General features: G+C 39.8%; 22 protein-coding genes, 1 long non-coding RNA gene and 1 other non-coding gene across 43 annotated transcripts; 10 read left to right on the forward strand and 14 right to left on the reverse strand.

Annotated features, from left to right (window-relative positions):
* Positions 1-1,303: 1,303 nt before the first annotated feature.
* LOC110376303 (uncharacterized) lies at positions 1,304-5,584 on the reverse strand. The gene is made up of 2 exons (XM_021334725.3): positions 4,737-5,584; positions 1,304-3,833 (listed from the first exon to the last, which is right to left on the reverse strand). Exons 1-2 carry the CDS (start codon positions 5,022-5,024, stop codon positions 3,591-3,593), a joined length of 531 nt encoding a protein of 176 aa, XP_021190400.1. The 5' UTR covers positions 5,025-5,584; the 3' UTR covers positions 1,304-3,590.
* Positions 5,585-7,307: 1,723 nt separating this feature from the next.
* Positions 7,308-8,593, forward strand: LOC110376304 (uroporphyrinogen-III synthase). Of its 3 annotated transcripts, none has more exons than XM_021334726.3 (2): positions 7,308-7,467; positions 7,583-8,593. In XM_021334726.3, exon 2 carries the CDS (start codon positions 7,618-7,620, stop codon positions 8,404-8,406), a length of 789 nt encoding a protein of 262 aa, XP_021190401.2. In that variant the 5' UTR covers positions 7,308-7,467; positions 7,583-7,617; the 3' UTR covers positions 8,407-8,593. The 3 variants fall into 3 exon arrangements, with proteins under 3 accessions (XP_021190401.2, XP_021190402.2, XP_049701167.2); XM_021334727.3 differs by having other exon boundaries at positions 7,331-7,479; XM_049845210.2 differs by having other exon boundaries at positions 7,379-7,514.
* A 2,087-nt stretch (positions 8,594-10,680) lies between these two features.
* On the reverse strand, positions 10,681-17,514 carry LOC110376299 (uncharacterized). Of its 2 annotated transcripts, none has more exons than XM_049845212.2 (5): positions 17,363-17,514; positions 17,112-17,288; positions 16,126-16,515; positions 14,140-14,271; positions 10,681-11,771 (listed from the first exon to the last, which is right to left on the reverse strand). In XM_049845212.2, the coding sequence occupies exons 2-5, from the start codon at positions 17,232-17,234 to the stop codon at positions 11,655-11,657; spliced, it is 762 nt and encodes a 253-aa protein (XP_049701169.2). In that variant the 5' UTR covers positions 17,235-17,288; positions 17,363-17,514; the 3' UTR covers positions 10,681-11,654. The 2 variants fall into 2 exon arrangements, with proteins under 2 accessions (XP_049701169.2, XP_063894279.1); XM_064038209.1 differs by having other exon boundaries at positions 16,126-16,525; positions 17,110-17,288.
* An 8,544-nt stretch (positions 17,515-26,058) lies between these two features.
* On the reverse strand, positions 26,059-42,536 carry LOC110376298 (uncharacterized). Its single transcript, XM_064038240.1, has 9 exons — positions 42,348-42,536; positions 42,058-42,164; positions 40,955-41,274; positions 39,261-39,451; positions 38,494-38,727; positions 30,990-31,180; positions 30,078-30,441; positions 29,005-29,118; positions 26,059-28,577 (listed from the first exon to the last, which is right to left on the reverse strand). The coding sequence occupies exons 1-9, from the start codon at positions 42,534-42,536 to the stop codon at positions 27,711-27,713; spliced, it is 2,577 nt and encodes an 858-aa protein (XP_063894310.1). The 3' UTR covers positions 26,059-27,710.
* Positions 42,537-44,395: 1,859 nt separating this feature from the next.
* Nd-30 (NADH dehydrogenase (ubiquinone) 30 kDa subunit) lies at positions 44,396-45,629 on the forward strand. The gene has a single exon (XM_021334722.3). The coding sequence runs from the start codon at positions 44,492-44,494 to the stop codon at positions 45,287-45,289; it is 798 nt and encodes a 265-aa protein (XP_021190397.2). The 5' UTR covers positions 44,396-44,491; the 3' UTR covers positions 45,290-45,629.
* A 3,254-nt stretch (positions 45,630-48,883) lies between these two features.
* Positions 48,884-59,159, reverse strand: LOC110376307 (splicing factor Cactin). 4 transcript variants are annotated; one of them, XM_049845405.2, is made up of 10 exons: positions 58,953-59,159; positions 58,534-58,863; positions 58,055-58,292; positions 56,048-56,222; positions 55,598-55,731; positions 53,737-54,013; positions 53,525-53,672; positions 52,869-53,315; positions 51,740-51,884; positions 48,884-49,177 (listed from the first exon to the last, which is right to left on the reverse strand). In XM_049845405.2, coding segments are annotated over exons 1-10 (2,085 nt in total). In that variant the 5' UTR covers positions 58,955-59,159; the 3' UTR covers positions 48,884-48,988. The 4 variants fall into 4 exon arrangements, with proteins under 4 accessions (XP_049701362.2, XP_049701364.2, XP_049701363.2 ...); XM_049845407.2 differs by having other exon boundaries at positions 58,534-58,868; XM_049845406.2 differs by having other exon boundaries at positions 58,534-58,885.
* A 2,572-nt stretch (positions 59,160-61,731) lies between these two features.
* On the forward strand, positions 61,732-69,128 carry Ikkepsilon (I-kappaB kinase epsilon). The gene is given in 8 exon segments (XM_049845404.2): positions 61,732-62,753; positions 62,837-63,064; positions 64,484-64,619; positions 65,191-65,342; positions 65,407-65,627; positions 65,629-65,967; positions 66,987-67,105; positions 67,108-69,128. Coding segments are annotated over 8 exon segments (2,124 nt in total). The 5' UTR covers positions 61,732-62,006; the 3' UTR covers positions 67,290-69,128.
* LOC110376287 (protein VAC14 homolog) lies at positions 69,123-79,480 on the reverse strand. Of its 4 annotated transcripts, XM_064038347.1 has the most exons (15): positions 79,211-79,480; positions 78,776-78,926; positions 77,869-78,099; positions 76,817-77,034; positions 76,587-76,707; positions 76,101-76,224; positions 75,197-75,405; positions 74,387-74,565; positions 74,292-74,332; positions 74,100-74,205; positions 73,102-73,276; positions 72,909-73,027; positions 72,654-72,733; positions 71,310-71,457; positions 70,861-71,125 (listed from the first exon to the last, which is right to left on the reverse strand). In XM_064038347.1, exons 1-15 carry the CDS (start codon positions 79,309-79,311, stop codon positions 70,996-70,998), a joined length of 2,133 nt encoding a protein of 710 aa, XP_063894417.1. In that variant the 5' UTR covers positions 79,312-79,480; the 3' UTR covers positions 70,861-70,995. The 4 variants fall into 4 exon arrangements, with proteins under 4 accessions (XP_049701355.2, XP_063894417.1, XP_049701354.2 ...); XM_049845397.2 differs by having other exon boundaries at positions 74,292-74,565; XM_049845398.2 differs by lacking the exon at positions 71,310-71,457 and having other exon boundaries at positions 69,123-71,125; positions 74,292-74,565; positions 79,211-79,479.
* Positions 79,481-79,800: 320 nt separating this feature from the next.
* Positions 79,801-108,993, forward strand: LOC110376309 (E3 ubiquitin-protein ligase AMFR). Its single transcript, XM_049845421.2, has 8 exons — positions 79,801-80,386; positions 94,965-95,222; positions 98,451-98,603; positions 98,867-98,977; positions 99,321-99,499; positions 100,119-100,229; positions 100,294-100,421; positions 107,597-108,993. The coding sequence occupies exons 1-8, from the start codon at positions 80,105-80,107 to the stop codon at positions 107,956-107,958; spliced, it is 1,584 nt and encodes a 527-aa protein (XP_049701378.1). The 5' UTR covers positions 79,801-80,104; the 3' UTR covers positions 107,959-108,993.
* A 1,046-nt stretch (positions 108,994-110,039) lies between these two features.
* Positions 110,040-110,711, reverse strand: Dad1 (Defender against apoptotic cell death 1). Its single transcript, XM_021334719.3, has 2 exons — positions 110,417-110,711; positions 110,040-110,233 (listed from the first exon to the last, which is right to left on the reverse strand). Exons 1-2 carry the CDS (start codon positions 110,622-110,624, stop codon positions 110,103-110,105), a joined length of 339 nt encoding a protein of 112 aa, XP_021190394.1. The 5' UTR covers positions 110,625-110,711; the 3' UTR covers positions 110,040-110,102.
* A 3,176-nt stretch (positions 110,712-113,887) lies between these two features.
* LOC110376295 (proteasome subunit beta type-1) lies at positions 113,888-114,782 on the forward strand. Its single transcript, XM_021334718.3, has one exon. The coding sequence runs from the start codon at positions 114,059-114,061 to the stop codon at positions 114,755-114,757; it is 699 nt and encodes a 232-aa protein (XP_021190393.1). The 5' UTR covers positions 113,888-114,058; the 3' UTR covers positions 114,758-114,782.
* A 276-nt stretch (positions 114,783-115,058) lies between these two features.
* Gry (gryzun) lies at positions 115,059-118,720 on the reverse strand. Its single transcript, XM_021334704.3, has one exon. It carries the CDS (start codon positions 118,483-118,485, stop codon positions 115,174-115,176), a length of 3,312 nt encoding a protein of 1,103 aa, XP_021190379.2. The 5' UTR covers positions 118,486-118,720; the 3' UTR covers positions 115,059-115,173.
* Positions 118,721-119,366: 646 nt separating this feature from the next.
* LOC110376294 (SAP30-binding protein) lies at positions 119,367-120,654 on the forward strand. Its single transcript, XM_021334716.3, has one exon. It carries the CDS (start codon positions 119,521-119,523, stop codon positions 120,379-120,381), a length of 861 nt encoding a protein of 286 aa, XP_021190391.2. The 5' UTR covers positions 119,367-119,520; the 3' UTR covers positions 120,382-120,654.
* Positions 120,655-120,796: 142 nt separating this feature from the next.
* Positions 120,797-125,702, forward strand: LOC110376292 (uncharacterized protein). Of its 3 annotated transcripts, XM_021334712.3 has the most exons (6): positions 120,797-121,688; positions 122,791-123,029; positions 123,723-123,934; positions 124,081-124,241; positions 124,306-124,508; positions 124,741-124,911. In XM_021334712.3, the coding sequence occupies exons 1-6, from the start codon at positions 121,488-121,490 to the stop codon at positions 124,766-124,768; spliced, it is 1,044 nt and encodes a 347-aa protein (XP_021190387.1). In that variant the 5' UTR covers positions 120,797-121,487; the 3' UTR covers positions 124,769-124,911. The 3 variants fall into 3 exon arrangements, with proteins under 3 accessions (XP_021190387.1, XP_021190386.3, XP_021190388.3); XM_021334711.3 differs by having other exon boundaries at positions 124,081-124,508; positions 124,741-125,702; XM_021334713.3 differs by lacking the exon at positions 124,306-124,508 and having other exon boundaries at positions 124,741-125,702.
* LOC110376293 (WD repeat-containing protein 89) lies at positions 125,426-128,870 on the reverse strand. Of its 2 annotated transcripts, none has more exons than XM_021334714.3 (8): positions 128,572-128,870; positions 128,215-128,438; positions 127,889-128,064; positions 127,462-127,725; positions 127,100-127,191; positions 126,870-126,972; positions 126,288-126,465; positions 125,426-125,999 (listed from the first exon to the last, which is right to left on the reverse strand). In XM_021334714.3, exons 1-7 carry the CDS (start codon positions 128,718-128,720, stop codon positions 126,319-126,321), a joined length of 1,155 nt encoding a protein of 384 aa, XP_021190389.3. In that variant the 5' UTR covers positions 128,721-128,870; the 3' UTR covers positions 125,426-125,999; positions 126,288-126,318. The 2 variants fall into 2 exon arrangements, with proteins under 2 accessions (XP_021190389.3, XP_021190390.3); XM_021334715.3 differs by having other exon boundaries at positions 125,426-126,100.
* A 139-nt stretch (positions 128,871-129,009) lies between these two features.
* Positions 129,010-137,432, reverse strand: LOC110376290 (translin-associated factor X-interacting protein 1). The gene is made up of 11 exons (XM_021334706.3): positions 136,047-137,432; positions 134,934-135,071; positions 133,250-133,431; positions 132,345-132,520; positions 132,143-132,269; positions 131,908-132,016; positions 131,658-131,824; positions 130,874-131,069; positions 130,625-130,777; positions 129,422-129,599; positions 129,010-129,327 (listed from the first exon to the last, which is right to left on the reverse strand). Exons 1-11 carry the CDS (start codon positions 136,992-136,994, stop codon positions 129,158-129,160), a joined length of 2,544 nt encoding a protein of 847 aa, XP_021190381.3. The 5' UTR covers positions 136,995-137,432; the 3' UTR covers positions 129,010-129,157.
* Positions 137,433-138,270: 838 nt separating this feature from the next.
* Positions 138,271-175,293, forward strand: Ranbpm (Ran-binding protein M). Of its 5 annotated transcripts, none has more exons than XM_049845411.2 (13): positions 138,271-138,512; positions 157,604-157,669; positions 162,889-163,053; positions 163,229-163,419; positions 164,026-164,210; positions 164,401-164,513; positions 164,964-165,115; positions 165,531-165,624; positions 168,055-168,141; positions 170,611-170,691; positions 172,211-172,323; positions 172,726-172,837; positions 173,586-175,293. In XM_049845411.2, exons 1-13 carry the CDS (start codon positions 138,299-138,301, stop codon positions 173,726-173,728), a joined length of 1,716 nt encoding a protein of 571 aa, XP_049701368.1. In that variant the 5' UTR covers positions 138,271-138,298; the 3' UTR covers positions 173,729-175,293. The 5 variants fall into 5 exon arrangements, with proteins under 5 accessions (XP_049701368.1, XP_049701369.1, XP_049701371.1 ...); XM_049845412.2 differs by having other exon boundaries at positions 173,598-175,293; XM_049845414.2 differs by lacking the exon at positions 170,611-170,691 and having other exon boundaries at positions 138,272-138,512.
* Positions 175,294-178,835: 3,542 nt separating this feature from the next.
* LOC110376313 (carboxylic ester hydrolase) lies at positions 178,836-182,058 on the reverse strand. The gene is made up of 3 exons (XM_021334736.3): positions 181,664-182,058; positions 180,060-181,309; positions 178,836-179,077 (listed from the first exon to the last, which is right to left on the reverse strand). The coding sequence occupies exons 1-3, from the start codon at positions 181,841-181,843 to the stop codon at positions 178,843-178,845; spliced, it is 1,665 nt and encodes a 554-aa protein (XP_021190411.1). The 5' UTR covers positions 181,844-182,058; the 3' UTR covers positions 178,836-178,842.
* Positions 182,059-187,756: 5,698 nt separating this feature from the next.
* Positions 187,757-202,015, reverse strand: LOC110376301 (juvenile hormone esterase). 2 transcript variants are annotated; one of them, XM_049845409.2, is made up of 4 exons: positions 201,825-202,015; positions 193,822-193,996; positions 190,070-191,349; positions 187,757-189,220 (listed from the first exon to the last, which is right to left on the reverse strand). In XM_049845409.2, exons 1-4 carry the CDS (start codon positions 201,878-201,880, stop codon positions 188,992-188,994), a joined length of 1,740 nt encoding a protein of 579 aa, XP_049701366.2. In that variant the 5' UTR covers positions 201,881-202,015; the 3' UTR covers positions 187,757-188,991. The 2 variants fall into 2 exon arrangements, with proteins under 2 accessions (XP_049701366.2, XP_049701367.2); XM_049845410.2 differs by lacking the exon at positions 201,825-202,015 and adding an exon at positions 197,648-197,913.
* Positions 202,016-203,085: 1,070 nt separating this feature from the next.
* On the reverse strand, positions 203,086-207,721 carry LOC135116590 (esterase FE4-like). The gene is made up of 4 exons (XM_064037989.1): positions 207,506-207,721; positions 205,553-205,996; positions 203,755-205,031; positions 203,086-203,396 (listed from the first exon to the last, which is right to left on the reverse strand). The coding sequence occupies exons 2-4, from the start codon at positions 205,745-205,747 to the stop codon at positions 203,183-203,185; spliced, it is 1,686 nt and encodes a 561-aa protein (XP_063894059.1). The 5' UTR covers positions 205,748-205,996; positions 207,506-207,721; the 3' UTR covers positions 203,086-203,182.
* Positions 207,722-208,002: 281 nt separating this feature from the next.
* LOC110376310 (cholinesterase 2) lies at positions 208,003-212,442 on the reverse strand. Of its 3 annotated transcripts, none has more exons than XM_049845416.2 (4): positions 212,293-212,442; positions 210,588-210,974; positions 209,134-210,410; positions 208,003-208,601 (listed from the first exon to the last, which is right to left on the reverse strand). In XM_049845416.2, exons 2-4 carry the CDS (start codon positions 210,780-210,782, stop codon positions 208,367-208,369), a joined length of 1,707 nt encoding a protein of 568 aa, XP_049701373.2. In that variant the 5' UTR covers positions 210,783-210,974; positions 212,293-212,442; the 3' UTR covers positions 208,003-208,366. The 3 variants fall into 3 exon arrangements, with proteins under 3 accessions (XP_049701373.2, XP_063894357.1, XP_063894356.1); XM_064038287.1 differs by having other exon boundaries at positions 212,405-212,423; XM_064038286.1 differs by having other exon boundaries at positions 212,331-212,351.
* Positions 212,443-214,521: 2,079 nt separating this feature from the next.
* Positions 214,522-219,418, forward strand: LOC110376297 (cholinesterase 1). Its single transcript, XM_049845420.2, has 4 exons — positions 214,522-214,677; positions 216,079-216,368; positions 216,663-217,942; positions 218,443-219,418. Exons 2-4 carry the CDS (start codon positions 216,189-216,191, stop codon positions 218,609-218,611), a joined length of 1,629 nt encoding a protein of 542 aa, XP_049701377.2. The 5' UTR covers positions 214,522-214,677; positions 216,079-216,188; the 3' UTR covers positions 218,612-219,418.
* Positions 219,419-234,960: 15,542 nt separating this feature from the next.
* LOC135117880 (uncharacterized) lies at positions 234,961-237,834 on the reverse strand. The gene is made up of 2 exons (XR_010277221.1): positions 237,128-237,834; positions 234,961-236,159 (listed from the first exon to the last, which is right to left on the reverse strand). It is a non-coding gene; the product is annotated as an uncharacterized LOC135117880 (long non-coding RNA).
* Positions 237,835-243,474: 5,640 nt separating this feature from the next.
* On the forward strand, positions 243,475-243,547 carry Trnar-ucg (transfer RNA arginine (anticodon UCG)). The gene has a single exon. It is a non-coding gene; the product is annotated as a tRNA-Arg (tRNA).
* The last annotated feature ends 44,811 nt before the right edge of the window (positions 243,548-288,358 follow it).

The following is a 288,358-nucleotide window of genomic DNA, read 5'->3' on the forward strand; positions in this document are numbered from 1 at the left end:
CTTGTAGAAATTGTTTGACGTCCGTGTTTTTGAAAATCAACAGTGTCTAATAGATATTGCATCTATACTAATATTATAAAGAGGAAAACTTTGTTCGTTTGGTTGTAATGAATAGGCTCAAAAACTACTGGACAGTTTTTAAAAATTCTTTCACCATTCGAAAGCTACATTATCCACAAGTAACATAGGCTATATTTTATTCCGGTACGGGCAGTAGTTACCACGGGACGCGGGTGAAACCGCGGGAAAACGGCTAGTGTTTGATATAAATAATGGCGTCCAAGACAGATTTCGGAAACTGCGGCTGTTCTCATGTACGGAGATCAGGCAGGTGCACTGACTATTCCTTCACTCTCTGCGCCCGATGGGACGGCAATCCGACACGACCGAAGAGAGATCAGGGGCCCGATTCTCCTAAGTTAATAATGTCAAAATTGAATAGAAATTGAATCGCAATAGCAGTTTTAACCGTATCGGACATTCTGCTACTAATAAAAGACCAATCGTATTCCAATGACATTCGATTGGATTGCGATTGGTCTGCCATTTGGTCTATACGGTAGTTTGCTCTACAACCATATTGCAATTGTAAATAATTTGCAGTCAATATGATTCATTATTGAATCACATGAAAGGACCGAAAACTACGGACACGAACACTACACTGCTATTTGAAAGACGAGCGTCGACTAGTCTTCTCGAATCGGGGAGGACGGGCGAACGAACCGAGCACGCCAACGAGGGGAACGAATAGCTTCGCTGGAATCGTCGGATATTTAGTTAGGTTAGTCGGTAGCTAGCGGTGTGAACCGAAATATGTAAAGAGGTGAAACGATGTTCGCCCGCCTAGCCCGCCCGCCCGCCAGCTGGCGATGTGGCCTGCGCTTTACAATTCAGAACGAACCGTAGTTGTCAATGATTAGGATAGGAACTGGGACAAACCAGCTGACGCCGGTTGATCCTCTCTTCTGACGGCAGGGTGGTGGTAACTCGGTGCAAACCTTTTGTTTTGCGCCTCCAACTACTTGAATATAATGTTCTGCTCTTACACACATCAAAAAAAGTATATAATATAAGCATAAGCTCCTATATTTCTTTAAATTTAACTTTATAAAGAAAAAGTCTATGATGTATACTTTCTTTAAATAAGAATACCCTGTTTGAAATTGAAATGTAAAACTATTGAGCCATTAATCATAATGTAATTGTGATAGAAATTTCATAGAAAGAAAAAGACTGTTTAATTAAACTTAAACAACAATTTATTATTAAAAGGTGTATATTCAATATAAAATAACTCCTCTCCTGGCTCGAACACATGCGAATATCCTCCTGGGCATGCTGAGGACAAGTTATGCAGCATTTCGTGGGGTAACCTATACCATTCATCAATAGCAGCTTCCCTGAGCTCTGGAACTGTCTGGGGACGTGGCTCACGGTTCCATACTGCTCGTTTAAGAGCATCTCATGCGTGCTCTATTGGGCTTAAGTCGGGCGAGCCGGCAGGCCAGTCTAATCGTGTGATATCGTATTCTTGAAGAGCAGCATTGACTCGTTGAGTGCCCATGGTTTACTCGGAATGGTCTGACGATATCATCAATAGCAACTACTTTGTACATGTCTGCTGTCATGAAGCCCCGATACGGGATCAAAGGCGTTCTAGCTCCAATCACAATGCCACCCCAAAAGGATATCGATTTTCCGCCTTGCTGAACTGTTCCAGTGGCAGTTCTTTGTCTTTCACGGTCGCCTGGTCTTGTCCAGACACGGACACGTCGGTTAGCTGGATGAGTGCTGATTCGGGATTCGTCAACGAACAGACAGTTTTGCCAAATGTTTTCGTCCTCACCTTCTTCATTTTGCCGAAGTCTAGCCCACTGCAATCTTCGTTGTTGACGTTGCCGGGAATTGAGCGGAGCTCGCCAAGACCTCCGTGCTCGTTATCCAGCCTGGTGCAAGCAATAGCGAACGGTCTGCGTGCTAACTTCAAGCCCAGAGGCGATCCTGACTTCTGCTTTTATTTTAGTGGCATTGATTGTTAGATCATGGGCTGCCAGCTATCTAATATAGCGCTTTAGGGCAGCTGTCAAAACAGTGGGGCGACCGCTGCAGGGTCGGTCAGCTAAATTCCCCATTCCGTGATACCTCTTTCCTCAAAGTTACTATTCTGGGCCCCGATTCTCCTAAGTTAATAATGTCAAAATCGAATAGAAATCGAATCGCAATATGATCGTAATGGCAGTTTTAACCATATCGGGCATTCTGCTACTAATAAAAGACCAATCGTATTCGATTGACATTTGATTGGTGTGCGATTGGTCTGCTATTTTGAAGATTTTGGTCTATACGGTAGTTTGCTCTACAATCATATTGCAATCGTAAATCATTTACAGACAAAATGATTCATTATTGAATGACAGAAAAGGATAAAAACGTTTATTTCAAAGAAAAAATACCGGAATGCCACATACGCTTCAATCGTAATCGAGTCGGGATTGGATCTCAGTCGAATCGAGTCGAACGTCAATCGAAGGTCGCTTAAGTAAAATTAGGAGAATCGGGCCCCTGGCTCGTAAAACCTCTGATCTTCCTCTTGGCATTTTTTCAATCACAACTTTCCGCGAAAAATATCTTGAATCGTTTATAATTGACAAAATCAGAATTCTGAATGAGCGTAAGTTAGGACTGAAAGCCTTTTTATATGAAAAAACAATTGAACGGGGTCATTGTTTTATGTTCTAATTCTTTATTTTTAAATAAAGAATCTAAATAGAAGAAAAAATCATAATATAATCTACAGGAGATCTACAGTAACAAAAAAGATTTAGTTTTTCGAAGTGATCGCAAACTTTTTTTGATGTGTGTACGAAGAGGAACAATGACATCATATCGACATATATGTTCCGGATGGTGGACTCTTCATACGTAGCATGATCTTTGTCGGATAAGTAGACCACAATATTGAAAGCAACTTTATTAAACATATTGCAAAAAATAGAAACTGTATGTACGAGGAACAGTGACGTCATATCGACAATTCCAGCAGTCAAGCATTCAAAAACGCAGCAGCGCCAAACTTTGCGCATTAGAAAAGTTTGTCGGACTCATCGTAAGAAAGGCACTCACAAAGTCAAAAAAAAATTTGTTCGCCGGCTTGGGGACTATAAGTTAAATTTGCAAAATCAAGGCCCAAGAACCTACTGTGGCTCTTTGTGATCCTCTGTAAAGATTCTGTTTTGGCGTCTGTCTCATCTCGTATTGTACGTAGAGCAGCTATTTGACGAAATGATTTCGATTTTTTATAATGATAGCAACGACAGACGTTTTAGACTGCCTATCTCCCATCACTTCTTACAGGAGTTTGGTGTTTCGGTGGCTTTGTGTAAACGGAGATGCGGCCACAGCTGGCATGTGCTCGCAGCTCGGAGCTGCTGCCTGCAGACAGCTGCGCCTCGGACGACACTCTCCACGACTCTGTAAATTGTCACCCGTGGCGTGACACGGGTATACCTACTCAAACGTAATACTGAAAAACAGCGTAAACAACTCAACACTATAATTATTAAATAATAAACGCGAGGAGGCGTGCGTTACGCGTCGAGCGTGGGATTCCTTAAAAAAGGGAGGTCTTCTTCGAGACCTTTGTCGAAGAAGCAGTTGGAGGGCGGGCCGTTGTGCCCGGCCAGGCAGCGGTGCTGGCGCAGCAGCAGGTACAGCAGCAGGTTGTACTCCGACGTGGCGTTCTGCACCATCTTGAGCGTGACCTCGAGCTGCTCCTGCTGCGCGTCCCACGCGCGCAGCCGCTCCACGCTGGCGCCCAGGTACTGGTTCAGCTGCACACACAGACACGCCGCTCACTCGAGCACGCCGCACATTCCATCCACATCACCCGACTCTTTACTATATTACGCTTCAATGTATTGCGTACTGTTTCAAGAGGTTTAATCTGCCTCGTTACGAAATTTGCAAGTATAAGGTACACGAAAACAACGTATATTTACATTTGCTCTAATAAGTAAAAAAAAATACTGAAGATGACTTGTTATTTCCCGATAAACAACAAAAACCACTGAGTCCACAACACGTCCATTCGGTTTCTATCAAAAATATAGTCTATACTCATCATATTATAGAGAGGAAAACTTTGTTTATTTGTTTGGTTGTAATGGATAAACTCAAAAACTACTGGACCGATTTTAAATATTCTTTCACCATTAGAAAGCTATGGTATCTGCGAGTAACATAGGCTATATTTTATCCCGGTGCGGGCAGTAGCTCACACGGGACGCGGGTGAAACCGCGGGAAAAAGGCTAGTTATTAATAAGGCAGGTTTATTTATGTACCTTGTACCTTCCTACTTGTTATTTAGGGCCTATGCACACCACGTTTTTTAAACGTTTGTAGCGATACAGACGCGATACGCACGCAAGACAGACGCAGCCTGTAGACCTTTGCACACCTGTATACATACAGACGCGCGTGTGTAGCGATACAGACGCGATGCAAACGCACGTTTGTTTCGGTACAGACGCGCCGGTGACGCGCATTTGCATCGATACAAAGGACAACACTGCTCTGCAGGATAAAAACGCGCCGGCAAGAACGTGGTGTGCATAGTCCCTTAGACCCAGCAAAGTCGAGACGTACTTCGCTACTTTAAAACACGTGGTGATGAATACAGAATAGCGGCGTTTACTTGAGATGGAATGCGAATAAGTGAACGACACAAACGCACCTTTACAATTCTTCTTTCCATCAGCTTTCTCTGTATCCACTCGCAAAGATATGTTAACAATCCTAGTATGAGTAAGGTCACTGTGACGAACAGGTCAAGCGGTGGCAAGTGAACGAACGCCAGATCGAACCAGCCGAAGGCGCCGGTGGGAGTCTCGGGCTGCTCGGCGCCGGCCAGCGGGTCCTCCACGCCCGCGTACAGGTCGGGCACGTAGTACTGCGCGGGCAGCAGCAGGAGCGCCACCACCGCCGTCACCACCAGCCCGCTCGAACAACCATTTAGCGCCATTGGTAACCCACATCCGTCCACCTCGATAACAAAAGATCACTGCACACTACGATCAACATAAAATTGCCCGTTCATTTGTGTGTTGTGTATACTAATTTTAATATTTTATTTACAGTCCTGTTATTATGAGTTTATGACACCTCCAAATTTTTCTTCAGGATTTAACAGACATCCGTTTGTTAAACACCCGTAAAGAAGTTACGAAACGTGTTTCTTTTATAGAAAAGAAGAAATACCCCATAATGATACACACATTGACATTATGTCACGTATTTATTGAAAATAATCAGAATTTCACGAAAACATAATCGTTCAACGTAAGTCAAAGCAGTATTTCCAGCCGTCCAGATGTTTTGAAAATATTAACCGCTATAGTTGTTGACCGTTACAATAAGTTATATTATCTGTTTGTCCGAAGCAGTCACAAAACGCAACAATCAATGTTGTCAATTGATATAATTTGTCTTTCACATTTTACAACGAAACTAACGTTCCAGGGACGCATTTTTGCAGTACCTATAGCATGTACTACACTACACACTACCAACGGCTACGACCAACGGAGAAAGACATGTCTTCCGCGTAGGACCCCGCTGCCCCGCACCCTGTTCAAATATAGCCTACGTTCTCGGGGAATAGTGTAGCTTCCTAAAAGTGAAAGTAGTAGTTGTGAAAGTAGTACTAGCTTTTAGGGTACAAAAATAATAGTTGACTGACCTGAAGTTGACTGTACCATTAATTTGAGCTTTTTCTTGGATTCACTGCCCCCACTCCAAAATTCTTAAGCCTCATCCAGACTCACGCCGAGAACACCCGAGCAGCGTGAATGTGATCCATTGCTCGACCGTCTCGTTCTCGGTTCGGTGGCGGTATTTTGACCCGAATCAAAGGATGTTTCGGGCGATAAAAGAGAAGAGAATCATTTTCCCGTTCGGTCTCAGATCAACGCATGTCTGACTACCGGCAGGTGGTGTGTTCATGTGTATTATCTGTGGCTACGTACGTTACGATTTCCGTGCAGCTCCCGGTTTCGAATAGGGCTGACCCATATCATCCCGTGGGTGTCATAAGAGGTGACTAAGGGAAAAAACTATAACCCCGTGCATAATATTCAGCGCCATGGGTCCACCCTCAGGCGGAGGGAAAACCACCAACAAAAGCATTCCCAAGGGTTGACGTCAGGCAGGCGGCCGGTCATAAAAATATAGCCAAATCTCTATTAAATTAATTAATGTCCAGTATAATAGATGTGAGTGATAGGGCTAGGGCCTACCCCCCAGGCGACGCGCAGGGGCAGCACCCGGCCCCTGTGGGAAGTGGACAAGGGTTTTTGCACTAACCCGGGCGAACTGAGCAGGGCAATGAGCCCGGGAAGTAAGATTGAGGTGTGTAAGTTGGAATGTTGGAACGATGCGATGTCTGGAAGAGCCAGAGAGTTAGCGGATGTGTTTAAGAGAAGACGAATAAATGTAGCATGTTCGCAAGAAACGAAATGGAAAGTTACGAAAGCTAGAGAAATTGGTGAAGGATACAAGTTTTATTATTGTGGAAGTGATGGGAAAAGGAATGGTGTAGGAGTTGTTTTAGATAAGAGATTATTACTAACTCTATAACTGAATGTGTAAGCTACCTCGTGTTTGGGCTTGTGTTATTTGTATTGATGAGACCTTTGCACTAATGCGGATAGTGACAGCTATCTTTAACTCTGAAAAAACAAAAATTAAAAAACTTTTTACAAAAAAATAAAACCGACTTCCAAAAACAGCAAAAAAAGCAATTAGTAATTTTAGGTACATAGGCCTCAAAATTGGTGGCGAAATAAACTTGGGCACACCCATCCAAAAACAAGCATGTCATGCTTGTTTTTGTTTTTGAATGTTAACGAAATTTAGTATTTTTGAAGCTTTTAATACAACTTGGTCGATATGTTCGACAAACCCTAGTCTTTTGTCGAATTGTTCCACTATAATTAATGTAATGTACAAATTAATAAATACCTTGTATTGCTTTCCTAATATCTTATATCCTTAATAACGCTACATAACGCCCCATAACGTTACATTTACCCGGTCTTAACGTGTCTTCTGAATCACGGAGAAGCTCAAGATATTTTTTGTAACCTTAAGCTACCCATCATCCTATGCGTCAGTTAAAACTTCAATGTCCATCTGTGTTTAATAATATTAGCGGATTTGTCTCACATAGCTTAATCTTATAGTCACCCTATTAGAAAGGGACAGACAGGTGCTCGGTCCTGTTTGTACATTACGTCTATGGGAGGCGCTATCAAGAAAAAACATCCGCCGTCAAACAGGTAGTCGCTGACAGCCGTCAACGTCAAACAAATTGTGATCAACCGTAAACAAAACAAACAAGTATTTGTCATTCCTGTTCAGTTCAGCCTAGTTGTGTAATAAACGGAAAACTTTTTAGGAGCGAAACGGTATATACCTAGGTTACAAGTTTATTTTTGTTTTATGCTTCGTTGAAGTGAGTAGGTACCTGTAAATGAAGATGTCTTGGTCTTGGTTGCTTATGAGGTGTACACTTCATTCCAGGGACAACTGTCATGTGGAGGTGAACAACAAACTTAATGAAATCAAGTTTGCGTGTACCTAGCTATAACGATAGAAGAATGAAAAAAGTAGTGCTATTCAAAAGCCAGTCGGAAGATTACGAGCAAGCTTTTGTGAAGTATAAGTACAGCACGGTGTTCGTGGAGCCGCTGCAGTTCGAGCTGGTGCGCAGCGACGAGCTGGCGGCCAGCCTGCTGCGCGACTACGCGGGGCTCGTGCTGACCAGCCCGCGCGCCGTCGACGCCGTGGCCAAGTGCTGGGACCCCGCCAGGTTCGTCATATGGAACTCCAGGAGAGTCTACACTGTAGGTGACGCTAGCTGTCATAAAATCAAACTACTTCTTGGGTTAGATGCTCGAGGTATGTCATCAGGAAATGCTGAAAACTTAGCAAAAATTATTGTCAGGGAAAATCCAGCAAATTGCAAGTTTTTATTTCCATGTGGTAACTTAAGATCAGAGACTCTACCAACAATTTTGGAGTCTTCACATATCCCAGTAGATGCATTAATGGTGTATGAAACCAAAGAAAATGTAAATTTAAAAGAAGATCTTATGAAAGTGAATGACTTGCACAAACCCTGTTGCATGGTTTTCTTCAGTCCGTCGGGATGTGAGTATGTACTCAGGCAATTGCAGACAGTTAGCAACAGCCTCACAGAACTGCCACATTTTGCTATTGGCAACTCTACAGCATACAAGATTGAGAACCTTGGCATTGAAGTGGCTGGGGTGGCAGCTAAACCCAAGGCAGACAGCCTGGTGGAGTCCATACACAAGTACTTTACAAGTGTGCAGACAAGCTAACACCATGCACTGTGCTTTTACTAAATAATCATCAATCAGAAGACAGTAAAAAAACAATTGTGTCAATCAGTATAGGGTTAAAAAGGATTTAGACATAGCAGGTTCCTGCATTTTGTCTATTATATAATAAGATATGGTGGGTTGTGTACAAATATTTAATAATATGTTAATACAAAGTGCAAATTGAGGTTCATTTTATTTATTCCTTATCTATTACTATTACTTAATTATAAACTTTCAGAGGATCCTAAACAAGAGATAAATTGTATTATTTTACGACCATAAAATTTAAAATCGTTTATTCAATCTTGGCTGCAAAACAGCACTTTTCGAACGTCAGAAATTTACTAAAGACAGCCCCCAAAACGCCCACCCTTCACCACTTTCTATGTGTTTTTGCTGGGAAGTGGCGCAACAAATTGTTTTTGTGAATCATGACATGAGTCTGTTGTGTTGAGTTGCCCAGGTAACCGGGTTGAGGAGGTCAGATAGGCAGTTGCTCCTTGTAAAACGCCGGTACTCAGATGAATCGGTTAGACTGGAAGCCAACCCCAATATAATTTCCGTTCCTAAAAGGATTCTATGACTTGGAAAAACCACAACGCTGTATTCCGTAAACCAGGATAGCTTTTCACCGAGGCTGCAGAAACGAGCAGCTGATCGAGCGGTCGAGCGGAGGAGCCGCGGGGACGGAAGCGGGCGGGCATTCGGCGGTGACAGCGGCGATGGCGACATACTTAACTGCTGACGCGAAACTTGCACCCGATACATCGGGGCACGCTCCGCGCCGCATGTTCACGTTACACGATGAATCCACAGGTGACCTAGTTACCGTTACCGATTTACGCAGACGTTGACTTCGCTGCGCTAACTGGCGACGGTATTTTGGGATGCATACAGCTGCTTCTGCACATCCGCTAAGCTAGCCTTAAGAAAGACTATGTCTTTCAGCAGCCACGTAACGTCGACGTGGTCGAATGTGACGGGAGGGAACTAAGTGTGCCTTCACATTACGTCGCAAGCAGTGCAGCAGCAGCGCGGCAGCCGCGCGACAGTTGCGGATGCCTTCTCATTACAAACACAGTCGCGCGACTTAGGGTGGCCAAAGGCCCGATTCTCCTAATTTTACTTAAGCGACATACGATTCACATTCGACTGAGATCCAGTCTCGACTCAATTACGATTGAAGCGTATGTGACATTCTGCAATATTTTTCTTTGAAATAAACGTTTTTATCCTTTTATTTACAAATAACTTTTTACAATATCTTATCTTAATAATAAATATATATACAACATAAAACTAACTTATATACACTAAAAACAAAAAATAAATATAAATGGCCATTTATATTAAAAAAGAAAAAAAAATAAGTACATATAGCTTTTCTGGATAAATGGGCAATCCAAACTTTTATACTTTTCTATCATTCAATAATGAATCATTTACGATTGCAATACGATTGTAGAGCAAACTACCGTATAGACCAAAATAGCAGACCAATCGAATGTCGTTGGAATACGATTGGTCTTATATTAGTAGCAGAATGCCCGATATGGTTAAAACTGCTATTGCGATCATATTGCGATTCAATTTCTATTCGAGTTTGACATTATTAACTTAGGGGAATCGGGCCCCGCAAGGGACTCCAAAGGGGAAACATCACTGTTGCTGCGAGCTTTCATCTTAATATAATATAACATTACAGATTCGAACATTCGAAGACAATAGAGCGTCAAATTGAGCACTTTTAAGGCCTCTGCCTCGAATTTTGCGGGCAGCGGAGGCGGCGCGGGCGGTCACCGTTTGACTGGAGCTCACCGCTCGTTGCCCGCTCCCGCGCCGCTGTATTCGAGGCCCGGTCCATTTGATTATACGCTTAACATCCTGCCGCTCCCGCGCCGAAAATTCGAGGCAGAGGCCTAAGGCGGGTCTATGCTAGACGAACCGAGCACGAGCAAAGCACAAGCGGAGCCGTGCTCGGCTCTCCTAGCGTAGACGCAGCTTTATATATAGGTATTCGCTCATTGTGAAAACGTACTCGTGCAACACCAACACTGGCTCGAAGTCGACTGACAGCACGAGGCTGCCGCGCTGCCGTCTAGTATGGACAATCACGTCTCGCGGCTGTCACGCTGCTGCCGCACTACTTGCGACGTAATGTGAAGGCACGCGTACACAGGTCCTTCGCCACAAACGTCGGCACGTCGCCGTCGTCAGGGTCGGTCTTTAAATAGCGTGATGATGACTTAGGAAAAATGAAACAATTGTAAATATTTGTATAAAACCATATAATTATTATCATTAAAAATGTTAAAGTAAAAATGACTCGTACATTATTTGATCGACATCATACATTAGATACACAATGAACGTCTGCTATATGTGACATGTTCTTTGAAACAAGCACAGGAGTAGCCAGACGAGGTGACAGACAGATGAAGCGGTTACGTCGAGTTACGTGGTCGCTGCGGGCCGGACCGCCCGACACTTACATGTGATATGTATAAGACATACAAAGGAATATTAATCGAAAATTGTAACAGAGGTGCGAGTCGCCGAGGAACACTCTGTAAGCTCGTGGGGAGACCACACATCGGACAGTATAAAATTAGTTCCTATTAACAACTGGTATCATTTATTACATGTCGAATTATTTCTTAACACTAAATATAATGTACGCTCACTATTGTACGAACAATAAGTAGATAATTTATATATATTTCATACATCATGCAAACAATTTGATTCAATACAAGCTTACGAGGAAAGAAAGTTCGCATACACAACGTTCGCGTCGTCTATACAACAATTTTATTATGTGACTATTAACGTAATAAATACTTCACTTACATTAAAACATTATCCGTCGCATACATTTCGTGTACTATAGTTAAATTACAGAGACATTTGAATATTCTCATAGATGTCGTATATGGCGTATATGATAATTCCGTTAACAATACGCAGTGGACGAAGAGAAAACCGGGACTCGACACGAACGCGCTCGACCGACACGGCATCGGTACACAACACGACTAGATCCACTAGAAAGATTTGTGCAAGAACTAACCGAGGAACCGCCGTCGCTCGACAAATTCACAAACGATCCATCGCTAAACCTAAAACGGACTAGAATAAAAATCAGACTTGAAGAAATAATAAAGAGACGGTGCCGGCGCTGGACGCGGGCCGACGTACAAAACTATAAAACGGGCCGCCTAGAAGTGAGTGGCGGGCGGCCTTCACTATAAGGGGTCGTCGGAGACGGGCGCGGGCGCGGCCGGCACGGCGCGGTACTGGCCGCGCCGCGCGCCGCCCAGCACCATGCCCGCCGCCGCGCACGCGCCGCCCAGCCCCAGCGTCTGCAACGCGACACATGCCATACTCACAACTATGCTTGCCACTCATAAACATCTTAATAAAAAAAACTATACTTCTAAAAAAACTTATTACAAAAAAATAAAACAGACTCCCAAAAACACTGAAAAGCAAAACAAAACTATTCCTAGGTGCATCGGCCTTGAAGACAGTGTCTAATGCATGTACCTAAGTTTATTTCGCCACCGCTTACGATATTTGTTGTAAAAAAGTATAGTTGTCAGTTCTCATCAATACGATTAATATAAGCCCAAACACGAGGTACTTCACATATTCACATATTCGACCTTCTCTGGTCTCCATCATCAGGTCAGCTCCTAACCTTCACCATTGCATAGTGTTATCAGACCTTAGTGTCAAGTTTTTACCCTGTGCGTATGCCTACAATTTTCGAAAGTTGACTTCGATTTCTCAGGGTTTCCATCATCAGATCCTGACCTGATGGTTATGGAAGGTAAACCCTATGGAACAAAAAAAAATTGGAAATAGGTCCAGGCGTTTTCGAGTAATCGGTGAATATACCTACATTAAAGAAAAAGATCCTGACGAATTGAGAACCTCCTCCTTTTTGGGAAGTCGGACACTTAAAAATGTGGTGGCGAAATAAACATAGCTGCATCCATTGTTTATTAGATCTAAATAACCAGACAAAAATGGGCCAGGTAGGAAACTGTAGTTTCCCGATTATCGTTCACTGTATATTCATACACCATTCCAAAAAACAGCGACATCTGTCGTGAAATGTGGTCACTAATTTGTAAATACTAGATGGGTTATGGGTGTTTTGTTTTCGGTGGTCATTTTGGATTGCGCGAACCGATGTCAATGGTTCGTTCTTCATTTGAAAGAAGATACATTCAGAATTGTACAAAATGTAAAGTTGAAAAAAAAAAGCTTGCAAATACGGTTAAGGTACACAAAACTGCGATGCGATGCATTTTGTTCGGCAGCCTATTGTATTGGTCGTGTTTTTAGGAATTGTAAGATGGATCGCAGAAAGTTTATTACACTGCTGTTATTGTTAAATAGATATAAAAGAAAAGGAAGATTCTGGGTTCATCCATTTATTACGATTATCTGATGGGAACTATTTTACTCGAAAGTACTATGGGTTGAGAACGAAGACAGTTTATTACTAACTTTTGCCCGCGACTTCGTTCGCGTGGAATAGGGACTTCCAACAGATTTTTGGTTTGAGAAATATATGACACTATATTTCTGGAATAAATTTTATTTTTGTATTTTTTTTTGTAATAAAATCTATCCTATGTCCTTAATCAAGTACCAACCTATGTATGTACCAAATTTCACACAAATCGGTTCAGTAGTTTAGGCGTGAAGAAAAGAAAGACAGACAGAGTTGCTTTCACATTTATAATATTATTTAGGATAGTTAGGATTAGGATTTTAGAATGAGAAAATCTTCATGAAAAGATTCTTGTTAAAGCCAAATAAAATTAATTAAATCATTGAAAACTGTTATAAATATTTTTCCCCATTTTGTACAATGGTGTACAAAGAGCGGGCTGGGGCTCCATGCATTTGGAGCCAAATAAAATTAATTAAATCATTGAAAACTGTTATAAATATTTTTCCCCATTTTGTACAATGGTGTACAAAGAGCGGGCTGGGGCTCCATACATTTGGAAACATCTCCTTTGAGACTTTTATTTGAGAGATGAGACACAATGAACACTAGTACAAGTTGACGCATGGTTCTTTCAATGCAGTTTTCAGAAGAATAAGGCCCTCCGCACATGGAACTACTCAAATATGACGGAATTAATCAGTAATTAGAATTACAAACTAGTTATAAACTGTATTTCGCACACGACGCTACTCACATGTCAAGGTTTCAGTCACTCCTGTTATTTCTACTACCAAATAAACACGTGTGAAAAACCTAGCAAGGGGAAATATTGGAAGCAATAAAAATGACGAGTGGATCGAGCGAAGATGACGATGTCATTATACTATATTTTGGATTCACCCATATATCCAAAATAATGTGAACTGCAGATTGTCAGTTGCAGCACGAGAGCTGCGTGAAACAGATCGTTCATTTTTCACATCAAAACACAGTAAACTCGGGTAACCTAGTAGCTCGGCGACCGGCACGTCGCGTCGAGCGCGATCAGTCGCCAACGCGTTACTAACTGGTTAGTGACTAGTCGCGTCGTGTGCGACCCTGTATGGCAATGTATGGGCGGTGACGCTCAAAAAACTCGTTAGTAATGTGAGTTTGTGATTAGTTCCTTTTCAGTAGCTCCATGTGCGGAGGGCCTAAGTTTGAGAGGTTTAGTTTGACGTGCTGATATTGTTGCGGACAAAGTGATATCGTGCGGTACTCACGGCGGCGGAGCAGAGCAGATGCGCGAGGTGCGCGGGCGCCCAGCGGTACTCGGGCGCGGCCAGCACGGCGTGCAGCGTGAGCGCGCCGCCCGCCGCCAGCGACGCCGCGCTCCACGCGCTCGTCCACGCGCCCTGCACACCCAGCGAGTTCTATCATGGCGCATTTCTATATTATGACGCATCGACATTCGACAAAGCAAACAGAGGGCCCGATTCTAAAAAGTTAATAATGTCAAAATCTAATAGAAATTGGTTCGCAATATGATCGCAATAGCAGTTTTAACCATATCGGGCATTCTGCTACTAATATAAGACCAATCGTATTCCAACGACATTCGATTGGTTTGCGATTGGTCTGCTATTTTGGTGATTTTGGCCTATAAAGTAGTTTCCTCTACAATCATATTGCAATCGTAAATCATTTGCAGATAAAATGATTCATTATTGAATGACAGAAAAGGATAAAACGTTTATTTCAAAGAAAAAATAACGGAATGCCACATACGCTTCAATCGTAATTGAGTCGGAATTGGATCTCAGTGGAATGTGAATCGAATGTCGCTTCAGTAAAATTAGGAGAATCGGGCCCCTGTTGTCCAAGTCGTTGGATTTTAAACTCGATTTTCTTGGTAATATAAAAAAGAAACAACAAAACTAGCAGAGCTATTGTATGAACAGTCAACTCCGATCGAATTCGACAACACGCGAACCATAAATTACCATAGTCTTTGACCAGAACGGACCTTTGCAGCATAAGTAAAATGTACTCATCAAATATCTTGATCCAATATGCATACTGGGAACATTGGATTTGATCAATGCTCATGACGCTCGATTCAAAATATCTGCCAGACATACGTAGTTATAGAAGTAACTATTATAGTAATCTGTGGTTATCTATAGCCAAAGCCCGAAGTTGGGCTACACGTAATTCTAGGCCAAATGCGGCTAAGCTTAGTTTGTATGTTATGATCTTCGTTTAGAACTAGGTGTCGGTGCACACCCGTTACTAGAGTTAGGTCTCCTAATCTTATTTAGCACAGTGGAATCTACCGCAATGGGCACAGTGGGCGTGTCCACAACCTTGATGAACTCGTGACGTCACTCTATTTAGTTCGTTCTCTATTTATTAACTTCCCATACTCTATTTATACTCCCTTATACAAGTACCTACCTATAATCCCCCTGTGAACATGAGGAATCATGTACTCATGTGAACATGAGGAATCATGAAAATGTCATGTTAAGCATCATTGTTTATCTTTCAATTGCAGCTTTCAGATCAGAGAGAATTAGTTCGAAAACCCAAGAGAATCTCAAAACACATCCTTAATTGAACTGAAAACTGTGATGTATGTAAATACATATTTGAAATAAGTTGGTAGGGGTCAAATAAATGTGAGTTAGAAGATTGTCATATGCTGTGCTGTCGAAACGTCTGCTGTTGTATTTCGCTCCTAGTTGCCAAGATACCTGGGGCTCGACTCTGCTAATTTTACTTAAGCGACATACGATTGATATGTAACTGTCTGATATTGTTTAACTGTTAATAACTGATCCAATCACGACTCAATTACGGTTGCAGCATATGTGGCATTCTGCTACATTTTCTTTTAAATAAACGTTTCTGTGTCTGATTTCAAAAAATCATGCATAAAAAAACTTCAATAAGTTAAAAACAAACACAAGTAACTAAATTCTCTTTTTGTCTGCTATTATCGTTGATTGCTAGTGAAATATTGTATTTCAAACCCTATTTCTTTCGTAGGTATTTGTGCGGAATTAGTGGCTTGGCGATTAGGGCAGGTTCAAGTGGTTGCTCTGGAGTATAAAAGGTTAAATTCTGCCTAATAGCATCAACCCTTTAGCCTAACATATAACTTGTGCCTATTTTATATTAAAAAAGGGAATGTACACCCAACCATGACGGAGTTCTTAACTAGCAGGAGACGCATTGACATTGTCAATGGATGCAGTATTAGTCACCAGCTTGTTCCAGTCGAGCGGCAGCAGCGCGGCGAGGCGCGTGACGTGCAGCACGAGCAGCGCCGAGTGCAGCAGCAGCGAGGACAGCGCCGCCAGCAGCAGCAGGCGCACGCGCGGCGCCAGCGGCACGCGGCCCACGCGCAGCCCCACGCCCGCCCACACGCACGCGCACGCGCCCAGCGAGCACAGCACCAGCAGCAGCGACGCCGCGCCGCGCGCCGTCAGCAGGTGGCGCAGGCGGCAGTACAGCGGCGCGAGCGCGCGCGGGCGCGGCGGCGGCGCGCGCCGGTACTGCGCGTGCGAGTCCCAGCTGCGCTCTGTCAGCTCCGTGCCGGCCGGCGAGCGCCCGCCCGCGCCCGCACCGCACCCGCTGCCCGCTATCTCGAAGTCCTGATCCCACACCCGTATTACACGTTTAGTATCGGTCGACTCCACTACACCTCTGTAGCGGTGCTTCAGCACACCGACAGAGTAAATCCCCTTCTACAAGGAGAGACTGCCTGTCTGACCTCCTCAACCCAGTTACCCGGGATACTCAATACCCCATCATAGAGAAAGACTGGTTGTCAGACCTGACTACGCGTAATGACTGCCACGGATGTCTAAATGATAACCGGAAGCTTCACTTTAACGTGCTTAGTAATATAAATATTTTATCGTGATTAGTGTAGCTTTCCAAAAGTGACAGAATTTTTTAAATTGGTTCATTAGTTTCAGAGCCTTATTGGCCACTGGGCATTGAAACAGCATAACTGCTCACATTACAGCAAATATATATATAGTTTAAGATAAATAAAGATAGTAAAGATATCCTGTAAAGATAGTTTAAGATGTTTTTAAATAAATAAATACTCCCTCAGCCAGTACTATCCCAGTTTACCCATCCATATTAAATGTAAACAGTATGATGAACCCCACACGAGTAGTGTTGTGCGACGGCGACCGCGGATCGATGTACGAGCACTGAGACAGAGCTCAGCGAGTACCTGCACGTCTTCGCCGCGGCAGCTGGTCGGCTCCAGCTCTCTAATCTCGTCCAGCAGCAGCTCCACTTCGTCGGTCGAGTACAGTTCGCTCACTGACACGTAGCGCGCCGGCGCCGCTTGCATATCACCCGCCGACTCGCCTACCGCCGAGCGCCTTTGCCCCGGCACCTCCTGTCACTACAATCCAAGGTCACATTAACCCACCTAGCCCCTACACTCTCGATACACAACCAATGTCTTTCAACACAAACCTTTTCCACGAGATGTCATTGAGAGTCCGTGCCCTTGGTGACCACATACTCCGAAGCCGTTGTAATACTTGTAATTGTACAAAACGTTGACCTAATAAACAAAATTCAATGACGCTCTATGACCCGCCATGTTTGTTATCATCATATTTTTTCATTGTATGATTTTTTTTTTTAAGTTGGCTAGTCGCTATATGCGCATTGCCACCGACAAAAACGGGGAAACTTGGTAGGAATGAAATAAAATTTAGGTAACGGAATTTGGATAGGTATTGGATAGGATTATTCGAAAACTACAGGATATTAACCACTTTAAATACGTATGTTATTCAGAGAGATAAAAGCTACTAAATACATATATATATTGGGATCATTAGTTGCTAGCAAGACAGGGATAGAGGTAGGAAAAGGAATCTTATAGGATAAAAGACTTGATAGAAAAGGTTCGTGATCGAGAAGAGGACAGGAAAAAAACATGTGGTTTAAATCGCCAATCTCACCACATTCGCAAAGGGCACTATCAACGATCTGCAGTCGGGCGAGGTGAAGCTTGGAACAATTATGACCTATTCTCATACGAATTAGGCAACTGGTAGCAACTTTATTAAAATGTAGTTTAGCGAACCACGGTTTTTTTGGAATGCATGATTGGATACGAGCGTAATAGCTACCTTTATTGATACTGCTATTTGCCCATGACTTACTCCAGTCATCCCAAAGAAAATTCTTTGGTAGACTAGCCAAGTCATGAGCAAAATTTATATATGGAAATAAATCACCACAATCTACCGCTTCGCTAGCCAGATGATCAGCTTTCACATTTCCTGTGATGTTGCAATGACCTGGAATCCACACGAAGGAAACTTGAAAACCTAATTTAATACACTGATATAACAGGCTTCTAATGATTAAAATAATCGGAAATACTGGTTTAGATTTAAAAGGATATTTTTTAATTGCTTGCAATGCACTTAATGCGTCAGTAAATATTACTGTCCTACCCAATTTCATTAAGCGGACGTACTCTAAGGCCTTGAGGAGACCAAAGCATTCTCCAGTAAACACTGAAGACTCAGGAGGAAGCTTAACTTTTTGTACTATATTATATTGGGAGTGAAAAACGCCAACTCCGACATTACCAGAAGAAGAGTGTTTAGATGCGTCCGTGTAAATATGATGCCAATTGTCCCAGTGTATGCTCTTTGAAAAGTTGAATAACTCTTTTATACAATTATCATTTTTATTAATGCCTAAATTTAAAATAACATTCGGAGTAAACACTAATGATTCGTAAGAATTGCAAAAAAGAGGAAATGTTATTGATTTATAAGTTGGAGCTTGCAAAGCAAGGTACTTTTTATAGCTAACAACAAGACAGGGAGGTGATTTGTGAGACCAATAGTGAGAAGAGTTGGTTTCCTCTAAAAGAGACTCAAGTTTTGCGCGTAAAGGGTGATTGGAAAATTGTAAGGCACGGAACAAAAACTTGTCAGAAAGATACTGACGTCGAAGGGATAGAGGAGGATCAACCGTTTCGACCTGTAAGGCATTAATTGGGCTTGACTTCATAGCTCCGGTTACAATTCGTAAAGCCTTTGACTGAATAGCGTCCAATCTTTTAAAAGCAGCTAAATTACCAGGTTCTAGTAAGAATGTACCATAGTCTAATACACTTCTAACTATTGCATTATAAATTAATTTTAGTGAGAATGGATGGGCCCCCCACCACACTCCAGACAAACATCTTAATATATTTATTCTTTGTTCACACCTCGCTGCTATATATTCGCAGTGTGGAAGTCCAGAAAGTTTGCTATCTAATATCAGACCTAAAAACTTGACTGATGATTTAACAGGAATAGGAACATTATCATAATATATATACACAGGAGGAGGAAGACGCATCCTAGAAAAAAGTACAACAGTACTTTTTGCGGTAGACAGCTCAAGACCATTGTTATCCATCCATTTCTTTAAAAGAGTGAGACCCGATGACAATGAATCACAGGCCGTTGTAACAGAGTAATTTGGGCAATACAACAGAAGATCATCAGCATATTGGAGCACTTTCACTTCATTATTTAGAGAAGATTCAAGATCGTAAGTATAAATGTCATAAAGTAGAGGACTAAGAACTGAACCTTGAGGGAGACCTCTCCACACGACTCTAGATTCACAAGAATCCTCGTGAGTAAGTTTTATATACCTCTCAGATAATATATTTAAAATGAAATTTACAAGCATTATAGGCACATTTAACTGCAGAAGTTTATATTTTAACATAGAAATTACAACGTTATCGTAAGCCGAAGTGATATCCAGAAAAGCTGAAACTATAGAGTGATTGGAAGAAAATGCTAATCTAATGTCAGTGATAAAGATACTTAGACTATCTAGGGTACTTTTACCACGCCTAAAACCAAATTGACTTTCGCTTAATATTTTGTTACTTTCTATAAACCATTCTAATCTATTTTTAGCTAAGTGTTCCGAGATCTTTAACATTACAGATGACAAAGCTATTGGTCGATAAGATGAGCAGTCAGAAGGACTTTTGTTGGGTTTCAAAATTGGAAGGATATCTTGCGATTTCCAAGAAATGGGAACCTTACCAGAAATTACAATTTGATTAATTAATTTTAAGTAATATAAAAGAGATAAATCACTCATATTAGCCAGAAAAGAGTAAGGTATACCATCTGCACCTGGTGCAGAGTCTTTGATTTGGTACAAAACACCTTTTAGCTCTTCTAAAGTAAATGGATTATCGAGTACGCAGGGAGGATCTGATAATGTGTAAGGCATATGATACGCAGATATATTATCTGGGACGTATGGGGGAGCTAATTTATCTAAAAAACTATTTCTTAATTGAGGTGGAAGGCATGCAGTAACCGGTTCAGAGAAAGCTGATCTGAATCTTCTTATGTTGCGCCAAACAAGAGAAGGTTTAACATTTGGTGATATGGAAAGACAAAATGATCTCCAGCCCTCAAACTTCTTTTTTTTTAATAACTTTTTGGTGTCTGAAATTACTTCACATAAAATGTCAAAATTTTCTTCGGTAGAATTTTCAAAGTAGAACAGTTCACACTGCTTTCTTTTGTGTATAGCATCTGTGCAATCCCTATCCCACCATGGTGGCAATGGGATTTTGTTTTGTGATTTTTTATGAGGGAAAAGATTATCGGCAGTTTTTATCATGGCATCTGATAAAGCATCAGCACAAGCCTGTTCATTCCCACTTTGAATTTCAGGAAGGCTAGAAACGATTTTATCCAAGTGTTCCCTATACGTATGCCAGTTTATATCAGTTAGTTTATACTTCAACCGCGGAGGGCGACTGGAATAAGATTTTTGGCTGGATGGAAATTTTAAAACTATGGGAAAATGATCACTACCATAAGTAGAAGGCATAACTTCCCAACTCAAATGCGAGGCTAGTTTATTAGTGCATAGTGACAGGTCAGGTGCACTGGCACCTTCATTTGGAGATGTGCGTCGAGTAGGCGACCCAGTGTTTAAAATACAAAGATTAATATTATCTAACATATCTAATAAAGTACTACCATAACTATTTGTTGTAGCACTACCCCATACTTCATGTTGAGAATTAAAATCCCCTAAAACTATAAATGGTTTGGGAAGAAGAGATAAAATATTTACAAGTTCATTAAAGATTGAAGAAGAAGGATGAGGAATATATACAGAAACGAAACATATACTATCTACAACAGCTGCAATTATGGAGAATGAATTATTATGAGATGGGAGTGAGAAAAGTGAAAATGAATGATGATGCCTGATGAGTAAGGCTACACCGCCATACCCATCAGAACGGTCTTCCCTAAGACAGGCGTAGCCAGGGATCTTAAACAAAGACCCTGGTTTAAGCCATGTCTCTTGTAGGGCAAAAACTATAGGTTTAAAATTATTGACAAGATGTATTATATCAGATTTCTTATTAATTGCGCCGACAATTCCATTGTATTGCCTTGGCTTTGTGTTCCATTATGAATATTCTTTTCAGAAACTGCATTAATTACAGTGGCAGCGATGGTCGGTGAGAGGTGTTGAGTCTGGGTTAAAGATTTAATTAGTGCTATGATTAACTCATTTACTGAGGCTGATGATAGATCATCTCTGGGGATGAGAGCACAACCATCTTTGGTTGAGGCAGACCCTAGCGAGTTCTTGATGGAATTGCTGATCATAACCTTTTGAAAACTGAGGGGGGGAACGAGGCTTAATAAATACAGTTTTTTTATAAGATGTTTTATTTTTTGTTGGAGAGTAATCCTGAGGAACAGAAGCATTTATATTGCTTGAAACTGTGGGAGAGGAAAGCAAAGCATCAGCATAAGAAATTTTGGAAATTGTGGGATGAAGTTTTGAGGCTTCAGCATATGAAATGCAGGATTTGGCCATAGATTCTTTTATGTTTTTCTGCCTCTCATATTCTAAACATTTCCTGCTAGTGGCCTCATGGAAACCTTTGCAGAGACAGCAATGCAAATTATCCTCAGAGATGGTGCACCCATCCCCAGAGTGACCTTGACCACATTTGTAGCATCTAGGGGTAGATCTACACTGACTTTTTACGTGCCCATATCTACAACAATTATAGCACTGAATAGTAGGGTAAATGTAAAGGTCAACAGCTAAAGAAGTGTAGCACATATAGACCCGCTTTGGTAAAACTTGGCCATCAAAAGTTAATATAACAGTTTCAGTGTTTTTAAACTCTGATTTGCCATCTACAATAGTCTTTCGTTTAATCCTCCTCAATTTTAAAATTTTTCCACAACCAATTGGGACTGAAATATTTTCGAGGACATCATCATCGGACCACTCCATGGGAACGCCTCTAACGACGCCCATGCGGGTCACCGAGAAAGTTGGAATGAACGCTTTGAAATTTTCTTTTTCTAATAAGCTATTGGTAATAAAAGAGTTGGCGTCTAAGTATGTAGTAAAGGAAACAACCAGACGATTGCGACCAATTTTTTTTAAACTTCCGTTTACTATACCCTTAAAAGAATTCCTCCTTAAAAACCTGCCAAATGAAATTGGGTTTAAGTAGCTATTATCGTTGGGAGCAGTTTGCTCTCTCTGTATATGTACAAGAAATGGTGCCGCATCGGATGAATTGTATACCAATCTGGCTACCGAAACCGGTTTCTGTGGAGATTCATTTGGTTTATAAACATGAGAACTAACAACAGACGCGCTATTTAAAGGATCAGTTTCCATGTCCACCACGCCACAACTGCAGTCGGACTGAGTTTTCGCGCCATTTTTGCGCCTCTTTTTATTGCATTGTTTGCAAAGGCTGCGTGAGGATACCCTCTTCCTCTTTGTATTAGTAGTACTAACGGCGGAGCCATCAGTGTCTACTCCGGTGTCGTTGTTCGAAACTGTTACATAATGCCCAACTTCGGGCGGCAATGTTCCTCCGGGGTCATCCGGAGGTTCCATTTCATTAAAGAAAAAACTAAATAAAAAACTTACCAAACAGAATTAACACTAACACTATAACTAAACTACAAAATATTACGATAGAATATATACAAAAACTTAATCTAATCCAATATAAAAATTATTTTTCAACTTGAGCAAAAGAAAACACGTCCGCCAAAGTTCAGGTTTCCCGCGCTTTTCCCATTGTATGATTGTAGTTAGTTGTACGTCAGTCAGGCAAGGACAAGAAAGAGTAGAGTCGAGAAATGTTTGGTCTCTGTGGTTGAATGAACGAGACATAACTACAAAACGACCATAGACTAAAAAACGCAGTTAACAATCTGTGGTTAACTCAGGTAAAGCCATAGACGTAGTACACAAACAGGACTGATAACTAACAGCCAAAAACGAGCCGAGTGAAGTAGTACGGAGGCTGTCTATCGCTTTCTAATCGGGTGACTACAAGATTTAGCTTTGTGAGTTAAATTCGACTTTGCCAAGACTATTACTACTAATAAAGGAGATTGGGCAAGAATGTATGAAGTCTGGTCCAAATGTCCACCACGAACAAGAGCTATATAATTAAATAGTCCACTTAATTTAATTTAATTTGTATTGTTAATAAGAATACATGGGGAATAAATCAACTGGATAGTCGATATCACCCCGTCGGGTTGTACCCCACTGTGCCAAGTTTGAAACGAGATAACAGACATTATGTCACACTTAGAGCAACAACAATTACTGTTATAAAACTATATTAGGTACTTCTAAAACTGTAGCGACGAGATCAAATCAAATCATTTATTTCATGTAGGCCTTTACAAGCACTTATGAACATCAAAAGTATAAATAAGTTTGATTCTAGTTGCCCATTCCAAAATGGAGAAGAACGGGCAAGAAACTCCATGGTTACTCTTTTTAAAAACATAATAGCTGTTACAATTTGTATGTATTGATATATACGATAATAACATGAAAAAGAAATGCTTACAATATTTTTTGGGTCGACTTTGAGAAAGTTATACAATGCAACTACGAAGTTATAAGAGAAAATTATTATACAAACTATTTTAAGAAGTTAATAAATTAAACAAACCAAGTTATATAAAGTAAAAGAAAAAAGAAATAATAATAATAACAACATGATTTGCTTTATATGGATGAACTGAAACTATTTGCCACCACAGAACTGCAGCTGATGAAGCTACTAAAGATCACTGAAAATTTCAGTAGTTGCATCAGGATGGAGTTCGGTGTGGACAAATGTGCAGTCATGCAGTCATGCATGCAAAGCGAGGGGGAATTGTGGAATCTGAGGGAGTACAACTCTCAGATTCTATAAACCTGAGATCACTCTCCGCAAACGATACATATAAATACTTGGGTATGGCGGAAGGGTTAGGCATCAATGTGGCTGTCATGAAACAGTAATTACGGGAGCGTTTCTTTGGGCCCCTGAATACTGATGTACTCCTTCGGCATGCTCAAATGGACCCAAACAGAATTGGATGATCTGGATAGGAGAGTCCGCACACTGCTGACCGCAGAACGAATGCATCACCCACGATCGTCGGTGATGAGTCTGTACATCCCACGGAAATGTGGAGGACGAGGTTTTTTAAATGCAAAGACGCAGCCATGAGGCGTGCAGTCTCAGAGAATATCTTCTCAAAAGCGACGTGGGTATACATCGTGATATGGTAGCAGTGGACAAAGGACTCACCCCGCTATCGTTGGCAAATGAGAACTGGCGCAGACCTGTGGTACTAACTACCCATGATCGCAAGGGGGTATGGCAGAGCAAACAGCTACACGGACGCTTCTTCGGGGCTCTTCATGGTCCCGATGTAGACTTCAATGCGTCTGTAGCTTGGCTACGCTTCGGTGACCTATTTGGAGAAACCGAAGGGTTTGTATGTGCAATTATGGACGAAGTTATCTTGACGAATAACAACCGGAGGTATATTATGAAAGACGGGACGGTTGACATATGTCGGGCATGTCACCATCCAGGTGAGTCTATCAGACATATTATATCTGGTTGTTCTCGTTTGGCTAACGGTGAATATTTGCACAGGCATAACCAAGTGGCCAAGATCATCCACCAGCAGCTTGCTCTGCAATACAAACTTGTAGATCTTGAGGTACCGTACTACAGGTATGCGCCCGACCCAGTTCTCGAAAAGGACCATATCACGTTGTACTGGGATCGATCTATCATCACTGACAGGACTATTGTAGCCAATAAGCCTGATATAGTGGTGATAGATCGATTAGCGCGCCGCGCGATGATAGTCGATGTCACCGTCCCGCATGAAGAGAACCTAGTGAAAGCTGAGAAAGAGAAACAAATAAAATATCTTGACTTAGCGCACGAGGTTGTCGCCATGTGGGATGTCGACACGGCTGTTATTGTGCCGATTGTCATTACGGAGGCTCTCGTTGGGCGGCTGGATCAAGGGATTGATTCAGAAGGCAGTACTCCTTGATACGGCGCGTATTGTGAGGAGGTTTCTGTCTCTGGGACCCTAACCACCGGTACCTTGGACCCTGTGCCCGATATCGGTGGCCATCTATTTTTTATATTTTTAAAAGTTTTTTTTTTTTTAATCTAATATTTAAAAAATATAAATAATTTGTTGAAAGATAAATAAATGCACTACACAACATGATAAGAGCTAGAACATTAATAAGAACAGAGATATTCCTAGCCTGCCAGTCGCCAGGGAAGCCACTCGTGCAATGTAGGACTAACGCCATACAAACAAGGAGCGTCTGCCTATCTGACCTCCTCAACCCAGTTACCCGGGCAACCCGATACCCCTTGGTTAAACTGGTGTCAGACTTACTGGCTTCTGACTACCCGTAACGACTGCCAAGGATGTTCAATGACAGCCGGGACCTACAGTTTAACGTGCCATCCGAAACGCAGTCATTGGTGTCTAAGATTTAGAAAGTACATACAAACTTAGAAAAGTTGCATTGGTACTTGCCTGACCTGGGATCAAACCCGCGCCCTCATACTCGAGAGGTTGGTTCTTTGCCCACTAGGCCACCACGACTTTTCACACAGAGGAAATTATAACGAACAGCAATTACTTTTTTAGTAGCTATTTTCTCAAAAATATTACTCTTCATTTTTTGTGCAGAATACTTAAAAACATCTACATTTATCTAGCTACCCAAAAAGGCACAAAACCCCCAGTTTACTAGGAAACCCTAAAAAATAATACAAGTTATTTACAATGGTATTTTTTATTAATAGAAGAAATAGTTACCACTCTCGACTTGATTCTTTATCACAGAAACGATCAATATTTTAAGTAAAATTAGTATACTTAACTCTAAGCAGGTAAAGTCAAAAGGTTTATTGGGTGACAGTTCTATAATCAACATAAGTTACAGCTGAATTTGCTATCGATCATTAAAACATCTGTGATTATAGATTTGTACTCCACAAAATGATTCTTTGTCGTTAACTTCAATAATAAGAATAAAAAAAAACAATAGGAACCTATGCTCCGTTTGAGTTAAACAAACTCGATAAGACTTATACAAATACACTCTTTTGCAAAAAAAAAGCGGGCACCCATGCGAAATATAGGTTTTAAGGACTTTACGTGTATTTCAAAGGGTTTTAATAATTGTAGTTTGTTACTAGCATCAAAAGGGTAAGCCAAGCATGCGTGAGAGTGTATTAAATTTGAATTTTGTAGAATTGCTAAGAAACTGGTTAAACGTTGTGTTTGACTAATTCCTGGCAGAAAGATCGTGGGCGTTTTGAAAAGATTATGATGTGATTTTCAGAAAACTGATAATGCAGTTTTAGTTAATGATCAATGTACGTTTTTGTTACATCAAAATATGTTAAAAAAACTATGCATATTTGATAAAATTTTGACCCGCTCTAAATGTTCTCTGCTGATGATTTGATGGCAATCTTACGAGTTTCGGTATTTTTGTGTAAAATACCGAATCTATCTGCCTCGTTGGTATAGTGGTCGCAAGCGCGGCTGCTGTGCTCTAGGTCTCGGGTTTGTGGGTTTCTTAAACTTTCACAAAGCATCCCGCAGTCTGGAAGTTGGCGATTGATTCCCGTGCATCGGAGAGCACGTAAATGTCGGTACTGCGCCTGATCTCTTTCCGGTCGTGTCGGATTGTCGTCCCATCGGGCTATGAGAGTGAAGGAATAGGGAGTGCTCCTGTGTCTGCGCAAATGCTCGTGCACTATAATATGTCCCGCGCAGTTGGCTTCTTAAATGAGAACAGCCGCCGTGGTCGAAATCGGCCGTGGACGCCATTACAGTAATTAAAATAAACGTAAAATCCTTAAAACCAAGATAGGTGCCCGCTTTTTTTGCAAAAGAGTTTACATATTAAACAAATAAGCTACTGCTAGAAATAAATGGGTACTGTTTATGATTATTTAGGGCTGTTTTTAAAACTTTAACAATATATTCTAAACGCAAAAGAAATAAAAAAAAAACTGAACAAAGTCTGTGGTCAAACCAGAGGCATTCTTACACCAAAAATTATGTTATGTAACAATTATATAACAATTTGTTAATTAAATCTAACAATTTTATATAATAATAGGTACACTTAGCCTAATGTTGAGGTATATTTTGTTTTGCGTTACTACAAGGCACTAGGAACATGGCAAGGCCAGCCGGGGCTGCGAGATTGTTCGAAAGAGTTACCGCGGCCCTGGTACATAAAAGGCCTACGATGGAACACGACGACTTTTAGTCAGTAAGAGTCTGACACTCCCTCACCGCTGCTTACCCAGCGGAAGGGGTCATTTGATGATTTTTAACGTGGAAAGAAAGAAAAAGAAAAGACAGTACAAACATTATGTGAGCCTACGCAAGTTCGCACCGACGCCGGCCTAGATATTGAAACCGGGAGGCGCTCGCATAGATCCGAACGGGGGTGGGGATGGGAAGTGCGGCGGCCCGCCCAGCGCGGGGCCCATGGCGGGGCCCATGGCGCGGCCCAGCGCGCCCGCCATGTACCAGTGCGCGGCCTCCGGGTTCACGTGCACCAGCCTGCGGTACGTGTCGCACTCGGCCGGGCTCAGCGCCACCGCGCCGGGCGGCGCGTACGGGCCCGGCCAGGCCGGCGGCGCGTACGGGCCCGGCCAGGCTGGCGCCACCACGCCGGGCGGCGCGTACGGAGCCGACCAGGCCGGCGCCACCACGCCGGGCGGCGGGTACGGGCCCGGCCAGGCCGGCGCCACCACGCCGGGCGGAGGGCAAGGGGCCGCCGGCTGCGGGTGCACTACGGACTGCCGCCGGCACTCTGTCTGCGGGTTGTCGTCCGGCGGAATATTCACATTCGGTTGTTTGTGTATGTCTAGTTGAACGTTAATGGCTGAATGCGCCTTTGCCTCGCAAGGCTCTGAGTCTTTGGGCGACAAGGCGAGAGGGGCGGCCGGCGGAGATAGAGGTCTCTGAGACGTGACCTGGGGTGAGGAGAGCTCAGTTGGCGACGAAGGCGAAGGAAGGCAGGCATCGGGCGTAGAAGGCAACCACAGGGGGATCCTCGCGGGCAGGTCGGGTGGGTGGTCGCTGGCGGGGGAGTCGGAGGGAGCGGGCGCGGGCTCGGGCGGCAGGCAGGCGGGCACGTGCTCTCGGTACGCGGCCACGTAGTCGAGCACGATGCCGTCGCGCAGGTACGCGTGTATCTCCTCCAGGTTGGGCGTGGCGCCGCTCTCGAGCGCCTCGAACCTCGGGTTCAGGTAGCACTCCGCCGTCTGCAACACGCGCAAGCGTCAGCGTCCTCGCAGTGACCCACTGTGCGCGAATCTCGAGGACGCGTCCGACGATCAGTATTGTACCGAACCCTTCCCCGAGGTTCGAGCGCAGTGATTAGCGACACATACATATACCTACTATGAAAATATGAACTCAAATGAGATTCGGAAGCGTATGTCGACATTTCTTGTGTAAATCGATACGGCGCCGAAGGACAGGATGGCTGACTTGCGGGTCGGGTGTGGCGGGAGGCGCGGGGCAGGGCTGCTGCAGACGCGCGCGCAGAGAGCGCAGGCGGCGCAGCAGCGGCGACGGGCCGGGCGGCGGCGCGGCGGCGGCCCACGTGCGCAGGCGGCGCGGCGGCTGCCCCACGAGCTCGGACGCGGACGCGGACACGTCGCTGAGGCTGTCGGAGGGGCCACTCACCCACAGCGCGGAGTCGGGCCGCTCGTCCGCGTGTCCCGCGCGGATCAGCTCGGTGCTCAGGTTGCGGTCCACCGCAGTCGACGTTTCGATTAACAGGGTCTCGATTATGGCCTCCTGTATCCATTTTTAAAACTTTCATTTTACCGTGCTAATATTATTATTTAAAAAAATTGCCGAAAGCGTATCGAGCCACGTTCCGTAGTTTCCCGTTTGTAACTCCTACCTATCCCGACCACATTAATAGCTCGATTTACAGCGACATCGAGAGAGAAATTGTGATACTAATTTGTAAAAACCGGCCCAGTACGAGTAGGACTCGCGCACGAAGGGTTCCGTACTATCTATACTTATATTATAAAGCTGAAGTTTGTTTGCTTGAACGCGCTAATCTCAGGAAGTACAGGAACGACTGTCCGATTTGAAAAATGTTTCAAAATCGGGGGATATTTTCCTATTGAGAGAGCTTACGCTGTGTGCGCTGCGTAAACGGTTAAAGTTTCGCAAAAATCATGTATGACAGAATTGTCTCTATATACATACATATATGTCTATCTTTTAAGGTTAGCTCACTATAACCTTTTTTATGTTAACCAAAGGAGACCGCCAGAAATCCATATATCGTTGGGCCAAAATGTGAACAGGAATCATTTATGTGATATTTAATAGATAAAACACGTACATATCAATATCAGAAAGATTTTTCAAAAATCTATGGGAAAAGCGGTCCTAGGGTCATTGGAATGCTAACATGATGGCGAACTACTGTTGCAGCATTAGTCAGCCCTAGTGAACCGAATTAAGCTGGAAAATCTTATAAAAGAAAGTTTTTTGATGCTTAATTGTTGTTCTTCTGCTGCTTTTTGTTGATAAAATTGTGTTTTTCTTGAAAATCACGTTTTGTTGATATCTCAAAAACTAAAGCTGATACAGAAATTCTGACTTCAGATCTTCAATTAGCAGCCCAAAAATATACAATATTAGTCGTAATATTCCATGCAACAAAAATCTTGTTCCCTCGTGTAATCGGTGTGCAAAGTTTAGAGCGATAGGAGGGAACGGTACGGGGCGCTCACCTCGGTGTCGACGGCGACGATGTTGGCGACGAGCGGCGTGTCGCGCACCAGGCGCAGGAAGGCGGCGGCGGCCGACGGCGGCCAGCGCCGCCCCGCCGCGCACGGGCGCAGCCCCGCCAGCCGCGCGCGCAGCGCCTGCGCCGGCAGCCGCGCCCACTCGCGCCGCAGCGGCCGCAGCGCGCGCCACGCCACGGCGCCCACCGTGCCGTAGTCCACGTAGCGCACCTTCACCGTGTCGCTGTCCAGCACGCGCACGATGAGCGCGCGGTGCCAGTCGCGCAGGAACAGCGCGCTGCAGTAGTGCCCCACGCGCACCGCGCCGCGCGCCAGCGTGCGCGACCCGCCCGGCCCGTTGTAGTACTCCCTGCCAGGGAAACGAACACGAGGCGCGTTCTAATCCAGTAACATACTATGCGCAGCCTCTCCAAAATGAGGGATTTTGTATAATTTACACCCGTGCATCGGAGAGCATGTAAATGTCCGTCCTGCGCCTGATCTCTCTCCGGTCGTGTATCCCGTCGGGCGCAGAGAGTGAAGGAATAGTGAGTGCACCTGTGTCTGCGCAAATGCTTGTTCCATATAATATGTCCTGCGCAGTTGACTAATCTCCTTACATGAGAACAGCCGCCGTAGCCGATAATCGGCTAGGAGGACATCATTATTTTGCTGTATTCTTATTTTTAAACTGCTTTATGTCCTATGATATTCATTTAAATCGTACGATGTAAATTACAATTTTGGAATATCAATAAGAACAATCTTACTGCTCAGTTACCAAGTGCTACCAAAATTACTACATGCAGCCAGTCCAAACGGCCACAAACCACCACTGAACGTTTCACTTTCCGATTATTTGAATAAGACAGCTGTACATTGTAAGGATTCAAATGTAAATGTGGTAGGAGTACTAACGTCATCTCGTCCATCATGTTCTCCATGGCGATGTGGTACTGGTCGCCGAGGCGGATGAGCCAGAAGTGGGAGGGCGAGTACACCTCGCCCACCATGACCTCCACCATGGCGCCGGGGAGCACGTCGCTCAGCGACTGCGCCGGGATGCTCTCCGTGAAGTGCAGGCAGTCCGCCGGGAACACGTCCGCGTCCTGCAACGCGCCGCCTCACTCATGTGCACTGCTTACATGCATCACGTGCACCGCTTAGCGCAGAAACAGTGTTCGCTCATTGGCTCATTTCTTCCCCTTGTGTAGTCTACATAGCTACTGTTAAAACCACATTAAAAAAAAACTATTCTTAGGTGCATCGGCCGAGAAGTCAGTGTCTACAGTAGCGGCTTTAGGGTAGGGCGCGGTTGGGCGACGGCCCAGGGCGCCGGACATAAGGGGCGCCGTTGGCGCCCCCAACCAATCCTTGAGGGGCGCCGCGGTACGCTCCTGGACCAAGAAATTTCAATTAAATTAGTGTATTGTCATACAATGCCGGGCGCGTTAGATACACTACTTTTATGTCCCAAAACTCAAAAATTTTCGCGCTCGCTTCGCTCGCGGTTTCTTTACTTTGCACTTACATTTTTTTTTTCACTTTTAATGATCTAAATCTCAAAAAAGCTTTTTCGGGCTTGCTTCACTTTATAGTTGTTTTTGTTTTTTTCAACATTTTTGTCTACCCTAGCAAAAAGGTAGCGTCGTTTTTAAGTCCTTTTATTAATAAGAACGTAACTTCTATTAATGGTACTATTTTAAGTCCCAAAATTTTAATTCATAGGCGCCAACACCAACAAAGAGTTATCTACGTTTGGGCTACATTTTAAGTCATTTTTGTTTTGAGTTCTTATATATACCAAAAAATTTCGCGCTCGCTTCGCTCGCACAATCAGAACCTTTGTTCCCGTGTTTTTGCATTCAGCGACCAGCAATAACTTATGTACGATTGGGCTACATTTTAGGTAACTTTTGCTTTGCCTTGTTAACAATAAAAAAAAATTCGCGCTCGCTACGCTCGCGCAATCGGTAACTATTTGTATATGTCTCTGTTTTTCGTATGGGTTTGAATTGCAGTTGGGGGCGCCGTAGAAATCTCGCCCAGGGCGCTAGTAGAGCTAAAGCCGGCACTGAGTGTCTAGTGGATGATATGTTTATTTCGCCACCGACTGCTAGGCCGATGCACCTAAGAATAGCTTTTCTTGCTTTTCAGTGTTTTTGGGAGTCATTTTTATTTTTTTCAGTGACAAGCATTGGTTTCACTATCCGCATTAGTGGAAAGTTCTCATCAATACGAATAATACACCGTGACATTTTAGTCGTCTTACAACGGCAGCCCACTTCATGTATCCAATGTCTAGAACACGTTCATTACAAAAATATATATATTTATGACATTTGAATAATTCAAAAATAAAAATAAATTCATTATTATGACGCATGACATAGATTATAAAAACACCCTGTAGTGAGCGCGGCCCGAGTCTTGTATCAATGGAGCGGCGCGGCGCGGCGTCTTTATCAAAGTTCATTCACCCTAGCGCAAAATAAGTTTCTTACTATTGCAATCTTAATGTTCTCATTATGTAGCAGTTTGTAAACTTGCACTCTTACTTAATTTGTAACACTTAATTCCAATTCTTCCTTCATACTTTTACGGGCTTAGGACCTTCCAGAAACATTTTTCGTAATCAAACCAAAACGAAGTGATGTAAGTTGACAATGACGTACCTATTATCAGGCCTCTGTCACTCTCTGTACTTGCGCGCGATAAATGCCTACCGCTCGCTGGGTTACCGGTAGCCCCACGCGGCTCAGGGCGCGCAACAGTCACACGCGCCGCGCGCGCTCCAATATTATTATTTTTATTTCGTGCGGGTTGATCACTCCTCGGTTCCGTAACATTATTAGATTGTTAGGCGCAGCGTACAATCTTCTTGCTTCCCTTAAATTGTCACCAGCTATTGCGTACACGCGTACCATTTGTAGGTACTCGATATTCGAGTAGCGACGGTTCCTATCACTCATCATGCAAGACGTATACCCTATTTACTCGTAGCGATCGCGAACAACACTTGACCGGTAGTGCGCGCACACTTCCACAACTTGCGGTGTTCGGACGGCAACTGAGCCACAGAATGACCTTTAAAACCTATTTTTAAGTAAAAGGCGGCATTTATCAAAGTCCACGTGGACTCTTTGAAAAGTGCCGTCGTCGTCTTTGGCGGTGCCGTCGTGCCGCTCGTGGAATGAATCTCATTGGATGACAGTCCACGTGGACTGTGCTAGATTGGCTTACGATATTTTGTCTCGTAAAAAATGGAGATGGAACGATCACTCGACTCGAGCGCTGGGAAGGTACCTACTTTCTACCGTTTGATACGTAAACATTATTAACAGGATGTTTCCTATTTCTAATGTATTATTTATTTTTCTTTGCACCTATTATCTTAATTAATGCTATAAAATTAATAATCATGTCTAGTGGTATTTTATGTCGGATACTTTCAGTGGACCACCTTTGTAAGACGACTAAAAAGTCGCGGTGTATAAGCCCAAACACGAAGAAGTTTACACATTCAGTTGTCGAGTTCCCTCGACCTTCTCTCGTCTTCATCATCAGGTCAGGTCACCTTCACTGTCGCATATTTTTATCTGAAATACTGTGATGTGATGAAATATTTTTATGTGTCTACGCCGGAACGCAACCCGAGTGAAACGGAACGGCTACGCGGGGCGACGTGTGCGGGGTTCCGATGAACTGAACTGCCATTTTTCCTCTCAAACGAAACGCATCGTAACAGCGTATTTTACGAAATATTGTTCTTTTTGTAACTATTGTCAAAATACAAGTGTTAAATCAGTGAGTGAATAGGATTGTATCTAGACACACGGCAGTGTGTCCGCCAAGTTCGAGCAAAAAAGGCGACACACCGGCCGTGGGTTATATTACACGAACCATTTCGGGCCAAATTCGACCCCCCTGTAACTCAAAATCTATTTTATTTACGCATATCAAATTTCTAGTATCTGTTGAGACCCCCTCACTTATCTAAAATACAAAATTTCATTAATATACCTATTGTAGGTCTTGAGATATTGACGTCAGAAAATCGCTATTTTTACTATACACTCACTGACTGACTGACTGACTGACTCACTCATCAAAAACCTAGACCACTTCCAATGGTCGTATTGACTTGAAATTTGGCATGGAGGTAGGTCTTTATGTCAAGGTAAAGGGAAAAATCTGAAAATGGCCAAGTGTGAGTCGGTTTCAAAATAATGAAGGTGTTTTATACCCGGTGTAAATTTATACCCCTAAGGAACTAAAACGAACTAAATTTATCTATATTTATATAATATATCTTGGAATGGTACAAAGGTTTGTATTTAGTCAAAGTAAAGTAAAAATCTGAAAACGGCCAAGTGTGAATCACTTTCGAAAATAACGAATGTGTAACTTTGATCCACGAACATAATATATGATAACATGTCATGTCAGTCAGTTGGTAAATCTAGTCATAGTTAATCTAGTTCATTTCTTTGTAAGAAACATAGTGCATATTAAAAATCTAAAAGATAGTATAAATGAGACATTTCTTTAACTAACTTCATCATAAGAAAAAATAAAATAAACAACCTTACAAAAATAAATGAAATCCCACCCAAAACAAAAATGTGAAAGACTGCCAAGTTCGATAATATGGGAATGCTTCGCCTATAAAAGAAGTGAGATCTGAATAAGTACCAAGTTCCATAAACATACCTCAGTTAAAAATAGTTACTTTTTAATGATGATTACTTGGCAAGTTTTAATAGAAAATTAAATACTTGATTCATTGCGTTTAGTAGGTTTATAACAAGGTGTATGAAAACTTGCCAAGTAACATCATTAAAAAGTAACTATTTTTAACTGAGGTATGTGTATGGAACTTGGTACTTATTCAGATCTCACTTCTTTTATAGGCGAAGCATTCCCATATTATCGAACTTGGCAGTCTTTCACATTTTTGTTTTGGGTGGGATTGAAATACTAGCTTTTGCCCGCGGCTTCGCTCCCGTCAACTGACTTCTCTACTTTACCCTATTTTTTTTCATAAGAACCTTCTCCTGACAATAACAAATACAACAAAAAAAGAATTAGCCAAATTGGTCCAGGCGTTGTTGAGTTATGCGCTCACCAACACATTTTGCGATTCATTTTTATATCTGAGGGCACGGCAGTGCCCTCGCCAAGACTCGAGCAAAGCGGGCACGGCCGTACCATCTTTTCTCGAAGCGTTTCGCGGCTATTTCACCCCCCTGTATCTTCCATGTGGACAAAGCTAGGAGTTTAGGTTTTCGATGACCAAGAGTAAGTATTAGAACAAGCTCAGTCTCAAAATTACAAGACATTTGAATAAATAGTTTACGAGTAATGAGCGATCAAAGTTACACCATTTTGTCACTCACTGACTCACTGACAGATCATCAAAAATCTAAGGTACTTCTAGCAAACTTAGAACCTTCAAATTTGGCACCAAGATAGGTTATTAGCTACATATAAAGGGAAAATTATAAAAACCTTAAAACTTAATAAAAAATAGGAAACAAATTTATATGATCTTTGACACATGACACTTACCGCGCTGTCTATGGTTCGAGACGCTCATTGGTCGACTATTTTAAAATTTAATTTTTCACTCTTTTTGTTGTCTATGTCCTCTGTCTGATATTCTCGTATTGTGTTACATTTTGTTTTTAGTTTGTGTTCTTCTGTTTAGTATACATCGTTCTTGTAACTGTTTCAATTTACATTACTTGTGTATTTATATGTATTTATTTATTTACTGTATTTATGCCGAAACAGCGTTTAAGTCCTGTAGTTCCGGCTAGGACGCGTGGTGGGTCAGCGCTGAAAACCAGCGCTGTTGTCTCGTGCCTGCGTGCGCGAGACACAGCATTTATGCTGAGCGCTGTCCCTTTCACGCACGAGTGACGCAATTGCAGCGTTTTTTTTTCTTTGTGTTCATTGTTTGTGTTTTGTGCCTTCTTTATTTAATTGTTTCTTGCGTCATTCGTGTGTTTGAAATAAATGGATTTTCTTTCTTTCTTTCTTTCTTTCTATATTTGCGGTTTTTCTAGAACATTGTGTATGAATTTTGACTGCATTGATAACTTTGTTATTTATTTATGTACAAAATGTTACTATTACTTTTATTGTTACACAGTGTGGTATATTGTTATTATGTATTAAATATTAATCAAATACATATGAAAAAAAAGCTAGGTTGAATGAAATGAATAATCTTTCATAGAATGCAGTGCGATAAATACTGCATGCTCGCTCGATAGATGGCGTTGTCCTGGTCTAAATCACGCTATGGTTTCGTTACATAGCTTAGTATAAGTAGTACTTAAAAAAAAAATCATGTGATAGTGCCATCTATCTCTGGAATAAACCCCCTTTGGTTCTAAAAGATATTCGATTCGAAAATTCGACGATTTCGAAAAGTTTTTAGTTTACTAAAAAAAAAAAATTGTTTACGTGCTACTTTAGGTGTACATATTTAGTCTATACCCCAATATTATAAAGAGGAAAACTTTGTTGTTTGTTTGTTTGGTTGTAATGGATAAACTCAAAAAATACTGGATCGATTTAAAAATTCTTTCACCGTTAGGAAGCTATATTATCTGCGAGTAACACAGGCTATATTTTATTCCGGTGTGGGCAGTAGCTCCCACGGGACGCGGGTGAAACCGCGGGAAAACGGCTAGTTTGTTATATATTTAGTTAGTTGCATGTAAGCTAATTTAATTTGTTATATACTTAGAGAAGAAAGAGACCTACAAAAAATAAATTAGATCCCACCAAAAACATTTAATGTAAAAAAAAGCCAAGCCACTACGCAATTCTTCCACCGTAAAAAGTTTTGAGATCGCATAGAAGCCAAGTCCTGTTCAACTATATTCGTAATAATAAATTTTTTGTCGGGCATGTCACCATCCGGGTGAGTCTATCAGACATATTATATCTGGTTGTTCTCGTTTGGCTAACGGTGAATATTTGCACAGGCATAACCAAGTGGCCAAGATCATCCACCAGCAGCTTGCTCTGCAATACAACCTTGTAGACCTTGAGGTACCGTACTACAAGTATGCGCCCGACCCAGTTCTCGAAAAGGACCATATCACGTTGTACTGGGATCGATCTATCATCACTGACAGGACTATTGTAGCCAATAAGCCTGATATTGTGGTGATAGACCGATTAGCGCGCCGCGCGATGATAGTCGATGTCGCCGTTCCGCATGACGAGAACCTTGTGAAAGCTGAGAAAGAGAAACAAATAAAGTATCTCGACTTAGCGCACGAGGTTGTCGCCATGTGGGATGTCGACACGGCTGTTATTGTGCCGATTGTCGTTACGGCCAATGGTCTCATAGCCAAGAGCCTCGACCAACACCTCAGGAGGCTCTCGTTGGGCGGCTGGATCAAGGGATTGATTCAGAAGGCAGTACTCCTTGATACGGCACGTATTGTGAGGAGGTTTCTGTCTCTGGGACCCTAACCACCGGTACCTTGGACCCTGTGCCCGATATCGGTGGCAACCTATTTTTTATATTTTTAAATGTTTTTTATTTTTATATTTAATATTTAAAAATGTAAATTATATGTTCTAAATAAATAAATGACAACAAATCAATATTTTGTGACTATATCAATAGTTTTGTTAACATTACAATAATATTGTCTTGGCCATGAGCACAAGTTAAAAGTCGCTCCTTGTGTGTCCCCGTGTAAATACCGTTGGATTTATAAATTTATATATGGACATGATTTTGCGATTGGACTCATTATGGACTGATTGGAATTTGAGATCTCCATGGACTAAACATGCGCCATAGTTCATGTGCAGTTCATTGATCTTGCATGATACTGACTGTCGGTCATTTAGTAAGAATAAACTAAAAGTATTTAATTCTGTGATATTAAACTTCATGTTTGACTTTCACCTCTTCCAGATAATATGCTGTATTATATTTATAGTTTATTGTGCTCATGGCCAAGTCAATATTATTGTAATGTTAACAAAACTTTTGATATAGTTACAAAATATTGATTTATTATTACGTATATAGTTGAACAGGACTTGGTTTCTATGCGATCTCAAAACTTTTTACGGTGGAAGAATTTCGTAGAGGCTTGGCTTTTTTTTACATTAAATTTAATGTTTTTGGTGGGATTATAGATTATACCTGCACTGATCGGTACCTACCCGTACAGGTTTGTCTGTACCAGGAAACCTATTTCTTTATGTAAGCACCCTTAAGACCGAAACTTATGACCGCGTTGCGTTGCCGCGTCGCTATGATTGGCAGAGGCGTAAGCGCCAATTTTGATAAAATTGGGACAACGTTATGGTGTCGTAATTGTTGGTGACAAAAGTCGGTGGTGGGCGTGGAACATGCATGCAGCGACAGAGCAATGCTCACATAGTCGATGCCGGGCAGCGCGTCGTCGGGGTCGGGCGGCGGCGAGGCGCGCGCGACGCGGCGGCGCGGCGCGGGCGGCGCGGGCGGCGGCGGGCCGCGCCGCGCGGCGCCAGGTGCCAGTCGCCCGTGGCGTCGGGCCGCGTGATCACCACGCCCGCCCCCAGCGTGTACACCAGGCTGATCACGCTCGTGTAACCGAACCGTATGAAGTTTATTTCGCGGTTGAAGCGTTCCCTGTCACAAACAAAAACACGGTATACGGATGAGGTCTTTTCCATCAGATTGATATGTTATTTTGTTCAATGTAAATGATTCAATTATGATGATGATTCCATAAAGACACAAGTCTTTCAATCAAATAGCAGCTCCAACTAGATGACTGCGACATATTAAAATGCATTTGAATGGTACACAATTTATATAAGTATCTAACTTAAATCTCGCGACATGCTTTTATAACATTTATGTTTAATGCTTAACACATATGGCTTAAAAAGCCCTCAAGTATTACTTATTATTCAATTTACGTTTATAAGTAAGGCTGTTAGCACAGATTACAATAATAGTTACTTTGTTAGTGTCAAAGTATTTTTTGTCATATTAGCGCATTTAGATTCTTTAGTTTAAATATCTATACATATTTGTATTTCTGACCATGTGTTGTGTTACAGCCTTTTTATCGTCCCACTGCTGGGCACAGGCCTCCTCTCACAGGGAGAAGGATTGAGCATTAATCACCATTTTCTTCTATAAGTTCTAAAACTCACAAAAAGAAACACAGAAAGTGTGATTGCATCCAAAATAAGTTTGAAAGTTTCAGCAATGTCTGTAGTGGTGTGTACTGACCTGTAGAGACGTATCAGGTCGGTGCACCACACGCCGCGCGGGGCTGCTCGGATCAGCTCCATGATATCCGACTTCAGCTCCTCTAGCTGTAGAGCCTTTGTGCTGCTGCTGCCTGGACAGTGGACCATTGTTTATATTTTCTCTTTGCCATTACTTGTGTGTGTAAAACTTTGTGTGTAAATAAATGGTTAAATATTTATGTAGGTAACTGAATTGTTAATACTTTTATAATAATGTTTTGAACATTTAGTATAGAACTGGTTCTTCAAATACAGACAGAATTGTGTTGTCTGTGAGTTTGTTCCATCATATCTTCTTCACGGCAAAAACACATAGGAACTGGTGGAGGGTGAGCATTCTGGGCCTAGCGCAAACCGCTGGAAGCGCGTCGGAGCGCTTTTGAAGACAACAATTTAATATAAACTTTATCTACCTTGACATACGGTTTGTTTCAACTTTACGTCTTTTTAAGTAGGTCTACGTCTACCTTCAATCCAAGAATTTACGTAATTTCTTTAGAAGTACTTAATGATATACTCAATAAAACCAAGTACAGTTACCGGCACGGATGTCGGGCCCTGACCTTCACCTGCGCACAAGCGATTTACTGCCTTATTGCCTTATGCGTACGGGTGCGCAAAGCGATCCCCACTCTTCCGCCGAGAGCCCGACATCCGTGCCGGTAACTGTACCTAAATTTTTTAATACCAAGAAGATAGCAACCACAGTCTATGAATGCTCCCAGGAACTCTAAATATGTATTGTATGAACTACCTATGTACTAAATAACTTTTTTTTTGACGATCCAAAAAAGGTGTTATCTATACTAATATTATAAAGCTGAAGAGTTTGTTTGTTTGAACGCGCTAATCTCAGGAACTACTGATCCGATTTGAACAATTCTTTCGGTATTAGATAGCCCATTTATCGAGGTAGGCAATATTTTACTTTTTATCCGGGTTCGTGCAGAGGTTCCCACGGGATGCGGGTGAAACCGCTGGCAGAAGCTAGTTGATAACATTTACAATTAAAATCATAAAGTATTTTAGTAAAAAACATCATCCTCCAAGCCTTTTTTCCCCAACTATTTTGGGGTCGGCTTCCAGTCTAACCGGATGTAGCTGAACCAGTGCTTCACAAGGAGCGACTGCCTATCTGACCCCCTCAACCCAGTTACCCGGGCAACCCAATACCCCTGGGTTACGCTGGTGTCAGACTACCCATAACGACTGCCAAGGATGTTCAATGACAACGGGGACCTACAGTTTAACATGCCAGTCATTGGTGTCCAGCCTTACAGTCTAACCAAGGGTAATCGGGTTTTCCCGGGTAACTGGGTTGAGGAGGTCAGATAGGCAGTTGCTTCTTGTAAAGCACTGGTACTCAGCTGAATCCGGTTAGACTGGAAGCCAACATAGTTTGGGAAAAGGCTCGGAGGGTGATGATGATGTACATATTTACATGACGTAAAAATAAACTTATTTAAACATATATACAACTAAAAATAATTATAAAATGGCATCTAAAAACCAAAAGGCTGGCAGCATTGCCACGTTGGGTGGCAATTCTTAATTTTCACGAAATTACTTTTTATCTTACACAACTATAAACTTACTGGATGATGTATGTTTTCCCGAATCATCATCTTGACACAGAGATATTGTTACTTCTCTCTCTGAAGAAGGCTCTTCTAAATTATGTAGACTATTGTAAAGTGGAAGGCGTTTCTTGAGGAAGTTCTTGACATCTGTGCTGGTGACTTGATGATTGACAGCATTCTCTGTGTTGTGGCTGGCGTCAGCAACAATATCAGGAGCTTTCACCTCTGATGCTTCCGGTTCTTTGAGGACAGGTAGTGTGTCTTTGACAAATGTCTCGAAAATTAGATTTTGTTTATTCACTGCAGATTCTGGAATGCTTCTCCTCTTTGATTTGCTGTGGCAGTAAATTAAAAACAAAGCATCAATCACACTATTTATACACCCTGCAATCTGTTCAGATCAGAGCTTTGATTTCATGTTGGAATTTTTAGACATTAACACAGAAAAGTGGGACTTCAGTCATGGGAATACTTAACAAGTGAATCTCTATTCGAGAGAGTTGAAATTTTCACAGATGATGTATTTCTGTTACCGCTATAACAACAAATACTGAAATCAAGAATAAATAAATAATTTGGGGGGCTCCCATACAACAATGTGATATTTTTTCTCATTTTCTAAATAATGGTATGGAACCCTTCGTGTGCGATTCCGACTCGCACTTGGCCGGTTTTATTATGCTTTTTTCTTTAATATTATGTGACATAGCAATAATATTGCTAGAATTAATAGATAACTAACGGGTTTCTCCAGTTTCACTAGCTTATAGGGGATCTTCTTCCCCTATCTGTACAAAATATAGCCTCATATTGGTGAATAATGTTTTTAAATTGTTTCAATAGTTTCGTAGCCCTTGGGGTACAAGAAAAAATTATCTTTTTTATAATATAGATTGATTTATAATATAGACTAGATTTGAGATATTTAGTTACCATTAAGAGGTTCTTAATGGTAACTAAATATCTCAAATCTAGTAGCACTGGCCTAAACACACATGAAACTTTAGCTGCTACATATTTTGGACAACTGCAGAGCTGGCATATGGGTATTCTGTTGGTAGCTATTGTTTAATGCAAAGTAAATAAAACAAAAAAGTTATTTTCTATGATAAACTTACAATTTAGCAGTAGAAGGTACTTTCTGCCTCTGTACAAACTGATCAATGTGTTTTAATGTGTCTGGTACAATCAGAGTAAGTACTGGGTTAGACGATGGCCCCGTCATCTGTGAACGCCAAATTATTTTAATGGAAAGCACCATGACTTTATGCCAGTGGCTCAAAATTGTTTACAACATTATACTTTTTGTAAATATGATTACAACATTAACCATAATATTCAAATGAACACGAATGGTATATTATATTTTTGAAGGATGGACTACAAGTATGTTGAAGGGATTGCTCACCACGAAACAATCATCGAAGTGCTCTTTCAGGAAAGCCACGGGGTCTCTGTGGCCGTACTTGGCGAGCGGCATGGGCGACCCCACCATGTTGCGGAAGTCCCGCATCAAGGTGCGGACGTCCATCTGAGTCGGGCTCGACACCACCAGCGAGCGCAACAACGACTTCAACTCTTTCAAGTCGTCATCCATCGTATTCACACTTAAGAATTACAGTCAACAGTTTATGTCTCGCTGTTAATGTACCAAAATTAATCTACGATCGTCGATTCACTCATCTAAATCAAGGCTGAGGTTTCTAAAGCTATTTTTTCGGAAAAGGATACCTTGCCGGTTATACTGGTACAAACAAAACATAGAGTACAGAGTAGGTACAATAGTAAAATAATTAATAAGTATTACATACCACAGATTCTCTATGTGTATAAGCTCGATGGTATATTGTAGTCTTTGCCACAGATTAATCTTCTTATATATAAAAATTAATGGCTGTTCGTTAGTCTCACTAAAACTCTAGAATGGCTGTCGACCGATTTGGCTTGTTTTGGTTTTAAAATGTTTGTAGAGGTCCAGGGAAGGTTTAAACGATACGAAGTTCGCGGGATCAGCTAGTCTATATATATAAAAATGAATTGCTGTTCGTTAGTCTCGCTAAAACTCGAGAACAGCTGGGCCGATTGAGCTGATTTTAGTTTTAAAATGTTTGTCGTAGTCCAGGGTAGGTCTAAACGGTGAGTGATTAGACAAAAACCAACTTACGGAATGCCGCAGAACCACAAAAGTAAAGTACTAGGACAGCATAATTCACCGGAGTATAAGTATACCAATAACGAAATTACGAAGCAACTGCTCACCATGTACCAGGGTGGCAAAAAATACACCGGGGCGCGGGTAAAGCCGCGGGGAACGGCTAGTATTATTATATTTTTATAACAAACTTGATTGAGCACTCACCATAGACATAATATAGTAAACAGGACTGTGAACATATACACAAAAAACGAGCCGAGTGAAACAGTTAGTACATACGGAGACCGTCTATCCCTTTCTAATAGGGTGACTATGAGAATAAGCTATGTAAGACAAATCCGAATTTGCTAAGATTATTAAACACAGATTGGTATTGAAGTTTTAACTTACGCAGTTTGTTATGTAGCGACATGAAACGCATACAACCTTCTTTGACTTGCAACCTTCAACACTCATGAAGAAAATAGAAATTAGGATTAAACTTCAAATTCAAAATTTCAAAAGCAGATTTTCGCTGCCGGCTGTCATCGAACATCCTTGGCAGTCGTTACGGGTAGTCAGAAGCCAGTAAGTCTGACACCAGTCTAACCAAGGGGTATCGGGTTGCCTGGGTAACTGGGTTGAGGAGGTCAGATAGGCAGTCGCTTCTTGTAAAGCACTGGTACTCAGCTGAATCCGGTTAGACTGGAAGCCGACCCCAACATGATTGGGAAAAGGCTCGGAGGATGATTTTCGCTGCCGCAGGCGTGCGGATATAAATAAGGCGCTGGTCTAAATAAAGCTAGTCCACTGAAAACTCTGGTTCTTTAACTATCTCCGAAACCGAACGTGATTGATTGTGACGACACTCCGTTGAGTTGAGAGCCAACGACACCATGACGTCGAGACCAAATGAAGAATTCGTCGACGCTCAGGGCGGTATCACGGCCAGGAAAGACGTAGCCACGAAATCCCTGCCGGCAAGAATTAATTTAGGAGATAATTAAGATATTAATATAGGCTTTTAATGATATGCGGGAATTAGCAGTATAAAAGCAAGAAGATTCGAAGTGAAGACTGATTTTTTTTTTTTTTTTTGCTTCACATATGTATAGACTGCTGAGCCATTAATGTCACCTTTCTTCATTTTTTGAGAAGCTATATACCTTAATCTTATGGTCACCCTATTAGAAAGGGACAGATGGCCTCCATACTAACTGTTTCACTCGGCTCGTTTTATGGATTTACGTGCGCAGTCCTGTTTACAATATTATGTCTATGGTTTGGATACTACATGGACTGACATTGACATTTTTGACATTTGAACTGTTTTCATTCAATAACAGCTTGTTTTTTGGTGTGGAGCTATTCAGTCAAATCGTATTACGTAAGTAATATTTTGATTTAAAAGAAATAACATGTCGTTTCTACTGAAACGCACCGTTGGGGCTAGCAGTAGTATAGGACGTAATATTCTGAAGAATTTAAAAAACCCAGTTGTCGTACGCATCGCTACAAAAGCTGATCAAGCTGCTCCTCCAGCAGAGACAAGACCGACTGTAGCCAAAGTAAACCCTCTTCAGAAGAGTCATTTAGTAGATTTTGGAAAATATGTTGCTGAATGTTTGCCAAAATACGTACAGAAAGTGCAACTAACGGCAGGCAATGAATTGGAAGTTCTTATTCCTCCAGAAGGTGTCATTCCAGTGTTGCAATTCCTAAAAGACAATCACAGCGCCCAATTCACAAACCTCGTGGATATAGCCGGCATGGACGTACCTAATAGACCCCACAGGTTCGAGATTATATACAACTTGCTCTCGCTGCGCTATAACGCCAGGATTAGGGTCAAGACATACACTGACGAATTAACCCCTGTAGACTCCGCCAATGATGTATTTAAAGCTGCTAATTGGTACGAGAGAGAAATCTGGGATATGTACGGCGTATTCTTTGCGAACCATCCTGATTTGCGAAGAATTTTAACTGATTATGGTTTTGAGGGACATCCCTTCAGGAAAGATTTTCCACTCAGCGGCTATGTGGAGGTGCGCTATGATGATGAACAGAAGCGTGTGGTTGTGGAGCCACTAGAGCTGGCACAAGAGTTCCGCCGCTTTGAGTTGAGTGCTCCATGGGAACAGTTCCCAAACTTCCGCAGCAACCCCGCTTCGGAAGAAGTTGTCAATCCAGCAGAAGAAACACCAAAACAATAATGTGTGTATTATTAGATAGTTCACTTATTCATGCCCATAAAGTGTACAAAAGTTATGATTCTCTTACTTTTTAAGCTTCCGTGTTCTTTTAATAAAACAGAACCGTAGAATATAATTGTAACAGGAACCCCATGTATACAATATTCATATTGGACTATCGTAAAGATTTTTGGCATTTTGTTGATTTAAATTGGTTAGGATTCATAGCAATGACCATGTAAAACATTTGTTACTGATGTATATCTACTGCTGCATTCTTTTATTTTGTGTCTGTCATACTTACTTGTATTTCATGACTTTGGTGTTTCTGTATTGATGCATAGTATACCTTCCTCTTAGACTTGGTGTTTTTTTTCTGATATTTTATGGTCAAAGTAAAGGAAAGGGTGTGCAAAGGATTCAGTATTTAATTAATTTTTTCATAAAATAGTCTAGCAAAAGAAAAGGTAATTTTTGAGTTCTATTACATAGAATAATCAAGAATAAGGCTGATATCATCAGGATACTGTAAAACTTCTGTAAAGTACAGAAGAGAACAATTGCAGTGATTTTCAAGTAATTTGAGGTTGTTATTGATACATTACCCTTGTATGTAGTGACCACTGCATCCAATATACAGGGTTACTGGTAAGTAGACCGCATCCTTTCATGAGGTGATAGTATAGGTCAATACGGACAAATTTGACCATGGGATACACTGGGCAAAAGTTAACCCGTTTCAAGATAATCGAATTTCAAAATCAGTTGTCTAGGTACACGTATAAATTTTTATTATTAGTCAAGTCTCGTTTTTGTGGATTAACTTTTGCCCAGTGTATGCCATGGTCAAAGGACAATGGGCACAAATATATGGGACCTGGTATACCCCACCAATAGGAATGTCATATATATCATTGGATAGGCCTTTTTATGTAGAACAATATTTACTATGACAGCTTTGCTGAAATGTTTGTCCGTTCTGAGATATAGATCAAAAACTGTGCAAAAGTTAGAACTAAGTAATCTATTGATACCTCAAGTTTTTAAAGGAAAATCTAAGTACTAATAACTTTAAGTCTTGTAAGTACTACTGTGCCCGTTAGGATCCATAATTGTTACTATTATGTAGCATTTCAACCTTTTATTGTACCAACTGGATGTTGGGCGTAGTGAGAAACCGCACCAATAGGAAAGTCATACATATCATTGGTCTTTTTAACTGGAACAACATTTACTATGACAGCTTTGTTCTATTGTTTGTCCGTTCTGAGATATAGATAACAAACAATCTTAAAACTGATGCTAATCAATACTGTAATCTGATTTTCTTTCATACAAGACTTACACTTAGTAGTTCTTAGATTTTCCTTTAAAAACTTGAGTTATTAATAGATTACTTAGTTCTAACTTTTGCACAGTTTTTGATCTATATCTCAGAACGGACAAACATTTCAGCAAAGCTGTCATAGTAAATATTGTTCTACATAAAAAGGCCTATCCAATGATATATATGACATTGCTATTGGTGGGGTATACCAATCTGCCCATTGTCCTTTGTCCGTATTGACCTATACTATCACCTCATGAAAGGATGCGGTCAACTTACAAGTTACCCTGTATACTTACCAGAGGTCAGTTTAGTTGTGCTTTCTGGTTTATCTTATCAATGAAAAAGGTCGTAATGACGTTTTGTCGGTTAGACGCAATCGAAAAAGTGAATACTTTCGTATGGAAATACAATAAATTGCTTAACGTTCGCTCACTTTCGGTTACTGTCTGATAGTTTGGTTTGAATACAGCCTAAGGGTCGATTTATACTAGCGTAGAGTCGAAGCCCATCGAAGCGTCAAATTTTTTACAACTAAGGGCTTGTCCAGAAAGGGCGAATTCGTCGCGATACTCTCGTGCGAATCACGCGCGATCGTTGCGTCCAGAAAGAGCGTACCAACGCGCAAGCATTTGGGGACGAATTTTGGCGCTCCATTGTTCCCGAATCCCGATACGTCCCCTCGGCCGGAGTTCGCGCGTTTAACTGGACACAACAAGGGGTCCCTAGTATCTCGACTCGCGCGTATTGCGCGCGAGTCTGGCGTTATGCACGCAATTAACGCGCGTATTTTGAATTCGCGCGATGCTTGTGGACGCGATGTATTAGTGCCTAGTATCTCAATAGCGCGTGATTGAATTCGCGCGAAACGTTTCGCGACGAATTCGCTTCTTCTGGACAAGGTCTAAAGCGAAGCCGCACGAATGCGCGCGTATTCGGAATACGCGCGCACTCTCATCTCTCATCACTCTCACTTGAATCACTTGCCAGTTGACGCGCTGCGCTGGTTCGCTAGTGGGCGCGAGAATGCGCGCGCACCAATTTGTCTTGTTCGCACGCAGACGCGCGAATTCCGACGAATGCGTCTTTTTTAAATCTCCGAATAATGTGTGCGTTACGCCGTGGAGTTAAGGTTGAATTTGTTATGTCCAGTTTTTGGATAGACGCTTCGATGCGCTTCGACTCTGCGCTAGTATAAATCGACCCTAAGAGTTATTCGATTGCTGATCTGTCAAATATTGTATAAGTATGGTTGCAGCCATCTGAATGATTTTGCTATTTGATCGAAGTTCATCGAATGGCAACCTAAGGCTGCCCGCCCATGTCCGAGAGCAATGGTGCAACGCCCACGTCCTACAAAAAGTCGGTCAGTAAATCCTACCTAGAGAGATCCTACCCTACAAAAAAAAAAAAGATTTCTAAAAACAAAAAAAAACTGTAAGGTGCGTCAGCAAGTCTGCATAGAGGATGCAGCTATGTTTATTTCGCCACCGACTTCCAGACTCTATGCATCTAACTGTTTATTGTTGTATTATGTTTAGGAACTGTTTTATAGCGTACGTACCAATACAACTTTTCTAAGCGTGCTAATTTGTAAGTATATCTTGGAAACCAATGACCGTGTTTCGGAGGGCACGATAAACTGGAGGTCAGGGAGACTCACTTTAAGAATAAATTTATTTTTAGCACCCCCATTTTTTCACCTACTTAAAAAGCATTAAATTAATTAATTGTTTATTTATTTATTTATTTGGATTTCCAATTTGTTGTGAGCTTTACTGGCGGAGATTAAACATTCATTCTAAAAGAGACTTACTATAATCTGCAAGAGTTAACTTGAGACCTGAGCACAGCAGGTGCTACACAGCGGCGCTCACGTCTCTCAAGTTAACTCTTACACTTGCCAATGAGAATGATTATTGAAACCCAACTTTATTTTATTCATTTATTAGAGTCGAGAGTCATTCTCTAAGAGTCCTCCCAGCTACATAAAATTACAAATTGCCCCCAAAGCCTCAACACACAATGCCCCCATTGTTTCTGGGTGTCTCACCACCCCTCTGTGGGCCTGCAGCGCCCGCAAGGAGGCGTTATCGCCCACTTTGGGAAAGACAGCTGTAGGCATATGTTTTTGGTGGTGAGTATAATTTTACTGAGCAAGGGCAATTAAAATCAAATATTTTTCTTTTATAATATGGTTAGCGTAATGTTGCGTTGATAATACAATGAATACCAATTTTGGGATCTTTTGTGATTTTGACAGTAAGGAGTCCATAAAATATACAAAATTGCGGGAGCATGGTTGTTTATTCCGCTTACTCATTGGCTAGTTAGTAGAAGTAATCGACATTTACATGAGAAATAGATGGGCGAGGCCGTGACACGGTGCAGGTCTAGCGGCGGTACCGGTAGCGCTTGAAGTGGAACCACAGCTGGAAGATGTTGTTGTGGAAGTGGCAGCGGAAGCCGCGCTTGTACGAGTACTCCCACTCGCGGTTCACGATCTTGAACGCGATGTCTTCGTATGGAGGGCCCGCGTGGAAACGCAGCACTGCAAAGTCTGGGTTCTCTGGGCATGCTTTCTGTACACAACATCGGGAATTAGTCAGTAAACAACATGTCTTATGAAAGTTGAGCTATCATAATCATCACAAGCACCTCATAATATAAAGCAGTGGTTCTAAACCGGTGGACCACTGGTGGTCCCTGCAGGCATTCCAAGTGGACGCTACCCATCTTACTTGTCCAACAGAAGAAGATGTATGTTTGGGCTACATTTTACTACTTAATTTTGGTTCTGAGTCTTAAAAAATAATTAAAACCCGCTTTATTCAGAAACGATATACCCTCGTTTTTGCATTTCTCAACAAACAAAAAGTGAAGTACGTTTGGGCTACATTTTACATCCGTACGAGTCCGAATAAAATTTCGCGCTCGCTTCGCTCGCGCATTTGTAACTAGATATGCGTGTGTATGTCTTTCTTTGCATTTGCTTACCTACGAAAGAATAGAGTAAAAGCGTTTTGTAAACGCTAAAGAAAGTGAAAGATTTAGTCGATTTAGTCTGTTTTTTATAACTAGTGGACCCCCCTTTTAAGCTATAAATACGTCAGTGTGTTTTCAACGCTTCTGATTGCTAAAAACAAGCATAGAAATCTATTGGATGTCACTGCCGACATGCGTTTAGCTTTGAGTAATACTGAACCAAGAATTCAGAAGTTAGTAAAGATAATGCAGTCACAAAAATCTCATTAAATTCTGTAGCTTTTAGTTTTTTGCTAAATAATAAAGAAATGAGTGCTAATTATAAAGTGTTCTTTATCAAAGAAACCTCAAATTAGGCAAACCAATGGGGTGGTCTGCAAATGATTTACGATTGCAAAATGATTGTACAGCAAACTACCGTATAGACCAAAATCACCAAAATAGCAGACCAATCGCACACCAATCAAATGTCAATCGAATGCGATTGGTCTTTTATTAGTAGCAGAATGCCCGATATGGTTAAAACTGCTATTCCGATCATATTGCGATTCGATGTCTATTCGATTTTGACATTATTAACTTCGGAGAATCGGGCCCCAGTTGGACACCCCATACGCAGCATGACCTTTGTCGGACAAGTTGACCATAATTTTGAAGTTAACTTTGTAAAAAACAAAAAACTTGTACGTACGAAGAGTCATAGTGACGTCATATCGACAATTCCAGCAGTCAAGCATTCAAAAACGCAGCAGCGCCAAACTTCGTGCATTAGAAGTTTGTCGGACTCATCGTAAGAAAGGCATTCACAACTTAAGTCTTAAATTTGTATGCGTTATAAAAAAAGGAGATGTCCAAAAAACACACACAGTCGAAAGAAACCTCATATGTATCATTGAATTCATTATAATGTGTGGATTTAAAAAAGTAATTCATCTCATCCAAAAACCATGGGGTTCTCTTTTTATGACGGCTTTTCGATCAAGAATTTAGGTCGCGAAAAAAGTTTGCCTTTACTGTTTGCTGTTAGAAGTTTGCGATTTGAAAAATATTTTTTTTTTTGTTTGATAGGGTATACTTCTCAGATAATCATCAGGTGAGGATCTGATGATGGAAACTCTGAGAAATTGAGAGCAACTTGCGAAAGTTGTAGGCGTGCATAGGGTAAAAATTTGGCACTCAGGTGTATGTCTGCTAGCACTATACAAGAGCGGAGGTTTGCAGTTGACTTGATGATGGAGACGAGAGAAGATCGAGGGAACTCGACGACTGAATATGCAAACTACCTCGTTTTTGGGCTTATATTATTCGTATTGAAGAGTACTTTCCACTAATGCGGATAAGTGACAACTATATTTGTCACTAAAGAGCCAAAAAAAAAATTAAACTTTTTGCTGATGCACCTAATAATAGTTTTTTTTAAATTACTCTTTGCCTTTGTCTTTACTTTGTATGAAGGTTGCACATAACTGGGAAACCTTCATAGTTAGATAAGTAATCTTTTCTGGAGTGGTGTCATGTCAATAGTGCAATGGGTAGGGGTCAAACTCAAGATCTTTTAATCACCAGACAAACTCTGTAACTATGGGGATATTGCTATTGGCTTGCATAATGTTAGTATACCTTGTTTTATTATGTTCCTTGATGTAAATAACCTTTAAAATAAAAATAAATTCAACATAAAATATTTTTGGAAAATATGATATATGGATCCCCCATGGATTTCAGGCTTTTTGGCACCATCAAAGGTTTATCATAATGAACCCATTGGTACCCATTTCGTTGCTGTCGATTCTGGGTTTTTTTACTATGAAAATTTGGCCATCTCCTTTGTTCGCCGGCCTGGGGACTATGATATTTTACTTCTTGAACTCATTAAATAATATCTTTTGACTGACCCGATTTTCATGAAACAAAGACTAAGTTATAGAACAAGATACCTACATTATAAAGTTTGTTTAAGATTTTAATAATTCTAAAGATTTTACGTGATGCGTGCACAAACAAACAGATAAACAGACAAGAATTCCAAAACTGCTAGAAATGGGTAACCTGGTGGTAACCAACAGATTCTGATGATCCTTAAGCACCCTGGCTTCAATGTACACAATGAATGAATTACTGATGAGTGAATTAGACGACGGTATGAGCAGTGCACTGACCAGGGAGAACTCGGGCGTGGCGTTCTTGTCGATGAGGTCGGGGTAGAAGATGTTGAACTTGTAGCCCTGCACGATCTTGGGCGGCGGGTTGTCCATGTCGTAGTGCGTCTGGTTGTACTTGTTCCACTCGAAGCCCGTGTGCACCCTGTCACAAGCGCCGCCTCATTACCACATCACATACCAACTTATCCATTATTTTTTAAGATTGTCACAAATGGAATCCCTAAGACGACCCACTGACCAATATTGCACACGATGTTCTAAATTCAAATCACTTTGCCGCTCTAGAGGATAAAAACGACTTTTGCGCTCAGATATCACAGGATAAAACTTCTCTTTCCGAGATGGTGGGATGAAATAGTTATTTGTTATACAAGAGTGCAAAGTTGCTTTTTAACCGCGTGCTCTATTTTGATGACCGAGCAAGCGAAGGATTCTAAAATTGAAACACGAGCGTAGCGAGTGTTTCAATAATTAGAATCCTGAGCGATAGCGAGGGAATCAAAAGAGCACAAGGTGAAAAATCTTTGCACTCGAGTGCAACACGTAACTTTTCATCCCACCTCATCGAGGAAATTACTAGATGCTAAAAAACAAAATGGCGCGCGCACAATGAGTATCAAATTAAAAAGAAGTACCTATTAAAGATCATTTTATTTGAAAACTCAGTTTAAAAATGAAACGAGGTTAAAAATCTATGTAAAATAATAAAAATTTCTTTATTAATTAAATAATTATTTTAAGCAGTATTTTATTTGTTTAATATGTATTTGTATGAAAAGTCGTATCAAGATTGTCACAAATGGAGTATTGCACACGATGTTCTAAATTCAAATCACTTTGCCGTTCTAGAGGATAAAAACGGCTTTTGCGCTCAGATATCAAAGGGTAAAACTACTCTTTCCGAGATGGTGGGATGAAAAAAAAATTGTGATAATGAAACGTAAATGTTTAGCAAAATTCTTAGCTCGAGGTTATCGTGAATGGCTTTACTGGACTAGCTTACTTTAAATGAGAGTTGGTATCGAAGACGAGCCGGCACAATTATGAAATTGATCTAGATACATCGATAGGTCTGTCAGAGAGGAATATTAACTCTGGTTCGAGAAGTACGGTAGAAAATACTGACCGGTTGAAATATCTGGGCTTCCTGGGGCGGTACTTGTCGGCCCACAGACAGGGCTGGTCGGGCAGCGCGTGCTCCACGCTGAACTGCGCCTCGTCCGGCGCCGCGCCCATCGCCCGCCGCGCCTCGCGCTCCAGCGCCGCGTCCCCCGGCGCCGGCCCCAGCGCCGGGCCCGCCGCCGCCGCAGCCCCCGCCTGCCCCGCCTGCCGCGCGCGCAGGTACGCCAGGCGCTGCGCGTCCAGCGCCGCCTCCGTCAGCAGCGTGCCCGGCTCCAGCGCGCGCGGCGACAGCGGCGCCGGCGAGTAGCGCCCCGCGCGGTACAGCGCCACGCTGGCGCCGCGCTCCGACCCCGACGACTCCGCCGCCGACTCCGCCGCTGAGTCTGCCGCCTCGTCCGCCGCCTCGCCCGCCGCCGACGTCGACGCCACGGGGCTCGCCGCCGCTACGGGGCTGCGACACGATCCTTATCAGTTACACGAATCTCGCCACTTACTAAATCTTGTTATCTTCAATCACTCCAATATTATAAAAGCGCAACTTTTAATAAAAACTGGTCATAGAGCTTATGGGGCCACGCTCAGTGTTTTAAGTTTATACCTTATACAGAATACCTATCCGTAAAAACTAGATAGGCTATGTATTATTATATCGTGTTTTACCTGTGCGGCTCATCGGGCTCGCGCTTGAGGTCGGGCGCGGAGGCGGAGGTGGAGGCGGCGGCCACGCCCTGCTCCTGCTTGAGCAGCTGCAGCTTGCGGCGCAGGTTGGTCTGGTGGCGGTCGCGCAGACGCGCGCGGGACATGTGCGCTGCAACACGCGGCACGTCAGCACACACACACACAGGCACAGGCCGCAGCCGCGCCACACTCACCCTTGAGCTGGCTGAGCAGGCTCTCCCAGTAGCCGACGTCGACGCCGTCGCGGCGGCCGCTGATCTTGCGCTCGATCTGCGCCTGCAGCGCCTGCAGCTGCGCGCCGCTCTTGCCGCGGAACACCTGCGTGACGTCGTCGGCCACGGCCTGGTGCACGCCGTCGCGCCGCGCGTCGGGCGCCGCCAGCCGCCGCAGCTTGCCCAGCTCGGCCAGCACGATGGTCTGCACGTCCTGCCAGTACGCCTGGTTCGCGTTGTTCTCCAGCTCCTTGTACACCTGCCTCACCACTGCTAGCTTTACACATTGTCCACCACTACATTGCTCTATTGAAAACCTTTTATTAACATCAATATACACAATATCAATACCGATTTTGCTAAGTTAATAATGTCAAAACCCCCGACCCAAAAAAAGTACGCAATAATTATGACAAAAGATTAAAAACGCTAAACCCTATAAAAAGCAAAAAATAACTTTTAACACTACGTAAACTAAATTTTGTCGTGTCGGGGGACCGCTCTAATTCATTACTTTAGATACGTGTTTTTTTTTTAAACGAATGTTGTAATTAGGTAGGTATCATTTGATTTATGTAAGTATTTATGAAGGTAAAAAGCGGTCCCCCGACACGTCAAAATTTAGTTTACGTAGTGTTAAAAGTTATTTTTTGCTTTTTATAGGGTTTAGCGTTTTTAATCTTTTGTCATAATTATTGCGTACTTTTTTTGGGTCGGGGGTTTTTTTAAATTTATAATTTAATTTTATTTCATGCTTTTTAAAGGAGCTCCTTAATTTTTCATTCTTTCATTTAATTTATTTTATCTAAAGATGGGGTTGCTAAATGCGATCTCGGCCAAAGGAAGCTGTTTAACAATCCTCATGACAAACTGGCTCTGGGAGAATTGCACAGATTGAGATAAATGTTAACCTTTGGACATTCTAGATTTTCAGCAAAAATATAAATCGGTTTATCCGTTTCATTCCGGCATTTCAGGGTTTCATCCGCCACATCCCATTTCCAGCATCAGGTTCTCGTCAATTAGAAACTTGAAGAGAACTCATCAAGACAAATTCAACGAGCCCAAACTCGATGGGTTTACTAAAAGGCAGTTCAGGGTTACGTCTCCTACCTTCGTGACCTAACAGCAGACCAGCTCAGTGGTTCCAAAAGACATTAGTGTTTCAAATTTCAGATCCCACATATACTTGCAAGTAAACTGAGCGTGTAACATTCCTATCACATCTAGCAAACGAGCTGATGACCTTGAAGACCTGAACCGATTTCCACCAAACATAGCTAAGAACACTCCCGACTGACATACCTTTTAAACAAAAAAAACCGCGTTTCAATCGGATCATCCGTTTGGGAGCTACGATGCCACATATACACACACACACACACACACACACACACACACACACACACACAGACACGTCAAACTTATAACACCCCGTCGTTTTTGCGTCGGGGGTTAAAAATTGAATAGAAATTGAATCGCAATAGCAGTTTTAACCTTAGCAGGCATTCTGCTACTAGTATAAGACCAATCATATTCCAATGACATTCGATTGGCTTAGGGTAGGTGTGCCGTATCGAAAATAATTTACAGACAATGCGATTTATTAAGGAATCACAGAAACGGATAAAAACGTTAATTTAAAAGAAAAATAGCGGAATGCCACATACGCTTCAATCGTAATTTCAGTCATGATTGGATCTCACTTGGATGTGAATCGTATGTCGCTTAAGTAAAATTAGTAGAATCGCGCCCCAGGGTATGAATAGACATGGATAGATGGTGATGTATGGTAAGTGATAAACTATCTATGTGACAGGTCCAGGCATGAAGGAGTCACAACCTTGATATCTTCAAGTAGGTCCTCCAAGTCCTGTGCCTGCAGCCCGTTGAGGTAGGTGTAGGGCTCGTGCATCTCCAGCGCGTCCACGCACTCCTCCGAGCTCACGTACCACGCTAGCAGGTCGATGGGTTTGGCTGCAACATACCTCACAGTTATACCATTTACTATTTACTAGGTGCAATAAGGTTACCAGCTGTTTCGTTATGTTATTTTAAACTTTTTAATCATTACATTCATCTGTGAGGGTTTAAGGAGTGTTGTGAGGATTCAGCTGAGTACCAGTGCCTTACAAGAAGCGACTGCCTATCTGACCTCCTCAACCCAGTTACCCGGGCAACCCGATACCCCTCGGTTAGACTGGTAAGAATAACCATTCTATTGTAGGTAAAAGTGACCGTCACGCCTGGCACGGCAAGCGCGGCAGTCGGCAATGAGGCGGGAGAGACGCACCGCGGCCGTCGCGGATGCGGATCTGCGAGCGCAGGCGCGCCTGGTGCAGGTGGAAGGCGTCCTCCTGGCGCGCCCAGGCGTGGAACTGCAGCGCCTCGCGCGCGCGCGCCGCGCCCGCCGCCTCCGCCTCGCGCGCCGCGCGCTCCGCCTCGCGCTCCAGCCGCCGCTGCTTCACCTGCAGTCCGCAACAATACACGCCGAATATACATACATCTATACTAATATAGCTGAAGAGTTTGTTTGTTTGAACGCGCTAATCTCAGGAACGCGTATTTCCCTTTCCGTGTTCAACTGGCGACACCGGTCTCGCGAAATCCACACGCTTTTGTTTTACTACGGAATCCCACGATCCCGTGTTCAATTCGCGTGAGCTGAGCACGCTTTTGCGATCAAGCAACGTTAAAAGAAGTTTTACAAAACCGTGTGGAATTGAACTGAACAAGGTTTTTTAACTTGTCTATTCGAAACAAATACGTACTGATTTAGCGCGTTCGTAAATGTTCGGGATAAATCGTGCGGGCCGAAGCAGGGAATAATCAAAGTACTTAAAGAAGAACCAAATCCAGTAAACACACAAATACTGAAAAATATTCATCTGAACTATCTTGATGGCAGACTCCTTCCGCTATTGGTCATACATGCATGATAAGAAAATACGACGTTCACGAAAAATAAAGGTCCAACCTATATCTACATATTTCGAGACGGCATCAAAAACAATTATCCAGCAGTGGTAAAATTCAGTCCGGCCGTCCTGTTAAAAAGAACGTGTACACAATATCGCTGTAAACGCTAAACATAGACCAAAACGAACGTTTCGAAAAATAGTTGTCTTGTCGGTGTTTTTTTTTTTTGTTATTTTTGTGCTGATAATAAATGTTTCATTAATTGTATTGTATGTTATATTTCATTGAAATCATATTCGAGTTAATAATACAACCTACTGTCTACTATAGAATAATACCGTCGCTAGTTCAACACGCTTTCGAAGACTCAAAAAACAGTCAAGTCAAAAGTGTTCATTTCAACTGCACACGATTTTGTTAAACCTTACCCAGCGCCACTTGATCGCAAAAGCGTGCTCAGCTGACGCGAATTGAACACGGGATCGTGGGATTCCGTAGTAAAACAAAAGCGTGTGGATTTCGCGAGACCGGTGTCGCCAGTTGAACACGGAAAGGGAAATACGCCTCAGGAACTACTGGTCCGATTTGAATAGAGTGTTAGATAGCCCATTTATCGAGGAAGGCTATAGGCTACTTTTTATCTGGGTTCGTGAAGAGGTTCCCACGGGATGCGGGTGAAACCGCTGGCAGAAGCTAGTATATATTAAACAACTAGCTTGTGCCAGCAGTTTCACAAACAAACTCTTCAGCTTTATAATATTAGTATAGATCATATTCCACGCACAAAAAATATTCAAATATGTTTAACTTACCACATACAGATCATAAAACAGACAAAACTAGTAAATGGTCACCAAAATTCGACCCACATTTAAATGTAAAATTTTACCCAAAGATAACATCTTGATCAGATATCATCAGATATCATCTTCAAAGGTGTTCAAATGACAGCCGGGATCTACAGATTATCGTGCAGCACTGTCATTGGTGTACAAGGTATACATAGAAACCACATACAAACTTAGAAAACTTGCATTGGTAATTGCCTGACCTGGAATCGACCTACAGTCATACTTTACACGTTGGTTATTTATCCACTCGACAACCACTACTTCATTGTGAAATGACATCTTATTGTTCAATTTAAGTAAATTACTTTGGCAAGAAAATATTTTGCCTATAATTTTGGCCATAGTAAATTCTCTCCAAGTCTTTTTGTCTCCAAAAGTACTGAGTAAACAAATTCTTTTACTGTTGTGAAGTTACACTATCCCAAGGTGACGTATTAAGCTATATCAAGGTACAAAAAGAAGTTCTGCCAAGACATGGGTAAAACCACAGCAAATGGCTGCTGTTGAACTTGTTTGATTTCAAGAATTACCTTTTCCAACTCTATTTTGTTCTCCAATTGCTTTTGTCGATTGAGAGCTTCGAGTTCATCTCGAGACACAGTCTTGACACCTTCCTTGGCAAGTTTCTTTGTCCAGACAAATGTGTTGGTCAGTGCAGAGTCACCAAAGGGATTGTCCTGGTTGGTGTAGCACTGATACTCATTGTCCCAGCCCATGCGCTCACGACGCTTACGCTCCTTCTCTTGCTTCTCTCTCAGGCGCCGAGCCCTGGCAGTTTAACATTTAATGTTATTAAAATGTTGTTACCACAACTGGAAGCCGACCCCAACGTAGTTTGGGAAAAAAGGCTCGGAGGATATACCACAAATACTTATATAAATATACCTATTGTATCATCACTTCCTGTATGTTTCTACTGGGATCAAGTAATATTGAGTGAGGGAAGGAATAACAGTATGCTACTATAAGGCAGGAAGTTGTGTGGTCACTACGATGTAGTTGAGTGTACCTCTTTTCTTCAGGTGTCTCATTAGCTTTCAATTTTTCCTTCTGCTTCTTTTTCTCCTCCTTGAGCCTGAGGCGCTCTGCCTCAAGTCTTTGTAACAACTTAAGCTCCTCTTCATCACTATCACTGCTTGACCTACTGCTAGATGAATGTTTTTTCTTTTTTCTACTTTTTTTTCGCTTTGAGTCTTTTCTTTCTCTACTAATAGACCTGTCCTTAGATGTATGGGGAGAATGAGGCCTCGATCTGTCGTCACTCCTGTGTTTGCGGTCCATACGATGTTCTGTCTTACTCGATGAGCGATCTCGCCGTCTTATCTCGTCACGCGATGACCTAAACTTGCAAAATATTAAATCTTAAAAAATATATTGAAAAACCTAATTTTATTTTGAAGAAATATACCTTGGTATCACATCACTCACATTTTTTGTAAGATAATGATATTATGTACTTATAAGACTAGCAGATCACTGATCGTTGATCAATGATGATTAATTTACAACACTATTGTAAAAGAAGCTTTTAAATAGAGTTTGGCTATTTTTTGTAAAATCAAGCTTAATGATACGACACAACAGGATGCAACAAACAGGACAATAACTGTCATTTTCTGAGTGACACTGGACACTGAGTGACATTGATTCACACCCATAGACATAATATAGTAAACAGGACTGCGCACTTATACCCAAAAAACGAGCCGAGTGAAGCAGATGGTACGGAGGCTGTCTGTCCCTTTCTAATGGACTATGAGATTAAGCTATGTGAGACAAATCCGAATTTGCTAAGATTATTAAACAAGATTGGTATTGAAGTTTGTTTTGGTAATAAGCAGTATAAAAGCAGGAAGATTCGAAGTGAAGACTGATTTTTTGTATTTTTGCTTCATATATAGACTGATGAGCCATTATGTCGCCTTTCTTCATTTTTTGGGAAGCTGTACCAATAGTATAATAGTTTGAGAATCCGTCACACATATTTTGACTCATTACTAGAATTTATGGGCACCCTAGTTGTTTGACTTACGAAAATGTTATTATTAGCTAACCTGTGGAACGACATATTGCAACCACCATAGGATTCATTTTTACAAGTATAAATGCAACACTTTTTCACCATTTTAATAGTTTAAATTCATTTCATACAAAAAAATATAAACAAAATTTTAAATGCAGAATACGCGCTGGGTGCGTTCAGGGCATAGATATAATATTACTAAACAAGATTGCGCACGCTCAAAATATATATTTACGAAAATGAACTCTATTCTAGCGCAATAAGGTACTAAATTGGTTGCATAATACACAGAGGCAAATCCGAGCCGAGAGGGATAGTTCGAACGGAGGCTGTCTGTCTCTTTCTAACACCTTGCCAGCATAAAAAAATGTTGTGATCAAAAGTTTTGTCTTTCCAAAAAACAATTGAATCACTTATATTTTTATCTTATTTTAATAATTGTAAGTCAACAAATTAATAACAATCGCATTAATTTATTCGTATTTATTCTTAAAACATAAACAACATACATTTTTATTTTGCTTATTTTTTTATTTTCTAGCGGTAACCCTGAACATTCTTGGCGCGTAATCAGCATTTAAAATTTTGTTTATATTTTTTTTGTATTAAATCAATTTAAACTATTTAAATGGTGAAAAAGTGTTGCGTTTATACTTGTAAAAGTGAATCCTATGGGGGTTGCAGTATATCGTTTCACAGGTTAGCTAATATTAACATTTTCGTAAATCAAACAACTAGGGTGTCCATGAATTCTTGTAATGAGTCAAAATATGGGTGATGGATTTTAAAACTGTTGTACTAATATTATAGCTTCCCAAAAAAATGAAGGAAGGCGACATAAATGGCTTAGCAGTCTATATGTGAAGCAAAAATACAAACAAATCAGTCTTCACTTCGAATCTTCCTGCTTTCATACGGCTAATTCCCGCTAATTTTTAAAAGCCTATATTAGTTTCTTAAGGTCACAAACTGCGTAAGTTAAAACTTCAATACCAATCTGTGTTTAATAATCTTAGCAAATTCGGATTTGTCTCACATAGCTTAATCTCATAGTCACCCTATTAGAAAGGGACAAACCGCCTCGGTACTAACTGTTTCACTCGGCTCGTTTTTTGGGTATAGGTGCGCAGTCCTGTTTACTAATATTATGTCTATGGTTCAGGGCTACAAATAAAAAAAAGCAAAGCACAAATTTATGTTCTTTATGGTTTAAGAATCAATGCGAATAAATTAATGCGATTCTAGTTATTAATTTGTTGACTTACAATTCTTAAAATAGTAGACAAAACTGATGATCATAACCTTTTTTTAAACTAACAAGGTGTTAGAACGAGACACGCGGCCTCCGTTATAACTAGAGAGACTCTCGGCTCGGATTTGCCTCTGTGTATAATGCAGCCAATTTAGTACCTCGTTGCGTTGGAATAGAGTTCATTTTCGTAAACATATATTTTGATAGTGTTCAATCTTGTTTGTATATTACACCTATGCTCACACCACATTCAGTGTTGCCAAGTCGGATTTTGGAAACTGCGTATTAAGGCCCCAGTACACGTTGGCCTGTGTTGGGCCAAGCTGTGCAATGCACAAATGTAGGCCACGATCAAATGGTGTTTACACATTGGCGCATGGCTCATTCTTGCCTGGTAAACCACGTGCGATGGACGTCGAAGTAATTAAAGGCTTCGGCTATTTATTTGTACACTACTATATATATTTATATTAAACTACACTACTATATATATTTATATTATACTACACTACTATATTTATTTTTACACGCAACACAAAAGTGTACTTTATCCTCAGCGGTCGGTGACGAACTAAACATTGGCCGAATGTGTAAACACCACACGCCAAGCTGGGCGAAGATTCCTTTGATGTGTGCCCAAAAAACCGACAACTCGCCGAATGCGCGCCAACCTTGACAAATGTCCGCCAACCTGCACCAATACCCCGTGTACACATTGGTGATGGCGTGTATTGGCCGCACTTGGGCCAACGTGTACTGGGGCCTTTACATGCGAAAACCGACTAACAGAAATCTAAATTCCTAGAGCTACAATCGACTGCTACTACTAAATAATAATTAACAAATTATCAACATGTCTAAATACCTTAACGAGATAAAGTCAAAGGCTGAACTGCGAGATGGTTGCCATACTATCAGACTAACACATAGTAATCTGTGGGTCGCGGTCAGACAGAGGTGTCATTTGTCAATTGTCATGATACGAATGAAGTTTTATTTATTTTTGCAGTTTATTGGAAAGTTGATTTTATTTATTGAAAGTATTCAAACTGAACATCACTTTTGTATTGCATTACACAACTACGAATGCAAAGGTTATGTTATGGCTGTAAGAGATCACTTAGACCGCTGTGCATAAAATACTCTTACGGAGTTTGAAATCCTCTTTGAACATTTTGTAACTGTATTGCACAAGTAACTTTCAAGAATGTCCTTCTTACGGGGCTCCGAGAACTATGTGTGGTGCACGACTAGCGTGCTCGGAAAGGGCGCTACAGGCGCCGTGTTCCAGGGCGTCAACAAAAACAACGGGGAACCCGTGGCGGTGAAGACGTTCAACCAGCTGAGTCACATGCGACCGCACGATGTGCAGATGAGGGAGTTTGAGGTGCTTAAGAAGGTGAAACACGAGAACATCGTGAAACTGCTTGCTATCGAGGAGGAACAGGAAGGCCGCGGTAAAGTGATCGTGATGGAGCTGTGCACCGGGGGCAGCTTGTTCAATATACTCGATGACCCTGAGAACACCTATGGTCTTCAAGAACACGAGTTTCTATTAGTTTTGGAGCACTTAACAGCTGGCATGAAACATTTACGGGATAATAACTTAGTGCACAGAGATTTAAAACCAGGAAATATCATGAAGTATATTAATGAGGATGGAACTACTACATATAAGCTCACAGACTTCGGAGCAGCCAGAGAGCTGCAAGAGGAGGAACAGTTTGTGTCTTTGTACGGTACTGAGGAGTACCTACACCCTGACATGTATGAGAGAGCAGTGTTGCGGAAACCAGTGGGAAAGAGTTTTGGTGCTACAGTGGACCTGTGGTCTATCGGCGTCACATTGTACCATGTGGCCACAGGCCAGCTGCCATTCCGACCATATGGAGGTAGAAGAAATAAAGAAACTATGTTTTATATTACTACAAAGAAGGCATCTGGAGTCATTGCAGTAAGTATTGTAGAAACAAATTATCTGTGAATATTTTTCATTTATTCTAACACTTATCATAAATTATGAACTAAAATTTTCAGGGAACCCAAACAACTGAGAATGGGCCAATAGATTGGGCACGTGACCTGCCACCACACTGCCAACTGAGTGTAGGCTTACGGAAGCTCGTGACTCCTCTTCTCGCTGGCCTACTTGAAGTGGATCCTCACAGGATATGGACTTTCGAACGGTTTTTCTCTGAAGTTCAAATAACGACATCCACAACCCCTGTACATGTGTTCCATGTTAATAAAGCAGCTAGCATTAAAGTAAGGAAATATAGTCACTATGGCTTATGTTGTAGATAGTCTAACATGCCAACATTGAAAGAATTTTCCAATCAGATTAAATGAAAAGGCAAATAATTGACAATCACCACAATCTTCTCGTGAAGCAGAGGGTTTATAAGCTCTTAGTAATTTTGTTCAATATTGCAACAATTAATATTATATATGTTACAGCCAAAGTGATAAGTCCGCATATTATACATATTATCTAGCTATTATTTATAATATCTACTCAATTTGGATAAAGTGATAATTGACACAGAATTAATCACATAAACTAGCAATTTTACATAATATCTCCAAATCTCCATAGACTTAGATAATGTAATAAAACAGGTAGGTAAAGATTATTATTTCATGTTAACTAAATAAAGTGGTAAAAGGCTAGTTAGCCCAGTGCAGGGCACCCCATAATAGTAGCGAAAAGTCTTTGAAGTGTGGCTCGGGCCACTGTACCGACGGCCCGGAGTGTGCCCTGCCCGGGAAGGGCACCGCCGTGTCCTCGTCGAGGCAGTCGGCAGCGGCGACCTCTCGCGCACGGCCCTGGTTCAAGCCATGGTCCGGGCCGGGAGGTACTGGGATGCCATCGTCTCCTTCTGTGTGGTCGAGAGACGACTCCCAGCCACCGTAGACGTGAGCCTGTGCGATGAGTTCGGGTGCCTTATCGGCCTTCCGTCTCCTGGGAGACACGGACCCGTCTGACCTCACGCTGCACGCTCACGCTCACGCTCTCTGAGTCCCTCACGCTGCTCTCCCACAGTGGGAGGAATCATTTGATGATTTATCATAAAAAAAGTCGATAATAACTTGAGCCGTTTCTAAGAATTAGTAAGTAGTCAGACGATTATACCATATTTATTACTTTGGCTAACTTTGACCAGCTATTATAAATTAGATCCAGATAAAGTGATTAATCTATCACACTGGCTAGTCAATTTGGGTATTATATACAATGACCAGTCATTATGTATAATATATATTTTATCACTTTGGCTGTAACATATATACAGATTACAACCCCGCCAAAAGAAACTATAGTGTTTCCTGCAGTGGGAGTGCAGATTGCATGGCACAATACCCCAATATTAAAGACATAATTTGTTGTGTCATTGTCACTGCTGGGGTGCCAGCCATTTTTAAATTCGTTTTGTAATTGCTCTCTTCTTTATTTATTTGGAAATATTTAGTTAGCTGTTGTTGTTTGCAGATTAATAAAACCTGTTATTTTATTGATGTTTACAAAGATTGTTTTAAGTATGGAAAATAATAAAAACCGCCACCTAGGAAAATTAAAAACTCTTTGTACAATTCTAAATGTAATTGTATTAATTTACGAGTAAACCCCCGCCGCTAACGGAAACGGCTGTGTAAAACTGGAAGTGATGCACGTGTTGTGGGCAGGTGTTCCTGAAGCCGGAAGAGAAGTACGAGCACCTACAGACGTACATCTGCGAGCAGACGAGCGTGGTGGCCGAGTCGCAGATCCTGCTGCACCAGGACAAGCTGCTGCTATCCGTCGTGGACGACAGTACGCTGGGTGAGCCGCGCGTTATAAGTCTGCAAGGGGCGATAGTCCTATAGCTCGTCTAAGCTGAAATGACGCGCATTCCTTATTTATTAGAATTTTACATCTTCATTATTTGATCTTGATATGCAGTGGCGGCGTGGTGACTCAACTTTTTTTTAGATTGAGGACTCAAAAAGTAGGCGCAGAATAAATTAAAAAAACTTTTTTCTAACTTTAAGGAATTCATACCGCTACTGTTGATATGTAACTGTAAATATCGAAAGCAATACTTGTTCAGTGTGGGAGCGTCGACTGTAACGTGGATCTAGTTGCGTGACGACACGGTTGACGCTAACTGTACGAAGCAGCACTGGCGTATTGAATGCAATTATATGTCCGGTCTCTCAACACACCAGTCGGACAAAAAATCCGCCTGACTCATACCAACAAGAAAATAATAATAAGGGCATTTTTGTTAAAAGTATGTATTGCGTTTATTTTTTAAAGCACTATGTCCAAAACTGTATGGACCGAACACCCGGAATCGATTGAAACTTTGTGTCCTCGAGCGATCTTTTTTACGATTTATTGTGTGGTGTAGGAAAGGACTACCCGGAGACGACGGCGGAGGAGCCGCTTATGCTTTTCAACAAGAACAACAACAACGTGAGCATGGCGCCGGAGCCCGACATACCCAAGTTCCCCGTGTTCCCCAACATCGTGTCCGTCGAGAACGACGCCAGCCAGGCCAAGGTAAGCCAGCCGGGCGGGAGCGGCGGCCTCCGCCCCCGCGCCCGACTCACGCCCCGGCCCGCAGACGGCGTGCAGCGTGGGGCACGCCATCAAGCGGCGCGTGGAGGCGGCGTGCGCGGCGTCGCTGCTGTGCGGCGCGTGCGTGTCGCGCTGGGGCGCGCTGCTGGCGGCGCGGCTGGCGCGCGTGGCGGCGCGGGCCGACGCGCTGGCGGCGCACGCGGCGCTGGCGCTGGCGGCGCGCGCGCTGGAGCGGGCGGCGCCGGCGCGCGACGGCTGGCCGCCATGGCGGCGCTGGTGGCGGCGAGGCGGCGGCGCTGCGCGCGGCGGCGCAGGCGCTGCTGGCGCGGCACGCGGCGCCGGCGCTGCGCGCGGAGTTCGACGCGGCGGCGGCGCCGTGCCCGGCGGAGCTGCGCCTGCACGTGCGCGCGCGCACGCTGGTGGAGCGGCTGCGCGACTCGTGGCAGCACCTGGTGCGGGACCGCGCCACGCGCTCGCTCACCTACAACGACGAGCAGTTCCACGTGCTGGAGCGCATCACGGTGGCGGAGACGGGCCGGCGCGCGCGGGCGCTGCTGCAGCGCGCTGCGCCGCTCGCCCGCGCGCGAGCTGACGCCATCGCCGACTGGTACGATGCTACACATTTATTTCAGGCAACTAGGGCCCATAAAAATACAAATATACATACATACAATTATCCATACATAACAAAGACATTAAAACAACAAAGTTAAACAGCAACTAAAAGTTTATAAAACCCACAAAGCGATCGATCCGGAAAACAAACCCGAGAGCTCGTGCTCAGCAGCCGCGCTTGCTACCACTAGACTAACGAGCCAGTCTATAATAGTTTGACTATAGCATGCACAGTATAGCGACTATAAGGGTTCCTAGTGGACTATGCAACCCTTATATCTATGTCTGGCTGTTTGTCCGTCCACGTATAGTTTCAGAGACCGTTAGCACTAGAAAGCTGTAATTTGCTACCAGTAATTATATGTATGACAAAGTGATAAATTAACTTTATTATCTCCCGAGCCTTTTCCCAAGTACATATATTGGAGTCGGCTACCATTCTCACTGGATGCAGCTGAGTACCAGGAGCAACTGTCTATCTGACTTCCTCAACCCAGTTACCCGGGCCACCTAATATCCCTTGGCTGCACTGGTGTCAGATTAACTGGCTTCTGACTACCCGTAACAACCGCCGAGGAAGTTCAATGGCAGCCAGCACCTCTAGGTTCTGGCTCAACGTGCCAACGTGCCGAAACATAGTCATTGGTGTCCAAGATATACTTAGAAAGTACATACAAACTAAGAAAATTTGAATTGGTACTTGCCTGACCTGGAATCGAACCCACGCCCTCATACTTGAGAGGTAGGTTTTTTACCCAGTAGGCCACCACGACTTCATCATTCACGCAATGCAAAGTTACCACCGAAAACCTAACACACATAACCGGGCTAGTTGTTGCAAAGGAGAAAACCAATCACTGTACTTTCGCGCTCTTAATGGGGTCGGTATGAGTTATAACCGGGAAATTACGAAACGCTACACTACTTGGTTGGACACGCTCTTGATCGATTTTTTAAAGTTATTCGATGGATGAATTGAATGCGTGTGACTCATACGTGTCGATGTGAAAGGTACAAGGTGGCGCAGACAGTGTTCCTGCAGACGCAGATCCTGGACAAGGACGTGTCGAGCGCCGAGCTCAAGCTGCTGACGCTGGCGGCGCGCGTGCAGGACGCCGAGCACGCGCTGCGCGACGCCGGCGACGCGCAGGCGGCGGCGCGGCGCGGCCGAGCGCGGCCCGGCGCCGGCGTGGCGCGCGCGGCGCGGGGCTGCGCGCGCTGCTGGCGGCGCACGACGAGCTGGCGGCCGCGCTGGCGCCGCACGCCGCGCTGCTGGCGCGCCTGGCCGCGCTCACCCGGGACGTGGCGCCCTAGAGCCGCGCGCGACGAGTCGACCATCAAAATGAATCACTTATTCACTAAACATTCGTCGGACATCAATCTTACCCATACACAATATCTAAAGTTGCAAAAAAAAATTGACTGAAAACACAATCTGATCTCAAAATAAACTGTATTGCAAAAAAGAACGGGCACCAAAGCCAAATCAGAGTTTTGAAGACTTTACGTATGTTTCAAAATGTTTTAATGACTGGCATATGTGGAACTTAGAAAGTTGGAACCTTCTACCAGGAATTAGTCCAAAATAAGAATTAACCACTCTATAAAACTGAGATTTCGCACAGAAGGCCCTGTTTTTTGCAAAACAGTGTATACAATCTTTATGCATAAGAAAACATTTGCCTCTTTCAGATAATACATATCAAATCAGTCCTTGTACCGTACGTACGAGTTATTAAGATTATAATATACAGTTTACAGGAAGCACTGACTGTAATAGTTATTGAGGATAGTGAGCGAGGTACTATACGCTATTTATTTGAACAAACGAGTACTGCAGGTTTTCACTAGTAGCGCCCGCTATGCCAGGCCGGCAAGCTCGTTACACGCATCACGCGGGACACTGGTGGCTTATTACCACTGCGCAAAATCTTGTTGTTTCATTTTGGGTATAAACTTTAGAATGCGAAAACGTAATTTCGAACTCCTCCGGCGTCCTTTTATGCGGAATAATATAGGTATAATTATCGGCACGGATAATGAGCTCTCGGCGGAAGAGTGGGGATCGCTTTGCGCACCATACACTTATGGCAATAAAAACACACACCCTTTTATTTATTTTTTCCTAAGTTCCCTATGTAATTTTATTCTGACTCAATAATTTAAAGAAAGATTTTATATTGATTTATTTAATTGAGAAATGGAAATTGGGATGGAATAAGGTAATCAAGTGTTTCTATTTTAAAACATAGGTTAAATTTTCTAGTTTGACAAAGAAAAACTACTACCTATGTACCTTGATACTTTTCTTGTTAACATTTTTGACCTCGAATTTAATTTATTCTTTAATGAAATGAACAGAAAAACATATTAGGATAAAAATAAATAATGGTATGTACGAAATGTTTCGAGCAATTGATAATATAATGAGTGAATTGAACTGAACATTGAGTTGGACTTCGGGCTACTTAGCGCTGTTAAGATTTGATGGCGTCGGGATGTGTTGCTTGGTAGTTTCTTGCGGCACTTTTCTTTCCGGTAACATGAAAAGTGGGCGTTTTGGAGCTTCCTTTTGTTGTTTCTGATGTTCAAAAAGAACTGATAAATCAGCCTTATTCAAATAAACGGATTTAAGTTTGAATAATACTAATTTTGTGTTTGGTCAATACCAGATTAGTGCGAGAGATAAACTCTATTCGGTACTCTTTGTTCAAAAGTTCTCAAGCTCTCTTGTGCTCTGGTGTCTGTGTCGCGAGGTGACTCACGCCTCCGACACCTAAAAATAACTAGCTGCTTTCCCGCGGTTACACTTGCGTTATGGGACGCAAGTGGGAGGTACTACTGCCCGTAACCGGATAAAATATGGCCTATGGGTTTAGTAGGGGATAATGTAGGTTCCCAACAGTGAAAGGCTTTTTCAAATTGGTTCAGTGGTTTCGTAGCCTGTAGGGGTACAAACAAAGTAACTTGCAAACAAAAATATTATTTTCTCTTTATTATATTATTTGTATAAATATGACTTTATGTAAGCATAAAACATTTGTTTCCTGTAAGTAGTATTGTATAAAACTGTATATTTTATAAATAGCAATAATTATAATATAATACAGAAAATCATTGTTTTTTATTATTAAATTAAACAATAAATATTTATGATTTGGTTTTATTTCTAGATAATCATACAACTAAATAGTGGAATGTTAACATAATTATAAAACAAGCACAACTACCTGTAACAATAATTGAAAATTACGTAAATTCATATTTTAGGCAGTTGTCCCACCAAAGACGAGAAAACGACTAACTATCGGCTATTTTCTCGCTCAAGAAACGTACAATAGATATACTTTCCGTGTGAATAAAAGAGATGCATATACAAATAGTTGATCGCTGACTGTTCACACTGCCGGCGAGCACTCGCTTCACCAGTTTGTCGCTGAGCGACAAAATCTATGGAAGATAACACTCGCTCGGCGACACTCGCCAAGCGTTTAGAACTCACGCCGAGAGAGCAACCAGTGGTCATTTCTCTACAGTGCGTATCTAGCGTGCGAGTGATGCGATTACTCGCCCACCTCACACGCACACTCGATTATAGCCGAGCTACACAAATATCGGAACTACGCACTCGCTCCCCGCGTCTCGCTAACTCGTTTCTAGTTCTAGCTCTACTCGTTACTCGTTAATCGTTGCCGGTGGGACAAGTGCCTTACAAAGTTTATTTTACTTTTCTTCTGTACAAAAATAATGATCTCATCCACATAGTCACTTATAAGGCGAGGGGTATCTCTCGAGTCTCGCATCACTGCTCACTATTTATTGCGCACGTCAACTTTCTAGTTGTATGTAGGTGCAGTCAAATACGTTTAAAAAAACATCGAAGGGATTTTACAAAAACGTCATACAAAGTATATTCTAGATAAGAGAAATCTCCTAAATGTTGTCAGTACGTAAAAATAGTATGATATAGATGTGGGTATATACATCAGAGCAGTGATGCACTTTATACCCAACATTATAAATAGGAACGATACATGGATTGACAATCGAGGGAATTTAGTGAACCCAATAATGAAATACATATGTTTCAGGTGTTTTTTTTGGTTTTGATCACAAAATATTTATTAAAATAAGTTTGGTGCTAGATTTTATAGATATTTAGAGATAGAGATTTTTATCATTTTCTGTGATTCAATAATGAATCATATTGTCTGCAAATGATTTACAACTGCAACATGATTGAAGAGCAGACTACCCTATAGACCAGATGGCAGACCAATGACAAACTAATCTAATGTCATTTGAATACGACTGGTCTTATATTAGTAGCAGAATGCCCGCTAAGGTTATAACTGGGGCCCGATTCTCCTAATTTTACTTAAGCGACATACGATTCACGTTCGACTGCGATCCAATCCCGACTCGATTACGATTGAAACGAATGTAGCATTCCGCTATTTTTTCTTAAAAAAAAACGTTTTTATCCTTTTCTGTCATTCAATAATGAATCATTTTGTCTACAAATGATTAACTATTGCAATATGATTGTAGAGCAAACTACCGTATAGACCAAAATCACTAAAATAGCAGACCAATCGCAAACCAATGCGGGCCCCTGCTATTGCGATTCAATTGTTGTTGTAATTGTTTCTACTTATTATGCCTAATAATAATACAAGGTCCATGGCTTGCGCAGTAAGTGGTAACTAAGTTTTTCTGCGAGACATTCGTTATTCTCATCGTGTTGTAAATAAATAATTTACGGAAACAATAGTTTCTGGTTTCGACACGTCTGTCGCGTAAGGACGACGTAATAAGTCGAGCAAGCTGATTGAGACAGGTGACGTGAGGAGACGTGCGCGGCTAGGAGTAGCCCTTAGTAGTGGCGCTGTGCGGCTAGGAGTAGCCCTTGTCGAGCAGCGAGGCGCGCGCGCTGAGGCGGTAGTGGCGCTGTGCGGCTAGGAGTAGCCCTTGTCGAGCAGCGAGGCGCGCGCGCTGAGGCGGTAGTGGCGCTGTGCGGCTAGGAGTAGCCCTTGTCGAGCAGCGAGGCGCGCGCGCTGAGGCGGTAGTGGCGCTGCGCCGCCTGCACGCGCGCGAACTGCGCCAGCAGCGCCTCGAAGTCCAGCGCCGCGTCGCCGCCCGCCGCCGCGCTGCAACACGCCTGTTCGTACATACCCCGCCCACTGCTCATATCATAGCCATAACATAACTTAGGCAATACTAAATCTACAATCATTTGCTATTTTTCATGTAGGTAGATCAACGATTAGATAGCAAAAGTGTGAGGCAAAGTGGGGCGGTTATATGTTGTTTAGAGCGGTGGTGAGTACTGACGGCGTGGGCGCGGACAGCGCGGGCGCGCACTGCAGGCGGTTGCGCAGCGTGTGGAAGGCGTCGGACTGCGGCAGCAGCATGAGCAGCCCGTACAGCGCGCCGCGCAGCTCCGCGCTCTGCGCGCCGCCCAGCAGCTCCAGCCGCATGTCTGCACACCCACCGCATACATCTGCTCAATCCACTACTCATCCGAACTACGTGTCATATACACTTCTGAAAGGGTTGCGTCAATATAAATATATAGGTAACACAATGGTGAACGCACACCTATCAGAATCCACCGCGACAAAGGAATCGAATTCTGTCAACACTGTCACAGTTAAGTGTGGGTACCCAAAGACATTGTACCACAGATTCAACCAAGTGAGCAAACCGCTATCTTTCATTTAGTATTACCCCAGCATTTTAGTATTTAGTATTACACCAGGCCCAAACATTTAAATATTACTGTTACTCAGTAATAATGAATTATTTTTAAAATAAAACGAATTGATTTATTAATTATGGTCACTGTAAAATATTTAAATACGTTTCAAAGTATATTAATCGTTCGTTTTAGTAAATCATAAAAAATTAAAATATAAAATTTTCTACCATTTCTACCAAACTCAATGATTAGTTGAGCTGGCAAGACGTCAGACAAGGACACACTACCAGCGGATGCCCTCTCGCCAAGACCGTTTTTGACTAGATACCGCTTACAAACAAATAGCCACCTTATGTGTACGACATTAAAGTCTATTTTTGATAAACATTTTTTTTCGTGAACATTCTAGTTAGTAGAGTACATTGTCTTTGTAGGTAACAATCAGATTCTTGCAGACTATGAACATTCTGATGATGTGACTTCGACGTCGGTATTGCAGCTTTTTGGAGTAACTAATTTCTTTTTTGCGACTGATTAATGTTTTGGCAGCTAGATAGGAACGTTTTATGCTCCGGGTGGTAGTAGGACTAAAACTTCACAACAACAATGGACTTCATTAATAAAATATGACAATACTGTAGCAATGTACCGAATTAAACAGGATACGATGTCGCAGCTCTGGAATATAATGTTAAAGCACAGTTATTACGGCTGCGCACTCGTACAGAACAGAATGCATTCGTAGAAGGTGGTCGCAGTAGCGCAGTTGAGTAGTCGCGCCTTACACCAATGTCCAATACAGCAACGAAACTGCTGTGTTGAACGTTGACCAAAGGCGCAACCTACCGCTCGCCGCACTTCTCTCCTTCGACACGACGTCACTCCAGCTGAAGCGGACTGACACACAAGACAACGTGCTCTACACGTTCACATTAGAGTAAATGCCTGTATTATGTATATCTGTGCAAGTCTCTCACATGCGAATATTGGAGATTCGATGAGCTGCACCAATTTATCTACTTCAGTGAGGAAGTCCACCGTGATCTCCAGGTCCCCGCTGATTACAAGTTCAGGATCTCTTAAACATTCTTCCTTGTTTGTCGGAAATGTCTTATACTTTTATCTATTTATACAGACATGTATAAAAGATACATCTTGATAGCCACAAAAACAAAATATTAAAGAGTTTAATGAATTGATTAAATGCAAAATGTGATAAAGGCAAAGGATACAAGGTGGATATGAGACGGTTGCAGTGCGCGTAGTTGTGCGTGAGCAGACACAGCGCCAGCAGCGACACGGGGCTGTGGCACCAGCACGCGTACAGCCAGCGGAACAGCGAGTGCGTGGCCTGCAACACGAGCACGTCATGACGCGAGTGTGTCGTGTGTGACGCAGCACGTGTGCTGACGCGCCGGCACTGACCGGCTTGTCGAAGCTGCGCAGCTGCAGGCGCAGGTCGTAGAGCTCGGCGGCGGTGAGCAGGATGGTGCTGAGCACGTCCACCATGGTGGCCACGAAGCGCAGGTCGCGCTCGCGCAGCAGCGCCCGCGCCAGCGCCACGTACAGCTGCTCCGCGTTCAGCAGCACGCACAGCTGTCTGCAACCCCACACCGGCGGACTGCACACTACTGCACAGGCGAGCTAGCGCCCGACCACTCACCACCAGAACAGGTCTAGCACGAGTCGCGTCTACGCGATAAACTTACACGATCATTATTGCCAAAAACTTTATAACTTGTTAAGGAATATTTGAGATAACCATAATTATGAACAAACTACTACATTATTTTTGTGAAATATAATTATTTGAGCTTTAGAAAAATCAATCTACTAATGTCTATTGGTACACTATGCTAGTGTTTTTATTCATCATCCTCCGAGCCTTTTTCCCAACTATGTTGGGGTCGGCTTCCAGTCTAACCAGATTCAGCTGAGTACCAGTGCATTACAAGAAGCGACTGCCTATCTGACCTCCTCAACCCAGTTACCCGGGCAACCCGATACCTCTTGGTTAGACTGGTGTCAGACTTACTGGCTTCGACTACCCGTAACGACTGCCAAGGATGTTCAATGACAGCCGGGACCTACAGTTTAACGTGCCATCCGAAACACACTCATTGGTGTCTAAGAGATACTTAGAAAGTACCTACATAGGTACAAACTTAGAAAAGTTGCATTGGTACTTGCCTGCCTTGCCTTGCTAGTGTTTTTATTATTATATTATTATCATGTTATCTTTTTGAGATCATAGTTTGCGTAAAATTTTCATAAAAAATTTCGAAGTTCATACCTAATTTGTAATTCAATAACTATTTCATGGTTCCATGGTATTTTGTACCATCAGTCATGCATGAGTTATGATAGGATAAATACTAAGCTGTAATTTGATAACATAATGCACATGACACAGAAGCTCTCACCTGATGATGAAGGCACCTCTGTCTTCTAACAAGTTGTCGTCGGCGGCCAGCAGCCGCAGCAGCGCTTGCAGGAACTTGTAGAAATATGGACTGGACTCCAGCTCACCTGACAATAAAAAAAGTCTCCACGTGTCACGTGACTAATACGCATGTTTTGTATATTACAATAATAAGTTTTACAAAAAGTGGTACCAGCGCGAGCGGGCCGCACCACGCTGTCGCGGCGCGCAGCGGGGTCGGCGGAGTGTGGCGGGTCGGCGGGGTCGGCGGGGTGCGACGTGTCGGCCGGGTCGGCGGGGTCGGCGGGGTGCGGCGGGTCGGCCGGCTCGGCGGGGTGGGCGGGGTCGGGCGGCTCGCAGGAGCACACCTCGGCCAGCACGGCCAGGGAGCGGCGCACCACGTCGTCGGCGGCGTCCGTCAGGCTGCCCACCACGCTCACGAACAGCTTGTCCGTCTGCAGGAACATCTGACACACACGACATTACATATTACTACCTAGTTAAAAGTCATGTTTAAGATTCATTACAGTACAACTCAACTGAGTTGTCGATGTTATCTTTTATATATAAGAATTTAAAATTATAAGTTACGTCAACTATTCGTGTGCATGCAGTGTTTACCTGTAAGTGGTTGGTTACACTTTACTCTTATTTGTTACTTCTTTCTTTGTTTGTGTCAGTGTATACAACTGTTGGTGAACCAAATAAATAAATAAATAAAAAACTTTGACGCTTTAGAAGATAAAAAACCCCCGACCCAAAAAAAGTACGCAATTATTATGACAAAAGGTTAAAACAAAAAATAACTTTTAACACTACGTAAGTACCAACTACAGCATGTCAAACTAAACAAAATTTTGTCGTGTCGGGGGACCATTGCCACACACACACAAAACGGGTTCTGCACTCAGATATCGAAGAGCAGTTTTGCTCTCTCTCTTTCCGAGATGGTGGGATGAAAAAGATTTTAATAAATACTTTATCTCTGTTATTGGTTTGTGATAGTCTTGTGAGAAAATATTTGTACGACATTTTAGAGTAATCAAAAAGACGGACTAATATGGATGGGAGTAGTAAAGCAGTGAGCCTGAGTGGTACCTGGTGCGGCAGCTTGGTGTAGAGGTTGTGGATCCAGTCGAGCGCGGCCACCTTCGTGTGCACGGAGCTGTGGTGCAGCAGCTGCGTCAGCACGCCCACCAGCGCGTCCAGGTCCAGCCGGCCGCCCTCCGCCCCGCCCTCCGCCCCGCCCCCCGACACCACCAGCTTCGTCAGCTGGAAGTTCACCGTGGCCGCCGTCTCGCGTATGCCTGACACTTTTGCTAAGGAAGTCGCAACACAGATTTGGAACAAGAAAACCTGCTTTGAAAGGTGGGTACTGACCGGCGTTACGGGGCGTAATGTAACGTGTTACATTGCGAGCATTCGTGCAGGTTGCTCGCTGTGAGTGCTCCACCCGGCTGACGGTTTTTTGGCGAATAGTTTGAGTGTTACGCGGTTCGGTCAGTACGCTCTTGCAAAATGTTATACTGTCCAGTAATCATTTCGTTTTTTTTAATTGCTATCAATGACAAGCGACCACATAGGCACATACGCCTGTGTTCAATAAGTTTGATATCCAGTAACGTTTTTTCTTCTTCTTAATTTGGATGAAACAATAATTAGGTAAGTAGAATCAAAGATCTCGCTGTCAGCCATCTTGAGAACTAACGGCAAATGCGGACCACTGAGTTTTGACGAGCATGTTACGCCGATTTGAAAAACACAGCGTAACGTGCTCGATGCGAATGTTGGGTACATTACACCTCGCAACGTTGGTCAGTACAGTACCCACCTGAACAGTTTGAACAAAATAGCATTTGAAATACTATGATGATGAAATATTTATGTATTGTATTAAATGCGAGCATTATTTATATAGGTATATATTTAGATGATATTTTGAAAAACAACAGTATGTCGTGAAAGGTTTAAGTAAGTGTGCGGCAGAGGGTGCAAAGGATACTCTTGCGCGGGTCGTCGGAGTAGGCGAGGCACGGCAGCACGGCGCACAGCACGCCCGACGCGTACGGCAGCATGCCGGCGCCCGCCAGCTCCACGAACTCCTTGATCCACGTGATCGCCGTCAGCTGCACAACCATCGTCATCTGTCGAGCCTTCCAGTCTCATCCGATGCGGATGAGTACCAGTGTGCCACAAGGAGCGACTGCCTATCCGACCTCCTCAACCCAGTTACCCGGCCAATTTAGTACCCCTTGGTAAGACTGGTGTCAGATTAAGTTGCTTCTGAGTGCCCGTAACGACTGCAAAGGATGTTAAACGACCGCCGGGACCTACCAGTTTACCTAGTGTACCTAGATTAACCTCCCGGTTTCCGTGGTATATGACTTGAAATGGCAATAACGTATCCAAACGAGCGACACTGCGACGGACAGGTCGCTGGGTGGCTGCGTGCTCTGTGACTGCGGTGACTGGGCACGTGTCTACTCACCTGTAGCATTTCTTCGGGCGACTGCGCGTGCGTGATCAGTATGTTGATCATAGCCTGGAAGTCCACTCGTGAGGGGTCTTTCTTTATGCTTCTTAGGAACTCATTTAGTTGAACGTCACACCTGGAAGTAAAATCTGAAGTTAGACCCACCAGTTAGTTGAAAGTACAAAAAATTAAGACATTGTATGTATTATATAATTCAGTTTAACTTATAACTGATGAGCACTTACATCCGCCTGATTTCGGAATTGGCATCGTCGAGCATCTTGAAGAGTCCGTCGAGCAGCTCGGGCAGGTGCGGGATGAGGTCGATGTCGGGCACGGCGTCCAGCACCGCCACCCACGACACGATGAACTGGCGCGCGAACGCGTTGCGCGTGTAGATGCGCTCGCGCACCATCGGGATGAACGCCGCCAGCTCGAACGTCTGGCTCTCCGTCACTATGTCCTGCCAGTGTTCCTCAACTCACTGAATGCGACCATTCACTTATACCGAACATTCAAATACCTATATCATTCAGTGATAACCCGTGTTTACTGCTAGCGAGTGACGTCTATTGTGAAGTATTAATGCACATTTTTATCTTTCAGCAAGTCCCGGTAAACAAGATTAGGTACGAGTTTGTGCAGCGATACTCGCAGGGAGGCCAATAATATATTTATGCATTAAAACTTATACACTTATTTAATGGGAGATATTAACATCAGAATAAACCACGAATTAATTAATGCTTCACGTATTCGTTTCAGATTTGCTCCATGTCTCAGATGACTACATACATGTGTAAAATATGAGAATCCTATGACAGCACTTGCACAGACGCCTGCACATCAAGCTACTATAGGTAAATCTGTAAAATCTTTAATAGAATTTCACCTTTATCTCCAAAGTATAAGGTTCAAATCTGATTATAATGGAGCTTATTATAATGTTAATGATTATTTCAAAGATACAAGCAGATGGCAGCTCTGAAGTGGACAAAAAGTGTTTTTAGGGTTCCGTAGCCAAAATGGCAAAAACGGAACCCTTATAGTTTCGTCATGTCCGTCTGTCCGTCTGTCCGTCTGTCACAGCCGATTTACTCGGAAACTATAAGTACTACAGTGATGAAATTTGATGGGAATATGTGTTGTATGAACCGCTACAAAAATATGACACTAAATAGTAAAAAAAAGAATTGGGGGTGGGGAGACTTAAAACAAGTCTTAAAAAAGCCCATAAAATAACATGTTGCTAGATAAAAGAGAACATGTAATGTGTGATGAGGTGGTGCGGGCGCACCTTGACGAGGCGGTCGAGCAGCTCGGCGCCCTGCTTGACCTGCGGCTCGGGGTCGGCGGCCAGGCGAGCCAGCGCGTCGAACACGAGCGGGAAGTGCGCCAGCGCCTCGCCGCGCGCGATCTTCAGCACGTTGAACAGCGCCTCGGCCGCCTGGTAGCGCACGCGCGACTCGCTCTCGCTGAAGCACGCCACGATCGGGTGCACCAGCTCGGGCAGGTACTCGATGCAGCCCTGCACCAAATGCAATCTGAATTTTGTTGTGGTGACTGAGTTTTGCGAAAACTGTACTTAATTATTATAATCATATATTTCAACAATTTCATTTATTAATTCATGAGCAGTCCACTGTGAGGTTTATTTATTTAACACTTTTGTACACATAGAACACAAACAATAATAAATAATAGGAAAAAATTGTACAAGGGCACAGCTTATCTCTAATTAAAATTTCTTCCAGCAGGCACATACCTAAGTAATAATATTGTTGAAACAACATAAAAACATTTATTTTGCTGCTTGGATTTCACTATGAACATACATACTTTTAATTACATATTTTAAGAAGAAGAAATGCTGAAACAAACTCAAGGATTGTACTTCTCTCTTTGAAAGTCCAAATATGTTATAAATAATTGTCAGGTGAGTTTAGTTGTGTACAAAGTCTTTCAGTCCTTTGCTCATCAGGCTGGAGCTGACCAGGCTTGCAGGCTAGTTCATACTGCATACAGAATACATTTGAAAAACAACTCTTGCTGAAGCTGAACTACTTGTTGCTAATAGAAAGAAAAAGGCACACTTTTAATTAATTAAAATTGAATACATAATCTATAATAAATTCACATTGATTAAACTGTAGAGGTGAGGTGCTACAGTTTTGACAACCATTTTTCAAAGTAAAGTAACTGACCTTCCCCAAGCCAACAGCTACTGAGGACAGTCCCATAAGTGCCCCATTCTTCACATTGGGGTTGGTGGAGGACATCAAATCCTGACCCAGGACTCGGATCAATCTCTTAATCTGACTTGTGTTCTTTGCATCACTGAAGTCTTTCACCATCCTGTTATAAGTAACAATGGTCAGTGGGTCGTCTTAGGGGCGGAGTAACTGGCCATAAATATGCTAGGAAGGGTAAATCAGTACCACAAAAAAATAAAAACAAATACACTACTTGTTTTGATGACTTTAAAGGGGGAGGCTGTACCTACAGGCTTGTCTTTGTATACCTGTCCGAAATAACAAATCCCACGCAAAGAAAACATAAAATTGAACGACCGAGGTAATAAATACTTAACAAAAAAGTCTCTGAAAAATGGGTGGTTTAACAGGAGCTAAGGCACTTACTTCTCAATCTCGACGCCAGCAAATTTCCGCTTGTCATATATTTTGTCGCATAGCCCGCGAACGCAAGCTATGCTCAGAGGTGCATAGTCTCTTTCAGACATTTTATTTATAGTCTTAAATTATTTGATTTATCTAACATAAGAAAAACATTGATGAAACCAAGTGAAGCTGCAATATGAAATAGCACCGAATTTCTTTCAAGTAGTACTATTACATATCCTTGTCTTACACCCAATTAACCAATGCGCAAACAATAATGCATATGCTCAAAATACGAACGCCATGTTCGGCTAAGATCGAATCCAATCAGCTGTTACTGTGACGTTGTCAATTTGGCAATATTGCTGTCGTCCAAAAATAACCAAAATTCGATATGAAATAGATCGCATTCATACGAAAAACGAATACCTAATATTTGATAAAATTGTGTTTTTTTACCAATTGATAAACAGCTTGAAAGTAACCCGATAAAACAGTGACAAAAATCTATAACAATTTCTAAACGGTTGTAAAAATGTGATACCACACGCATTTTCAATTACCCAATCACAACCTAAACTTTTATCAGTTATCTTTTTCTTTGTTATTGTAATGAGTTCAGTTCAGTTGATATATGAATTTAACCTGTATCGTATATATAATGTGCAGTTGTGATATGCTAGATTATTTAAATGATGTTCATCACGTGCCTGTTATTTTTAACTAATCTAGGGTAATTGCTATATAATTTATGTGGTAACACAGTGTATCAGCCGTAGTGCGTTCGATGAGTCGTGTCTCACTATTTTGATAAAACTGCGTTATAAAACAATCCAATGTCATTAAGTTCTAAATTGTGGTGTAGTATAAGTGTTTATTTGCCGCGCTAGAGTACATTAAATTTGTGTGTCCGTCATGCCTGTGACACTCGTAGACAGGTTGCCCTTGCCGAATCTCAAGGTTTACACCGCGGGAAGTGTTTCAGTGCTTTCGATCGCTGTTTATTACGCGCTGAGTGTGACTAGTGATCCGAACTGGCGAGCGAACGCGACGCTGGGCCGGCAGGACGCGATGGAGCCGGGTGAAGGAGAGCCGCGGCTGGTGCCGGCGCCGACGCACAACAACGCCACCAGGAACGTGTCCGAGCAGTTCGTGGACGTGATGACGTTCATGATGCAGGAGCCGCTCTGCATGTGGGTGAGTACTGCCCACTGCCGCACCGCCCACGCACTTCACGGGCAACTCTTGTTTGTTTTTCTTGGAGCTTATCTATGCTAATAAATGCTGATGTTTAATATCAGCCTTATTTTGCCAAAACTACGTCGCAAAACAGTATTATTTTTTGCGCCTGAATTGTTATCACAAATTATGATAATATGTAGGGCAACAGTAATGAGATAGCAGTGTTTTACGTCAGTCAAAAAGAAATTGATACAAAATGTTGGACATTCTTTATCATCAACACTGCCTCAGCAGTAAATTGGCATCATTATTAATAATAGTTAAGAACACCATCAGAAGAATGCATGATTCAGTAGCTGGTACAAACATATTGTTCTGCATGTGCTTTAACATCTGCCTGTTTAACTGATCCAATAGTCATTAATGATTAGTGAATCAATAATATTGAACAATAATTTAAATTTCATATGATAAAAAAATCCTAATCACTAGTAGATTAATTGAGTGTTAGCTTAATTGGGCATTAATTAAATAAAGCATCACAATATGAGATAAGTGTTATCCCAGCACTGTTTATTATTGAAGACTTCATCTTTACGAAAAAAACCAGTTTGAAATAATAAAAATATAAATATACATTATTATTTGGAATAAATGTAATAACTTTTGTTATGATTAAAGGCTATATGTTACAGCCTTTTTATCGTCCCAGTGCTGGGCACAGGCCTCCTCTCACACGGAGAAGGATTGAGCATTAATCAAGGCTATATATTTATTCAAAATAAAGGCTATATATTTAGTCTTTATTCTAAAGTTTATATTTAATTCTGTTTTCAGTATTTGTTGTTATTTCAACAACAAATAATATTAAATCTGTGAAAAATTCATTTTTATGGCTGTGTCTGTCTATGTATAAGATATAGGTGACAGACGGTCATTTTAAGGAAAATGGATGGTATGTTGTCGGTGAACTTAACAAATTTTGTTAGATAGAACTAATTAGTTAGATGGATCATAAGTGGACACTTTTTGATGTAAAAGTCTTGAATAGCTTCCAAGCATCACATAAAATGAATAAAATAAAATAAGTTTAATTTATAAATAGTTCACATGGACCCTGTCGGGCACAGCAAAATAAGTGGGATAGGAGAGAGGAAGCTCTTATCGGCTTAAGTTTTATTAAAAAATAACATAGATCACCTGAATAAATTGAAATTTCTCAGATGTTGAGGTAAAACAAATGGTCTTAATAATAACAATCGGAAAAACTAAGTTAATCTAATCTAATAAATACATGAAACTGCTGGTTATCTGTTATTGTGTCTTTTGATGATATTTTTTATTTGATTACTGGCTTCAATTAGCCGTTTCCTGAGGCACCTATTTCCTGAATCCTGATAATAAGTACAATAAGGCTATTGTAGTGTAATTTTTTTTTATTTTTAGTTAGCAGTTTAATCAGGAAGGGATTGGATATTTTGAGATTGCACTTTAAAAAAAAGCTGAAGGAACTTTGGTTTCAGAAAGCATTTCTATTTCTTATATATAAAAAAAAGCTTTCTGAAACCAAAGTTCCTTCAGCTTTTTTTAAATTTATTTAAATCCATTAAGTAGTTTTTGAATGAGAAAGTTCAAAGTTCCTCGTTTTTATGCAAATTGCAAATTTTTGTGCAACAGGTCTATATAAATATGGGTTATTATGAAACATCAATAGCTGTTTTGCAAGTTCTATACTTCCTAACAAATTTTAGCTCCTATAATTCTTTTGGATATTACTAAGATTACTGGTTAAAACTCTAATGCATTACTTTTTATTTTACTATTGTTGGATATTGTAGCTTGTACTCTGAAGTATCCACCTCAAGTATTGGGAGCCGTGCAAACTACTGCCCTTACCCAGATAAAATATAAATAAATTATGTAACTCGGTGGCAATGTACCTTCCCAACAGTCAATTTATATTTCAAATAGGGTCAGTAGTCTCAGAGCCCTTAGGGTCCAAAGAAACAAAAAGTTTCCTCTTTATTATTTTAACTTTGTAAATGTATATGCTACTTCCCTAAATAAAAGGAGGACCTGTTTGTTTAGTCCTGGTACCTGGACTTGTTTAGTCTGTATGGCATGTTTAGATCCAGTTCGAGTATGATTTACAAACAAAAATGGCCTTTTAATAGCACCTGATACTGATACGTAATATCGCAGCAGTAAACTTGGCACTAGCCATCAGTCATCTTTTAAAAAGTATTTTTCACAGATGATTATTAACCCAAGTGTGTTATTTGTCACTATCAGGATGTATCCCAGAGTCATTAGCCTTTGGCGACAAATGAAGTGCTAATAAACTCGGAGCCATACTGTGTGTGCCAATTGCTATAAGTTGACTTTGTATTACATCTGTAATTAAATAAAAAGTTAAGTAGTTAAGTAACCACAAATTATCGTTCTCAATAGGTACACACTTAAACCGTAAACGGCATCAATAAAAAGTTTCGCGAAGCTTGTCCTACTCTTAAGTCAAGTAAAAGGCTTGCTTGCGTCTCTCGGCTCACCGGTGAAAGTAAATATTCAAGTTCTGAGCTAAACCTACCTGCCTGCCGTCGCGCCTGCATTTACTAAATATGTAGCTAACATTTTAGTTAAAGAAAACCACATCACGCTACCAATACAAACAGCCAATCTTTGCAACAGGTATTTATTTTCAATGTAGCGAAAACAAAAGTTCGGACAAGGTGCATAGTAATTATCCAACCAACCATCCTACCTAAACCCAAAGACTGTACTATGTCAAAATAATATTACGCAGGCTGTATTATTATTTTGACATAGGTAACATTACGTAGGTACCCACAGGAATGGATGTATTGTCATCCAATCAAGCCTTCGCTAGATACAATTAAGAACGAACAACTTAAATCAAGTACCTACCTGCAATCAGTAGCAATTATTATTACTCCATTCATATGCATACATGTACCTACATACGCACGTGTCATGTTAAGCAACAAGGAAGGTATCTGGACTAGCCCATTGACATTTCATATTATAAACAACATTATTAAACCTTTTATTTTTGTCTGGAAGTTTCTGTTACCAGTAAACATTATTGAGAGTGGTGGATAAAAAACAAAAGCATCCCGAAAGGTCACATCGTCAGCCCGACGCTATTTATGTTCTCCGGTCATCGTCATTTGCGGACCCTTCCGGATCTCTACGTTATTTATATATTTATTAAAGGTTATCCTCACTTTATGCCGCTTTCCAGATTATTTTCGCAGAAAATCATGATGAAGTTAAAATTCAACGTTTCAATTTTAAGCATACAAAAAAAAGTACTTTTATTATGTATTTATCATAAAAATCATTTAAAAAAAGAAGCAAGGGATTAATTCAAGAAATCGATTCATTAAATCACGTGATAGAATATTTTATTGACTGGTGTTGCTTCCTGTATCGATGGCTACTAGCATGTGCGATGAACTCTAACAGACTCGCGCAAGGTATACGAAGAGACATGGCGAATGAAAATAAGTAGGTAATTATTCTGTCTTTTTGATAACCCAAAAATATCGGACACGTATTTTTTCTTTTCTCTCACAGACAAATAACAACGAAGATACAACACAATTAGTGTTACGTAGGTACGTCACTTTTAGGTAAGTACATACAAAAACGTGAAGGAAAACATCTTGAGGCAACCTGGACTATAAAGTCTGAAATCACCAACCCGCATTGAGCAAGCGTGATTAATGCTCAATCCTTCTCCGTGTGAGAGGAGGCCTGTGCCCAGCAGTGGGACGATAAAAAAAAGGCTGTAACAGTAACATACAGAAACATAAATTTGACGTCACAACCCCATACTCCCAATATTTGCTATAATATATGTGACGGCGCCACCGTCGATGTGTCAACCGTCGATCTGTCAACGGTGGACCTTATATAAAGCGGCGCGCGCGCACGGCTCGGGTCATTCGTTCGCCGACCGTTGCCGAGTGCACACCTCCCACAAATTAGTGATAAATAATTGTAGTGACTAATACTGTGTTAATTGGAATAAACCAAGTGATTGTGTGAGAACGCCTTTGTTTTATTTAACGATGTCGGATCCTGACGCCGACATCAGAAGTGGGATGCAATCCGAATGCCCACATCTGTTAAGGATTGCCCTGCATCGCCCACGTGTTCAAAATGTGAAGATTCTAATGGCAAAAGTTGATACGCCTGATGCAGCACTGCTATCGCATTGAATCAAGCCAGGCAAGCACAAGCAAGAATCCTGGGTGGTGAATCTCGTACTGCAACATGATGTTGGTTGGTTTGTGAATGACCAGACTGATTTCGGGAGAACCCGCCACGTGAAGATAAGTTGCCTACCCACTAAAAAGAAAAAAAAATGGAAGTCGATAATTTAAAATGGAGTTTGTAGTAGAAGATTTATTAAGAATTTCAGCGAAGGTACAAGTATGGTAACCACGGTTATGCCCAACGTGTCTTTGTGAGGTCGGAGTGTTGGTGCTTGTGCATCTCCGTGGCTTCACGTCCGCGAAAGCTTTGCTGTACTGCGCGCCATAGCGATGTGCGATCGCTATGCACGTTGAGTGGAAAACCCGGTGAGACCAATCCATTGTTTAATCCATAGTTTTATGTTGAGGTTATTTTTTTACACGAGGTTATTAAACGTGGAACTGCCTCGTTGACTAGTGGTATTGGTAGATATGAACTGTGTCGTTGGTTTAGTTGTCACGTAGTGCGACTGTTGTGCTCGGGATCTCGGGTCGGGACGAGTTCGCTTTGTTGGTTTTGGAAATTTTCAAAAGGCAGCCCGGAGCCTGGAAGATGCTGATCGACGCACCCTTCATTGGAGAGCGCATTGATGTCGGTCCTCCTTGTGGTCAGTCCTTGTGTCGCTATGAGATTGAAGGAATAGGGTACGTCTGTGTCTGCGCAGATGCCTGCGCACTATAATGTGTGCGGCTGGCTGATCTCGTAATAAGGGCTAATTATACGATCGCCGTGGTCAACAATCAGCTGGCACACAATTATTGTCAGTGGTAGTTAACTAGTGGAATCACCGACGCTGAGAAGTAGTTCCACGGGTTCTGATTAATGTCTTTCAGTTACATAGAATAATTCAATTATACGTCAGACTATAGATTTGTTGGCAAGGTGTTGTTACTTCTTACGCCTACTTAGTGATTTTATTGTTGTGCTGTACCTATGATGGGTATCGGGGTGACTTGGAAAAGACCCGTTGGCCTGTGCGATAGCAGCGTGGTGATCAGGAAGAGACTCGTGTAAATCTGTGTGAGTATAGTTAGTGTCGCGTTACTGTGGTTCCTAGAAAACCAGGATGGGCTGATAAGTCGGCTAAGGGACACAAAGGTCATGTAAAGCCTGTCGAATGGAAGGCGTTCGTGTGAGTGACAATCGTAGTTGTAATTTATGGATCTTTCTTTTATTTCATGCTTGGCAGCTGATTTGACCGGTATCTTCTTTTGAAAGGTGATTGCTGTTCATGAAATCCGTAACTGGTGGTAGTGCAGCTCGTGATGCGTAGGAGAAATGTGTCAGGGGTGTAGTGCCGTTGAGTCGTTCTGGCTAGTGTTGGTGCGCACTTATGGCTGTGATTTCTGGAGTGTAGGTCTGGTGGGTGGTGCCTGTCTTATTCTGAGCGTGTCGGTGTGAAGGACTTGCCTCTTGTTTAGGTTAGATTTGCCGAAGGAGGACTGTTGCTGTTCCCAGAATATTGCCTCATCGGCGCGGATGGCTATTGTTGCGCCACACATTTGGGACTTGACGGCTGGGGGGGCCACTGCTGACCCAAATGTTTTCAAAGTTTAGTCAGTTGCCTAAGCACTTTCCTTTTCTGACTTCACGGATGCCGTCTGAGATGAAATTTGCCGGGGGAGCAGAAATTGTCGGGTTTGTGGCTGAGTTGACGGGGTGTCTGGCTCTACGCCACGATCGGTCGATCTGTTTGGTTAATCAGGTAGTATGTAAACGCGAACAGAGAGAGTTCATTGTAAGGGAGGCTGACATAGTTGGTTTGACTTTTTCTACTAGATATAGTTAGTTGCTTATTGAATGTGAGGATAACGATACCGAGAGAGTTTTGCAATGGACGTTAGCTGCCGTTCTAGCTGTTGATAAGTCGAGAAATTATCCCTATAGTCAACGTGACTCAGTGTTTGCCGGTTGTGCGCGGCGACGTTGACTGTCCCGGACTGGGCGGAGATATCCCAAATCGTTGTAGTGCTAGGTCTGACTTCGGTCTGAAAGTTCGACTCTCACAATAGCAGACTAGTAGAATTGGCTGTGTGGTTGTAGTAGGTTTGGTTGTTGAGTCTTTTGTATTGTAATTACCTAGAAACGGCTATATTAATAGCTGACCTCTCTTTACGAATTCGTAGATCTTGATCATAGAGTTGGGCCTTTTGGTAGTCTGACTTCAGGGATCGAATACAACCTTTCAACTAGGAATCCCTTATTTGAATCCGTACTTAGGCCTTGAACAGTAGCTGTTGTCTTCCGGCTAGTCTTTCCAATCAGATAATCGTATACCAGTCGGAGTATTCGAGAAATCCTGTAAAAATTCTACTACTCTTATAACAATAGTAGAATTTTTGGCCAACAGTCAGATAGGGCGAGCAATGCGAAATTTTTAGTGCCTATTTGCGATTGTAGAGAATGATTCGAACGTTGCGCGACGGGCTCGTAGAAGTTCATTATAATCATCATATACCCGTCAGTCATCATCATACTCTTCAGATCGTTGTTGTTGATGTTGATTGAGTAGCAAATAGTACCAGGTTCAGTGCAATATACCGTATACCAATCGAGCTTATATTTTATTTCTATGAGAACGATGTCTTCAGATCTAGCGAGCTTCTTAGTCGACTCTGCTTAGTCGTAGATAGAAATTCGAGATACAGCAAACTAGCTTCGACAAAACAGAGCGTTTTAATCTTTTAGTGACAACAGTGAGATTCCTCTTGAAGATGATTTTGTTCGTCTAATTTGAGCGGAAGAAACCGAAACTCAATTGCATAGGAATTTCTAGGGCTTTTGCTTTCATTGTAATAGACGTAGAATATGATAGGTATCTTCTATGGGGTTTCTTGCCGAATATTCTCCATGGGAACAACTGTATGGTTCCGTGCAACTAGTGTCGTGAAACTTTATAGGAAATCGCTAAGGTTGATTTGAGACCATCTTATATTGAATTCGAGTACTAGTAAGACCACTCGAAAAGTGCTGTGGTAACATACCTGACATACCCGTGTAGGCTTACTTGAAGTAGCTTGTATTCCAACTAAGGACTGAGGAGGCCGAGACGGCGGCTCACGATCATGGAAGCTATAAGGTGTCATCTGATAATGACTGTGACAGTGACGAATTTCAATTAATGTTCTTTGACCTGTACTTATATGACACGACTTCAGAAATGATCATGATGTTCGACTGACATGACTTCAGAAAGTGATGATAGGTGGACTTAACGTAACTAACTTAACTGAACTGGCTCGCAGGGCCGATATTCCATGACATGTGACAAGTGTGACAAATCTTGGGGACTGCCCTGACACGTGACTGGTGTGACTGATTTTAGGAAATGGCTCTCTGGGTCAATGTTCTGCGACTTATGACAAACCGAATCATGTTAAGAACTGGCCGTAATGGGTCGTAGGTTCTGGTGACTAACCAACTATTTTGTGTAGACTATGTGAGATTTTAAAAAAAAAAAAGAAAAGAAAAAAAAAGGAAAAAAAAAAGTAAGCTAAAAAAAAAGAGAAAAAGGTAATTTAAAAAAATGGTTTAACAGTCTCCGGTTGTAATACCGATGAGAATGGTTTAACGGTCTCCGGTTGTAATACCGATGAGAATAGTTTAACAGTCTCTGGTTGTAAAAAAGGGCTTGCCGGAGCAGCACATTTAAGTCTCTTGTGATTGACCTCGCAACTTAAAGATTTGACTGACTGATTTGACTTGATTTGATGTGACTGAGTATGTCAGGATGATCGAGCAGTTTGCTGTCTTGTTTTCAGAAGACGCTCGAGGACGAGCGTATGTCAGCATGGCCGTGACGGCGCCACCGTCGATGTGTCAACCGTCGATCTGTCAACGGTGGACCTTATATAAAGCGGCGCGCGCGCACGGCTCGGGTCATTCGTTCGCCGACCGTTGCCGAGTGCACACCTCCCACAAATTAGTGATAAATAATTGTAGTGACTAATACTGTGTTAATTGGAATAAACCAAGTGATTGTGTGAGAACGCCTTTGTTTTATTTAACGATGTCGGATCCTGACGCCGACATATGCTTAGTTGAAATAAACAATGCGTGACCAAAAAAATTTTGATACTTAACTATTTTTTTCCCTGTCTTTACACCTGTTATCTAAGAAGGTAGTATTATTTTTGGAGGCTGTGAAGATACTTATTATAGCAAGTTTATCTATTCAAGGAAATACAAAATAGTTACATGCATTGAACGGACCCCCCTCGCTGAGCAAGTGCGTGTCGCATTTCACAAGTTTATCTTGTAGCAAGATACGCTAAAACTGAAGTATTTAATAATGAAGGGAGTCCGCTTGTGAACTGCCCATCGACACATGGTTACACAAACCTTGATTGGAATGGTTAATGAGAGTTAGTGTGATTTTCAAACTTATTTTTTGTTAACAGTTCTCCAAGTAAGCAAACATCAAAGTTACATGCAAAAAAATTGCCTTGACATTTGCATAGGTACTTGGGGAAATATTAAAAAAAAAAAATACAATTTTATTAAATATGGTATATTTATAGCGATACGGGGGCGATTTCAGATTTCATAGATCTTAAAAATCGTGTGTTTTTCGAGCTCGGTTTATAAATGCGTTGTTTACAAAAATATGCCAGCGATGTATTTGCGAGCGGTGCCAAAGCTATCGGCTTGTTTGTTCGAGGTCGGCACACGTCACCGCGACATCGCCACGTAACGCAGTAATGTGCTCTCTATTACCGACTAGTAAACAATAACAAATACTTGCACACAACTGTGGGATGGAACATGGCGCACCGCACCGCACAGCGCACCGGCTTGCACAATACACCAATATTTTTGTTCTAAACGCGACACGGGAAGCTTTTCTAATTTTTAGGGTTTCGTAGTCAACTAGGAACTCTTATAGCTACGCTGTGTCTATCCGTCCGCTCTTAATCTCAGTGATCGTTAGCACTAGAAAGTTAAAATCAATCACGCCGGCAAAGTGATAAAACAAAAAGTTCTATTACCTCCTGACAAAAAAAGAATCGTGACACGTAAAAGTGGGGATTCTTTTTTGTCATTCCTACCTTAACATGAGATATCAAGACGAACAGGTAAGTATTTAAAAATTAATGGGGTTATAAATATACATATAATAAACTACAAATTACTTATTTATTTTGGACTTGATTCATTGAACAGTTTTTGAAAATTAAATAAAATATTTTCCGAACTAAGTTCGTAATTTAGCTGTATTTGCAAGTATTTTAAACTCAGTTTACATATTTTATGATCCTGATCATATTTTCTTTCAAATAAAAAGGAATTATACAAATCGGTTCACGCAATCCAAAATTACCACCGAGAAGCCAAATTTTTACTTTACTTGTTACTTCGGGGAGTTGAAGGGGTCGTCGGGATAAGTATGAGTTATAATCAGAAAACTCCGGAACCCCACGATGAGCATGGCCCGACACGTTCTTTGCCTGTTTTTTATAGACATACAAAATACAGCAAGGAATCGGTTGCAGAAAGTTCGATAATTTTCCAGTAGGTACTTAATCAACAAATTATTTTTCTTTAACTGTAAATGTTCATTACAGTACTGAAAACAAACAAGAACATTGACCGCTTGAGACTAGAAACATTATAATAAATAAATAAAAATACCATCCGCTTGCCAGACGAGTACGTTAACATTAACTGTTTAGCATAATTGTACTTTTGTGTTATATTAGTCAAAGTCCCTCGTTGCGTTGGAACTTCTCCGCATTCCCGGATAAAAATAAGCCTATCCTAAGAAGTGCTCCTCAAAAAGCGGCCTATCCGACTCTATAATAATAGATAAGGACCCGTCTATTTATGTATTCCTGATGCCTGGCACTAGTGAGAGAATTCGTATACTTGGGATCGATAATTACCGATGGAGGAGGATGTGATAAAAACTTCAGAGATGGACAAGTCGGCAATGAGCAAACTGACAACAATTTATCAGAACATTACACAGGGTATATCTAACAAGAGCAACACAACACCAGACCTGTGCGGACATTGGTCTTCGCGATATTTATGTATGTGTCCGGAACATCGCGTACCCGTGCAGTTGACCGGAAGAACATGTTGAACCTTTGAAATGTGCTCTTGGAGGACAATGTTGCGTATATCGAGGATTCGAACAAGAACCATCACAATAGATTTGTTGGTTCTTGCTGCAACGAGCAACTGAAAACTTCGGTTTAGTTGGCCATGTTGCCCGGCGAGAACCGAACAACTTGAATAAATTAGTCGTTGTAGGTCAAATTGGGGGTTAAAGACGACGAGAACGTTCGCCTATCCGTTGATCAGACCAAATAAAAGACGTGAGGCCAGAACATACCGGACAAAGAGAAAAACATTTTTCCTTCAATATTTGCGCAAGGGGAAATATATTTTTCCTTAAACTTTTCGATGTTCCTCTCGTCACACGTGTCATCATCGTACCCCGAAAAATACCGAAATATTTGTTAATTGATATTTTGAACGAACTTATTCCCTTTTTAGGGTTCCGTAGCCAAAATGGCAAAAACGGAACCCTTATAGTTTCGTCATGTCCGTCTGTCCGTCTGTCCGTCTGTCCGTCTGTCACAGCCGATTTACTCGGAAACTATAAGTACTACAGTGATGAAATTTGATGGGAATATGTGTTGTATGAACCGCTACAAAAATATGACACTAAATAGTAAAAAAAAGAATTGGGGGTGGGGCCCCCCATACATGTAACTGAGGGATGAAATTTTTTTTTTCGATGTACATACCCGTGTGGGGTATCAATGGAAAGGTCTTTTAAAATGATATAAAGTTTTCTAAAAAACATTTTTCTTAAAGTGAACGGTTTTTGAGATATCAGCTCTCAAAGTCGTAAAAAGTATGTCCCCCCCCCTCTATTTTTATAACTACGGGGTATAAAATTCTAAAAAAAATAGAGGTGATGCATGCTAATTAACTCTTTCAACGATTTTTGGTTTGATCAAAGTATCTCTTATAGTTTTTGAGATAGGTTGATTTAACTGTAATTTACGGAACCCTTCGTGCACGAGTCCGACTCGCACTTGGCCGGTTTTTTATAGGTAATTTCGTTAATTTGTATCATTGGTTTGAGCAGTGCTTACGTAAACGTAACTATTAAGTGATCTGTGGTAGTACCTGGATGCGGATATGAGTTGCTTGATTGTTTATTATAATTCTGTGTAGATGCAACCGAGATAATGTTCAAGCTAAGTAATCAGCTAATTAAATAGTGATTGTTTTATTAAGCTTGTGGTGTGCCTTGTTACCTTGCCGGTGACCTAGCAGCCGACTGCCACCATTAACATAAGGCCGCTTCTCATTGCTTTGTTTCCTTCATTGTTGGAAAGGTTTAGGTATAGAAAAAAAATGGGAGGGAAGATATATGTAGAGGGAATCAATATTTTTAACTACACCCACAGTCAAAACTGACACTGAAGAGGATTCAGCAAGATGCAAGCATTTCTTTACATATGCTAATCCACAGATCCATCGTCTCGCGAAAAAGCGTAGGCTTTTCTTATAATTAATTGGAAACCTCAATTTTATTGTTCTGATGTGCAGCTGGCTATGCAACATAGCCGTGTAATGTTGTAGCACACCTACACTTGTACACACAAGTACATAGACATAAGGCCTTGCCACGGTTATTACCGCCGTTGTTATGTTACCAAGATGTAACAATAATAACTTAGTTGTTTCCTTGTGAGGCGACAAGGTTGCCTGACTGCTGCAAAGTGCAGAGCTATAGTAAAATTTGAGATCTGTGAATATGTCACACATCCATGGAAATGATGGCTTTTCCAGACTTACACTAATGTTCTTTTGGATATTAAAAAAAAATTGTACATAAAAAGTTACGGAAAGGAAAGTAGGAACAACCAAAAAATGTTTGCTAACACTGCAGAACACCTGGGAAGTTAATAAAGCACACAAACAAAAGTAACAGTGAAATCCTAGGGAAAATACAACAGGAACGAATATAAGAACGGAGAGCAGTGGTGGAGAGCCACGCCAGTGTCGTACTATACGCGCTGTCGGCAGTTGTACGTGATGCAAGTGTCGGATGAGCATCGTCAACGTACAGGTTGAGTCACCCGCGGCTCGCGTGCCGCGCTCCACGTACTGCCGGACGAGTCGATGACCGTGCTCATTACAGGCTACGCTTAGCTAACACATAGCAACATTACTATTACAATAACAATTAATCATTTAAAAGAGCTTCATTTAAAGGGGAGTTTGACCAGCATTAACCTACTGATTTTTTTTCGTGTAGCTATCATTCAAGCAAAACACGATTTAGTAGGGTATAGGATTCACGAAACCTACGGTGACTGATGTCTGGGCCTCATCTCCAGCTTCAAAATAGTTTCAAATTGTAAACTTTCCTGGCAACGCTAGACAACCTGGGATGTTGCCAGCCTTACCTGAGTATACCTTACCTAGGTAGAACGCATAGCAAGTCTATGCTCGCGATGTGAAAGTGTAGCGCGTTATTCATGTGGATATTTATTTGTGGTCAACTATAGACATAGATAGATAGCCGGGTATAGCCGAATTTTGTAGAGACTGACTGTAACGAAGTTATCTTGTCATCCTAGTAAAAAATGCGATCAAAGATTTCGAAGAGCAAAGGAAATCCGCACTGGACGCGAAGCGTGTTACTCTTAAGGCTAAAACACCAGTAGCCATTCATTATAACTACGTGGACGGTATCCCAACGTGCAGCCAATGCTCGCGCACGTTTACACATAAAATAGGGTACTGCAGCCATCAAAGGGCGCATAGAAGAGCTGATCATCCTAGTTCTTCTCTCAATGATAACTGAAAGCAGTCACCATAGCCGAAATCGGCAGGGAAGTATATATATCTTGTCATTTCCAAATTTAGATTTTTAAGTATTCAAGTTGTGAAATGGTTTGAAAAATCAAGAGCGATTAATAGTTTAGAATATTTCAGATATTTTTACAAAAGTATAATATCTGTTACGTATTGACTTTAAAAATATTTTGTATGAGATACTATTCAATGGTCAAATTCAAATGAAAAGTTAATCGCCTGTCGTGCCGAACATGTGTGCCACAATAGTTGACAGTTAAGACTTATATTTACGAATTTGAACCTCAGTGTGCTAGAAATTATCAGAAGTCTTTAGTTGCAAGTCTGATATAGATTGTCAATTTAATTGTAACAAATCATCACAACAACACTAAGAATAAATATTGCAGAGACCCTCTGACTTTACAATGTCACCTTACAAAATAACACAAAATAAAATAACCTTTGGAAAGTCAGTGAAGCAGTGACTCAGTGTCCTTCAAGCCCTGTAGAACTTGAATCGGCACAATAAAACATGTACAGTGATCAAGTTATTAATAAAATATAGAAGTGGTTTACTAAGACAAGTGGGTAAAGGTCAGCCGCCGCAAACTGGTTGCTTCGTTATTGATGCATTGATCTTATTATTACCGGCTCGAGATGTTTACTCAGCTACAATCGAATAAACACGCGTGTTCTCTCCGACATCGACGTGCTTAGTGTCTGACGCACCTCCATTCAAATATGTACGAGTTTGTGCTCTAATCTTTCTTACTCAATATTTTTAGCAAATTACATGTTTCTATAGTTGTACTGTGGATGACAAATAGTAATCCTGTCGGAAAGTTATTCAGCCGAGACCAAACACGTTTCTATCGGATACGATGCACGGACACTTGCTGAAAATGAAATTGCACGTGCATTACGTGCAATTTCATTTTCAGCAAGCATAACATTTGGCAACTGTCGTCATTTACTTCCACCAGTTCCACTAGTGATAGGTACAATTACTTCTTCTGCTTATACTGTCTAGATTGTCAATATGTTTTAATTTTAATGAAATAAATAACAAAACTGGTACAATTTTCAATACAGTACCTCTGATGAGGTTGTTCGGGCCGTTGTACGTCAGCACACAACTTAAACGCTATTAAAATACAACCTGCGCTATTTTCGTCACGGAACTTGAATCTCATATGTTTTTTAGGGCCCAATCAGGCTATAATTGATATTAATTCATTATTATTATATCGTGGAAATACAGACTCACAACGCAACACCAAAAGAGACCTATCACAATTTTTTCTAACACTTGTTCCGTGAGCGCTCAAGAGCGATGAAAAAGAGCCTCATTGCGAACCGTAAAAAGTGTATCTTTTGCAAAGAAGTTAAAATTCGTAAGACAGCTGTGGATCATCATAGCCATAACCCAGGGGCATAGTTTCAGTGATAAATTCAAAGGCTAAGACAAAGGGCACTTGTGTTGCAGACGCTGATCAACATCGCGTACTGCGCGCTGGCGGTGTTCGGGTTCGGCGTGCAGCGGCTGGTGTTCGGGCAGCTGCGCGTGGCCGAGGCGCAGCGCGTCAAGGACAAGTTCTGGAACTACGTGTTCTACAAGTTCATCTTCGTGTTCGGCGTCATCAACGTGCAGTACATGGACGAGGTGCTGCTCTGGTGCTCCTGGTTCACGCTCGTCGGCTTCCTGCATCTGCTCGGACAGCTCTGCAAGGATAGGTACGAATATGTGAGTACCGACTTTTCATATACCTTATCTAAGTCGTACAATCTTCCTGTTGTTGTTGTTTTGATAACACATTATGGTAATGCTATTGATTGAATTTAAATCAGATCTGACTCATCATAGGTATGTTATTAATTAGTAATTACAAAGTTAATCAACGTTTTCGTCACGTCTTCAAAAATAATTATTTCCTACATTGTTTGTTAATTTGTAACACATCTAACTAACAATAATAAAACATTAAAAGTAATGACGAAAATAACAGCATGATTGTCTCGATCGCGCAGTGATCGCGACGCGGAGAACACCACAGACACGCATTTAGGTACTTTGTAATAAATAAACTAGCTTCCGCCAGCGGCTTCGCCCGCGTAGTATGTTGATGAAAAGTAGCCTATGTGTTAATCCAGGGTATCACTAATCTACATGCCAAATTTCAACCACATCGGTCCAGCCATTTTGGCGTGAAAGAATAACAAACATACATCCATACATTCTCACAAACTTTCACATTTATAGTACACTAGCTTCTGCCAGCGGTTTCACCCGCATCCCGTGGGAACTACTTTCCGTACCGGGATAAAGAGTAGCCTTCCTCGATAAATGGGCTATCTAACACTGAAAGAAATTTTCAAATCGGACCAGTAGTTCCTGTGATTAGCGCGTTCAAACAAACAAACTCATCAGCTTTATAATATTAGTATAGATATATTAGTAGGAAGTAGGATCCACGATCATTATCCTAATCAAGACTTGCTAACTGGAAACAGACAGACTGAGAGGAGGTTGTTAAACCGATTGGCAACAAGTGTATTGCAGATTAATTTTGGGGAATACTGTAGAATCGTTATATTTATTTCAACTTAGTAAAAAAGTAATATCCTTTATTTACAGTTTCCCATGAATTATAAAAATAACAAAATTATATAATAGTGATTCATTCACACCGGCCGGTGCGCTTAACACATGTATAGGCTTTTAACAATCCTCAAAACTATTACCATCTTATTATAGAACGACATTATCTTCCGAGCATCTACTTTTACCAGTACCAGTGTTTTACAAGGAGCGACTGCCTATCTGACCTCAACCCTAAACCCAGTAACCCCTTAGTACGACTGGTTGTCAGGTTTGCTGATAATTTAATATATGCAAATCTCAGTGACACTTTAATTTGTACTTTCTCGTCCGCAAACATTTCAGTATTAGTTAAGTCTCAAAAATACCTTTTATAATTGGAATGGTAATTGCAAGTTGTTGAAACCGTTGGGGCCGGTAACATTGTGTTCATATGTAAACTCGTAACATGGACGCGTTAATGACTCTCACTTAGCAATGATGCGCCGCATTACTGCCGTCACACGAGATAACAGCTAACTCAAACAATAGCATGCACCTCGCAATTTAAAGGGCGACGCATTGTCTGACCTGCGCCTGCGCCACGCGATAATATATTGAGTAACGACACTTATTTGGTCATTCTTTCCAGATTATAATGTCGATTGTTTGCAAGACAAACTAACCGCCAGCTTGTCACAACAGCTACAGAGTAAATGTTCCACTGTACGGGGTACAGGTGCAGAGGTGTAATAACGTTTCCCAGTTATTTTGAAGGACTTGCGGACCGCGTTAATGTATGCTACATTTTATGTACAGACAATAAACAAAGTCAACACAGTCAGTGCTCCAGTTGACGAGTGTATCCCCACCGAAATGTATGTAAACCTTGTGCGCCGGCCCCGACCCAAACACAAAGCCGACAAGGAACTTGAATATTTTTCATAACTAATACTGTATGTAATGTACTTCATTTTAATTAAATGTTTCACCTGCATTACTTATGTATGACGTACCTACGCACTTCATGCAAGGCTTTGATGTGCAACCTTTTAATCAATACATCGTAAATATATGCTCCGTAAGTTCCGTAACTGAGTAACCTGATGAAGTATATTTCAACGTTAGTTACCACGATAGGTTATGATGTTGAGGTGCGTTGTCATCGTGATTTGCTGTTAAACAAATCTAAATGATTGCCACGGAGGTACACGTGGCTGTGAAGCGGCACTTGAAAATATTTTACTTAAGTACCAGAGAAACAGAACCCCCTAGCTAGATTACATATAGGTATAATGGTATTGTTTTTGCGGAAGAAATATACCTATTTTGTTAAGGTTAAAACGATATCACAAATTGGGATATCTTATCATAATATTAAACTCACACAGTACGATTCCGATAAAAAATTATGACATCGTAATCGTAGCAGATCGCTCGCGGCCTCGCTAAGAGCGAACTAACCGCTTACATTCAACTCTTTAATCAACATACCATTCCTCATACAGCCTCCAGCCTCCTCCAGCCTCCACGTTGTTAGAATATATTTCGACAGTAAGCAATTGCATAAAAGTAAAATTACAGGATGTGAAGTAAATTAATTCGCTGTAGAATGCGATAGCAGTGTTCGGATCCGGTCGAGAGGAACAAACAACCGGTAGACAAGAAATGTTTGTTCATTGTTCAGTGGCTCGAGTACTGGAGCCGGCCGCTACTAAACTATTGCTGACATTATTAGAACCCACGCCAGAGGATGCTCATCATGTTCAGGAACAATAATTAATCGTGACGGTACATTTTACCGTTATGTACTCACAGCTTTATATGAACGAAAAAGCTTTTGTAACAATTACTACTTCGCAGCAATAACACATAGGAGGTTATAATATACATAGATATAAATAAGTATAATAGATTTAAAATATTGTAAATTGTCTTTCTGAGCTTGATACTTTCCCTTGCTTACGTACGAGCCTGTCTGTGATGCCATCAAAGAGAATCGTACACGAGTTTGTAGAGGTTGAGACACATGCACATTGCACATTGCATAGCGTTAGAGCTGCGTGTCCTATCTCCGGGAGATAATATCATATCGCTGGATCGCTGCAGCAGGTAGCGACGCGCGCACGCGCATTACCTTACAACCTGACAGCTTGTTGCGAACTACACGCTCCTATCCAGATAACCGAAATCACAACCAAATGTTATTCAATAATGAAAGTAGGTGTTTACAAAGCGTTATTAAGCGTTAAAATATTGCGCAATCGAATATCGGATTTAAAATGATAATCATATAGGTAATTTATGAATGGAGAGTGTTTGATTTGGCTTTCTCTTCTGGCAAAATCCATATGTATGTATGAGGTGCAGTGGTTACATAATTGTGTGGTGCAGCTGTCGTCGTCGCCGAACACGGGCGGCTGGGCGCACGTGCGGCTGGCGTGCCTGCTGGCGGGCCTGCTCACCGCCGCCACCATGCTGCTGGCCGCCGCCACCGCCTTCGGCCTGCCCGCCGGCCGGGACACCTTCGCCTTCATGGCTGCCGAGGTACACGACTAATCGCACCACTACCGTTACCCGACATCTACAGTTCTGCATTCATAATTATTGTATAGTTTTATTCAATTAGCTTGTTGACCGCCAAAGTGCAAGGCTAAGATGTTCTTTGAATGGAGTAATAATTTAAATCGGGTCAGTAGTTACGTCATGCGCTGAGAATGTGACACTAGCGAGGTAACAGCTGGGCCTTGAATGTGTAACGCGGGTCACCAGGGTTGCCGGCAGTGGATGAGCGTGCGCTTGTGTTGCAGTGCGTGCTGGTGCAGGTGTCGGTGCTGCACGTGGCGGCGCGCTACGCGCTGCAGCTGCGCGAGGCGGACGTGGCCGGCCCGCTGGCCTACTACACGCACCTCATCTTCGACGTCAGTCACTTAGCCAAGGGCTAACATACTTTATTTTGTTAAAAGATGCAACAACAGCATAGGTGTTATAAGAAGTAGTGTCAAGAAGTAGTGTAAAATATGTAACTTAAATAAAAAAGATCAAAATAATTATGTCAAAAGAAGAGAATGTTAGACATGTGTGTATCACTCGCTTAAAGAATCTTTTATGCTAAAGCAGCATTTGTTTATAAATGTAACTCATAAATCTGTCCTTATTAAGTATATACAGTAAAGTATTGATCAGTAAAGTTCGTCGACCTAATGGTTTGAGTCGATTGAATGCTAGCTATCAGGTTGAGTTGTTGCGGTGTGTTGCGCGCAGTCGGTGGCGCTGGTGGTGGAGCTGCTGCACGTGCTGCACATGGTGGTGTTCAGCAACATGCTGGTGTCCATGGCGTCGCTGGTGCTGCTCATGCAGCTGCGCCACCTGCTGCACGAGCTGCAGGCGCGCCTGCGCCGCCACCGCCTCTACTCCGAGCTCGCCACGCACATGAGCCGCAAGTCAGTCCACTCTACACACATCATACCCTTTGCTAAACAAATATTCAACTCATTCATACAATACCAAAGTATATCGGGTGTGTCCTTCACAATCACATTCAATTAAATGCGTAAGTATACTGGTTAATATATGTCGATTAACACAAAGGAAAAAGGAAAAGTACGTAAAAATAAAAAAAAATGTTTTTTTGAACAAAGTAAATAGAATAAAAATGTGCGAAATTTTGCCTTGAAAACTGACAGCTGTCAACTGATCAAAATATTTGATACTCCTAAATTTATCTCTGCTTTACACGTGATGTTTTAATTTAAATTATAAAAACGAAAAATGATTCCTGTGGTTAAACCACTGAGTATCATAAAGAATATGCGATAGGATTTAATGTGATTGTGAACGACACACCCTGTATACAGTTTAATTATCTTGAAGAAATTAAATACGCGTTAAAATCGCTGTACAATGTCACATTTTTTGATTAAAAATATTACAAACAAAGCTACCAATCAAAAGTACTAAATGTGACTTTTTTCATAAAAAGTATAGACAAACTGAGTAAAGCTAGTCGTGGTCCTTAAAAGCAATGTAGTTTACAAGCGAGTCTCTGTCCGCTGTCCGCAGCTACCCGATGGCTAGCAAGGAGGAAGTAGAGAAGAACCAGGACAACTGCGCCATCTGCTGGGAGCCCATGAAGGAGGCTCGCAAGCTGCCCTGCTCGCACCTGTTCCACAAGTGAGTGTCGCGGCGTGGTGTGTGTGTGTGTGTGTGCGGGTACTGACGCGCGCGCGTGTTGCAGCTCGTGCCTGTGCCAGTGGGTGCAGCAGGACGCGTCGTGCCCCACGTGCCGCCGCGCGCTGGCCGGCGCCGCGCGCGCGCCCGCGCCGCCCGCCGCGAGGCACCCCAACCATCTGTTCCACTTCGACGGTCAGTACCATGTAGCTGATACCACTGGGAAACTGGTTTTTTATATTACCTATTTATACCTACATTAACATATTTATATTCTAACGTTAGACAAGAACATCCATACGAATAATTTGTCCGCTTATCTATACTAATATTATAAAGAGGAAAACTTTGTTTGTTTGGTTGTAATGAATAGGCTCAAAAACTACTGGACCGTTTTTAAAAATTCTTTCACCATTCGAAAGCTGCATTATCCACGGGTAACATAGGCTATATTTTATCCCGGTACAGGCAGTAGTTACCACGGGACACGGGTGAAACCACGGGAAAACGGCTAGTGTTATCTATAGACATCTTGTTGACGTATTGCGCCAGGTAGCCATCCTTATTGATGTTAATCGTTGAAATGACAACGCTTTTGCTCGTATTTTACCTACACCTATACTAATATTATAGAGAGAAAAACTTTGTTTATTTGTTTGTAATGGATAAGCTCTACTCTACTAATTACCGATTTTGAAAATTTCACCATTAGAAAGCAACATTATCTGCGATTAACATAGGCTATATTTTATCCCGGTAACCGTTAATTCTACAACACAAAACCAGCACAGGAGAAATCAAAATAAGCAAAAGGAACTGTGTTACAATATCGTCGCCAACCACCGTTCTTCTCGGCGATCAAGCAGCAAATCAGAGCGGACGAATTGTTTTGAATGGCATCTCGGAGTTCAGCCCAGGAGGCTGTTGACTGCTCAACCGGACAAATCCCTGTGGATGCCTAGAGTTTAAGGCCCCCAGCCACTGAAACTGAGTGCTCGCTTTTTATAGGAAGTGGTGGGGATCCAAACACAAAGCTTGGCTTATGTTATATTTTATAGAAATATAAAAACCTAAAATACGTACAAGTTAATTTTATAAGGTAAACTTTATTCATAACTAAACTAGCGACCCGCTCCGGCTTCGCTCGGGATAACAGTATTTCCCCACTATTTCATGTATTAAAGTTATGTAACCTTTCTCTTTAATCACTCTATCTATTTAAAAATACCGCATGAATATCGGTTTCGTAGTTTTGAAGATTTAAGCAATACAACATACACATACACAGGGACATAGGGACAGAAAAGGAGCGACTTTGTTTTATAATATGTAGTGATATCTGTAGTTTTGACGATAATATGTTCACTGCTGTTGTTCAGTACCTAACATTTTGGTCTATGTGTGGGTCCACACTGAGACGACGGGCGCGAAGTATCAAACATATGAAACTCGCCTTTGCGTCCATATTGAAGTGACTAAGGCGGAAGCCTAGTGGGATGGGACTGAGCGAGTCAGCGAGCGTGAGTTTCAAATGCTTCTATCTTCGCGTTCTGGCCACACTACGGGCCCAGTCATCGAGCGACCCAATGCGCGGACGGCGGGGGTAACAAACCAGTTCGATCTTGTCGTTCGGCGTATGTGCGTTTATATTTGTTTGTTTAAAAAATAGCGGTGAATACTGAATCGTTCATAAGTGCAATTCAATCTCAACCACCGATCTGGCAAAGCAAACATCCACACCACAATAATCGCACAATAACAAGAAAGTTATGGAGTGAAATAAAAGAACAATTTCCTATAAGTCAAGGTGTTGCACTCCTGATGTACGTCACACCGCTACAAGAGCTCGCGCCTTCACTGTGGCCACCCCACGCCACCGCTCCGCGCCCGCCTAGGCTCCAGTCACCGCGCTTGCAGTGTGGACCCACACTATGACTTTTAGATGACACAAATAAATAATGATTTTTAATATTGAATTGTAATGAAACCACTAGTTTTCAATCCCTTGAACTACATCTAATCTATACATATAATAAATCTGTAAAAAACTGTGTCTGTACATTGAATATATTAAAAAAATAATAATTAGATTAGTTTAGTTTAGAAACAGTAATGGAGCACAAATCCAAAAAAAAAATTCTGTCTGTATGTCTGTTTGTTTGTACACGCTAATCTTCGGAACTACTGGACTTTGTTGTATCAGTATTAAGCCTGGTCAACATATAGGCTATAATTTATCTTCGAAACTTGAAGACCTGATGCAGAACTCCAACAGACCAATAAAACTATAAGAGATACAAATATGGTGCCGTGGCAAAAATTGTTTCATTTGATGAGCATTTTCAGCTGAGATACTAAATTTTAAGATCTGGGACACCTGATGTGGAACCCCAAGAGCCCAGCTTCTCTGTACCATATACAGGTATGACGTTTTAGCAAAAGTTGTTAAATCTGATAAACATTCTCTGTTGACTTATAAAAATTGAAGATGTAAAACACCTGATGTGGAACTCCAGGGGCCCAGCTAGACAATAGCATATAGAGGTATGACGTTTTAGCAAAAGTTGTTAAATCTGATAAACATTCTCTGTTGACTTATAAAAATTGAAGATGTAAAATACCTGATGTGGAACTCCAGGAGCCCTGCTACTACCTGGACTATATGAAGATATGACGTTTTAGCAAAAGTGGTTCAGTCTGATAAGCACTCTCTATTGACGTATAAACATCGAATATCTGGAACACCTGATGTGGAACTTCAAGAGCAATACTACACTTGAAATGTATAGAAATGAATGTTATGAAATAGGTATGGTGAATCAAAAAAAGTAATTAGTCCGTCTTTTAGATAACCCTAAAATAATGGACACGCATTTTTCTTTTCTCACTCTCACAAACAAATAATAACGAAGATACAACAACGCTTGAATTAGCGTCAGCGTCATCAGCCTCAGATGTCCTGCGGTGCCTATATCTCATTATTATTGTCGTTATTATCTCAAGAGCCTTTGTCCCAATTATGTAAGGGTCGACTTCCAGTCACGATGCAACTGAGTACCTCCACAACCCGGTTACACGCTCAACCCAACACCCCGGTAAGACTTACTGGCTTCTGACTACCCATAACGACTGCCAAGAATGTTCAATGACAGTCGGAACCTACAGTTTAACATTCCCTCTAAATAACGGTCATTGGTATCCAAAATATACGTAGAAAGTACATACTCACTTAGAAAAGTTGCATTGGCAGGCACTTGCCAGACCTGGAATCAACGACGCACGCTCATACTTGAGAGATTAGTTCTATACCCACTAAACCACTACGAATTCCACTAAGTCACCACGACTTTGTCATATATTTAATGTTTTTTTACGTAATAATACGTGTAATATTTTTGCCACACACAACTTAAATGCGGACTAATTAGAATCACTACTTTTATCCCTATGGTCGGTCATGTCTATTGCGACTATTCAGATCTTGGATTTTGCTGACCCCGTAGTCGCTGGCATAAGGGACAGGATCCGCGTACGAAGTCGCGGGCAGAAGCTAGTATTACATAGAAAAATTAGACTACTACTGAATTGTTGTTTATGTCCAGATTTACGATTCGAGTTGTCAAATTAATTACGCTGCTCAGTGCACTTCCAACCTGGGGCACGATTCCGCTACATACGATTCACATCCGACTGACGACTCAATTACGAGTGAAGCGTATGTGGCATTCCGCTATTTTTTCTTTGAAATAAACGTTTTTATCCTTTTTTGTCATTTAATAATGAATCATTTTGTCAGCAAATAATTTAGGGCGCGTTCACACGACACGCGCACGCCACCCGCGTCCAACTCGCATTGAAATTTGTTAAATAAGAATTTGAGCCTTATAATGCATCAATAGATCTCAAATTGCATTTATCGAGGTCTACACGCGCACGCCCCGCGCCGACCCTGCACTCGCCCTGCCCGCGCTCTGCACCCGAGCCGCGTACCCGTTGTGATACCTGGAAGCCACTATGCCTAGTGAACGAAGTAGTCCAGTCACTAGTAGTTTATGTTGGCGAGGCGTGTGCGAGGCGGATGCAGCGCGTGTGCGGGTTTAAGGCGGGCAGAACGCGTGCACGGGTGCTGTGCGTGATCGGCGCGTGTCATCTGAATACGCCCTTACGATTACAATATGATTGTAGAGCAAACTACCTTATAGACCAAAATCACCAAAAAGGCAAAATGGCAAACCAATCGAATACCGTTGGAATACGTCTTATAATAGTAGCAGAATGCCCGATAAGGTTAAATAGCTATTGCGATTCAATTTCTATTCAATTTTGACATTATTAATTTAGGAGAATCGGGCCCCTGAAGTTATGTCAAAATCGCACTCAATGACACAAAATATTTGTTAGGAAAAGTCTATCTAATACTAGGTAGTACATATATATCTATGCCTATGGATCAAAAATGCCTCACGCAATACCATTAAATATGCAGTCACGGAGATCTAGATATATCTATTATCTACAGTGATATTATAAAGACGATATTTCATTGTTTGTTTGAAACTACTTGTCCGATTTGAAAAATGTTACACATTGGGAAGCTACATTATCCTCAGTGAACATAGGCTATATTTTATCCAGGTTCTTTGAGGACGTCTCTCGAAGTAATTTATAATGTAGCTAAAAAGTGCTTAGTGCACGTAATTAAACTCTTTGGTCAATACAAAGACGTTTCCAAAGAACAACAATATGTTGGAGATGAGTGACGTTTGTCATAGCAGTAGTTGACATGAAACAAAATTCCCGTGAGAGATGAAGTGAGGCACGGGAGGCGCTCGCCTGGCGCCCCGTGGAGCCCGCGTGGATGCGCCGGCGCCTGGCCGTGTGCGCCGCGCTGCTGGCCGCGCTGTGCGCCGCGCTGCTGCTGCTGCGCCGGCGCTGGAGCCCCTCAGGTCAGCGCCGGCCGCGACCGCCTCTCGCGCCTCTCCTCTCTAGGTACACCCGTCTGTCCACTAAACACTTTACTCTATTCAAATCAAATTCTTTATTTCAGACTTATTTTGTACATATTTATACCTGTTTGTATATATTACAATTTACTCAAACAAATCATTAGATTAGGCATTTGTATACAGCCGAAACAAGTGGCAAGTAGTAGTAACAATACGTAATAGGCTTCTGTATAATTACCTACAGTCAGGAATGATAAATAATGCAGTACTTATATGTACATCTTTTCAAGAATGACTTTTCCAATGATTTCACTCGCGTCCCGTGGGAACTACCTACTGCAGGTACCCGGTTAAAATATGGCCTATGTTAATGATATGTATAATAACCCCGCAGCCCGCAGGGCATCTGAGGCGGATGACGGGGAGTAGCGACCTCGCGGGGCTATATATACCGAGTGCTCCAGGGAGAGTATACTGTCCCCCATCTCCGGCCTGCCGGAGTGAACCATGACGGGGGATAGGTCTCCCGCCTCTTGGCTTGCCTTCATTGGCCGACCAGAATAGAGTCGCTAGGGTTAGCAGCCCTGCTCGGAACCCTCCGAGCAGCCTACCCAGGTGCCTCGTGGTAAGTGGCGAGTGGGCTGGTGGATGCTGGACCCACAGGGAGCGCGTGATCTGCGTTTAAAGTCCGCCGAGGTATCTTCACCCTTCAGCCACTCATGCACCTGTTGCCCTCTTGTTCAATTTAGCGACTGATTCCCGGGGGCCCAGTGAGTGAGGTGGCGAGTCTCCACCTGCCATTTCTACATGTATTTTAATACATTGTCATCGGCAGGTGCCATAGTTTTCGTAGTTTCCCCATTCCTAGTCCATTAGGATCCCATCACAATTATAGTCCAAGTAAAGGGTGATTTTTTAGCTGGTATCTTTTTGGCAACACTGTTTTTGGTAGATCACGCGTGAATCGTGTCTTGTGTCATTGTGAAACTTGTTCAGTATGGTCTATAATTTAACCATGAATCAACTTACGAACGAACAACGCTTGCAAATTATTGAATTTTACTATCAAAGACGACAATGGCCGAAACGTTACTGTGAATGGCGGGCGTTACCGTGTGATGATTGGCGATTTTTTTTGCCCAAAAAGACATGCCTGACATGTGGTACCAACAAGACGGTGCCACATGCCATACGGCACGCGAAACAATGGCCTAATTGAGAGCAGGCTTCGGTGAACAGTTTAACTCACGTTTTGGGCTCGTCAATTGGCCGCCTAGATCGTGTGATCTAACGCCTTTGGACTATTTCTTGTGGAGCCAGCAACGATTGACGTACTGGGAGCCAATATTGAAGCATTTATTCGTAATATACCGGCTGATATGTTGGAGAAAGTGCCGAAATTGGGCCTTGCAAATGGGCCCTCTAAACCGGAGCCGCGGCCAGCATTTGCATGAAATCATCTTCAAACATTAAATTATATTGATCGTTCCATCGATTCCAATAAAGATTTCATCAAATTTTTCAAGTTTTTTGTGCTTTTTTTGAAAATCAAATCCTATACCTCTTAAAAAATCACCCGTTAGTTTCATCCATAGTTAGCAATAGTTTAGCACAGAACCGGGGATTGTCCTTGGGTACATTGCTATAGTGTATACGGGGATAATCGTCGGTTTTGTGTCACCATTTCATTAAAGTTGTGTCAAAAGGGCTTCAGCGTGTTGGCTTCGGCCCCACGGTCGCCTCCCAAAAATCCAGGCCTCTATAGTCCCGAGGTCTGGGAGAGACATACATGTATAATAATAATAGGTATTTAATAATTTAATAATAGGCCTTTATTTCCATGCAACTTGCATGGAAATTATGCACATAAAACAAAAACTGAATGAAATCCAAATTAGTGTGTGTATGCATGGTCTCGCTCTGGGTATAGGCCTCCTCCAGCTTTTCCATTTTTTTTCGGTTTTTTGTTTGGTTTCATTTCTTTCACCATCCAATCTTCTGAATTTCATCAATCCAGCGGTCCTTGGGCTTGCCTTTGCTCCTTGAAATTGCCTTTCCTTGCTTGAACGGAAAAATGGTCCATTTTACTCAGGGATAATGTAGCTTCCTAACAGTGAAATATATTTTTTAAAAACATTTAAGCATTTTAAACATTTAATTTTGGTGCCTCTAGGGAACAAACAAACAAAAAATATCTCCTCTTCATTAAAGAAGTTCCTGTAGATGCAGTGATGATCTTCCACGTACATATTATACTACCTACGGCTAGCTTCAGACTTCTCAAGATATTGGTACATATGTGGGATGCGATGTACATATTGTGTAGAGTTGTTTTCCAGTCATTCTTCATAGTGCCAAATGAAAGTCGACCATTAATTAGCTATAGTAGTGAAAAGAAATGTCCGACTGGTAATGCATACACAGGGTCGCGGTACGTGTCGTGGCTGCCGAGCTTCTCGGTGGAGGTGACGCGCGTGCCGGGCGAGGCGGCGCTGGCGGGCGCGCAGCTGGAGGCGGCGGCGGCGCAGCTGCAGCTGGTGTTCCCGCAGCACTCGCGCGCCGCGCTGGCCGCCGACCTGGCGCGCACGCGCTCCGCCGACCTCACGCTCGACAACATCCTGGAGGGCCGCCTGCCGCGCCCCGCGCCGCCGCCCGCGCCCGCCGCGCGCTTCTCGCCGCGGGCGGCGGAGCGCGAGGCGCTGCTGCGGCGCCGCAAGGAGCAGCTGCTGGCGGGCGCGCGCCGCCGCTACCTGCAGCGCGCCGCCGAGCGCCCGCCGCCCAGCTGAACCGAGGCTGATCCCGATGACGTAATGTGTGACGACCCGACTCTTTACTTTTAGTGTGTAGCCATAACTATTGATTTAATGTAAATATTTCATCCTTTGTGATATTTTAATTAGTGTATAAATTAGTATGTCCTCTTACATCGACGAGCCTAGCTGTAAAGTCGTTTCAATATTTTAGTTAAACCGGCGGACGATCCGTCGAATGGCCTTATTATTAGACGCTTGTCGCGCCGATTTATTTTTCTATTTTATCTTTGAGAATGTATTTTTCTAATTAATAAAAAAATATATAAAAATATGATCGTCCATAGTTTGTAGTCGACCATTAAATTGTACACGAACTTGTAAATTATTAACTAATACCAGTTTGATCTCCCTTTAATTGTAATTATATGTTTTCAATTTAGTATGTATTTTTATAACGTCATTAATTCAAGTTAAACGAGGCGTATTTATAGTGAGCACTGGAAAGTGACAAATATACGGATATGTTATTAAACAATCCTAATAACAGAGTCCACACTGGTCACTGCTCACTGTGAATAAAGACAGTTCTCAAAGTAACATGTCTCTTAGATATAATAATTTGTGTCTCGCATCTATATAGTAATATAATAGTTTAAGAATTTCGCCGAGTTGCTACTTTGTAACACAAAGAACTGTGTAATTACAATTGCTTAAAAAAAAAATACCAAATTTTTTTTATGATTTTTATACTCGGTTTATTGATTACTCGTTGTCTCACTATAAACCAATATTTATTAAAATGTGATATAATAGTAACTGAGTAAATTATGTAAATAAGTGGCAAACTGACTTAACTATGATAGTACTAAAAATAATTCAAACATGGAATCGACTACACAAGCCACTAAAATGCCACCACCCCACACAAGAGACACAAGTACTTAGTTATGATAAAATAATTGTTTTTAGTTGTTGATAAAGCCACAGCTTTAGGTTACTGCTGACACATTTACAATAATGATGAAAATTTATTCATGACTAGTCAAAATAAAATAATATTACAAATAATTTGGTTTATCATTTTTTATGACAAATATTTGCATAAAAGGACCTTTTAACCCACATCCCGTGGACTGCATAGCACACCTGGATAAAAATTTACCTAGTGTTTCTTAATAAACTGTCCATTTAACACATTTAACTTTACAAATTGGTCCAGTTCCTGAGATTAGCGCATTCAAGCTAACAAACTCTTCATCTTAGTATCACAAATGTGAGACAGCAAACTCTAAACAGTAAGTTTAATATATGTTTAAAGAGGGTGTACTATGCCAAATCGAATGACAAATAATCAAATATCAATTGATCGACCACTATAAATCGAAATTCTAAATACTCAAACATTCATAATATGGAATGGGTATTAAATCCAACATTCAATACATCGCGCAGTCAATACATCGAGTGTTCATTTGATCGAGCGTTAAATGCATCGCATATTTATCCTATCGAAAAATCAATATTTTTTATGAATACAAAAAAAACTCAAAATTTACTAATAAATCACATTTTAATCTTTAATGCTTATCTTTTAAATGTACATTTTAAAATAATGTCTCAATTGAAAAGGCAAACGCGGGATTGGGAAGATCTACTTTAACAAAAAAGAGGCAAAAGGGATGATAATGCGATTGAAAAAATGATAAATAATAAAAACTACATTAAAATTTATAAATTGATCATAAATTTTTAGTTTTTCCTGTATTCATAAAAAATATAGATTTTTCGACAGGATGAATATGTGATGCATTTAATGCTCAATTAAATGAACATTCAATATTTTGAACACTCGATGTATTGACTGCGCGATGTATTGAATGTTCGATTTAATAACCATTAGATATTATGAATGTTCGAGTATTTAGAATTTCGATTTATAGTGTTTGTCATTCGATTTGGTGTAGTACACCCGTTTAAAGAAGTTTGCAATAGAATACATGTATGGGTTGGTGTATCTCATCACAGCTGTACAGTTATCCTGTTGGGTATCCAACTGGGTGTCAATGACCAACTTGTTTATTAGAAAAACATACCAAATAGAAACTTGCAGAACATTTGATTTAAGAATTTATTTGGAGATTTTCTTATTAAGTATATATAAATGGAGTACAAATGAATTATCCTATGAAATTAATGACAACAATGTGCAACACAAGATGTGCAAATATGAAGTCTGCAAAGCCTCGCTCTGCACTCAGGCCCTGGAACTCACTCTTGTTCTCGGGGTTAACTTGCAGGCGTAGACATACTGCAATCAAAAAGATGCTATTACTATTCATAATTACATGGGGAAAAAATATCTAGTGAACACTGAAATTTTTATTGTTGAATTAGGTTAGTTCTTTTCATTGTGTATGAAAAGAATTGAAAAGAATAATTGTGATAGCTGCGAAGATTGATCTCAAAACATTCTGTTTAATAAAAAAATTACCTCCAAGAACGAAGGAACTGACAGTTGAAATAAAACCACTCAAAAACGAATTAAAGGGAAAAGTGCCGACAAGGCAGCAATACACAAACTGAATCACCGCTGTCAGAAATATATACAATAAGTATGCATCGATGATCTTAAGCTTTTTGGGTGTTTTAGTTGAGTATTCCTGGTATAATTTGGGTATAACTGTCGTTAAAGAAGACATTTTGCAGTACAAATGCTTTAAGAAAATGTTTTATTCACACAGATGAGCGAACGAGAAGTGTCAAAGATTCCTATTAACTGACAATCCTTTATTGTCAAAAAGATTTTGACACGTAAAGTACACGTCATGTCTTAAACGCTCAGACAAGGATTTTTGAGTTTTAAAATCTGAAATCTTTCTTAGTTAGTTAGTTTCAGAAAGATCCAAATTAAGCTTCTAAAATAAAAATAAAACGTAGGTATACAAAGAACATCAATGAGAGATTTTCTTTTTCATCTTGTCCTAGCTGATGCCTAGATGGCGCTGATCTTGGTACGTTACTGGAAGGGATAGGGAGCGCATAGGGAGCATTATGCTCATATCTTATCAACGGCAACGTCTTAATAATATAATTTTGAGGTCGTAGGTATAACGAAACGTACTTGTCGTCAACAATTTAAAATATTGAATAAAAATGGAATAATAGAAGAAAATAAGTTAGTCAGATTATTATCCGAATGTCCCGAGAGATTCTGAAAAGAATTTGTCCAGGGATCTGACATTCTTGAATCAAGTTGCATAAGACGCACGATGACAACAGCTGAATTAGCATGCATCATCCTCCGAGCCTTTTTCCCAACCCCAATGTTGGCGTCGGCTTCCAGTCTAACCGGATTCAGCTGAGTACCAGTGCTTTACACGAAGCAACTGCCCAGTTACCCGGGCACCCCAATACCCCTCAGTTAGACTGGTGTCTGACTTACTGGCTTCTGAGTACCCGTAACGACTGCCAAGGATGTTCAATGGCAGCCGGGACCTACAGTTTAACGTGCCATCTGAAACACAGTCAATGGTGTCTAAGACATGCTTAGAAAGTACATACAAACTTAGAAAAGTTGCATTGGTACTTGCCTGACCTGGGATCGAGCCTGCGCCCTCGCTTGAAAGCTTGGTCCATTACCCACTAGGCCACCACGACTTCCCCTGAATTAGCTTTTTTTTCCAAATACATATAGACAGTTTTTGACGGCGAAAAAAATATTTCAAAACACGATTCAATTCAATTTATTTGCCATTGAATTGAATTGTGTTTTGAAAAGTTCTTGAAAAGTTTTCTACATACAAAAAAAATATAAACTAACTTGTTAAAATGATGTTCAAACAAAAATATATGTATTGCTTATCAACGTACATTGAACAGATGTATAAAATTAACTTATCCGTGTGTAAATACAGAACTTAGTTGATTTTTATTTTTGTATACTCAACTTATTTAACAGTTATTAATTCACTAGCTTCTGCCAGCGGTTTCACCCGCATCCCGTGGAAACTACTTTCCGTACCGGGATAAAAAGTAGCCTATAGCCTTCCTCGATAAATGGGCTATCTAACACCAAAAGAATTGTTCAAATCGGACCAGTAGTTCCTGAGATTAGCGCGTTCAAACAAACAAACAAACTCTTCAGCTTTATAATATTAGTATAGATACCTATTATGGTTTGTAAAACGGTACGAACGTCACGGACGAGGCTTCTCTTTTTTACGTATTTTGTTTTGGCTGTTGTTCAATGGGAGTTTTAATTAAAAAAACGTTCCTAAGAAAAATTATATATAGGTAGCTCGATTTCTGGATTACAATCTGACTCTTTTCTCCTTATTCGACCTCAAAATTATATGACGTTCATAAGATATAACGCTCAATTCCTTCCAGTAATATACCAAGATCAGGGCCAGCTAGGCATCAACTAGGAAAAGTTGAAAAAGAAAAACCCTCATTCGCAAAAAGAAAACCTTCTATTGGGCGTCGAAGTATTTCCCCACATCACTACCCAACTTAACTGTGCCTAGAAGTCTGGCTGTATTGCCATGTTGTATGGCAATGCAAATTTTTTGCCCCGTGAAGCGCCAACAAGTCTTTTTGCTATTTCCTTGGATCTCGAGCCCCATGATCCGAGCGTCTCGACCTCAAACGGCACAAAACTATTATTTCCTACAAGGTTATTCTATTCATCTACCATGGAAACAACGTCATACCATCTGGCCAACAGATTATCGTTAATGCTGGCATGCCGTGCAATGCGTCCAGCACGAGATACCATGGTGCCCGAGGCTGTGGACAGCTTCACCGCGAAGACAGATGCGCTATGCATAGCAACACAGGGAACGCTCAATCGAAGACATAATATTGCAATGCATGATGGCATGGAGCAGTCTTTCCCAAAGTGGGCGATAACGCCCCCTTGTGGGCGCTGCAGATCTCAAGGGGGGCGGTAAGAGACCCAGAAAGAAAATGGGGGCGTTGTGTAGAGGCCTGGGGGGTCATTTGTAATTTTATTTACTCTGAACAACAACTTGTGAACATTAACTAATATGAATTAAAAGATTGCTCAAACTCGGAAAGTTGGAGCGCCGAAGAAACAAACACATACAGCTGACTGTCGATCCAGTCAGGGTTTCTTTTAATGTGTGTTTAATTCCGCGTTAAATTTGAAATTCTCGAACAAACACTACTTTTATGTCTTTCTTATTTACGGTACTACTTTAAGTCCCAAAATTTTAATACATAGGCGCCAACACCAATAAAGAGTTATGTACGTTTGGGCTACATTTTAATTAATTTTTGTTTTGAGTTCTAAAATAGAACCAAAATTTTCACGCTCGCTTCGCTCGCGCAATCAGAAGCTATGTTCCCTGTTTTTTGCATTCACCAACCAGCAATAACTTATGTACGATTTTACGTAATTTTTGCTTTGACTTGTTAACTATAAAAAAAATTCGCGCTCGCTTCGCTCACGCATTCGGTAACTACATTTGTCCTGTTTTTCGTATGGATTTGAATTGCAGTTGGAGGCTGCCATAGAAATCTTGACCAGGGCGCTGGTAGAGTTAAAACCGGCACTGAATATATCATCTGTAAAAATTTCAACTCTCTAACTATCACGGTTCATGAAATGGACAGCCTGGAAATGGAATGGATGAAGCCTGGTGACAGACAGACGGACGCACGGACGGACAGAGGAGCGAAAACAATAGGGTCCCGTTTTACCCCTTGGGTACGGAGCCCTAAAAAATGGGGGCGCTAAAAAAATATTTATTCTCAAAGTGGGCATTAGACAAAATAAGTTTGGGAACCACTGGCATGGAGCGATCCGACAGCATTTTCATTTTTTCAAGTGATAACACTAGTTTACAAAAAATGGCAATGTGTTTCAGTCTATCCCTATTGGTTATTAAGCATTTAAACATAAATCTTCTCTCTTTTTGCCAAGGGACCGAAAAGGACACCATACTGTCAACAGTGTCAGCTATCTGCTATACCTATTAAAAATGACAGCTTGATTGTGTTGCACAAATCTGATTCTGAATTTGTGCATGTCATTCGTCGGACGCTGACTGGCTGTTTATTGTAAATTATTTCATAAAGTTGTTTAAAATCATTATTGACAAATATCAAAATGCTGAGTGTTGGCGGAAATTTTCCTGAATATGCTGTTCCTGGCGCTAAACAAGTTCGCTTCGAGCCGTACGCTGACAACGGAGGAAGCATCGTTGCTATTGCCGGTGATGATTTTGCAGTAATTGGTGCTGATACACGTCTTAGTACGGGATTCTCGATCTACACAAGGGAACAAAAGAAATTGTTTAAGCTGTCCGACAAAACTGTATTGGGCGCGACCGGCTGCTGGTGCGACACGCTGACTCTCACCAGACTGCTCTCTGCCAGAATGCAGATGTATGAACACGAGCATAACAAGTCTATGTCGACTCCTGCCGTGGCTCAGATGCTTTCCACGATGCTCTACTATAAGCGGTTCTTCCCATATTATGTGTCTAATGTGTTGGCTGGTCTGGATGCTGACGGAAAAGGCTGCGTGTACAGCTACGACCCTATCGGCCATTGTGAACGCTCCAACTACCGCGCTGGTGGCTCAGCGGGTGCTCAGCTGCAGCCCCTGCTTGACAACCAGATAGGGCTTAAGAACATGCAGAACGTTACAGAAGCCCCCATACCTAAAGAGAAGGCTTTAGCCTTACTGAAGGATGTGTTCATCAGCGCTGCTGAGCGTGACATTTATACTGGAGACTGCATTTACATATTGATTATTACTGCAAGTGGCATCCAAGAGGAGAAATTTGAATTGCGTAAAGATTAATAGTGAAATAAATATAATTTCAAGATATTTGTGTTTCTGTACAGTAGGGAATCACTCCAATATTTTAATTCGAAATCACTCTGCCATCATCCAAAAATCGAATTTACCCAAAAATTGCCCCAAATGAAATATTCCAATTATCAAAAGATTCAACACATTTTAAAGATGCTAGCTTCTGATGATCAATGAAAACCTTTATTAAAGGTTATGGTTGCAGATAAATCTGGTGTATGCTTTGTTGGTTGTCCTTAAATAAATAAATAAATCTAGCTTTTTCTTTACGAAAATTAATAACAAAAGAAACAAGTAACTGAATGTATTATTTAAATATAATATTACAAGGTAACTACATAACTTATACATTTTGTTCATTAATATTTACAATTTGAATTAAAACTGAGGGAATAACATTATATTCATTTATTGTACTTAGGCATAACAAATATATTTTGAGGAAAGATTTTATCAAACATTTCGCTCACAACTTCCTGATTTGCTGCATCACCGATAATGGTAGCTTTTAACCTTGGAGGGGTGGTGTTGCCAGCTACTAAAGGATGGATATTATATGACAATTCTACTCGTCCCTTTGGTGGGATCGTAACTGATATTTTCTTATAACCTGAGAACATGTAAGCATCCGTCCCTTCTACAGTTACACTGAGTCTGATGGGAGTGGCGCACTTCCCAAACAAAGTGCATTTCAAAGGAACCGAAGTAAGCAACTCCACAACCTGTGGATAATTCACTTCAATTGCTATAGGGCATTCATCAATGGGAAGACATGATAAAGCGGTGCTGCTCATCACACAGTGACTAGTATTTGTTTTTCGTCGCCAAGTTATGTTATACAGACCAACCCTAGTGGGATTGTCTTTTGGTTTGTACTTTGCCTGAACACATACAGCATCACTGGCTACATTTTTTTCAGCAACTTCTAAGTTACTAATAGAAGACGCCGGCTTAACGGCGTCACTGTTCCTGAAGCACTCCACCACCTCCAGCTCTGTATCCACTATCAGCAAGTCCCACGGACTAAGTATCTTTATTTGTGGCATAACTATGAATGGGTCATCCACAAAACATTTTGCAATAGGTTTGAAGTTCATAGCCACAAAATTTGTAGAAACCTCAAATGGTTTAATAACTGTAATTTTTGTACTGAAATCTTTAGTACATTCCAATTTAGTTATTTCAGGAAGATCAATGATGTAAGTTACTTTTATTTGAACAGTAGTGGTTGCAGTTCTGTTTGTTTTTAAATAAAATGTATTTACATGGCTACCAGACACGTCAATAGTTCCAACTTGTATGTTCAGAGGTTGGCTTTGTGGCTCTCCTTCTTTGAGACTTAGTTCTGTTACTGAATCAGGGTTGGGATTGTCTGGAGAACTTAATAAGGATAGTATTATTCTAACATCATAGACTGCACTATCTTCATTGTTTGTTATTGTGAATGTAGATGGAAACCACTCTCCCTGGAGTGCTGGACTTGAATTAGTAACCAGTAATGACAACTTACATTCTCTTGATGTGATAGATGCTACTGTCAAAGGCACAATGCAATCAAATTCGTAGTCAGCCTTGGGGCTCCTAATGAAGTGCAATAATTCTGGATGAATAGCAGACTCTGTTACTTTATTACCTTCTATTTTGAAGTTTAAGACTATCTTGCGCCTCCTGTCTGTGTCAAGCACAAAAGACACATTTTTAATGTGAAGATCAGATCCACTATCATGAGGATTTGGTTTAAACTGACATAAAAATCTTTTTACTTTCCCTCCTTGCAAGGAAACAGTTGTGTTGCCTTCATCTGTGATTGGAATTTCGATAGTTTCAGTGTGACTAGATATGGCTACAAAGGCATTTCTTGCTTCAAGGACTGTGCTGTACAAGAGTCTGACATATATTTCTAAATCAATTATTTCATCCATTCTATACCTTGGCTGCTTAAACTTGGGTTTCACTTCTAAAAAGCTAGATATATTGGCCATGTCAACAGGAACTGTGAGGGGATCTTTCTCAATGGCAGCCTGCCACAGTTCCAGAGCCTTGTGTTGAGAAGCAGCAGGCAGATCAGGTTCTGCAGCAGGTATATTCAAATTAAGAACAGACATTATATTTCTAAATATTCTATCCTTATCATTGTTTGGCACCTGTATATGCTTAGATAGTGCCTCTATTGACAGCTGAAGATAGTCTTGTATTTTTCCAGACAGGTAAGCACATTGTAATGCTCGGTTCAGAACATGTGAAGCTAAGAACCACCACTTTTCTCTTCTATAATCCCACAGCATGTGAGTTAACAGAGTGAGTGCCTTGCCATAGTCAGCAGAGTAGAAGTATTCATTAGCCATCTCCACCACTAGCTGCTTCCTCATGCGAGGGGAGTGGAATGTTTTGAACTGTGAGATAGCACAACCCAAGAAACTGATGATCATTGTTGAATGATTAAAGATTCTTTCATTAAATTGTAGGGCCAGGACAGCTGCTTGCTCCTTCTGTGGGTCATGAGGGTCTGCACTAAGACGACCTGGTCGCCATGGCCGTTGACCATAAAATTCAACAATGCCTTCCAGTGGATCAGGGGGTGTAGGGTAAGCAGTGGCCTCAGTACAAACAGACCTCATAGCTTGCCTCCTCTTCACAGTAAATTGAGCTGCATGTTGATAGTAGAAGCCTGGATGCTGAGACTGTATTGCTGGAAGTCCTGCACGGATTGCTTCATCAAACAACTCTCCAAAAGCACTATACTGTCTAGCTATCCAAGCATAATGCTCAAATAACAGTTCTGTTGACCCTACTCGGTTCTTGTATCTATCTATGTGTGATTTGAGCTGGGCTATAGCATCTCTTGGCAAATTGAGAGCAAACAATAACTTGCAAAGTTTATAATTGATGTAGCCAGCAACAGTTCTGACTTCATGAGTATTGGTATCTACAATCCTTGTCTCCAACAAATTGTTATAAGCATGCATGTAGTGCTTGTGTGCTGTGCTCAAGTCTTGCTTCAGCTCATTGAGGTAGCCCAGTTTAAACTGATGGCGCACAAACAGGTACTGATGAGTAGTTTTATTAAGATGATCTCTATGCTGCTTTATATTTTTTGTTTCATGATGGTAGTAGTTTTGAGCAATATCATAGAAGGCATTCTCCAGGCGAACAATGTATCCCATGAGGTGATCACTATGTGGGAGCACAAACAAGGACTTGGACTGTATGTCACAGGCGGCGCAGAGGGCCTGTGCTCGCTCAGCGCCCAGCATGTACTCAGAGGGAGGTGGCGACAGCCGGCTCTGAATCACGACGACGGCTACGCGAGTCGCGTGCCCTTCCACTGCAGCGCGGATGGATTGCACTTTAGACGCACATTCAATGATTTTTTCATTCCACTGTGGATCATTCCAGTCCATATCATAGAATATGACCACAACTGCGGGGATCAGGGATACTCGCTTGGGTATCCAGTTCTTCTTTAAGACACCTTTTGGAATATACCATTCATACGAATTCCGTTTTGGTTTTACAACCGGGAATTCGAACGTATTATTAAGTAATTTGAAGCGCACTGGAGTTCGGTCGGCGCGACGGTTATTGGAGAATGCATCCCATATCTCTTTATGCACGGCGTTGTTCACAGCATCGAGCCCAGATAACCCGATCAGTGCGAGGGGCTTCAGAATGATCTCGGGCGGAAACTCCGTGTAGTCACTAGGCTGCGTCGCCATGTCGACACTTCTCTGGCTTTGCTTCCAACAAAATTATAATTGGAGCTCACTGTTTCATTTCCCACTTTATATTTTGAGTATACGTCAAGTGACTATTTTCACAATCTCCAACACAACTCCCCCATATTCATTTACCAAAATTGCCACTTTAATCCAACCAATCCAATCCCCATTCGTTAGTTAAACGTCAAACTGTATAGACAAATTGACAGATTCAGCTTCAAATGACATCTGACATTATTATACTACTTCAATGAGCTTTCGTGTTTTAATATTTATAACTATAATATGGAAATCCAACACAAATCCAGAGAAGACTGCCTGTACCTCTGGATAAGATTAGTAAAAATGAAATTTAGTACAAAACTTCATCGATGTCGATATAATACAACTCTAATACACCAGCTGTACTTTAGCTGCGCGTGCGTAATATATCTGAGGTAGGTATCCACAGCACCATTGATAGAGGTCAGCAAAGAGTATATAGGTCAGTGCACAGCACAGTTATCTCCAGGGTATGCACGTTGTTCGTAGATATGGCAGTTTCATCATCATATTTCTTTTTCAGAGGCCTGCTGTGCAGATATTCCTTGTACCATAAGAATTAAAATATGTATAAGCTTTTAGTTACGTACCACTGCGTACCACTTTGTGATTCAAACTTAATGGGAGGTTTTCTTTTTGAGATATAAAAAAAATGTTCCCAACAATGGTCACAGATGGCGTTGTACCTACTTCGTAAGTGTGCCTTTGCCAAATTAAAAAAAGCATTGCAGCGAGCCCTTTCAAATTGAGATTCGATTCCCCACTATTCTTATCCAGGGCAAATATAAAAGTTGTGTTTCCTTAAATCAGAACGCTGTCGTAAATTCAGTTGACTGTGAATTTTCAACTTTGACAATCAATTTGACATTAGGAAGTCGAAGCCCAGTGTATGTGTCTGTCACACAATATTTTGAGATTGTATGTGGTGCGGTGATTTGGTGTGGTATAATTAGAGTTTATTTGTATGTTATTTCGCATTAAGTGTTAACAATGGCTTCCCAAGCTTTAGCATCGTTAACTGCAACCTATACCGATTCAGAAGGTGAAGAAGATATGGAAGATCAGACACCTGAAAAGGAAGAACTAAAGGAAACTCATTCAGAGCCAACTAGCCCTAAAAAAATTGAAGATAATAACAAACCAGCATCTGCACCTGTTAGTCCAAAAAGAAGATTAGTTTCATACGTGGACGACACGGTGGTATCTGACGAGGAGCCGCTGTCGCCCGTGCCCGAGACGCAGGACGACATGCGGCGCCTGTCCATGGAGACGGACACGGACGAGGCCGTGCCGCGCTCCGAGCCCGAGGAGAGCGAGGACGGCGTCGCCATCCCGCCCGAGCCGCCCGGCAAGTGTCCCAAGGAGCTCCAAGATACCATCGCTAAGTATTACAGCCGCATGTTAAATGAAGGCTTGGACATGAATAAGATCATACAAGACAAAAAAAACTTTAGGAACCCAAGCATTTACGAAAAGCTAATACAGTTCTGTGATATCAATGAACTAGATACAAATTACCCACCGGAGATCTATGACCCATTAAAGTGGGGAAAAGAATCCTATTATGATGAATTATCCAGAGTACAGAAGTTAGAGATGGACAGAAGGGAGAAGGAGAAAAAAGAGAAACTAGCTAAAATAGATTTCATCACAGGAGTTGCTAAGAAATCGGAGAGTGATGATGAAAAAAAGAGAAAGTCTAAATGGGATCAAGCAGCCCCTAATGTATCAAACAAGCCCACGATCAAACAGCCCGGCCTGGTGCAGCAGCCACTCACCAGCAATGTCACAGGAACTAAGGGAACCATTATATCTGCCTTCGGCTCCTTGCCCAAGAAACCCAAAATATGACTGCAGACAAGTGCTTATCATTAAAATTATGATGACTCTTACCACAAGTGTATGACAGACAGAGCTGTGAAGCCTTATATTGTACTGACAAGTTGTAGTCTCTCTGAATTTAGCTATTTTGTTAACAGTGGCAATTGAGGCCAAATACTAACTGCAAAAGGAAATGACTGACTTCACTTGGGCCAAGACTTGTTGGCCAATCTGTATTTGACTATGTGCATAAACAAGGTTGTTAATAATGAAAAATATATTCTTAACAGATAATACAATGTTCTAACTTCTTTTGATTATAAAACCTAAGGCTCTAGACAGACAGAGCATTTCAACTACAATCCAAATGAAATGCGGTCCGTCTGTCTAAAGTCTAAAGCCTAAACTGTAATTATATTCAGGATAGTTCTAGGTTTGGGATTGCAGTTGAAATAAACTCCTAACCCAGGTAGTGTAGCATGTTATTTTGGAACTAGAAGATAATTCTAGAAAATATGACTGTTGTCTACTACTCACTCAGATAAAGTTGCCCCTACTACCGCTACAAATCTACCAATAACCTCAATTTCTATACTTGGCAACTCAACTATTATATTTGTCTAGTGTTGTACAAAGTAGGCTTAGTAGATTTAGGATTTTGTCGTTTTGTTCTGTATCTACATTAATATAATAAAGAGGATTTTTTTTGTTTCCCGAGCAGAACACGGCCTCTTAGGCTGAACGAGATGCCAAATACATATAAAAAAAGTTGTGTGCATCGATTTGAAAAATTCTTTCACTGTGTTGGAAAGCTGCACTCTTCCCGTATATCTATCTATATTTTATCTTGGTACGGGCAGAGGCTCCCAAGGGACGCGGAAAATATATTTTCAGTTACGTGCACATGTGTACCTATAGCTCATACACGCACTATCGATTCATTCTCGATGGTTTCGACATTTAAGAACAACACTAAAAAGGTTTCGGGTTGCGGGAGGGTGGGCATCTATATAAACAACAAACCTTTGTTTGTAGCGAAGTTCGTCGATACTCGTTTAGCGTCATTTGATTTAGCGTCCATCTGACGCAGTAGCGCGCAGTTTGTGTCGTAGTATTGTTGTTATTTACATTGTGTAATGGCCGAAGCGCCTGAGAGCGAGCCCATGCCGTCTTCTAGCGAAGGCGGGGTCGGGCCCGACGTGAAAGATGCCGATGAGCCATTGACTAAAAAACGTAAAATAACTGAGAAAGAAGGGAGCGACAAGCTCGAGCACAGGCTGGGGGGCATCCTGTGCTGCGCAGTTTGCTTGGACCTGCCGCAGGCGGCCGTGTATCAGGTATTCTAAAACAGCTGATGGTGTTGATGCTTGCATCAGCTGTTTTACAAAACTTTTCCTTTGTTACGTAAGCTGAGAGCCTTCAGCTCAATTTTTACCTTCGCGTCGTGGCGACGCCTACACGACGTCGCTCTATCACTTCTCACTTTGAGAGTATCAGATTAATGGCGTCAATGTAATGTATTTTATCATTTCGTTATGAATGTAGAGTTGGCACCAGCTAAGTATCTTCCTATGACAGCCCTCTGTTAAGGCTGTCCTTACCTTAGTGTTATGAATTGTGTTCAGTTATTTTATTCAATTATTAGTCAATGTATGTGTGATCCGTGACCTGTTTGTATGTATTGTGTACATATTTTGAACAAGTTACCTATGTTATGAGTGTCAGTTCAACTAGGAGTTAAGTATCTATGATGTTGTATGCAATAACTAGTATGTATGGTCATACTGTAGTTCGTAAACTTAGCCTGTATACACTCTTGTAACATTTCACTTTAATAAAGAAATGTTTAAGAGATTTACATCTTTCTTTATTGAGAAATCCCCTTTACAACCCTGATCCCAGATTTAAATATCCTTTCTGATTTTCCAAACTATAAGCAGCATAATCACTAACATTTTACTGCAAAAATATAATTTTTTAATTTGATTATTATAACATTATTGTTTAATACCAATATGGAATTCTTGCCAGTTTGCAAAAAAAGCTTTTAAGTTTTAGTAATTGCCCCTTTGCCATTATCACTATATTTTACTACAATTCATATATTAATATCAAAACGTTTTTTTATTGTTGTCCCTATTTAACATTTTTTTTTCTGTTACAGCAGTATTTATATTCTGTGTAGTTTGATTACAGGTGGCACACGCAATCACGACCAGAGGTAGACCATGTAGAACACACATACATTTATAGTTTCTTTAGAAGTCCCACATAAATTCAATACATCAGGCATAATAAAGGCCTAGCTTCTGTATAAATTTATTATAATAAAACCTTGGACTCTTTCCATATCCATAAGTTTTATACTTAAATACTGTTGCAGCAATACAAGTAAGACAGCAGCGAGTACTGGATACTGACAGTAGTGTTATATTGCAGTGTAGCAATGGACACCTGATGTGTGCTCCATGCTTCACGCATTTGCTCGCGGACGCGCGGCTGCGCGACGAGGCGGCCACGTGCCCCAACTGTCGCGTGGAGATCTCCAAGACGTCGGCGTCGCGCAACCTGGCCGTGGAGAAGACGGTGTCGGAGCTGCCGTCCGAGTGCAAATACTGCACGTGCGTGTTCCCGCGCCACTCGCTGCAGCACCACGAGGAGAACACGTGCGAGGAGAGGTGACCTACACATCGCGCTTATCGCCGCTACAAAATATCACTACATTACGATGCATTATTACTTTTTAATTGGCAATGGATACAGCGCACATGTAACGTACTAATGCAATTTTTAGTACCTTCTAAAATCATTGAAATATAATTCCAAAATTCTATTTAAGAACAAACATTTTTTATAGAATATAAAATGAATTGATGCTCTGTTAGTTTGCCTGAAAATATGTTTGCGACAAATATAATGTAATGAATTGATAGCCTTAAGGTTAAGGGATTTACTCAATGCGAGTAAGGTGCTTACATACAATTCGTGATGGACCTAGTTCAGATAGGTATTATGGTAGATGTAATACTCAATGCACAGGTAGTTACTCTATGTACCTGTGCTCGAAAAGGGTGACGAAGTACTGAAAGATGCAGGTTGTCACGAGATTTAAGTGACTAGAAAGAAAGTCGTAGATAGTTACAGTAGTTAGTAGCGTAACGCGTGCTATACAAGGGCACACATTTCTTCCGGCAGGCAGTACAAGTTCTCGCAAATGGTAGTCGATACGGCACAGAGCAGACGCTACCTCGATAGTTTGGTTCGCATAGTGTCCAGCTTGGTGGTGGTGGTGGCGCGCAGGCGGGCGGGCAGGTGCGTAGCGCCCGGCGCCGGCCGCGCCGGCCGCAGTCGTACAGGGGCCGTGTCCGCAGGCTGACGGGCTGCCGCTTCGCGTGCATCGGCTGCCCGTGGCTGGGCCCGGCGCACGAGGCGCGCGCGCACGAGGCGGCCTGCGCGCACCCCGGCAAGTCGGCGGCCGACGTGGTGGCCACGCTGGCGGAGCGCGAGCGCCGCGCCCGCGACGCGCACGCCGTCTACAGCCAGGTGCTCGACCTGCTCTCCTACGAGAAGATTACCTTCAATGGTGAGTTCGTTTCTGCCCTCGGCCTCAGACTTAGTCTTCGTGCTCGTCCTTAGATATAGAGATTTGAAGTGTCGACGAACCGCAGCGACTGATACGATGAAAGAGGCGTCACGGGAGTTGTAATAAGACACAATATTTGTGAGCAGACCTGCAGCTGAAGCCGTACCGCACGGAGGAATTCGTGCACAAGCTGTACTACGAGACGTCACGGTTCTCCGCGTTCGGCCACCAGTGGGTGGTGAAGGCGTTCGTGAACAAGAACCAGCGCGACCCGACGCAGAGCTCGCAGCGGGAGATCACGTACCAGGTGAGGCTCGACGAGCGGCGCGGTGCGGCGCGGTGGCGCGGGTGTGTAACGGGAGCTTGCGCAGCTGATCCTGAAGAGCAAGGCGGCGTGCGCGCTGGCGGTGCAGTGGGTGGCGCTGCGCGGCCCGTACGGCGAGGCGCGCGTGCGGCCCGAGCTGGCGGCGCACAGCTTCCACGACGACGCGCCCGACGCGCCGCCGCTGCCGCTGCCGCTGGCCGACGACAACGACACCAACCGCCTGCTCTCCAACAAGGCCATACACTTCAGGTACCCGCCGCACTGCTCATATCCACTCTACTCAATGTGGACAATAATCCACTTTTAAATACTTCTAAAAAAGGTGAAATACCTCAATGATAGCTTGAAAGGTTAGGGACTTTTTCCAATGATAAACACAGGGCTGTCTTTATATAACATAATCTTAATCTTCCTTTCAAAAGCGCTATTTGTCAACCTAGTTTGAACAAAAAATGTTTTGTACATATGGTGTTATCGGCAGGCTCATAATGTTCCTGTCGTCCAAGTGATGGGCTGCGGCGCGGGCGCCGGGCGGCGAGTGACGTCACGCCGTCACACTCCGCGTTACCAAAGAACAATGCAACCACACACACACACACACCCTCACACACACACGCGCGCGCGCGCGACATCCTCACACTCCCACCACACATCCTACACATCGACTTCATAACTCAAAATCATTTATTTCTCGAATAAAGCAATACCGAGATTTTTATGTATTTGTGATATAGCTAGCTACTATTTAATTATGAGATGTCTTGTTAGAATTGATCTATACAAGCATTCATAGCATTCTGTCCGCTTTTTATAATATTACTTAATTGATATTTTTGCGTTACAAATCGTAGTGGAACGGAAATTCAAAAGCAGAGGTTCGAGATTATAATTGAGTACAAATTTCTATTTATTGGTGATTATTTGTTGAGTCGTTAGTGATGTAAGTATTGATAGATGTTATTAGGTGTAAGCTTTTCGCTTAAACACATTCAGTGCGGCTACTCTGGTAATGGCGTCATATCCGATACAATGCGTCAACCTAGTATGTTACAAGCCACGCACCACACACCATATCTAAATCGGCAGCTTTTACGATGTAGCTATGTAGGTACGATTATAACTCAAACAAGTACTTACCAGAGTGACTGTATTGAATAAAACGAACATTTTAACTTGGTATTCATTTATTTGGTAACAATAATGGCCATAAAATTTGTATACGTATTTATAAAAATATTTTGAAGAGTTGTGTTTATATAAATCTTATGTATTTTGCATGCATGTGTTTTACTGAACGGCTCCGACCGCTAACTTTATGTATTGAGTAATCAAATTAATTATTATATTTTAAAGTAACACCTGGAGCCGTGTTACAATCATTATTTTATAGTGAATTACTTTAGATATAACTTTGGGTTTTGATTAAAGTGCTAAGTTATTGAAGTGTGTTGTTTTATATAACCCATAATCCCAGCTTTTAATACATTAGTAACGTTTGCTGTTATCTAAGTCACAATATACGACACACCTTGTCGTTCGAGTTCTAACACTGCATATTGATTAAGGGATGAAACCTATTTGTGTTGTACGCAACATCAAATTCAGATCGCTATATATATGCTATCAGCATTGTGGAAGCAGTGCCGGCGGGGGGAGGGCGGGCGCCGGTTGTGACAGCTCGGGGCCAGTCCGTGCTGCCCGCGATGTCAGTCGGCTCGTACATTTCAATCCCCACAATAGCTAAAACAATTTGCCTTCATTCGTTCTTCGTCATTTTGAACAATTTTTTTCGGTAATTGGCAACTTTTACAATCTTCATGAGTTTTTTCAGTGTTACCTACCTACCAAAAAAGTTAGCGTATCTCATCAAAACGAATGAACTAATAAGTCAAAACATAACATTACCAACAGTTGACCTTTTTTGGCAGTCGGTTGGAAAAGGCGCCAAGAAAAGCAGTCGGCCGGGGCTGCCGGCAGTGTGTAGACACTGATAGAGCAGGAACATGAAGTGAGTGGCATCGTACTTACAAAGCTAGTTAATGCATAGTAGCAGCAGAGATCAGTAGGGCTTGTGCCGGTGCGCGTGCAGGCGGTGCTGCTGCGCGAGGCGCCCGCCCCCCGCGCCCGCCGCCTCGCCCCCGCCCGCGCCCCCGCCGCGCCACACGACCAGCGCGCCCGCCTCGCCGCCCGACACCAGCACGTCGCGCTGACACACAACATTACCGCTGCACTAACTACCCAGCGAATGCGTCTCAACTAATTTAATCAGTGTTAATAAACTGCTAACAAAAACATCAACTACTGGGTATCCTCTTTATTATGCATATTGAACATGTACCTCTCTAAAAAGAAAGTGAAAAATTAACAGCTAGATTTCAATTACGTACTTGCTGTTTATTTAACGGCGATAGACAACTGTTGCTCTCTAAAAAAAATTACTTCTAAAAACTTTACAATAAAAAAACAAAACTTTTAGGTGCATCTGTCCAGAAGACGATATCCAGTGGATGCAGCTATGTTTATTTCGTAATCCAATATATATCTTGTTTAGAAGTCCATCGATTATTTGTCAAATAGGCGTAGTTTTTGAGTGAAAGAGGAAGTACTTACTTGTGCATCGTACCAGCAGCAGCGGACGGTCTGTTTGTTCTCCGCGAAGTTGGAGCTCGGCTGCAGCCGCTTGTCCGCCACCGTCACCGAGCGCAGCACGTGCCTACCACGTTCATTCATATACATTCACTTGTATTCATTGCAAAATTGTTCAATACATCGGCATTTTTGCGTTAAGCGTGATAACACACTAGCCTAAAACTAACATAATATAAAGTATTCTATCTTACCCATCACCTTCATAGGAGCCAGCCAGAACCACCGGCGTGTCGTCTATCGACGTGTATGTGTCCACCAAGTAACAGTCGTCAGCTTTACTTCTCTGCAAAGATGAGTTTAGCAATTTTAAAGGCTGCCCACCGATACAGGCTTATTGCTTCACAGTTTTAGTTCAACACATAGTTTACCAAAAATGAAGCCTTACAGCAAATTTCTGGCTCCTAAGTCACAGGCATTCCTAGTTAAGAGGCCAGGGTCTCAACATTTCTGTGCCTTTATTAAATTGTAAACCTGCTAGAATATTAAGTAAAATTGTAAGGATTTGCAAAAATAAAGCATTTATTTATATTTATTTAATAATGACATTGCTTACCCTTATACTTCTAGAAAGTTTATCTCTGGTGAAACTCGTAAGCATGTCTCCAGTGCTGGTATCCCACAGCTGCAGGTCATTGGACTGTGTAATGCACGCCACCTGCTTCTCGTCCAGCCAGCTCAACTTCTCCACAGAGTTCTCTATGTTCAGGGAGTACGTGAGAGCATCATCTTCACTCAGCTCCATCACGTTGAACACATTCAGAAGGCCATCCAGTGAGCCTGTTGCTAGTATCTCTGTCTTTGTTTTGTGGAATTTCACCTGGAATTAATGGTGATTAATTAGTGGATGAAATGACACAAGGAATTTGCAATGATAATATATAAAATAAAATATTTTTCTTGCAGTAGCAGATATTTTTTATAATTGCATGAATGAATGAAAACTCATGAACCTGATAAAATATCACAAAAACATATATTACCTGTGTGATGTCATCAGTGTGTGAGTTCCAGTAGCCACCCAGTGGGCTGGGCTGCCGGTTGTCCCAGAACACCAAGTAAGCATCGTCCTCCACCAGCTGACTGCCGGCACACAGCACTCTCCCATTGCAAGAGATGTCCATACACTCAAAAGGCTTGATTAGCTCTTCGTCCTTATCTATGAATTCAAATAAAACACAATTGTAATACACTTATCAGAACCAAGGCTTGGTTCAAAACTAAGTAGCAAGAGTTTAGACAGTTACAATGGGAATATTTTTTCTGAAATGGTTGATCTTTGTTTTGAATGAGAAATCCCATATGTTACCCTTATACTCCTGCACACAGGTGCCGCTGGTCCGCGTGTCCCACAGTTTGACGAGCCCGTCCTGCCCGGCCGAGTACACGAGGTGGTCCTCGTTGGGGTCGCACACCACCTCCGTCAGCGCCTTCTCGTGGCCGCTCAGGCGACACACCTTGCTCAGAGACGAGCTGTCTAGCTGGTATACCTCTATGCTGTTGTCTGATAAACTTACTGCTATTTTCAACGATCTGCAGTCATTAAATAATTGTTTATATTTTAAATGTTAAAAGATTTCTATAGCTCAAAAACTCGCCATTTGTAAGAGAGATTTAGTAAGTCCTGAGTTCTTTGCACACCGTACGATATGCCCTGAATACTTACTTGGTTGCATGTAATTTATTAATATAAGATCTCTTAAGTGATACAGTTGTTTCTGTGAGTAATTTGTATTTCTTTTGGAACTGTTGTTCTAACACATCAGGTTCTACAGTGTCTCTGTCAACTTCCTCAGTATCCACAATATCAGCCATATTGGTCTGTATTTTTATATTTCAGCAGATACACGAGTACAGTTTATAAATAAATGGTTTTAAAGTTTAGAGTAAGGTTATAATCACAGATCGTCGCAGGCACAGCGGTTATTGACATTTGAATGATTTGATTTGACTTTGACAGTCGAATATCAATGCGTTGCCATGTGCTCTGTGGTCATCTGTAGCGTTGCCATTCTTCATCCATTCTTGGGGACTGGGGCTCTAGGGCTAGGGCTGTATGAGTAAATAATCACCAAAAACCGATTAAGAATTATGAAATTATGAGGAAATAAAAAAAAAATACGATTACTTTTAATTTCATTTTTTTTTCTTATTGTGAACCTTTCTGCACTTGGAAATTAACACCTCCTGTAGATTAAGTTTGCCATGTAGTCAACGATTCTTTGATATCTTCAGATGAATCCAATAATGTATTACTTGTATGTTCTGCGATGAGTACCTCTATATCGGGGCCCAACACGTTCTATGTCACCAGCGGCAAGCCTTGTAGTTAGGGTTTTTAGAGGTATTGGGGGAATTATATTAAGTTCTGTGGATGGATCGGAAAAGGCCCAACGAATGTAGCGCTCCATGCGAATATGATCTAGGGAAATAAGTAATGTAATAATTAGAATTATCTATAACTACCTACATACATGAACATTACACTCAAACAAACGACAACTTATGAAAACCACCTATAGCTGGATCGACGATGGCAAAGGCTCGCTTCACGTTCTCCACAGAGACAGTCTTGTTAGCGGCGTGCTTACCACCGAGCTCAGTCACCACCTCCCGGATGTACTTGTCTTGGGCAAGCTGCCGTTGTCGGAATAACTCACGAGCAAACTCCACGCGATCGAAGCCCTCTTCATTCTAAAGAGAAAACAAATGTTTCAAGGAGAACTTATTAGCTTAGCGTACAAAGAAAATCGTGGTGGCCTATTGGGCAGAGCAACCTCACAAGTACCTATGAGGGTGTGGGTTCGGTTCCAGATCAGGCAAGTAGGTACCAATGTAGGTAACTCTTCTAAGTTTGTATTTAAGCATATTTTCGACAAAATAGGTAGGTGTGTGTTTAAGCATATTTTCGACAAAATAGGTAGCTGTAGGTACCTACTTCTGAAATTACTATTCCACATAAAGGCAGAAGACCCGAAGTAGGCAAGACGGCGCCAGCGCAGAGACCCAGTTTTTTTTAGTTTGTAGTTAAGGTAGAAAAAAACATAAGCGAAGAACAAAAATGCGAATTTTGATAAATGTTGATTGATTGTGATAAATGTGTCCACAGCCTTTTTTGAGTGCTGGATGCGATGCACCCCTGACCTCTGTGGGCAAGCGTCGTGTCGTGATCAACGCTCAATCCATCTCTGTGTGAGAGCCTGTGTCCATCAGTGGGATAATAAAAAGGCTCATGACGATTAACTCAGGGGCCCGATTCTCCTAATTTTACTTAAGCGACATACGATTCACGTTCGACTCGGTTCGAATGAGATCCAATCCCGACTCGATTACGATTGAAACGTATGTGGGCCACATACGTTTACGTAACCTATTTTTTCTTTGAAATAAACGTTTTTATCCTTTTCTGTCATTCAATAATGAATCATTTTGACTGCAAATGATTAACTATTGCAATATGATTGCAGAGCAAACTACCGTATAGACCAAAATCACCAAAATAGCAGACCAATCGCAAACCAATCGAATGTCGTTGGAATACGATTGGTCTTAAATTAGTAGCAGAATGCCCGATATTGTTAAAACTGCTATTGCGATCATATTGCAATTCGATTTCTTTTCGATTTTGACATTATTAACTTAGGAGAATCGAGCCCCAGGAATGCAATGCAATGCAGCGTTGACACAAATGCAAAAGTGCAATTACGTAACCAACCAACCGTTTGAAACAGTTTATCCAAGTTGACTTCGTTGCTATTGATCTTCAGTTTAAGCTGCTTACGTACGACGTCCATCAGGTTCTTGATGTCTACTTCACTCTTAAGCGGGAACGTTGCTTTCGAAATCTTCTCAAAGTCTTCTATTGATATCGTCTGTAAACGAACAAGAAGTAACAGCAGTACCTATGAGATTAGACTACTAGTGATTCCAAAGGGCAGTCGATCGGGCGCGGGCACACAAGCTAGCACCTCGTTGTCCCTGGCGTGCCGGTAGAGCGCGTCCCGCAGCGCCAGCCAGTCGGCGCGCAGCCCCCAGTAGATGCGCTCGCTGAGGTGGCCGTGCAGCACACCCCAGAACACCTTCACCTGCGGCTCGTCAAGCATCTGCTCTGCGCCCGCGCACAAGTTGTACGCCCACTCCGCGCGCACTGACGGCTGCTGGTACCTGACAGATACATATATTACGCATGCTAATATGTGCTCTACAACATTCTACAGAAGAGAGAATCTACAGAAATATGGTTGCATATTGCTTATAAAATACACAAAACCTACGTATGTAAAGATACAGTCTGTGATAAAGGGCCCGATTCTCCTAAGTAAATAATGTCAAAATTGAATAGAAATCGAATCGCAATGTGATCGCAATAGCAATTTTAACCATATCGGGTATTCTGCTACTAATATAAGACCAATTATTGTATTCAAACGACATTCGATTGGTTTGCGATTGGTCTGCTATTTTGGTAATTTTGGTCTATACGGTAGTTTGCTCTACAATCATATTGCAATCGTAAATCATTTGCAGACAAAATGATTCATTATTGAATGACAGAAAAAGATAAAAACGTTTATTTCAAAGAAAAAATAGTGGAATGCCACATACGCTTTAATCGTAATCGTTGTCGCTTAAGTAAAATTAGGAGAATCGGGCCCCAGTTGTATGGTCGAGATGAAATAAGGTAGGCACTATATTAAGGACATGGTTAGCGAAAAAAACTAACAGCTATAAACTAATAGTGTGAAGTAGTACCTATCTTCAAAATACTTGGTAACATAATCCTGCATGGACATGTCGGTGCTGTCCATCTTTCCGAGCCAGATGTCGTTGATAATAACGCTTATCTCCCGGCGCGACAGCCGCAGATTGCGCACCTTCCCCTCATAACGAAGATATGGTGGTATCACGGGATCCATACCCTAATAAATAAAAATAACAAGAAATTGTGACTGAAAAGAAAACCATAACTAGGCTGATCCAAACTTTTGTTGTTCGTTCTTACAAGTCCATCGAAATGTTCCAAATGATCACTTTCAGCAGCGGGCCCCAGTTCTTTTAGCAACACTCTGAGTGTATCTCGTGAAGATAGACCCCTGGCTAACTGCCACCACCTGGATGGATATAAATCAAATGGACATTTAACACAAATATCAAAAGAATACCATTCAATCATAATAATTTGAATGAACTGTACAGTGCGGAAGATAAGATTTAGTTAGATAGAGTAACATATTGACCTATCGCGGCCGCCGCCAATAAAGTCAGCGCACAGCTCCCACTGCGGGCGCGGAGTGCCAGCGCGCTCGAGTTCGCTGCATCGCTCCTTTGTCTCAAACAATTCTTCTTCGATCGATGACTTTAACGCTGCAATAGTAAGGCAACAATGAAGCAACCACTAAACGTATTAATAACTTTAAATAAAATTTGAATCTAACTGACTTAAAAGTCGTCTATTGTTATCACGTAAAGATTTGTATTCTTGTTCCAGCTTGTCCAAGGCCTTGGACAGATGGTAGTACTTGGCCTCCAAGGTGTCGTACTCCCGCCGGGGTACGGTGTCCGCGTACTCGTCCGTCATCTTCTTGAGGTCTGTCTGCGTTATAGATAATTGTTCCCTAGAGAAACACCAAAGGTTCTTTAATTAGGTAGGTACTCCGCTGATGGGCCAGAGATAGAATGCGTTTGACTTTGAAATAGGTGAGTAGAACGCAGGTACTTAACGTTTCTGAAGGATTTTATTAATGGAACAGCAGGTAGGTATTAAGCCCCCACATTACTCATTGGCCTGTGTTGGGCCAAGCTTTGCAATGCACAATTGTAGGCCACGATCAAATGGTGTTTACACATTGGCGCATGGCTCATTGCTATCTGGCAAACCACTTGCGAAGGACGTCGAAGTAATTCTAGCTGCGGCTATTTATTTGTATATATATATTTATATTATGCTACACTACTATATTTACTACTATATTTATTTTTACACGCAACACAAAAATGTACTATCCTCAGCGGCAGGTGACGAACTAAACATTGGCCGAATGTGTAAACACCACTCGCCACGCTGGGCCACGATTCCTTTGATGTGTGCCCCAAAAACCGACAACTCGCCGAATGCACGCCAAAATTGACAAATGTCCGCCAACATACACCAATACCCCGTGTACACATTGGTGATGGCGTGTATTGGCCACGCTCTTGGGCCAATGTATACTGGCTTTAAACTTGTATAGCACGTTCTAAAACGTTCTCAGGACCTTTATAGTACCAAATTTTGTTTTTTGGGTATAACTCTTCACTTCAATTTGTGTAGCGTGTATGGCCGGCATTTAGTCGGACTTAGTTACCTGCATCTGTCGAGAGCTATCCGCAGCACGACGGGGTCTCCGTAGGCGTCGTCCACCGGGTACGAGCTGCCGTCCAACTCTTTGAGCTTCATCTGCAGCGCCAGATTCTCAAAGTAAAGCGTGTAGCGAGCGTCTCGCTCCTTCATCAGCGTCAGGTAGTCGGAAAACTTGTCGTCGTTCAGCTGGCCAACCAATATATTACTTAGGCAACTTTGTGTGTTTTCACTACAAGGTTTTTGATATCTAGATGGTAGAAGGATGGATACATAGGAACTTTTCTTTTTAACGACGTCAAAAGTCATCAAATGACCCCTTCCGCTGTGGGTTAGCAGCGGTGAGGGAATGTCAGAACTGTCAGGCTTTACTGACTAAAAACCGTCGTGGTCCGTCATAGGCCTTTTATGTAGGTACCAGGGCCGCGGTAACTCTTTCGAACAATCCCGCAGCCCCGGCAGGCCTTGGCCCTGCTGGCCCCCCTGGGGCTGCTGACATCTCTAGGATACATAGGATCTTATTCTTTGTTTGCAAAATATTTTTGCCCCTTAATATGCAGCCTTTTGTAGTCTTAACAGAAACCGAGTGCCCCGACGGCGACGGTCCAGTAGTGGCAAAGTGCGACTTCTGTCAGTGCTGTGCATGAGGCCTCCGGTTACAGTGCTTCGAGTCCCGAGCTGTGAGTCTAGGACCTTAGTGATGACATACACTCCTCGAAGGGCAAGTTTAGTCTGGCGAGAACTATGCCTATCATATAACGTAATGTGCTCGAGGTCTCGGGTTCGATTCCCGGGTCGGGCCGAAATCGCTTTGTGGGTTTTCTTAAACGTTTACATAGTATCCCGTAGTTTGGAAGTTGGTGATTGATTCACCCGTGCTACGGAGAGCACGTAAATGTCGGTCCTGCGCCTGGGGAACATACGATTCACGTTCGACTGCGATCATTTTGTCTGCAAATGATTGTACAGCAAACTACCATATAGACCAAAACTACCAAAATAGCAGACCAATCGCACACCAATCAAATGTCACTCGAATACGATTGGTCTTTTATTAGTAGCAGAATGCCCGATATGGTTAAAACCGCTATTGCGATCATATTGCGATTCGATTTTGACATTATTAACTTAGGAGAATCGGGCCCCTGATCTCTTTCCGGTCGCGTCGGATTGCCGATTGCGGGTTATGAGAGTGAAGGAATAGGGAGTGCACCTGTGTCTGCGCAAAATGCTCGAGCACTATAATATGACCTGCTGCGCAGCTGGCTCTCCTTAAAATGAGAACAGCCGCCGTGGCCGAAATCGGCCGTGGACGCCATTCATTATTATGACGTAATGTAGGTGCAACATGTATTTGTGTAGGATAAGTACAGAAATTAGGAAAAACAAACCCATTGTACCCCTAAGCAGCAAACCCAAAGTTATACAAAAAAGACAACGGGTGGACATAAAAACAGTATATTTAAAAATATATAACAAAATATATGAACACCCACAACTATGTGTAATTGGCATATATATGCGCCCACAACAAGCGGCTGGCGAGTGCGTGAGCTACGACATAATAAAGCAGAAAGATAACGTTAATATAAACACAGTGTGTGGCAAGAGCGACGCACACATATTTACAGTTAATATTTACAATGAAGGAAACATCACTATCCTGAGAACATTTACAGAAGGGTACACACCTTCCCCATATCTTTCTTCAGTTTGCTGGTCTCAAAAGTCAGTTTTAAGTTTTGTTCTCTGAGATCTTCATTTTCCTTCAGTAACTTTTTAATTTTATCATCTCTCTGTTTCTTTGTCACAGATATACCAAAAACTCTCTGTGAATTGAGTTCAGTCTTTATTCTTCAAGTCTCAAGTTTCCTTATTGAATAACATTTTAAAATATCAGATGCAACAACAATTTAATTTATATTTTTTAAAAACAAATTCAGTGTAAAGTATCTTCAATACGTAGATATATATATCACCGAAAAATAACAAGACTCGTAAGTTGATCAATTTTCTAGGTAGTTGATCAACTCTCGGAAAATAATGAACGGCAGTTAAAATGTACTATTTAACGCATTGCATTTTAGCTAATTGGTCAACTTAGGGTACCTAGCCGTAATTTAAGAATTAACTATATTGCTACAAGTAAAATCATCCACAAATGGGCCAATCGTTGCCCAGTGTACTATTTGACGGTACATTATTATCCGCCACTTAATATACTTTTCTCTGATTGCATTAGTTATAAGCATATAAGCATGAGTCTTTTAACCAATCAACGTACACCTCGCCTTTGTCGGATGATTTCACGGCAAGGCGCCGTAAATTAATCAACTTACTAAAATACATACGTTAAATAGTCCATTTCAACTGCCGTTTGATATTTTCCGAGAGTTGATCAACTACCTATTAGAAAATTGATCAACTTACGAGTTTTGTTATTTTCCGGTGACATATATAATGAGATTGATGAGAATACCCTATAGAGTGCAGACAAAACTTGAACTATAATCATAGAGCATGACTGATGTGAACCTAAATAATTTATACTAAAACAGCAGTAAAATGTTTCTTAGGCCCAATGTAATAGCACTTATTTTCAGTAGATATATTGATTTGATACATTATATATTTAATATGTAAACAATTGATAAAATGTAGAGATAACATTAATCTTAAGTTTCTACTATTGCTGATGATTATGTTGTATAATTATTTCTAATTAATAAACACATAAATCATTTTGCAATATTTTAATGTTTGTTTGAAGCAGCTTTAGTGTGACTATCCATCCAGATCTGCACTTGGTTCTTAATGAGAGAGATATCTGCGCCATATGTCCTGCAGCAGCCACCCACATACCTAACTCCAACATCCAGCCAATCGGGCACAAAGTGAGCGAGAGCCTCGCACTTGTCCCGGTCGATCCAGCCTATTTGTGGGTTGTACTTCTCTCCAGAGTTGGGATAAGTAATGAATGGAATGGGTGAGTGCTGCCTATCATCATTGATGCCCTTGAATAACTTTGCGACTATTTTAGGTGAGCAGCAGTTCACACCAACAGCTACCAGTTGATTTGGGTTCATATCCCAGCATTTTTTAGCAGCTGTCTTGAAATCTTCTCCATGAGCCAATGAGTTCTCATCTTTACAACTAAAACTGAGCCAGCCCCTCATTTGAGGGTACTCTTTTAGTATCCTTACCAGCATCTCAGCTTCCTTAAGGCATGGAATAGTCTCAAAGGCTAAAAAATCTACTCCAGCTTCAACAAGTGCCCTGATTCTAGGCATGTGCCACTCCCGCATGGTGTCCACTGGCGTCACGTCTGCGTAGTTGCCGCTGTACTCGGAGCCGTCATGCAGGTGTGCGCCATACGGTCCGATGGAGCCGGCGATCAGTGGAGCCTGCGGGACATGCCCGCTCTCGCGACATTCTTCTATGTACGTGTCTCGGGCACGCTTCGCGAGTCCCACTGCATGCTTGATAAGTGCATACCCGTCCTCAGGAGTAACGCCAAGGTGTTTGACAAAGCCGCCAACTGATGCCTGATAAGTATTGGTCATGATGACGTCGGAGCCTGCTCTCAGGAAATCCAGATGTGTGTTGACGACATCGTCGGGGTGTGTTTGTAGGAATCGAGCACTCCATAAAGGGTCTCCATCTGCAGTGGTGCCGACATGGCACGACAGCTGCGTTGAAAACCCTCCGTCAAGAACTAACACCTTCGGAGCTACATCGCCGGTCGCCGACATTGTGCTTTATATAGAATTTATCAAATAAATTTTTGTTGTGCTATGCAATTAGGTTTTGACTTTGAAATTTACAAAAATACGTATTCACGAGTTATCTATTCTAATCGGAATTGAAAATGTGAATAAATTGCCGCTGCCGTGATTTGTTTGTTGTGATTTTGTGACGTTTTGATACGTAACGAACGAAAAATGTCAGTGTCAAAAATTTTCTTTAGGGATGTATACTAATCTGGGTCGCCGGTTTTAGCATTTAGCTTTTTTACGATTTTGTGTTGGAGACAGAATTTAAGCACGTGTAACATGTGATAAGAATATACACTTTTAGACAAATCTAAAATGTCGACTTCTTAAGGCTTTTTTTAGTTTCTTTTTCTGTCAAAGTTATATAGGTTTATGTGCAAATTATAATACATACAGTGTTCTTTTTTAAGTGACGAGGCACTTGGATATAAGTTCAAATGTATAATTATATATGTAACAGTGTCTCATTGTTGACCCAAATAAAATAAAAAAACAAAAATTATTATTTTGTACTTACATCTTGAGTAATAAATTGTGAAATGCGTTTATCACGTATTAGTATCGCGCAATCATATGCTTGTTTTATCTCACTAAGGATTCTGGAATGTGTAATTGTTCCATTTATTAACTTTTCAAAAGCTTCTCTATAAATCTGCAAAAATAGCACACAATAATAAGAGACGCTACAACGTGGACAAACAGGTATTCAGGCAACAGAGGATTCTGCTAAGTTAGCATTGAAACTTACTGCCAAAATTTCATCACGATGTGCTTGTTCTACTTCAAATAATTCGCTATCTAACTTTTTAACGTTTTTTAATCTTCCTGCTATTTCAGTTTCTATAACTTTGACGTATTTCGGGATACTGCTCATAATAGATGTTAAACAAAATAATCGAATTTCCAACTTGTATACTATACCACCATCGATCACTATAATCTCTGAAGTGGTTTGTTGTGGTTGTGGTGGCGATTATCTTGTTATCTCCTTGTAGGTTTTATTTGAAAATCCAAAAGAATTGACTTGTTATCGCAGTGTTTATTGGCATTTGCAGAGGTCCTGACCCAATGAATTACATGTTTATACCCCATGTTTATGATTTTGATAGAGTTACGGTTTTTACTTTAATTGCATTTATAATATTAAATTGCATTATAACCATAAACTAAACCGTAAATAGCGATAACCGTACAAATCTTATTGCACATGATATTTGGGTCTTGTGCTGCCATCTTTCGAAAGCTTTAAAAAGACTATCGTTTCGTGACGTCACTGACATGACATGAAATTACGGAAATTAGAAATGGCTGCGATGGGTAGTGGACGGGGAATGATGGATTCCCAAAATCAAGTGCAAAGTGATACTGTAGATCGTTTAAAATTGCTATATCCAAATGTGAACGAAGAGGAAACCCCATTACCAAGATCATGGAGTACTAAAGACAAATTCAGCTACATCGGGTTGTCGCAAAATAATCTACGAGTCCATTACAAAGGTAAGAACTTTCAAGGTTTGTTTATGGATTTGTAGATCGCAAAACTACTCGTCAAAACATTTTAAAGCAATGCTCAACTTATTGACAAGAGTTTTGTTTAGTAAAATATTACATTTAAGGCGTCTGACGTGTCATAACAGCTTGTAGTGCGGTGACTATCGTTGCAGTAGTCAAACAAAGAAATCAGCTGATCGTGTATTTTGTAACAACATGCTAGGAATGAAAGATAGCTGAAGAAGTGGTTTTTGTAGAAATAGGTTAAAATGCATCGAGCAACACGTAAAAGTCGTTATTCTTTGTCTCAGGCGACAAATCCATGATAGAGTTTACAAGGTCTCCTCCTCTAAAATGGCAGACAAAAATATGTATATACATGTTCATGACTACTTGTTTGTGGCATTCTTTTATTTAGTTAATATGTAATCTGTTACAAATACTGGAAAGCAATACAATACTTATATTTACTAGTTCTTCGTGGTTTATTTCAATTTCAATATGGTAAGAGACAAATAATGATTGAAGTTTTTCTTCCTAGTTTATTCTATACTGATCCCACTAATATTGATCTTGGTTATTCTACAACTAAGTATACATAGAGGCTACAACTTTCAATTGTGTTATAAATCACATTGTATAACAAAGGAATTTATGTTTTACTTTTTTCTACTACTGATAAATTAATTTTTTGTAACTTTCTAACAAAGCCTTATTTTTTATTAATATAACACTAAAGAAATAAGCTCTTGCAGTAAATACTAAGTTCTGTGGGTTCCCCATACTACTAAAGCTCAATAACTACTATAACTAGAATCTACAAATCAGGTCTTTATTCTGCTGACTCTAGTTATCAAAACTGTTGTGCAAATCTATCAAGTTCATACAGTTGCATAAATCTGTAATGTTATGTAAATGTATTCACCTGTCTGTTGGACCACGGCAGTTCAAGGTCTACACTAAAGAGGTTATCACTACTATCATAGTCAAACATGCGTAAAAGCCATAACGTTCAATTACTTGTAATATCATACATCACTTTTCGGTTGAGGAACTTGTAGCTAAGTAACACCAGCATGGATCAATCAATCATAAGGTTAAGCACTGCTTTTGCTTGGTCAGTTCACGGATGGGTGACCATATTGTTCCATTGTTAAAGGTAGTCAAAAGTTTGGTTCTCAGCTACAGTTAGACTAGAAGCTGAACCTAACACAGTTGGGAAAGGCTATTCAGATAATTATCATACATCATTTCTTTAAACCTGTTCTTGTTTCTTGATTGATAAAAGAAATCGTTTGTGGCTGTGGTTAAGATATTAAGCATTGCAGTGGCCTAATGGGTAAGGAGCCAACCTCTTAAGTATGAGTGTGTGGATTAAATTCCAGGTCAGGCAAATATCATTGCGACTTTTCTTAGTTTCTACCAATTACTGTGAATATTTGGAGGGCACATTTAACTGTAGGTCTCAGCTGCCATTTAACATCCTAATGTGTGAAATGACAGGAGATATATATCATTAGTAGGTTTGAGATTGGTCTACTTTAGAAAAAAAACAGCAGACATTATGATAAAAATGCTTCACATAAATAACAAAACACAAATTATTGATTTCTGACACTTACGCGAATATTAGACATTTAAATAAAACTACTTTTACGGATTTTATAGCGGTACAAATTAAATTGTACTTTACTCACTTTAGCTGCACTTGCTATCAACGACTCAACAAGTTCTATTTGCTAGTATATTGTTTACATTTAAAACAGTGTTAAAGTTAGGAAAGCTAGGTGTACAATAATAATTAAAATACCCAGTACCCATCTTACTGCAAGCAATGCTTGGATTTTATCAAATGATTTTGGTCTGTTCTTCTAAAATGGGCGAAAGCTTTCTGCCCCATGCTTGCCTACTCCCAATGTTTATTTATTTACTTATCAGATTCAGGACCTGATAAAATGCAGTTTACTGCTATTTTTAATGTGCATAGTTGGATTGTTTGTTAAGCTCTCTTGAACTTTGATTATTCCAAGGTTCAAGAGACGAGACATACAGAAATGATTGAGCCAAGTTACAATAATACACTAATAGTGGTATATTACTCGCAAAACTGCGTGTAATGTATGGATCGCGACGTAGCTTGCGGGTAAACCGTGATAAGTGTAAGTCGAACGCGCCCCTTATCTCACTACACTATTATTATTATACTGCCTTTACATTAAAAATTATGAGCAGTGATTATAAACAATGCTTACGTTTACCAAGCTTTCAGACTAAATATGGACTATGAGAACCAGTCAGTTACCGAAGTTATCAAATAGACTTGTCATGATCAATATGCCTTTTTCATTAGGGTCAATTCCCACTGAAAGAGCAGCGGCCGGCAGCGGCCGTAAGAGCACGGAAAATGTAAGAGCGCGGCGCGGTGCGGCGCCGCGCTCGCGCTCAATCCCTTGCAATTACGGCCGCTGCCGGCCGCTGCTCTTTCAGTGGGAATTGACCCTTATCGTTTCTCAACTTTTTCATCATTCATTCATTAATGATTTTGATTTCTTGATGATGAGGAACGTGATAGTTGGTCCCGCTTCTAGAGTCGTATCGGTACAGCGAGCGTCCTCTTTTCCTTTTCCTCTCATACAGAGTATACATGTTGGCGTTATATCTTTGGCGTAGTGTTATTGAAGCAGTTGTGAGCGTTGTCGAGAGGTACAAACATAAGCTGATGTGACGGTAGACTGCCAATGTATGGTGATGATTTATGTACTCCTGAGAGGCCAGTGATGCGATGATGTATTAGATTGAAGTGTTCATAGAATTGCCTGGTCGTATGTAAGGGTAACATGAAGATAATTTTTGCCCACTTATGTTAAAAAAAAAAAAATTATCCTTACCATTTTACAAAATAGTAGAAGGTTCTTTGTGCTACCGGTCACAGTCCCTTCATTAGGGAACTTTCAGCGTTTCCCCCTTCTCCTCGTCGTGAAATTGTTATGCGCTAGGTGAAACATTCAACAAAATTATTATGGCTTCAATTAATAGACTATATTTTCCTACAATTCATTTGGAATTTAATATGGAAAGCAAACTTAAGTTTTATGAAACTACTTTTGGATAACGTTTAAGAATTTTAGTCTATGTGTGTTTTCGAAATCTTTTAAAAATAGTCTGAAGTAACAATAAATTTTCATTATTGTTAAAAATTATATAGGTCTGCGTTTCTATTTTGTATGAACGATTGCTTCAAACAAAAAATTGCTTTAAGAATTGAAGCATGTCCCAAGTGGAAACAGTAGAGCTAATAAAGTTTTATGATTTACAGTATTGAGGAACACGTTTGCATAGACACACGTTTGTCGAAGTGCATGTCGAGTTGCAGAAATTCGTGGTGTAAGGGGATTGGCGCTCGGGTACGCTCGGGGCCCTTTATCGACCGGGGCCTGACGCGCCGGTTGTTGACCGACTACTGCGCTTGCAGTGTGCCCGGCCCCGGTTCACGCCGGTGCACTCCGCCTAATTCCGCGTCTAGACTTGGGGCAAGGACCCTGGGGGTGCTGACAATGCAATTTGTACCACCTTTTGTTGTCTGCTGGCATTAATAATCTCGCGTAGCTTCGCTAATGCTCCTCCTCCCACTTGAGTTCGTTTACGTGCTATTTGTACACAAGTGAGCGCTGGCAATTTGATTTTTGGCAGCACTTTTGGATGTTTGTAGTTCATGTAAATTTAATAATTTAATATTTGCAATCGGCAGCGCGTTATACCGTTACGCATTAAGAAGAACCCACTCTGACGTTGCATGTACTTAAGGTAGACCTAACTTTAGTTAAGACGCAAGCGAACTGGTCAACTGAAACAAATCAGATGTCATAGCCGTGAAGCAATAACGAGTTGATGATGTCGGGCTTGTTCTTCAATAAAACTGATTTGTAATTACTTCGAATCATGTGGGCGTGTGTACTTAGTAACTTTTTTATAATACTCACTACGCGTTTATATTGCTCTTCTGTGTGAACTTCTAGGTCACATGAAGGTGTTCTGTCTGACATTCGCTAATTCTGCGTATTTCAAGCTATTTTTCGGGGATGTCGGAAAAATTGGAGCGAAGGACCCGACGGTCAATAGGGCACCAGGTCACCGCTAGCTCAATAAACTTAAGCGCATCACACTTAATAAATTGTATTAAAATGTAACGAGCGGTATGTGGTACGCCTGCGCGCTCCAAGATCAAGACTTAAGCACTAAGCTCGCATGTAACTATCTCGCGAATCATGGCTTTGACTGAGAAATATTTCAGTGTTTCACTGACAAAAAATAAATATAGTTTGGTATATCCAGTCCTGATGCGAGAAGCTGGCAGGTCCTCGTCCCCGGCACAATGCGAGGCTAACGACCCACCAAACCTGTTAACCAACTAGTTGCTCTAGGCTGATCGCTCATGTTGTCCACATTGCTTTTTGTTTGTTTCCGAACTCATTCTACTCTCGCAGTGAAGCTTTCGCCTGTCAACGAGCTTTATGCTTCTCCACAATGTTTTGGACAAATTCTGCTAGACCTATTTATATTGTTTCATGGGACTGACTTCAATATGGATTAGGTAATTACAAGCTTAGATAATAAAGTAGTTCCACGCATAAGTGTCTTGTCTTAGTACATAAAACAAATGAGGGTTTTCAATTAAGTTGTGAAAACAAAGTGACAAATTGTTATGAAACGAGCTGTGTGCTGTTTCTATGCGAAGCTTCGCAAACTTTATGAGGATTTAGTGTGCACAGTTAGTTCATATGGCCGAGTGTATTGGTAAGGTAATGTGTTTATTGAAGACATTCTAAACAACTTTGTATAAACCTGATTTGATAAGTTTGCTTTTACTGAATATAAAGTTAGGTAGCTGTCTCTTCACAGTTACAAAGTTGCTGAAACTTTGAACCAAATCTAACTCGTCTTTGAATCTTTTAGATCATATGACATTCAATACACCATTGAATAGGAATGTATATAAAAGATATTTTCAAAAAGGTTGGTTTCAATTATGCTGCCTTATTGGCACTGAATCCTGAGCGAATAGTGTTTGCAACAGATCATTACAGTGCATAATAATTCTTTTTCCGCAAACAAAGACTGGCACAACTTTTAACTCATTAACAAGAGCAGTTTCAAAAACGGTTTAAAAAATTCCCATTTGATATTAATTTCTGATACTGAGTTGACTCCTGTTTGGTAGCCCTTATTTTCAACAATGTTTGTGGTAGGAGGAGAATTCGCAGCCCAGGGACATATGGATAAAATCAATAACATTCGCAATAGAGCCGAGTATTATATTATGTGAGTGAATACCGTGATTGCACTTATTGAGGGGTTCCCACAGCATTCGCTTTGTGTCAGATGGAGCAGAGAATTCAAGATAAATTCGCTTCAGTTAATTCAAGATACGTTACATGATGAAATCGTTTTCGATATATATTTCAGAAAGCATCTGATGTTATAAGAATGACAGGAATATGAAATACAATATGTTATTGGTCCATGTTGTTTTTTTATTGCGACGGGAAACATGGTTGACAATCCCTACTATAGAATTGTGATTCGTAAAGCCTTGGTTGTGAGCAGAGCGTGCCGCGCCGGTCTTGTATAGAGATACCGTATTATGACGCGCTCACTGCCGACCAGTTTCCGACCTAACTGTACAATGCACATTACGCAAAAACTCCAGCCTTTACTCGTAAAGTACCAAGTAATCCATTAAAATAGTTCGAATCGAAACAATACAATTGATAAATTGTTAACGAATAATGAATGAATGAAACTGTTAACCACATGTTAACAGTTTAACAGTAACAAGTCGACTAAAACCGATGGCATAAATAAATACATTTGAATAAGTTAATGAAACACGTTTTGACGAGGCAACTGGTCAGGTAGTTAACAATATTTACTCGTGCGACAAAAAACAAGCTACAACCAAGGTTCCTGAGAGTTATGCCCGATTCGTCATTTTAGTGATTTGGCATCCATAAAAAACGTGTCCCAGTTGGTCATTCAATAAAATATTTTATTTTGCTTAGTCCCAATTGGTCATCCGTACTTTATTTTGTAAAAAGTACTGTCAACAAGATAAGCTTTACAATATTGTAATATGTTTTTTTTTATTTATTTTGGTTATGTTTTTTTCGAATATGGCAAGACGCTATTAATAAAATCGCGATTTCAACGGCGTCACACACCGCACGGTCAAAACCAAAATACCAGGATCGCATAAATCAGATGAGTAATATACCAATCAACGAGTGTCCATGGAACTGCCCACCGTGTACTAGGACCGCATAACTTACAGGAGTATAGCAGTCAAGAGTGTCAGGATTTTACGTTTTTTTTCTAATTGTAGATAAACATACCAATTTACACCATCATTCATCATTTTTATGTATACAATCTCTTTGCTAGTTATGGGCCCCTGGTACTTTTGTTACCGGCACAAAAAGTATCGAGTCACATTTTCGGGTTTATAAAATGCCCATGTTGTCTTCACCTGTGTTTTAATGTAAATTTTATTATATTTATATGAGAGCTATACCTTTACCTACATCGAAGTTTTTCATTTAAAATTTCTTCTAACACTTTTATTTCTGACGGTACTCTGATACGTGAAATTTTATGCGGGGGACGAATCGGAACTCAAAATTTAAATATTTAATTATTTATTTTGCTCGAATGACCAATTGGGATTTGGTGTATGGAAAAAATAGTTGGTGACCAATCGGTACTAATGACAAATTGGGAATAACTCGTTCCTGATACGCGGCGAATATATAATTACATATATTATTGAAGTTTCGCATTCTGAATAATCATAATTAATTCTAAATTATAATTAATTTCATTCCACTTCCACATTTAAATATGCACTTTGCTCAACGAAGGTTTGCTTGCTTTTGACAAAAATAATAGCAGTACAATTTGCAAATGCATCCTCTTCACCCTACCTCGTATGTGAGAGCGCTGCATACCCTGTGGAGGTTGCTTAGTTCTTGTGGGGAGTCCCTCTTGAACCGAGGAGTCGGCTTGACGAGAGCTCGTGAGTGAGAGCAACATGTACCGATCTCCCCTGGTGCTTGTGTCGAGGATCCGACTTTGTGTTACAATACTGTGGGTACTTAAAGTAACGTTAAAAATGTAAGGTAGCTAATGCTGTGCTATGCTGTAGTAGTGTATTTTGTATTTCTGAAGCTTTCTCTTAAAATGAAAAGGTCATAGTATAGTAAAGAGTAGCGTCCTGGTGCAGTGGCCAGCGCCCCCACAGGCGGCTGTTGGGCTCGCTTTGTGTTCGTGCGGTGCACCGAGCGTTGGGGGCGAGTCGACGCCAATTCAATTGTTGGCAATGCTCACTATTATCATGTTTCCTAGTTTGAGTGGGTAATCACAGGAGGGTTTACTCGATAAATACGCGATGGAAATACGTGATGCATTCTTCACATTCAGCTTTATCTGCCCAACACTAACTGAACTGGAGGTGTTCAGCTGACAAGTTTTTAAGGTTCATTTTATTTTTTACTGCTAACTAATGTAGAAAACATTAGTAGTAGTAGTTAGTAGTTACAGCCTATTTATCGTCCCACTGCTGGGCACAGGCCTCCTCTCACACGGAGAAGGATTGAGCATTAATCACCACGCTTGCTCAATGCGGGTTGGTGATTTCAGACTATATAGTCCAGGTTTCCTCAAGATGTTTTCCTTCACCTTTTTATCAGCCATTGGTGTCTAAGATATACTTAGAAAGTACATACAAACTTAGAAAAGTTGCATTGGTACTTGCCTGACCTGGATTCGAACCCGCGCCCTCATACTCGAGAGGTTGGTTCTTTGCCCACTAGGCCACCACGACTTTTAAACATTATGTTAGAAAAAACTCTTTGAGGTTTAATATTCAGAGATAAAAAAAAAGTAAAATCATGCTTGCATGAGTTAAATGATACCAAATAAAAAAATCGGTCTTGAAAACATGCAGGCATTGCTTTGAATAATACATAACCTTCCATATTGTAATGAGTTTGAGAAGCCTCAATTTAAAGTGAATGTGATCAAAAGCTCGTGGTTGACCCGGCTACTCTCTATCTCGAGGCTCTCCAGAGAAATCGCAAGTTGTCTCTCAAGCCACAACAAAGTTTAGAACTCAAGTGAGATAAAGCGGTTACATCAAACTTTTGTTAAAAAGCATTTTCATATTCTTCAGCAACGAAAGTGATTTGCTGACATTTGTCTATTATTGTGTTTTACACGTGCAATCTCTTCAAATCCATTGTTACCAGAAACCAATTTTCTTCATACTGATCTCCGTTCAAATACACTCACGTAATTTAGTTTTATACTGTTAATTGATGATGTTACAAATTATAATATGTTTATAATAGTTGCGGATGACTGATGACGCCGGACCAAGTGCACAACATGCCAAATAAATATTAAATTTCAAACCTGGCACTGAAGTGGAGATGATTTCAGCTGTAGTATTCATGACTTACTGTTTGATGCGGCAATCTGTGATCATAAGGCCAAAGATCACTATGTGCTGGCAATTGTACACTAGTTACCTTTTTCGAGAGGGAAACTGCTGATCCCTACATACTTAACTTAAAATACGTTTATTAAATAATACAAAGATTCATTCCACAAATTCTACAAGGCCTAGATAGGCGTATTATTTACTTATCATAGTTTTAAGGATTTATGGACCCCCATTTATATAGAAAGTGACAAATCAACTACACTCTTTTGCAAAAAAAACGGGCACCTATCGAAATCTTAGTTTTACGGACTTTACGTGTATTTCAAAGGGTGTTAATGATTGTAGTATGTTTCTAGCATCAAAAGAGTTAGCCGAGCATGCATGAGAGTGTATTCTAAATTTGAATTTTGTACAATAGCTGAGAAATTGGTTAAACCTTGTTTTGGACTAATTGCTGGCAGAAAGTTCGTCGGTGTTTTGAAAAGTTTTTGAAGTGACTTGCAGGAAAATGATGATGCAGTTTTAATTAATGATTAATGTACTTTTTTGTTAGATCAAAACATTTTTGAAAAACTATGCGTATTTGATAAAATTTTCACCTGCTCTAAATGGGCTGTATTGATGATTGATGGCAATGTTAAGAGTTTCGGTATTTTAGTGTAAAGCGTTCTATTGTTTAGATATTGTACCCACGTGTTTTAAAATATCGCTTTTTCATAAATACACACTATTAGGAAGAGTATCAGTACTTTGAGCTGCGATAAAACCAATTTAAAGTAGGCAGTGCCAATCACAACTCGTCTCCTATTGGACTTTGCCATTTTTAAAAGTCTTGAAATTCTACAAAATACAGAAAATAGCGCAGAGACTGTGAGCACGAGGTCTTAAGGTCTCGTAATCACTGATTTTTAAACAACCTCGTCTCTTGGGAAACTCCGTAGACCTCTGAAGATCAATGAGTCTGAGCGTTCAAATAGCGTGTTTTCATCCCACGGACATTTTGTTAAATAAACTTGCCTATACCGAGATTTTCTAGCATCTGCAGCACTGTCCTGCTTAAATCATAACATTAATTGGCTATCTGCTCATTTCTTAAGAAACATACGTTTGGCCAATAATTTTGAATTCTTGACTCCCTTTCAGCTAAGTCGTCGTTTAGTAACCCGATACCTATGGAGTTATCGAGAGCTTCAACGAGGCAATAATTTGACTTTTTAGATAGCTTTAACCGTCCTCATCATTTTTCATGTGGTTAATTTTAACATTTATCACAAAATTTGGTATTCTTTAAATGTCTAAGTCCGATAGGAGACGAGTTGTGATTGGCACTGCTTACTTTAAGTTGGTTTTGTCGCAGCCAAAGGTACTGATACTCTTCTTAATAGTGTTTATTTATGAAAAAGCGATATTTTAAAACACGTGGGTACAATATCTAAACAATAGAACGCTTTACACTAAAATACCGAAACTCTTAACATTGCATCAACCATCAGTATAGCCCATTTAGAGCAGGTGAAAATTTTATTAAATACGCATAGTTTTTCAAAAATGTTTTGATCTAACGAAAAAGTACATTAATCATTAATTAAAACTGCATTATCATTTTCCTGAAAATCACTTAAAAAACTTTTCAAAACACCGACGCACCTTCTGCCAGCAATTAGTCCAAAACAAGGTTTAACCAATTTCTTAGCAATTGTACAATATTCAAATTTAGAATACACTCTCACGCATGCTCGGCTAACTCTTTTGATGCTAGAAACATACTACAATCATTAAAACCCATTGAAATACACGTAAAGTCCTTAAAACTAAGATTTCGCATAGGTGCCCGTTTTTTTTGCAAAAGAGTTTATTTTGATTTACCCTCTAAATATTTAACTTTTGTCTTCCGAGCGTAGAGCGCATTTAGCGTCTTCAGTAGCTAAAGCCCATCTTGGTTTTCAATCTGCCTTTTACGATTTTCTTTTATGGTGGTCGAACAATTTATATTCCTTCGTTTTCCTAAGCTATGCCCAGCATATTTCAGTTTTCTTAAACTGAGTTACGAGTTACGATATTAACTTACCTACTATTGTTTTACCAGTTCTCGTTCATCTCTATACTGGTTTAGCAATATGGTTTTACCTTCGTGAATAATAATTTTAATAGCAGTGAACATTGGCAGGGACACGGGTCGACTCTGCTCGGTATTGTATTCACTTATCTCACCGCATGTGGGCTACCAACTATTAAAATAGAATTTATTACAATAGAATTTTCTTTGTGTTCGAACGAAGGAACCACTTCGACTTTCTGTTCTTCTTCAATTATTATTTAGAATAAAGATGATGAGTTTATTTAATTCACTTCTTGTTATTAACGCCTGTGCATCTTACAATAACACGTAATCAAAAGTTGAATGCACTTGATTCATACTGCAGTTAAATATGTACTCGAGCATTTTAATAAACAGATCTTATGCAAATGTATATTCAAATTACGCATCATAGATATATTTTACTGCTGATCCCTCTAGTATGACAAGTGATAGAGCTCAAGGGACGAGGGTGTATCGGTAATGAGGTCATGTTGGCTGGAGGGCATCCTGTACAATGCTGCATAGCTCAGAGGGGTGACGCGACTTACATAGCTATGAATCAATGTTTGCAGATACTTATTAATTCGCGACAGTCATAATGACCTGGTGATATCTGCGATAATGTCGCCATACTCAATGCTATTGACAAAGTTCTTTTTCTGTAAAGAAACATTCTCACGGTTTCTCCTCTAGTTAACTGCACTTCATCATTTATTATGACTTTTTGCCTTTTCGCTTGTAAGGTTGTGTTCCCTGTTCTTAATCTCATCTGTTTTCTTATCTTAGACTCGGGAGTGTTTATCTTTTTACTGCAGTAGTAACTATTTAGTCATCTGTGCTTTAGTGTACCGTCGTTAATTCTGTTACTTGTGCTGAGGTGCTACAGTTTTTTTGAATCGCAATGCCTTGTAATCATTGCATTGACTGTAGATTGAACGTTGAATATAATATTCATAGAGAGTAGAGTCGCTATGATCGCTTCTGGTTTAGGTCAGTTTCTAATAATATCATCTGGAGTGAGCTCGTGTTATTTCAGCATTTCCTGGTACCTATGTTTGTTTGATATTGAAATGCGCGCCAGATCAAAGTGTCGTGTGTCGCTATCACGGCGTGTCGCCTATTGTCTGCCACTCGATGAACCATGCCTTGAATATAATTTACGAGTGCCGCCACCCTGCGCTGATCAGCGAGCAGCGCTACAGCGCATTGTTCTCCACTCTTTGTTCCCGGACCGCGCGCAACTGAGTGCTGTTTTACTTTTATATACTTAAATCTTTCATATTTTATTTACCTACCTACTTATCTATCGGGGGATCTTCGGTAATTGGGCCTTGCATACTACTTGCGATAACTACGCAATAATCTAAAACCAGTAACCTAATGTTGTGTAAAATAAAAGATACCAGCTGTTTAAGATGGTAAATATCGTATGATTAATATTTTATAAGAGCTGTAGACTATAGCGTGTTGGAGAAGCGACACCGAGTTCATGTCACGGCACCTTGCCAAATGTTACAAGTTTAGATCCATAGCTACCGTTAATCTAGTGCCGGTGTTACTGATGTTTATACTAGACGGGTATTTAACAATCTCTTAGCGATTTCCTTAAACAACTCACATCGGATGTCGACGCAATCACGTTGGCGTCAGAAGGCACGTCAAAATAAGACGCAGTAAGTCAGCGTTGAACGAACAAAGGAGTGTTGGGAAGAGGCACACAGGCTCCAGTCATAGCAACGTCGGCAAAGGGCCGCCCTTGCTTTCAAAACGGGACCGAAATGGTGCATCTAGTAACTGGGTCAAGCTCGCCTGCGTCGGGTCGCCCGCCACGTGCTCCCCCCACTGCCACTCCCCCTGCTGATGCTCTTCATTCACAAATACACCCAAACTTGACGTGTTACCGTCTATTTTTCCTTGTATCTATTTGTAGTACTGGCCTCGTCGAAGCCCCGACGTACGACTCTATTTAACTCAATTTCATTTGAAACTCAGGCCCTTTGTGATACAGATACATTTTGTTAACACGTAGTTCTGTTTTGTAATTATAACAATAACTTGTTCACAATGGCGGGTTATTTTTTCAAGGAGCGTATTTTAATACTAATTTAATACTCCTGCGGTCAGGAAGTAGCGTTCGAAGTCAGGTTTTCTGGCGCACAGCTAAATTACATCACAGTCAGATCCATCAAAAATAAGCTGATTATCAATTCAAAAGTAGACAGCCCGGTGTATTCACGGTAGAATTGAGATTTTACCTGATTCTGCTCGTACCTAGTGAAATTAGTTCATACTGAGTTATGAAACGAAATGTATGCTATTCAACCATTTACTAAAGAAAACTATAGATTAACTGAATAATTAGCTGCGCTTATTACATATACGTAGAAAATGTCAGCTTATACAAGTGCGTGAGGTCTGTCTAAAGGTGAATTATAATTGGATTGTAAGTCGGCTAAGCATAATTATGCAACCCGGTAGCTGATGGTAGTGAAAGTTTGTCGGTTCGTGACATACTTTTGAATTGCTTACTGTTATTGAAAGTCCCCTTTTTTCTTGTGCAGTCAGTTAATACGGAGGGTCACACGGCACGCCAACCTCCCATTTCAATAACTAAAGGGAGGACGTTAAAACTCCTCTCTTGCCTACGGTTTCCGCTTCCGCGTCAAAACTGCTGGTTGGCGTTTAGAGGCGCTGATCATGTGTCTTCACCTATTCTTTAAATATGTTTCAATGTACTCAAGATCTGCTTACATAGAATTCAGTACGATAAGTATAAAGAATTTGCAATTATTGTGTGTTCTGGTAGTTTGCTGATTTTGCACGTGTTATGCCAACAGGGTTTTCGATTCCGACGAAGTATTACATGATTTTGTATTTAAAGAGGCGCCTCTAATAAATCATTAATGAGCTATTGCTTCCTTTCTTAACAAAAACTGGTTTCGCCGTATAATTAATTGTTTATCAGAAATGTCTGAGTGAAAGAGGTCAAAGAGTGCTTATCGTGTTGTTTTATCGCTGCCAAATAAATGTATGGAGGCCAAACACAGCCAATGGCAGGTCAAGTTCACCTCGGTTGTTTTGTCTGATTTTTCATACAATCCTAATAATTACTTTATATTGTTGTTTTAATTTTTATCTTATTCCCTATACAATATGGATACAAAAGATGAAATAAAAATAAATCTCACCGGTAAAAGCAAAGTAAAAACTTGAATAGTAACGTTGCCGTTGGATGTGCATATCATCCTACACGTAGAATAAAGAGGAAGGATTTGATGTGTTTTTGCTTGACATAAATAGGCTCCGAAACAACTTGGCTTTATCGCTCGCACGCCTAAGCAGTTTTCACTTCAAAAAATTCTTACTACGAATAGTAAGAAACTCTTTCCTTCATCTGTTTTTCTGTTCGTGAAATTTGGTGCATAACATGAACTGTCCAGCTCATGTTATCCAGTTGTCCAGTCCAGTCCAGTCCAGTAGTTGTCCAGTTCAGTTATCCTCAAGAGCCATGGTAATTTTCCAGATCAATTTGATTAGCCGAAACCCAAGCCCAGTCATAAATAAAGTTAAATAAGGTTTTGAAAACCGCTCGTCATTGACAAGGACATTTCTAGTAAATATCAGTTCTTCTTGTATTCAAGTCTTTTTATTATGTGTTATGTTTATCAATACATAATGTGATATGTTTTGATCAATAAAGTGTTGGTTGAGTTGTCGTCGGAAAATAATTGTGTTGAGTGCGAGACCCTGTACGTGTCCATTCCAGGAAGCCTTAGTTATTTGCCATATTAGTGGTGTATCGCCTAATGGGAATCTATTTCAGTCGTATACATACAATGGAATAAAATCATTGGTATCTCTATCTAAGCTTTTCTGAACACTGTATAGTTGTTGAAACTGATTCTTACTAAAAACAGCTGTTTTTACAAACATCTGACAATGACTACTACAGAACGAATAGTATAAAAAAAACATTTACGTAATTACATCTTTTCAAATCAGCCTCAGAAACTCAGTGGCTTCTTTTTCCCCTATTGTAGCGAAAGCGCAGACGCTAACAAAAGACTGCACATTTCCAAGTCACATTGAAGTAGCGAATCATATTGCTTTAATAAGTGATAGTATGCAACGTAATTATGACATGCATCATTTAATACGATCGCACTGTAACCCGAGCGTTCTCCTTGAGTGAGGTTGCGTATTGCGACGCCGACATTGATTCTAATATTATATCGTAACGTGTTACCACGCGAGATGCACATTGCACACACCCATACCTCGGCAAATTGTCTTTGCTTTTGTAGTTAGTTGCTAGTTCGAATTAGCAACATTTCACTTGATTAGAAATGGTTCAATTAAATCCACCCAAAGCTTCTTCATGACTAGCTGGTCCCCATACGGCGACAATGGCAAGAAAATAAATTAATTGACCCGTAACGTTACATATAATTCAGAAGTCGTTATATTGCTTTTTTCTTGGAAAAAAATATACAGTTTCTCAAGACGAAAATAAACCTTTGACATTTCGAAACATTTAGCATTTTCTTTAAAATATGTTTGTACGCTTTCTTTATCCTCTTCTAAAAATAGATATTTTCTTGAGGCAGTTTTTTCGTTTCAACTGCTGAAGGCTGAGTTGTTCGTATTGCATATTGAATTGGTTTGAATGGTGCCTGTAGCAACAAACTTATGATTAGCGAGGCAGTAGTCGGAAAGCAATCAATGGGTGGCACGCGAGACGCCGGCCGCGGACTCCGCCATGTCTTGCTATAACTTGACGTCGACAAGTCTCTGAGGTTTGTGCACGCACCGCATTTCGTTTTACTAACTCGTTATTGTTTCCATTAAACAGTATACACGATTATAGTCCGGTAGTTATCTACGCAGCTGTTAGATCAGTATTGTTTTAATTAACAGCGTTGCAATTATGTACACTGTACACACGCATAGCAATGTGGTTTCTGTGATTAAATTAAGCGGTTGCCTTCATTCCCCTTTACCAAAAGTGACAAATGTTTTCACGAACAGAGAACAGTCGTTTTGAAATGATTGCCAAAATTCTTGCTATGAAAGACAGAAGACAACCTTTTAAAATATTTACTGAGAATTCAGTACAGTTCAAATAAGAAGTAGTCACGCCGTAACCATGAGTTAATGTATGGAATGACAGCCACACCGCTTGCGTAACGTAGACACGCGCGTCGTTACGCAAGCGGTGTGGCCTGTCTCATACATTTCCATACATTACAACTCATGGTTACGCCGTAACTACGCGCGTGACTACGCGCGTGGTTACGCATACGCATCCGGTCTGCTCGAGCCTTTAATGCCAAGGAAACACAAAAGGTTACATTAAGAGAAACATGCAACAATAATGGAAAGCGACATTAACTGGCGTCGTTAACTTGAACGGTTATGACTCCAGTGAATGTCAACGAAAGTTTTGCATCAAAACTAAATGATTCCTGAGGAGCGAAAAGATTAAACTTAGCAACGTCTAATTACAAATGAATGATTTGTGCAACTTGAACGGGAGATTCTGGTGCAACAGCTACGCTTGGCAGCCCAGCGGGTGATTGCAACGTTATTATAATGCTGTGGCGGACTAAAACCTGTATAGTCGGAACTTTTCGTGTGTGTGTTTTGTTTTATATTTTATTAATTTTTCTCCTTCAAAATAGTCTGACAGATTACAATACTTTTACAATCTTGATGAAGCATTTTTATTAAACATAGTCCTATTCAGGCCTTGATTATGAGCATCTCGCTTAGATGCTACAATGCTATAAGTGAATACTATCCACTACGTGCTTCAATAATACAAAAATATTATATAAGTATCTAGTTTTTTCAGTGTATTTTCTGTGGAGCAAAGAAACCTGGTTCTCAATTAGCCATGGCATTGTAACGCTAAATTATCTTAAAAAAGTACTTAATCTGTGAAAACGTTGCGCTTCAAGTTGTTAGAACTAGTCGACAGCAGTTTATACAAATCGCCAACTCTAAAGTATTGGCAAACATCCATTTTTGGGGTCCTTAACAAGAAACATTAAATATGAACAATTGAACAAAAACCGCAATGCGATTGCTTGTTTAGTGAAATGTTGTGAACAGTTTGGTTGGCTCGTTGTATCTAATAGCAGCATGATAGGGGAGCTCGGAGGTATCTACTGCTTATCTGCAGCGACGCTGTGAGATCAATTGAGGGAATTGGGTTACTGGGTCGCTATGGTGCTAGTGCTAGGCTTGGTGCTGGCCTCGGAATAAATTTATATACATATTTTGACACTAAATCTTTTTTATATTAATATATTGTAGTTGTGCCGTTTGTAACGCAGCATCATTGAAGCTTGATGGTACTTTGAGTGGTGTCCTTTAACAGTGTTTGCATGCGAGGCCTCAACCCTGACTTGTAGAGAAGTATCGCAGTATTACATCACAGATTCCTACGAGAACACTGTACTTCATTGTTAATTCAGCATCGGTCCGATACGATTGCTTTCATTGCGGTTTCGAAACATGCTGTGCGAATATTTGATTTTCTTCTGCAGTAATATCGTAATTTTGTTAGCAAAAACTTAGCAGTTCTGTAGTTGTATTACCTGTACGTTTTATAAGCAGGTTTATTGCTATGAAGTATTATTGATTGGCGCAATGAAACCAGTCTTATTAAACTTGATAAGTTATTATTGCGATGTGCCATTATACATATGTATTACTAGCTTCCGCCCGCGGCTTCGCCCGCGTAGATTTCGGTTATATCGCGTTTCCAAGAGGTTCAAAAGTCCGGGATGAAAACTATCTTATAATCCTATGTTCTTTCTCAAGCAACTCTATCTCTGTACCAAATTTTATTAAAATCACTTCAGTGGCTTAGACGTGAAAGCGTAATAGACAGACAGACAGAGTTACTTTCGCATTTGTAATATTAATAGGGATTGATGACAGGTACCGATTCGGGTACAAAATTACGATATTGACATCGCATATGAATGTTTGCTCTTACTTTCTCATCATAGTTTTTTGCAAAATTTGATGTTTTTCATATTAACAAAAAAACATGTATCCCTTATTGGATCGACTACTACATCTAGACGTATTCCCTCGAAGTAGTTCTTTATAGACATTAAATATTAGGTGGGTTTCAACTCCACCCTTACCAAGTTATCGAAATTAATTCAGTCACGAAAATCCCTTTCCTAACCGTTCAAGGCCCAGGCAGGTGAGGCAACAACACATGATTCTTAGATTTGAATCGTGAGTTAGAGTCGAGCACAGTTTGACGTTAGCGGCAGCATGCAAAGGGGATTTGTGTCGAAACATGTATCGGAGTTAATGTAATTGTAAGTAATCGCTGGGATGCGAGGCCGCGGCGCATGGCAACCGCGCTAATTGTTTCCACGCGCACGCCGCGCTTACCTTTGCCATGTTCTATGCACAATGTTGCAGTTTTTTTTCGTCTGCAGTTATTGACATTTATAGCTGTGCTCTTGGTCCTGGTTTCACCCTCGCCTTTCTCGGTGGCTCTCTCCATTTTCATGGTCTTTGTTTTATTTTCATTTCATTTGCATTTGACGTTTATGGCAACAAAGGGTGTTTTCCTTTTTTACAACCAGTTATTTTAACTTCGGCTGCTAGTTCATCGGGTTTTTCATCAGTTTCAATTGCAATGCATCAGTTTCAATTATTTAATTTTCCGTGCCTATCTCTCGTTGAACTTTTCATGCTTTCCTTAAAGTTAAGCTTCTTTGTTTGCAGCAGTTCTTGTTTCGATTTACGAGCCATGTAGGTAAATATATTTTTAAAAGAAGTCAATTCTGCATAATTAATTGATTTTCGATACTTCTCATCTTTGTAAGTTTGTGAAGCACGATCATGTACATTACACCAGTTTTGTTTATACCATGATATAGTTTTCATCTACATATTTATGTAGCGTGATAGAGATAAAATTATAAATAAAAAACATCGGTTTGAATAAGGTTATCTACTTATATTAGTCAACTAACATACGTGAGGAGGGGGGGACCTGCACCATAATGTCGAGCCCTGTATTTCCCGCCAGCTTACATAACACGTAGGTAGGTACACAAGTTCTGAGAAATAGGGAGTTCTGCCAAGCTCTCTACATAAGTATAGACTGTGAGGTTCGGATGTTCTGAAATGAGATTCGTTGTTAAGCTTAGAATAATCATAGTATTAACTCTAGAGTAATTAGTAGCTTAGATATTTTCGGCTCCATAGCACCACTATGCTCTAAACGCTCGTGTGCCGGTAGTCAGGACATTGCATGGCGTGTTGACGCACCATTGCTGCCGCGGCTTACCTGTCAAGGAAGCTTCTCTGGCGTTTGCGTGCAATGTATAGCTAAGCGGGATCATCGTAGCGGGCGCGGTGTTGCCTCGGCTCGGCGCCATGTCGTTGTCGTCTCGCCGAGCAGCCAGAAGCGTAAGTGGTGTGTATGGGGTCCGACTGTGGATCGTTTTAATGGACATGGATGTTTTCTCTATTTGTTGTAAGGTGGGACGCAGGGCCCGGGCCGCCGACCCCACCTGCCCTACCTCCACTTACGCCTCTGGATGTATCGTACGTCAATATACATACAACTATATCTGTGGCCACGCATCTTGCTAATAAACAGTGCTTATTCATAGTACGTGCATAAATAAGAATAATGAATGTTGAGTCCGCTGTTGACATGGTGTGTTCGCCGCTGGGACGTGCGCGTTCTGCCGCCGCGCGCGCTCCCGACTGTTTGCTAGCAGCTGCGTGACGCGCCATTGTGTGTTCTGTAACATTCTCGGGAAACCACTCGAGTGCTCTAATCTCTGTATGCTTTCCTTCTAGTCTCGTCGACATGTGCTTGCGCTTTCTCAAACCTGCCATATAAGGCAGGCAGCTCGCTTTCAGCTACCCCTGTAATTATTATTTACGACAGTCTCCCTTTAGCAAGCACATTTCGACTTCATTTATTGTATTCACTCTGCTAAATAAATCTAGTTCGAGAACATAACGCACCTTTATAATATAAATGTTGTATCTGTTTTCATGAATTTCCCTACCCTGCGACTTATAACTTCTCGTTACACTTAACATTAGTTGATCTTTCAGATCTTTTTTCTACTATTATGTACCTATTTAACTTTTTAAAATTATACTTAATTAACAAAACTTCTCGATGCATGAATGTGAATTAGCAAATTGTGTAAATTAGTGAATTATGATTCGTGGTCGAACTTGTTGCTTGTGTTTAAGGAGCAGTTGTTTAATCATATGACTATGTAAATATGTTGTTATTGTTTACTACATAATGTAGTTTCATATGTCAGCGATATTTACTGTTTCCTGCTTCTGGTATTTGCGTGTTGACTAACGTGTGTTTCATGCGGCTAATAATTTAAAAGTATTGCCAGAAATAACTTAGAGACGATAACAACTATGTAGCTAAAGGTTAGCGAGTCACGTATGTACTTAATTTTCAAGATAGTAATACTACCCTGGCTATAAGCTCAGTATGCACTCTGCTAATGTTTTGGCCCACAAACATTCAGATAAGGCAGACGACGTTGAACGGTCCCTGCGCTCTAGTGCGCAACGCTCCGGGAAGGGAATGTCTTCATCTAAATGTATGACTCACCGGCCGGGCAGTCCGACACCGTGCAGATACTACACAATACTCACGGCAGCCGCACAGCGCACGCACACAAACGCAATGATGAACATTGCGGGATTCCTCTTTTATCTGCGATAGCTTCCCCTTAAAGGAATGGTGCGTAAGTCGGTGTGTGCTTGAATCAATTTAGTGAGCGGTGTTGCGGTGTCGGTACGGACATTATCTGGCGAGGCGTGAGTCAGTGCGTGGTGCAGCTAGCCACCTGCAGCCGGGGGCAACGGTCCGCTAACGATTGTAGCTAATTTTGTCCATACAGCGCTGCGCGGACTGCCGCTGTTTTCCCTAGTCTCTTCATTGGTCTTGCCAAGTGACGGAGCGAAACGTTGCCTTGCTCGTTTCGTCTGATTTACAATTAGGTGTGCCCTACATTACTAAATAGAACGAGACAATTACGTGACAGAAATCTAAGATTGCAGCAATTGTTGCGTAAAGGTGCCCACATTGACTAGTTATAATTATGGGATTAAAACACTGGATGACTACTTCTAATTTGGAAGCAGAATATTGTAAAGTTTTCTTTGTGGTAAGGAAAACAGAACCGACTGAGGTTGCAGTTCACCGTTTGTATGCACTCCAGCCTATCATTATCTCATATATTATTGATGCACAAGGCTGTACAACGACGGTGGACCGTGCATTAATATTACGCTATACTTCTCCAGAAATATCGCTAGCAAAATTACATATATTTACGACATTTAGCTTTACATGACCGCGTAAACACGCCTTCGATTAATATGTTGGCTGCGCGACTCATTGGTACGTTTAATTGTTTTAAATGCATGGCATTATAATGGGTCGGCCGTACTGAGCTCGGATTCATTGTTTGTAGGAACCGCAAGTGAGTCGACCTCGCGAACGCCTTGACATTTGTAGATTTATGTACGGACCATAGTCGGGCCAACGCCAACGCACCAACGCTTGTTACCAACAGGGTTTAGTAGTCGAGAGGCCTTGTCGGCGCCCTTTCGTGGTGCCCTGTCATTCGTAACTAATTCGATAGCTATGTTGAAAATATGGCGCTCACTATACCCATTAGCGATAGTGCTTGAGTCAACTGTTCCTAAGTTATCGAAGGTCAAGATTGTGAGTGTTGGTAGCCGGCCGACGAACTGGGGCCCGATTCTCCTAATTTTACTTAAGCGACCTTCGATTGACGTTCGACTCGATTCGACTGAGACCCAATCCCGACTCGATTACGATTGAAGCGTATGTGGCATTCCGCTATTTTTTCTTTGAAATAAACGTTTTTATCCTTTTCTGTCATTCAATAATGAATCGTTTTGTCTGCAAATGATTTACGATTGCAAAATGATTGTACAGCAAACTACCGTATAGTCCAAAATCATCAAAATAGCAGATCAATCGCACACCAATCAAATGTCAATCGAATACGATTGGTCTTTTATTAGTAGCAGAATGCCCGATATGGTTAAAACTGCTATTACGATCATATTGCAATTCGTTTTCTATTCGATTTTGACATTATTAACTTAGGAGAATCGGGGCCCTGATCGTGTTCTCAGCACTTGCTCCTTGAGCTGCATGTTTGCTTAGATGTTGACTTCATGCCACGATTATGCCTGCACATGAAATGTTGGAGATGTAATTGAGGAGCACAGTTACAAAAACATTCCACGACAAATCTACTTTTATCTTTCTTAGAGAACTTTCGTGACATCGTCTCATAATAAAAATAATTCTGACATATGTGTTGGATAAAGACAGAATGAACAGGATTATAGATTTCATGCGCTCGTTTTCTGTGGTCTTTGTAAGTGGTTGCAGGTAATGAGTCAGTCATTATGCTGTTTGATTTCATTGTAGCTTTGAAGGTAATGCTCTATTGATTCCTCGAACGCTTTGTGCATTTGTTTGTACAGCTATGTATGTGAATATTTTGACTTGTTTAATTCTTTCTTTGTTCTAAATAAGTTGAGTGTTTTTGTAAATAAACAAGTAGTCGTTGTAGGAATGAACCGTTACTACAGCTGTTATGTTTACTTACCTAATGTTGGTATATTATACAGCCATTTAACACTTACATATTATTGGGCCAAACACCTCAACCAGTAACATCAAAATCCTGAGTCCGAAGCTTTGTCTCGTGAGTTTTGATAAAATGCGTGTTTTCCCTAAACTGCGTAGTAGAACGGCCATGTATCGTGAGCGCGTGTATCGGCCCACACAATCCAGTGGTTTAATCTACGCGTTGTTGTGTAAACACGTGGCGAGGCGGTTCGTTAACCTGTGTTGTTGTTCTCATGCGTACGCGCAACTCGTGTGTGTGCGTGCGCGTGCTGCAATCCGCGAGCCCATTGGCCGAGCGCGATCTAGCAGAGAAGCGAGGCATCATGAAGGGATTCTTGGACCACGATAATAAAACTTCAAATTGCTCGTGTTAGGCTATTATTTAGTTAATGACGAGCACGGGCAGCCCATTCTACCACTTAATGTTTCCGTATTGTAATTGGGTATTCTATTTCGAGACAAATTTGGCCCGTTTGTTGTTTATTATAGGTTCGTAATGTAATGCGACCTTTTACGATAAGATACAACCTAGATTACTAAACCATCTCCTGGGTCCGCAATAATTGCGGCTGTGTGTTCGCTATCGTGTTCGTTTCGCTGATAACAGACAGCACAGATATTGCGTTCAGGTCTGTTTACCGCTTTAACATTTGTCTTATAATTCCATTGGTTGTGGTCATTAGCATGAATCGCAGGCGTGATATGAAACGGCTCAGTCATCAACACTAGCGAGCGCCCGTTGGCCATTGTTCCACGTGTTGGTTTGCGAACGTTGGCGTGTTTGTAGCCAACTTTATGATATAGCGTAGTATCGTTTCAAGTGTTTGGCCTTGTGATAGACTAATCGTTTTTCACAATGTAAGTCGGTTATTCAAATATGAGTCGTAGTTTTTTCGCAGTTAGCGTTGTATTTGTTTGTTGGGTATAAATAGTTTGCTCTGCATTGTTGTTGCTGTGACTGCGGCTCACAGTTTGTGCGTCCCATAATTTATGCTGTTGAATTCAAACCGAAAAAAGTGTTTACTTTTTTCTTGGAGGTCGTTAGCATTCCCTGGCCTCGTATTAAAATTCATCTACATTTCGTATTTATCTAACGTTCACGATGTTTGTTCGTAGAATGAACAGCCAATCACGAGCGTCGGCTGTCGTAATTTACGCTTTGAATAATGTGGCATTTGAGAGTTTTGCCGAATAGCAACGACACAGATATTATGTTAAATAAAGACTCTCACACCAATGTCTGTTCGCTCAATCAATTAACAAATTACAATGCCCATAAATGTATTTTCTGTTATAGTTATCGGCATGGATATTGAGCCCTGACCCTTACCTGCGCAGAAGCGATTTATTGCCTTATGTATACAGTGCGCAAAGCGATCCCCACTCTTCTGCTGAGAGCTCAATATATCTTCCATACTTTTCCAAAGCTTGTGAATTTATTCCAAACTGTCCCAGCAAAGTTAATTAAATAAGTATCCGTTACGTTAGTTTAGAAGCGCGTGTCACTTTAGATTGTGGCTCATAAATAAACGGTCTTCGTTCGACGCTGTATAGGCTTTCCACTGGAAACTGGACTACTAGAGTGGATTTTAATTAATGCGTGAAAGTGCTCGTGCCACTGGCACTCTCCAAGGACAGTCTATCTCCGGCCACTTGATGCGAAAATTATTGTTTTCACACATTTACTTGTTCTTGTAGGTAGATAAAGGCAATACAAAATTCAGTCATGATTTTACCATGGCACGTTAGGTTTTCTCACTTTTGGAACCGGTTGTTTTACAAAGACTTTCACTCTTTGATGTAGGTAGTTCGTTCGGGGTTTTAATCTTAGTTGACAGTTTTAAGACTTTTTTCATCAGGTTCACATATTCTTATCACCTATGTATTCTTCACCTTCATTATATGTACCTATATTCTTTTAGCATTTAGGTAAGTTAGTTAATCTCGCTTTCATCTGACTAACGCAACCCTCTCTAGCTAGAGTAATCTATTAAAATGAACTTGTAGACATACGCATAGTGTGATAAATGAACGTCCCTGTAGTAAGGTGGAGGCAGGGAGTGGCAAGCGTGGGTATGACGGAGGTTGATGTGGTGTGCAGGTCACGGCAAGACGCACAAGGACGCGGCCAGCGTGCGCGCCACGCACCCCATCCCCGCGGCGTGCGGCCTCTACTACTTCGAGGTGCGCATCGTGTCCAAGGGCCGCGACGGGTACATGGGCATCGGACTCTCGGCACATGGCGTTAACATGAACAGATTACCTGGTAAGTTGCACCTCGCCTTCAACAATCACTCATCTCGCCTCACTCAGATACAAACTGACAGATGTCACCTGCGGGATCATTTCTGATCTGCGGGAATTCATGGTACAAATGAATGTCCTAAGTGAACCCTAAGTAGGAATAGAAGTGAACAGGTAGTGTGGTGGCTATATTCCAGGCTGGGACAAGCACTCGTACGGGTACCACGGCGACGACGGGCACTCGTTCTGCTCGTCGGGCACGGGGCAGCCGTACGGGCCCACGTTCACCACGGGCGACGTCATCGGCTGCGGCGTCAACCTCGTCGACAACACATGCTTCTACACCAAGAACGGACACCATCTCGGCATCGCCTTCAGAGGACTGCCGGTATGTTCTCACTAACAATACTATGTGAAAGGTGCACTTGCCATGCTATATTATCGAAGTTATTAAATACTTCCTTCAAAAGCTTCCTTTAGAAAGGCTCCAAAAATAACTTACATGAGTTATTTTTGACTTGGAATCGGAATCACAAGAGTGTTTAAAGCTTTTATAGTTAATCGAGGAGCAAGTGTGACGATCGGATATGAAACCCTGCCACCTAGCTGCTCGTGTTGCGTCCGTCCCACGCGACATGCAGTATAATGCTTCGTAGGAGGCGAGCGTCGACACTCGCGCAACTATGTCGGAACTGCCCACAAGGACACTACACAATTGCACTACTCCACTATTTGTATAAATGCAGTTTGTACACTGCATCTTTTGGATCATCATTTAATGACAGATCACAAACAACTACAGTGGACCATCGTTGAAAAGTTCTCGGCTTTATTATTGTCAGGGAGTTGTCCTTATTTATACTTTTGACTTTTGCGTTGGTGATTCCATGCCGTCTGTTGTTTGAAGAGTCCCAAATCGTGTCAGTAGCTCTTCGCAAGATCAGAAAAAGAGTTCATACAATGATGATTGACGTGAGTGGTGGGAACGTTGCAGCCGAACCTGTACCCGACAGTGGGGCTGCAGACGCCGGGCGAGGTGGTGGACGCGAACTTCGGGCAGCAGCCCTTCGTGTTCGACATCGAGGACATGCTGCGCGAGCTGCGCGCCCGCACGCGCCGCGCCATCGACGAGTTCCCGCTGCCCGAGGAGCAGGGCCAGTGGCAGCAGGCACTGCACAGGTACGCCACGACCATACCTTGTTCATTAGCGATACTGCTGCCAAGACCACAAACTCACACTCACAAAAAAAGTACCGTTACATACATAGCGTCGCTGGACTGCTTTTGAACACTTAGCTGAGTAGCAGTGTTTTGTAGTAGTTGTTATTGGTTGACAGATGTAGTGCAATGTGTGCTGTGCACGTTACAGGATGGTGTCGACGTACCTGGTGCACCACGGGTACTGCAGCACGGCGCAGGCCTTCTCCCGCGCCACCGGGCAGCCCATCGACGAGGACATCGCCTCCATTAAAAATAGACAAAGTCAGTTACAATATCACATTAAAAACTAGCTAGCACTAGCGTCCCGGGGATACTTCTGACCGTATCCGGATAAAATATAGCCTATGTTCGTCAGGGATAATGTGACTCCCAAAAAGAGAAAATCATTCAATTAGTTTCGGAATTCATTTTAAAGAAACCATTAAATCTTTCCTCTTTATAATATTTGTCTACATACACATTGAAAACGTCTCGTTTTAATATCTACTAACATTAAAGTAATTCTAAATAAAATGATTGCTAAAGACATCATTATTACTTTAAGATCTATAATCTAATACATACTGCATTAGAGTTCTGCCACGTTTAATTAAGTCTTCGATGAAGCACCACCGAAGACTTGGGTTAGGTTAGGTTTTTAGCCACCAGGCTTGGAGTGTTAGTCCACGAGACAGATGTCGGCTAGAGTTGAGCTTGGTGTTCGGTGTGCAGGGGTGTCGAAGCTGGTGGTGTCGGGGCGCATCGGCGAGGCCATCGAGACGACGCGGGCGCTGTACCCCGGCCTGCTGGAGCGGGACCACGACCTGCTGTTCCTGCTCAAGTACCGCCAGTTCGTCGAGATGGTCAACGGCTCCGACCAGGAGGTACACACCGCTCAATCACTATTCCGTACAACCTTATTCATTTATTTATTGGCGGAAGCTTGTTGTTAGCAAATTAGAAATATAGTAAGTTATTAAAATTGTCATTAGTCCGTAAGCTTTCCTAAGAATAAATAAATAAATGAAAGCTGAGATTCACAAATTTTCTTACGAAACATTACATCGATTTGTAGGGATGTTGTTCACCGTTTAACTAGCTTTCGCGCGCGACTTCATCTGCTTGGTGTGTTGATTAAAAGTAGCTTTGTGTTAAACCTATCTACATACCAAATTTCAACCAAATTGGTCCAGCCGTTTTTGCGTGAAAGATTAACAAACATACATCTATACATTCTGTGATTTCACATTTATAATATAAGTAGGATTAGTGTGTAATTGTGAGTGTGTTGTGTTGCAGGGCGGCGAGAAGGCGAACGGCGTGGCGACGTCGGTCATCTCGCACACCAGCCGCGCGCCCAGCGCCAACGGACACAGCGACAAGCACACCAACGGTACTCACTCATTCATATAATTACTAGCGACCCGCTCCGGTTTTGCACGGGATAACAATTTCATTTATTAAACTTATGTAACCTTTCTCTTTAATCACTCTATCTATTAAAAAACACGCTTTTTATAGAAAAACGAACTAAAAAATAGGAAATAAATTTTAATGAATTTAAATTAAGAAAACAGTGTTAAAAATTTCAATGAATATAAATTAATAATAGTGTGAAAACAAAAAATTTTAAAAAGCGTGGGTGCTTTTTAAGATATTATCGAAATGAAAATCACTGTACTCATATCTGTCAATAAAATATTTATAACTATTGACACCATGCACCCCACGCTTTTTTTTAAATATTTTTTTTTTGTATTCACACTATTATTAATTTATATTCATTGAAATTTTTAACACTGTTTTCTTAATTTAAATTCATTAAAATTTATTTCCTATTTTTTAGTTCGTTTTTCTATAAAAAGCGTGTTTTTTAGTTTTTTTAAACTATTATTTATTTTCTACTTTTTAGTTTGTTTTCAAACTATTATTTGTTTTGTAGAATTAAAATTCTCTTTAGTATACAAAAAATTGTCAATATTAGAGAAAACGGCTAAAGATAATTATTGGAAATAAAAATTAACATCGAGTCCTGCCTTATCGACTGTAGAGAAAAATTCTAGAAAATTTTAATTAATTTTCTTACCTTATCGACTATAGATGAAAATTATATAAATTAACAAAGATCATATTTTGCAAATTGAAAAGCCTAGAAGTCGGTGTGTAATGGATGTTACTAAGTTAATGTTGCCACCGACTTCTAGGCCGATGCACCTAAAATTAGTTTTTTTGCTTTTAGTGTTTTGGGAACTCGGTTTAATTTTTTGTAAAAGGTTATTTATTTAAAGCTTTTCAGTGATACGAATAGTTGTCACTATCCATACAAGTAGGAAGTTCTCATCAATACAAAGAATATAAGTCCAAACGAGGTATTTTACATATTCAGTTGTCGAGTTCCCTTGACTTTCTCTGGTCTCCATCATCAGGTCAGCTCCAAACCTTCACTGTTGCATAGGTCTTGTCAATACGAATAATTTAAGCCCAAACACGAGGTAGTTTACATATTCAGTTGTCGAGTTCCCTCCATTTTCTCTGGTCTCCATCATCAGGTCAGCTCCAAACCTTCACTGTTGCAAAGGTCTTGTCAATACAAATAATTTAAGCCCAAACACGAGGTAGTTTACATATTCAGTTGTCGAGTTCCCTCGACCCTCTCTGGTCTCCATCATCAGGTCAGCTCCAAATCTTCACAGTTGAATAGTGCTTTTAGGCGTACACCTAAGTGTCAAGTTTTTACCCTATGTATGCCTACAAGTTTTGAAGGTTGCCCTCGATTTCTCAGGGTTTCCATCATCAGATCCTGACCTGATGAATATGGGACCAACTGGCAGCTATTCCAAGTCGAACAAAAACAGAATCACGTAAATCGGTCTATAAACCTCGGAGTAATCGATGTGTACGTGTAACTTCCTCCTTTTTGGGAAGTCGGTTAAAATGGAATAATTTTATCAAATTAGTGTATTGTCATCGGTCCTCAATAAATCTACAAAGTTTGAACGAAATCTGGTCGTTTAAAGTGGGTCAAAATCGCGCCCAAAGAAGTCGGTTACAAACAAACATACAGGTGAAGCTAATAAAAAGCGTGTAAAAACTGCATGAAAATCGGGTGCGTAGTTTTTAAGATTTAAGCGTACAAAGGGATATAGGGACAGGAAAAGCGACTTTGTTTTATATAATGTAGTGATGTTAGCTTCCGCCAGTGGATTCACCCGTGTTCTTGAGGGAACTTTTGAACGAATCTGGACCGAATATAGTTAATGCGGGCAATAAGTTTGCAAAGTTGAAGTGGAATGCACTCGGATAAGTGGGCCAATATCACCACAAAATGGATCCCTGATGATGGTAGGCGATCAAGAGGAAGACCAAGAAAACACTGGAGGGAGGACCTAGACAATTGTCCTTGTGGAAATTTCCACACACACTGGCCGTAAATGGCGACCGATATTGAAAGATGGAAGGCTATGGGGGAGGCCTTTGCCCAGCAGTGGGACAACACAGGCTAAATAAAAAGAAAAAATAGTATAGATATCATGTACGGTATGGTCGTGTCGCGCGGCCGCGGCGTCGGGGAGCCCGGGGAGCGCGGGGAGCGCCGCCGCACCACGCGCAACCACGACACACTATACAATACTACATTGCGCTCACTCTTACACCTAACTGAACAATATAAACTTAACATGGAGGCTATGATACCGAAAGCAAAAGGTCAATCACTCTACCTGCTAAAAAACACATCAAAATCCGTTGCGTCATTTTAAACATACTCAGGAATACAGGGACAAACAAAACGAGTTTGTTTTATACTATATAATAATTATGACAGGCGTGGCTGAAGCAGACTCGAGCCGGCCGCCCAGCGAAGACGACGTGGACATGTCGCCGCCGCCCGCCACCAACGGCGAACACGCAGGTACCTCTCACGTCACACTACTTACTTACTCTCTTACTCCAAACCACCCCACTGACGCCCGCTCCCAATATTCTATCTATGGTTTTCCTTCCTACTGATGTCTGTCATTTCTCTTACTAGAGATAAAAATTGAACATCTTTGGAAGTGATGTCAAAATTCTATCTCTTGTAAGCAAATCAACAGACAAAATAATAGATAGACATACTATAAAAATAATATTGGGAACGACCGCAACTGAAATTGAGACGAAACGTACTAATGTTAACCAATGAACAATATTTTAATTGAAAATTGTATTACTTAATATCTTTATGCCATATAATTCTTTTTTTTTAATAAGATTATATAACTCCAAGATATTAAGAATTTTAACATACCATAGTTTTCTTTTATTATTGACTACATGCACGTTAACATTAGTACATTCAAGAAGAAATAAATATTATGTACGTTGGCAACTCACGCACTCATACATACATATGTAGATTTATGAAAACTTCTTAAAGTTCTGTGAAAGTAATAGTTGAATATTATCAATATTACAATGAGGTTCCACTTCGATAGATCGATACCTATGTGTGCGTGACATTGCAATCACATATTTCTATTACAGGGAAATGTAATACAAACTAGACAGCAACAAAAACTTAGCAATAATTAAACAGTCTTTATTTATTTATAGTCTTTTCGTTTTTGCTGTCTGTCTATACAGAAATCTAGTTTGATGCTGGATTAATATTTAGCTAGATGCTAAATATTAAGCGATTGGGATCCCATATTGTAGAATCCTCAATCATTAAATATTGGGTTCGATCCCCGCATGGAAACACAGTGGCAAAATAAGGTTTATTTTAAAATAATCTGGCCCCACAAAATATTATATTTATCCTACAATTGGCAACCCATATAAATTATAATTTATTATAAATAAAATTAAGTATAGCAATGAACAAATGTTTAATATGATAACTATTATTGACTATGTAACTTATTTTTTTACTACAGTTATATTTTTATTATTATTTTTTATATATTGTTTGCACACCATACTCATTCATTATTATTATTTTATTTAGACACATATATCATTTTTATTATAATTCGCTCTTTATTTTAGTTTGCATGAATGTACACAAAGAGCTAGTTTAGCTACTAACATAGAATTATTTTATAAATATAATATTTATGGCATTGTCTATAATAATAAGGCTGGCTTCACACCTCCGACCATAACGTATGTGTTGGAGTGCCGCGACGTCGCTTGCGGATGTTATCCGCAGTTGTATCCTATCCCTATACTTTTTAACATCATTATGATTTAACCCGTTATTGGAAAACCTTTTAGTTTCTGCACCTAGTTAATATCCTAGGTAATTAATGTAAGCTACTAAATTAAAATAAGCGCTAGACTTAAGTTGTAGAATAGCAACCAAATATATTTAAATACGAAACTTGTATTATGAAGGTATAATAGTTATCATTTTGACTGAGTTATCCAAAATCTGTAAAACAATAATTGTCTCAGCGATGGTCAGCTGTGATACCGGTGTGTGTGACATCCGAGTTGATGACGACACCTAAGTTAATATTGACGAAATTCGACAATACTCCCGGATTTTCATATTTTCAAATGCTAGGCATTTGATGAAAGGCACAAAATTGGATCCGATTTTTATCGGAATCCACTTGCACTAAAATTGTGTGGAGAAAGATAAAATCGTTCTTGGTTAGAAGATTGGTTCTACGAAGTAGTTATTCACAAGTATCGTGGGTACAAGAGTAATCTTGAATGCATTTAGTTGATGAGTTTAGTAAGTTGGCATGTTAGTGCAGTTTAACGGCTTGTTAACTAACCGCTCATGTAACATGGCATTAGTCTCGAGATCACTCATCGGCACTTAACGCGTATTTTGTTTTATTTTTTCCGTTCAGTTGGATTTAGTTCGCGTGAGTCGTCGCTTACGCATGTCCAGTAACACCGAGGTGCAAGTTATGCTGTTACTGAATATTTACCACATTGCAATTTCCACTTGATAGCAAAGGGAATCATTTCTACGTAGGATGGTCATTTGATATGGAACAGTTATCCATAGATATTTTTCTAGTTTTAATTTGGTCCATTATCGCGTTGAAATGAAACACTGCAATAATTTGAAACTTACTTGAAAGTTGTCGTACCGGAGACGCTCGCACACTCAAGCGATCACCTTGTTGTGAATAACTTGCACCTCGAGCACGCTGCAGCTAAGTTTAAGGAGCTGTGACAGCGACCGCGACCGACAAACATATCACCGGGTACCGGACTGGTTTATGCAGTGCTGGATTAAGCAAGCCCTTGTCAAGTAAAAACTAGAAGGAAACCTTGTAAAAAGATGGGCACCAGCTTCACGGGGCTCGGTCCCGCGGCAAGCGTTGGTTAATCCGGCACTGGGTTGCGGGCGGAGTGGGAGTGACGCGGCTGCTTGTAGGTGAGGAGGCGCTGCCGCTCGTGAAGGGCATGCCGGGCGTGACGGCCAGCCTCGCCGCGCTGCTGCCCGACTTCCGCGCCGGTGGGTACTTCTTACTGCCACTCCCCACATCACGCTCTGGTTCCCGCTCGACCTAATACCTTGATGCTCTTGTACTACTCTCAACAAATATTTGTCGCTTTACTAGCTTTACATTTTTTTGTTTATTCACTTCGTAGATTTCAAACAAATAGATTTAGGCGTTCCAAACGAGATTAGACGCGAAATTTGATATATCTGGGCCGAGGGGGTGTTAGTTTAAATAAAATTTGTTAGCTTGTAAAAGTTTTTCTTCAAAATATAATCGGATTTAGACTTTACGTATAAAAGCCGTAGTATAAGGAACCAGAGCGATCCTTGGTCTCATCGCTTCGACTGTCGACACGTGCATTTGGCCGTTCACGTTTGCCGTCCATATCTGTGCAGTGTTGAGCATTCTGTCGCACTGGATGCAGTGTCCCTTGTTCCTCTCAGCTTGTTCTTCATACAGACGTGTTGCTGAACACATTCGCCGTAGCTCTGCTTGTAGTGTACTACTAACATCACCGTCTGAGCATCTGTGCACCTCTGCGGGGCTAGTTGACGCAACACATTGTGGCAAATCTCAGTCTTGAACGATTTCCTACAATGTCAATGGGCGTTGCTATCACTTCTCTTCAAATTGTATTAGTATCGTCGTTATATTAGACGACTGTTGTGTCTCATATTTGAATTCATGTTGTGGTTGCGTCAACATGTCCCGCACTCATTAACAGTCACAGTACAATGTATGTCGTGGTAAGTGGCTAGTGTTCTCTCTGTGTTAGCGGTAAAACAGTAAGTACACACTATTTAGCAGTTTACTTTGTCTAATATTTTCAGCTTAATTTACAAATATAATCTTTCTATTCATAATGGGCAAAACATGTATACTAATGTGTTTGTAGTTCTTAAGATACTCAGTGGGCAGGGTATCGTTCATTAAAAGCTCGGTGGCGTACAAGTGCCAGGATTGGCGATATGTTTGTAAATTAAGTTGTGGTAATGTTGTGGGCGCGGCACACGTTGCATGTTGCATGTGCCGGCTGGAGTGACGCTTGTTACTACACACCATATCCTAGTATATGTACTATATTATACGTATGATATACCGACACGGGGCCCACTCGACGCATGCGGCTCCCTCGTACCGCTCGGTGCTACACATTGTGTCACCACACGGTTTCATTTTGTCTCCTCAGCACTGAGTTTTAATTCATTTGTTTCGCTCCCCGAATTCGAACAGCAGACAACAAACTTATAATCATTTTATTTTCTAGCCTTAGTCTAATACTAATCTGTACAAATGCGTCGCTGGAGGGACACAGACTGGCTTGTATCTTAATGAAAATTATTAATATAGTACGGGTGAGAACTTCCAGATGTTTCCACGGATTACAGAATTGTAATCCTGTGATAATCCCGTGGCACTAAATTCGATGATACGAGTAATTGTAATCTGTCGGAAGTGTGGATAGTGTATGTTAGTGGGCGGTCTGTGTCCCCGCGGCGGCGGGTGCGTCAGTAACGTGTGCGGGTGCAGAGGCGGAGGGCGGCTCGCGCGCGTCGGTGGAGCGCATGCTGGCGTTCGGCCGCGAGCTCTACGCCATGAGCCAGAAGCTGCAGCAGGACCAGTTCGTCAAGAGCATGCTCGAGGTCAGCACTACTCTACTATAATATACCAGTAGCTTCTTTCACCGACTTTATTGTCTTATTTTGGACTTTTGATCATCGACTTCCGAGCCTTTTCCCAACTATGTTGTTGGGGTCGGCTTCCAGTCCAATCGGATGTAGCTGGGTACCAGTGCTTTACAAGGAGCGACTGCCCTATCTGACCTTCTAAATCCAGTTACCCAGGCAACCCAATACCCCATGGTTAGACTGATTTTGGTAGATTCACTGGAGCTGACTACCTGTAACGACTGCCAAGGATTATTATGTGACTTTTGATGTCGGCCTTTTAGTTACATGGATTGTTTTTTAAGAATTTGGCAGTGTCACAAATGATGAAGCAGATCTTGTTGTGTGACATGTTGTGTAAGGCTCGCTGTGTTGCAGGACGCGTTCAGCCTGCTGGCGTACAGCAACCCGTGGGACAGCCCGGTGGGCTGGCAGCTGGAGCCCGTGCGGCGCGAGGCTGTCTGCGAGGCGCTCAACTCCGCCATACTCGGTATCTTTTTGTCTTTTCTCTTTATATTTGTATATCCGATTAGATGAACTAATCATTTTTAAAGTCATCATTTCCCGAGCCTTTTCTCAACTAGGTTGGGGTCGGTTTCCAGTCTATCTGGATTCAGCTGCGTACCAGTGTTTTACAAGGAGCGACTGCCTATCTGACCTCCTCAACCCAGTTACCCGAGCAACCCAATACTTCTTGGTTAGGCTGGTGTCAGACTTACTGGTTTCTGATTACCCGTAACAACTGCCAAGGATGTTCAATGACAGCCGGGACCTACAGTTTTATCTAAAACACAGTCATTTTTGTCCAAGATATACTTAGAAAGTATATACATCATCCTCCGAGCCTTTTCCCAACTATGTTGGGGTCGGCTTCCAGTCTAACCGGATTCAGCTGAGTACCAGTGCTTTACAAGAAGCGACTGACTATCTGACCTCCTCAACCCAGTTACCCAGGCAACCCGATATCCCTTGGTTAGACTGGTGTCAGACTTACTGGCTTCTGACTACCCGTAACGACTGCCAAGGATGTTCAATGACATCCGGGACCTACAGTTTAACGTGCCATCCGAAACACATCAGGGGTCATTTGAAGAATTTAGACGTCGTTAAAAAAAAAAAAAATATATAGATCTTCGGTTTGAGTATAGTAGTAGTAGTTAGTGTGAGTAGTGTCGTAGAGTAGACGTAGCTGAGGTTGTGGAGGTGTCAGCGGGCTCGGGCATGTGGCGTGTACGCAGGCGTGGTTGCAGAGGCGCAGGGCGCGCAGTGGGTGTCGCCGGTGGAGGCGTGCGTGGCGCACTCGCGCACGCTGCTGCGCCGCATGGCGCGCGCGGGGCTGGGCGCCTGCGCCTTCGCCGACCTGCCCGCGCTGCTGCGCTGACACGCCGACCCGCGCCGCCGCCACACGCGCGCGCCGCTGTCCGCCTACTTCCCCACCATCGCGCGCCGCCTGCGCCGCCGCCGCCCCCGGCACGCGCCCTAGTGACGGACGACGAATATACGTGTAACATAGACGTGTTTACGCTTAGCGAGTGGTTGCTTAAGCTTTATTGAGGGTGATATATCGAGCTCGAGGGCCGACGCCCGCATCGCTCTCTGTGCTGTCCGTCTGCTCGCTAGTTAGTCACGGGTTCATATAGGCATATCTTATTGCCGATCTTTGCGATAGTTTCGGTATTAAAACAATTGTAAAGAATTAAAATGCATTAAACTGCCAATATAACGACAGTCGGCTTTACGATAAGTTATTAAGAAGTAGGTGAGCGCCGGCGCGAGACGGCGACGGGTCCTCGAGTGATCTTCTTATATTTATGAAGTGAGAAATATAAACGTGTAATAAATAGTAAATATGTAACTGTGTGCTCCGCTCTGACCTCAACGATAACGGACGTTGTGAAATACGAGTTTAAATTCGAATGTAGCTGTAATATGTGTCGGAAATGCGCTGTATATTGTCTCTAGCGTATATTATAGATTATATCGTTATAGAAGTTAAACAAAGTAATTGTAACGCTCGCGGTGAAGCACTGTTGTCCTTACTTACTTTTTTAATACTTTATTTTCATGAACATTTTATCGATACACTAATTATCGAGTTTTCTTCTCTCACTAGGGATTTCGATAAGTTGGCGTGTATACAAAAGTCGATTATTATCTATAAATATTTTTATATCGATTTTTGTTTATGAAACACCGGGTACCGGTGGGACATTGTACAGATAATTGTAGCAGTTTAATTCTTAGTCAGGAATCGACTAACCGACTAATGTTTATACAGACTCGACTTTCCGCAACAGTGTTTCCGCTAAACTTTAATATAGAGATATATAACGTGAAAAGAGTGTAGAGATACTAAGATTTACGAATTGATGTATTGCTATTGCATTTAGGTTATGTACCTGACTTCATTGTACTGCAAGTCAGGAGTTTGGAAACCCCGGAATATGGTACTCTCGGCTGGTCTGGCTCTATGTAGTTCTAAATGCAATACTGATAGTATCTGGCGAGGCGGCGCGGCGGAGTGCGTCGCGGGCCCACTGGGCACTTCACTCACATGTACGCATTAGCAGGTATCAGTGTTGAGTTAACATTATGTACAGCATGACATAAAACACGCTCTGTCAAGTTCCTGAATATCTTCTACAAAATATTCGCAAGTCTGATTTTAATAGCTTATAGTTCAGTTGGATGCGTGAAATTGAAGCCAAGTGGATGAGCCTGTACTGTTCTTTTAGTATAATTTAATTTGTATAAGTTTGTATGCGATGACACTATCATAGTAGCGAGGTTGACAATGTACTGTAATCTCGTGGTCTCGCTAGTATGCGAGTGTAGGACTCCGCCCGACGCCGACGCCATATAATTTGTTCTGTAAAGATCAGTCTACAATATTGTTCTTATATTGTATTGTTTTCTTTTTTAATAATATATTATGTTTAAACTGCTCACGAGTGTTTAATTTAACCCGTCTCGTCGTAAACTTAAACTGGTCATAATAGTGTATGTCAAGACAGACACACAAATAAGAGAAGCGTGGGACTGAGTATCATTTGCACGACAGATCAAACTTATCTGCTGCAAAAAGGAAAAGAAACAAAGGCATGCGCCACTTATGCCGTAGGTATCTAAAAATGAATACTATATAAATTACCGTCATGAATGTCGTTGCATTGGTCGCAAGTGCGTCTGCCGTACACGAGGTCCCGGGTTAGATACCTGGGGCCCGATTCTCCTAAGTTAATAATGTCAAAATCGAAGAGAAATCGAGCCGCAATATGATCGCAATAGCAGTTTTAACCATATCGGACATTCTGCTACTAATAAAAGACCAATCGTATTCGATTGACATTTGATTGGTGTGAGATTGGTCTGCTATTTTGATGATTTTGGTCTATACGGTAGTTTGCTGTACAATCATTTTGCAATCGTAAATCATTTGCAGACAAAATTATTACAAGATAAAAACGTTTTTCTAAGAAAAAATAGCGGAATGCCACATACGCTTCAATCGTAATCGAGTCGGGATTGGGTCTCAGTCGAATCGAGTCGAACGTGAATCGAATGGCGCTTAAGTAAAATTAGGAGAATCGGGCCCCTGGGTTGCTATGAGAAATAGCTTTGTGGGTTTGACCTAAAATAATTACATACAACTTAACTGCAACCATAAAAATCTAAAAACATATATATGTAGGTACGGCTCGTATTTTTTAAAGTAGCTAATTTATTTTTCATCTCCGCGTCTTGGAAAGAGTATTACCTATTGCTTTTCGATATCTGACCGTTGAAAGAGCGGTTTTAGCTTCTGGCTAGAGTGATAATAGTTATTTGCTAAACTAGTGTGCAAAGTTGTTTTCTAGTTTTATAACCGAGCAAGCGAGGTATTGTAAATTAGAATGACTAGCGCCAAAAATGATTGAAATATTTGATTCCTGACTCGTAAGCAATAGCCAGGGATTCTAAAGAGCTGTTGTTGTTACAGCCTTTTTATCGCCCCACTGCTGGGCTGCGGCCTCCTCTCACACGGAGAAGGATTGAGCATTAATCACCACGCTTGCTCAATGCGGGTTGGTGATTTCAGACTTTATAGTCCAGGTTTCCTCAAGATGTTTTCCTTCACCTTTATATCAGACGTTGGTGTCTAAGACATACTAAGAAAGTACACACAAACTTTAAAAGTTGCATTGGTACTTGCCTGACCTGGACTCGAACCCACGCCCTCATGCTCGAGAGGTTGGTTCTTTACCCACTAGGCCACCACGACTTTTTCACGAGGTGAAAAATCACTCAGCTAGGCAATGAAATAGTATAATGTACTCTGTGGACATAACAAAATAGATAAAAAGGAAATGGCGCGTGCAAAGAAAAATTAAAAGAAGTATTAATTAAGTCTATTTCGCCACCCCACACGCCAAGATACACAATCTTGAGTTGACCTTTTGTTCACTTATTTTTAATACTAGCTGGTGCCCGCGACTTCGTCTGCGCAGGTTTAGTATTTCGAACAATATGTTTACAAATTGTAGCCTTTGTGTTATTCTGATGTATAAGCTATATTATTGTAAAGTTTCATTAAAATCCATTCAGTAGTTTTTGCGTGAAAGAGTAACAAACATCCATACATCCATACATACAAACTTTCGCGTTTATAATATTTATTTAATATGAAATAAGGTTAAAAATAAATACCAAAGCAATATTGGCAATTACTTAAGCAATCGAACTAAAATATTATGAGTAGATAGGTATATTAGAGGAATTTCGAAAGTGGCACCGGTATCCGAAAACCTATGTGGGATCCAGCTGACATGGTATAGGCATGTGATGCGTAGAAAAAGGATTTCTTATCTTGTTGTGAGGAAGGTGATGAGCACGGATGTGGATGGATAGATATAGACGAGGAGACGACCAAAGGAACGATGGATGAATTCAGAATTGTGTGTAAGTCGACATGGCTAGAAAGAATGTTACTTGTGAGATGAAGGCATACAAAAGAGTATGGAAGAAGAAAATTTATCGGTGTATGTATCGATACACCTACCAAGTCTTAATGTTAACAGCGTACTTAACAACACCGACTAATAAACAGCCACTTATCTCAATAAAGAATCGGTGTCTTCTTGGGAAAGTTGAGACGAATCAAATAAAAGTCGCAATGCAAGCAATAGGATGGCGGTAGTCAATTCATTGAATATCACGTTATCTCTGTTCCAACAGCTCCGTGAGCCGAGGTCCAGCGCGCGGACCGCGGGGGAGGGGGCCCGGGCGGCGCGGGGGGCGGGGGTCGCGAGAAATTGAATGAAAACATTGAATATTTATTCTGAGACGATGCCAGTGCACCGCTGCGGGCCCTGCCAAATACTAAGCGGAGCGACAGACGCGACCAACGATACATTCGCTTAAATAAGTCAAGCTATTGATTACGGTTTTAAGGGGTAGTTGCATACCTAGAAAATTGTTTAAAAAATGAAAATTGTAAGAATTAAGAAATGTATCGACATTTAGATAACAGGTTCTGTTCTGCCAATGCCCTGCAGTAGAGTAGTAACAGATAAGACAACTGCCATCCGACTCACTCTAACATTCTGCAAAATTATACCTAATCTTAAAGATTAATAAAGAATCGGAAAGAAGGCAGACATGTGATTATGAAGAAATAACACTTTAGCAATAAGGAAAGCTTGTTCATAATTACCGAATATCCGAATGACAGATAATAATCGAAAGTGTTAAATCTCAGTAGGTAGCCAAACAGTAGACCGATATTTAGTAATCATGTCTTACATGAGATACAGTTACATAATATAATCGTTACTGGAGATATTAGCCACAATAGAATGTACCAGTCACTGGTTACTTGAGGTATACGTTCTGTCTTGTCTGCGAGTGCAAATCTTTGCCGTTCCGGGATGATCTTGTGGCTCTCCTTTTAATATTTGATCTGCATATTTATAAATCGTGCTCGGACTGTTTGCGTCGCCCCTCGAGCGTGTTTGCAGATTTATAGTTTATTTCATTTCGTGTGAGGACCCCTTCGACTGACATCAAGCTATTGTTTACCGTACATTTCCAAGGAAACGTATGGACTGGAATATTTTATATCAGTGCTAGTATTTGCCCGCAATCTTGAAAGAATTCTGGATTTATGTCGTAATAACGGCGTATGTGAGTGGACACCACTACACCGCGCTCCTAATGCTGTTCCGTGCAGTGCAGTAATGTTCTCAAGATGTCGTGCAACTTCCGCGAATAAATTATTACTTTATATGCTGAACTTTAAATCTATAGGTACTTACGTGCTTGCGTTTTACTGCTCATCTGATACATAGGACTCCTGGGAAAGTGAGGTTTTATGTAGATGCCTGTAAAGATAGTCAACAGCTGATATAATGATAAAAGCTGCCCTAAGTGACTTGCTGACAAGTACCTGAATTTATATTGTGATCGTGTGTAATTTGAACGAAAATGAAATAATTGAAGATTAATTGTAATGTCATTTTATTGCCAATTGCCTCGCACATCGATCTGCAGGTTGCAGTTCCTGTGACTCTCGCAGGGCACGAAGCCCGGCTGGCCGTGTTCACACAGCAGTTCCAGCAGGAACCGGCCCTGGTGGCTGGCCGGCATGTCGCTCACTGACAGCTGCCGGTCGATGTGCAGGATCTGCGACCGGTTGGCGGTGGTGGCTGGCCAGCGGACCGGCAGCAGAGGCGTCGTGTGCGGCGTCGGCTCCCTGGGAAACGCGATAACTGCTCTTGAGTAAATGTTTCCGTGGCAAGCTTTTATACTGCTAATGTCTATTTTTGTTTCAAAATCGTCATAATTCTTACCACAACACCAAACAGCATGAGTTCTACTGTCTGTATAGTCGTTCGCTTTATGGGGTGTTTTCACCGTGCAATATGACTAAGAGCTTATTTTTTTATACATTTATTTATACAGTTTTGTTTGCAAACCACATGTTTGCTTTTATTAAAAAGATCAAAATTCGCTACTGACAGGCTATTGAGCTGAAATAAGAAACCGCTACATTTTGTTGATAGCTTTATATCTCTACTAGTAAATTGGCACTTGCGTATTCTATAGTGTATGTATGTAATTATTAAATCTTATAGCTTTTTACATGTATTACGCCATGGGTAATATGTTCGGTGAAATTATGTATTACATAAAACATTATGATAGTCCAGTATATTTCTAGCAATAGTGATTAAAGTTCACGTTTGGTAACGTTGATGCGATGGTGTAATAATCCCATGTATCGGCTCGAGCTCATTTGTACGTCAACATTTGTGACAAATCGCCAGCTAGCGTTATCTACGTAAGCACGTCAGTATACACAAAACCACAAAACTACTAACGTACTTATCTGAATTTATGTATATTAATCAAGACTAAAAATAAGATATTGTATAAGGTCTTCTGGATATGTTACATTACAGAAATACGTGGTGCAGATTTTGTTGGAAAGATTATACAATCTATTCTAATATTATAAAGCTGAAGAGTTTGTTTGTTTGAACGCGCTAATCTCAAGAACTACTGTTCCGATTTGAAAATTTCTTTCAGTGTTAGACATCCCATTTCTATTGAAAGCTTCCGCTGCGAGCACTGCGTAAACTGTTAAAGTTTCGCAAACTGATGATGTAATCTTTTTTTGTGTTTTTTTATAAACGGGCGACCGCTAGTGATAATATAAAACTTTTGTAACTTACCCAACCTTCATAAAGTTGGTCAGCATTGTGGCATGCCGGTCGATGATGAGTCGGTCGCTGCTGCTTAACCCTAAGGTCAGTCCTCCTGGCTTGAATACGTAAAACAGATCATCGGAGTGTGTGGCCCCGCTCACTGCGAGCTTTCCACTAAACATCAAACTTCCGAAATTACGACCTCCTTTGTAAGAAAACATGTAATTATACACGGGTGCGTCCGAATACTTCGCCATCAGCTTCGAGAACGCGTCAACCGCTCCGTACGATATCCAATCCGAATAATAGTCCACGCCACCTCTGACGGCGGCTCTACTACTGATGCTGTCCTTGCTAAAGTAATATGAGCGTATTTTCTTGGCTATTTCTCTTTTGTCATCGTTCGAACACCAAGAAAATACCGAAGGGAGCCTGTCCACGAAATTATTGTCTAAATATTGTAACGTTCTTTGGTTATTGAGTCCGTAAAACAGCGCGCCCTCCATGTCTGTGAAGCCGACAATCATGGGCACTTTGTTAAAGTCTCCCGATGTGATGGTGTCGTATGGCGTGTTGTGGAAAAATGCCTCGGAGAAGTCAGTGTCGACACACGGCGAATACTTGAAGTACCGAGGATCTATTGATGTGCCCTTTGTTGCTGACAGTACATCTCTCACGGGTGACGTCAGAAAAGTATTGTAAACGTCGCTTTCGTTTTGTACTTTGGCTATCTTAGCGGCGTCTTCGAAGGCTGGAGTGAGCGGCTCCGGGTTGAAGGCCCAGGGCGTGAGAGGCACGCCGCTCATCAGGATGGCTTTGTGGAACAGTCCTGTGCTGCGCTTGGAGAGGAGGTGCATCGCTGCTGCGGTAGCGCCGGCGCTGTAGCCGGATATAGTCACGTTGTCGGGGTCGCCGCCGAACGCCGCTATATTCTTTTGTATCCATCTTAAAGCTGCTACTTGATCTTTGAGACCAAGGTTGGCAACATTATTCAAACACAAGAAACCTAGGACACCTAATCTATAGTTGACTGTTACGACTATGACGTTCTTCTTGACTAGAAACTCGGGGTCATAATGCCACTTGCTGCCGTAGTAGTATGCTCCTCCGTGGAAGAACACCAGGACTGGCAGTTTGTGACCACTGGCTGGCGTGTACACGTCGAGCCGGTGGCAGTCCTCGACGCCCAGTTGAAATATCGCGAAGCTTTGTGCACAGGAGTCGAACCGCGACACCGCGTGGTACACGCCGCTCCACTTCTTCGGTAGTTTTGGTGGCTGGAATTAAGTATATCAAACGGTTTTAATTTTAGATTTTGTTATATCTAACTACATAAGAAGTAATTACATTTAAGGCGTTCTAAAGAAAATAAGTTTATTGTAAAAATCACAGTGGCCGTAATTGATGTTCTCAGTATGTTGGTCAATTTGTTAGAATTTAACTTCATAGAAAAGCTATTTGCGTTTTATCGATTCAATCTATGTGACATAGAATACCGTCCAACATTCGCGGAATTTCCGAATCCCAGCGAAATAAGATCAACATTTTAATATTCTTCATATTAATATCGGCGCAGGACTCATGCACTATGCAGATTACTTTCGCAGTGATATTGCAAACTATATACTTACTTGGAATCTCTTGCTGACGGCGTAGGGGATCCCGTAATACCGGTTCTGCCCGGAGAAGCTCCGGAGCCCCCTTAATTTACCCTGGCTTACTTCCACCACGGGGGTGTATACGAATAAACTGCACACATAGTGAACACACAACAAACACACAATGTACACGAACTTTGGTCTGTATCTCATATTTGTCGCCGAAAGTCTCCACTCATAGTTTAAGTGTTGTCCATTTATAGCATGTGGGCAATGTGACGCTTGCGTGTCGGCGCATTCCCGTTTTGTTATTTTTGCGTGAATCTTAGTTGCATCCTCAAGGGCAATGTCGGCATATCTTCGAAGTCAAGTTGTTATAATCTTGTTACAATTCGTCAGTGAGATGAGTTGTAACAATCCGAGAAATTGCGGTCGCAAGGTATCCCTTAGAACATTTTTAAAGTCTATTAATTTGTGTAATCAATGAGAAATAGCACTAGCTTTGATATAGCTGTAACTGCACATGTTTGTCGCACATAATTTCAAAGTTAAATGGTTCACTTTATAAAAAACACTAGCACACCAAGTATTATGTTACAAGTATTCGAAAGAATTGTTCCGGTTGATTTGAAGTTCACAGATGAGGTTCACTGGCAACGGATGCTGGATGCTGTGTCCCGGACAGTCGGCTGTGCACTGCTGGCGAAAGTGCGCGAACTGTGGCGGGCATGCGCTTGCGCAAGTACCGACGCTGCAATGTTTGCAAACAGTACAACACTTATAGAGAATATTTGCTGATAGACAAGTGTCACTGCTGTAGGTTTCGCTGCTATTGATTTTGTAACTATGTTTAATGTGTTCTATGAAGAGTGTCGTCACAGTGTTTGTAGTTCTTTGATTACATTCATTCTGTGCCAACTGCAGGAAACTGTATTATCTAAGACAAGCGAATTGTTAAGTTTACTTTGTATATAATATCATACATACACGGATGCACAACAGGTTTATTTTGTCACCCTGACTTTGATCACAATCTGAGGTTGAATAAAATTGTATATCCCAACAAGAACAAGATTTACCTATGCAGGTACGAGATATTAAATCGCACAGAAAACTTAATGATGTCCTTTGTTTATGCATTTTGATAACTTCGCAAAGGTCGTACGTAGTCATAATAATAGTATTACTTTTTTCCTTGAATGGGATAACATCTTGAGTAGCCGGTCAGTGTGTGATCTCAGGGGGGAACAATTTTAGATGTGATCTTTCCTTGAAGATTGGCTCCTTGTGGCTTTAAAAATGTAATAGCCGGAATCATGTCGACGGATGCGTGTATAAGTAATAATGGTGAATAGTGCGTATGGTGCAACACTCTCAGACCGGTTGAGTGCAATCTCAGGAACGCAGTCACACACCAGTGTCGCCCTTTGATGCCCTTAGCTATAGGATGTGGCCAGTCTGGCCGTGATTTAGCAAAAGATACTTACATTTTGTACTGGTACTTTCATATTATATCTTTTAGATGTGACCTAGTGAATAGCAATACCAATAAGGCGAGAGAAGAAAGAAGTGAAGGTCGCTTGCCAATGTTTTGTAAGATTTAGGTTATATTGCATTCTTCTGATGTTTGTACGGTCAATGCATCAGGTAGACTCCGCACGACATTGTAATTTTTGCCGCAGTTCTGTAGCAATGTTGACATATTGAAAACAACGTTTTATTTTTTATCTTCAAAATAGTTTAACCTGTCTGCAAGAGCCAGCCGTTTGGCCATTAAACATTTATAACTCCAGCATCATTGTCAAGTAAAATATACGCAATATACTTTGCATAAAAACAATTTGGCATAAAGTTTTGAGACAGATTTCAAAGAAACCGTTTCTTAGTGAAGTTGATGCGCAAATAGGTTTTTAACGAATGAGAAGTCGCTCGCAATAATAGTAAGTGCATTAAAAATAAATAGTCATATAATAAAGAGGGTTCGCCTCGTTCCCTCTGAATGCAGTAAGGCGGTTGCACACTGGAGTGATTCTGATATTTTTTTGACAGCGAATCTTATTTAAAGTGCATGTGGATGGATGGGCAGTTCGATATGGTGTAGGTAAAACTATATAAAACTAATATTGCCCAAAATTCTGGGACAATTACTAACAGGGTAAGTATTTTCAAGGAAAGAGCAACGCCGGCCAACTGAGCCTTTTCTTAACTAAATTGTTGTTCAATCAATCAAAACAAATTCACGAAGGGCTAAATTGATTCGTTGCTGAAAAAAGCGCTTTTTCCCGGGAAGTAGATGTTCGGACCGAGGCAGCGAGGCAGCGAGGCAGGCGAGGCGAGGCAGGCGGGAGGCGCGCCGGTGTGGAGGCCGTCCAACGAGATAACTTTTGAATTAAAACGCCGAGGAAGTCCTTTCCTCGTCCAATTTGCATGTTTGCCCAGTTTATAACAATTAGCCGGCGCTTCCCGGGTATTTTTCTTTATTACCCGGATTAGCGCGGCCGGTCGTCGCAAGGGTACCGACTTGCGCTTAATTATGCTTTATATATGAACGTCGTGCGATTGCTCCGTTTATTGCGCAGTTAAATAGCTCTTATTGTGCTTAGTCGGCTTTGCATAGTTCTGTATGAGTAAAGCTCTTATTACGGTTTTGTTTAGCTCGTTTTGGTCTTCAAGCGGATTACTAAACATGTGGCTTCATAAAGTTGTGTCGTCAGCACATTTTCAACTAGTAAGACTATATTCCATGCAGGCGCGGTCCCAGCGTAACCGCGTTTGATTGAAAAATATGCGATTAGGTAGTTAAGAAACTGTATAGGGGTAGTACATACATAAACGAATTTATAGGGAGAGTATCTATACTAATATTATAAAGAGGAAAACTTTGTTTGTTTGTTTGATTGGTTGTAATGGATAAACTCAAAAAATACTGGACCGATTTTAAATATTCTTTCACCTTTAGAAAGCTATATTATTTGCGAGTTACATAGGCTATACTTTATCCCGGTGCGGGCAGTAGCTCCTACGGGAAGCGGGTGAAGCCACGGGAAAACGGCTAGTCTATAATATAAAGGAGTACATAAAAGAGCACACGGTGGTAGTACATAAGGGAGTAGGGACCTATAAGTAATGAGAATAGTCTTAAGTGTGTAGGTATGCGCACCGCAGAGAGGAGAGAAAGAACATAATATACATATTAGTACATACATATTATTCTTTTACCGAATGGTTCGAATGGTTTCAAGACTTACGAAGCTGTGTGTCTGCTTGTTATTATGATTTAAGTTAGAGTGAGTTGTGGTGGCGCAGCAATTCGTATTGCTGCATGGATGAAGCAGGCGACGGTCGCTAACTACATCAGCAAAACTTGCTCTGACACTGCTGACTGTCGCATATATCATATATGTATTATATAGTCATATATCAATTTTCTTGTAACTACGCTACAGTTTGTTTTTTTCAGGCCTGTTTCCTCAAAATTGTTCGCAAGCAAAAAGCTGCAGATTCGCAAACTACAATATGCTGATGTCTGAAAGCCAAGCAAAACGAAAAAAGTAGGTACGTGAGTGTGGTGATTGGTGGTACCTAAGTTGAATGAATTGACGAGGCACAGAGTTCATCACATACGTAAGATCTATGTACCTATACTTATGCGTTATGTGTATGTACACGTGTATTCAGGACGGTTGACGCGATTCCTACTTTGTTGGCAGTAAGTTACTTTGGAAGTTTCTGGAACGGGAAGACGTCGCAGAGTTGAGATTGCGTGCCAATTAATTAACGTGCCAATTAATTGTGTAACTACCGAGTTTAGGTAAATGCTTCTTGTATTTAGTTGTAAGTTCACGATTTTGAACGATTTAACTTGAGAGACATTTCTCTAACATCTAAATTAGTCTGCTGTCTAATAAACTGAAGTTATTGCGATTGACTTACCTTCAATAACGTCTATTAATAGTTTGGATAGTTTAGGTTTTCATTTTGAACTAAACACTGATAGTGTATTAAACATATTCAAAGCGCCTTTACATAGATATCGCAACGTAATATACTTATTTACTATATGTCTGCGAAGGCAGACTATATAAAATACATAAATAATATCGTCTTATAATAATGAAGTATATTCTGAATATTCTGATTCGTCTAATATTACTTCAAGGCTAGTTCAACGACCTTAAACACTCCTTACACGAAATTGTGATAGCTTTCTGTGAAATGTCTCGCACTGTAAATATATAAAGTTGTCTCGATTCTCATGATTATTTCACGAGTTTTATACTAGCGAATACTTGTGGTTTCAGTTCATTTTCACCACATAAGCATCAATATTTTCTTTCAATAGATAACTGGATTGGAGAGGCAATCGCTCCTTATACTGGACTGGAAGTCGATTTCACTGTAGCTGGGAAAAGGCAAGCAGATGACGAGAATGGGCTGGTACCTATTCAAATTAGAATACAAGGAAGATTACAGCATACTGTCAAGTTCACCTTCAATAAGTTTTCCTCAAATGGTGGTTACCATAATGTAAATAACCACTAACGTTTGGCGAGCGTCGGGGCACTGTATGCGCAGTCAAGTGGTTTTATAGTCTTTGGTTGTTACTCATTAATTCCACTGAAATAAGTATTGTGTTAGATTAGGTTTTTGAATTTTTAGATTACGGAAGGCAGATTAAGTTTACATTGCCGACACGGGTTTACCAACAGTTTCACAACACATGGCTTAGCATGGCGCAACTGCCACCATGACATGGCGGCAGCAACCACTACAATGCAACAAACTTGTAAGTATTTTCGTTTATTGCTCATTTTAAATTGCTGAAGCAAGCTCCGTTATCTTTATTAGTTCCCTCGGCGGCGATCCGGAGGATTCGCTCGGGCTAGCCTGCGTCTGTCTCGCGGAGTTGCCGCGTTTTTATTGCACTTGAACACAATTGATAGTTATCCTATTGCTTACTTAGTAGTTGCTCTTTGTTTTCTAGTACCGCTTTACAAAAAGGCACAGATAAAACTTCGTGTTGCAAAGAAATCTTCTTAAAAGCAAGCAAGTTATAAATTATTATGTCCTTATTAATTTATTTAAATAAATTGATTGAAAGCCCACCTTAATCTCTTTTTACACCGCAAGAAAAACACAGCAATTGCTTCCTTACGTCCACCGTGCTATTCAGTCCGTCCGGCCACAGCTGAGGTGTATCAATACATTATAAGATCAAACAATCCCTGGACAGCCGACAGGGCTCAATTAGAGCCCGCGGGCCCTCGCAAATACCTGAGGGTCAGTCAGCCCTATTACACTGCAGCGGATACCACCTATTTGCTTTTCATTAAATCATGCTGTAGAACAAATCATGCCGTAGACTCGGCGGATTTAAAGAACATTTAAGAGGTCTTTAATGCTACGTATAGGCCTATTGTTTCTTTGAAGTTATATTTAAAATATTTATAACTTGATAAAATTGAAAAATAGAATCTAGTTTAGTTATTTTTAAAGCATGTATTTTTTTTTCTCTGAAATCATGATAAGTGTAGTAATTTAGAAGCTTGGTAGGCTATCGATGTGATAATTTCTAAGGAAATGTTATTTTTTCGTTACCCAGCCGCCTCTATTGCTTTGTAAGTATTATCGGCAGACATCAGCAGTAGGGTTGTTGCATTCAGATGTACATATCTGGACAAACAAGCGTGCTACACGTCTACACGCCTCGGTGGCAAATAGTGGACAGACTAGTGGCTAATATAGTCTTATTCCTTTCAACTAGCTGTCTGTTGAAGGAAATACTTAGATAAAAATATGCGACAATATCTGTACCGAACTTTCAGTGGTTCTTCTCAGCGAAAATCATCTAATGAATGTCGCAAAGGTTCATAACAGCGTTAAAGGTTTTTTCCGTAACTTACTTAGGTACTAATTTTAGTTTATAATAAAGAAAGTTTTCCTTTAAGGGCTAAGTAATGTAGGTAGGTAAGTACATTAAAGATGTTTACTGAACACAAATATTTTGTAATGAAACCCACGATATGTGAGGAATGTTTTACGCAATTATCATGTACATAAACGTTGTTCGTCTGATCAGCAAACACTGAATATTTATCCAATAAAAGAGCATGTTGAATACACATTGTTGAAATAAGTAATGACTCTTTATGTAGGTACACATTTATTATTTTAATATCACACCAAAAATCACAATAATGTCATCTAACCAATTCAACCAGCAAATTGTAAAGATTATATATATTTAACTTACAACTCACATGGGTATGAAACCTATCTCTGTACGTTTACTTAGCTTATTATTGCAATTGTTTCTCACTAGAAAACTAGTCGACTTCATTAGACTAGATTTTTATCACCACACACAAACTTACTAACTTATTACTAAAAATAATTCAACTGAACCTTTTTTATTTGCGCTTGTTCTAAATCAAAACAAAAAAGAAAGTTAATAATATTTCTACTATGTATTTAAAAAGCATTAGGTTATGCAAGAATTCGATTTCCAAATAAAAAATTAAAAAAAGTTTTCAGAAATTGCCGAGATTTATGAACAGTTTAGATCAAGCGTAACTAAACAAAATTATGGAGGTTCAACCTAATTATAATATAACGATACGATATTCATTCGTTTTAATTAAAATAAATAAATAAGAATAAAAATAGCCTTATATTTTAGCCAGAGAGATTTAGTTTTTCTAGCTCAGGTACGCGATTGTGTATTATTTTTCCTGATACAAAAGCAACGCCTCTGAAAAACTCATTCTGAACAAACAGCTTGCTTAATTTATCAGTTTTCTTGTTGTAACAGTAATATTAATAAAAAATAAAATAAAATAAATAAATAAAAAATAATAATAAACAGTAGTGCAAATTATATAAAGCTTAATTTTCCCTCTCTGATCTAGACTAGAGATCGAGATGTTCCCACGCCATTCCCTTTCCTGTCACCTCTTTTACCTCCCCAAAACTAAAATTATCTTATTAAACTTACAATTTACTTAAATATTATTTACAATATTTACAACAGCTAAAGTCAGGCCCCAAAGCTTCAGTTTAAGGTCGTGCATTTGACCAATGTCCACATCGATAATTCATAATCAAGTAAGAGTTTGTAATCGAGATAAACTGTGAGAAAAGGTTTTCACAACTCGACAGAAAATAATTCTTGATGATATTCTAAAGGCAACATTGATGAGACGTAGGGATTTCATAACATCCTCAGACTACTTCAAAAAAAATATTTTCCATTGTTCTCGTTTAGATAAGTGAAAGATAAAGATGTAGTACACATCATTTTGATCTAGGAAAATAGATCTCCTATAACTTGAGCCTGACAAAAAGAGGTATATTTTCAAAATCTAATGGAAACTATTAAAAGAAACCAGATCATCATAGTATTGGAACTGCTGAGCCCCGTAATGTTTCCTCCTGTACTTGTTGTAGGTGTCGTTCCACAGCTTGACGGACGCCTCCTCCCACAGCGGCGCGACGGACACCCGGGCGTCGATGATGAGCGCGCGAGGGTTCGCCTGCCGCGACGGACGCCAGCGGAACGGAGTCAGACGAGATGGGTGAGGAGTGGGGTCTCTGAAATCATCAGGTACAAGTTTAATGTAGAAAATATGAGTGTTTTATGTGAGATGTGTGTGAGGAGAAAGAGGCAATTGTCCGCAGGTCAATTTTGGTAATGGCATTTCATTTTACAGTAATTCATTTCATAATTTTCTTTGTATTAATAGGATGCAGTAGTTATTAGCGGTTCTAGCGGTTACAGTAAAATACATTTTTTTAATAATAATAATCAGTCACTACAGACAAATAAAAATCAACCCTGTAGCAAAATTAATTTTAAAATCTCATTAAATAGTTTACAATAATGCTATTGCTTTTTTATAGTAATTACAACATAGCGCGCCGCAGAGATGACTATTGCAGTGTAAAGCGCAGTTTGCATACAAATTAAATATTTACTGAACGGTTTATTATGATCCCGACGTGACGCGCATGGCGACGGCGGACAATGAGGCCGCGCGATCAAATTGTTCAAATCCACGAATAATATGCGGCTCGCACTACATCCTTATTGTCCATACTATTCGTTTGCTACGATTTCACCCGGATTCTGACGCAACCATTTATCTTAATCATCTGTAGTTTTCATTTCTTGTATCAATGGAAAATGACTATCGAACATAATGAGGCAGGCACTTAACACGCGAGTTGTTTTCCGCTTCGATTGTTTACTAGATCGGATTACAAATCATTAACAATAAATTAAACATGCTAAGCATTCGTAGAGGTTAATAGATTTTATCATTACTTGAAGAATAATTTGTTTTAGGATTAATTAAGACGTAGGTATTTTGGAGGTTAAACGTGACTGACCCAAGTACGAATGTTCCTGTAGAATAATAGTAGGGTTTGAAGCAAACTTACGTGTATTTAGCGAAGTTAGTCCACATGGTGACCATCCGGCTGATCATGTGCTTCTCCGCGGCGTGCAGCAGCGGGAACCCGTGAGGCTTGAACAGGTAGAACAGCTCGTCAGCGTGCGACGCGCCCTGCACCACGTTCCAGAACCCTGAGATTATCTTCGGCATGTTTCTGAGCCCATCGTATCGGAACAGATAGTAATATATGGGCTGGTCTGTCGTCATGGCATACAGCTCCGACTCCAACACCAGCGGGAATTTTATGTGAACATCAGAGTATAGATCCACCATGTTCAATATCAAGTTTTCCTCGTAAGATGAGAAGTAATGACGCTTTATCACCTCAGCTGTGCAGTTCTTGTCCAACTCGCTCGGAAAATCTAAATCAGATTGCAACGTGTTCAAAGGATTTATTGCATCAGAATTATTTTTAATACTGGTGCCATAGTCTGCTCCTACAAAGTAAATGCCTTCTTTGTCCGTGTAGCCAATAATCATAGGCACTTTGGTGTAGTTGCCAGATCTGATGATATCTGCGGGGTACTCTGTCACGACTGGCTCCACTCCCTCTAATGGTTTTTCCACACATGGAACGAACAGATCTTTTTCAGCAAGACAGAATTTGTCTTCATATTTTCTAATAACATTAAGAATTTCTTTGGGTGTTTTACTAGCTAGAATACTGTGAATTTCTTTGGGGTCTTTGGTATTGTATCCTAATTTTCTGACTAGAGCGCTAGCTGCTCCGATAGGGTCATGCTGAAGTGCCCACGGCGCCAATGAAGATCCACTCTGAAGGATCGCTTTATGGAATAATCCCGTAGCAGCAGGCGACAGAATCATGAGGGAAGTGGACACGGCACCAGCACTTTCACCAAATAGCGTCACATCGTTGGGATTTCCACCGAAAGCTTCGATATTCTCCTGTATCCACTTCAAGGCAGCTATTTGGTCCTTTAATCCGGCATTACCTGGAGCTTCTTTGATACCGAGGCATAGGAAACCTTCGACACTGAGTCTATAATTAATGCCCACGAATACGACGTCATTTTCTGCCAAGAAGTCGCCGCCGTAGAGGAATGGTGACCCGGTGCCGCTGAAGAAGCATCCTCCGTGGATGAACACCATGACGGGGAGAGGTTTGGTGATGTGCACCGGCGTGTACACGTTGAGCTTCAAGCAGTTCGGTTCTCCGATGGGGATGCCGCCGGAGTTCTGAGGACACCACGTGTTTTCGTCGACAGCCTCGAAGATTCCCGTCCATGTCGGAGGTGGCAGCGGCGCCTGAAAATTGTAACAAATAATGTAAATTATAAAGTCCACAAAGTCTCAGAATAAATCAAAATAATTTCCAAAAAATAAATGGGCATTTCATATGAACTAGTAATATGGTTTCTCATTGTAATTTATTTAAGTTCGGGGAAGTAAACCTTTCATGTAATGAGGATGTTGACCTCGAGTCAGTATTGACATTTTAAGTTTGGGTAAATTATATACAACACTTTCTATATCCTTGAACATTATACACAATACCAGAGAATAAATAAATAAATATTGAATGTCAATTTTGATCTTAAAACCAAATCTTAAAAAAACTCAGATGCTTATTGTGCAGCTAAACCGGAGCTGAAATATAGTATTGACATGTTAAATTGTATAATATAAACGCAGTCACTGCACACAATGACATAAGTGCATGAAATCATGTTTTGTGAAACTGCGCGTCCGCTTCCATAATCTGAAGGTTTATGGCCAGCGGGTGAAGGTCTGTCAAGGCGTTGGTGGAACAACCACGCCTTTAATGTGTGTTGTGTGACCTCACACTTATCTTACTTTGAAAATCTGGACTCGAAATTTTGTAGGACCACGATGATATTTATTTCGTTCCACTTCCTTATGTTGTAAAGCTTTAGTCAAGTTTAAAGTTAATGTCAAGAAGCTCTGTTCTGTTCCAAGGTAATCGAGGCAATAATTCTTTTTTTCCATAGCCAGTACTGCTTGTCGGGAATTATCTTTTTTGTTAAAAAAGAACATTGTACGTCACTGGGTTTTTACTTTAACCACCGTGGCTGCATTTACAGATAATCTCGAGTAATGAAGGTCCGACCAGTCCTGCTATAAAATAGTTAAAAATAGACGCTCGTACAGGCAGCGAAGTTTAATGACTTGTTTATGGTAAGAAGGAAACAAGAGTACCTACTCCTGAAGTGACTACATACATTTAATGGACTTATATATTAAAGCTATCATCTTCAGTTATTGTGTTTCGACAGGCACTGGCCTGTCCTTGTATCTCTGAATGCAGTTCTACATGAAGCAATGCAACCTTGCAGCTAGATGGAGCGCTCACGTGTTCAACAAGCTACATTATTGCCGAAATATGCAGTTGCATTACACGTGCAGTTGTATTTGTAAATCAATCAAGGTCTGTCTGGTGCTCAATTAATACCTACCTTATGCAGTCACCTTGACACGTACATAGGTGCTGGTTTGCCATGACTGACCGAATAAGTACTGGACACTAGTCTATTTAAAATTCTAGACTTATAATACAGTGCTAGATATTAACGAGTAATAAATATAAAGACCAGATGCAGTATAGAACGAGTTTAATTGAATATGGCCTTGAACTCGTTTGTTTAAGACGAGTGGTCAATGAATGAGATTGTTTTGTTTACCTTAACTAAATCTACGTTGATGACATTTGTAGAAAATCTATTTATGAGTAACCAAAATGTCTTGGTATAGTTCTAAGCGAGGTAGTTCATCTGAAATGAGTGATATGGTAGTTGGGTTGGTATACGTGTAGTTGAGAAAATTAAGACTAGTATGTAATGGAATATGGAAGTTAGATTGGCTAGTTTGGTAGATTTATATGAGAATATAAATATGTATGTACCTAACTTCTATATCTAGACAGAAAAGTATTTAAAAATATAATATTTAAGATACAACATAGGAAGCTAATTGTTAATTAATGTGTGCAATAAACTGGTTGGTTCATGGCTGTCTCTAATTGCTATTATTTTTACTAACATATTTTATTTTGGTAAATATCATTTTGACATTGAATTATTAAATGCATATTTGATAAACGTTATATAGTTGATTGCCTCATAAATCATATGCAACACAATGTATAAAAATAAATTTCATGAATATTCATTAAAATGGTATTTGTGAATGTGGTGTATACCTAAATCAAAATCCTAAAATAGTTTGAAAATGCAAATAAATCTATTGAAATAAAAATTGACGGTTGAATTATGATTTCCCGCATAAAACTAAATTATACATGCATCTAAAAAGACACACAGTCTGTGAAAGTCATGTTTATCCCTGTCAGTCAAAACTTTACTCCTTCGAACTTCAATCTGTTGCTTTTGTTTGATGCTGGACAGCAGTATATAGGTTACAGACCTAACTGTTGTCTAACTGTCGGTAACCCGGCTTATAACTATGTAGTTGATAAGTTCCGTCAACTATGTGAGTTCCGATCTATAACGATGTGAACTACCCCTTAAGTACCGCCTAGAATATTCTTAGAGTTTATTTACTGTGCACTGTAGGTATTTTATTTATAGAAAAGTATATTGTTTATACATAATATATGTACCTACATTTATATTTTAAGTTGCGCAGGCTTCAATTAGTTTGAGATGATGTAAGTGTGAATGAATAATATTTACATTTATAGACTATACATATTAAGTACTTTATACCTACTTCTACAAACTAACATGAAATAAATCTCACCTGGAAGCGGTTACTCTCATCAACAGTCGCGTAAGGGATGCCGAAGTACTGGAAGAGCTTGCCGTCGCGGGAGACAGCACCGCGCACGAGGCCGCTGCGCGTGCGCACCGGCTGCGTCGGCTGATGCAGCACGCGCGCCGCCAGCAGCGACCACAGCACCACCCACTTCATCACGCTGGAAACACGACAACAAAGAATTTACACCATTTCAAAGAATATGAAGTACTGTTATTTTTAACTAGCCGTTTTCACGCGGTTTCACCCACGTCCCGTGGGAACTGCTGCCCGCACCGGGATAAAATATAGCCTATGTTACTCGCAGATAATATAGCTTTCTAATGGTGAAAGAATATTTAAAATCGGTCCTGTAGTTTTTGAGTTTATCCATTACAACCAAACAAACAAACAAACAAAGTTTTCCTTTTTATAATATTAGTATAGATGTTGTTGTTATTTACAAAAAGTTAAGACAGACGTTTGACATGTGTTGAAAATCCCATGCAGAATTTTCTTGAACACATGTCAAACACTAGTGTTTAAAGCAGTTCGATTCCAGGTAAAACAAGTAACATTGTGACATCTCGAGGAAACCTGGACTTGAAAAGTCAGCAATCGTCAACCTGCCTTGAGCACACGTTTTGAAAAACACTCATTGTTTATCTGTATGAAAGAGATATGGAACAATCAAAATGCTGATGATAATATTTTTATTTTGAGCCTCGTGTGCTGCTCGTACTGACCACAGTTCATATTCGTCATTTTCTAATTTAGTAGTCTTTATAATATCCAATTCCAGAAATTTCGAAAAAAAAAATTCAAGTAAGTACAGGCTTAAAAACAAAACGGAGAGTTCAAGGCAATACTTATAAATATTTATTCTGTAGTGTTAGCTGCCAGTAGCATAGACATAATATTAGTAAACAGGACTGCGCACCTATACCCAAAAAACGAGCCGAGTGAAACAGTTAGTACCGAGGCTGTTTGTCCCTTTCTAATAGGGTGACTATGAGATTAAGCTATGTGAGACAAATCCGAATTTGCTAAGATTATTAAACACAGATTGGTATTGAAGTTTTAACTTACTCAGTTTGTGACCTTAAGATACTAATATCTGCTTTTAAAAATTAGCGGGAATTAGCCGTATAAAAGCAGGAAGATTCGAAGTGAAGACTGTTTTTTTTGTATTTTTGCTTCACATATAGACTGCTAAGCCATTTATGTCGCCTTCCTTCATTTTTTGGGAAGCTATAACAATAGTACAACAGTTTTAAAAACCATCACCCATATTTTGACTCATTACAAGAATTCATGGGCACCCTAGTTGTTTGATTTACGAAAATGTTAATTAGCTAACCTGTGGAACGATATACTGCAACCCCCATAGGATTCACTTTTACAAGTATAAACGCAACACTTTTTCACTATTTTAATAGTTTAAATTGATTTAATACAAAAAATCTAAACAAAATTTTAAATGCTGATTACGCGCCAAGAATGTTCAGGGTTACCGCTAGAAAATAAAAAAAAGCAAAATAAAAATGTATGTTGTTTATGTTTTAATAATAAATACGAATAAATGAATGCGATTGTTATTAATTTGTTGACTTACAATTGTTAAAATAAGATAAAAATATAAGTGATTCAATTGTTTTTTGGGAAGACAAAACTTTTGATCACAACATTTTTTTATGCTGGCAAGGTGTTAGAAAGAGACAAACAGCCTCCGTTCGAACTATCCCTCTCGGCTTGGATTTGCCTCTGTGTATTATGCAACCAATTTAGTACCTTATTGCGTTAGAATAGAGTTCATTTTCGTAAATATATATTTTGAGCGTGCGCAATCTTGTTTAGTAATATTATATCTATGGCCAGTAGTTACAAAGAGGGCAGCAGAGACGAGCGACCATAGACACCTCGCCATTCAGCCGTGCATCTATGCTTGGAAGATTCTTTTTTCGAACGTCATTGTGACAAGACATGTTATAGTTTGACAGAATGCGATTTTGCCGCGTTCTTGACTAATCTTAGTTGATTTTCATGTTAAAACTATTTCTTGTAATTTCCTCGTTAAACAAACCTGCTTCTGGTTTTTAAGAGTAGTTTATTGTAATGAGAAGTATACTAAGTACAGTGTTGCTGTATTTTTTAGAGGAATAGGTAAGAAATTTAATTTAATTTTTGTTACTTTTAAAAGAACACTTTTAAAGGAAACTGTGATAGTGACTGTGAATTTCAGTAATTATAAACAATGTATGCATATTTGTGTGACGAATTGATCTCAAATATTACCTATCTCCATAAAACTTTTTGCTTAGCTTCAGTATTCTGGCTATCAACAATAAAACAAACTCACCGTGGCATTTTGACCATTAAGTTTTATTCTGGGTAATGTCGTAGTTTAAAGGTAGTACTTTTTTATAAGTCCTAGTACTTATAAAAACTTTATGAACTTCGCACGGAATAAAGTAGCATTTACGATAATAGTGTGGTTGGAGGTAAACTGGTATTCACCACGAGTGCATGTGTATGAATTCAGTTTCTAGTAATTGTGACAATTTACTGACATACCTGATAGAGCCGGTTCATAATATTAATCACAGAATTATCTATTAGGTTTATAGAATTGTTTACTTGAGATAACTAGCGTTTATGTTTTAGAAAATTAGGGTAGACTAGCTGATTCCCGCGGTTCCCGTTGGAATCTAATATAACTACTCCCGGATAAATCGATTCTGTAGTTTTGTCATGAAAGCGATTCAGAGTACTTTTGTATTAATAATATTAGTAAAGATTACAAGTAAAACATGTATTCGGGTAGGAGATGTACCACAAGTTGTGGGAAGCCATAAATACAAATACCATAATATCATCATCATCATCATCATCATCATCATCATCAGCCTATCGCAGTCCACTGCTGGACATAGGCCTCTCCAAGTGCACGCCACTGAGATCGATTTTCATTTATTTACCATAATATACAAAGTTATAATTTTACGGTATAACGGGAAATTTAGTAACGTTCATATTACAACAAAAACGTGAGCAAAAAGTCTTGTAGAATTATTTTTTGCGATTTCAAGTCGCACAGGTGGAAATAAAACCATAGAAATCGAAAACAACTCGAAAACCACAAAAAAATACGCGGAACACACTTGGCGTTATGTGACTTTAACTAAGCATAAAGTATATAGATTTAACGTCACCTTTCAGACCACTCTATGTAAACTATGTAGTCTCTATTTCAGGAATTATTATTTCGAATTTCCTTTTATGGAAAGATTTTCATACACTCTTTACTTCAAAACTAAATCTACATGTTAAACTTTTTAATTGTACCTGTTTGTGCACGATTATCTCTCGTTTGACTGAAATGACTTCAGAATAATATTTGTCAAAGTTAGGAAAAGGTTTTAGTTTTATCAATGAAGTCAGTTTTATTTTTTTGTAAAAAAGTTTAAAATGGTTATATTGTTTTATAATTAATTAATTATTTGGTTTACGACTATGACGCATGTATATAATTTATGTTGGTAGGCATGACATTTTAATTCGTTTAAGTTGACGAAAACAAAACGTGATACGACAGTCACGGGTTACTTTTAACTATCGTGTAGGTAATAATAATATTGTTACAGCCTTTTTATCGTCCCACTGCTGGGCACAGGCCTCCTCTATTTACCCATTTATTTTTCCCTACAATTTGTGTCATCTTGCCAATTTTAGCCTAGTTCATCACGTAAAATCAAGTCAAATAATTAAAAAATATATAAAAAAAACAGCAATATTGAAATAAATAAATATAATATGGAATCATCTGACTCACCTAAATTCTTGTCCCACATAAATATATAAAAGTACGAAATAATCTTCTTTTGCACTAGATAACTGCGGCGTAACTTGCGCGCGCGCACCTCTGTGGTCTACTACTGTTGCGAACCTCGTACACTTGCCACTGAAGGCACGTAATATGACGTCGGAACTAGGTACTAGCAAAATGTTAATGTCTCCACATAAACTGTAGGTAAATAAAACCCTTATTTTATTTAAGGTACTTATGTTACTAATATTTTTCATGGCCACTTTGCGAAGCTGCGGAAAATTGGAAAAACAAGCGGTGATTTATTAAACTTTTATTTTCTGTTTTAGTGTAAGTTGGAGATTTTTGCATAAGTATGTAGATAATGTTTTTAAGCTGTTTTGTGTATGTAGAAAACTAAACTATTCGTAAGAGGTCCAAAATAGTAAAACAACTCTATGTAAATATTATTGTGATCGTAATAAATACAAATCAGTTTAGCCATTTGTAAGCTGCGAAACCACAGATATATGCACAAACCTTGTAAGGCTATTGAAAAAAGGAACGAAAGAATAATAATTATTAAGTTTCTTTCGTTCCTTCTTAATTTTTTATTTTAATTAAAAAACATTTAAAGAAATATAAATGGATAGTTTGTGTGATTTTGGGCCGAGTACTCAGACATACAATTTTTTGGAGACATTTAAGCAATTGACAAGCATATCTTAGGTCAAGACTTTTGAGATAACCTTAACTTTTTGCATTAAGGCCGACAGCCAGAGGCTGAGAACTAAATAAAAATAGGCGTTGGTTAAAGATAAGCTTATACGTGCTGACTAAATATGTAAACTTCCGCCCGCGGTGTCACCCACAACCTGAGGGAACTACTTCCCACTCATGGATAAAAATAAATATCACCTACTACGATGTTAGCAGTAAGTCCTCAGAAAACCCCATAAAATTGAAAACAAGAACTACAACTAGAAATCTAAAAAAAAAACCAGTATTTAACTGCAATAAAATGATAAAGGAAGCCTGTAGGAGTCCTGGCTAATTAATTGACCGAGTATAAACAGCGCGCTACGGACCCGCGCCGGTAATAATTAATGCATTGTTTTAATTCTACTACGCTATGGTGTCTTTGACTCCTTGCTCGACAAACCTAGCTATTTTATAGGTTTTTCTGTCTTTATCATATCCAGTCCACTTAAATTGATTTTATAAGCTGACACATAGGCATACCATATGTATTTCCAAGAATAGTTTTTATAACTACACATTAATCGAATCTCAAGTAAATGTTACCTTGTGAAACAATAATTATTCGATACCTTGCCCGTTTTTTTTTGAATTGTAAGACTGAAATGAAAACAATTTGTCCTATAATGTTTCCTGCCTGCGATTATTATTTAGTAGGAAATGGCGAAATCTTTGCTTCTGACAATCACACGTATTTATCGAACATATTGCAACAATCCATCAATGTCTAAAGTTTAATGAAATTAGTATGGGTACCTTAATACTCACCTAGTGGTATGCAAATGGGAAAAATGGGTTAGTTTGACCCACGAATTAATTCCGAAGTAACTTTAGTTACTTATGTTTATGTAACAGCTCGTTTAATACAAGTTTCTTTTAACCGTCTACGTGATGGGCCGCGCGTTTATCATCACGAGTAATATGTGGAAATAATGGTTCAGGTACTCCCAAATCTACAGATACTAAAAGGCTGGCAACAATACACTTATAAGTAAGTTGTCAAGTAATCGCTACTTACACCTTCATTGACACGTGCAATTAAAACATTTCATTATTTCTACGAACATTGACCCTTCATTATCATATAAGCAGTGGAATAAAACGTTTTATTGGTTTTAATCCTACTCTACTATTGAAGCAAAAATAATACTATTTGAAACTTTTGGAATTTCTATTTCGCATGCTTTAAGTTTCACACAAATTATTTCGGTAACTCTCCTGCCCTTATTCCAATTTCATTTGGATTTAGAAAATGTGCGTGTAGCATGTCTATCTCTTCCATACTTTTCTGCCTGATGTTTTGGCACAAGTGACGTTCTTTCTAGACATTTTGTATCTTCTCTCCATATGCCATACTACACGACTGTTGGTTTCATAGCTTCTCTCTCTTGCCAGTTTCAAACTCCCTCTCTTACCTATACCCATTTCTCACTTTATCTGTTCAATATACACATTCCTCTTGACATTTTCATTCATGTCCTTGCATATTTAATAGGTCCAATAAATTAGAGAATTTTATACATTCTCAAGCTTATTAACTTTATACTTAAAATTAAGTGTGTCAATGTCTGCGGAGTTGCAACATCAGGTCAAGGCTACGTCCATAAGATTGCAGAATGCACTATATCATATCAGATTTCCGACCAATCCGATCATTATTTATTAAAATAGGCTATTTTAGATGCGCCGAGGTTATCTTCACTTCGTCCTATTAAGTAGAAGAAGTACCAAATATAAATAATTTGCGATTTTAGTATTAAACATTTCTGTCGTTTTGTTTACATGTTTACCATCATCACGATAATAACCATTACCTTGAGTTTAGAAGCATTGACAAGGGGGTCCACTAGCTACCTGTAGTTTAATGGTCAGAGCAATTACACTTTTCGGCGAATAGTTTCATTTGGTAGTCTGTTTGAGAGTACTTGCACTCTCATCTATGTTTATTAGCGAATGATTCTTGATTCCATTTTTGTGACTTAAGCTCTTTCGTCATTGGCAGCATCCACTTCCGTAGCACTGGCAGATAGTGTTTGTCGTTATCTGTGGTCTATTTGTACGACACTGACACACATACAATGCAGCGAACTGACTATGATGTCCTTATAACCCAGTTCACTATTCATGATAAACTTTGCACTGGATCATCGTTTAGTTATTTGAACGGCTACATTCTGAGAGGATTTAAAGAAGAAAGCTCGAATCCATACCAGTCTTCATCAAGCTATGGCTTTTCTGTTTTGTTCAGCTAGACAATCAGATCCACCTGCCTTGCTTCGTGTGTCAATTATGTATGAACCTACGAAACAGTATCAACAAAATTTAAATTCTGTATGCAGTAGGATTATTATTACTGCTTGACCTACTAACTCGTGACCTTACACCATCAGCTGAAGGTTGTCCTTGCGAACAGCCATCAATATAATAGAACGCTTCGAAACTATCGACCTTCAATAATTCCGTGAATATTTGATCATGTGTGATGTTCAATAACATTACTCAGTCAACAGTTCGCGATAACCGGTTTGTCAACTTCATAGTTAATCTTAGTTTAGTTAATTCGATAACCACAATGCCGGTTAGTAGTTTGCTAGCGTATTAGACTAGGTTTAGGCATAAAGATGGTGTGTCTTAATTGTTTTACATGCGAGATAATTGTAGTTTTTTTTAGACTGATCTTAGATTATGTGGCAGTCCTGCCGATAATAGCGAAGATATCATAACAGTTGATGTATCGATGTATTGTTTGATTAGCGCTGAACGGATGCGTTTCCTGTTAGCTAATGGGTAGGACGTCTCGCTCGTAAGGACTTGGAAAGCTAGTATATCTAACTACTATTAACCATGGATTTAATTTTATAAGATAAACCTTTCTATCGGCTCGGTTAAAGCAAGTATCACTATTTATTGTTATTGACCTACATTTTGATGGTAATGATCAAGGCTGCGAAGTTATTTTGTCCTTTTGCTCATCACAAAATCCTGGCCTTAAATAGGTAACCAAGTCAGTCCTCAATACCAGTAGACCACAAAAGCACTTAAAATAGTATTAACGCAAGCCTACCAAGGGCTTAACATTCACCTAGTTAAGTTCATTAATCTGTTGTAAAAGAAAGCGTAAGTAGAAACTTAAGTTATGATTAGAAAATGCAATAACCATGCATTATGTATGGCGATGTAAACTAGTTTAACAACACTTATAATTAGTAGGTATGTATGTGTGTACCACTGTCGATGGACAAGATTCAAATGCTCATCTACCAAGATTCAAGTATGAAGAAACGTTGACAAGAAAGTAATGAAAAGTTAATAGCATTATCGGCTCATCGCATGTGGAACCAGTACACGCCGGCTGCACTCACTAGTATTTGAGTTGCAACACGCACAAATCGTTACATTTAACCACTATACCATTACAAATATTGGCACACAAACAAACACACACCTTTTTCTCCACCAACTCATCACTTCAACATTTGTGCAACAACACTGAAGGATCATGGTTGTATTTTTCGCGCATCGTCTTGGAAGATCGTAACTATTGGAATAAGAATGCGCACGCGTCGCACGTTATCACTTGCGCGCGAGTCTCGCGACTTTGGCCATCGGCGTGATACGACGGCTTTCACAACGAAGGCTGTTTGACAATAGGCGCAGGTGGAAGGGACGGAGTTATCAATGGTTACGTAATACCCACGTGCGTTGTAGGACCCACTCCGCGACATTGATGCCTACTGCACCGATTGGTGCTCACTGCAGCGAACAACAAAGGAGTTGAGTAATAGCAAACGAATGAGGATTTCGAATGTTCATTTGTTTTGTTGGTTTGCGATACTGAAATTCGGCTCTAATGTTGTATTGTTGCATTTTTTTCGGATTTTGGTTGTGTGTAAAACATTGGCGTTTAGCTGCATCCGGAGAGTGGAATCCTACATGAACATATTTAGGAAAATGCAAGGCATATGATGAATTAACTTAAAAGTAACAGCAGTTTATTTTGAGAATCATGAAGGTCAGTGTGTTTTTAGAGAAAGTAACGATCATAAATAGAAGGAGACAAAACCACATCCTGAACGCAGGAAATACCAAATTGTCCTACAGACCACGTAATTTATGTGAAATTGAGGTGAATGTCCTTGCAGGTCATATCGCAGTAATCTGTGGTCATACGTGATTTACCATCTCGTGCAGTTCCTCATGGGTTGTACAAGTATGGTCTACTTAGCTTCATACTGGGTACTAATCTGCTGTACATGCGTACGAAAGGAAGAGGAGCCAACCCTGTGGCCGACTCTAACTAAAATTGGGATAAGGGGCAGGAGGACAATGATGATAATCCAATCCTGTAGGTAACCATCTAGTGTCAGAAGTTTCCTCAGGTTCTTAAACGAAGTGTTTATTTAAGTATCATATTCACCTTTATTTAGTTTTACTATTTACACTCCATTTTGGTCCAAAACTAGACATTAAAACTTATGTTATTATAACGGCAAGCCGTAAGCAAGGCAAGCCGCAATGGCAACATCAAGCATTTTAGTGGCTTTAAAAAAACGTTGACGTGCAATCTTTCCAATAAGAACATTCATGCATTCGGCTGTTGGTTCTGCACGATTTTTGTACCTCACGCGTTAGCATTATTGGCCAATAAATTAAGATTAATTAAAAAAAAAACCATCACTGTGATATTTCTTCATGTAAAACTAACATTCGATTTAAATAGTATTTATTTTTTATAATGAAATTGTCTAATCATTATCTCAGTCAGTTATATTTATATTACGAATATTCTAAACTCGGTAAATGTTAAGTTTTGTCAACACCAAGTAGAAAGTCTTTTTCTTCTGGTCTCGTTTTCCTATACTTTGCATAAGTGGTGTTCCACAGCTGCAGAGCATGGGTGTTGCCCCCCCATATCGGCGCCATGGACAGTTCAAAGTCTATCACCATCAGCTTGGGCTCCGGGAGCTTTGCTGCCTCCCATTGTGGCAACATTGATGATGATGGTGGAGTGGGATTGCTGGAACAAGCAGTATTTTAAATTAGAAAAGAAATAAGGCTGGTAAATAAAACTAATCATAGCATAACAGAATATTGTTGACATCCGTTGAGACAACACTGGTTTGGCCTTCATTGGATTCATGTTTTTAGTCTACATCTTCAAGAGTAAAATAATTTTAGAGTACATTTTGAATTTATTATAAAGTATTCTAGTATTAAACCAAAGAATAGAGAATTTTGGCCTTCTTTTGCTGTGCCCTAACAGGGTCCATAATATGTACCTAGCTTTAAGCCCCTTGTAACATCTTTTTCACTTTATGGTATGCAAATAAATATGAATATGAATATGAAAGAAGCAACAAGTTCATAGGACTTACCCGTGTTTGGCAAAGTTGGTCCACAGTTCGGCGAATTTGTCTATGAATGTAAGTTCCAAGGTGGCAGGCAAGGTCAGGGAGCTGAACAAGTAGAACAGCTCATCAGCATGGGTGGCGCCCGGGGAGTCGCGGAAACCGAATGCCAACTTAGCGTAGTTCAAGAACCCATCGTATTGGAACTTATAAGCGAACACAGGCTCATTCAACGTGCGTAAGAACAAGTCAATAGTAGCCACCACAGGGTAAATTATACTCGCATCACCTTGGAAACGTGACAGCTTCCTAAGGGAATCTTTTTCTTTGGTCAATTTCTCACCACCCATGTACAGCTCGTCAAACATTTTAGCCGTTTTCAACTTTTCCTCATTCGTAGGGAACGTCAGGTCTCGTGGTAGCGCGTCATAGAAGTTCACGTTGGCCAGAGTAGTCTCATTTTCTCTGCCAATGAAGTAGTAACCTTCCTCGTCATTAAATCCAATAATTATTGGAACCTTGTTATATTTACCTTCCGTAATCAGATTGTAAGGACTATCAGGCAAGAACCGTTCTACATTATGTATCTTCTTTTCAATGCAGGGCACAAATACGTTTTCTGAGATTATGGCATCGCCTTTCTTACGAGGCACACGGTGGGACAGTAGGTCCTCGGCTGTCCTATTGGCGAATAAGTTGTAGATTTCAACAGGGTCATCTGTGGAATATCCCATTTGTTTGGCAAGACGGCTCGCTATGGTCAAAGGTTCAAACTGCACAGACCAATGGGCCAGCGCGGAGCCACTCTGCATGATCGCTTTGTTGAACAAACCTTTAGACATTGGAGACAGCAAGTGATAACTGACTGAAGAAGCTCCTGCACTTTCTCCAAAAATAGTTACATTGTCGGGATCTCCTCCGAAAGCTCTTATATTGTTCCGCACCCACTTAAGAGCTTCGACTTGGTCTTTCATACCAACATTGCCGGGTGCTTCCTTAATGCCCAGGCAGAGAAATCCTAGGACTTCGACTCTGTAGTTGAAGGTAACTAGGATAATTCGATGTTTGACGAGGAACTTGGGCCCGTAGGCGAAAGGGGATCCGGAGCCGTCCCTGAAGCCCCCTCCATGGATGAACACCATGACGGGCAGCAGGGAGTCCCTGGTCTCCATGGGGGTGTACACGTTGAGGGTGAGGCAGTCCTCCTCACCGAGGATTCGGGAGCCGGAGAAACGCTGCTTGCACCTGATGTGTTCATTACGAGCGTCGAATACGCCTTCCCATGTTGGATTTGGTTCAGCTGGCTGGAAAGTTGAAAATATTTTGTGCATTAATTGAGAATGAACTTTGAGCACAGTATTTTATATTTTAGTTATTAATTGGACCTATTAACACTTAAGGACCTACGATAACAGTTATGACTGACTGTGACATTTCATTAAAAATGTATCGCGACAATTAGCCAACACTCCGGTACAGGGTGTGATTAGAAGCAATCACAAGTAGATTAGTGACCGCGGCGTCGTAACCTGCATCATTAACGTGGACTATTACTGCCCTTCACTGGAACTGCTATAATTGTTTCTGAATACTTCAGACCAATAAGGATTAATATGACTGGCGACGATGCTTAATTGGTATTATTGAGTATTTTGGTTTTAAAAATGAATACAACTAGAAAGGATGAATTTTGAGAAAGATGATATGAAGGAAAAGCATTCAGACATTAGAGGACCATATTAGGACAAAAAAGCTCATTTTGGGCACACTGAAAATAAAACTAGCAAGAAGAAGATGATAATACTGAATGAAGTTTAGAACTTACTTGAAACCTATGCTTAACGGTAGCATAGGGTATGCCGAGGTATTGCAAATGTAACCCATCTGGAGACACCGACCCTCGAGCCTGGCCTCCCGTCAGCTGCACGGGTACCGTCGGCTGCGGCACCAGCGGAGCCATCCATAGCGAGGTCAGCACCAGCAGCTTCCAACTCGTCAGCCATTTCAAATAGGTTTTCATTCTCAAACTATTCTATATCATCTATCGTTGCATCTACATTAGTACTTCTTCTAATTATCACCAATAATGTCAACATTGGTTTTGAGTCACTAGAATGTCACATTGTGCATAAGTGATGACTATGCGTTTTTAGTAAGACGACTAGTTTGACGATATTTATTCAAGGTTTTAGAGGGTATAACGTCTAGATCTTGGGTTTGACTTTGTGGAATCATTATAATCCATTTTGTTGTGCTTTTGTATATTGATCTGAAACAAAATAAAAATGTTAAGCTAGTTCTATAGGTATGGTTGTCTGTGTTTATTTTAGTATTCAGTCACAGAAAATTAATAAGCAGAGTCATTTTCTTGTTAGTTCCAATCAGGAATTTGATCTTATTGATGATAAGGTTCTAGAAAATTATGAATAAATAACCTACGCGGCCGCCTATGGAATTCAGAGAACTTTATACCTTAAACTAGTTTCTGAAATGAACTTAATTGGATAATGGTTGAAGTTTAACTCTACTTAATCAGCTGTTTAAATTGGTTGACCTCATTAGTGCTAACAAGATTATTGAGATGGTACCCTTAAACAATGAGGAGAGAAGTCAATAAAATAGGTATTTAATAATATCTCTATCGAAAAAATCTAAAATTAACTAAATTATCGTATATTGGGCAGCAGAGCTATAATCATATTATTTAATTTTAAAGATCGGTTTTAACTAGTTGGTTTTTGATATTTAATTCAGTTTGGTAATCCCTTAATGGATATTCATGTTCGAGAAAACTTGTTTTAATTGAAAAAGAAGCAGTTTTCTGTTTTAATTTTACAATGTTGAGAAGCTTTATTATGTATTCTAGAAATACCCACTTCTTAAGGTCAAAGTCATCTCACTTGACCCGTCAATGTCGTAACACCTGGTTGTTTTACAAGTTACGTGTATTTTTAGGATGCCGGTTAAGTTTTATTATAATTTTTGCCACGGATACATGAATTGTTGATTTGATCCAATATTTTATAAATTTTTGCTTACTTCTGGGTTAAGTGAACATTGCTCAGAGCAATGACCCGCGATACATTGCAAAACAAGTTTTAGCTTACAAAAAACCCGACGGACTTATGTATATGTTTATAATACGATGTTTGGAGTTCGAGATTCTATCACTTTTAATGATATGATGATCTAATTCAACTAATTGGTTATTGGGATGGTATGGTGCAATAATTTTTGTAAACAATTGTAGTGATTAAAAAAGTGTGTTTACAATTTTAGAAAGTTTAAGTAGTTAGCAGAAATATCCCTTAGTTATCTTCCAAATGTTGCATTTTTTTGGTATTCGTAGGTATGAGTCAAATGTATTGAATTATGTTGGCAGGGTTATTAGGCCTTGATGCCCTTTACGGTAAACAAAGATAATAATCGTACATTTGAGAATATTGAGTTGACATCGCACATCTCTTTTGAAATGAAAAAGCATTGAAAGGTTTATAATACGATTTTGAAGATTATGGGTTTTTTAAAAAGTCACCTAATGACATTTAAACAAAATAAATATTAGTTAAAAAATCTCCAAGTACCGGCGTTTAACATTGTTTACTTTTTAGCACGAGCTGTATTACCATTGACCTCACTAGATTCACGAGCACCACGCATCTTATCAATCAACAATTAGCCTTACACGGACGAAATAAGATGCAAATCACATTGCTAGATAACGGCCACTATGTCATTATAATGCAACACACAAGTTGTGACTATTTAGCCTACTTACATGACTGTCACATGTCACAGAACTATTAAAACTATTCCACTTTTCTTGTAAAACTTCACAGATTGAAATTCACACGTGTTGTTATATAATTAGAGTTGATATTGGATTGTGTAAGAGTGAGAGGAGACAGTTAATTTTCCCAGCGCAGTACGAAGGCGTACGCGCGCGCGTCTGATCGTCGCGAGAATGCGCGCGCGACGTCCACCGGGCGACTTCACTGACACGGTTTTACCGCAACTTGCTAATTAATATAATCGGACGGGAAACTTTTGTTTGTGTTTTTATTTGAGGATTTTTTGGTTACTATGACAATTTAAATTAGACAGAGTAGTATTTGTCTGTGAACTACGAGTTTACCTGTTTGCAGCAATGAAATATTTGATGTGCCTAACTGTTGCCCAACTGTGATATGCTGGGCTATGTATGTGAAATGAAGTCATGTACAGAACTTAATACGTAGTAAGTATAAGGAAGGTGCTAAATAAAATATGTTCCGATTGTATTATCACCAATTTTATTCACAATTTGTACAGTAGACATTGCAACTTCAGAACAAGCAATTCAATATTATTAGTCATTTCAGGAGTTTTCAAATACATAATTTACTTGTCGTTATAATCAATGGCACTCAATAGTTTACGTTTATTAATGTCAGAACTCTTTAATACGTACTCACCTACGTCATTTACTTCTGCACGATTTTTGTGACTCACGTTCAAAAGTTATTGGTCAATAACACCAAGAAATTAATGTTAAAACGATCACTGTGGGATTTCATCAACTTACAATGAAAATTGGTTCTGAATGTTAATTTTGCCAATCATGTAACACAGTAACAACTATCTTTGATATTTATTTCAGTTACGACTTTCCTATACTTAACTGGAAAGTTTTCTTAATACTAAGAAGAACGCGTTTTTCTGGCCTCGTTTTCCTATACTTTGCATAAGTGGTGTTCCACAACTGCAGAGCATGGGTGTTGTCCTCCCATATCGGCGCCATGGACAGTACCTTGTCTATCACCATCAGCTTGGGCTCCGGGAGCTCTGCTGCATCCCATTGTGGCAAGATCGATGATGATGGTGGAGTGGGGTTGCTGGAAGACAAGAAATAGGGAATTAAATTAATTTGATAGAACAAGTGGCAATTCTTAAATTATTGTTTCATCAAATCTTGCATAACATTGCATTTATTATTTCATTCTCTGTAGCGAGGTTTAATTCATTCACTCGTTCATCTCGGTGCTTCAATTTGTGAATAGTTTAATACATAACAAATGTTTGCTGTGTGCATATGAAAACTTTTCATCTAGCGCCAAATTAAATTTGTAGTGTTAAAAGAATTTAGTTTTAGCAATGTTGTTGTTTTATTTTGTATTATAACAAAATTCAACGGTTTACGTTCGTTTAGAATTCAACACGATTTGCATTGAATTCATGGGAATTATTTTCTACATGTGCACTCAGATTTGCTCAATTAAAGTACCTAGACTTGAGTCCTAAAATATGTTTTCCATATTAGCCTAATTTTTACAAGATTAAAAACGAAGTATTGTGGCACACTAAACCAATTAAGGGTGATATTTGCACAATGTGTCACCAAAGAGGAAACAAGTTTTTAAAAATTACCTGTATTTGGCGAAGTTGGTCCACATTTCAGTGAATTTGTTTATGAACTTGAATTCCAAGTTGGCAGGCAAGGCCAGAGAACTAAATAAGTAGAACAGTTCGTCTGCGTGTGTGGCGCCCGGGGAGCCACGAAAGCCTAACGCCATCTTAGCATAATTCAGAGCACCATCGTATTGGAACTTATAAGCGAACACAGGCTTATTCAACGTGCGCAGGAACAACTCCATAGTAGCCACCACGGGGTAAATAACTATCGCATCACCTTCGAAGCGTGAGAACTTACTAAGAGAATCTTTTTTATCAGTAATTTTTTCACCATTCATATAAAGCTCGTCGAACATTTTAGCTGTCTTCGTCTTTTCCTCATCTGTAGGGAACATTAGGTCTCGTGGCAGCGCATCATAGAAGTTCACGTTGGCCAGAGTAGTCTCATTTTCTCTGCCAGTGAAGTAGTAACCTTCTTCGTTGTTAAATCCAATAATTACTGGAACCTTGTTATATTTACCCTCCGTAATCAGATTATAAGGGCTGTCGGGCAAGAATCGTTCTACATTATGTATCTTCTTTTCAATGCAGGGCACAAATATAATCTCTGAGCTATAGATGTCACCTTTCTTACGAGGCACACGGTGGGAAAGCAGATCCTCAGCTGTCATGTTAGCGAATAAATTGTAGATTTCAACAGGGTCTTCTGTGGAATATCCCATTTGTTCGGCAAGACGGCTCGCTATGGTCAAAGGTTCAAACTGCAAAGCCCAGTGTGCCAGAGCGGATCCACTCTGCATGATCGCTCTGTGAAACAAACCCTTAGACATCGGAGACAGTAAGTGAAAACTGACTGAAGCGGCTCCTGCACTTTCTCCAAAAATAGTTACATTATCGGGGTCTCCACCGAATGCTCTTATATTGTTCTGCACCCATTTGAGAGCTTCGACTTGGTCTTTCATACCAACATTGCCGGGTGCTTCCTTAATGCCCAGGCAGAGGAATCCTAAGACTTCGACTCTGTAGTTGAGGGTAACTAGGATAACTCCATGTTTGACGAGGAACTTGGGTCCGTAGGCGAAGGGCGATCCGGAGCCGTCCCTGAAGCCGCCCCCATGGATGAACACCATGACAGGCAGCGGGGAATCGCTGGTCTCCTTAGGGGTGTATACATTGAGGGTGAGGCAGTCCTCCTCGCCGAGGATACGGGACCCCATGAAGCGCTGCTTGCACCTGATGTGTTCATTGCGAGCGTTCAACACGCCGTCCCATGTTGGATTCGGTTCAGCTTCCTGGAAAGTTTGAATTAGTAATTAGAAACATCTTCTTTTAGCACTTAAATTACCCATTATTGAGTACCCGCTACCATTTACGGACTTTCAATGATAATCAAAGCTGTGAAATTACCGGCTGGGCAAAAAATACTATGAGTATTGAGTATACCATACAGACATAATTGACAAACTTACTTGGAATCTGTGCGTAACGGTAGCATAGGGTATGCCGAGGTATTGCAAGTGTGACCCGTCTAGAGACACTGACCCCTGAACCTGACCACCCGTCAGTTGCACAGGTGCCGTCGGATGTGTCATCAGAGGAGGTATGCATAGCGAGATCAGCACCAGCAGCTTCAAGCTCATCATAGACTTCCAACAGTTCTTCATTTTCAAATGATTCTTTTGCTTTTACTTTATCATCAAACTTTGAATTTTTATCAATTGCATCAGCAATGATTTTAATATAGTTAATTACTAGTTTGAATACGTGGCCAAGAATACCTACGTATTTTTGTTTTAATGTTTGGATGTTTGTCCCAACAATTTTGTGCAATTATAATCACAGTTTGTTGTTCTGATCTGAAATAAAACATATAAAAATGATTATGATAATAATTTAAAACAAAGTTTTGAATGAGGCTGTGCACGTGTATGTGAACATTAAGTATAGTATAAAAGAGGGATATTATCTGACTGCTGACAATTAGTTCGCCTTGTATTAAAGTATTATGGATTATACTTCAGCTGCAGCCTTCAGCAATAAACTATCCCACAAGTGTTCAAGCGGAGATCAGTCCCAAGAATGAGGGAAGTATCTACAACTAAGCTAATAAGGTAAACGACAATTATTTAATTGTAACACGAGTAACTACCAATCAACAGTAACTGCGCGTTACTCGCGTCTATCAAGTATTTAATTATGTCCAGGTATTTGTTCTATGGAGACATTTTTGTAAGATCGATCGAGCAGAGCCAGTGAACATTGCGATCTAAAGTACAATTATTTGTGTTATTTTTTTATTACATACTAAACACTATTATTAACGTTTGTATGAACCAGTTTATCCTATGTAAACGGGTGGTTTAGCTATTGTAATAGTCTGCGTCATGGTTGATTTCCAGACCTACTTGGATAGGGTTTTCCATGTGATATTGGTCTTGGGTCTTTTATTTTGGACCGGTTTGTGAGATCTAGCAACTACCTAGTTTATTTTTCTGGGAAATAAAGAGCTGATTCTTTAATAAAAAACAATGGAACACTGCTATTTTTGACTTGGCCTTTTTATGTGTGTCTATTTCAGCATTCAGCTACAAAAATGAAGTACTGCCATTTATCATTATCTCCCATAGGAACTACATCTTGAACTTTTTTCCTACTATGTAATATGTGTTCGCTTCCATTCTAACCTGAAGCAGCTGTTCTTGTATCTTACATGGAGCGACTGGCATTCGTCCTCAATCTAGTTATGTTTTCTAGAAATATCTATTATGGTCAAAGTCCAAATTTGACTCTTTTTCGTTTGATTTGGGATCGTTAAGTGCGGGATAATTTTTTGAATATTATTCGTAGTCTACATATTCTCTTCATTTTCCAAAGGGTTCCATCCTACAATTTTTTTGTCAAAAGGGATACCCTTGTTTAAGTTTTCTTCTAACGGAGATTAACATTGTTTACTTTTTAGCACGAGCAGCGGCAAACCATTGACCTCACTAGATTCACGAGTCTTACAAGTAAAAGATGAAAATCACATTACTAGACAACAGTCACCATGACATCATAGGTTTTAAACCAAAAGAAAAATTGCAGCTATTTACAGATGTTGCCAAAATTCTATAGAATTTTACTTTACTTGGAGGGGGCTAAAGTTGAATATTGGACAGCCGTTAGTCTACTTACATGACTATCACTTTTCAATAAAATATTAATACCATTACCATTACACTTCACTGATTAATATTTACACGTTTTGTTCTATACTTAAAAAGGAAATAGTTACTTTACTACGTACGTCCGCGCGTCTGTTCGTCTCCTGAGTGCGCGTGCGTCTTTCGTCTATTTAACTATATCTACTTAAGTGACACGATCAATATATAATAGTCTGACAGGAACCCGTTGCTTGTGGTTTTGTTCGGGGATTTTTACACTCTTAATTTAAATAAATTAAATATCTATCTTTGAACTTTGAACCCACCTCCGAGAATAACCAAGAGTGAAATAATTGCAACTATTGAATTCCAAGTGACCATTAAAAGGCTATAATAGAAATACAATTTGTAACTTCTTGCTATTTATAGGTACATTGAAACAATACAGAATATAAGTTTGTACTTTGTACTTAGCAGGTTAAAGACCTCTTCTCAAGTGTGAAAAATCACGAGAGAGTTCAAATCGAAGTGAAAATTACACTTGATACATAACATGTACAATGGTTCATTTTCGACATTTTATTGGGACATACCTCGGTAAGTACCAGAATTAGTGAGCTTAAGGCGCATACGGTTTCCCAGGGTTTCCATCATCGGATGCATCGGTACGCGGTGGAGAACCTCATCTTTTTTGGGAAGTCGATTGCTTGATGAAAAGTAAAATGTCTCAAAAGGCCGTTGAGAAAATTTTTAGAGAAAATATTGTGTGGAATTTGCAAACCCTTTGATTAATTTAGGAATTTTCCTCTTGACAAAGTGCATTTATGTAACATATTATGTAGGTTTGCTACGGTTGTTGTATTTAATTATTTCTGTCACTTAACAATATTAAACGTGCATTGTAGATATAATGGGCGGTGAACTCAGGTACCCTAGCACCTACGGAGGCTTCACGGCCAATTCATGTCGCAGTTACCTCGTGAATTGTGACATTACACGAATGTACCAGCTAGCACATGTTTAACGTTGTATGATTAACTAACAATTAATGTACCTATGATTAATTTTTATATTTATTAAGTTTTCAGTAGGCACCTAGGTTTTTTATGATTCTTATGTTTTATTTGTTTTTGGCAGGCTGGCAGGGCTTCAATAATATTTTTTCTTATTTTATAGATTCAGGTGTATATTTACATACATGTTTTGTTATTTTAGTTTGCCATTTTATACATATGCATGTGACAGCCGTATGTGCTGACCTAGAAAAATACTTGTTAATTGTATGATATCTTGTTATAATCATATTATGCTTAACAACGGCCTTGCTGTAATAAGCTACGATAACTTATCGCAAAAAACTAAACTTGTTTGATAAATATGAGGATAAAAGATTTAGGCACATTTGACTTTTAAGTTTTTATAGAAAAATATTTCTATTTAGATGTAATGTGCAATAATATCGTTGTACAATAGATCAACTAATAAATTAGGTTCTAAGATTAATAAAAATATTTTAATTTTATAATTCACTACATATTACGTTATTATTATGTTATCAGAATAACTGAGATAACGGTTATCTAATCCGTGTCGTGCATTTATATAAATACAGTATAGATAGACTGTTAGATAGTGGAGCATGTGGCAGATATAATTGAAAATATGTATTTTTTAAATAGGCCATTTAGATACATGCAGAGTATAAGCAACTATTTAATAATATGTACATAGAAAATTATTTAGGTAAATAAAGTTATGGTATGAATAGAATATAGCTTGATTTCTAATATTCCTATTAAAAAAAAAAAAAACGAAAAATATTACTAACTTTATGTGAATTAGGAATTTGGAATTCAGACTGATTTTCAGAAATATATGTAACATGTCTATCTGTGATGACTAGGCATAGCGGGAAAGTTTATATCAGAAACTAACCAGTTTTATCAGGAAAACTATGGCTGACCGTTATTTAACCCAATTAATGGTTATTATTATAAAACTAAGGCAGCTCAAAGTTCACGGAAAGATTTTTGTCAAACTCTTCCTCAAGATATAAACTACATTTATGAAATAAAGTTACACAATTTGTTTTAACTAACATACTTAGGTATACAACAATGAATGAATGGATGAAAAGAAAAACTAAGTACTTGTTTCACAATGTTTCATTGGATTATTTTTTTCTAGATTTTCAGTATGATTACCGTATAATTGGTTTGACAGTAACACAATAACATTGACTCAGATTAAAACGCGTACGAACAGCGTACTTTACGGACGTATACCTACTTTGTTAATATTTCGAAAAAATAAATTAGTAAATACGTAGTGAAGTGAATAAATTGTTGTATGTGTAACCTTGAAAGTATCGTATAAAAGTGCGTGGTGACCTTGGATAATATAAAACTGGATAAGTGTTAGTATTTTGGTTTCTGTCACGTGGTTCTGTTTACACGCTGTGATTGTTACCCAACTGCTACAAAGTGAGAGTAATGTTCGATCTTTAGTAACTACATATAAAATGGTACCATATAAGTATTAGATTCTAAAATAAGTTGTTACTTAGCGGGTATTATGCGGTAATTTCTAATCTGGATTAGTGGTTTCAGAGATTAGACGTTCCATAAAAAATATACGTATTTATACATATTGTACTAGATTTTGATAAGAAATATAAAATATTTATAGCATGAAAATAGTTACCTAATCAAGTTGCTAGCCATGGATTGATAAAAACTACAGGTTTAATTTTTTTCACCTTGGCGATCGAACTTTGACCTCTCACAATATTTGACCAAAGCTGTTTAGCAATTTCAATATTCCGTATCCAGTGTGTACTAATTCCGTGTGTTGTCGATCGGTACCTGTGTGATTTGCGAGCGTTCCCTTGACATATCGATCCCGCGCGATATATTATTGATGCGATTACTACGTCCACATAGATTTCCCTCGCGTCGTTCAACTCGTCAATTACTTTTCTATAGTGATCGTATTACCTGTATTATGTTGAACTTTATTTTCTTGGAGTTTTCTTAGTCAGCTCTCTACATTTATTTGGAGAAATATTCGTACTTAGTGTAGGTACTTCTCTTCCAGTGGTTTGCTATTTCTCAGATTTTTTACGTGATTTGCATATTATGTAGCCATGTCTAAATTGTTTATATCCTCATTATAATCTTGTTCGTTTGAATTTGACTTCATTCTGTAGCTCTATTTCATGATGCATTATTTCATTTACATCTTTCCGCAATTGTTTAAAGAAGCCTAGGTAAATAAATTGATAAAATGTATTCTTTCTCAGAATAGGCTAGTTTCCTAAAATATAATAATTAGTCCATCTTGTAGATTGTCCAAAGCGATACGTATTTTTTCTTTTTTAAATTGGATCAGAACTTGTTAAGATATAGCGTGTTAAAGTTGAGTGTGACGTCACAAGTTGCTACAATTTTCAGGACACTGTGACGTAAAAGGCCCCCACTCCTAATTTTTGAAGCGTATTATCTTTGTCATTTTATGTTTAATTAAAAAAAGAAAAAATACGTATCCAATATTTTTTGATTATCTAAAAAGCGGACTAAATATTATTTCATTATTTCGACCCTGGACACTACCCTATGGCGAAGTCAGTCAGCGGTAGCAGTATAAGTCAGCGGGTGTCGTCGCTAGAGTAACAAGTGACTGTCTGAGGTAGATAACGACAACACCTCGATACGCTATCAACCAGCTGTGCAGAGTTGTGACCGTCTCATTATCAGAGATAACTAGCATCCAAAGGCCGAAGGTCCACTCATAACTAAACGTGAACAATTGCTTTCAGTTGTCATACAGAATTTGTGCAGAACAGACTTGTTGGCTCGTGATGAAACGTTCGAAAATGTGTCTTATGTGATACGTGTTAAAGTGTAATTTTAAGTGACAAGGCTAGTGATGTCTGTGGTCAGTGTGAAGTGGCTGGTGCTGTGGTCGCTATGGGCTGCACGCCTGGTGCGACAACCTACTGACGTTCTTCAGATAAGCAATGGTCCCGTGAGAGGCTCCATCAGCCCCGATGGCTCCCATAGGAACTACCTCGCCATACCTTATGCGACTGTTCCTCATCGGTTTCAAGTAAGTTTGAATTATACATATTTGGAAATATTCTTCTCATACATAAATGTTAATGAGATGACCTATGGCAATAAAATTAGAGTAAAAACTAAGTATAACTAGGTTTAAATAAATTAATATTATTATGAGAACTAACAAAACAAGACTAACAAGTTTAAAGTACATAATTGATAAAGTTTAGCAATACAAAGTCCAAAATGTGTTTGGCAATAGATGCTAAGAAAAGTGCTGCTCCGATATAGAGTCATTTTGGCGCATACTTCATTCAGAAACTCTCAAATATGACTATTTTAGGGTCCAGGGCCGGAACCAACATGGGAGAGAACCTTCGAAGCAGTCAACGAAAACGTGAGATGCATGCAGAGTGTAGCAGACACCTGGACTGTCGGTGGCACTGACTGCCTCATCCTCAATGTGTTCACACCCTTAGACGCCACCCCCGGCGACAAGCTGCCCGTCATGACCTTCATCCACGGAGGAGGCTACTTCAAGGGCTCCGGCAGCATGCTACTCTACGGCCCCAACCACTTAGTAACCAAAGGCGTTATCCTAGTCACAATCAACTACAGACTTAACATACAAGGCTTCCTTTGTCTTCGCATCAAAGAAAATCCTGGAAACGCAGCTATGAAAGACCAGGTCGCTGCTCTGAGGTGGATTCAGAGGAATATAAAGAAGTTTGGAGGTGATCCTGATAATGTCACGATATTCGGTGAGAGTGCTGGTGCTGCATCGGTCTCCTTCCACCTTTACTCTCCTATGTCTAAGGGACTTTTCCATAAAGCTATTACTCAAAGTGGATCTGCTCTCGCTCCGTGGGCTTATCAGTTCAGACCCGTGTTCTTAGCAAGTTTGTTAGCCAAGGTCATGTTATATGAGTCACAAGATCCTCATGAATTGTACAAGTACTTCATGACAAAGTCCAACCAGGAGCTCATTTTGACCAGAGTACCTAGAGCAGAAGGTAACATCCTTACTTCTGAAATATTATACACACCGTGTACAGAAAAACCAATAGAAGGTGTGGAGCCCTTCCTAACAGACTACCCATATGATCTTCTCACTAGGGGAGAATATAACAAAGTTCCTATGATCATAGGTACTAACAATGAAGAGGGTCTATTGATATTAAATATGGATAACGACACCATGATACCTACTATTAAGTTCGAGAAATCTTTGCCAAAGAATTTGGAAATTCTTGACGCAAAAACTAAGCGCGAGGTAGCTAAAGAGCTAGAACATCTGTACATGGATGGAGATGAGATTTCAATGGATTCTGTGGTGAAGATATCGAAATGGTACGGAGAGCCAACATTGGTCTTTCCTTCATTGGTTGAGACGGAGATGATTTTGAAGAGTTCGGATCAGCCAGTTTACAATTACAAGTTCCAGTACTCCGGGTGGCGGAATATCCCGAAGATGTTCATGCCGAGCAGGCTGCGGGGGGTGGAGGGGGCGACGCATGCTGATGACGTGTTCTACATGTTCTCGCAGCACTTCATATTCTCTAACTTCGAAAATAAGATGATAGAGCGAGTGTCGACACTCTGGACAAACTTTGCTAAATATGGGTAAGTTTAGATTTTCATGATTCTTTTTCAAATTCCATTTTAAATATAGTCTTGCAGTTGAGTAAGTACCTATATTGTTATAAAGGAAAATAATACATTGCAGGTGGACTTTAGAGATAAAAAGATAATGTGCAAATTGCACCTAGTCTTAATTATCTGCTATGAAATTATCAACAATTAAGTAGTTTATAATTGTTAAACATGACTAATCATTAATTTATCTCTGGGAGGATAACCCTGCGTACTTCGATATAATCTAGTAAGGATACACTTTTTAATCACTATTTAGATTACGGACTGTTTTACATAATAGATGCCAGATTATTCGAAAACTGTGAGATGTAGAAACATGGCGTGTTAAAATATACCAACTACTTATGTATACCCCGAATATTTTACCCAGAATGAGTAAAATTTTCGCTTCTAATTTCCATGGTTTCCTAGTAATATATTTTCATTTTCTACTTTAAGTATAACTTAACAAATATTCTTGTTTCCAGGGACCCAACTCCAGCCGACTCCAGTTTACCAGTAAAGTGGGCGCGGACCAACAGCTCATCACCAACGTCGCTGGTGATAGACGCTGAGTTCTCCACCGCCCCGCTCTGGTACAACGACAGACTCAAGTACTTGAGAGAACTATACTCCAAGTTCAGAAGGAAAAGATAATGACCAGCTAACACTAGAACTAGCAAAATTTAATTTATTATAGGTTTTTTTTTAATCAGAGTTTTGGTCACCGACTCAGAAATTCTTAAACCATTTTAATGGTGAACTTTATAATTGTTGCGTAATTGTTAACTGTTGTATATTAAAGTCAAGTAAAGAACAAATTATCATAATGTTAGTGTCAGTGAAGGTGGGTTGAATAATGAAGAGCTCATGTGTGTGAAATTAATGTATTTACACTGGTTGTGAAATGATTAGGTCGAAATAATTATGTCAAAATATTGGGATCAGTAAAAGCTGTTATCTAGCTAATTAGGTCTATTTGTATCGCAAATCACCAATCTTTTATCCAAACTACAGATCCTCTATCTATTGAAAAGAAACTTCGAATAGAAAAGCGACGAAAGTAAAAGAAACGTGAGCGAAAGATGATTAGTTGGACTCTTACTGTTGAATTAGCTCCAGCAACGATGCGAACTACCGTCATTTGGCAAACTCCGGCCTGTACGTATTGACCTCGGCTCGTAAACCAGGGGGACACTCGAGTGCATCCCCTAATTAGGACAGCCAGGACCTTCCGGGGCTCGACCAACTGGAACTTTGAACATTCTCCGACCAGGAATTATTTATTTTATTGCCGGAATGAGGACTCACCGATGCGTTGCGAATTTCTTCAGCGAACGTCTGGGCTTTCATTAATTTTGGAACTCCATTAAGGGACTCTCATCGAGTCAGCTCTATTAACATTTTGATGCAACTCCATTGTTCAGTAAACGGGTTTTAAAATTAAAATCGTTTGCCGATAAACTGTGTTTTAATACTCTCTTTGTTTGTGCATTAATCCCGGCTGAAAGCGAATCGAGCGCCTTTAAAAGCGAAACATAAAACGTGTAGCATTAGAGACTTGGTAATCGGCAATCTTAAAGCCGTACGTAGCGACGTTCCGTACCTACCAACAGAAACTAAATTTCCGGTATTTGAGAAAGTAAGCCGCTTACCGTGTCGGTCTCTTATTAAAGCTCGCTTGAATGGGGCTGGCCGAATGAATGAATGTTTGTGAAACTATCCGGCTTAATCTTGGGCCCTTTCGGTCCCCCGCGGTAAGCTGCTCTGTAAATAGGCGAAAATCGTCCCGCAGACACATCGCCGTGTTTGCTATTGTTTGCTATTTAATGAGAAACCTTTTTAAAAAAGTTAATGGGAATTTGGTGGCTTTATGCCTGTCGTAATCTGGGATTGCCTGAGATCTGAGGACTTCAGTGCTCCCTCCACACGTAGCGAGATTATCGAGTGCCTTTCACTACTTCTGAGACTCGTCATTTAGTCTTTCAAAACGTTTACTGAACAACTTTTGTGAAGAAAATACGAAACTTGTTTAGCAAGTTTATGAAACGCGGCCTCATTTGGAATTTATTTAGGTTTGCGATAAAACAAGCTAAATGGATCTACTTTCGCGATGAAGTGACGGACAGAATGGACAGATTTGGAACACGAATTTTTGTAGAAAGTTATTTAGGTAGGTCTTTCAAAAGTTTAAGAAGTCAACGCGTGAATGTTGGTCCTATAACGTAGTTTGCGAATTTCAGAGAAATATTTATATGATAAAAATAATACCTAAAGACAACCTTCTATATAATTATGGAGCACTAGAAAACAGCAACAAAGTATACAAGGCCACTTTCAAAGAACCATATAGCTATACCATACCAGACTTGGAAAAACCCACTATCTGCGGAAAAAATAACCTTAAAATACTGCGTATCCCCAAAAATACCCATAATCCGAGCAGCGAGTACTATTTACCATAATCCTGTGTTATCGGGCGAGCGCACACCGACATATTTCGCCGGCCGCCGCCAAAACGGCCCACTAATGGTATATCGACGACTGGTAGTGTGCGGCCAGCTTTATTTCAGCCCCGACCGGTGGGGTGAGCCAGCTGGTTCTAAAACACCTGGGAACGGATAATACGAAATGTACAGATATAGGTAGGCTCGGATTTCATTTGTAACTGACGAAAAATCGATGAACTCAAAAATACCTGAAAGCTGAAATTTACGAATTTCAGTTTCAGTTCCAAGTGCTACGTGGTTCACAGAGGCAATGGAGAAGCTACGATTACTTCAAACGCAAAGAAAAAAATACAAGTCCGAACAGTGAATTTCCTCCTTTTTGGGAAGTCAGTTAAAAATGGTGAGTTACTATTCATTTTTCAACCTGTATTTGAAGGTTAGATACTTTTACCGTTGCACCAAGTCATCGTTACCTGATATCCTCTCGAACTTTGGACTAAACTCGTAAAGATAACTTTTTAACTGTTTTTAAATGCATTAATATTGGACTTCGTTCAGGTTAATCGCAAGTCATTGGTCAAATGGGGGTAAAGTCCAAGTATTTTTGCGGTTAATCGGCTAGTTACAGCTTCTAGATATTATTATAACTTGCTTCAATAAGCAAACAAATACTTTGAGGTTGAGATATTTATCAAAAAGGTGGGATGCTAGAACTATCTGCAAGAGAAGGTCCATGCAAACATGAATTGCCTATAACCAATTAGTTTTTTTTTAATATTATATGATGTACTAAAGCAGTTTATTAACTAGAAAAAAAAAGTTTGTTAGAACAATCCTTAACTGGGTACTAAAAGGCACAGGCAAAGGCAATTCAATAGCTGACTATGGGATTGTGTTGATAATTGTATATTCATGCTCTACTTTAGCTTTTGAATAATAAGGCATGATGTTACGTTGACCAATACTGTATATAAAAAATGGCAATAAAAAAGACTAACAGACACTAAAGATTACATTGACTATAAAAGCATAGGACAATAGAAAATCCCCGGTATTTCCGCAACCGTGTCCATTTTGAGCAGGATCTAACTCCTTCGGTACACAATGTAAAGATATCGCGTTTCCGATGGACCGTGCCTTTGCCTCGAGGCGAGGCACAAACACGGACTCGAGGCCGCGATGACCGGGAGAAAACAATGGCTAAACTGGGATAAACCGTGTACTGGCCAAGTAAAAGGTCATCGTGACTATGTTGTTGAGCTAAAAAAAGTGTTTATGAAATAGTATAGCTCAATTTATTTTTCAGTAATACCTAAAAAGTAAATTGAGAGTTATCCCGTGAAGTTATCTGAAGATATATAGACACATAAAACAAAAGGATTTTGGCAGTATTTAAACTTCGACTTATAAAATTAGTTACATCACCAAAAACAAAACATGAAACGACTGATATTCTCAGCATTGAACTTTGAACGCAATCATATATCACTTTTATATTCTTCTGCAATCTTTTATCAAAATTCGATTCAAAAATCCGAGCTGACATCCCGCAACTCGATACCGAAACATTAAAATGGATTTACGGACGGTTTTTCATGACGCCGTGACAAACTGACGACCTCTCCTATCCGATTCAATTCTCTACATTATCTACATAATAAATTCAGCGAGTATGTTCGTGGGTTTAAAGCGAAACGTTTGCAGTTATCGTTTTGTGTTCCTACCATTTATCTTGGCGTTAATTGTCAAACCCGAGATGGGACGTTAATGTGAGTACGGACTTAGCGGCGGCGGTGGCCGAAATTTGCTGAAGATAAACTAAAAACGGTGGCACTGTCATACGACAATAACCTCGGCGGTCGACTACAAATCTGTGAAATAACCGAGAAGGTACCCATGGACAAGGCTCAGGCGGTAGCGATTCTAACACAAACCAGTTACCGAGGCAACTCGATACTAGTGTCACTAAAGCACGACTGCTTGTCAGACTTACTGAATTCTGACTACTCGTGACGATTGAAAAATGTTTATTAGTTTTATTTTAAGTGTTAGCAGGTGTTCGCTGTAATTTTGGAAGGCTCTCGTTAAGATCAAGATAGTCGCCCAATCTTCTTCTTTGTTTCACCTTACAGCTGTTTCGCACTGATGTGACTCCGTCAATGGACTGCTAACTCTCGTTGGGTTCCTGGGTTTTGAGTTTATAATTAATGCACTCTGAATGAGAATTTCAAAAAGGAAAAATAAAATCGCCATTTCTTGTGATGTCAACCGCCAAATTTACCGGACACGTGCAAAAATGTCCCCTATTCGACCGGCATTACTCACCCTATCTACCTCCTAATGCCGTCTATAAATATTGCATATGATAGGCTCCGAACCCGGCTGCGGTCGCCACGATGTTTGTATTAATCGGTATTCAACGACTTGTTTATATTTTTGGAGTACAAAATAGAGTGTTTTGGGTAAAGTTGTGTTTTCCACGATTATGGCTTAGGCCTGCGGTTTAGGGAGCTTATCATCCCTTATTTCAATTTAGTTGCCGTTTATGTTCGCAGAAGCTAAAGTAGGTATGATAACTAGAAATGTTTATATTCGGAGATGACAATATTGAACTTAGTATTTTGAGGCATATACCGACTTAAACAGAATTTTATTATATAGACTAACATGGTGTGTGCATGCAACACATGTAGTGTATGTTACAAGGGATATTGATATCGCATGTTATGCTGAAGACTACAAGTCGATATGTAACTACGAGTTATAAGCCTAAGGACATGACATGAGCGACATGAGTGAATGCGTGAATCTAAATAGCTAGTCTTATCAAATATACGACTCATTGTGTAATTCTACATCAAATTACTGAGGAAACAATAGCGAAACATTATATGACTAACTCATGCGTGACACTCAAGGCAAAAACGTGTTTTTAATTTTGACGAAAGTTTGAATACCTACCTAAGAAAATCTAATGTTATAATACAGATGTGACATAGATTCCTCTATTTCTAGCTTAATATTAATAAGAATTAGTCACTCGTGTTGAAAAGTTACGCGCCTGACGTATTTTTGTTAGCAATTACTCGCACGAGCGTGAGAAACTACTAAAATAATGAAACTACAGAAGTATCCTAGTTTTTCCTCTGACGAAATCGGTTCTAAAGCCTAGTTTATGTTGCTATTCTAGATTTAAAGGTTTGAATTCATTTTTTATAGACAGTGAGACATTTGAAGGTTAGGTAGGAGGATAAATTATGTAATTTTCACGCAAATTCTATGAAACTAGCTGTTGCCCGCAACTTCGTCTGCGTGGGCAATATAGAATCGTCAAAATACTACTTATCCCGTAGGTGCATTCTTTCACGTGACAGTATAATTAGGATTACCACTTAGCAGTCGTATAGATTAATTGATCAAGGTTGTGTTGTGGATGTGACCATTTATCTAAACCAAAGGTTTAAAGTTTGTGACGTTGTGGATATCTCTGGATCTAACAGCCAATTTGGAAAATTATTACGTATGGTGCGTAAGTAATTCTCACAGGAAACAGCTAATATCAAGGTATATATGCTTTGAGTCAAAGCATTTCTTTGCAAAGAATTAAGTAAGAACAACAATAAGATTTCGGATGAGTGAAGGACTAAAATACCAAAGATGATTTTAAAAGTATTTTTTATTACTTGAATTAACAGAATATGATTGTATCTATGTTATAAGGAGAACAATCAACATTCTGTACAAATCTCATACTCATACTTTCACACAAAATCTGCCCATTGTCCTTTCATTTCAATCGGTTCAACAGTTTTTCGCATTTAGAATATCATAAAAAAGGATTAGGACTTCCCACCAACCTTGTTTACGTCATCATAAAATTCTGATTCATCATCAGGACTTCTTCATAATAAAATCTAAGAAGATGTATACAAACTTTCATCCCCTATTTTATCCCCTTAGCGATGGAATTTATCAAAATCCTTTCTTAAGGGTTGCCTATGCCGTAGTAGGTTTATGCATGCAAAGTCTCAGTCCGATCGGTTTAAAATTGACAAAGTTTCATACAAACTTTCATGCCCTATTTTATCCCCTTGGGGGTGGAATTGATCAAAATCCTTTCTTAGCGGATGCCTACGTCATAACATCTACCTGCATGCCAAATTTCAGCCCGATCCGTCCAGTGGTTTCAGCTGTGCGTTGATAGATCACTATGTCAGTCAGTCAGTCAGTCAGTCAGTCACCTTTGAGTTTTATATATTTAGATATGTACTCAGCTTACCAGTCTGTTGATTCAATCTCAACACAGCTGGAATTAAGCACTAACGCCAGTTTGACCCTAGAATGTCAAATGCACACATACAAGCTTAATAAAGATGATGGACAGGAATGTATCAGGTATCTAATTAGTGTTTATAATTACATAATAATGATTAGCGAGACGTATGTAATTACACGAGTGTAGGCTAACATGTAGTGAGAGCGATTGAGAGGTGATTGATTAGATCTAATTAGTAATTACGAGTTCTAGATCAGGTGGCAGATTAGCCGCCGGCCGAGCTGCTATGATTTACTGATTGCGTTATTATTGAGATGCTATTGCTTACTATTACTACATCAGATTGACTTGTGTTAGGAATATAATTCAGGTATAGACAGAGTGAGTGCATTACAATTTATGTGAGTACCTTGTCAAGTGAAGATTATAGTGTCTATTCTAGTTCCTGTATCATCATAGGTAGATCCTTTCTGATAGATCATGATTTCACTTCGAATTCCTATGGCTTAAGATGACAGCTAATTATATCTGTGATAACTACTCACTGGAGCATCCGTGAAACTGTTTTTTGTATGTAAGTTTATTATATACTTAGTAGGATTTAGTTATTTGAATACCCTACACAAGCGTTCCACCACAATTCAAAATTGAAGCAACTCTTTTAGCCAACCCGATACATTGCACTCGCTTTGAGGGCCGCGCCATCACATTACTATACAAGTGCACTAGTAGCCAGTACTCGCCGCCTGTACTGTCGGAGAGTGCTCCACTGCCTCGCTTGATAATGACGGCATCAGTTTCAATCGTCATTGGAGGCACAGCGTCAATGGCCCTGCGTCATTGAGTCATTGATATTGACGTAAGTACGAGCTGTAGTTATGTATGTATGTACAATGGTGTCAGCTTGTCATGTACGACAATGCCTGTGATTGCTAATCTTCTGTTTATTGTAGTGCGTGTAGTTATCTTGATTGTAAATGTCAATATCATGTAACTGGATCGACTAGCTGCTTCACGTGGTTTTGCTTGGGTCCAGATAACTATTTCAAAATAAAAGTAGGTATCTTGAGTACCTACTTTCAAAATAATGTTAGCTGAAAGGGTTATAGAAACATGCGTTGGGATTTATAAACATATTGCTATCTAAGGGTGCAAATAAAACTACGATAATCCCTGTAAGGTCAGCATAACACAGTGATGTTTTTGGTGATATATTAGTGAGATACATAATATTAATCGCTATAGACTAGGGTAGGGCCCCAACGCGAAGGTCACCGCATCGCAGTGGGTAATACGGCGTGTCGTGATTTATGTCCCGGGTTCGATGCCCGGATATGATTATTGTACGTTACAAATCATTACTGCCTACCCATTTACGTTACGTTATGGTATGTTTGCTTTATGTGTTGCGAAATATGCACTGTATATCATTGTGGTATTTTGTGATGATTCTGCTGAACACAATAATTATGTCATTTGTCTTAGCTATTTATTTTTGGTATGTGGAGCGAATTACTGAGAATAGGATTTATGAAATTACTTGTATTATCGCAGACAATATGAGGATGATGTCCTATTAATTTAGAAGATCTGAACAATTTCGACGTGAAATAAACAGTTTGTTAGGTAACAATTCTAGTAGCAGCGAGTTTAGCATTAAAAAGTTTTACCTATACGTAAGTACTAAGTAAAAACAAAAGTATTTTTCACTTTAATTTCAGCAAACCTTTAAACGAAAGCGTGTATTTTAAAACTATTCGCCGCAAAGGTTCACCCTAATTAGCTATTAACAGCCAAAATTCGCTCTCGAGCGGTTTGCTCTTAAAATATGAGCAGGCGTTTTTAGTTCTTTAGAAGTTGCTTGTAAAAATTAAAAGGCGTTTTAAAGACGTATATGGTAAGTAGGTATATTTCTATTTGAATGGTAGTGAGGGTGTGTAATATGTAATTAAGTTAATTAGCAGGCGTCATATACGGTTTAGTGAGGGCTGAGCTAGGGTTGGGGTCGTTGCAACGTGATATGAGGGCAAATACAGAAGGTTGCGGGATAAGGGCAATAACATCGCAGGTTTGTGCAAATATTAACTAGTGTTTAGTGGCTGAAACACTTTCTACGCATTTAGATATCATAATTTTCGTGTACGTATTTTATTTTCAGGGCTTTTGTGGAGATTTTGAAAGTAGGTTTTCATTTACAAATTGATGTTCAATATTGGTTTTATTAAACAGAAAGGTGCATTAATATTGAGAAAATACATTTTGTAAGTACACATATGTATTAATTTAACAACGTTTTACCTCATTAGCACGTAAATAATCAGTGGTTTCATGATAGATAATTCTCTAAATATTAGTGTGAATGAGCAGTCGATTAGCGGGTTCAGTACATTTACCTTATTAAATCTTGCCGCGAGCGTTATCTCGCTACATTCCCAGAATCCTAATTAAACATAATTTTACATAATAGGTTAATGCATCATTATAAACATACCTAGTTACCGAATTGAGATAAATCAATAAGTTTGATGGAAACCTTTTGTTTAGGATTTAAAGGAACAGAATATAATGTCTAATACTGAATGCTCATGATATTTTAATTGCAATGCATTGTGTTTAACCGTCAAATCCGTAGCGGACCCCAATCGGGGTCTGAACATCAATGTCACCGTGAGCTCGGTTTAGACCCCAATCGGGGTCTGCGAATCAGTCATACACTTTCATAATTATTTAAGCTCATATTTATTTTCTTTCCAATCAAACCGCATTTGTGAGTACTAAATAAATTTAAATTATTTTTACGCATTCAAACCTTTCATATTTAGCATCCCGTTAGAAATATACCTTTTTAAAATCCAATCGTAATTACCGGGAATTCTGATCGAACTCGCCATGTTTGTTTACATTAGTTGTTTTTTTAAATTTGAAGACGCATAGACAAGATGGCGACGGTGATAGAAGTTTTGCATCGAATGATCCGATTCGTTAAAATAAAGAATCGATTATGATATGTATTATTATATTACTTATTATTCAAATAAGTACATGACTTTGGTAGTTACAAATTGCATTATATATCAGAACGCCAGGCTACCCTCCGCCGAAACAAAAATCTTAGAATTGTTGAGAAATAATATAAGAATAATAATAGGTAATAAAAATTCAATTAAAGTTAAAAATTATTACGAATGACGCAACACCAAAATAAATAATACATTATAAAAATTTAAAGCTAAAAACTTTCATAAAACTTAAATATCTTTTTTCTTAACAACAAAAACAAATTGAACCTATAATTTAAAATTAATAAATAAAATTGAAATATGTTGCTATAAAAAAAAAATATATAAAATTGGTATTCGAATATTTATAATAAATATCCGATTTAGGTATCGAATGCACACCGCTGATTGAAAAAAAAAAAAACTCTATTCCAAACTCTACTTCTTGTTTGTCTGTGACTTTGATCTTGTAAATTGTTCATTTTTATTGTGTATTTTATGTGCTGATTTTTTAGTTAATGAACATAAATAAGTGCACGAAATGTGTTGCAACGGATTGAAAATGTTATAAATATGACGTTTGTGTTGTGTTTGAGAAAGTGATGCGATTATTTATTGGTAAGTTTTCACCAAATTTGAAATGCCTAACTTTTCGATAGACTTAAAAACACCGTAGGTAATTATTATCTTTTTCTGAATTAACTGACCCCATTTGACCTTCGCACGTTGTTGTCAAATAAGTGAGCTCTAAAGTTATAGTTAAAATACTTCTGATCAGGCATTACGGACTTAGAATTCATGTGTTGAAAGTTAGTACAAATTTTTGACTTCCATGTCGCGATTCAAAATATCCCGCCGAATCAACGGTAAAGTCATAAGTATGTCAAAATCTTGTCGAGCAGAGGGGTTAAAAAAACAACTTTGCAGGCTACGAGTTGGGCGTTGGGCTTTGCATTCTGAGTGCCTCCTCAAAAAAGCTAAAATAACAACATCTATCTATCATCATCTATCTATAATGATACCTACAAGCATCAAATAACGGATATGAGATTCTTTTCTAAGAATTGCACTTCAACTGAATGTCTTTCTAACTAATGACATCAATCTGAACAAAGATTTGACAACAAGCTAATACAATGTTCGCAAAACCGTACATCATAATTCTGGCTCGCAGCATCATCAATCAAAATGAAACCAGCAGACATAGCGAGGTGACAATACCTTAAACACACAATAGTATCAACCAGACGGGTTTTTGTTCCCCCAGGTCACAGACCTCAGAAACAACAGCTTCTTAGAAATCTAGATATATTTTAATGTGTACCTTTTTGTGGGAATGTGAAGTATGCGCGGTTTAGAAAGTCCTGATTGTTAGAGGAGCTTGCCTCGTGTTTGTGTCAAACGATATCGGCTGTCTTGAGATATGTGTCTGCATTTTTATGTGACTATGAGACTGTTTTGTATTAGTTTTGTGTCTTTTTTTTGACGTTCGTTTGTTTTCTGGTATTGTTGTTTGGTGTTTGTGGATGTTAGTTGTATACCAAAAATAAGGACTCTTATCGAAGAGTCGATGGTTGGCCCGGTAACTGGCTTGAGGAAGTCGTTCCTTGTAAAACATTGGTACTCAGCTGCATACAATTAAACTGGAAGCTGACCCCAACATGGTTGGGAAAAGGCTGGGCGGTTGATGATGAATTGAATACAGCAAATCTATACTAATATTATAAAGCTGAAGAGTTTGTTTGTTTGTTTGAACGCGCTAATCTCAGGAACTACTGGTCCGATTTGAAAATTTCTTTCAGTGTTAGATAGCCCATTTATCGAGGAAGGCTATAGGCTTTTTATCCCGGTACGGGAAGGAGTTCCCACGGGATGCGGGTGAAACCGCTGGCAGAAGCTAGTCGTAAAATATAGGAGTTAGATTCATGCAAACATCGATAGATATCGGGGATCCAGCCACAAAATTAACTTTTATCGAGTCTTGATACAATATTTGTTTTATCACATTGCCTAAAGTCACATGGTTCTTAAAGCCTTTGGCAGGTATGTTCATACAGAGTAATTCCGTGAACGAGAACGTTTTGTGTTCAAAGCATAAGACTGAGCACACACGCTTTGATTGATATTCACTCGATACGGGAACAGACGTCAAAGCGCGTCTGAACATACAGGCATTTTGTCTGACCGTCTGACCGGCGCGGACTCACTCACAAATGCGGTTATAAAGCACGAAGATTTTAGTTCGATGTTATAACTTTAAGCTGTTTTGTGATGTATTCTCAGTTCTAAAATTGATTGATAAAGTTTTCAGTCAGGTTTGGGTTAAGGTCAAAATTTATTTTTAAATATACCTAAGCAACCCTTAACTTAGTTTACGACATTTCAACAAAGACAGTAATCTTCATTTGTTACAGATCTATTTTATTTTCACTAATTTAATTAGGTTTATTTAAGCTAACTAAGGCTAGTTAGTTCGACAGTGTAACATATAACTATTAGTTATATGTTACACTGTCGAACATTTTCAGGTTCTAGACTGCGAGATTTCGAAGTTAAGTAATTAACAAGCATTTGTGTACTTCAATATTTGTGGCCATATTGTAAAACCACAAGAAACAGCGATTCATAACTAAAAGCTAGAATGGAAAACGTTCCGTTTCCCCGAGCACGTTCTAAATCGTAGTTAAGGATACAAGTGGTGCACTCTGCTGTGCCCATTAGTTGGCTCGCAATTTTTCATAGAACACTACTTTATACCTGGACAAGAACGGGTATAAATTAATTAAGAGCCAACATGGACGTCGAACTGTGTGGACCCTGAGGTAGAGAGGGCTGACTAGTGGATGCGGCAAAACAGACCACATACATATATTTTTTCCATTCTGTAGACTGATGTACCTACTGATGGCATTTTGTATGTCTCTATCAGACCACAGAACTACAGATGGGGATCTTTGGAAGACATATGTGGCTGGGGCAGTACTAATTGTACATATAATTTTCTACTAGGTAATAAAATTGTCTGGAAAACAAGGATAGGGACGAATCTGAATTCAACTATAAACCATATTTTTTAGTTGGTAAAAAAATGTTTAGGTTTAATTTGATAAATATACTAATACTTTATGTAATACTTTAGGACTACAAAAACAGCATGTTTTAGAACCACAATAATAGCACATCCATTCCATCCCACTGCTTGTACGCAATCAACTAACAAAGTGAAGTAATTTGATTGGTTCGCAGTGGACGCTGCAAGAACAAGAATTTATTTATACAAATCATTGCATTTGTTTAAACTGCGGGGCGTGCGAGCGGCGCCGCGGTCCCGCCCTAGTCTCACACAATCGCATTAGCAATTAGCAAGTATGTGCACTTTTGACACTTTACCTCTGTTTGGAGAACTTAAGAGACTGGAATATGTTGGTTTTAAACTCATCGGTTTAGATGTCTGGTGGATTTTTGGGAGTTTTCGGAAAATAGTGCGAATAAGGATCTCTATTAATAGGATTGTCTGATTCCAATTACTCATGTACCTACCTTATGCGAAGTTGTGATTTTTTGACGTTTTTATGGCAAACGGTTAAGATATGACATTTGTTACAATTTGTAACTGGTCTTATGTATGTTACAAACTTTTAATTGGAATCAATCCAATTTAATTTGCAAAGAATAACAAAAACCGACTCCTAGCGTCGCTAAAACTGACAACCAAATAAAACATCATTTCGCATTTCACAGTTTGAAACCCGCATTCCCTTTCAAAGGCTTCGTGTAAAGAGATAAAAACCTTCATAAATAGTGTGTGTCCGATCAATATATCAAGTGAAAGGTTATCGGCGCCGGATGTCGTCGGTAAATCATATCGACCGCCGCCCAACACTAGTGCACGTTAGATTCGCCATGTCGGCTAATTCTGCGGCACAACCCTAGCGACCGTGCCGATACTGTGAATGTTGCCTTTTTGGTTGGTTACTATTGCTATATAATATTGTGAAGGTTTTAAATAAGCGCCATGAAACCTACCTAGGACTCAATGCACACACCCTATGATCAAGAGAAGATCATCTGCGGAATCTGAGTTTGTTTATGGTTTTATGGTGAAAAATTAGACCTACAGCAATTAAAAACCTACGCGCACCTAAATTTTGAATATCTGAACGGATTTCGAAATGTATAAGACTTTGACTATGTTTAGAATCAATATCGTAGAAATATTGAATAAGGGCTAGTCCTCAATTCGTACAAGGTTTCTAGTAGTTACTTTCAGGAAAGCGTTGCATTACATCTCGAGGTAAATGAACCCAGCAATTCTTCATGAAAACAAACGTCTACTGTAATGTGTATTTCAACTGCCTATCACCATTTCCGTATGTTTATCACAAACATAACAGAACTGTTATTCCCCCAAAGCTACGCGAACTGGCTCGATTACGCACAGTTCAGATACTTTTATTATTTGCGGGGTGCGCTCGCGCGGCACTAATCTTCGGCAATGTTCGCCAATATTCGGTAGTGTTCGTGTAAAAAATGTTCGTTCTTTATTGGCGCGCCGGATCGCGGTGGAGTGCGATAGTTCGCAACTACTGCCCGATGGACATAGATTAGGAGATAAATTGTGCAGAAGCGGGGGATTAGAGAGATCAGACAGGAGCATTGGTTTTAGAGCTGGTGAGGTTTTAAGTTGGATGCAACAAAAGAGCAGTGGATCCTAGGATTTCTAAGAGTATTAAGAATGTAATGCTTCATAGTCTAATTCTTCTATTTGCTTTTAGAATACAATGTTTACCTACTTCGAATCTCATATTTATAGAAATATATGTAATCAACAAAAATTGAATAGGCAAATGAATTGCTTGTGCAAGAGACTTGAAATATTCACTGCATCAAAATATTTTGTCTTATTATAAGCTCATTAAGCGTTTATGCATAAGCTCATTTTCGATAGCAATTCTTACCAAACTACCTACTGTACAACCTTTTTTCCTCGCTAACAGTTAAGTTAACAGTAGGCACAATACCATCACCCAATCCAGTCCCCTCTTCACATTTAGGATCCCTAGTCTATGGGCGTCCAAAACAAGCCGGGAGCAAATGAGCCGCGGCCCATTAGCTTCAAATTGTCCGTAGCAGACAACTGGCCGTCTATTTATGTAGCTGACCTCTCTGCTTACCCCACTGCTGGCCTTAACTTATCATGTACTGGACTGACTCGTGTTTACGGAACTACACGTTAGATTTTCGGGTGTTTAATTTTCTTTGGTAGTGAAAATATAAGTAGTGTCGCTGAAAAGGTTGAAAGTCTATGAAAAGTTGCTGCTGTCCTAGTACCTATCTTCACTGTATTAATCCGAAAGTAACTAAGCCACTCTGTTTGGCTCTATTAAACTGATTATAATGGTTACACAGGTAGTCTAAAGCTTGAGAAAGAATATAGGTTAGTTTTGCCCGGTTGCGGTGAGTGGTTGCCTAGGGACAGGAGTGAATCTGCGCGGAACAGCTAGTTGACTATAATAGATATTTGTGTTTGAACTCATCGAAACCCTAAGGAGTAATCTATCTTTGTCAACATAAAATTGAATGTTGTAGTCTATAATGTTGTATCATTAAACCTGTATATTATTTCCTATTCTTCATGGTGGCAGTGGCCTTCGATAAAAAAATGAAGTAGATAATTTGAATAGTGAGAGTATTTTATTGATAGTCACTCAGGAATAACTTATAATATTCAAGAGGCAGCTGAAACTGTTTACAATATGCTAATATAAATATCTTTGCCATTAATATGAGGGAGAAATTAATGTAATGTACTGACCAGTCCTGGTCGCCGTATCTCAATATTGTCTCTCACATTTTATACATGAAAGCTACTGCATGGTATCGCATTATTATAAAAGAGATAGATATTCTTTCCATTTTTAATACTTAAGGGTAAGCAGAACAACATTAAAATAGATAGTGTTATTTTATGGGAGTAGTATTTATATTGTATTACTTACATGCATTTTTCTTGAGAATCGCATACTTTGGTATTAAAGCGGTAAAAAAGACCAAACATAACATTCAATATATCTAATAATAGAAGTTGCTATTATAAAAACTTACACAAGTTAAACGTGTTTTCATTTCCCGACTGAATCTTTTTTAACAACACTCACTTTCAATTAATTCATTTCATTAAACATTGGCACAAAGTTACAATCATTATGCTATAACTTTATCTCGATACTCCAAAATCATAGTAAGTATTCTATTAAGACCATAAACCACTATACAAAATGTAGTTTCTTACTAATAAGTTAATACAAAATACAATTAACAAAGATAATTAATAATCAGTTTATTAGTCTTACACTACATGCGCTACGTATTGCGCAGATAAGCTACTTATTACTCAAACGGGCTACTTATTACTCAAACGGGCCACTTATTACTCAAACTGGCTACTTACTGCTCAAACCGGCTACTTATTAGCCAGTACTACTCGTAAAGATTAACAAAACATAACCGATACCGTTGTATTAGTAAATAGCCTATGTTCTAGTTAGCTGTTTTATTGTCTACCTATATAAATCTAAATATTGATTTTGTATCGATAATAATTTTCTTAAGCTATCAAAACAGCTAGAATCCTTAATGTTCACGATTTTTTTTGTCCATAATATTATCGCTGTCTTAATAGGTACCAACCCTAAATAGGTATTCAGTTTAAAAGTCAAAATTGGGTTGGATAGTTTTTTGGATTTAAAGAGTCAGATGGAGACCGTTAATACCATTTTTCTTCTAAGTTTTCTTTCTCTTGCTAGCTATTAATGTTCCTGATACAGATTTTGACACTGAGTATGCTACATAATGTTTTTTCGATAAAAACGTTAAAAAAATGAACACCCAGCACATTGCGTATGCAACTTCGATAGTAGTCCCAATATAATACGTTGTATAAAATATGAGAGCACAGTCCATTGAGGTTCGATTCCCGCGCGAGCTGTGGCCATCGCATGAATTAATAACCACTGCAATTAATATAACAACGCTCAATGGCCACACCACGTATTTATTAAGAAACCTATAAATCATTACATTGCGTAGGGCTGCGGCCCAACACTTCTGGAACGGGATTCCGATAAATAAGAAAATGGAAGAGACCAACACAGATACGATTTTCGAAATGAGTGGAAATATTATAATATATGTCGGAGGCGAACATCAAGGATGGCACTATCGTCCGACATCAGTTAGGGTAATGAAGCAAAGAGATAACTCAAAGAAACTCAAAACTCAAACAAACTAAAAACTCAAACGTTTATTCAAATTAGTCAGAACAAAAGACAGCCCCCAAAACGCCCGCCCTTCGCCACTTCCTATGTGTTTTGGCTTGGGGAGAAGAAGTGGCGGAACAAACTCCCCAGCAACACATGTCTGTCTGTTAGGTTAAAAGAACCTTTACACTTTAATTTCAAAAGACACTTTACACACTTTACAATATGGATCTACAACAGTACTACAACACTAGGCAATAACACTAGGTACACTACACGTAACGAAAGGCAGTATCGAGATGTGCGCAGCACGACGACTCGACCAAGACTGAGCTCCGCGGACGCCACGCCGACCACCACTACTCTGCCAAGCGCGCCAAAATGTTGTTTCACCGGAAACGCCACCAGAGGGCGCGCTTGCGTGACGTTTAGTGTCCGTACTATTGACAGTCTCCGACACGGCCATCCTGCGTAGACCCACGTCCTCGTGGGTTAATCTGCAACAACACAAACACAGCACAGTATGCACAGTACAACCTCGGCCACTCCTGACCACTATGTAGCACACTGAACAAAAGTCACACAGATCCATCTGAACCACAGAACCACATAGGGTCATAATTACGCCACACAGGCTTATTAATATCGCTCACACTTGAATGCCACACAGGCTACCAACTGCCACACAGGCTACCAACTGCCACACAGGCTATCAACTGCCACACAGGCTCCTAACTGCCACACAGGCTCCTAACTGCCACACAGGCTCCTAACTGCCACACAGGCTCCTAGCTGCCACACAGGCTCCTAGCTGCCACACAGGCTCCTAGCTGCCACACAGGCTCCTAGCTGCCACACAGGCTCCTAGCTGCCACACAGGCTCCTAGCTGCCACACAGGCTCCTAGCTGCCACACAGGCTCCTAGCTGCCACACAGGCTCCTAGCTGCCACACAGGCTCCTAGCTGCCACACAGGTCAGTCATTGCCACACAGGCCAGTTATTGTCAAGTTTGTCTGATCAATCTAAACATTTTCAATGCAATAGAATGCTTTCACCTTGTGCGATGACATGCGATGTCCTGGCCTGCCGCAACTCATACGGCCTCCACGACAAATCCGGGGGAGGATGACGCTCCAAACAGCAACTGCAGCGCACCTCGCGCGCCGCTTGACTAGTGGACCTCGTCCTGTTCTCCAGGCTCGGTTCACCTTAGATGTTATCTGTTAAGTTAGAAATGGAAAGTGCTTAGGCATCAAATATTGACAACATATGGGTCAGCAACAAACCTTCTCGATGGTAAGACCTAAACACATGTTATGGGTTTTAAGAATAGCAATCACCATTTAAATGAAGAAACTAGTTACATTAAATTCTAAGCACGAAATCAAAGAAAGATCGAATTGCTAGTCAGACTGAACTTGTAAATTACAAAATCATTACAGCTACGGTTGTCATTCACATCAACGCCTTCTACTCGATAGGCTTCACAAAACCGTCGTGTCCCTTAGCCGAGCTCTCAGCCCATCCTGGCCTCCTAGGGACCACAACCACAACTATAGTGACATGACACCAACTGTACCACAGACGTATACGGGTCTCTTCTTGGTCACCCCGATGCCATCACACAGGCCAACGGGTCTTTTCCAAGTCACCCCGGTCTCCATCATTGGTACAACTTAGCGCAACGAAATTACAGAGTAGGTGAACGTAACACTTTACCAAAAATCTATCGTCTGATGCACAATTCAATCAAATGACGCAAAAACTGAAATATTCTAACTTTAGGATATTGATGAGATCAGATAACTAATAATTTTCAACTCTGGGATCAAACCTGTGAACCTAGGTTTCTGATTATCTACGATTCCACCAATTAATAAGCGCAGTGGTAGCGCAATCAACGAGACTGAAACCGTCTCTCAAGTTTATAAATGTCGTAAGACAAATAACCTCAAAATAAAGCAAAAATGGATCGGTCTCACCGGGTTTCCACTCAACACCTCAACGCGCATGACGATGCGCAGTACAGCAAGGCTTTCGCGGACGTGAAGCCACGTAGATACACGAGCACCAACACTCCGACCTCACGATGACACGTCAGGCTCCTGGCAGCTGGGATGCTCCGCAGTAATTTGGTCGCCAGATTGCACAATAACCACCATAACCGTGTTACCATACTTGTGCCTACCGTGCACTCAGAAATCCAGAAAGTTTGTCTTCACGTGGCGAATTCTCTCGAAACTAATCAACCATCGGCCGCCACACATCACTCCGAACGAGCACATCACTTTTTCACTTTTTGAACAATGGCATGGCAATCCTTAACACATGTGGGCATTCGGATTACATCCCACTTCTGATGTCGGAGGCGAACATCAAGGATGGCACTATCGTCCGACATCAGTTAGGGTAATGAAGCAAAGAGATAACTCAAAGAAACTCAAAACTCAAACAAACTAAAAACTCAAACGTTTATTCAAATTAGTCAGAACAAAAGACAGCCCCCAAAACGCCCGCCCTTCGCCACTTCCTATGTGTTTTGGCTTGGGGAGAAGAAGTGGCGGAACAAACTCCCCAGCAACACATGTCTGTCTGTTAGGTTAAAAGAACCTTTACACTTTAATTTCAAAAGACACTTTACACACTTTACAATATGGATCTACAACAGTACTACAACACTAGGCAATAACACTAGGTACACTACACGTAACGAAAGGCAGTATCGAGATGTGCGCAGCACGACGACTCGACCAAGACTGAGCTCCGCGGACGCCACGCCGACCACCACTACTCTGCCAAGCGCGCCAAAATGTTGTTTCACCGGAAACGCCACCAGAGGGCGCGCTTGCGTGACGTTTAGTGTCCGTACTATTGACAGTCTCCGACATATATAATCTCGTACGAGAATACCCCAAACTAAAGATATAGCTAAAAAATCTAGCACAGTATTGTAAGTATACATATATGCTTATGTTAAAAAGGACCAAACGGAACAAGGTAGAAGTACCAAAAATACCAAAAACAAAATGATATTCAAACACAACTAGCATAAACAATAAAATATTTTCCTATGTAGTCGGGATTTGTTTCCACAGAGAATAGCGAGGGATATTACCACAGACTATTACTGCTTATCCTGTGCCGCGGGCTAGATAAGTGACCTTTTGAGGTGTCGCGAGGGTTCCACGATAATATCACGGAGATAGGCAGTGGAATCAACCCTTTACTGTGATCACATCAAAGGAGCTTCTTCAAATGTTGTATGAAACTTTTCAATGTGGGAAAATGTTTGTAGAGATGGTATGAGATTGTTTATTTGTATTGCAATACTACGGAAATTGTAGTAAAATGATAAATCATCGAAGATGTTGATTCAATCTGAATATTTTCATCGGGCTATTGAGAAGTGGTGATCGAAAACTTTTAAACAATGAATATATTTTTAGCGCTAGGTTTTCCAAATATTCGCCAGCCCTACTCCCCTAGCTGGGCCGGCGGGACGCACCCCCATTAAGGGGGTATTCCGCAGAAATTACTGGCAATACATCATCGAGATGTTTTTAATAAGCGCCAGTGTTGCCAGCCTCTTGACAGACTACCTTGTTCAATGGATTGTTTTCAGTCTTCTGTATGAAGTATTGGTGTAATGTATCGCGAGCTGTCTGTTTTGTTATTGCTAACAATGTGTGTGTTTTTATTTATTTAGTTTGTTTTTAATGGTTGCATGTTTAATTCAAATGTCAGAGTATCTGAAAATGTTGTCGATGAATAAGTTTAAAAAAAGTTTAAAACAGTACTTCATCATTTTATGTTACAAGCGTTTAAAATATGTAGAAATGACATGTTCAGGAAACGTAATTTTGTTCTGGTAAAGAGCTGCGTAGACAAGTGAAACAGTCCACAATTAGCATTTAGTGGTAGCGAACAATCGCGGCCATCTATCTGTAGCGCATCAATAGCTGTGCTCAATGCGACGCGCATAAAGCCCGTCGTCCATCCTCGTTCACAACGACCAGCATTCGCAAAAAGCGCCGATTTAATTGCGGACGCTTCTTTGTCCCATTGTACTCCGTTCTCACTTAAATATACCAGCGCAACGTTGCCTTTGCTGATTACCAATAAACTTCAAACCTTATATCCAACCCCACAGAGTTCCAAATGCATCTCCTCACCTGCGCTTCCAGGGTTGTCTCGCATTAAAATTACAATGAAACATGGTTGGACGAACCGATAGTCGCCGGCAGCGAAGTGGTCGATTATGTAAATGTAGTGAATTCGTAACGCATCGTCCCTGATTTATATCGAGCGATTCCTTTTCTAAAAAGCTTCGTATAATTTTAATTGACCGTTATTGGTTTCTTCCGTTATTTGGAAATCAATTGAGACATTATAAGAATGCGCGATAAAATATTTTCTCGAGTGATTTAAATCGGAATTTGAAAATAAGGTCTTTGATTTCAGTGTGGTGATTTGTAGTGTTTTTAAAGTAATTTAAGACGATTTATGTGGGCACAAGTAATGATCAAATTGCTTGCGTCCTTTATTAGGCATGTGGATATTAATGGGTTCTGTTTGTACTTAAACATTAATGGTACATTTACAAATTGATACATCGGTCATTGAGCTCACAGTTCAGGAAGCAAATAGGTAATTGTAATCCAATCGATTTATCGAAACGATTATTAAATCTCATTTTTTTTAACGGTCTATAGAATTATATTTATCGGACAAGCTCTGAATGTAGGTTTAATACCTTGAGATTTAAACAATTAGATAATTAGCTATCATTATTAGCACAGTACCTCACCACTCGCATTACTACCCATTTAACCCTTCAAGATCCATTAATTCAGGTCCTAGAGCAATAAAATAGAGCACATCACATAAAAAACCAGCAGAACTGAGATTAACCTTGTAAGCAACAATGTACACACTCATTAAGGGCTCTTATATCTGATTTATTAACTAAAAGGACTCTACATGTAATTACAGAATTCTTGTCAGTGTTTAAGTCATCAGATTCACAGTGACATGGGACTGGCCATCATACCTGAGGAGTGGGGTGGAGTAAGAAGGGCGTAAGTGCGGATAGTTTCTGCGAAGTCATTGATAAGTGATGAATGTGGCCGGTGCGCCTGCGTCGCCGTTGATGAGCGCTTTGAACTTTGTAGTGTGGGAGATCGTGAAGTGTATGTTGTACTTAAGTGTACGAATTAACTTGAACGGATGGATCGGGAATAAGCTTTAAGTATTTCTATGTAGTTCTGGTCAAGGACCAGTGCTTATGAAAAAACTGTTTGCTACATTACTTTAAACATTATCAGCCTTATTTATAAAAATCAACTAATCATCTTCTAAGCATTGTTTTACCTAATTACTACTTAAAGCCTTAAGTAGTGATTAAATTATTTTGACCTATAAACGTTGCTTAAGCATGTCTTAAGTAATGAACAGATAATGCCATAAAAACATACTAATTTCTCAACACTACCGGAATGTTGGTAGCTTAAAAAAATATTTGTCATCAAAACGTTGTGTAATGGCAACAATGGCATCCGTAAAATATAAAATTAAAAAGTTGAGCTGTCAATAAACCGGAAATGAAAAATCAGCTGGTACGAATCCAGCCATTTTGCTAATTAGCGGGTTAAACAAGGGTGTGAGGCTACTTAATTTGACAGCTCATTTAAGACATTGCTAAGAAAATGATTTAGTTTAGCTACGTTTCTAAGTAAGATTTTTTCTTAAACACCCCTTTTTTTTTTTTTTTATCGACGTAAAATCATCAAATGACCCCTCCCGCTGTGGGTTAGCAGCGGTGAGGGAGTGTCAGACTCTTACTGACTAAAATCGTCGTGTTCCGTCATAGGCCTTTTATGTACCAGGGCCGCGGTATCTCTTTCGAACAACCCGCAGCTTCTTAAACACCCCTTAAGTATAACTTATTATTTAATTCACGTTTATAAGTAAGACTGATATGTTTTGAAGTTAAAAGAGGTATTAAAGTCAGTTTTGTGATCTAAGTGCATTCAGATGCATAGTCCTGTGCGATATTTAAAAGAACTTTTAGACCAAAGACGGGGTCATATTTCGATTGCTTATTGGTGAGTGTCAAATCCAGAGCTCTCTTGTTTTCCAAAAATTGGGCTCTGATGATGCAACCAAATCGCTCCTTAGCTCTTGCACTAGAACAAAATCCGCAACGATTGCATGCACATCCGTCAATTAACCAGTGGTAATTATAACAACGATTAGCATTGCTGCGCTGGCGCATCCAGGTGTCCAGTAATTGCCGCTCAACACCGACACTCACAAAGCTAACTTTGTAATTAGCACCAAATTTATTGCTTCCGACGACAATTCGGATATTTTCTTATATTATTTGGACCGTGTTTCGGATGGCATGGTAAACTGTAGGTCTCGGCTGGCATTTGAACATCTTTGGCAGTCGTTACGGGTAGTCAAAAGCCAGTTAGTCTGACACCAGTCTAACCAAGGGGTATCGGGTTGCCCGGGTAACTGGGTTGAGGAGGTCAGATAGGCAGTCGTTCATTGTAAAACACTGGTTCTCAGCTGCATTCGGTTAGAATGGAAGCCGACCCCAACATCGTTGGGAAAAGAATCGGTACTTATATGACTATTTGGACTTTGAAATGTTCATTTGAAGCTGTGAGAAAAATGTAATATTGTGTTAGTGTAACAAAGTTGTTGAATGTTAGTGTAAAGTGCAGTTTTATGAAGGGCGGTTTTAATGCTAGGAATGAGTGAGTGTATATAAGTTTAGTGTTCATTGAAATGGTTTTGCTACTTAGTAGTTTTATTATGTGACAGCTTAATATGCGCTCTTTATTTTTTAACGTTACCTGAATGCTTTATTTTATTTACGTTTAAAGTGCTGTGAGTGACATAAGTCCTCACCAGCTAAAGCACCAGTATCTGAAAAACCACATTTTTTATGCTGTTGAAGGTATATAGGTATGTAACTTTAAGAGCTAGGGTATTTTGGTAATGCCTAATTATTAACCTAAATGTTTAATTATGATAAAGTGTGAGCGCAATAAATATCTTCCACTAAGTAGTTCAGTGGGTCGTCAAAAGTTTTTGCGTTCAGGCAATAAATTACAATGTGTTGGAATGTTGACCGCTTACACTCTGTAGGCAGATGTTTCAAAATTCGGTATTTAATTAGCATTTAATGGTGTTATGAGAATTTAACGTGTTGCAATTTGTAGGCTTTGGAATGATAATCTTTGGAATTGTATTTGGTGCTTCTGAATGCCCTTTTTATTTTAATATTCTCCTTGAAATGTTTTAAAGCAAAAAGGAACACTGCGATGATTATTTAATTTAGGTAATACCTATGACCTATATATACTGATAATTTCTCACTCTTACGAAGAAAACGTCATTCAGACACATTATTTGATCTATCCTCCATAAAAGTACTTCAGTCAAAATTAATACAACTAACTTTATACCCATTAAGTTGGAGTACCCCAGTAACCTAAACAAATACGCGAGCAGGAGGCGAGACGGGCAATAATCTGCAGTGTTGTGGCAATCAATCAGCTGGGTTAAGACAGGCCTATTGGATTCCTATTATTGCCCCGACAGCCCCGGGGACGGGAGGCTCGGGAGATTTGAGCTAAGTTCTCGAAAGACACAAGTGTTTAGTATTCTGTTGTTAAAGGCTAGATGCTTATTTCTCAAAACTACCTGAATGCATCTTAAAGGGTGTTTTAAATAAGGGTAATATGTTAATCGAATAGCATAATGAAACGAAATAACTGTTTTAAAATGGCCACCTAAATGTGCGCTTGTCAATTTATTTCATGGTTTAATTTAGGAAAATAGTGTGATTAAAATGTCTTCTAAATCTATGAATAAACAACAGAAGAGAGTACCTAATTGTTCTTATTATATGTACATTATTGTTGCTTTACATACCTGAATCAGTCCTTTGACGTGCTTAGTTAGCGTAGTTCATCGGCAGGTAACAACGCCGTGCCGCTAATAGGTTAAGGTAAAATCTAGGTTCTTCTCCTAGAATTAAAGATGATTTTACGTGCTTCTGAAGCTATGTCTAGTGTTCAAAAACCTCTTGCTTACTCCATAAAACCACTATGAATGTGCAGAGAACAGTCTTCTGCACCAGTTCCCACGGCGTCAGCACATTACGGTCAGCGGCCATTACTCATGCCATTACAATTCGCCATGAAATTGCCGCTTTTGGAGCACCGCTGCCTTCAGGGATTATGGCAATATTACATTTTGAGGACTTAAAGAACAAAATCTGATGTCTGTATGTCCCTCGAGGCCTTAAAAGTCTGGATACTTACTTACATACATTATTGTAATTTTTTGACCTGAATAAAAAACATGGTTATCCGCTGAAACTACGAAAGTACACAAAATACATGACCCTGTCTGCCATATCTTTCAATTTATAGCGTGATGCCATAGTGACGTCATAGATGACGCAATGTGGGGGAGGCTCTTTGGAATTATCTGACCTATTTCGCAACTCTTCACAGCGACCGTGTGGCCTAATGGATAAGGCGTCGGACTTCGGATCCGAAGATTGCAGGTTCGAGTCCTGTCACGGTCGAATTAAACTTTTGCAATGTTTTTATTTTCCTGCAAGTTTATGCGGTATTTTTACGTAGAGTTGTTCGTTTTATTTTAATTCTCTTAATTAGCAGCTTATGCGATTTTTAATATTTTACCAGGAATATTCAGATTTTGTGTTAACACTCGTTATGTTCTCTATGTATCTACTATTAATTGTTGGTTTATATTTAGTACTCATAAACATCTCAATAAACATGGTGGTAAAAATACTAAAATTAATTCAAACTATTTTAAAAGCCTTTTTTTATCTATGTACCTCTATAGTAATGGTGGGCACAATTATGATACATTGACGTAGCTGAAAGATATGACGTAAAGTTACGTCTGACCAAATTGGTTTGACCACACTGAACAAATATAATGATTAGCGAGTACAAACAGACATACTTAAAAGACAGTCTTGTAATTAATGTTAGAGGATAGAGCAGAAAATATCGTAGAACACTCCAAAAATTTGACCTGACCTAAAATAAAACAATGGCTATTGACTAGATTATCAATCCCATCAGTATCTCCACAATTTTAACACTAAAACCATTAACCTAGCTTTCATTAAAGGTATCCGAATCACTCGCCACTATCCCAAGGATTTCTAAATTAGTCCTTTTGTTTTGAAGAGAGCATTTTTTATGCAAATTCACCGCACTAGATTGAAAACCAGCTGCGGGCTGAAATATAAGCGCTAATTTTGCATAGAAATTAAAAATGTATGTACTGTTTTAATTTAATTATTTTTCCGCGGTTAATTGAAAGTGATGGTTATGGATTATTTTTGCGGTTTTTATGGCACGTTTGAAATAATGTTGCATGCTGTTTGTTTAGTTTGGTAATTGAAAATAATATTTTGGGATCATGGGACTTTATTTTGGAAATATGTAACGTTTTTGTCATTGTGGTCTAAAAAAATTGACTCTTTATCTTTTTAATTTTTTTATTAATATTTATTTTTCCAACGTTGCGTTAAATAAGCCTAGTGCGTATTCCCAGACATTAGTTGTAAGATAGGGTTGCCAGACACTAAATAAAAAACTTTAAGCTTCCATCTTAATTTGTTGGGCCATTGGCCTAAAAGCCGGACAGACGAACACACCCACAGACATGTTCTATTGTTTATATGCAGAATGGCAAGTATCAATAGCATTGTATCATTGATGCAAAAGTAACAAAAAATAATAGAAATAATAAAGCACTATTTCTTTGCACCATTTTTTTTGTTCACTAAGATAGGATCTGACCACTGACCGTGCAATGTATTGAGCAAGGTCATAGTCAGATTATTATGCTGTGCAGGAAAACCAGTTTTATTGAACTTAATTAGTGGTCTACCGATTATCGATTACCTATTTTTAGATAGGTAAAATACCTATTTATTAATGTTCCATGTGTAACTAGATCCTTGAGTTGACAGATCAGACTTTCCCTCGGATTACTAGGCATTAGCCAAGATGACTCTCAGGTCTATTTACACACACATACCATACCCACTTGCAGCTCTTTATTTCTATGTACTTAAAATCTTCTAGAAAGTACTACCGACCCTAGCCTAAACATGGAACTCGATAGGCATCCTAGGACATCGTTAATTGATCACCATTAGTTCCGCGAAGCTTTGGTACCGGTATCTCCAGGGTCACATGTGGGGTCAATGACATCGGCTTCAGGAGTTTTTGGTCCTTTTTGGGACATTGTTTAGTCTAGACGCTGTGGTCATCTTTTTGGCCTCTTGCTTTGTCGCGGACTTTTGTTTTTGTGCTTAATATTAATGAGGACTTTTGAAGTGATCTCGTCTGACTGGTGAAAAACTGGTCCTTTTGGATGTTTTAATTCTTTTGTTTTTAAGTTCAAATATATCTATGTATGTATGTTTAAAAAAATCTGTATTTAGATACCATAATGTTTACTGAACTAAACCTTTTTTGGGTTGACTCAATTTTGAAATAAGATACCTTTTATTATGCAAATGTTCGAAGCTCACCAAACTTCAAGATGATATTGACTTCAGAACTATCTTATTTATACCAATATCATTAGACCCTTGAAACTCTTCAATTTATTTTATAGTCTTACCACCGCAATGAAGTTAGCATGACATAGACAAAACATCTGGTGTCAATCCCGTGAAGTTGGGAATGTAAGTGGAGGCAAGTAATCCGCATAGCGTTGACCCGCCGATAAATTACCATGCATAATGTATGCAAGACCTTACCAGCCCTTAGGATTGTGTAGATGTGGGAAGGAATGGAGGAGGTAATTTTGGTGCTACAATGTATTTTTTGTTTGATTTTGTTTCAGAATGATACGTTATGGACTACACTTTTTCCATGACGTACCTATGTCGGTGCTGATTGCTTCCGTACATATAGGTCATAAGTTATGTAGGTACGGGATATGGATGATGGTATATATTTTATTTAGAATGTAAATCCTTTTTACCATCGTCTTGAAGAACTCGATGGTTACCTACTTTAAGAGAAATCTTTGATATGTCGTATGAATACTGGCCGTTTACTGACCCCTTCATTTCAATTGAACGGATTAGGAATGACTACAGTAATTCAACCGCGGTGTAGGAATGTTTAGCAGAGGTTCAAAAATTGCCTCCTCCAAGGAAACCTATCCCGGAGTCCATCATAAAATATTCGTGTTCCGTGTGTCCAGGAGCGCGGCGCAAACACTTGACGGCCTACAAAAAGGCGGCAACACTACTACATACAAACAACTAATATACATACATATACATAATACACTTACCTTTCAATGTGTGTGTAAGTACCAGTGTGTGCGTCATTAAACAATTGCTTGTTTTTCTTCGCGTTTTCAGTTGTTTTTCAGTAGTAAACTGTTGATCGTCAATAATCCGGGAAAAGGTAGATTGACGTATATTGTTGGACACACACCTTTTATGTTAAGCCAATGCTGTTTATCGTTGATTTGTTTACTTGTTGGTTTAGGCTGATGGATTTAGCATCTTTGCTAGTTCCCTAACTATAATGGAAAGGTGTTGAGTAGGTATGCGATGAGGAATACTAAAAGTCCTCGAATATTTTGATTGATACTCAGTACACTTATGGCTAGAACGTATATAATACATAGAGCCAGAAAGACTTGATTATTCCAGCAAAGTAGATTGGTTCTATTATATTTATGACAATATAATCATTGAAGTCTTAAATCTTTTACGACTTTTACAACTATCATAACAAATTACAACAATAAACTGCCATATGGCACACCATGTGACACTCCACATTTGAGGACAATAATTACCATCTAAACTCAGACTAACAATGCTCAATACAGCCACAAACTTTAATTTTCTTCTAGCACCACTAAATCAAATTTAATAACGCACTAAAAATAAAACTTCGCTCATAAAGTGTCATTTTTTTAGTAACACCAAAAGGTGTCACAAACTGCTTTGTCTCTTACTCGACACGTAATCAACGATAATATTATTACACCACTAATATCTACCATAATTATAGAACTAGCATCCATTGGCTGTTTTCTTAAGGTGTTCTTAATCTACATTGGTACATACCACGCAATGGTTGTCGAACTGACATACACGTCAGTTGTCATTTGCTCGTTGGTAGCGGTACTGCCGTGTACAGTCGTCGACATAAGTACGTGGGTATAATCGCGCCAATAACTCACTGGTGACAATGCTACTAGTGATTTCGAGACGTCACATATGGTGGTGAGGTTGGTGCCACACCGGGGGTGGAGCACTCAAAATGGGAAATGTTTTATGTGAAGCTGATTTTATTATGCTTAAACTTTTTTCAGTGTCTTTTGATATACGACTTTATTGTCACTTGCCGCCTTTACCGAGTTTTAAAAGTCAAGTCACGTGTTTTTATCAATCCCGTATAATTTGAAAGCGATTGATATTCGCCATTGAGTAGATTTTTTTCTGTACTAACTCATTATAAAATTGAAGGCATTATTTGCTTTGTTGGGGCTACTCATTTATGTGTAGTTGTCGTTTATCAAGTAACAATATATTATTTTTCGTATTTTTCATTGAAATGATGGACAGCATTGTTAAGAAACTTCCCACATTTCACGATTCACCTCACTCCCAAGGAATCAGCACCTTCTAAAAATATGTATTTTCTATCTCCACAAAACATTTAACTGCAATTCAACATTTTTTTTTTCATACTCGGAATAGGCTCATCTCTCAGTATGCCCGGGCCGACACGTCACGTCTCCGCGACGTAATGTATCGCGACACGACAAACAAGCAATAACAGCGACTAATTGTCGCAGTGGCGCGCGACTGCTCCGAGTCGCAGCCGACTGTACGTGCGGATGGATTGATGTATGCGATTGTACGCTTGAGGTGAGCCCATAGAAATAGGCGTTGAGGAGTAATGTGGGATTTGGTAAGTGCGGAGTTTTAAGAAAATAGGTAGTTACATGGCCCGGGAGAAATTAAAATATACTATCAAAATAATTTACAAGAAATTGAAAATTCTAAAATGTTTTTAGCACTGAAAAATACAGCCCCTCTTAGGTATTGTTATTTAACTGTTAACATTTGTTTTAATTTCACAAAACTGCTGTTTTCTACAACATTAAATAACACTTCAGAATAATATATTGCCTTTTCAGTTCTAAAAAACCTTTTGAAAGCACATTGTAACTGTAAATATGTATTTTGCAACATTTATATCTAGATTTATGACTGTTAAATCGCTGAAACTACATAAATGTTTTGTAAAACTGGCAAAAAGCTGAAAGTAAAAATTACAGGAAAATTCTGTACTATGAATTATTTGTTCAGGTAACTGAGAAACTTGAGGCTAAGTTAGGCAGTCGCTCTATGTAAAGCACTTGTTCCCAGCTGTATCTAGTCTGACTGGAGGCCGACCTTATCATAGTTGAAAGTGTTATGAAAAGAAAGTGACCATTTTCTCGTAAATAAATCCCTCTCTTTTGTTTTCCAGCTGGTATTATCAAAACAAACAGTATCTACGCATGTGTTATATTACACTTTTACTGAGCACACGTGACATGGCAATAAATCCCTTGGTTTAATAATTAATACCATGATAGCATGGCAGCCATATGGTACGCTAATGTACTGACATATTGTTTCTTGAGCGCTTCGGCGTTGCGTGTAACGGAATTTGTGTGAACCGCGTAAATTGGAATTGATTTGTGGGAAGACACTGATGATGTAGCAGTTTTGGTACTAGTTGCGTCTCGCGGTTTCACCTGTGTCCCGGGGGAAGTAATTACTGCAGAGTATGTAAATTGGGGCATAGCATTGTAATGAATTCTTCATGAACTGAAAGAATTTTTTTCAGTTTATCCGTAAATACATAGCAACATACGTAATATATAGTGTAATGTTTTATCAGTGCATGGTATTATTTATAAGGTACAGTTTGACAGCCTCGGTTCGGGCCAGACCTGAACTCTCAACCCTGTGGAACAATTCGAAGTAACTACTAACTAGTTTAGAAGACAGCTCGATGTTTTCACCAAAAAACATGTGTATGTAACCTAACACATACGACTGTCAATATAGAAAATAAAAAAGAATAAGTCAGCAGCATAGAAAATATTCGGTTTCTTAAAAACAGATATAGGTACATATTTATTAACTTCCTTCACCACTCTTGTGTACTCAATAGAGGCTTATGAAGCATACTTATATGAAGTTATACACAAGTGATATCAAACCTAAACTGATAGCTCATAAATTGAGCACAAGTAACCATGAACTACAAACTACTTGTGTAATTGCATCTTCCAACAGTGTTAGCATTCCGGCGACACGTTGCCATAACATGCACACTTAGCAGTACACAGTACACAACAGTACACAAGTACATAAGTACACTGTGTACTGTAGAACATATGTTGTGTGAGCCGACATCTGGAGACGAGTGGCCCTCGGGCGCAGTGCAGCTGGTCAGAGAACCAAGTGCGCTATGTGTTCCGTAATATTGTAGGTTAAGTCAACGTTTGGTGTATTTGAACTCTGTATTATGTAACATACTGAATTACTGACTATTTAATGGTTAAAGTTATTACCTGGTGAAAACAGTGTTACAAAGAATTATGGAAGAAGATGTGTTGTGCGAAATCCAAATCAAAAATATTATTTCAATATTTTCGGTTCTAATTATTCTCATATTCAAAGGAAGAAACCTGGTGTAGAGTTTAACTATACTATCGACGTCAACGTTCATAGATGCAGTCGCCTACTTCACAAACACACCACGTCTCGGTAGGTCAGCTCGCGTGACTAGTGACCACACCTCACTCCGCTCATGTTCTGAGCATATAATTTTTTCTGCAATAAATTGATATCGGGTAAGTTGGTACCGATAACATGAGCGTGGGGTGAATAACAATAATTTTAACGTGTCATGTGGTACTTAGATGCAGATGCGTTAGTTTAGTTTTTTCACATAATATTTTTAAGGTTTTATGTATGAGAAAACTATTTCCACGACACCCCAGGTTATTTTATTGTTTGGATCGGTCCTTATATTTTGTCTATATCTGGTAATTAACAAAAACAGAGCGTGCTTATATTGTCAATTCATAACCATACTCACGTTCTCACAATTGTTTGGTTTGCAGTGGCCTATTTCATACGTAAGTTCACGTAAATTGTTAATAATCTTTTATTCATAAAAAATACCTTTATTATTATTTTTTTCACTCTCCAAACATGAGTATTTCTATCGGTACGGGGTTATTACAGCAGTAAACTAAATACAAGGGTTGCTAATAGCTTCATAATTCGCGGCGGGCATTTCTCAGCTTTATATCGGCTTGTCACGTGACGCGCCTAATGGCTGCTAAGCTTAATTGGCCCAAACTTGTTATTACAGCGTGTTTGTATGGCCAAGTACCTTCAACCTGGGAAACTTGGAAAAATGAGAAAGAATACCCATATGTTTTTTTTAATACACCTAAAGCAGGGACATAATATATGTGGGAGAAACTAGAACTAACCAACGGTAAAAGTAATAAAAAAAGGACAATTTAAATATTCATAACAATTTATTAAATTAATTAACTTAAATAAACACATTTACTAATCACAGCGAATAATTAGGCATAAAATAAATAGGCGGTAGAACAGCAATTCGACAGTACAAATATAAATATGCAACATTACCTGACAGTTCAGAGCACTATTGTGCCGTGTCCGCAGTCGAACAACTTCTGATCCGTCGACACGTGTGCGCCCCACTTTTATACTACGATTCAGTAGTAAGTGGGGGTAACAAGAAATCAAATACAATACTTTCATAAACCGGAAGTTGATTAAAATACAACAATTTAAAAAAGACGTTTTTACTCTCACACGGCCATTCTGACGAGCAGCCTATGGCTCGCGAACATAATATCTAAAAAACGATCATTAACAAATCAGTAGTAGGAAACACATTCGGAATTCAATCTTTTAATGGTCAAATCTCATGACCCTACTGCCAAATCTCATGGCTAAAAATATACCAATTCACATGGTGATCAATACTAGTCAAATCACATGACTGTTGCGCCAAATCACATGGCAATCGAGTCTGGTCAAATCACATGACCGTAACGCCAAATCACATGGCAATTGAGTCTGGTCAAATCACATGACCGTAACGCCAAATCACATGGCAATTGAGTCTGGTCAAATCACATGACCGTAACGCCAAATCACATGGCAATTGAGTCTGGTCAAATCACATGACCGTAACGCCAAATCACATGGCAATTGAGTCTGGTCAAATCACATGACCGTAACGCCAAATCACATGGCAATTGAGTCTGGTCAAATCACATGACCGTAACGCCAAATCACATGGCAATTGAGTCTGGTCAAATCACATGACCGTAATGCCAAATCACATGGCACGGTTACGATTGTCAGACACAACCATGATCGTTGGCCAGACGACCACTGTTATGCCGAACAATCGTCCCCGAATGTAAAACTATAAACATAAACTATTACTATTACTAACTATAAACATAAATACAAAATTTAATCAGAGCTATCTAACGAATCAGTTAATTCACATCCCATACCTGGACTAACAGAACGCATATTATCATGGGAAACATACAACTCATTACCAGTTTTATGAACTTTTACTGTGTATCTATCATTATCATGTACCTCTGTAATGACGCATGGACCTCGAAACTTACTGTCAAGCTTGTTAATGGCTCGCGGATTTTGTCGAATCAAAACAGTATCACCGACCTTAAAGGGAACAATTTTGGCTTTAGTTTTATCATAATTAGCTTTTTGAGTTTGAGCAAGCTCGTCCATCCTGAGTTTTGCTTCTTCACGGCATGCATCGAGGTCCAAACGTTCGACATCATTTAGTAAGGCTGATATAGCGGGAGGAGACTGATCACAGCCCATAAGAAGTTGGAAGGGGGTATGGCCCGTACTTTTACTGAATGTGCTATTAATTGCCAACTGTACTTCACCAACAGCATCTTTCCAACTTCTCTTGGATGTGTTCTCTACAATCGTAAAGCAGTTTGTCAAAACCTTCATTACCCGCTCCACTTGCCCGTTTGCACGGCTCACACCACTAGCTATGAAATGCAAGTCTATAGACCAATTTTTACAGAAACTTGAAAATTCTCTCCCAGTGTAGGAGGCAGCCTGATCACAAACAATACGTTTAGGGGTACCAAAAGTGTAAATCAATTCTTTTAAACAATTGACGGTCGCTGCCGCAGTCAAATTAGTTACAGGTTTTATAAAAACGAACTTTGTAAATGCGTCTATAAAAACAACAGCGTATTGTTTAGTAGGTTTATTGCCACTCAATTTGCCGGTCGTATCCATATGAATGGTATGAAATGGCGTAGGAGGTTTATCTATCGGGTGTAGGGTAATTTGTCGGGAACCGGATTGACTCTTATTAATTTTGCAAGTCAGACAATTGTCAACATACTTTCGGGTACATTTGGACATATTGGGAAACCAAAACTGTTCTCTAATTTTCTCAAGGGTCTTTTCCCACCCGAAATGCTTAATGGAATCATGATAAATTTGTATTATGTGCCACCGGTAGCTTTTTGGAACAAATAGACGTTTTTTTATTTTATTACCAAGGGAAATAACACGATAGAGCAGACCATCTTGTATTTCATAACTGGATGCTACATTTTTATCGATACTGCCTTGTTGGATAGACTCGATAATAGTTTTGGTTTCAGGGTCATTATTTTGTTCTACTTCTAACCATTCACTATAATTTTGCACATTGCTTATGTTGACAGTTGTCGGATTGCGGCTCAAGTAGTCTACATGGGGAATACGTTCTCCCTTACGATATTCTATTGTAAAGTCGAAAGATTGAAGGTATGCCCACCATCTATGCACCCGGGGTAATAATTCTTTTTTGTTGCGTGAGGCCTTCAGGGAGTTACAATCTGTAACAACCTTGAATGGCCTGCCGAGTAAATAATGACGGAAATGCTTAATGGACCTAACTACAGCTAGCGTTTCCAACTCGTATGAGTGGTAACGGCTTTCAGTGTCAGTGGTGCGCATACTAAAATACTCTACGACTTTCATCTGATCACTATGTTTTTGGAAAAGAATACCTCCAAGCCCAGCGGAACTGGCATCTGTGTGAAGTTCTACAGATTTGGTAGGATCAAATAGAGTGAGCACAGGTTCAGAAGCTAGGTACTCAAGGATTTTATTTCTAGCAGCTTCGTGTTCAGATGTCCAGTTCCACTTAACATTACTACGAGTGAGATTATATAACGGAATCATAACCAAGGAAAAGTTAGGGATAAACTTCCGAAAATAACTTGCCAATCCACAAAACTGCCGGACATGTTTGACAGTTGTTGGGGCGGGAGCACTTAGAAGAGCGTGAACTTTTCCTGGACTTGGCTTAACTTGACCGTTAGAGACAATTCTACCCAAATATTCGATCTCATTTTGCAGAAACTTGCATTTCTTAACATTAAGAGAAAAACCCGTTTTTTGAAGGGCATCTAGGACTACCCTTAAACGTTCGATGCCTTGCTCGACTGTTTCTGAATAAATAACTACGTCATCAATGTAAATCAAAACAAAATCGTCTACAAATTGTTTAAGTGCTGTATTGATGGCCCTTTGAAAAACAGAAGGTGCGTTACATAGCCCAAATGGCATACGTAGGAATTCATATTGCCCGTCAGGAGTGACGAAGGCAGTTTTTTCTATGGAGTCTTTAGCTATTGGGATTTGGTGAAACCCAGCCGCCATATCTAACACGGAAAAGTATTTAGCTCCAGATAATTTACTAATATGGTCATCAATAATGGGAAGTGGAAAGTGTTCACGGACGGTGTTGCTATTTAATTCTCTATAGTCAACACACATTCTGTCGCTACCATCCTTTTTTCGTACTAGTAATATGGGGCTCGCAAATGGCGAATTACTATCTTGAATAATGTTATTATCTTTAAGGTCTTTAATCAACTTCTTGACATGTTCACGTTCGGCTGGAGCCAATCTGTAAGGTCTTCTCTGAACTATTTTTTCTGGGTTCTTTAAACGAATAGTTAGTTCACCTGTAGTTACTTGCGAAACTGCATTGCCTAACGTGAACATCTCAGAATAAGATTGTAGCAAATTATGTAATTGAATTTTAATTTCGGGACTTATATCAGGGTTAACATCAACCATGTCAAGATCAAATTTTTTTTGAATACAATTAATATTATAAGCATTACGACAGACTTTAACGAAATCCTTTGAAAAAGTGACCTGAATTCCCGGGATATCAAAAAGATTCTGACCAAGTAAAACATCGTACTGTATGTATCTATCGGGAACTAAAACAAATTCTAACTCAATATTGAGGCCATCAATACACACCATACACAATTTGGTACGTGACGAACGAAAAGAATTGTCTCCAACGCCTCGCAAAATGAGAGTTTTATATATGATCCTACCTTTAATAGAATCGCCTATAGTTTCGCGCATAAGAGAGCATTCTGCACCACTATCTATAAGGCACGAATAATCGCGGTTTTCAATTTTGATTGTATGCAAGTTTTTATTGCGCAAAACTAAACTATTAACATGTGACGGCTTTTCATCCTTCGCGTTTTTGTTCAAGCGTTGAAAACAGTTTTCAAAATTATGCCCCTTTCTGTTACAAAATGTACAGGTGTTATTTCTAGGGAGCTTTGATTCAGTAGATTTGGAACTGTCAGAAGTAGATGCTGAATTCTTTTGAGGGCCGCGATTAGTTGAGCTTGAGCGGCAATCTTTCTGTAAGTGACCTAATTTGTGACATTTGTGGCAACGCCTAGATGCCATATCGGAACTAGGAAAGTTTTTAAAACGCTTAGATGGAACAATGTGATCAGACTCCTTTCCAGGCCGTTTACGCTTATATGAATTAAGACTTTGGATTAGTTGTGGCAAACTTTTTGGTGTAAGTCGAAGCAAATCAGAGCGAATACGGAAGTCAGACATACCCGAAATAACTGCTTCGACGAGACGTTGCTCAGTCATCTCCACGCCAATCGCCTTCTTTGCTAGCTCCCATTTTCGAGTTGCGTACTCAGCTAGGCTGCTGGCTTGCTCACTGGTGTATTCCATGAACTGCGTCAGATCATCGTAGTAGCGGGCTTCATCTGCAAATGTTTCAATTAAACCTGTTTTGAGTTCAGACCAGCTAGTTAAAGATGAATAATTGCGACGTGCCCATTCAGCGGCTCGTCCACGCAAATTCTTTCGAGTCAGATTCAAAATTTCGCGATCAGTAAGCTCATATTCGGTTTTAAGATCTTCAATATTTCGGCACCAAACTTGTACAGTATCGGTCCGATCATCGGGGTCAAATGCAGGGACATAAATGTGTTCAAGACTTCGCATCCGCGGAGTAGGCCGCACACTTGGTGGATTGAAAGCCTGTGCGGTGGTACGGATTAATTGCGTCATCATTTCCTGCATCATGTTTTGCATATAGTTTATTGGTACAAACTCTACTGTCCTTGTGTTGCGACCATCCGTTGATCCACCTGGAACAGTACCGCCGTTCACTTGAGAAGCATTTCTGTGGCCCAAAATTGGTGATGAGCTCCCAGAAGTAACCCGCCGTTGAAACACAGGCGGTGGCGGTGTGGCATCTGTCACGCCATAGGGCAGCTCAGCATCGGCCGTTGTTGAATCATCAGCGTTCATCTTGAAAGACCTGAAAATCAAACATTCGTAGGCGTAGTTTATGTTTTTTTTTTTTTTTTGTATCCCACTTCTGATGTGGGAGAAACTAGAACTAACCAACGGTAAAAGTAATAAAAAAAGGACAATTTAAATATTCATAACAATTTATTAAATTAATTAACTTAAATAAACACATTTACTAATCACAGCGAATAATTAGGCATAAAATAAATAGGCGGTAGAACAGCAATTCGACAGTACAAATATAAATATGCAACATTACCTGACAGTTCAGAGCACTATTGTGCCGTGTCCGCAGTCGAACAACTTCTGATCCGTCGACACGTGTGCGCCCCACTTTTATACTACGATTCAGTAGTAAGTGGGGGTAACAAGAAATCAAATACAATACTTTCATAAACCGGAAGTTGATTAAAATACAACAATTTAAAAAAGACGTTTTTACTCTCACATATACGGCTCAGTTAAAGCCACGTTGGGTCTAGCTTCGATATAAATCAACACATTCGAGAAGCAACTTAACTTTTAAGCGACTATATATAGACAATGAAATAAAGACCCGTCCAATTTTCATTCATCCAAAAGAATCTTTTGACGTCGATCCTGAAGCATAAAGCTGTAGAATGCAAGGATCACGTATTCCAAGATTTTAGTGGCACATTCCCATTTTATACCCACGACTATCCGACGACGATGTGTTAACGTGACGTGTCAGCTAAACGAGCACGCTCTATGATTTATCACGAACATTCAGGAACCTGTACCACCTGATTCTGACCGTGGTACATGTACACTTTGTACCAGCCTTTGATAGTTCTGCTCTGAATATACCAATTTCCAGAGAATTTCAATAGAGGCTTTGCTTCGCTTCCAGGAATTCATCTCTATGGCTGCAAAGGGAAAGCTTTGCAGTTTCTACGAAATGGACGCTTAGATTTGGTTTTTGATACAATACGGTTGTTGTTAGCCGTTTGTTTTAACAGTCCAGCTAAAAGATGCTTCGATTAATCCTAAAATTGGAGTTGTTTTGCGCAACGTGTCATATTGTCCTTAGTGGAAATGTATAGGTACCTTAATAACTTTCTAAAGATGTAACTTGTTCTTACTTCCGAGGACTACATATGATCTCATTCAATTGTTGCCCATAATAATGAGTGTGTTACTGATTTTCTTTCGATTGTTCGCCAGCGGATATAATGTATTTGCAAGAAAACACAAAAATATTGTGCCAAACAACTGTTTAGCTTCATCTTGCCTCATCAGAATGTTCATAGAAATCAGTTTTTCACTAATGAAGGGTAAACAGTTGAGCTGCAGTGGAAGTGCTACGTGAGAGATAACGAGCGGCTTCAAATGAGCTCGGCTACCCGCGTGTGCAGAAGTGGTGTACTGTAGCTGCTGCCAATGTCTCTTCAGGGAGACATTATACACTCGCCTTGGGTGGGGTCTCACTGCAAGCTAGCGTGCTGCCTTTGCCGGATTATTATGAAGTCTCAACCGTTTATTTGGTAGCCTAGTATTCAATCTAACATCAAATATGCAGAAGTAACCTGAAAATATAACCAATACTCTACAGCTAAACTCTAGTTGATTCGTTTCAGTCTTTTAAGTGAATAAAACAATGGTAAATAGTATCACGCTATTAAGATCACACTGCGACAGAATAGCGATTTTTGTGAAATGAAACTATGTATTGTGAGATAGAGTACCAAAGTGTCTATAATATCTAGATCCATCCTTTTATCAGACCTTTAAAACATCTAATAAAAATCCTGGGAACATTTTACTCCTAATTTATGAATCCTTCCCGTTACCAGTGGCACCACGTCCCTACCTCGAATACTTTACAACAAGCCCACTCGAGCGGCGAGGATCACCGGAGACAACGCTATTGGCTTCAGCTGAATTAATTTTATCGGCGCCACGGTTACTGCTCGTTCCTATGCAACTAATTCCTTATATAGGGGAAAGGGGGGTAGCCCCGGCCAATTTTGTATTTTTTTATTGTGATTAAATTATCAAGGGAAACACAACGAAAACTACGAAAAAATAATCAACACAATATTTATTCGTATTAGAATATTGAAAATTTGAACAAAAATAATATCCAATACGTTTTAAACCCACTTCAAATAGTGGTCAAATTTTGACATCTTTTAAAAGTGGCGGGTAGCTCCGGCCACCTCCGTAATTAGTGGCCAAATCGATTTTTGGCGACACACACATCGTAGTTATAGTACAAATCCGATGGATTTATATCTACACATGCCTCGTGAGCCCAATCTAAATCCGATCTTGACCCGATCCTGCAGAGAAGTTCGTGGAACGTCATACTGATCTGCGGCAGCTCTCTCAGAACATTTTTTCTCAAGCACCGCTTGAATTGCTTTTTTTCATGTTTTCTTCACTCCAGTCTCCGTGATTCGTAGTTCTAGTTTAAAATTTCGGCATTGTGACACTGAAAAAAAATTAAAAAAAAAAATTAAGACTTAAAATATGAACCTCAATATAGACTAACATATGGCCGGGGATACCCCCAAAACTAATGGCCAGGGTTACCCGACATGACTTTCTTCGAAAAAAAAAATATTAAAAAAAAAAGCAGCTAATTATACGTTGAAATAAACTTCAAAGTGCAAAATAGAATAGTATTCCATTATGTAAAAAAAATCAAATAAATAATTACTTACCTTTATCCAATGAATAACGGTTTTCGAAACAATTGAAGTCACGCCGCCGTCGACGACGGAAAAGAATTTAACTCTATCACGCCCGAACGCAGCGGTCAATCGACTTCAACTGTTTGCATTTGACGAATTACTCTTAAACGCACATGGAGATCACACGAACTTCAAAGTCACGCCGCGCGAAATACTAATATTTACTATGGCCGAGGCTACCCACCGGCCGGGGCTACCCCCCTTTCCCCTACTCATGAAATTTACGATGAATTTCATGTCAAAAATTACTTATACCTCTTAGGATTTAGGTTTATCATTGACTTTTGACTATGAACACGAGGTAATTAGTTCGAGAAGTTCAAAACCTTTTCTGAAATTCGTGGAATCTAGAGCGAAGAAAATCATTACAGATAAATTGGATGATAACAAAGAAATACCTGGAATGTACCTAATCGTCTTCTCATAAACGCCTCGTACTCTCACTAAGAAATGTCTTAGCAATAAATAATATTCTCAATGTATCGAAAATAATATTTCTAAGATATATTCCATTGGCGAATATTCACATCGCAACAGTTTAGGCTTCCGCCGGCCCTCGGGGAACACAAGTCCAAAGTTAGATAAGAAAATGGCTTCCACGAGTTAACATTTGTTCAATTTCCATCTTCATTACTAAAGTATCACGTACAAACTACCCTACTTTTGTGGCACGAAAAAAGTGTCAAAACTCCATTCGTCAGGTCAAAGTTAATATCCCCCAGGGGACGGAAAGAAATACAAGACGAGGATCGTAATAAGTGAGCCAAGTTCTCTCGGAAAAATTGAAATTAATAATTCAAATATGGACGGGGCGACTTCATATCGCGGTAATTGGGATATTAAAATATACATATTAAGTTGTGGCGAGACGATGCCGGCTTTATGAGCTCCTACAATGGGTATTTGAGTGCGTTGTAGTTTCTTGTAATTTTCTTCTGAATTTAATAATAAAGTTGTCGTTTCAATTTCAGATACCTATGCCCAAACGTTGAGGTTAGATTCTTAGTAGCAGTGCAAAAGCATAATGAAAACACGAGTTCAAAATATAGAAAATTCAAAAACTGATAGATAAACACAATACAGGTACTTCGTAGTGCAAATAGAACGCATACACTAATACGTTCTCACTACACAGCACTACATAGCAAATTCACAATATCTTGTTCACGTCCAATATTTCAGTTCAATTTTAGGGCATGAAGATAGACAATTTGCTCACCGGCCGGGCGAGCGTATGCATAGAAAATAATCCATAGCTGGCTTAGCTCCGGGTCTGTTGTCCAGCGCCCGAAGCTAGCCTTCAATGTATTGTGTAGCTTTGACGTTTCAACGTTGTGGTGAGCGCGGTCGGCCTGGACTTGTGCTCCGATGTTCCTATTGTTTTGCTTATACGCTACGGCTTTTGTATAAGATGTTGGCCAGTCAGATATTGTTGATGTTCTTCTGAATACTGTTCAAAATATTCCTGAAATAAACTATTTGTAGTCTTTTTAGTAAAATGGCTGTTAAATGTGTCAAACATTTTTGGGAGCTGATAATTCTACCCTTGTATAGCAATTGAAAATCAGTCGTTTTTTTTAATATTATGTGCACAATAAAATTGTACATTTCAAGTTGTTTACCCACACATCTTCCCACAAATCTGCATACACCCAATAACATCCTCGAGGAGGGATCGTCTAAAGCCAAATCAATTATATTGTTACGCCGTAACATTCCAAATTTGCTTTCATTGAGGAGCCTGTATCCTGGCAACCCCCTCACATACATTACCGAGATAGCATAGAGGGCGGGTCATGATGATTATTTTCGTTCTAGCCATGCTCTAGCTGGGTATTTGAAATGGAGTTAGTTTCTTACGCTTGTGCACTAAAACTGAGGCAATAGTAAAGATAAAGTTTGGCATGGAGGTTGATGGTATCCTCGAGACGAAGATATGTTACTTTTTATCCGGGTGCAGGACGTGGTTTTCTCGTGACGTGGGTGTTTAGTAAGGTTTCTTTAGTCCTCACGTTCATTATTTCGAGGCTACACTAAAGGGATTTCACGTCATTGTAGTGCTGATATTACGGTGCAAAATGTGGTAGCTCTAAAATAGCTCCTATTAAGCATCGAAAGTGATTAAATTGACGTTTTGATGAAATGGACGGTTACAGGGATAAATGAGTAGACTTTACTTCATAAACTTAACCCCCAGTCTAAGACTAGGAAAAGATCTTCACAAAAGTCGTCGACGCGGTCACTTTGAAACAGCCATGTCTATGAAACTTTGTCGCCACCATAATGAAGCCAGACTGGAACCATTAAACAAACCTTTTTAAAATTTAACCGCCTCACCAAACAAATTGACAAAAGATAGTCAAGACAAAAGATAAAGTTATTCATCAGCAATTTATTACAGCTACAAACTTTGTCAATTAAAACGACTGGACTTTGAAGAAAAAGGTTATAATTACGTTTGTTAACGACTGCCGGCTCTGAAGGCGACACGTCGGGCGACGGACAACTAACTTCGTAATGTATAAGCAACTACTTGAAGTGCCATGAAGTATTCAAATTGACGTAACTTCTGTCATTTTGTGTTAAAGGGGTAGTTCTTACCCAGGCTCGTTGCTTTAGAGTCATATTTTTTATTTTGGAGTCAAAGTGTATGCATATTTTTATATAAGAGTAAAAGCGAGAGCAATTTATATTGTGATTCAATCAAGAGAATAATAATGTAAAAACTAAATCGTTGAAATAAACTAACAATCGATTTCACCAGCAATTTCGCTTGTAAAATTTCTTCAAAGAAATGATTCTAATGAATGTCTTTAATGACTAAGATAAAGCGAATTAGATATACGAACGTAATTAGCCGCTATTCTGAACTAAACTGTAATTCCAAATAACGTCAAATATTTTCTGATAAAGGCTGCCATTCATAGTCTTTCAGTCGTTTGAGAAAATCTTCTGAATATAAAGAAAAGCCGGTCATTGACCTTGATGGCTCACATGATGAATACTCTCAATTTATCTTTAGAAGGTTACCAGCTATTCTGATATATCTTTTTATTTCTTTTATGAGCTCATTCTTTATAAGGTTCTCGCTTTAGGCTTTATTATCTTCAGCCATTGAAGTCTTTACAGTTTTAAGATAATAATCGTTTCAGCCAACTAATTTAGCTTTTAAAAAGGTATGAATACTTATTACTGTGTAATTTCTTAGTATTAAAAGTGTAAAAAATATATTAGATAAACAAATCGTAAGCGTTACGCCAAATAAATGTGTTAACAAATCCTAAATGTAGTTGAACAAATAAAAAGCTCATAAAACAACAGATAAGGCCTGTAAATAATAATCCGTAAATCACGGTAATCTCTGAACATAAAGCACTTAGCGGATTTGCGGATAAAACGGCGATTATTATCCGAAACTAGTTTAACACCCTATTCCACCTGAGTGTTGGCCACTCACACTATCATCTTTATCTTTGTGTTTTATTGCCAAAAATGTTACCCTTATGCCAGGTTATCTTACAAGTAACCTACGTGGAAGGACGTTTTTGGGTATAATGTACGTACTTACCTACGTATGTAATATATAAGGATGCTAGCATATCAGTATATTTTTCTTGTTCATAATGACATTTCTACATACATACATTTTATTATTTTTTACATATTTCAATGTAAAAAATATAGTTTGAATTGAATTTGTTTTTACAAAATTATATTATTCCTTTGAGCTGTTTCTCCATGAAAATCGAAAATCTCCGTAACAGCAAACAAACTCCAAAAAAAAGGGGAGCAAGATAATTTGTTGAAAAGCAAACAGACAAACAAAATTTGGTTTGTTCAATAAATATTGGAGCGCAATTAAGTTGATACCGATACGGCATCAGTCATGAATCTGCGCCTAGGTCATTAGGCAAAGGAAAACAGCCATTAGGCGGTACGCATAGAGTTGATTAATTGTCGTAGGCCAGAGGCCGGCGGGCCCGGCTATAAATAAAAATAAAATACGGCCTTAAGTCGATACGGGGGTAGGTATCGGGACCAGCTCGCAGAGATAACTGAGGATATATCCCGAAACGAAAATTGAAATGGCTATTTTTTCTTTTGTTACTGTTTTAAGTGTGTTGTTTGATTGTAGGATTTAATTGTTAATTATGTATTAATAATAACTTGGTAAGTTGAAAGTAAAAGTGAAAGAGTTGAAGGATTTTTTTCAAGATCGTGGATGTTCATGAAATTCTGGAAAGTCAAATGTTTCAGTACTAAGAGGTACAAGTGAGTACAAGTGACGTAGGACGATGACGTATTAAGGCAATGAAAACTTATTTAGAGTATTGTGATTTTTTCAAATGTGACCTGATCTGTAGTTATTCCAGGGTTGATAGGCTACGTATTTTCAGCTGAAAAAAGAAGGCTGTCAATCTGGGTGTTATTATATGTATGTATAACAGTTTGATGTTATTAATAACCAATCTACATTACACTACCAATACGTACGCAATTTTCAACTTTCCAAACGAATTATGGTAATTTTCGGACGCCAAACGATGAATGTACTAGGTACTTATACACAGAAACATGTCTGGAACTATTAGCATTATTTAAATGTGGAACTCTATCGAAGTTGAGCGTTCCGAGTTTGAAAGTGAACGCGCCTAATCTTACGAACTGTAGTCTGCCAACTTGAGGAAGGTTCTCGAATATAACCGACTAGTCACGCAGACTTAACATATTGCTGGGAATTCATGTCCAATACTGGCTAATATTTAGCACTCATTGTTGGTTGTAGCCTGTTTGTAAACTTTATAACTTCGTGGGAATGGTTACGTGACTAAATAAGTCACCAATGCCCATTTTCGCCAACAAATACCTAAATTTAGGGATCCCCTATCCCGTTTTCACCAAAGATAAGTGTCCCTAATAACTTTTAAGTATTGGGAGACCTCTTATTCTAAGTGACAGTAGTTAGTTTACTTAGAGAAACGTTAAGAGATTGTTGGTCAAAACGGGCATTAAAATTTTTATTAAAGTGATCCAGCAGTAGTTGTTTATAGCTACTGAAATAAATCTCTAAATATGTTACTAATATAATACAAATTAATGTATTTCTAAATAAAAACTATTTGTGCTAACAATATCTGGTGTGTTTTCCTGGAACAAGGCTCAATAAATTATGTAAAAACTTTGCTTTACTGTGCCATGAAGGTAAACACTAATAAAAAGTGTACGGAACCAAATTGTCGTAAACTACTTTTATGTAGGGACGCATAGTTTCAACAGTGTGGGACCACAGAGAAAGTATTCAGCAGAAGGTTTGATATATTTTATTTCCCTTTTTTTTTCGACTTTACGACTGAGAATTTCTCATAATATGTAGTTGTTACGTTCTCGTAAAAAAAAAAAATATAAATGTAGCAGCTCTTTCATCATTTTTTGCATTAGCTGTGTTAGTTAATTTTGCTGTCTACCGGTTACATTTTTTTTTCCTGAAAAGTGAATCTTCTACTTTCTGCTTTTTGAATGGTAACTACATTGTCTTACTTTTTAGATTCCATCGATCAGTCAGTGTGTATTGAGGGTAGAACCTTTTGGATTTGAAATAAACACAGTACACATAAACAATCCTGATACATAAAGATACACAGTATGCATATGCATCTTTTTTCTTTCTTGAATCTTCCTGAAGCTACTTACTTATAAAAAAATCAGTTTACATATGTATTAAACATACAAATAATTGAATTGTATATTAGGAAAGGTCTGATATTCCATTCAACTTATAAAATAATGTAGTAGTCCCTTGTATTGGTTCTTACTTTGAAAGCCAAATAAAATTTAAAGTTACTTTCAGATTTGATTTTTTTATTCAAATGATATTCTCAAATATTTTGTTGATTTGAGAACTAATTCAAGTATTACACCTGAGGAACACTTAACTAGCACTAGGAAAAGTTCACACTATTATTGTATTATTGTGAAAGCAAAATATCAGTTTCGGATACAAGCAATCAGTCGGAAAATGTTAACTTGAAAATAAAATACTGAGTCTCAATATTATAACGTTTCGTTCTGCGCCTAGGTCAGCAGGCTCCAGGCAGAATGTGTCACGCGCACGACACCGAGCCCTACCCGCAGAACTTTCAGCAAATATGTCAGAACACTGCTGAAGTAACTGGAAATGTTAGGAATTTCCCAAAAAGTAGTGTGTTCAATTTAATAGCAATAAGTCAGTAGAGGCGAGTGGCGTTCGCTTGACGCAGCGATTTCACACTTTAGTGTGCAAGCCCCTTTACACCCACCGATCTTGTAATATTAGGTACTGTAGAATATTTCATTATAATCGTAATAAAGACTCAGCTTTAATAGTATTCGGAGAAAAATTGTGTTTTTTGGCTATCGTTACTTTCCCAGAATGTTTTAATGAACGTGTAGAGATAATATTTTATTTCAGTATTTAATTTCCATTTTTTACCTTGTTTGATTTTTTTTCGAAAGAAATAACAAGTTATGAAAAGATGTTAGGTACCTTTGTTATTAATATACGCTTATTTTATGTACAGTACAGTATAAATAAGTAGGTTATTAGTGTGTACTAAGAAGGACCTGAAAAGATAATTCCAAGTAAAATATTATTACTCGTATGTATTAGCCAAGATATTTTGAAATTCGAGATAATTATATCAAGTATTTTTAATATTCATAAATGATAACTTAATGCATTAAAGTACATACACGGTAATCAGAATTCATTATTTCACAATTATCGCGACAATACATCACGACTCCGACACGATCAATTAAACTGCGATTAAAAGTCGTGTGATCTAAAGGTCTCTGTTCACGTGGAGTCAGCGTTTCTTTAACAAGTAAGTGTTTATTTTTGCCGTCGTACACCGGAGCCCACTAGTGGACTAGCGCGGGTGTGACCGGCTACCGATTTCATATCACTTTACAGCGAGGCTTTCATAGCTAGACCTGTAGTGGTTATTTGACGTGGGTATTTGCTGGTTATGGGAGGTTTTATAAGTTGGTGATAGATTATTTGCACGTTGACTCTCAAGAGATTAATGCTTTTAGTTAAATCGTGTTCCATAACTAGGTGTAATGAGAATAGTTGGGTATATGGAGAATATGTAGGCAATGGTAATATGGCAGGCATCGCATGTTAGTTTTGACATTTTGTGAAATATGCAGCTCACCATTATCGGGGCTTTTGTAATAAAACTCTACAACAAAAACCGGCTAGCCAAGATAACAATATAAAGTAACCAAAAGAAACATTAATTCACTGGAAAGTTGATTAACTCGCAAAAATATTGGAGCCGTTCAATTTTAATTAAGTTTTCAACTGCCAAAAATAGCCGAAAGATAATTTGGTCCATCTCGAAGTATTCTTGCGAAGTGTTTAAAGTACTGCGAGTCAGTTGTGTGAGTTCCGTCCAACCGAGATATGTTCGCAGTTAAGGAAATTGATAAAGTTTGTAACGGAAACGTTGGAATTATTGAAAGTCGTGAGCACAACAAAATTCAATAAGTGACTGTCACTGATTGGGAAACTCGGGGGAGGGTGTACAGATACCGGGGTGAAAGACAGGAGAGGTAGCGGTTAGAAAGGCCATTATATAAGTAGGTATAATATAAAGTATTATAAGTAGATTTCCAAAGTGCCCGAAACTTGGCAGTTTGAAAATAGCTAGGAGTAGTAGGACCTATTTTTTAGAACGGAATTTTAAATCACAATGATTGTAACAAATTATGTTAAATTGGCTTTCAGAAAGCACAGTATTTTTTGAATACTTGCGTACACTGAATGACATTCCTGAGAGTATTTAATTATTTTCGGGTTCTTTGAATGAGTTCACAAATACTACATTGTATGTACTGTGTTATAAATACTAATAGATGATAGAGGAGTTATGTTACCACGCTACCGCCTTGGGATATTCCTGTAATGATAGCTGTGTTTTGTGAATAAATAAATAATAATAATGAATTTTCTGAAGTTAAACAGTAACTTTGCATTCCACGAATATCAGTCCCAGCAAAACCGCTGTCGCTTATAACTAACAACCGCCAAACTTCCTTCACTTACAACCATTTACGATGTTTTCTTTGAACTACAAGCCCGTGTGTTTATGTCCTTAAGTCAACGAGTTTTTTACTTTATCGCCCGGTTTATTGGTACTTCTCTCTTACTGCTTACTGGCCGTTACTAGTACTAACTACTGTCGGCGTCAAAAGTAACTGAAGAAAGCAATGTTTTCAAAAGTGTCTCACAACCATATAAGTCAATGCTCAGAACGTAAAGGTTCATAGATTTTTGACAACACAAACGTCAAATTTACTTTTCAGTCTAAACGTCAAAAAAGTTGATAATTACTCTCGTAGATTATCGATGGCATGGTGTTTAGCAGTTTTGAACATTTTGATTTGTTCAGCTACTTGTCAAGCTGACCGTACTAACTACTACTAAATTTTACTCGACAATTAGCGTTGTCAATAAAAGTAAATAAGATAAAATTGTAAATAACATGTTGGTAAACAGGTTTATAGCCGATAAACAGTAATTTGTTAATGTTATGTTTTACTTATTGTGTCTGCTAGTATGATGTATGCGTGTACTTGGAGATAATAAAACACGCAATAAGTTGTTTGTTTTGAAGTTGCCAATTAACTGATTAAATCTTTAGATATGTACTTACTGTGTGTGTAATAATAATTATAAATGCGTAAGTTACTCTGTCTCTCAGTTGCGCTTTGACTCCAAAACTATTAACCGACTTATTTTATTGAACAGTAGTCTAGAACCTTTTATCCGTTTGCGAGAAGTAGTTCATAGGATTATAATAAAATTGTAAGCCTTAGTTTAGTAAATATGTATAAACCGTTCTTAAAAACTTCAATTCTAGACAAACAAGATTCCCAAACCGACAAACAAAACAAGCTCACATATAACGAATGTGCTTTATCAACGCTATAACTTGCTATAATTCCGTAAGGGATGTTTTTATCGCGGGGCCTGCATTATGCGGGTGCACGTCCGGCCCCTGCACCCCGGGCCCCGGGCCCCTGGCTCATAAACATACATAAATGCAGGATTAATGAAAGGTCGCCCATTGGTACCTTTTAGCGCGAGGCCTGTTTTTTCCTCACGTTATGTGGAGGCACGGAATATAAATACTTGAGGCAATAAGGATTGCGGCCTGATTACGCTTCATTAGTCTAGTTTATGTCTTTTAAAGGTTTTTCAAGAGAATGGAGTTTTATGGATAATGGCTAATAACATTTGTTATAAGCGTTAATGCCAATAAAGGATGAATTGCACTGCTTTAGAACGAATTTATATAATCATTCGATATACTGGCTAAGTCAGCTTAATTATAATGAGTAAAAAATTATAAAACCTTAATTTTACATTAATTAGGTCCCTAATAAAACCTCTTTGTATAATTTGTTCTAGAAAAATACCACTGTCCATAAATAAGTGACGAGTTTGACAACAGCCATTTACTTAAATTAAGAATGAAAACTTTATGGCATCCTGATTTTTTTTCACCAATATCAGCCAGTATATTGTTTTTAGGTCTCTAATAATACTCTTTAAAATTATGATTTCGTATTTTTATTTGATTTAGGTCTTTCATAATACTCCTTCGAATTTCATAAATCGAACATTTGAAAATAGAATGACAGTGTGAAATGGTGTCGTCATGGCGTGTAGTTGGAAAGTGAATTTTAATTTCAAATTGGTTTATTTTATTGGAACATTTCAAGTAAGTTACTGTTCAGACTTCTTGGTCGTTTCCTCATTTCTTTATTTTTAATTTTTCCTGCCATGACGGGTTTCGCTTTTGTTTTCACTTCTCTTTGGGAAAGTCAAAAATTTGGTATCGCCCGCGGTTCGTCGCGCGATAAAAATAAGAAAAACCCATAAAAGCCTCGCTAGAAGTGCTGTTCGTTAGTGCCTCGATCACCCGGACTCGTGAAAAGACAATACAAAGCAAGTGCGGAGAAAGTGTCCCGCTGGCCGGCCGGCATTCGAGCGCCCCGTCGTCGGCAGACGCCTTCCTGTCCACTTCCCTGTTTCCCAGGTAAGTTTGCCTTTTTCACCTACATTGAGGGTCACGGGGTTTCAACGGGGACTTCAACGGAGTTTGCAGTAACGCCAGCAATTTCTCCAGCGAGGCCCATCCAGTTACTTTATTTATTACTATTTTTTAATTATGATATTTTAGCTATTTCCTTCTTTTTATGGGTTTTCTTAAATCCATAAATGTGTCCTTCTTTAGTAAGGTAATAGCTATGTTTTTACTGTCATACCTGCTAGATACACTATCTAATATAACCTCTCCCAGCTATCTTATATCATAATGTAAACACAAGTCCAATGAACATGTACAAAAGCATTATACACGCCAAGAAACATGCATTAAAATTAATAGAGCACTTATTTTAATTGAAAAAATTAAGCTTAAACCTCTCCGGACGGGGAATTAAGAGTGCAGCTAAATAGCACATTAGTGAGTTAAGTTAGTGAATTAGCATAATATGCAAGTGCTTGTATCAAAAGAGCTAAGTTAAAAACTATTAGTTTAGTTTTTAACTTAGCTCTTTTAGCAACACACTGAGAGTGAGTCCTTAAGGTGGATGCGGGGTAAGGTATGAGCGGCGGCGGGGAGGGGGTTCAATTAGGTATTATTTAATTAGGGGTAAACATTGTTGGTAGTTTGTAGGTACCTACTAATTGAAGTGAAAATAAAATCCTGACATTTTTCATTGTTAGTAGTAAAGTAGGGTAGAATGAAAACATCGTTTGGATGGTTAGTTGGATAAAGATAAGTCTCGCTTATTTTCATAAAGTCAGTGAGTCATAAACATGGTCTTTAATTCAATTTGTCTCGAAAAACACTTCACACCAAATGTTTGCGTATTATCCCTCTTATACTTTTATATGTTTATAACCCGCAGGCACTCCACCCTATCCATCAAAAGCGCCAATAAAGAAGTCTATTCACGAATTTACGTAAAACTTCTTACACTTTTTATCACTTACATTTACAGCGTAATAAATCACCGACAATCCCGCGTCTTACAACTTGGGCCAAGTTATTTAAGTGCCATTCTTAACAATGTTTGGCTTCGACGTCGTTACTACGTAAACGCTAGGAAAACATGGCTCCCCTTTGAAATAACTTAAAAGAAACTGGCGGGAAATTTATACTGTCATTCATTAAAACGAGGAAGTAAGGGTCTCCAGTCACTCGGAATGACCGGCTGTGACGCGACATGACGTGGTCTGACGCGAATTGACGTTACGTCTGACGGTGATCATGTTTGACACTTATCTCTCTTGTAACTTACTGCAGTCTTGATAGGCGTACTGCCAAATCTTTTTTCTACAATGTTCAGATGAAAAGAATCGCTTTCAGAAATATTATAGCGTGTAATCTGACAATGCTGCACTCTTGGAAATCAGAAGGCGGTTATTAAAACCAAAATTTTGTTTGCGATTCGGTTCATTGATTCCTTCTGTAATTACTGTATTTTTGTATTGTTCCTGTTTCTACTAAAATTAATTTTCTTACAATTATGGTTCAAGCAAGTCTGATAAAGTGTGTTCGTCTCTAAAGCTGTGCAAAGTGGGTTATACAGCGACTTCATTAAATTTTTTAATGACATCAATTTGACGAGTCTCGTAAGACTGGCTCCATACCTTGAAGATGGCGTATTTTAAATTTGTACGGTTTACGACCAAGGTTTATGGCGAGACCAATCTCAATTTGAATATTTCGTCTATGTGTCACTATGGTAGGGTGATATTCTTCATTTTTATAATTTAAACAAATTTTGGGATTATTTCTTAGTCAGTTTTAATGTCTCGTTGCAGTGATTCGGTTATTAAACAATTGTTTGGCGCTGACAAGGCACTCATCAGTCTGAGTGACATAAATGTCAACTGCAGACTACTCGACTATGGTCGTACAAATCATTTATGGAATTTAAAGATACAAAGATATATGAATTGCAAGACAGGTACAAGAACCCATTGCTGCAGCATTGTTACCGAAATCATTGGCAAAAATCGATAAATTTACGACTTCAAAACAAAAATTCCACAAAAAAATACCATAAACAACAAAACAGCAACTAAAAAATCGTAACTCGTATATATGTATGAGGATTATTGTGCCAAATTAGATGGCAGGTGGTGAGAAAGTTATCCGATCGCAGCGCCCTCTGGGGACCAGCGCCAATAAAGGACGGACGAAAAAATGGCCGCTGACGTGATCGAACGGGATCGCTTGCGAGTGCCCTGAAGCATTGAGGCTTTGACGAATGTTTGCTTTTATAAGTACAGATTTTACAGTGTTAGCGAAGAGTACTTTGTTGTGCCTGTTGTACATAGGCAGGGAACTACAACTTGCTTACAATAGGTAGGTGACTGTGACGTTTATTCAATGAGTTTTATGTCAAATCCGTCAGGAATAGTAATGGTTTCTTTCTACAGAATCTGGGCATAAGTGAACTTCTGAGCGTCAGCTGTGATAGAGTTATGTTATCATGGTTTAGTATGAGGTGCACCATGCAACTATGTCAATAACCAAACTATAACCAGCCCTGAAAATGCCGCCCATTGGTCCAATCGGCGATTGACTATTTTAATTAATTTCCTGTCCCTATCACGAATGTCTTCGTTATCAAGACTACGTGTAACAGTAATAAGCTAATAGATAGCTGATTGATTGCTCTCCGATTTGCCTCAACCTCCACAAAAAAAAAAACAAATTCCACAAATCGAAATGTAAACGAAATGACACCATTTTGTATATGATTGGCAATTTGTGAGTCGCGTCACGCGTGCGATTGCTTAACTCGTTATTAAAACGAGGCTCGATATCGCGATACCTGTGCTTAACCCCTGCCTTTGATCTTCACACTTTCATGTCTGCTGATTGAGACCTACATTCACTTTTTGACTCTTGAAAAGACGTACCAGCCTCCACCACCTACACTTAAAATTCAACTCTATTGTAGTGGCTATAGGGTTCGATTTTCTGTGGGGTGATGTGACAAGTTTCGCACGAGTAAGAAACCATGTTTTTTTCCTGTATATCAACAGATTCCGTAATGAGCAGCGGGAGTTACACGTTTGGTACAAGTGCAAATAAGTGTGTTACCATTACAGCGGTGCTGGTGGGTAGCGCGTTTGATGTTCGAGCGAGGCATTCTCGGGGGGTTCGGTTCATGCCAAGTCGCAGATTGCTAGCGTTTGAATTTTAAGTAGTTTTCTTAAGGTTGTAAGTGACACGTCTTGGGGTTGTAGTCTGTTTTATTGATATTGGGTGGTGTTGATATACTTAAAAGCATTGGTGAAATATTAAGCCACGTTTGACATGCTTTGATATAATATTTTTTACATTATTTTCTAGAAGCATCTTAAGAACAGTAATTTAACAATAGCACATCCTTTTATTTACGTTTGCAATGGATAAAGGCCAATTACATCTTCAACATGAGATAGAGTGAAGACACAGGTTAGTGGCAATGTCCCGGCTGTGCCCGCGGCCAGTAACTTTATCTGCGCTGCCCTTCACCGCTGTATACAGTGGGATGTTTCTTTAAACGAGAGTTGCTGCATTATTTTTGACTTAAAAAAAATGCAATTAAGAAAATCAAAATTATTTTTGAGATGCTTTCGGCGAATAAACATGAATAATAAAACTAACTTCATTTTATAATAACAATAAATAAACACCGCTTTACGTAATTCTTACTCGAACTCAAAGTCTAATCTATATACTTAATGTGTTCTAGCGAAAACCCCAAAACGATTATCCCATCTTCAACTACATACGCCACAACTTAAGAAAGACAGAACCAAAAAATCTCAGCCTTCTCTGAACAAAGTGATCTTATTCACGTTCTGACTCCTGAACTAATTCTCTAGCATCAAATATTAAGACGCGAGCACACCCTGTGCGTTGCATATTTAAGGCCGGGCTACACGTAAGGCTTTATAAGCCGTCAAGTAATGAGCTTGCGCCTGTATGCACTTGCTTAATAGTTACAGCCGATGTTCTACGGTAATTGAAAAAGTAGACAAGGTCATGGGAGGTTATACGGGCATTCTAGGGTCTTTCCGGATGTATGAACTAGGCTTTAGGATTGATATGAATTTAGGATTTGTTGAAATATTTTTCTCTACATTTCTGGTAGTGAATATACAAGTATTGTTTATCGGTTTTCGAAAATAAAGCCCATATTATGAGATTTTACTCAATAATAAAATTAAAATAATATTGACGATTAATTAGCTTATGATATCGAGTACGTATAACTACGAATTCAGTACTATGTACCACTTTGCGGTACATTCTTTATGATATCTGATACTGTTGACAACTGTAAAGGTTGAAACAGATGTTTCTCACAAGTGCAGTTCTAAGCGGCAAGTAGTGCGAGGAGACCCAGAGAGCGTGCAATGTGTGAACCTACACATTTCAAATCTGTTGTAGTGTCTGTTTGTTTAGATAACTTGTGTTATTTTCTTCTAAAAATAAAATAAAATTGCTAGTTAGCCCTATCTATCAATTTTATGTAATAAGATCTGTGGCAGTATCTAAAAAGGTAACTCGAGTTATCTACGGCTCGCAGTCAGTACATTGCCTCATGAATTTGTAGTATAATCATAGTAGAAATTAAATCCGAGTGCACGATTGCTAATTCTGAATCTTAGAACGTTTCAAGTATGTACAAAAAGACTGCGTAATTCTGTTATATTGCTTAAAAAAACACTATCCATGACGGACTTACAAAGATATAGATTCTCTTTACAAATACATAGCTTCGTCTAGCATCGAACTACACAATTTTTCCAGTCCCACATAATCCTTACCCGAGTGCAGCCACGGGGCTCGGTACGTGCGACACCGGAGCCGGAATCCGTGGCAGTGCGCCGGACCGTGTAAGCTTGGTGTCAGGTTGCGAGCCGGCCAGACGGCGCGGCGCTGACCGCTCTACGAGTCTATGTAGCTCTGTGTATGTGTGTCTATGTTGGGAAGGGTTAGAGGTGTAAATGACATGATAGGTTGTAAAAAAATGTGTCTAATAAGTTTAGATTTGCAGTTAAACTTATACAACAAGTTGTACAGTTTTTATTCTAATTTGGAATAAAAGGTCTAGAAAGTTTTTATTAAGCTAGTAGTAGCATTAAAAAGACACATTATTGAATTCTGAATTTCTTACGTTACACATATGTTGTTCAAAGTTTGCTACACATAAAATAAGCTGGTCCTCTTTGAGCACCGAGCTGTATAGCACCAATGAAAACAGAACAACCTCTATGCAAAAAGAAACTAAAAATAATTGTAAACGTATAGAACGGTTTCTTATCCCCATGATGTGGAGTCTCCATGAACTAGTGGTGAAGTGCCAATTAAACCGGCCGGTGAACCCTCGTCCTTAGTTTTAGCATAATGCTTACAAAGACCCATCTTATACCGCTTTGCCCCTATTGCCCCAGTTGCCCTCCCGCCCTTAAAACTCGTGTTTACTGTTAAATATAGATTGATCTTGCCTATTTCTAGAATAAATTTACATACATTTTGAACTAGTTTAGGCTTTTGAACGAAAGTTTTTAAATAAAACATAGTTTTGTTTGTTTGGGCACAAAAGTTAATCAAGTCAATTTTATTATGAGTTGAATTTATGAATGGAATAAAGCTACTATGTTTGTGTAGCAGACCTCGTAACAATAAAACTGTGAAGTGCCTGGAGCTGGTTTAATTAACACGAAAGCGTTAACTTTGATTGCCTAAGGAATCATATTAGCAACTCGTAGGTACGCTATAAAGATAATTACCAACGCCTCAGAGCACACAAATAAACAATGCCCAATCTGAGTTGGTCGCAACAAATGTCTCCATATATTTCGCGAGCACAATACAATCCCAAGAAGCAGCGATATCTCCGCGAACATAACAAAACACTCGCGCAATTATTCCAAAATCATTGCTCAACTGTTACAATTAAAAGTTATATAATATCACCTCTGGGAGGCGCCGGAGCCTTACGCACGACCGGCGACTTGCAAGCAACTCGCAAATTTACAAAATGGCCGATTTAAATCTGTTTTGTGGGCACGAGAGGCGAATACCAAAATTTATCTCTTCACTCCACTGGTTTGATTTGAAATTATCGTTGTTAAGGAGTTACGCACTTTCTGCGCCAACGAGTTGTTACTGTGATTTCAGATTTATTTTGCAAACTTTAAAATTACACCCCAAAAACGTCCCCAACCCTTTATTTGTTCGAAGATAAAGCTCAATTTGATTTGAATGTGGCTTACCTGGTCGGTAAATATAAGTTGGTATTTCCTACCCCTAAAGGTAAGGGGTTCCTGAATAGGTGTTTTTTTCTGTAGCTGGTGGATGTGATTTTCCTTAAGGCTGTCAGTGTTGTGCATGTTATGGTACTCGTAAATATTGTGGATTTTCCGCTGGGTGCATCGTCTCTTTGAGGAAGCGCTCACGCGTCGCTTTCCGGGAGGAAGGCAGAGGTCTGAGGGTCTACCGCTAAACTACGCCGGATAATAATACGTACCAACTAAATATTGGAGGGAGCTGCATTACAAATATAAAGACGTTGCTAGCTTTTCCCTCACACTAGGGTTTTCTGAATAAATTCTTATTTATTACGACGTTTGAGAGTTGTAACAAACAGCTGAGAAATATGCTGTAGATATTATGACACATTCAACTTTGTCCGCACTTTTGATATTTTTTAACAAGGATTAATATTGTCACCATTACACCGTTTAAAACTGACATCGAAAAGAGTATCAAACCGGACAATTCTTTTATGGAGGTAAAACATAATCACCCTTTTCTAAGCGGTTCACTTATCTTATTTGTCGCTTTGAATTCTGCTCACCCCATAAAGTCTTAGCGTGAAGTGGCTCCTTTTGGTTTATGTCAAGTATTTTTGAAAGATGTCCTCACCCCTGCCCCTGGCCTATAGAAGTGAGGAAATAGCAGAAGCATTATTAAGCCGTCTTTGAGATCATGGGGCTACTAAGTAATATTGTCTCATTTCATAAAGTACTACTAGGAACGAGCTGATCTTGATATTGTTTTAATTGATGTTATAACTTTAACAACTGGTTCTTATGGCTGCATTTATAAGAATACAGTAAAATTTGCTGCTGGACATTTGTTTATTCAACTGTTGTCAAGACGGTTTCTTTGATAATGCGAAATACTTACGCGTTAGTAGCGCAACAATCGCCCAACTCTTTTCCCATAATACCCCTTCGTTCCAGCTTCTTCGCGACCGTGGAACATAATATCCCATAGACGTCGGTATCTCAACAAGGGGTGGATCGCAAAATTTTCAATTAACCACCAAATATAAGGTGACGGCTTGGACTCGTCGCCTTCAATTATTAAATAAATTGTGCTTACAAATCACTATTGGAACGGAATTATTTAAAATGACAGTACGCTTGTTCGAATTCAATGCAAAAGTATTATTAGGTAGCTCGGCTTTTTTGGTAACTTTTGTAAAAATAATGTACTCTGTGATCAATATATGTAGGTGATACTTTTGGTCTTTCTTGTAGAGTGAAGGTACGTTCCGTGGCATTTTATTTTCTATTACAATTTGTTAGATGTTCTCTTAGTAAAGATTTTTTTTATCTTTTCAAATCAATAGACTTAATCTCCAAAGACTAGATACATAACAGCTACCCAGCTACTTAACACTTAAATGTCACTACAAAGTTAAATTATCTCAAACACAGCACCCTCACTTAGAACTCATCAGGCTGCACCAACACCCAGTATTTACTCGCTCAACACCAGGTACCATCCGTTGATACTAATAGTTGTGCCTAGGTCAACAGTTAGCTAAATTAAGCCGCCAAACCCACTATTGGCACAAGCCTCTAAGCATCACTTTACCCACAAACTCAGATTAATATCTCGGCTAAGTTTCAGTCTGCCTGTATGTGTTAATGGTTTAGAATTTGTTTGTGTGCATGTGTGGGTAAGTGGTGTTTGATGTTCAATAATATTTAAAGAGCTAGTTATGTTGACTGTTGTGAATCTAGAGGGTTTAGGCTAGACGGTAAGTCAACTTGGTATTGAGGACTTTATAGACGCAGTTAGTTCATGATCGATCTTAAATGTTAAGCTGTTACTGTTACAGTCAGTGTCTGGAGTAGAGGCTACAGTTTTTATAGATTGTATTTGTCAAGTCTAAGTTGTGGTCAAGTAAGTTGAAGTGTGTAGTACGGTAGAAAATGCCATAACATTTTGCTTAAATTGTGTACAAAAAAACAAAAAAGATTTCCAATAAATCTTTCAGCCAACATTCTTACCTCAACAGAAGAAATAAACCAAAGCGATCCTCAGCATAATACACCGCCTAACATATAAAACCCTCCGTCCTAAGGTAGCACTTAACCCAGCAGCCTCCCATCTCTCCAGGAATCGCGGCAAGCAGTAAACGCGAAGCCACTGCGATATCAACAAACATTCCTATAAAAAGAATAAAAAGGGGACTAGTTTATTCACAAAAGCAAATGACATTTATATGGTAAAAGGCGATCGTAAAAGTTGATATTATACCGTAGTGCTGTGCGCTGTTGTCGATATATCGAATTACGATCAGATTTTTTGTGTGGATTTTTTTGTAGAATTTGGAATGGGTTATGCCTGAGGCCCAATGACGTTATTCACTGAGTTATTATTATTTATTATTAATCGTTCGCAAGTAATTTACATACTAAGTTACTCAAACTTTCAGAGACATTAATTACAATTTCAATAGAAACGTTTACATCTTCAGCAAAGCCTAAATACGTGACACGGATCCAAGTTGATACACGGCGCTAACAGCATATTAGTGAGGGCTCCCACTGAAAGCCATACATTCAGCTTTGATACCTCGCGTGACAGCCTAATGAGGAACGAGCCTGAACTCGTTCAGCCACCCCCGTAATGAAGTAATCAGTCACATGTCCGAATTTTGATGCAAAACACGTTTGGAAATTTGAATTTGTGCCAATATGCGAAATTGTGAATACATGTACTTTAGATGTCCGGACCAGAGTGATGATCGATTCACGCTTTGAGTGTAACGAGAAAATTTTGTACTTACAAAGACTCCATCGATATTGGTAGTAGTTTGTCGGCTTCACTAGCAAATTTTCTAATTAAGTAGTTTGACACTACAGTATAAGTGCATAAATTAAGAAAAATTGCAGCATCAATTTACCCATCTACAATCTTGTAATCGATATATCGATAGGCATTCATCGATATCGTTACTGCCCCTCCCTAAGCCACATATAAGGACACTAAAATTCGTGCACAAAATTCTAGTAGAATAAATAAATAGCACAATAAAGTTGGGCAGGTATTCGCGTAGAGATTATGTTAAAATAGCGATTCCCAGTATATTTAGTTTATGAACTTTTGTTTGGGACGCCGCTGAGATGGTAATGAGATGCGACGACCTTTTTCTGTTTGTTTTTTAAACGTTTTGGTTTATTGTGGTCCTTTTTTATGTAGATAGTGTATTTGGTAACACACCTCTTTTTTATATATCTACAAACCTACCTACATTTTGTTAGTAATAAATAGCCTCTTGGCGTTACTTACAGAAAACCGAAATCTTCCCCTCTTTTTTACAGAATTCTCCAAAAATAAAAAGCAAATCCTATTTGAACATATAAATGCAAAGCAAAGTAATCTCGGTATGTACGAACAAACACACCTACAGTATCGCTGGCATAATTTCCTCGGAATTTACTGCAAATACGTTTGCAATCAATTGGATCGCCAAAACAAACGCTACCCAACAATATCGTTAGGCAGGGGTGGCCAACCTTAATTGGCTTACGTGCTATGTGCATTAAAAAATAATACTAGAGAGTGTACACTGTATAGTGATAGAAGGGAGTATCTTCGTGGCAAATATGTTAATTCCTGTAGTGTTTAAATTTTGTTTTTATTTTAAACCTGCTGAAACAGTTGTGATGAATTTGGTAACCTGGAAACAGAGATGGGCTTTTTTTATCTGGGCTAAGATCGCTTTGAATTCGGAAGAAGTCGTTAGAAAAATCATACAATAGAAAATAAACAATAGGAAAAGTCATTTAATATTTTGTTATAAAATGTATATTTCAAATGTTCTATGTGAATGTGTGCAACTGCAACTTACAAACAAAATTAAAGCATGCCCAAATCATTCTGCCGTGTGCCACGACAGATTATCCTACCAATGGTTGGTGACCCCTGCGTTAGGGGATGAGCGGATGTGACGTCAACGACAGCCGCCATGCTAATGGCTAATGCGTGTCGCCGGAAGTCCTCCCCCGGAAACTGAACGGACATCTCGCGAAATTATCATTTAACATTTTATTGTCGTACGGTGCAGCCGTAATAGGCTTGTTTTTGTTTGCGCCCTGGATTTATGGCGAGGTGTGGCTTGGATTTAGAAAGGTTTTGTTGATTCACAGGCTAACTTAAGCCGCTTAACTATGACTGAAAGTTATACATAAGTTACCTGTAGGAAAAGAAAAGTTGACTTCATTTAGATTGTAATCCTGATGTAAATACTCCTACTGAATGTGTATTTTTAAATCAACAATTGAACAATTGTTATTTTAAAAAACATTCAGATATAAAATATTGCATTAAAAATAAATCTACTAACACAAAAATGTATTCCACAAAAAATATAATTTATTGACCAAACGTCATAAAATTGAATCATGTTTAATCTGCTGAAATAATGCTAATTGTTGAATAAATGTTTTCAATTTAACAATAACTAGATAGTTTAAACACAAAATGTTGAAAATAATCTTATTATAATAGCTAAATGTCTGCCGCGGTTTCATCCGTATCCCAGAGAAACTTCTACCTCAATTTAATTTAAGCATTTTGTTGTAACACACTCGATCTCAATAAAAGTAACGATTAATTCAACTTTAAATTACAAATAATAAACTTGATTTCTATAAGAGTAAATAGGAAATATATAAAGCAGGGTGTTCATAATAGCAATATTGTCGTGTCCCCCTGACGTACACAATCTAATAATAAGACAGGCCGGTGTTACGTTACCGACAACTGTTCGTTCGCTGATTGTTTTCCACCGCGCAAATTATATTACGAGGTTTGAAGTATCGGATTTTATCGCTGTTTTGATTTAAATGACTCTTTTTGGGAAGATAGCAGCGGCTGAAAATATTCATTAACCTAAAGTTGCAGTTTCAATAGATTAGATTATTTAAGGTAAAAGGTGTTTAAAAAATTACATTTAATTGAATTGAATAATTGACTAATTTTTGTGTCCTTTTAGTATAAAAGTTGAAGGTCATCACAAAACAAAAACTGAGTAATTGAAAATCAAATGTAGCTCCATTTTTTTGCTTGTTTTACAATGAGAGTCAAAAATGTTCTGTCTGTAACCAAAACGAAACATTTCTTGTTTATGAGAAACGGCCATAAAAATGATCTATCAAAAAATATAGCACAGCACCTTCACATCCACCAACACACACTTGGCACTAGAAGCGACTTCCATTCAAAATAAAGCGTGGAAAGCTAACGTGTTACTCCCGGGGAAGTCTACCCGGGTCGTTCAGAGCGCGCCACAAATCATATGGCGGAATTCCTAGCTTACCGCTTCCTGTCTATATATTATATGATCTATGTTTATACGACGGGGCTATGGGAGATTTTTGTAAGGGTGGATGTTTGTCTGTCCGGGATTTATGTTAGGAGGAATGCAAAAATGGATTTGATACTATTAAAAAGTAATGAGTGTAATTCACTTTTGTCTGTTACTTCTGAATCGGAAAGTGTTACTTAAAAGTATATTAAACATTCGATAAAAGTTAGGTTTTATTTTCGGTAGCCATTTTGTAGTCTACAACTATCTACTGAATTAAACATTCATTTCGACAGTTAATATCTTCCAAATAAAAATATATGCAATAAAAACATAAACAAAACCATATAGAAAGTCAAAGCAAGGCAATTTTCCTACACCGACGCATTCACTTGTGGCAAAGTGGTTTTACGTAGCTTCCTTTTGTGTCACAGATTTGATTCCCGGCCACTTCAGATGCACACATCTTTCATAACAAAAATATTTAAGTACCTCCTTAATAACAATATCTACGGAATTCTCCCAAAATTGCTTTTGATCTAATAATAATATTTTGTGACATTTTACGTGTATGCCCGACCTTTGGGCTGGCGGGCACATTAAATTTTACAAAGTTATCTTAGTATATTGGTTCGTTAAATATGAATACTTTATACCCTTATGTAGATAAAGTTCCAGACGGGTTAGGTAGGTCTCGATTCACATATTAGACACAATGTCACTTCAATGATAATGAAAATTATTAATACTAAAATTATGTAACTTTAGAAGTCAACTAGCTGTTTCGTGGTTTCACATGGATCTTAAAGAAAACATAAAGTCTGTATTTTGTCAGCGGAGTAAAGCTTGTGGCACATTATAGCAGCACGGCAACAGCACGGCTCCACACCAGCATTTAAGTTGTCATTCAATTTAGAGCATTAAATCGTGTATATTATAATATATTTCGTAATGTCAATATGAAAAAGCCAACGGCGAGCAGTCAGCGTGCTTGCCGCTTCCACACAACTCGACTCGCCGCCCGCAAGCTGCAAGCGAGCGGTCCTCATGCGTACAGCGCGCCGACGGCGTGCTAATTGCGCGCCGACTCCGAGCCGGCAGCGAAACAACGTCATTACGTCGTGTTCAATCATAACATCAATCATAATCGTCTTAAAATAATATTGAGTTTGCGGTGACAGCAAGCTTACACCTCGCGGCCGGCGCGCGGCCGGCGCGCCGACGGCGAGCGGACGGCGCGCCGACGGCGAGCGGACAGCGCGTGGTTGGCGCGCTGGCAGCTAGCCGTAGTCTTAATTCGAGGCGACGCCGTGCTGCTGCCGTGCTGTTGCCGTGCTGCTATAATGTGCCACAAGCTTAAAGCTGCTGAGAAACAGCTAGTACCTATAAGGTAAAAATCACAAATGGTCCAAAAATTTTGAGATTTGTATCCGAATAACATTATTTAACTGTATAACATTTTTTCGTTTCTTAAAGACGACTGCTTAATGCCCCGAGATCTGAAAGAGGTCTGTCAGGAAGGTTTGATGTAGGTAAATTGTGTTCGTATCGGAACCGTATCGGACCCGACACGTGCGTGACACGGAGCCGATACTTTTGTGCAAAATTATTAAGGAGTTATTAAGTTTGTTGTTAATTTTTGGTGGTGACATTAAGTGGAATGAGCTTGGTCTGTCTAATTGGACTAGTTAGTTCATTAGTTTAGCCACATTCACATAGATTTTGGCGGTATTTAGGGGCAGTTTTAAAAATTATAAAATTGAATGCGTACCTAACTCTTTTATGAACGAGTTTCTGATAGTGCGCGAATAAGTTAAATAACAGATTCGTCTTGTTCTAAAAATATTGACGTGGTAAAGTTTCTCTCGTAAACATTAACACGAATAAATATATCTTATTAAATGGAAAACCGTACCTATGAAGCCGAAATTCGTTGTATTAAAAAGTGCATTTAATACAACGAATTTCCTGAAGCAGTTTATTTTTAAGTACTTTTCCACAAATGAGTGGCAATCAGCAGGTCGCGAGACTGACGTCATCACACCGGTAATTATGTGTAATGAGGTTATCCGGAACATCCGGACGGGCAGTACAGTATTACAGGCAACTCATCCGGGATTCATTCAGGACATTCTTACAAAGGGTATCATTTTTCAGTTATTTTTGTTTTATAGTGACCTGTCATTGAAGTATTGAACACAATTATTTACTTGCTTCTGCAAACTATTGTGACTTTCCAGATATTTAAGGCCCTATTGAATTAAAGAAGTAGAGTAAATATAAAGTAAGAGAGAGTAGAGCCTAATTTGTTATAACTACGCAAAAAAAGTTTAAGTTTCTATATAATTTTAACCATTGGTTAAATGTAGCATTGCTACGCGGCGTAGCGGTTCACGTAGTCGTTAACGCTACGGATTTTGTCGTAGCAACTCGTCTTGCCTGAAGTTCCAAATGTATATGAAAAGATAACATATATCTTTGAAGTCTACTACTATACTGTAACTGAACTTCCTAAAACATCTGAAACTCTCACTAAAACGTCATACATTGCGTATCTTCACGTACTAATGAAAACATCTTCAAAACAAAAGCAGTAATGTATACCAAACTTACAGATAATTTCGAAATATTATGATAAATATTCAAAAGATGTACTCATCGTGATTTTTACCACCGACTTTGTTTACATGGGTAACTAAATTACCCCCTATTGGGGTAAAGAGGGAAGTAACTCATATAATATGCTATGTTTGATAGATGTATGTCAGTATGTATGTGACATTGTTCTCAAGTGGCTTCCTCACATATTTTATGGAGTCAGAATAGTTTAGGAGCCCGGATTCACATCTGCTGGTATTTATGAGAAGAGGTAAAATTAACAACAGTGTACGTTGCAGGTTTTTTATGTGAATAGGTATAATTTGTGATTCCGTTTTATGATTGATGAGTATTGTGTTTTCGTTGTGGTTGCAATGTTCAATATGTTCATGCATTTTATTTATTCTTGATGAAAATGCTTTTTATCGTAAAAGGTTCGGAAAAATAAGAAATTCTAGTTGTCAATTATTACATTCGTAGCGATGAATTAAATAATGTAGATTTATATTAACGACATTTTTAAAACAGTTCTAAATGTCATCATCAATAAAAAAAAATCCTCAACAAGGGGTTATATTCTAAAAACCACTCGACATAAAACAAAATGCGCACACAATTCAAAAAGCGAGCGTTCGATATTGTACCTCTGCGGAGCGCGGTGGCGAACATAAAATAATTTAGGCAACACGCGGCGCCGGGTAAACATGCTTGTTATCGTTCGTTAGTCTTACATTATCGAGACGCCCGCTATAATTGCTGCCTCGATATATCCTGCGTAGTTTATAGCACACGATTATGTGTGGAGAAACGGATATGTTCAACGGATCTAAAAGTGATCTCCGTTCAAATGGAAGGCACATCGAACTTATAAATAAAATGTTGTCTGTGATTTCGGTCCTTATTTTAAAACTGGTGCGTAAATCCCAATTTAGATTTTTTATTCTTATATCTAATTTTGTGAGTGATCTTATAAAAATATCGGAAATATTTATATTTTGAAATATTTATTCAGAATAGTATCAATGTTTTGTATTCTGTTCTGAATAATGTAGGCACTTCCACTAGTTACCTTAAATTCTTAGAAAGTAATATCACCCTACGACGCTATTAGAAATCGTTAGCGTTAAGAACTCAGCCAACAATACTCGATTCCCTATAAAAATCGTATCGTAATCGAATCGTATAGTGAAAACGAGCTCCCACACGATTCCCACTTTTACAGGAACTCGTTAAGATACATTCATGTTTGCCCTGTAACGGTTATTTCTGCCATCCAGTGTGGCTCACAAATCGTTACATTTATTTATAATAACTTTGTTTGTCGATCCGTCGATGTTGAGAATAGCCCCTTAATTTCCAAGGGATTGTTTAGGCGGGTTGCTTACTAAGATATTGTTGCCAACTGACAAGTAAACAAACAAGTTTGGAATTAATTGGTATTCATAATGATGTAACAATTGGTCTATAAGTTTCGAATGGTTTAGCTCGAGATTTTACTGGAGTTTGTCTCCAAAGATCCTTCGTGATCTTCTTGTGTATGTGGTTGTATGTTTCATTTTCCTGCAAAAACAAGAACTGGTTTTAATGAAAACTTTAAGTGTCTCGTGATAAAAATAATATTTAGGCATATCGAATAGCCACAACTGGTGGTAGAAGTATGGAAAGTTGAAAAGAGAATAACTACCCTTTGATAAGACTGGCTTGTTCAACTAACAGGGTGCGACTGTGTCTTTCGGCGTGTAAACAGCTTTATTATAATCGCCTAAATAAATTACAAATAATATTCAGCTCATTGATGTTTTAGTGGCAACACTTTTATCGATACTACGATATATATTTACGTTATACCGCTTGTTACTATGAAGGAAAGTGAACGAGAAAAGCATTTTTCGAGGTCTTTATATGATGATATTTTAAGAGCGTTGGGAGGTAGTAAATACATTTGAATTTATATTTACTGTAGAATTTTAATTGTACCTGATTATCTACTACGTCTTTAGTTACGTGGCTAAATGGCTACCAGGTGATTTACACAAGTACCCGTCAAGTAATTCAATGGAACAAACAAAACGTTTAACGCACTTAAAAAAACAATAGCGTCTCTAATCTAAAGCGACACAGTTTCCGCTCAATTTCTGTTCTCACCCGACACCAACCAAGGTGGGTTTAAAACTCATTTCTTTGCCGCAAACCAGAATACAATGACCTCCGGCCTTTGTACAGGTTTTATGACTTAACTTACAGTGGACAGGTCACGTTATGCTGGTGGTTACATTAGGCAGGCGACGCACGTGCGGCCTGATCTCACGTGCTCTCGAAATTGGCGAGTCGAACGGAAATGTTCGTGAGTCTGCCGTGTGTGTGACGCCTAAAAATTTTATACAAATTCTTAAGGGAAGGTTTTTTGGCAATGTTTCGACAGGATTTTGTTTATTATTTTTACTGTTGGGGTGGTCGTACGAGTATCACGTGCATAGGTGCATACTTATGTACCTATCTCTTATGTCTGTTCATACATGGTACTAACTCTTTTTTGCAGTTATGGAATTTTTAAATTCTAACTGTAAATATCTAAATCAAGAATCAATATAATTGACATTAACTGATATTTATAAAAGCATGTTATATTATTTTTCGTATGACAAATATACGTACTTTGCAAAGATTTTCTGGCCGTATTTAGAGTTCTATAATATCAGAAACCATTATTGGAACCAAAAGTTATTTTATCAAGTAAATTCCCATAGAGTTCTATAGATCACTCTAGTCTGCATGTTCCTTTTACAGCGCACAACGGCAGTTTGTTTAAAAGCACAGCCATCCAACACAGTCGGTTAAAAACTTAAAAAGTAAGCCTCTTTTTAAATCACGAGTAAGCCGACCGCACGTCCTCAGGCACGGTGGAGTGATGACTTGCGCAAGACGGCTGGCAGGAGCTGGATGCGAGTAGCCGAAAATCGATCTCAGTGGCGTGCACTTGGAGAGGCCTATGTCCAGCAGTGGACTGCGATAGGCTGATGATGATGATGATGATGATGATGAAGCCGACCGCGCATCACGGACGCTTTACAGATTTTTCAGCGGATTAGGGATCCAGCGATGGCAGTTTAAATCACTTTCCAAAACTTTTTTGTTCAAGCTACAAGCTTCCGCCCGCAGTTTCGCCTGCGTCCTGATGGAATTATTCCCACAGATTGATGAAAAGTCTATATGTTATTCTGATATTTAAGCTTATATTACTGGTTAGTAGTTTATACATTTTTGCGTGAAAGAAGAACAAAAATTTTCATAGTACTCCGCGTACATAATATTTTTAGGATTTTGCTCATACCATTAAGTTTAAGTTATATTTTCAGGCTTTGTTTAAACTTGCTGATATGAATATGGTATGCATGGATTTTTGCTTACTACCACTGAACCGGTTCAAATGATATTTTGAATGAAGATAGACTGAAATACGGGAAATGTTATAGCAGAATTTTTATCCTGATGCATGAAGCATTTTTTAAGATTCTCGGGAAACTACGGAATGCATCCATTTATTTTATACGCAAAAATATCAAACAAAAGATGAAGTAGAAAAATAAAATGCAGAAACTGAAAACCACAAATTCTCTTTTGTATTTCTCCATATCAAAATGTTGTTTTAAAATATTTCGTTTTTAACATTATTATGATGCAGATCGGTGCACGTATCTTTTGTTCTGGCTCCCAGGTAACAGGAAAGCGAGCGAATTATTTCCCCATTCATGTCCTTAACGTAGTATTTTAAATGCATAATTATTTGTTTCCGTACGGAACCCGGAATTGTAGCTCGGAAGTCACGTACATAAGTAAACTTGTGAAACTGTTGTAGTCGCTTGTTATTGCAAAGTAGGTAAATCCTGTATTTAAAGGATCATCATTTTATTGGTGTTGCTTTACGAAGAGTTTTAAAAGGCCCAGTAGTTTACAAAAATCGATATCCAACGATTGTATTTGACGACTTGAAAGGATTTCTGTAGCTCCATATTTCTCATATTTGCAGTCACATATGAAAACAGTGAACCTTCCATCGACTCAAAACCACAGTGAAATCACATCAATCAATCACGCAACAAAGTTGGCCGAACTCGTCCACACAGGCGTACAACTCGGCCATATTTTTAAAAGCCAAAATAAATACGAGATGTATTGGCTTCTCGCATCTCAATCAACAAACAAGCAAAACTCGGCGAAAAATTCGCTCAAAAATTTTGCAACGCATATTTTTTCTAAAAACTCGACTAAACTAGATAGAGTGGGTGTGCTTTATGAAATATCGTAGTTTTCAGCTTATACAGTCGTTCGATATTTTCAACGGCTAGTTTCAGGCGGGCATTTATCTGCGATGGGTATAGATAGGCATTTTTATATCCCTGGTGAGTTATGATCATCCCGCGGCTGCACAGATATTTATAATGAATTTTGTGGGGATGTGCTTCAGTGGATTTTTGTTGGCTTGATTTAGATCTTTAAACAAAGCTTGCCGAGATTGAATGTACTGCGGGGCTTGTGCAGAATGGATATCCGTTACTGTGTTGTGCATTGTGAACCGGGGAAATATTGTTTAAGTTATGGATCGGTATTGTCAAAATGTGAATCAATGCATCTTTATTATAGGGAAGTTCATATTATTATCTACATTGATTCATTTTGTGGATGTTTAATTTGAAATGCTTATTCATATTATTTATTGTGGGAGCTGATAGTAATCCTAGAATCAATAATCAAACAAACGAATAAAACATCAAACAAAATCTGAAAGCAACAAAGTTTAACTTCAAAATAAATGCAAAATTAAAATCAATACAGCCATTACCCCAAATTAAAACCATATCCATGTTTAATTAATTTATTAAAAGGCAAATGGAACAAAAAAAATATTTTACACTATATTACTCCCAATATGAGCGTACAATCGCCCCAATAATTTCACTTTGGGACAAAACAAAACGTTGTATTTAACGGCTGCCACTGCGGGGAGGGTTGTACCCGCGTAATTAAATTTGAAAATCATCGGAAACGTATTAATTGTTGAACCTGGGCCACGAAAACTGTGGATGTGCTTGTAAGAGGGAGTATAGGTAGGCGAGAGTGGATAGTAGAACTTAGCTGTTGAATGAACAAAAATAATGAGCATAAAACGGCTAACTATGTGTTTTGTTGTAAACCTAAAGCCTACTTCGCCATGAACCCTTAATACGCCGTTTAGCTGGTTGTCTAGAAAGTATCACACTTACGGATATCTGAATAATTTGGTATTTCCGTTTTTTTAACATTTTAATTAAGCAAAACTTATCCCAAATCATTAAAGTGCTACTAATAAAACTGCCTGTGTTAACCCGCTGGTTTCACGGCCCACAACAGTCGCAATGACGATCATTAAGCCAATGAGCTCAGTCTGATGTGACGACCAGATAAATTGGCTCTTAGTTCACTTTCTACTGTTCATGGTGCCATACAGACTACAGTACACTGCTAAACGTGAATCATATGGAAAAGATTAAATAAATAACGAAAAACCTGTAATTTATATGAAAACTAAGCGTAGGTACTGCAATTTAATGTGGCGTTTTTAGTG

This window comes from Helicoverpa armigera, chromosome 15 (assembly GCF_030705265.1).
Source record: "Helicoverpa armigera isolate CAAS_96S chromosome 15, ASM3070526v1, whole genome shotgun sequence".
NCBI classification, from domain to species: domain Eukaryota; kingdom Metazoa; phylum Arthropoda; class Insecta; order Lepidoptera; family Noctuidae; genus Helicoverpa; species Helicoverpa armigera.

Excerpts from the sequence above, each read along its gene's own strand:
- LOC110376298 (XM_064038240.1), bottom strand. The coding sequence starts at position 42,536 with ATGGATGACGACTTGAAAGAGTTGAAGTCGTTGTTGCGCTCGCTGGTG. Across the intron at positions 41,275-42,057 it reads GTACCTTCTACTGCTAAATT|CAAATCAAAGAGGAGAAGCA; the intron begins GTAAGTTTATCA and ends TTACTGCCACAG. Across the intron at positions 38,728-39,260 it reads CACTTTCTGTGTTTCTTTTT|GGAACGCTTCAACCGCGAAA; the intron begins GTGAGTTTTAGA and ends TGTTTGTGACAG.
- Gry (XM_021334704.3), bottom strand. The coding sequence starts at position 118,485 with ATGGCGACGCAGCCTAGTGACTACACGGAGTTTCCGCCCGAGATCATT.
- LOC135116590 (XM_064037989.1), bottom strand. The coding sequence starts at position 205,747 with ATGAAAACCTATTTGAAATGGCTGACGAGTTGGAAGCTGCTGGTGCTG. Across the intron at positions 205,032-205,552 it reads CCGTTAAGCATAGGTTTCAA|CCAGCTGAACCAAATCCAAC; the intron begins GTAAGTTCTAAA and ends TCAACTTTCCAG. Across the intron at positions 203,397-203,754 it reads ACCAACTTTGCCAAACACGG|CAATCCCACTCCACCATCAT; the intron begins GTAAGTCCTATG and ends TGCTTGTTCCAG.
- LOC110376293 (XM_021334714.3), bottom strand. The coding sequence starts at position 128,720 with ATGGCTGATATTGTGGATACTGAGGAAGTTGACAGAGACACTGTAGAA. Across the intron at positions 128,439-128,571 it reads AATAAATTACATGCAACCAA|ATCGTTGAAAATAGCAGTAA; the intron begins GTAAGTATTCAG and ends TAATGACTGCAG. Across the intron at positions 127,726-127,888 it reads ACACTGATGACATCACACAG|GTGAAATTCCACAAAACAAA; the intron begins GTAATATATGTT and ends CATTAATTCCAG.
- LOC110376295 (XM_021334718.3), top strand. The coding sequence starts at position 114,059 with ATGCTGAGTGTTGGCGGAAATTTTCCTGAATATGCTGTTCCTGGCGCT.
- LOC110376299 (XM_064038209.1), bottom strand. The coding sequence starts at position 17,234 with ATGCAAGCGGCGCCGGCGCGCTACGTGTCAGTGAGCGAACTGTACTCG. Across the intron at positions 14,272-16,125 it reads CGCTCGACTGGAACAAGCTG|GGCGCGTGGACGAGCGCGTG; the intron begins GTGACTAATACT and ends CTGGGTGTGCAG. Across the intron at positions 11,772-14,139 it reads ATCTGCTCTGCTCCGCCGCC|ACGCTGGGGCTGGGCGGCGC; the intron begins GTGAGTACCGCA and ends GTCGCGTTGCAG.
- LOC110376309 (XM_049845421.2), top strand. The coding sequence starts at position 80,105 with ATGCCTGTGACACTCGTAGACAGGTTGCCCTTGCCGAATCTCAAGGTT. Across the intron at positions 98,604-98,866 it reads TCGCCTTCATGGCTGCCGAG|TGCGTGCTGGTGCAGGTGTC; the intron begins GTACACGACTAA and ends CTTGTGTTGCAG. Across the intron at positions 99,500-100,118 it reads GCCACGCACATGAGCCGCAA|CTACCCGATGGCTAGCAAGG; the intron begins GTCAGTCCACTC and ends CGCTGTCCGCAG.
- Nd-30 (XM_021334722.3), top strand. The coding sequence starts at position 44,492 with ATGTCGTTTCTACTGAAACGCACCGTTGGGGCTAGCAGTAGTATAGGA.
- LOC110376310 (XM_049845416.2), bottom strand. The coding sequence starts at position 210,782 with ATGAAGAACTGTTGGAAGTCTATGATGAGCTTGAAGCTGCTGGTGCTG. Across the intron at positions 210,411-210,587 it reads CCGTTACGCACAGATTCCAA|GAAGCTGAACCGAATCCAAC; the intron begins GTAAGTTTGTCA and ends CAAACTTTCCAG. Across the intron at positions 208,602-209,133 it reads ACCAACTTCGCCAAATACAG|CAACCCCACTCCACCATCAT; the intron begins GTAATTTTTAAA and ends CTTGTCTTCCAG.
- LOC110376304 (XM_021334726.3), top strand. The coding sequence starts at position 7,618 with ATGAAATCAAGTTTGCGTGTACCTAGCTATAACGATAGAAGAATGAAA.
- LOC110376290 (XM_021334706.3), bottom strand. The coding sequence starts at position 136,994 with ATGTCGGCGACCGGCGATGTAGCTCCGAAGGTGTTAGTTCTTGACGGA. Across the intron at positions 129,600-130,624 it reads TGGATAAACTGTTTCAAACG|AATGAAGAGGGCTTCGATCG; the intron begins GTTGGTTGGTTA and ends TTTTCTCTTTAG. Across the intron at positions 129,328-129,421 it reads CATCGTCGATCCAGCTATAG|ATCATATTCGCATGGAGCGC; the intron begins GTGGTTTTCATA and ends TTATTTCCCTAG.
- LOC110376307 (XM_049845405.2), bottom strand. Across the intron at positions 55,732-56,047 it reads CCGCATCCGCGACGGCCGCG|CCAAACCCATCGACCTGCTA; the intron begins GTGCGTCTCTCC and ends GGTATGTTGCAG. Across the intron at positions 53,316-53,524 it reads GAGCCCGATGAGCCGCACAG|CCCCGTAGCGGCGGCGAGCC; the intron begins GTAAAACACGAT and ends ATCGTGTCGCAG.
- LOC110376313 (XM_021334736.3), bottom strand. The coding sequence starts at position 181,843 with ATGAGATACAGACCAAAGTTCGTGTACATTGTGTGTTTGTTGTGTGTT. Across the intron at positions 181,310-181,663 it reads CCGTCAGCAAGAGATTCCAA|CCACCAAAACTACCGAAGAA; the intron begins GTAAGTATATAG and ends ACTTAATTCCAG. Across the intron at positions 179,078-180,059 it reads ACCAACTTTATGAAGGTTGG|GGAGCCGACGCCGCACACGA; the intron begins GTAAGTTACAAA and ends CGCGTTTCCCAG.
- LOC110376303 (XM_021334725.3), bottom strand. The coding sequence starts at position 5,024 with ATGGCGCTAAATGGTTGTTCGAGCGGGCTGGTGGTGACGGCGGTGGTG. Across the intron at positions 3,834-4,736 it reads TGGAAAGAAGAATTGTAAAG|CTGAACCAGTACCTGGGCGC; the intron begins GTGCGTTTGTGT and ends CTGTGTGTGCAG.
- LOC110376301 (XM_049845410.2), bottom strand. The coding sequence starts at position 197,898 with ATGAAAAATATTAGTAACATAAGTACCTTAAATAAAATAAGGGTTTTA. Across the intron at positions 193,997-197,647 it reads TATGTGGGACAAGAATTTAG|CGTGATGAAGTGGGTGGTGC; the intron begins GTGAGTCAGATG and ends TCGTGTTTCCAG. Across the intron at positions 189,221-190,069 it reads ACTAACTTCGCTAAATACAC|AGACCCCACTCCTCACCCAT; the intron begins GTAAGTTTGCTT and ends TGATGATTTCAG.
- LOC110376297 (XM_049845420.2), top strand. The coding sequence starts at position 216,189 with ATGTCTGTGGTCAGTGTGAAGTGGCTGGTGCTGTGGTCGCTATGGGCT. Across the intron at positions 216,369-216,662 it reads CTGTTCCTCATCGGTTTCAA|GGTCCAGGGCCGGAACCAAC; the intron begins GTAAGTTTGAAT and ends TGACTATTTTAG. Across the intron at positions 217,943-218,442 it reads ACAAACTTTGCTAAATATGG|GGACCCAACTCCAGCCGACT; the intron begins GTAAGTTTAGAT and ends TCTTGTTTCCAG.
- LOC110376287 (XM_049845397.2), bottom strand. The coding sequence starts at position 79,311 with ATGTCTGAAAGAGACTATGCACCTCTGAGCATAGCTTGCGTTCGCGGG. Across the intron at positions 73,277-74,099 it reads AGAGGTGCCTTCATCATCAG|ACAGCTGTGCGTGCTGCTGA; the intron begins GTGAGAGCTTCT and ends GTGGGGTTGCAG. Across the intron at positions 73,028-73,101 it reads TGCGCAGCTTCGACAAGCCG|GCCACGCACTCGCTGTTCCG; the intron begins GTCAGTGCCGGC and ends CTCGTGTTGCAG.
- LOC110376294 (XM_021334716.3), top strand. The coding sequence starts at position 119,521 with ATGGCTTCCCAAGCTTTAGCATCGTTAACTGCAACCTATACCGATTCA.
- LOC110376292 (XM_021334711.3), top strand. The coding sequence starts at position 121,488 with ATGGCCGAAGCGCCTGAGAGCGAGCCCATGCCGTCTTCTAGCGAAGGC. Across the intron at positions 123,935-124,080 it reads CGAGAAGATTACCTTCAATG|ACCTGCAGCTGAAGCCGTAC; the intron begins GTGAGTTCGTTT and ends ATTTGTGAGCAG. Across the intron at positions 124,509-124,740 it reads AACAAGGCCATACACTTCAG|GCTCATAATGTTCCTGTCGT; the intron begins GTACCCGCCGCA and ends TGTTATCGGCAG.
- Ranbpm (XM_049845411.2), top strand. The coding sequence starts at position 138,299 with ATGAAATTACGGAAATTAGAAATGGCTGCGATGGGTAGTGGACGGGGA. Across the intron at positions 138,513-157,603 it reads TCTACGAGTCCATTACAAAG|GTGGGACGCAGGGCCCGGGC; the intron begins GTAAGAACTTTC and ends ATTTGTTGTAAG. Across the intron at positions 163,054-163,228 it reads TAACATGAACAGATTACCTG|GCTGGGACAAGCACTCGTAC; the intron begins GTAAGTTGCACC and ends GCTATATTCCAG.
- Dad1 (XM_021334719.3), bottom strand. The coding sequence starts at position 110,624 with ATGTCTTCTTTAACGACAGTTATACCCAAATTATACCAGGAATACTCA. Across the intron at positions 110,234-110,416 it reads CAGTTCCTTCGTTCTTGGAG|TATGTCTACGCCTGCAAGTT; the intron begins GTAATTTTTTTA and ends TTTTGATTGCAG.